This window comes from Syngnathoides biaculeatus, chromosome 3 (assembly GCF_019802595.1).
Source record: "Syngnathoides biaculeatus isolate LvHL_M chromosome 3, ASM1980259v1, whole genome shotgun sequence".
Classification (NCBI taxonomy): Eukaryota; Metazoa; Chordata; class Actinopteri; order Syngnathiformes; family Syngnathidae; genus Syngnathoides; species Syngnathoides biaculeatus.
The window spans coordinates 33,359,839-33,648,196 of record NC_084642.1 but is presented as its reverse complement, the minus strand read 5'-3'; the positions used below and the strand labels follow the sequence as shown (position 1 = coordinate 33,648,196).

Genomic DNA, 288,358 nt, shown 5'->3' with positions numbered 1-288,358 from the left:
GTATTTGTTTTTACACAAAAAGTATTTTGACGTAAATTCTGACTTTAATGGTGAAATCCGACTTACAACGAAATCCAATTACATTACCAGTATAGGAACAGAACTCGTTTGTAGCCAGAGGACTCTCTCTAATAGAAATTGGTTATGTGATGATAAGCAAACATGCTCAGCAGGTAATCTGGGGTAAATATATTGCCCAAGCAAAATTTTCATTTTTTTTTCAGGAATTGTGTATCTCGTATCTTCTTGCCAATGCAATTGCCTACCTGCTGGCTTCCATCTGTCCAGTATAGTGTACTTGGATTTGTCTGTGAAGAGAGCACGCCTCAATAATGACACAGGCAAGTGAGGGTGAAGCTACAGTATGTCCACATGATTCAGGTTAAGACCCCTGTTCAGCCAACAAACACTTACCCGAAGAAGGTTTCTGAGTCTATTAAAACAGCATTAAGTCAAGTCGTTTGGTGTAGCAGACCTGGGATGGTGTGGTTACATGTGGTCTGTATTTGTGATGCCTCTCAGATGTGCTGACAACTTCTCAGAAATCAGAGCTGTACATTTTAGAGCTGGGTTTTATTTTAATGCGTCCAATGGGTCACTACTGCAATGATCACACTCTTGTCAGCATGTTGACGTGACTCAAGCGTCAGCTGAATAGATTTTTATGGCAAAGTTGATGTGTTCACATGAACAACTTTCAACTTATCTGTGAAATATAACACAAAAGCCTTTTGTTTGGATAGACACCACTTTTAAAGGGACTGCTGACTTTTTCCTTTGCATACCAATCCTTTTCATAGAAATCACCATTTCTAATGTCGGTAAAGAGGAGGATACACCGTAACCATGCTTAATGTCATAAGGGACATACAGTAAGGATATCATGTCAAACATCTGTTCATTTTCTAGATTTGATAATTACCCCACAAACTTGGTGACTCACTCCACTGCTATCAAGTTTTTACATCAAAACTGTCCGTATTGTTAATCTCCAAACTAATTAATATGAATAAAACAATAGATTTGTATTTTTTTGGCCACATCAAGACATTCTGGTATGTGAGAAAGTAGCACAATTATTGTTTCTCCACATAATTCTGTTTTTTCTTTGACTAAATGAAAAAAAAAAGTTGAGTTTAAGACACAAACTAAAAAAAAAAAGAATATTAGTGAAATAACTGATGAACACAAATGTCTAAAATTCTTTAAGTACTTTGTATTTTAATTCAGTTGTGGCATCATTCAGTCATCTACTGCTTCTATTGGACTGTTCTTTTTTTCTTTTTGGAAGAGCCTTTTTATCCCTAGTCTTTTGTTTGTAAAAATAAGCAAACATATGTACAAAGAAGATGACATTAAATTAACAAATAGCTTTATTTTTTTACATATATGGGCATCAAATGACACCAAACTTAGTCATGGAAGATTTCTATTGGCGTTCCATGAACTGATGTGAGTCAATATGGCTTCTGACAGAATTTGCAGCGCCAAAGTGTCAACAAGTCTCTCTTGTGACCCAATTCAAAACTCAGCTGAATTGAAAACTTTGTTTGGAGAATTGCCAGCATGGTTTAAAGCATACAGGTTGAATTTTGAGTGTGATATACCTCTCAAGTTTAAGATCAGTTTAGCCATGCATTTTTATTCCACAGTGCTGATAATCACAAAAAAAAGAGAACAATTATCACTGAAAGAAAGAAAATGGTTCAATATCATAGTATAGATTCACAAAAACATGCAGACAGGCACTAAATATTCAAAGCTTAATGCAAAAGAGTGCAATCCATAGCATCATCTAAAAGTAAACGTTTCTCCATTATGTCTTCTATGTGGTGTGTGAGCTGCGCAGATTACAATGCATAGCAACAGAGGCAGAAAAGCAAAATGAGGAACTGTAAACCTTTGTTTCGGATTCGCTTCTATGAATGTCCTTCAATGAATCCATGTACATGTCACAATGTTTAGATAATCCTGACTTTAATAAAGGTTCATTGTATCGTCATTTTGTTTGGTTTTGCTAGATTCAAGGATTAACCGAGTTCTCATTTTAGGAAAATAGAATTTCTAAAAAGAAACATTCAACAGAGCTTCATTCATTGTCAATAACTCGTACAAATAATTTAAGGTAACAATAATCAGATTCACAAGTATAAAGAATCTTATTCATCCATCCGTCGTCTTCTGGTTTTGGCAACTGGTTGAGCGAAGAAGTTTACACTTCACTCTCTCCGATCATTCCAGGGGTATCCCGATGCATTCCTACGCCAGCTGGTCTGTTCAGCATGTCATGGGTCATCTCCAGGGCCTCCACCCAGTCGAGGGGGCATCCAAAGCACATGTCTGAGTGACCTCCTCTGGCTCCTCTTGATGTGGAGGAGCAGCGGCTCATATCTAAGCCCATCCTGGATGAGTGAACTTCTCACCCGATTTCTAATAGATAGCCCAGACACACTCATCGAAGGAAACTCGTTTTGCCCACTTGCAGCGACGATTGTGTTCTTTCAGTCACAGCTCATGACCATACGTGACGATAGGAACGTATAAATATACCCATAAATCGAGGTCTTTGGTTTGTATTTTGAATCAGCTCCTTTGTCACAACAGACAGTTAAAGTGTCTGCAGCACTACACATACTACAGCAATACACCTGTCAATCTTGTGCTTCATTCTCCCCTCACTTGTGCACGAGACCCCGAGATACATGAACTCCTTCACTTGGAGCAGGATTTCCACCTCAACCTGGAGAGGAAACTCTATGCTTTTCAAACTGCAGACTCGGCCTTAAGATTTGGAGTTGTTGATTTTTATCCCAACTCTTTCACACTTGGCTGGAAATCATTTCAGTAAGAATTGAAGATCACAACTTGATGAAGCCAACAGAACTGCATCATCTGCAAAAAGGAGAGATGGAAATGCTGAAGTTACCAAACCAGAACCCCTCAATGACTTGGATGCAACTAGAAATTCTGTCCATAAAGGTAATGGACAGAACTGTTGACATAGGGTAACCTTGGCAGGGTCTAACCATCACTCAAAATAAACTCTCTCAACTCTGACACCAATTATACAAGGACCAATCAGGGTGTCTTAAGGGACCCAGAATCCTATATTCTTGGGAATATTCTTCTCGAAATCCTTCTCCAAATCTACAAAGGACACGCAGACTGGCTAACGACTTAACTCCAATCCGCCCTCGAGGACCTTGTTGGGGGTGAAGAGATGATCCACTGTATCACAAAAACCACACTGCTCTTTCTGAATGGGAGATGTGACTTCCAGATTAACCTTCCTCTTCAGAACCTCACATAGATATTAGGTAATTACTGTGATCCCCGTTAGTTGGAAAACCCCCACTGGTCCTCCTGGTTCTTTAGAATTACTACCCAATCTGCAATTTCAGAAAGCCATGTCCCCAATAACCATGCCATGTTGCATGTCAACCAGGGCAGCCCTACAATATCCACTGCCTTTAGAAACACAGAGCGGATCTCATCCACTTTCAAAGTATTTGATCCATTGACTGACAATGTCCCAGATTGATATCAGCAGGTCAGCATCCCCTCGATACACAGTGTTGTCGATGGACAGCTTTTTACTCTTGAAAAAACAGATGGCAGACCACGGGGATTCCATTGTTCTACTGGGTGACTTCAATGTTCACAAGGAGAATGACAATGAGACAGAAAGGCATGACTGGGAGGATCATAAATAAAATAGTGCCCTGTTATTGGATATCTGTCAACTTATCACCACTTGGTGGTGTGTTGGCTGCGATTGTGAGGGAGGATGCCGGTCCAACATCCCAAAGTTATGTAAGGGTCTGCTGGGAATATCTGACAGAATTTCAACCCCCACCTCATGCAAAACCTCATCCATGTCCTGGGGGAGGGAGGGGACATTGAGCCAGAGTGAACCATGTTCGATGCCTTCATTGCTGAGGTACCCATTAAAGAACACCGGTGGTGAGGAATGCCATCAAGCTGAAGAAAGAGTCCCATCGGGGCTTCTAGGCAGTTGATGGACACTGGCTGGCCAAGCGAAATACAACTTTGGTCGTCACTGAGGCAAAAACTCTGATAAAGGATAAGTTCGTTTAGGACTTCCTAACAGCTTTGTAGAAATTCTGGTCCACCATTGGGTATCTCAGGAGAGGAAAGCAGTGCACCATCAGGACTATATAGAGGGGATGGGGTGTTGCTGACCTCAACTCGAGATGTTGTGAGTGGGTGGGGAAAATACTTTGAAGACCCCCTCAAATCCATCAACATGCCTTCCCATGATAAAGCAGGCTCTTTTATCTCTTGGGTTGAGGTCACTGAGGTGGTTAAAAAGTTCCTCTGTGACAAGGCCTCAGTGGTGGATGATATCCACCTGGTGTTCTTAAAGGCTCTGCATGTTGTGGGTATGTCCCGTTTGGTTGCTTCTGAAACACTGCATGAACATCAGAGACAGTGCCTCTGGATTGGCGGACTGCGGTGGTGGTCTCCCTTTTTAAGAAGGTTCCAACTACAAGGGCAAAACACTCCTCAGCCACCCAGGTAAGGACTATTCAGGGGGCTGGAGAGGGTGATCCATTGGTAAGTCAAATTTGGGATTCAGGAGGAGCACAGTGGATTTTGTCCTGGCAGTGAAATGGTGGACCAACTCTACACCCTCAGTCGGGTCCTTGATGGTCCATGGGAGTTCATTAAACCAGTCTACATGTGTATTTTGCATTTGAAGACGGTGCTCGACCATGTCCCTTGGGGAGCCCTGTAGGTGTTGAGGGTACTTTGGGAGTATGGGATACTGAACCCACTGGTACGAGCTGTTCGGTCCCTGTATGACTGGTGTCAGAGTAGTAAAACAGAAAACAGAAGTAAATCAGATTAATGCCCACTTAGAGTTGGACTCCATCAAGGCTGCCCTTCGTCACTAATTGTGTTCAGAGCTTTTATGGACAGAATTTCTCAGTGCAGAAAAGACATAGAGGAGTGCTGTTTGGTGGTCTCAGCATTGCATCTCTGCTTTTTGCAAACAATGTGGTCCTCTTGGCTTCATGAAGCCTCCAATTCTCACTGGAGGGGTTTGGAGCTGAGTGGGAAGTGGTTAGAATGAAAATCAGCACCTGAAAATTTGAGGCCATGGTTCTCAGTCGGAAAAGGGTGGAGTGCCCACTTCTGCTCCAAGTTTCGAAGTTAAAGTATCTTGGGATGTTATTCACGAGTGATGAGATCGACAGGTGGATTGGTACTTAGTATCGGTCCATTGTGGTGAAGAGGGAGCTAAACCAAAAGATGAAGCACTCAATTTATCAGTTGATCTAAGTTCCTACCCTCACCCATGGTCACGAGTTGTAGGTCATGACTGAAAGAGCAAGATCATGGATACAAGCTGTCACAACAAGTTTCCCCCGTAAGGGGTCCTGGCAAGAGTGTGTGAAGTTAGATCCTCTAGGAGGACCTCAGGGTAAAGCTACTGCTCCTCCACATTGAGAGGAGCCAGAAGACGTGGCTTGGGCATCTGATAAGAATGCCCCCTAGACACCTCTCTGCTTAGCTGTTTCGGGCACGTCCCACCAAGAAAAGACCCTGGGGATGACCCAGGACATATTGGAGAGACCATGTTACCTGGCTGGCCTGGGAACATCCTGAGATCTCCATGGAAGCGCTGGTTGAAGTGGCTGAGGAGATGGAAGTCTGGGGTTTCCCTATTTAAAAAATTTAGTCACATGTAAAATCACCGCAAAAGCTTAATTTGTTTTATTTTTGATATGAATTCCTCCTTCTAAAGCCAACACTTATGACTGACCATCAGTGGTCGTTTTCCATTTCATAGTTGTCTCAAACACGTCATAAATTTCCAAATATCACCTCAATTTGCCACTTTGTGACTGATCTAATTATAATATGGTTTTGTGTCAGTTACACTTTTGAACACAAAAGATCACTGAGTTTTGAACAATTTCATCTTCATAATTTTGGCCTTTTTATGCTTATGTAAGTTTTTGATGTATTATTTTATATGAAAAAGTCAAATTCAGCACATTTTTCATTCGGTTAACATGGTATGGTATGCTATGGTGGTTTTTCACATGCTGTACACATGTAATGCACAAAACAACTTTTGTTATGTATTGACATTTGATGAAGTTTATTACTTGCATGAACACATATGCAGTATTCCATCCATCCATTTTCTGAGCCGCTAATCCTCACAATGGTTGTGGGAGTTCTGGAGCCATTCCCAACCGTCATTGGGCAGGAAGCATGGTACATCCTGAAGTGGTTGCCACCCAATCGCAGGGCACATAGAGACAGATAACAGTCACACTCACAATCACACGTAGGGGCAATTTAAAGTCTCCAATGAATGCATGTTTTTAGGAATCTGGAGGAAACCAGACTGCCTGGAGAAAACCCATGCAGACATGGAGAGAACATGCAAACTCCAAAAAGGCGAGACCGGGATTTGAACCCCGGACCTTAGAACTGTGAGGCCAATGCTCTGGAGCTGTTGCACTATGTTGCCCATATGAAGTGAATTGCAAAAAAGGATCTATTATTTTATTCCACTATTTTAGAAGGACCATCTATCCTTGATTAGTCCATTAGAAAAATAACATCTAAATGTCATCAAATGTAATTATATCTACATTATCTTGAGAAGTGCCGGGTTACACTAATATTATTATTATATTTTCAACAGAATAACATAATTGTTACCAACTAGATATCCACGGTAGTCTTCCACACATTGGTTACAGCTAATGACATTTAATGTGACAATATTTATCTATTTCACCCCACTGCATCAACTAGTCAAGCCCATGCGCCATCAACAAGGTAAATATAGCAAACTATTTCAGTCATTGTTAGCCTCTGCTTTGCATCTCTGTACAACTCTACATTTCATTTCTGTATCTAAAAGTAAAGGTTTGTAAAGATGCTTATTTTTCTATCTATCTTTCTATCTATCTATCTATCTATCTATCTATCTATCTATCTATCTATCTATCTATCTATCTATCTATCTATCTATATCTATCTATCTATCTATCTATCTATCTATCTATCTATCTATCTATCTATCTATCTATCTATCTATCTATCTATCTATCTATCTACTCACATGTAGTGTCTTGTGCATTTATTGTGTCTTTTGATTCCAAGCCATGTGTCTGTCAAGAAATGTGTTACATAGAGTATGCATGGTATGTGTTACTTTTAATAGAAGATTCTAAAAGTGTGGCCCACTTGCAAGTAGTGTCCAGGGAGACCTTTTGCTGCATGAATATGACATGACAGTTTTTCTTCATAGATTGTGTTTGATTAGATTCAGCCAACTGTTGACATACAGTTGCTGTGGTGTGAACGGTAACGTTGGCATTTGCATGTGAGAAGGAATCTGTTTTGTGTCTTCAAGTTGGGCTACAACACTGCATCTCACAAAGATACTTTAGATATGGAAAACAAGACAGTTTTGCAACATCTAACCCACCAGTACAACAGTAAGCCACAGCGTATTGAGAAACAAACACAGCCCAGCCCTGTTAGATAATATATTAGGGAGTCTTTCCTCTGTTGCTAAAAAGCAATCCACTTGCAATGCAATCCACAATGAGTGCCTGCCAATGTTAACCATTTAAACTGAATGTTTGCACAAGACGGGCAGCATTCTTATCCAGTACTGTATGCTCAGAACACAGACTTAAAACTCCCAATTTTCACATTCTAGTATTTCATAGCAACAGCGAATGATGAAAAAGTAATTGCTTTTGAATAGTAGCATGTTGAAATGTTGATTTTGCTTGCAAGGGCTAAAGACACATTTTAACAATGAAAATAAAATACTTTTTTCTTTTTCTTTTGGCTTTTCCCATTAGGGGATGCCAGAGTACTTAACCATTTTCATTGAAAGTCACTCTCCTTTATCCTCCTTTTTAAAATCTAAAAACCTTTTCTTTGGCCTACCAAGCTAGCTCTCTTGCAGCTCCATCCGAATCACCTTTTAAATATATACACTCGGTCTCTCTCTTCTGGACATTGAAGTCCGCTTTCTCTAAATTTGTCTCAAAAACATCTAACCTTGGCCATCCGTGTGATGAGTTCATTTCTCCTCCTAGGGAAAACCTCAACATCTTCAATTCTGCCACCTCCAGCTATGCTTCCTGTTATTGCCACTGTCTGTAAACCATACATCATGACTGGCCTCACCACTCTGACTCTTTTGTCACAAAACATACCTCATATCTTCCACCACCTGCTTTGACCTATTTCTTTACCTTCTGACTACACTCAACATTACACTGTTGACTCCAAGTATTTAATGCCCTCCACCCTCACTCTCCCCCCTCTACTCCTCTCATCCATGCATATATATGCTGTTTTATTGTGGTTGGCCGGCAACAAGTGGAGCTGGGATAGCCTCTAGCATGGCCTTGGAGAAGCGGTATGGAAAATGGGTGGGTGGATATTCTCTCTTACTCCAGCTAATCTTCATTCCTCCACCTTTCTAAAAGTTCCTCTACCTGCTTCCTGCTTTCACTGGTGATTACAATGTCATCTGCGAACATCATAGTCCATTGGGATTTCAATCTAACCTCTTGTGTCAGCCTATCCATCCCCAATGCAAAAAGTTAGGGGCTCAGGGCTGATCCCTGATGCAGTCTCACCTCCACCTTAAATTCCTCTGTCACATCTACTGCATACCTCACTAGTGTTTTGATACCTTCATATAGCTCCACTAATATTCAAACATACTTCTCTGCCACTCTAGGCTTCTGCATGCAGTATCACAATTCCTATCTGGGTGCCTGGTCATAGTCTTTCTCTCGATCTAAAAAGAGACAACGTTTCCACTTTTCTTTCTGCCCAAGAACCTGCTTCCCCACGCTTGTTCATCTTTGACCCACACTACCTGAATATTCACCGGCGCCCTGTAGGTTGACAATGCTGGTGACAGATGTGATTAACCTGAGCTATGGCCAAGTCTTTGGATGAATATTCATATTTGTTTCACAAAGTTTTAATTTCTGCAAAGAAATGAGCATGAAGATATTGAAACACTAAACCAGGAGGTAAATTTGGAGTAATAACCATTAAAGGAGGACTATGTCAAAGATTTCCATATACAATAAACCCTCCAATCTGAAGTAATATTATTAAATGTATTTTGGACATTAATTGAAAAAAAATTGAAACTAAAGAACATTTTTTAAATCTGTGCAATATCTGGATATGTCTCAGCTTTTATAGTCAGACCCGGAAGAAACGTCCTTGACCCTGCCCTGTGACGTCACCGGGGCTTAGCATTCAAGATCATTCTTTCTAACTACACCAAGATGCTGACTTGTTGTGCCCCAAACTGTAACAAGAATGAGAAAACGCACCCAAATTTGGTGATCTTTTAATTTAATAATAATAATAATAATAATAATGATAATAAAATGCTGGATAGTGGACATTCTCTGTTCGGTGAAACGTATCCACAAGCAATGGCATCAGAAAAGGAAGCACTGTAGATGTGGCAAACGCTGATTGGCTGTCAGTTTTCCAGCATCATTAGAATGTCTGAGCAAGAGAAGAATTTTGATAATAGTTTCCAAATTAGAGATATTTCCAGGTGAAATCTGTGGATAATTTTGGCATTAAAAAAAACACTGAACCCTCATCTACTAACTTTTAATGTGTGCTCCCATTCCTGTTTTTTTTTCGACAAAGTCCTCCTTTAAAAAAAAATGATAAGACTTAAGAATAATTGTAATTGCTTCACAGCACAGGATTGAAATTGAAATTGGGGAAAGAAATTATCAACTGAAATTAATGTGAAATATACAGTAGTAAATGTAAATCTTGACGAGTGATAAATGTTTTGGGCTCTATTTTTGTGACTGGCATATATCAGGCGTGGTTAAACTGTGTCCCAGGGGCAGCTTGGACTGGTGGTAATAATTTTGTTCACCAGAGCTCCTCAGTGGACTGAGACTGGGCAGACTGCACCACTCTACAGCCAACTTCATTCATGGCTAAACAAAAAGGCTCCTTTTTAAATGAAGCACATTGAAAGTCTTCTGTGGGGACATGCTAGATCTGTATAATGCATAATCGCAGCGATCTGTGTGTAAGCACAATATTGTCACTGCTGTTGGCCGATGTGGCTCCAGACAAAAAAAAAACATAAATATGTCTGCAGACCTTATGAATACGTAGTCTTAATAAAATAAAATAAAATAAAATAAAATAAAATAAAATAAAATAAAATAATGGCATGTGATTGGCTGTTAACCAGTTCAGAGCTTCTTCCTGCCCAAATTAATTGCGATAGGCTCCAGCATTCCCAGGACTCTTTTGAGTATAAGCGGCTCAGATAATGAATGGATGGATGGATTGTTTCAGTGTTAGAGAAAGCTGAAATTCACCAGTATCAGATGAACACAAGCTCAAACACCATTATGAGACCTTTCTCAAATCATTTGTGTTCAGACATTAATCAATGTCAATTAGACTTATAGGTCCCACTTCCACATACACTGTATTGTATTGTTGATATGACACAAAAAGCTGCCAAGTGTGGAAATTTAATGGTGATGAGTATTTGACGTGGTTTGTCAAATGATATTCGAGCAAGACCAATTAAAACTTCTTGTCAAAAACGTTGAACAAGCGCCAACATTTCTAATACAAACATTTAATCTCCATCACTTAGATACTTCTTTAAGGCCTCATATGCAGTAATGGCTCTCAAAACAATCGCTGTGTAGTTGTCAACTGACAACTTGTGTTGCAAAACCCTTGTTGCTGACATCCACAGTTTTTATCACGGAGAGTCAAAGTCTCAAGTACTGGAGTTTCAGAAGCCTCACAGCACAGGATCACGAGATTGTGCCGACACAGGTTTGCATAGGGGAATGGCACGCATGACCACTGACTGTGGAAAACAGGATACAGGCAACGTCGCAACAGGAAGTGTTGCGCTGCTCCTCTGCCGAACATCAGTTTAACCCGACTGAGTGCTGGTTGATGTCTAAACTTTGTAAATCCTGTGGTAGTGCACATATTTCGTAATCACCTTCACTACACATTTTTTCTTAACAAACACAGTTTAAAAAAAAACAACACAAAAAAAAAACCCCAAACTCATGTCAGTTGTATGCATCTGCAAATGTAAAAATATTAGTTAGCATTAATTTACCATTAGACTTTTCATAGAATCGCTGTGACATGTACAGTGACATTTTGGTATGGATTTATCCCACTACGTTGTGTGAAGATGAAATAAGAGCTCATTTTACTTTGAATGCTAGTTCAGTATTTGGCAAAAACGGTGTATTTTTGTTTAAACTTAAACTTTCTTTGGAACTGAACATTAAATCCTACAGTGACTTTAAACTGACTCTACTTAAAATTGTCACCCATATAATATTGAACAGGGTGTATGTAGACAACAAAAGCATGATTAAAAAAAATATGAAGAATGAACAAAACTGTGCAGGGAAAGTAGTATACATGGTTGTCATGAGAATAAGTTCTATATTCAGGTTATGTATCATGTCACTGTGATCTTTTACAGTGAAATAGAAAAAGTGTTACTAAAAGATCTGTCTGTCCCTCCAAGGTAACGCCCACAGTCTCCCTTAATGAACAAAAGTTATTTGGTCTTACCGGTTTGCTGTGTAAATCATCCAGTGGACAGCTGATACAGTTCCACAAAAGTGACTTTGTTAACTTCTGGAAGCAATTTGCCAAAGGTGGTTGAAAAATGCAGCTTTCTATATATGTGTGTATTTTCAGGGGAACTAAAAACTTCCTGAATTCTGCCAATTTAGGTTGAGCACCATTAGGGTTCTTCTCTTATTTCTCCTTCTTCCTTATTAAAACAAGAAGGTGACAAACTTCCTACAGATGATTTTTTCAGGCTCTCCGTTCACAGTGAACCTCAGACAGTAGTATTGTTTTTAAAATGTTATTACTTGAGATAAATACAGATAAAGTATATTCTATTTTTAAATAGCATCATATACTAAGCCAAAACAAAACTGCATGTAATACACACGTGGTTTAAATGCACTGGATATTACATTTGTTTATGTATTTTTGTAGCTGAAGATTTGAACATTTTTGGGTGAAACACAAATGATCGTTTCATGATATGGCGTATATTTTCCACCTCATAAAGAAATGAAAAATGATTTAATAATACATCAGAAATAAAAATAAATATAATTCTAATCAGTATCATTATTATTAGTTAGAGTAGTTGGAGTAATTTTCCAGTAGGTTGTATACAAATTTTCCAGTCATTGGTACAAAATGGTACCATATCAATTACTTGTTTTAGGGACTAAAATATTTTTATTTCAAATATGATTCTTTTTGATAGAATTTACACAATATTTCATTTCTATGGATGGACAGGCCATTGTTTCCTGACTGACAGTCATCCGAGGTTTCAGTGTCCATTGTGTGTTTCACAATGACAAGGAACAGTTGCCTGACGTGCGTGCCGGGGACCATCCAGCTTTCTCACTTCTTTTTCCTGATTCCTCATTTTCTCCGAAGTCCAATACAACCAACCCTCAGCCAAGACCAGGTATTATTAGACAAGCGTGACTCACAAGGCACATGGACAAACACAATCGGTAACACATGTAACACAAAAAGAAATTAATTAAAACTGTTTGGAGAAAAACCATAGAATGCTGTTTCAGTATTTTTTTAAAAACTCATTTGAACACAGTTTTGTTTTTGGATGGTCACCTTGCAACAACTAAGGGGGGGGGAGCACATTTAGAAATACATACCATATAAGGCTTTCAGATCTTATCCCTCCCCAAGAAAGACAAGTTCCTCTTTGTTCTTGTTGCTTAAGCCAGACAAGGATGACTCAGTGCGGATATTAATCATGATTTTCTTTTTTTTTGGGGGGGGGGGGGAATCTTCATATCTCACTATACCAAGTCAGGTGCAGTTATCTATTTTTAAAAATAAGAGAAGTTTGTTAAAAACACTTACAAGTAAAACAACACACACACACCACACACACACACACACACCACACACACACACACACACACACATATATATATACATATATGCCACCAGTTCGATTAAGAATATAATAAATGTTTTCAATTTTGTTATAGTATAATAACAAGTAGTAAGTACAGTTGTATAAGTGTGGAAAAAAACAACAGTTAGTTGCATCTTATGTTGTACAAAGTTTTTATTATTTGTTTTTCTTGAATGATTTATTTGAGTGAAATTGCATGTAACGAATGTGTTTTCTTGTCTGCCAGCAGTCGAATGAACTCATAGAGCAGAGAATTGCTATTGCATACACCACCTAGTGGCCAGACAAACTGAAACACAAATTAACCATGGAAGTGGCCATCATGGGGTTTCTGCAATATGTGCTTACCTAGTTGAGATGATCTTTTCTTCATTCTAAAATACAATTTTGACCCTTTTGTGGTGTGAATTACCAGGCCAAATTACCCAGTGTATTGACTTACAGGGAAAATGAATTTGGATAATATTTCAACAGAAAATCAGTGCTTCTGAATCAAACATTCTAATATGAACCAGTTGAAGTCTGAAAGTTCATATTTTATAAACAGAATGTCAAGGTGTTGTTTTTCCCCCTTATTTATTTATGTTTGAGGCATGGTTGTGTGATATGAGCACAAAAATAGCTTGTTCCTTATGAAGAGGACATCACATTAATAAATGATTAGACTGCATATCATTTAACATATACTGTATAACAATTTGAAAAATATATCGGCTTCGGCACTCCTACGACCCTTGTGTGGATAAGCGACTAAGAAAATGGATGGATGTACATATATATTCTTCCTTTCCTTTCAGCTTTCGGCTTGTCCCGTTGGGGGTCCCCACACTGTGTCATCTTTTTCCATATAATCCTATCTTGTGCATCCTCCTCTCTAACACCGACTGTCCTCATGTCCTCCCTCACAACATCCATCAACCTTTTCTTTGGTCTTCCTCTCGCTCTTTTGCCTGGCGGCTCCATCCTCAGCACCCTTCTACCAATATACTCACTCTCTCTCCTCTGAACATGTCCAAACCATCTAAGTCTGCTCTCTCTAACCTTGTCTCCAAAACATCCAACTTTGGTTGTTCCTCTAATGGGCTCATTTCTAATCCTATCCAACCTGCTCACTCCAAGCAAGAACCTCAGCATCTTCATTTCATTGACCTCCAGTTCTGCTTCTTGTTGTTTCTTTCGTGCCACTGTCTCTAATACGTACATCATGGCCAGCCTCAACACTGTTTTATAAAATTTGCCCTTCATCCTAGTGGAGACTCTTCTGTCACAATCAACACCAGACACCTTCCATCAACTGTTTGACCCCGCTTGGACCCGTTTCTTCACTTCTGTACCACACTCTCCTATATAAAAATGTAGACACAGTTTAAATAATATTTGTTAGTTCTTTTACATGTTAAAAATGTTTCAAATTATAATAAACATCAAGTTTACAATTATTTAAAGTGTGTATAAGTGTTTTTTTGGGACACCCTGTATAAATACAGTCAACAAAGTTGAAGCCAGAAGTATACATACACTTTGCAAAAATGTGTTATCTTTTGTCTCACTGTCTGAAGCCAAATCAGACTAAATCGCTCCTGTTTCAGGTCAGTCTGGATCACCAAAATGATTTTGTTGTTAAATACCACAATAATGAAAGCGAGAATTTCTTTTGTTTGAGGTCAAACATTTATGTACACAAAAAATACTATGTCTTTAAAGAACGCGGGGATGCACAGATGATGAGGTCATGGCTTTGGAAGCTCCTGATAGGTTAACTGAAACATGTGAGTCAATTGACGACACACAAAGGGATGTATTTTATTTAAGGCCACACCTCAAACACCTAACTTGTTTGGAAACATGGGGGGTGGGGGGGGGGGAATTCAGCCAGGCAATCAGCGAAACAATTGTGGGGCTCCACAAGTCTGGTTAATCCTTTTTTTAAATTAAAAACATACTAAAAATCATGCATTTCATGTCACTGGAGCTTTAAACTGCACCATTTGCACAATACAGTACTTGGCACGACCTGCTCACTTACTGTACATGCTTGTGAACTTCTTGTTTTTCTTTTTTTTTCGGCTTGTCCCATTAGAGGTCGCCACAGCGTATCATCTTTTTACATCTAAGCCTATCTCGTGCATCCTCCTTTCTAACACCCACTGTCCTCATGTCCTCCCTCAAAACTTCCATCCACCTTTTCCTTGGTCTTCCTCTCGCTCTTTTGCCTGGCAGCTCCATCCTCAGCACCCTTCCACCAATATACTCACTCTCTCACTTCTGGACATGTCCATACCATTGACGTCTGCTCTCTCTTACCTTGTCTCCAAAACATCCAACTTTGGCTGTCCCTCTAATGAGCTCATTTCCAATCCTATCCAACCTGCTCACTCGAAGCCAGAACCTCAGCATCTTAATTTTTGCTACCTCCAGTTCTGCATCCTGTTGTTTTTTGAGAGCCACCGTCTCTAATCCGTAGATCATGGCCGGCCTCACCACTGTTTTATAAAGTTTGCCCTTCATCCTAGCAGAGACTCTTGTGTCACGTAGAACACCAGACACACATATTTACAATCAATAAGGTATCTTTGTTCATCTATTAATGTAACTGAGGCATGGTGGCAGACAAAACAAATTAATGATCTTCTACTAGATGGCATTAAGTCCTGACGTGAATTAATATATCTACTTGTTGTGACATTTTTGTTTGTTGGTGTGTCGAGACTGAATGTAATGTTAGATCTGATAGATAGGGTGAAGACTATTGTTAATGTTGAAGCTGAGCTGATAGCACGCGTAGATCTTCCTCCCATCCCCCTCACCTGAAACCACCGTCCTCTCTTCAACCCAAAAAGAATCTTATGTGTAAATATGACTGGTACTTGCTGGGTCTTTTCAAGAATAACTCCGACCCCAATGGAGATCAGGTATTTTTTCATTCCTGTAATTACATGAGACAGAAAGTTTGTCAAAGTGATATGGCATAATAAAAGTAGAACTACTCACTTAGTGAGGATAAAATGTGAATCTATCAAGCCATTGTCTCCAGTATGGCTGTGAGACTAGCTCTTTATAATATCAGGTCACTGAGTAACAAATCAATGTTGATTATTGACATTATTAGAACCTAGCATCTGGATTTTTTTTTTTGCCATTAAACGAAAAGTGGTTAACAGAACGTAGTTGTATTCTCATTTTAAATGAGGTAACACCAGCAAATTTCTGGTTTACGAACAGGTGTCAAGCAGGTATAAAGGGTAGTGGTAATGCTGTTTTTTTAAAGATGGTTTATTTTCTTTTTTAAAATACGCTTAGGACTCATTTGAGAATAATGCATATTTTTAAAAAAAAGTCTGTCGGGGATGCTTCAGCGTATGTTGGAGACGACTCCCTGTCTTTTTTAAAAATTATTTTTAAACGCATTGTTCTCAAATGAACCAACTTGCCATTATAAATACTTCTTGGGAAATGATCGCTACACAGTCGTGTGAATTTGGTTGGGCACCATCCATCACGTTTAATTGCCAAAATCCATCGATCTTTTCGCTTCTTTTCAGATGGTATTCCATAGAATGAGCTCTTTGAATATCTGTCTTGTCTGTTGTAAGAACTAACAGCACAACAAGTCTCGGGCGTTGTGAATATTCTGCTCCGGTTCAATGTCCCCCACACTGTCGAGCAGCTCTTTTTGACTGGCAATATGGCGCGTGAAAATGGTGACGTTGCGTGCACGAGCTCTATCCGGTGAAGTTGCAACAATTCTGAAAACAAGAGTGGGCAAAAATTCCTCCAGAGTGATGTGAAAGACTCATCAACAATTATTTATAACCCTTGATTTCAGTTATTGCTGCCAGGGTTAGCGCAACCTGTTATTAAGTTTGTGGGGGGTGACAATTACTTTTTCACAGAGGGTCAAAAAGGTTTGGATTGTTTTTTATTAATAAATTAAATTGTCATTTAAAAACTGCATTTTGGATTTTCTTGGGTTGTGTCTGAGTGACATTAAAATTGGTTTGATGATTTGAAAACTTTGTGTGATAGATATCCAGCCCGCCCCCTATTTTTCCACAGCACAGTATAACTGTGACTTCTTTGTAAAGGACAGTGCCTGATTAACATTGGAGTGACACGAACAAGTACTGGAATAATCGACACACCTCTTAGAAATGTAATGGTGCTATGCATATACAGTCTTCTTTTTTTTCCTTTCGGCTTGTCCCTTTAGCCGTCACCACAGCGTGTCATCTCAGATGAACGATATTTGTTTGTATGGAAATAAAATATGTTTGAATACTTTTGTTTTATAGTTCTTGTTTGAAATGTCCATTATGAGAACAAATGTTATTTAAAGCCCAACTGACATCCCTATAAATATTCAAAAATAGATATTGTACTATAAAATATATATAACATTCACTTAAATGTCTATATGAAAACAAGAATAGCGGAGCGCGTGTCATCCATGCGCAAGGTTGCGTAAGTCTCACTCGACATCCCAGTAGCAGCCATATTGCCTGCAACGTCATCTGCAGATGTCACACTGGGACAGTTGCCATTGAAAACACGTAGTGTCCCCTCCTATGGGAGAGGAACAACAGAGATTTTCAGATTTTTCCGACCCCCCTTCTGACACGGAAGCTCTTTACAAAGAAGAGAACATCTCACAATCGAGTGAAGTGACCGGGACACTATTACCCTATCGTTTCGAGCCATATTTAGATGATATGCGGATCACTTCTAACTAACAACAGAATCCCGACAATATGTATGACAGTAAGTAGCATACTCAGGAGGACCCATGAACGGCCAAACCACCTCGCCGCCTGATCCACCTCCGCGGCAATGGATGAACAACGCCGACGCCATCATCCACCCCAACTATTATTTTTTTAAATAGCTCTATACACACCTACCTGTCATTTGGAACCCACAAAGCTTTCGTCCGTTGCACTTGTGCAATCCATTTTTCACAACGAACCAGGTCTTTTGGAAACGTGTGAAGAGTGAATCCATCCTCCTGAGTGTTCAAGCAATATTCAGCAATACAATGAGCCAGCATTTTGGATAAAATATGAAGGAACAAAGAGCTACCTTGCCGCAAGTAAAACTGTTACAAACACATGAGCCCGCCTGAGTGGGTGTCTGCAAATAACGTCACTTCCTGGTTCTTCTCCAAAACAAATCCCTCGAGAGGATTTTCATGGGGGGAGTTACAAAAAGGCATCATATACGTCAAAATCATGTTGCGTGGTGAAAAAAAACAAATGGGTCCATTTCGGCTGCCTTTTTTTTCTTTTTAATAAAAACATACTAAAAATCATGCTTTTGGTGTCAGTTGTGCCTTAAGGCACTGAGTTCCATTAACTGGAAGGAAATCTGAAATGTAACACTTTGATTTGTAATTGGGAATTTTGAAGAAGGAACCATGAATTTTGTTCTGTATTTTGGCTCACAATTACAAAATTTCAAAATGGTAGAGGAAAATGTGGAGACATTCCCGAAGCTACGTTAAAAAATAATGTGCGAATGGAAGGTGGAATGGTGACTGACTGTTTAGTCACTAAACTATAGTGTCTCCCTCACAGTTCTGGAGACCGGGATTCAAATTCCACCTGTGTGGAGATTGTATGTTCCGCCCATGCCGTGGGTTTTCTCAGGGTGCTCCGGTTCCCTCCCTCATCCCAAAAACATACATTATTTGGAGACTCTAAATTGCCCTAAACCACGCTCACGAGCTCGACTGATAGTTTATTTCTGTGTGCCCTGCGATTGGCTGGCAACCAGTTCAGGGTGTACCCCACCTCTTGTCTGAAAATAGCTGGGATCGGCTCGAGCGTTCATGTGACCCTTGTGAGGAGAAGCGGCCCAGAAAATGGATGAATGCCCAAATTGATCTACAGATATTCATAAAGAAACATTACACACGCATTTCTAATGTTCAACAGATGTTAAATCAGTACAAGTTGGTAACCAACTATTGCATGGATACTTTTGTCTTCCGGAACATCTGCTTGCTCATTTTGTTGTCGTGACAATATTGTACTTAAACCCAAAGCCATGTGCGTAATAAAATAATGACTTGTATTGTAAAAGTAGCACACGCCTTGTCTAATTGCACACTGTGTTGGGTAAAAATATCCTCAAGTGTTTTGTTTTGTGGGGCGTGATCATCTAAGTCTCTGACTTTCACGGTTGCTATCTTTTTCCACCTCCAAGATCCTCGTACGTGGCTCTTGGAGGAAGGGGTGGGGGGAAGCTGTGCTCCATGAAGTCAGCTCGGGCCGCAACATTCCTGTCGTCGGCTGCCGGCTGGCGAGTCTGTCAGTGTGCGGCGCAAGGCAGTCTCCGTTAAACTGGCCTGGATGGCAGGGACACACTGGTGCAAAGATTGCTTCAAAAGTAAGGTACTGGAACTATAAAATGGGCTTTATGCCACGACACTAACTTAGCGCAAGTGATGCTTGTGGTAGTACTGATTTCGTGTATCGACCAAATGACTTTAGCTTGCAAATGTTATGTTTTTTGAGATGCTAGTGTTAGCTTGCTAACTTTTAAGTGCTTAAGTAGGAGCTAGTTTAAACTGACGCTGACAGAAAAGTGACACTAAGCTGACAAACACTTTTTTGACGCAATGTGAATGTTCATTTGTTGTTCGTACGTATTTGTGAATGATTATTCAGTGGCTTATGTATCTTTGACTGAAAGTCGAAGAGGAACGACCACTTACATTTAGGCAAATGCCACATGAAAGCCAGTGTTTTCCGTTACACATTAAGAACAATATCATTGCACACCACTGAAAAAAAATGTCAAAATGTATGAATAAAGTGCTGAAATAATGAAGGCCCTTGTCTCGATTTACCCACACGTGATCGTACACAACGGTGATATAGTTACATACACTTAGAAAGCTATGATTTGCGGTAACCTGTGGATATTTTGTGTTATTATTGTTATTATATAACAAATTCCGTTTGGTAGTGGAAGAGACTACAAACTTCCTTGCAATTACACTTGACTGTCTCTGCAGCCACTGTTCAGAAACCAGCCTTGTTCCATAAACCTGTGTATTTTGCTGAGGCCCTTCTTGTGATTTGCTCTTGGTCTTGACAGTAACCACTTGGTAACATCAGTCCACAAAAAACATATTTAACATGTGTGATGCCCATCTTCAATGGAAGTAGTTACAACGCTACTGTCGTGATCATCGTCCTTTGTTTTACAATATATCGTTTTCCATAAATTACACCTCATTGTCATCAGATTAATCTGCCTCCACGGCTGGTACTTTTTAAAGAAGAACTTGATAACATTCAAGCCAATATATGTGATTTGTGATGGGTTTTTTTTTAATGGGTTTTGCTGTCAGGATTTTGTTGACCTCAGCTGCAGTACTGTCTAGTATCTATTTTACTATAAGGCTGATGTCCCTTGTAATGTCTAAATGCTGGGACTGCTTTCTTTTGTTCCATGGTGGTTGGATCTATTGAATGGACAACCACACCAAGATATCTTTTGTTGTGCATTGTCCACACTTCAGCAAATGGGCTGTAAGATAACTTGAATAACATAACACAGGTATTTATCAAAGAGGACAAGGAGTCTGAATCAACAGTTGCAATGAGAGCATGTCCTCAACAACACACCTGCCAATTACAGCATTCAATTTAGTCTGTGTCACACGTTTTTGAAGGGCACAAAAATCCAGTTTTTCTGTTTGAATGGCATGACTCCTTCTCCATGTCCTTCCTTGTTGGTACGTAGCCGACATGCTGTTAGCAGTTCTCAATTGATCAGTGCTGATTTGTGTGTTTTTTGCCTCTGGCGCTCAGATTTGATTACTCCAACTTGACCGTGGTCAGAGTGCCTTAGAATTGTCCTTTCTGACCTGTTGCTGAAATTTTTCTTAATTACATTTTTTTAAACTAAATGTAGCATACATAACTTGTTGCAAACAAATTCTTCTTTTTTTCCACTATGGTAATCAAAGGGATGTGAGGCACAGTTGTTGTCCACTAATGAACGAAATATATAAAACTGAACATTTTCCATGCATTCCGTCTAATAATCACATTATGGCAGGATGTTCATTCATGAATTCATTAATATACTGTATATTCTGCTAATATGTTCCTATTTTTACAGGATTTCTGGTTACATGTGGTCTTTGACCCACGGGACGGATGAAAGCTGAAAGCTGTCAGAGACCCATCTGGGCTGTATCTGCTCTGTTTATCACCCTCCTGATGCTGACCTCCAAGGGAGCATCAGGCCAGAAGATGACTCAAACAGCCATGGCACATGCTACAGCCACGGCTGCAAGACCAGGCCCTAACTTGACCGATGACCTCCAAGGCCTTCAGGCGATAGCAGACTTCCTAGCTAGTGAGCACACTCATGTTTGGCTCTTATCCCTTGCGGGCTCAGTGGTTGTAGGCCTCAGTGGGATTTTCCCTCTGCTCGTCATTCCAATTGAAGCTGGAGCAGCCCTTAAAACCGAAGGTAGGACCTTTAACTTGAATTGCTTGATGATGAGATTTTTCAGTAGATAGCAAGATGATTCTATAATCTGGTCTTCTATGGTCTGTCATGCGCTACTACAAACTTTTGTCTATGTTAAGCTCTTTTCTCCATCTGCCCTGTGATAGTGAAATTCACTTTTTTTTTTTAGATAGAGCATGATACAGTTACCGGTACATTTGAATATTCGACAATACCAAGTACCATTGCCTTTTGGATTTGTGATGGAAATGTGCATTATTTGAATAATAATTTTAAATACTAATAAGGCAAAGTGGATGACCGGTTAGTTAATCTGCCTTATCATTCTGAAGACCCAGGTGTAAATCAGGCCTTGCCTGTGTGGAGTTTAGATGTTCTCCCCGTGGCAGTATGGGTTTTCTCGGGTTTGTCTGGTTTCCTCCAACATTCCAAAAACATGCATGATAGGTTGATTGAAAACTAAATTGTCTTTAGGTGTGAGTACTGCGTTTGTCTGCGATTGACTGGTGACCAATCAAGTTGGACTGGGGCATGTCGTGCCTGGAAACTGTGAGAATCCTAATAATGTTGCACTCAAGGATAGTTGAACCCCCAAGAGACCCTGTACTCCTTCCCTATCCATGTTTAGCTGCCTAAAAATTTCCATCATGAACATTTGTATTCTGTCTCCCACGATTTTTTTTTCTTGTGGATGCGGTATTTCCAAACATTTTTGAGATCATTTTTTTGTGTCAGCATGGATGCGTAATATTGGAAACTCACACTGACTGTGAAACATCATCTGATATTCAGCTGGTTACATTTCCTCGTCCACAATGGGAGTATGCCAGCACATGATAGGCCAGGTCAGGGATGGGCAATTTTTTTGGTTCAGAGACCACATGGATGTTTAAAATTCGACAGGTGGGCCAAGTCACAAGCAGATGTAAAAATAAAGAACAAAAAAGTCAATGTAGTGTTAATACTTAGAGGTACTGTAATGGGAACTGTATTGTTTTGTTGATTACTTTTTTTTTTGCCAGTGTATCGAAGTCTGGTGTTGGTTTTGTTTCGGCAATTCTCGGAAATGCAGCTGTCAAGATGCAGGAATATCCACCAAAAAAAGCATTAGCTCAACTGTACCCATTACAGTGGTACCTCGGTTTTCGAACGTCTTGGTTTTCGTACAAATTGGTTTTCGAACGAAAATTTTGAGTATTTTATGCTTTGGTTTTCGAACAAAAATCGGTGTTCGAACACCCCAACCAGCTGACCCGCGATGATTTGTTATTGTGCTTTCAAACACACCCCCGGAAAAAAACGGAAAAGACACAACGCGCGCACCGCACACGGCGCAACCAGATGACTCACACGCTCCTCTGCTCGCAGACGTTTCCCAGTACTGTAGTGACTTTTTTTTTTCTTCAAATTGAGCAACATTAACCCCCAATCATGACTCCAAAGAAGGCAAATGGAACTGCTGGTGCTGAAAAAAAGGAAAGTGGTCTGTAAAACTGTTGACTTCAAGAAGATTTGATAGCCGAGAACCAATCTGGTGTGCGTGTTTTTGAGCTATTGAAGAAGTACGGCATGGCGTAAACAACAATCAGCACCATTCTGAAACACAAGGATGGCCTCAAAGCAAGTGATGTTGGGAACGGAGCAACCGTGTTGACCAAGCAGATGCCACAGTCCTTGGAGGAAGTCGAAACGTTGCTTCTTATTTTCGTGAACGAGCAGCAGTTAGCTCGGATAGTGTTGGTGAGGAAGGGAGGAAATGTCGTCTGATGAGGCTGAAGGCAGGAAGGATGTCTCAAGTGCAGATATTAAAGCTTTCTGCACTAAATGGAATGACATCCATAATTTTGTAGAACTTCATCACCCGAATAAAGCTGAATGTTGCAGAGCACCGCAAAATTTTAATGATGTTGTTATAAGGCACTTCAGAGAAGTGCTTAAAAGACAGCAGAAACAAACATTAGATTTGTTCTTTGTGAAAAAGGGGCGAGTCACCCCCACCGAAGACATCTGAAACTGTTGTTTTGCACTGCTTTTTTCTTTTGTTCCATTAACCCTACCTCTAGTTGCAAGTTATTTATTTTTTTATGTTACGTACTTTCTGTGCAAATCAAAATCAATTTGTTTTTTTCCCCTCTCATTATTGCTTGTTTAAAGTTATTCTGCTCTTTTGTGAATAAAAAGAGGTTTACAAGGCTGGGGGGCAGGTCGCTACAGATACGGCAATGCACTCCCAGTCTAGCATACTCTACTAGGCTAAAGCATACATTTCAAGCAAAAAATATATTATAAAATTAAAATATATATTTCTTAAATGATTTAATTATATAAAGTATTTAAACTATGCATGTATTTCTACTATGCAATTTATTATCAGGAAAAGCTAAAAACAAATTTTTTTTAGGCTTGGAAAGCATTATTTTATTTTCCATTCATTGTAATGGGAAAAAGTGCTTCGGTTTTTGAACGTTTTGGTTTTCAACCAGCCTTCTGGAACGTATTGTGTTCGAGAACCAAGGCACCACTGTACTTGGTAAAGTACTCCATTCAAGTTACAATTACATTAACATGAACCAATAACTTTGATGAATGCATTATTTCTTTCTTTCCTAAAGTGGCAGAATCACTGCCCAGGACTCATTATTGGCATTTAATTTTTTGGCCCACTCCTAGAGATTGAAGTGTTCAGCGTTGAGGCAGAGTAGAAACAGAACTGCCAAAGTCAACCCAAGACTGGACCAGACTAGTGGAACCAGTGGGGATAACAGCACAAGGTCCAATGATCATTTTGGTATGATTTGGGCATGTCTGTACCAATGTTTGCCGGGCCCGATAGAAATGGCCAAAGGGCCAGATGTGGCCCGCGGGCCGTACTAAAACCACCCATGGCCTAAATTGAAATAATCACCTTTTCCACCAGTCATCCTGGGGAACTTTGAGTTCTTGGAAGAAAAAGGTTCCTTTGGCCCATGTGGTGTGTTCTTCCAAGCACACTTGTTAGTTCAGATGTGTCTGATAAAATACTGTTTTGCTCAGTACTGCTGGATCTAAAAAAATAATAATTGCATTGATGATGTGCCGTCGAATGCCTAATCCAGCCCGTGGTGTCACCTCCAGCACAGCAGAGGAGAGCACATATCCCCATGTGGGTTCACCTTGCTCTGCCCAGCCAGTCTGCTTCTTGGGGAGACTGAGACTGGGCTGCCCGACTGCAGACCCTGCCCTTTCATCGGCAGCCACTCCTTGCTCCGCCATGTGTGACTTTATTCCCACAATATATCTTACCATGTGCAAAATGCACATTTTGACCCACAGTTTGCAAATTGTCTTATTTTGAGCCTTGCAGGGTTCGTACGGGTCAGGGAATTTCTGGAATATCATGGGAAGAAACGTTGCCTTTTCCAGGTCTTGGAAAGTCCGGTAAGTAAAAAATATTTGGCTTGGGTCAGGGAATATCACGGGATTTTCAGTCACTGTGCGCGAACACACTCGCAAATCTGCAGTCGAGCACGAAAAATCCCTCCCGTATAATTTGTTGCGAGTAGAAATACATAGACATTCTCAGCGCACATGAAAAAGAATCCAGAGTGGTGAACCACAGCCTGCCTTTTTTTTTTTCCAACACGGAAGCACAAGGTCTGCTGATCGTTCACCTGATTCTGCCCCACTTCGGCTCTTAAAGGGGTACAGTCATAATTACAAACACCGTTAAACATGCTGCTTGTGTTTACTCTCAATAATAATGGTAAAAGTAAAAAAAAAAAAAAAAAAAAAAAGAAGTGCTATTGCTTTAATGAATGTCTGGGTATGTGAATGATAGAAGAAAAAATAGTGAAACTGGATGAGATTGTCTCTTTGAGTAAAAAAAAGTCTGGTCTGAAGCCAAAGTAAAAAGTACAGGATGAGATGGTGTAAAATGCGAGAGGGTACTTGGGTTTTCTTAGTAGATCGTCCCAAAAACCAGAATCAGAATCAGATTAAAACACTTAAATATTTTGATATACTGAAGGATATAATGCGTGAAAATCATGATGTCCCAAAAATGGGACGCTGCCCATGAATGGGTTAAAACCGGTTGGTGGCATCATTCATCTTTCAACATGCATTGCTAAAGAAATTCCGTAAGCAATAATTCAGTTTTACACCAAGAAAAACAGACGGGGATGTCATTGTGGGTTAAAAATAAATAAATGAAACAAAGTTGGATGCGACATTTGAAATTTACAGTTCATAGTTTGCTTGGTTTGGTTAGCAATGTATTTTTTTTGTTTGTTGACATGTACATTGTAAGTTTGCAAAAACACAAAATTGTTCTTAAAAATGTTCTGATGGGAATGTAAATGATGTAATCTGAATCTTTGAATGAGTCATGAAACTTCAATGGATGACTAATATGATCAGAGTGCATACGTCTGATGTTGCTCACGGTGGTCAAAGGGGGCGGTCACGGCCTCAGTGTGTTTGCTCAGAGATGTAAAAAATTAGAGCTGGACTCAGGACAGAAATAAGTATCTGCGAGCAACTAGAAAGAACACCACAGATACATTATTTCCCTTGAGGATGCTACTGGAAAAGTACAGAGAAGGTCAGAAGGTGCTACATTGTGTCCTTGTGGGTCTAGAGAAAGCCTATGACAGTGTACCAAGAGAGGCACTGTGGTATACATGCGTAAGTCTGGTGTGGCAGAGAAATATGTTGGAATAGTACAGGACATGTATGATGGCAACAGAACATTGGGGAGGCGTGCCGTAGAATTTAAGGTGGGGGTGAGACTGCATCAGGGATCAGATCTGAGCCCCTTCCTGTTTGCAGTGGTAATGGATATGATGACAGATGAGGTTAGACTGGAATCCCCTTGAACCATGATGTTCGCAGATGATATAGTAATATGCAGTTAAAGCAGGGAGCAGGTGGAGGAACAATTACAAAGATGGAGACATGCAGTGGAAAGGAGAGGAATGAAGATTAGCCGAATATATATGTGTGAATGAGAGGGGTGGATTGGGAAGAGTGAGGCTCCAGGGAGAAGAGATAGCAAGGGTGGACAACTTCAAATATTTAGGCTCAACAACCCAGAGCAATGGTGAGTGGTAAGGAAGTGAAGAAACGGGTCCAAGTTCGATGTTTTGGAGACAAGGTTTGAGAGAGCAGATTTCAATGGTTTGGACATGACCAGAGGCAAGAGAATGAGTATATTGGGGGAAGGGTGCTGCGGATGGAGCTGCCAGGCAAACAAGCAAGAGGAAGACCAAAGAAAAGGTTGATGGATTTTGTGAGGGAGGACATGAGGACAGTGGGTATTGGAGAGGAAGATGCAGGAGATAGGCTTAGTTGGAAAAAGATGACACGCTGTGGCGACCCCTAACGGGACAAGCCAAAAGGAAAAGAAGAAGAAGATCGGGGGAACTACAGTATGTATTTCAAGCCTCAAGCACAGCTCTATCAATCCTTCATGTTTTAAAGGCTGTCACTTAGTGCATTTATGTTTCACTTCCATCCAAAGGTGTTTTGTTGGATTGTTCTCACTCATCAACTCCTTTGCAGCCCTGGCCAAATGTCATTCTGAAAGATGTTGATGACTTATTTATTATAGTCCTAACCTGTTTTCTCTGCTGCTATTCCCTCATTTTTCCTCTCCTCAGGTGATGCAAGAGAATGGTGATTTTGTATTCCACTTACAAACGTGAACATTTGCTTTTGAGATTTTCTAATCAAGCTTCTGACCAGTGGTCTTGTAACTTGTTGTAGCCTTGCGCAGATAAAAATTTAATACCATTTCCATTCATTCATTTTCATTTTTTAAAGCTTTTCACATTTTATTCGTTAAAATAATGATTCAATTCAAAAGAAAAATAATGAGAATAAACGTAAAGGATTGAAATTATTTTCCTTCCATCTTGCTGTATAACACAGCAGTCTCACACTTTTGTTGTTCTCAGCTGGACGCCAGAAGCTAAAGAGGCTTTTGAGCTTCGCTATCGGTGGTCTTCTTGGAGATGTTTTTCTTCACCTTCTCCCTGAAGCATGGGCGGTGTCTGGTTCTGCAGGTGAGTCAACTTTCCTTCAGTACCTATATGTCCACTATTTAACACATTCTTTCATGCCTAATATTGAGTGGAATTATTATCAACCATAATATGCCGAAATATTAAGTTAATTTCAGTGTCTTCTAACATATGACAATGGCTAATGAAATGGCTAAATAAATAAAAGAATCAGGTTAAAACTTTTTTAATTTCCATCCCGTTACTCAAAAACAACACATTTCTAATTGTCAGTGCACTAAGTGCATAAACATTTTTCTGTGAGAAAATCCCAGAGTCCTTTAAATCAATGAGTTCCAACTGTAATGGAGCCAAAGCACATATTTTACAACAGAAAAATCTCACGGCACATCAACAAACAAAAAGTGGTTACATTATTTACTGTATGTACTTCCATCCATTTAATAAGGTCATTGATTTATTCTGTCTGTGTACAGTGGTGAGGTGTGCCATAGGCATAACAGAAGAATTTAAGGTGAAGGTGGAATTGCATCAGGGATCAGCTCTTGAGCCCCTTCCTTTTCCCTGGGGTAATGGAAAGGCTGACAGATGAGGTTAAGACTGGAATCCCCTTGGACCATGATGTTTGCAGATGATATTGTGATATGCAGGGAGCAGGTGGAGGAACAATTTGAAAGATGGAGGCATGCACTGGAAAGGAGAGGAATTAATATTATCCGAAGTAAAACACAATATATCTGGGTGAATGAGAGGGGTCGAGGGGGAAGAGTGAGGCTACAGGGAGAAGAGCTAGCGAGGGTGGATGACTTCAAATACTTGGGATCAACAATCCAGAGCAAGTGAAGAAACGGGTACAAGCGGTCGGAGCAGGTTGGAACAGCTGGCGGAAGGTGTCGTGTGTGTTATGTGACAGAAGAGGCTTTGCTTGGATGAAGGGCAAAGTTTATAAAACTGTGGTGAGGCCAGCCATGATGTATGGATTAGAGACGGTGGCACTGAAGAGACAGCAGGAAGCAGAACTAGAGTTAGCAGAAATGATGTTGAGGTTCTCGCTCGGAGTGAGCAGGTTGGATAGGATTAAAAATTGGCTCATTAGAGGGACAGCCAATGTTTGGTGTTTTGGAGACAGGGTTCGAGAGTGCAGACTTCGATGGTTTGGACATGTCTAGAGGCGAGAGAGTGAGTATATTGGTAGTAGGGTGCTGAGGATAGAGCTCCCAGGCGAACAACCAAAAGGAAGACCAAAGAAAAGGTTGATGGATGTTGTGAGGGAAGACATGAGAGCAGTGGGTGTTAGAGAGGAAGATGCACGAGAAAAGCTTAGATGGATAAAGATGACACACTGTGGTGAACTCTTAACGGGACAAGTTGAAAGGAAAAGAAGAAGTAGTATTTGTTCTGTTTGTCACTATACCTCACTGGTATAATTATATGAACAAAGATAATGCTTGTAAATGAATAATTCTTTGAACAATTACATAAAATGTAATTATTTCCCACAGCACAATTTAAGAACACTCATGCCCCACTAATGTGCCCTGGCACACTGTCTATGAATCACTGCCTTAAAGTAATAAATTATAAATAATGGAGAGAAAAAACGTGTTAACTTTAGGCCTTACACCGATCTGATTGGCCGATAATTACCAATTTATGGTGATGGACTTTCATGTCATAATTCGCCGATTTGAACAATGATGTCATGGATCAGATTCGCCAAAGACATTTAATCCGTGTCCCTATCGCATATGAATCCAAAAGCTAGTTTATTTTTATTCTTGTCATATCTTGTGGAATAGTACAGTAACTGACGGCCAACAAAGTTTTTTTCAATCTTTTCCGTAAAAAAACATGTCAGTGTGGGACTATTTTGCGGTATCTCAGACATACAATGTATGTTATTTGCAGTCAGTGCACAACTGAAGTACGTCATTGGAAACGTCATACATATGCTTCAAAACAACAAAATTGATCTGGCACCTGAGGAATGTACACAAGGAGGCGCATGCCAAGTTGAAGCAACACAACATGGGGAGAAAAAAAACGGGGGAAATTGATGCTAACTCAGGACAACTCCTGTTCAAATAGTACATACAATTAGAAAGTTAGAATAAGCATGTCTTTAACAGTATTTGTTAAAATAATTTAGCTTCAGGAAGTTAGCACACATTATTTCTGTTATGTTATAATGATTATTTGACCTGAACATACATCAGTGGCCAATACTTGAATCCCCCTAGAGGTTATTGATATTTTAACTTTCATCTAAATTGAGAATACTTTATACTAGAGCATACTTTAAGATTATCTTTATATAGTACACAAGTATGGACGGTAAATTAACATCTTGCGATAGGATCCATGATTGGTTATTGGGTTTTTAAACTTGCTGATCGGGCCCAAAAATCCTGATTGTGTAAAGTGTAGTTGACGTGTCGGCTGATAAGTTTTCAGGATGGTCGTTCCAAAAACCACACTGGGCAAAAACAACAACACCCTATTGTGGACCACCCCTGTGGAATATTCAAACTGAAGCCTAAATAGAATGACTCTAAGATGAAAATTTATGACAGAAGAAGTCTTTTGGATTTAAAGGTAAAATATCTTCATCAACAAATAAGAACAGTCCAGTTGCTTCAGTTCCATCTTTGCGGATGATCGTGACTTGGTTGACTGACTTTCTACATATACTGTACTAATTTAAATATGTTCATATAATATGAGAGTTCTTGTTAAAAAAAAAAAACATTAAGACTTTTAAGTTTTTTAATTATTATTATTTTTAAATCATTTGACCACAGAGTGCATCACATGACACACTAATCCCTCAGCATTCCTTGTTTAATCATCATTATCACTCGCTGTGCATACTAAAACGCGGTCTAGCCACATTTTCTACTACCGGCTGTTTAGCTTGGATGCTAATTAGCGGTAGTACTCATCAATCATCTGCCCTGATGTGTTGAATGAATCTTGCATAACTATGCAATTCATCTGCCACAGTTTTCTTTCTTATCTTTTCTGCCATGAACATTCATGCAGATTCTCATTGGACCCTTTGTTCCAAATAGATTATCCTCCCGTGTTACATTACATATGTGCTACTGCAAAACTGCATGGAATAAATCACAACGCACCAGAGGTTAATAAGGAAGTGGCCTGTTGACTATATATTCTGAGTCTGTTTACTTCTAATTGAATGTAAAAGTTGTAATTTGATATTCTCAAATAGCGAGTTTGTTATTCCTAGCTTTGGTATTGTTGTTGTCGCACTTGTGTATACCTGTAGCTAATCTTTTATGAAAAATAAACTTTCTCATCTCTTTCTGCAGCCAGCAAAGAAAAACACTACATAACGCAGGGCTTGTGGGTAATCACTGGCCTACTTGCATTCCTTCTCCTAGAGAAGATATTCTCAGACCAAAGTGGACACAAAGATTCACCATCACATTCAGACCTAAATTTTAATTGTACGGTAAGTTCTAGAGACTCCCTGAATGCATTGGTCATCAGTACACTCATTTGAAAGCAGTCACCCACTCCATCTGATGAGAGAAAGTCATTGAGTTGATATTTTTTCTATAAACTCCTGCTTGTCAGCAGCTGAGACTCGCTCTTTTAAAATCAGGAAATGCCATTTTGCAGTTCAGCTGATTTGAGTATTAAATCTGTATTACCTGTGAAATTATTTCAGTACAAATCATAAATGAAAAAGTACACAAACATTTGCTATTTGGGAAAGACATTTTCGCCCACTAGTCAGTAATTAATGGTGAATGTTGTGACAAATTGTGGTGTGATCTTTTATCATTCCAACCCCCCCTCCCCCCCACTTGCACACACACACCTACACAGTCAAGTTCTCTTTGCAGTGGAAAGGGTGTTGCGTTAAATGGAAATGGGCACCATACTGAGCCACAGAAATCATCTACCCATCAGAATCTGCATGGAACAGTCGAGGTATGCATTTCTGAGAACCAAACGTTTGCAAACAAATACATTTAAAACAAATGATGATGATGATGAAGCTTATGAAGCCTGTGTTTTATAAACCTGTTTTATAAACAATAGGTGAACAAATGCTGCATCATAATATGTTACAGTTAACTAGGTCTGACATACTGTATGAGGCGGCACGGTGGATCAGCTGGTAAAGCGTTGGCCTCACAGTTTTTCACATTTATTGGATACTCTAAATTGACCCTAGGTGTTATTGTGAGTGCGTCTGTTTGTCTCCATATGCCCTGCGATTGGGTAGCAACCAATTCAGGGTGTACCCTGCCTCCTCCCCGTTGACAGCTGGGGTAGGCTCCAGCACTCCCGCGAAACCTTGTGCAGATAAGCGGCCAAGAAAATGGATGGATTTAATATACTATATATATATGATTGAACTTTTAAATGTCAGACACAATCTGGCCTGGGACATAATCGGTGTCTAATTTGCTAATATTTTTAAGACAAAAATCATGGAAATTATCAAAATGAAATAATTGGTTTCAGGGTCAAACTGTCAGCATCATAAAACCTCTATTCACTGTGCTGGGAATGTTTTATACCACTTTTATTTACTTTGCTCACAAGGAGTCTACTTATTTTACACACATTCCAATGTACTGTTTATCCTTCTCATGTTGTTTTTCTGTGAAAGCTCCCTTAATGTACACTGAGAGCTACACATTATTTTTATGTCTTACATGTTGTTGGAGGTCCATCTTAATAGAATTGTTGAAAAAGCAAAAGAAATGGCCCCAATTATTCCTTTGATTTCAACTGAGGTTTCGTACATTGATACTGATATTTCCGGTGATGTCATGCATCATGACTTGATTTTCTGTGGGTAAAATATGATAACTGAAAAAGTGTGTTCTTCCTGGTGAGGAGATCACCTTCTAAAAAGTTCAGACACAAAATTACCATTTGACAAATACAGTGTAGCAATTTCCAATTCGCCAGATTCTACATTGGCCACAAAAGTCAAGAAAGGACGCCAAGTTCCAAACTGTTCAGTGGGTATCATTTTAAAATGCAAGCAATGAGTGCTCTTCTCTGCCTCGCCCAGTTATTTCTTGCCATCATTTAAATACACACCTGTGGGTGTGCTGATGATTTAATGAGGCATAGTCATCACCCTTCTATGTTATAGCCAAAAATGCTTGCGTCTTGACACGGTAAGCTAGCAAAGACCTGGTCTTAAGTACATTAAAAACCAAGTTCATCTTATTTTACAAGGTGCTGGTTAAGACTACTTCGCTTTTCTCATTCTACAACTAAGTATTAATCAGAGTCCACCCGTTCATTAATTTCCCCTACTACTTATCTTCACTAGAATCCCGAACATGCTGGAACCTATCCCAGCTATCTTGGGGAGGTAGGTTACACCCTGAACTAGTTGCTTGACAATCACAGGCCACATACGTTTAAACAATCAATTTGCACCCACATTCACGCCTTGGCAATTTAGAGTCGTCAGTTAATCTACCATATGCATGTTTATGGAATGTGGGAGGAAACCAGAGGACCTGGAGAAAACCCATGCAGGCATGGAAAGATGATACAAAGCCACACAGGAAGGCCGGATTTGAACCTGGGTCCTAAGAACTGCGAGGCGGATCTGCTATCCAGTCGTACACCGTGCCACCCAGAGTGCACTCATTTACAAATTAAATGTTAAATCATAAATAGTACAGGCGTTTAGTCTAACACACATGCCTAATGAAAAAATAAATTAAAACGAGATTGAAGTTAGATACAGGCCACCGATCACTTCAGTAGTGGAATCCATCTCATTATAACTAAAGCCGCTGCTGTCCAAGCTATAGTCTACCAGTCACCTTTAATACATGGCTTAACCATCACAATAGCTAACAAAGAACTGTCAGCAGTTCATCTTAATTGAAAGAGAAATTCTCATTTAAAAAATTAATAGCCTGATCCTGTGATATGACCGAAATACCTGTACTATGTTTCAGACAAGTGGCTACCTTAACCTACTAGCCAATTGCATTGACAACTTTACACATGGACTGGCTGTCGCAGGGAGCTTCCTTGTCAGCAAAAAGGTAAAGAACTGTGTGCATATTATCCAAAAATAAGAAGGTTAACTGCTTTCATGATTCTTATGAATAGACATGCCATCTTGAATTATATTTGAGAACTGTAATGAACAATAGGAATTGTTAACATCTCCCGCTGCCTTTTGGCTGCAACTGCAAGTGCAGTGTGTTTTGTAAACCTTTTTACCTTTGATGGGGAGAAAACTTGCAAACGTACAGCACTAAAGAGCCACACTGCTAGTCTTGAACTTCTTTTCCTTTCGGCTTGTCCCATTAGGGGTCGCCACAGCGTGTCATCTTTTTCCATCTAAGCCTATCTCGTGTATCTTCCACTCTAACACCCACTGTCCTCATGTCCTCCCTCACCACATCCATCAATCTTTTCTTTGGTCTTCGCCTCTCTCTTTTGCCTGGTAGCTCCATCCTCAGCACCCTTCTACCAATATACTCACTCTCTCGCCTCTGGACATGTCCAGACCATCGAAGTCTGCTCTCTCTTACCTTGTCTCCAAAACATCCAACTTTCGCTGTCCCTCTAATGAGCTTCACGTCCAGCCTGTTCACACCAAGCAAGAGCCTCAGCATCTTCATTTCTGCTACCTCCAGTTCTGCTTCCACTTCGCCAACTACCTTTTCCCGACGTCACATCTCAATGTACTCCTTTCGCCTCTCCTCAGTCCTCTCTGTGTCCCACTTCTTCTTTACTTATATCTTTCCTTGAGTGACTTCCTGTATTTTATGGTTCCACCACCGAGTTTCCTTCTCCCCTTTCCTACCAGAAGACACCCCAAGTACTCTGCTGCCTGCCTCTCTGAAAACCTTGGCAGTCTTCTGGGAGCTCTTTCTGTCCATCTAGAGTCTGTCTCCCTACTTTCCGAAAGGCCATAAAACATTCTTTGTTTCTCAGCTGCCACCACCTGATTCTCTGCTCTACCTAAATTTGACTTCTTAATCTTCCTACCTGCTATAGAGTCATCCTACACACCACCATCCTATGCTGTCCAGCTACAGCTCCCCCACCACTACCTTACAGTCAGTCACAAAATATAATCCACCTGCGTGCTTACACCTCTGCTCTCTCACTCTATGTTCCTGTCTCTTCTGGAAATAAGTCTTCACCACTGCCAATTCCATCCTTTTTGTGAAGTCCACCACCATCTGACCCTCAAAGTTCCTTTGCTGAATGCCATACTTACCCATGACTTCTTCATCGCCCCTGTTTCCTTCGCCAACATGTCCATTAAAATCTGCACCAATCACAACTCTCTCTCTGTCTGGGATGGTCAGGACTACTTCGTATAGTTCCTTCCAGAATTTCTCTTTCAACTCAAGCTCACATCCAACCTGTGGGGCATAGCCTCGAATCACATTATACACAATACCCTCAATTTCATATTTCAGCCTCATCACTTGATTTGATACTCTTTTCACCACCAAGACATTCTTAGCCAGCTCGTCCTTTAAAATAACCCCTACTCCATTTTTCTTCTCCATGGTAAAATAATTTAAAACCTGCTCCTAAACTTCTAACCTTACTCCCTTTCCACTTGCTCTCCTGGATGCACAATATATCAACCTTTCTCCGAAGCATCATGTCAACTAACTCCTGAGCTTTTGCTGTCATAGTCCCAACATTCAAAGTCCCTACACACAGGTGGAGGGTCTGTGAATTTTGCTTCTTTTTCTGCCGACTAAGCCGCTTTCCTCCTCTTTTTTGCTTTCGACCTTCATTATCTGAATTTCTACCTACGCCTTGCAGATTAATCGTGCTGGGGGCGGGCATATTTAGCCCATGCCACGACCTATCCCTTATGGAATTCGTTTGATGAATGCTCATGTATGTTTGGCACAGTTTTACGCCAGATGCCCTTCCTGACGCAACCCTCTGCATTTATCCGGGCTTGGGACCGGCCTACAGGTCGCACAATATTGTGTTGTTGTGTTTAAGTCGGCCTTTCTACTTGTCCAATTTCCTCAATACTAGTACTCACGGACCTCGTTGGATCTGATACGTAGGTTTTGCAGGTCTTGTAGGTATTAGCGATTGATGTTTTCTTCCTCGCCAAATTTTTGGTTATTGATGCGTCTTGTTGTTAGCAAGCTAGGCAAGGCTAAGCTAGGCTGCGCTGCTTCAAATGAGACCGAATACGGCTCCAATTTGGGTACTAGGTTTTCACAGATGATGATTCTTAGTCCACTGATGTCGTCACCAAAGGCGTCCCACGTCGAATATTCATAACATTTGGTCCAAATTCAGCAGGATTTATTTATTGTACAACCGGGTTTGCCGCAGCCTCCTCGTTTTCGCTGCCACCAGGTTGGCGACCGGAAGCAGACCCACTGCTACTCAAGAACTATTATATAAATTAGGCAAGATGAACACATTCTGTACTGTACATGACATTTGGCATGGAGAAGATTGATTAACAATGGTTTACAGTCCCTTAGCAAATTCGGATGCAGAACACACTATAAGCTTTCCCTGAGCGACTCAATATGCAAAACACAATGCATGTTCATATGCTGTTTAAAAAAAATGCTACCTGTACGCTGTAAAAAATTACACACACACAAAAAATCTGTGTAACAGCAAGCCCATGTAAAGTGAACTGCGTTGTATATATAAGATTAATTTAAAAAACAGATTTGCTCATTTTGATAGCTTGACATCGGGAGACGCAGAGGCGGAACACACAAACACACACATGCTGGAGAGAAGATGCACACAGAGACAAAACAAAAGTTTTGGAAAAGAAGTTAAACTCTGTTTTAATGCAGATTCCTTCTTATACCTTATTTGTTTGAAATTACACAATGGAAATAATCCACCTTCCATCCTTGACACGATATACTGTATCATAGCTGGAAGAAGAATAGTCCAGCTGGTGTGACATAAGGCTACCAGCGGGAACTGTGGACGTACTTGCCAGAGAGGAAGTTAGCTAGATGTCACAAACACACGCACGAGCATGCACATGCCAATTTACCATTGTGCTTGTGCAAACTATTTCAGTATGATAAATATATTAATGGTATGGGGCTTACACTAAATGTTTTGTTACTTTTTGTTACATACCAATTGATGAATGGCATTTTACTTATAATGATACTTTGCTTACAGGTTGGGTTTCTTACCACTTTTGCCATCTTGCTTCATGAAATCCCACACGAGGTGAAATTCTCAGACCTAAATATATTTGACAAATGAATGTCTTGTCTGTTATCTCACATGAGCCTTCGGTTTGGAGGGAGCATTTAAAGTCCCCAAACTGCAATGTGAAGTCACTGACCATGATATGCAACGTCATTGTTCACAGGTGGGTGACTTTGCCATTTTGCTGCGAGCCGGCTTCGACCGTTGGAGTGCTGCTCGTCTGCAGCTGTCCACTGCATTGGTTGGTGTGCTGGGGGCTTGCTTTGCTTTGTGTGCGCAGACACCAAAAGGCACAGGTAATTTTTTTTTTCTGGTTCCTGAATACATATTCTCAAACATCCCGTGAACTACAGCAGTGATCTACTGTTTCCAGAAAATGCAACTTCCTGGATACTTCCGTTCACCTCTGGAGGCTTTCTATACATTGCCTTGGTGAATGTAGTTCCTGACCTACTCGAGGAATCCAATTTGAGGCAAGCTCCATACAACTTTGATCATGAGTACAATATTTATGGATTGCCTTTGAGTGTTAAAGCTTTTGTTTTGCAGGCACGCCCTACTTCAAACCCTGCTCATTTTCTGTGGTGTGGCAGTCATGGCTCTCCTGTCAACGATTGCTTTTTGAAAATTGAGGGGCTGTTTTTCTTGCAGTAGTACCAAACAGAGACCTTCATGAATGCTTACAATCCATCTTGATACCCAGATTACACCCTCTGGATATTCTTGTGTGTCACAGTACACTCAATGAATATCTGACAAAAATTGCACTTTAATTGCACAAAGTAATGAACTCAGTTTTGAGACGGGACATTTTTATTTTAAAATTTTGGACAGTGTGTCAGCTTTAATTCTCAAGGGAATGTTGATTTATAAGGATTTCTGTTACCAAGTTGTCATCTAATATTCATCTATCAGATACTGTTTTGCACATAAAATGTTGGTGCTACAGTCTAATCCGGTAGCCTGCCTTGTTTAAATTGTAATTAACCCAAGAAAATATGTTTACATGCAGACATAATTTCATAATATTAAGACTGTTGTTGCATATTTTAATCATCACTTATCAGTCTTCTAAAAAGGCTATTTATGAGGATTTTATTTTTGTGTTTTTTTTCTCAGTTCAGAGACTGAGAGTTAAAATACAAGCTCTGGTCTTCCTGTGTGTCGGTTGCATGTTCCTCCCTAGCTTCCATTGGTTTTCTCCGAGCACTTTGGCCTCTTCCCACGTTCCAAAAATGTGTGTTAGGTCCACTGAAGACACTAAATTGAATGTGAGTGTGAATGCTTGTTTGTTAAAAATGTGTAGAAAATGGATGAATCTGGGATTTCATGGTCCACCCAACTCTCCTGACTCCCCATTTGTTCTTGAAGGTGATAAATTGTCAATTTCTCAGATCTTTATGAAAATATTGATTTGTAACATAATGCTATGTTGAAAAAACACTGGCATTAACTGTTTGGAAACAGTTATGATATGCACCCACCTACAGTATGTGTAAAGCTGTATTAAGTTTGTGGCTCACAAGGTTGAAGAAGCTGATAGCTAAATTCACTCTGGTTTGCTGTGGAAAATCCAGTCCATCTTGTGTCAATGCTCCTAAAATCCTATGTTTAAATTGTCCTACGGAAATGGAGGGAGGAGTCATTGAGATGGTGTGTTCACTCTGGTCCCTTTCCTTCCGCATGTTTGGCAAACGTGTTGCAATAACCCTACCGCAGGTTGTCTACTTCAATCATCAGCCTACGAGGTGCTGGTTGTCTGTGGAAGGGTTTTCAGTCACGGTACGCGAAGACAACAAACAAACACTTAACATGTGAGAGCTCACTATGGTGCCAAAATAGCATGGAAAAATAATAGCAGTGATAAGCAATGACCATCTCTTTTGTTCCCATCATGCACTCATGTATTTTCTCACCAAATGATGTCAGAATATTTTGTTACTACCTTATCTGTATTACAACATGATTGTCCCTAAGCATTGTTTAGCATTGTCTCAATGCTTATTATTTTTAAAATTGTGTAATTTTGCCCTCAGTCGTAAATGGATGACCTTATTCTATTTAAATATTTTCTTTGACTGGTCAGAATAAAGTTAGATCCATGCTGTGTCTAGGAAATGATTTTTTTTTTCTACTCCCAAAAGTCCCATGTCATCAAAAGCCAATGTTTTTCAATATATTTACGACCTAATTAAAGTTTGACTTGGGGGAGGAGCTAAAGAATGTTTAGTGGTGGCCAGGTTGAGACAGGGGGTAATTTGGTGGTGGCACATAATGCTGAGCGTGAATAAAGTTTGCAACTATAAAATAAGGAAATTATGAATGCATGCTACATTGATTAAAATTCAGACAGTGGAATTATCAATACACAGTCACTCGCAATTAGGGAAACAAACTAACTAAGTAAAGTACAAGACTTCCAACCTTATGTATTCCAACTACAGGTAGTCTAATTATATACAGTATTTAGTTCAGCAACTCTTTATTTTCCACTGAAATATCAGTGGGACAGACAAATTGAAAAACAAAACATACTGACAATATAATCAACAGTTGGGAAGATTACATCGGGAATGTAGTTGTTAAAATTATAACCCATTGAGCATGTAATCATGTAATTTAAAAAAAGTGGATTAAAAATTTGATCGATAGGAATTACCTACATTTTTGTTCTTTACACAAATAATACATTGATCACAGAATGATCAAATGTAAATACATAAAACAAACCCCAATTCCAATTAAGTTGGGTTGTGTAAAATGTAAATAAATTATTTAAAAGTACTTTTCAACCGATATTCAAATGAATAGATTATACCCATCCATCCATTTTCTTAGCTACTTATCCTCATGAGGGTCACGGGGTGCTGGAGCCTATCCCAGCTGTCAACAGGCAGGAGCCACGGTACACCCTGAACTGGTTGCCAGCCAATCGTAGGGCACATCGAGACAAACAGCCACACTCACAATCACAACTTGGGGCAGTTGAGAGTATCCAGAGTGTTGGGATGTTGGAGGAAACTGGAGTGCCCGGAGAAAATCCACACAGGCACGGGGAGAACATGCAAACTCCACACAGGCGGATTGAACCCGGGACCTCAGATCTGTGACGCTTTCCAACTTGCCGCCGAAGAGATTAAAAAGACAAAATATTTCATGCTCAAAGTGATGTTTTTTTTTTTTTTTTAACTTTTTGATTTTTTTTCCCCCCTTCCAAATACCATTTGATGCCTGAAACATGTTCTAAAAAAGCTTGGTCATGTTTAGCACTGTGTAACATCACCTTTCCTTTTAACAATAATTGACTGAGGTAAATAGAATTCTTTCCCATTCTTGCTTGACGTACAACTTGCGTTGCTCAATAGTCTGGGGTCTCCAGTATCGTATTTTGTGCTTTATAATGCACCACACGTTGTCAGGAGGGAAACCGGTCTAGACTGCTGCTGGCAGGCCGTTCTAGTGGTTACATCGCACTCTTTGTCCTTTTCGGCTGTTAGGTCAAGCAGAAAGAAGGATCTGTATCGTCACTGGACTTTTTAAGCTGCCGCTATGGTTTTAATAATATTTCAATGGTTATATCTTGCAAATGAAAGTCGATCAGAACATGGTTTCAAGATGGGAGTAAAGAAAAGACAACAAAAGGACTTGCTGTAAACAAGATGAGGAAAGTAATTCATATATCTCGACCACTGACATTTATATATGTATGTTGTATGGGGCTGTAGTTCTACACCCTGTGAGGAGGGGTAACGTGCAGGACAAGGGTTGTGAACCCAGCAGTACACATCAAGTGTGGTGAGAGTGGCTATGCAAATTATAAGTCTTATTGGACCACATTGTGAGTGAAGGGATACCCAAGAAATTTGCATAGTCATACGTGATCCCAATGTGAAATGGCCCTCACCCACCAAATAACTCCAAGAAGTGTATGTCTGCTGACACATGCAAGTGGATTGACGTTACACATGCACAGTGACCGTGAGAAGTCTTCAGTAATTGCTGCACCTGCACCATGGGGGCTGAGAACCCAACGCACCCAATCGAGAGGCGGGGTCAGGCCTACCAAGGGATGCAGGATGATTGACCGACCCCACTAAGGTGCCTGAAAAAATCTCAGCTCTGTGGCAACGACCCCGGGAATCCCACCCACATTCCACCCTGCACCCGCTACCTGCTCCCAAGTGTAGGATGTAGAAGGTGGACACCCCTAAACCTCCTCCTGAAATCAGGCAGGGGAAAAAAAAAAATACCACAGCAGGCCCTACGGACAGCGGGGGACCCCTCCCCACAAAAAAGGAGACGACAGCAGTGGGAGACAAGCAATGGAGAGAAGCAGGGCTGAGGAGAACGCCAGTTTTACACAACTCCACCACCTCCGGAATATGTGCAAGTCATCCACCAATGCCCGCCAGGAGGTCCCAAAGAGATTAGTAAGGAGTAAAAAAGTTCCGCCCCCACAGAGTTCAGGACTGCATGCAAAGTGTCAAGAAGAGAAGATCCCCATTCTGTGCATCTCCTTACATCTTGCAAATCATTCTTAAGATTGTGGCAGGGAAAAAAAATACAAACATAAATAATGCAAAAAATTATGCTGTCGCGCTACACTCTCCCCCACCTCTACCTTACAATCAGTAACCTCCTTCAGATTACATCGTCAACACAAAATATAATCCACCTGCGTGCTTACACCTCTGCTCTTGTAGGTCACTCTATGTTCCTGTCTCTTCTGGAAATAAGTCTTCACCACTGCCATTTCCATCCTTTTTGTGAAGTCCACCACCATCTGACTCTCAAGGTTCCTTTGCTAAATGCCATACTTACCCATGACTTCTTCATCACCCCTGTTTCATTCGCCAACATGTCCATTGAAATCTGCACCAATCACAACTCTCTCTCTGTCTGGGATGGTGAGGACTACTTTGTCTAGTTCCTTCCCGAATTTCTCTTTCACCTCCAGGTCTTATCCTACCTGTGGGGCATAGCCGCTAAACACATTGTACATAATACCCTCTATTTCAAATTTCATCCTCATCCCTCAATCTAATACTCTTTTCACATCAAAGACATTCTTAGCCAGTTCTTCCTTTAAAATAACCCCTAGTCCATTTCTCTTCCTATCTACTCCATGATAAAATAATTTGAACCGTGCACCGAAACTTCTAGCCTTACTCCATTTCCACTTGCTCTCTTGGAGGCACAATATATCAACCTTTCTCCTAATCATCATGTCAACTAACTCCTGAGCTTTTCCTGTCACAGTCCCAACATTCAAAGACCCTACACACTGCTGTATTGTCTGTGCCTTTCTCTTCTTCATCTGCCGACTACTGTATTGTGCCATATCGCGCCAAAAAGAGGGTGTTGCAAAAAAAAAGTTTGGGAGCCACTCTGTTAGACAATGAGCGCACAACTTTTTTTGAGCCGTGTCCAAAAACCATTTCAGTAAAAGTGGACTACAGTGTCATGCCTCAGCAAATCATGATAACAGGATCAATCAAAATGTACTATAGTTCATGTTTGTTCAGTGATATGGCAAGTCATGAGGTTTGTGTTTGCTTTCTTTCATCTACTATAGCTATACATTGAGTAGTGTACCTACGTTCTTCAAAAAAAACAAGGTCAGTACCATAGGGGTCTCATGATGGGAAAGTCCAAACTAGCACTGTGTCCTCCACACAGCTATTATTTTGTGCCCCCGCACTAGCAGTAGAAATGTACAAGTTAATCAGAGATGAACTGGACATGAAATAGACAACGTTATGTTTTTCATTGACATTCATATTGCGTTAGGATACACAATACAGTACTTCAAAAATATTCTACATGTACAGTGAAGAAAATAAGTATTTGAACACCCTGCAATATTGCAAGTTCTCCCTATTTGAAATCATGGAGGTGTCTGAAATTTTCATCGTAGGTGCATGTCCACTGTGAGAGACATCATCTATAAAGAAAAATCCAGAAATCACAATGTATGATTTTTTTAACGATTTGTTTGTGTGATACAGCTGCAAATAAGTATTTAAACACCTATCAGCTAGAAAAAAAAACCCTAATTATCCCTTTCAGCAACCACATCGCTACACTCCTTATAAGACACTTGCACAAACACTCAGATCATTATGGACAACACGGAGCCAATGGGAGAGCTGGCTTCTGAGTAGTTCGAGGTAAGCAGCTCATATAATCGCGATACATAATTGTATCACCTGCTGCAAGTTGTGTGGGAAAATGGAATTTAAAAAAAATGGCAGATTTGCCTGCGGACTGAGTGTCACCTGACCCTTCCCTTCAATACAATGAGATTAGATTAGAGCGACGGACAATGGCTACATGTGTGTTGAACAAACGTGCTGTTATTTTCTTATATACGATAGCAAGTGAACATTGAACTCATTGAAAGCAATGTCCATTGACAGATGAAACAGCTTAGTGGACCTGTTTTGGACAAGGTTGAAAGGAGAACATTTGTCGAACTTGCAGAAACGCACAAAAAGGACTGAAAATCAACCAATTGTCAAACAAGGAAATGTAATCCTGTTAAAGCAGGATCTCAATCTGGCGGTTGAAAATATTTTGTAACCCCTACCTTAATATGAAAGTTTAATGTTCGTGAGTTTTACATGAACAGACTTTTAGAGTGTTGTGTAAAAAGCCAACCAATCATGGTAGGGCATATGGCTGTTGAGCACGTGCAAGTAGAGAAATATTTTTATGAATGAAAATTACAGTAGCGTTGCCATGGAGCGTTTTACTAGTAGTTTTGTACACAACTTGTTGACACAAGCATCTTTGTTCATCTTTTTTCATTCATTCATTTTATGAGCCGTTTATCCTCACAAGGGTCACAGTGGTGCTGGCGCCAGTCCCAGGTATCATCAGGAAAGAGGTGGGGTACACACTGAACTGGTTGCCAGCCAATTGCAGGGCACCCAGAGTCAAACAAAAGTCGCGGCAATTTAGACTCCCGAATTAATGCATGTTTTTGGGGATGTGGGAGGAACCGGAGTGCCTGGAGAAAACCCACGCAGGCAGTGTGAGAACATGCAAACTCCACACAGGCTTTAAGTCCCGCACCTCAGAACTGTGAGCCCAACGATCTAACCAGTTGCACCACCATGCTGCCTCCGACTTTATCTTAATGTGTTTAACTTGAAAAAAAAAAAAAGATGTTTGAGAAGATTGAATTTTCTTTTAAATTTCTAATTGAAATTGGCCGTGAGTGCATGTGCACCTTGGCTGCGGCCCAGCCTCAGCCGGTCTCTACCTCCGGTAGCCCCGAGGTAAATTGAGTTTGACACTTCTGTGTTAAAGGATGTTCAAGAACACAGGGAGGGTTGAAAAAAAAGTCACTTTAAAGTTTAAATTACTTTCAAAGGCTGGATTATCACTTATCCACATTGAGGGGAAAAAGAAACAAACATGAGATTCCCTGTACCCATTACTTGGTAATGTAGTCCACAATTTACAGAATGTTATTTATTAACACGAAACAATTAATTAAATATTAGATGAGTTGAAGCAAATCTTCAACATTTTATATTCAAGACACCATATATTGATCTAACTGACCTAATCCTATTTGATTGCAAACATTTGTCTTCCTCAGGGTTGTGGGTAAGCGTCAGATTATCCTAACCGCCATTGGGAAAGGCACCGTGGAGGGGTCACCAGCCAATTGCAGTGCTCCAATAGCTAAACATTCACACTTGTGGACAATTTAGAGTCTCCAGTGAAGCTAACAAACACGTTTTTGTAATGTGGAGGAAACTGAAGTACCCAGAGAAGACATACACATCCACGAAAATGAAAACTCCAAACAGGAGGGTTCCAAACCTCAGAACTGTGAGGCAGGCTATTAGGTTAACCCTACTGCACTTGATTTATCCCATCTATTGAGCCAAACATTTTTCATACGTTTGCCTGTCCAGGGTTGGGGATGGCTGCACCTTAAATTGGTCATCAGTCAATCTCATTGAACACATCAAGAAAGATGACCATTCATATTATCATTGAGTAGGAAAGTAACCCTCCCTGCCTTTACCAAAGTCAGGAGAAGGTATTAATTTACTATAAAGAATACACATTGACACTGACTTCAGACACCTTTTCCTGTATGTGTCACTCAATACAAATGCTTTTACATTTCCACTCTGGTTGTTTCCCATAGTTGACTTAACCCTTTGTTTGTGCACAGGTGTTGGTCACTTTTTTTTGGGGGGGAGGGGGTGATTCTCTGTCAGGTTGTAGGACAGCAACTGACTTCTTGAATGTAAAAGTAATTCAAGACCTTTCAAGCACGATCCAGTAGATCCAAATCACCAATTGAGCGTCCACGGATTCCTGTCTGCTCGCCAGCCTGGAGGAGAGAGAGCGCTACTACATGCCGTGGCCCAGCCTCCTCCTCCTCGCAGCGCTCGTCGCCATCCATCAGCTCCTCCGGTACCACAACACAACAGATGGTGACAATAACATTACATCAACAACAGACCGCAGCATCCCGTCCGTACACCTCGGACCTTTTGTCCCTCAGCATGCTCGGAGGGCAGGACCGCGGGAGGCTGTGACGGCCACCGGAGGAAGCTTCTCGCCTAGCTGTCTCCGTCGAGCGGGGAAGATGGCCGCTATGAAAATGTTAACCAGCGGAGGGCTCTTCCTGGCGCTGTGCGCGCTGGGGCTTCTCGCTATGGCCATTTGCACCGACTACTGGTACGAGACGGACGCGAGGAGGCACCGCGAGAGGTGTAAAAACTACGCCAACAAGCGCAACGACCCGGGCTACATCTACATCTCCAATCACAACCTCCCCCTCCGTATGCCTCCCAAGAGGAGAGGAGGCGGCCCGGAGGCTGCTCCTCTCTCGAGGGGCAAGCGACACTTTGTGGCCGCAGCCTCCGGGATGGAGAGTCACTGCAGTCGACAGTTCAACTCCACGGTGTCCGGCCTTTGGAGGAAATGCCACCGAGAGGGATTCGACCTTGAAACCGAGGAGCAGATTTACAAAGGTAAAAGGCGGGCGCCCGTCTTGCATGCACTGGACATTCCTATGGTCCCCAAATGTTCTGTATCTCATTTCTCATCTTTCTAGGATGCTAAGATCGCATTTGAAAGTCAGGCTGGAATGAAGGCTATCTATTGTTAGTTGTTAAAAAAAAGAGGAAGAAAAACAATAAACCTCGAGCTCACAGGGTCCAGACAAAGGTCATAGTACTGTAAACTCTCAAAAACAATCACGGTGCATTAACTCGTCTATTTTCTGTGGAGTAGCAAGAATAGAATAGATGGAATTACTTCAAACCTTCTCTAGAGGGTTCTTCTTAAAATATTGAAATAAACCATACAGCAGCCATGTTATTATGACATCACGCTGAACTTGACCAGTGACAATTGTACAAATTCTACCTTTTACTTGCACTTCAGTGACCAGGTTGACTCAAAAAAGGCTTTTTTCCCCTAATGGAATGTCGACCGCATACTGTGCATTCATTAAATTCCATGGAGGCGAGCCTCCGTAGCAGTGGTTCCCCAACTTTTTAAACCCAGTGCCACCTATTAAAAAAAAAAAACACACACATAAAATTAAATTAAAATAACCCTTAGTTTTTAGTTTTACATTAAAATGCAGTAGTATAGATAAGCCCTTGTTTCAATACAATATATATTTTGTTATCATTCATAAAATGTCTGGTTCCTCATGTCAGCTACCCAATTTGTGAAATGTTCTTTTTTTTGTCCAGAATTGTGGTTTTTTTTTTTTTTTTTTGTTGTTTTTGAGAGGGGAAACTTTTCTCTCGAACTGCAATATACCAAGGTAACGTTCACCTGAACGCAAATGCTAGGCGCAAGTTTTACAATCGATGCAAAGCTAGAGCATTAATACCGTTTAAATATATTAAAGCTTTACTAAAACAACAATTTGATTTAAAATGTATTTTATATTAAAATTTTGATAGAAATTCGAAACAGCTAAAAATTTGAAAATGGTTCTAAATAATTAAATGGAATTGTGTTGTACTAAAGAGGTAAATACAACTGAACTGTATAGGCACTGTTTATTTCACGTACTATCAGAGGGGTCCATATAATGTACTACAAGTGGAATTAGTATCACTCATTGAGAATGACTCCTCTGTTGCATACATACAATAAAATTGCAAATATACTGTATTTCAATCGGATACAGGGTGTTATCTCATTAACTAATGCAGTGGTTTCCAAACATTTTTTGCAGTGCCCCCTTTTTTAGATGAAATTATTTGTTTCATTATTTTATTTACCCCCCTCGCCCCCATACACACACACACAATAGGTTTTTAAATAAATAGCTTGCGAACATTATTCCTTGGGAATAAACTAAAACATGAACAACAAACGTAACTCCAATAATCACTGCAATGGTCACTTTTACGGTTGAAAAAAATTACACTGGCGAGGTGACCAAGCAAGCCACCAAAAATAAACAAAAACCTAATCATTTTTTTCCCTCATTAATTTATCAGGCTTGATTTCCTCCAGTCATCTGAGTGGCTGGTGTGGGCTTCTGTGCTTGGTAGTAAAATTAGCTCCATCTGCTGGGTGTAACTTAATAATGAAAAGTGTTTAAGGTAAGACCCCCCCCCCCCCAACTCATAATGCCCGGTGAACCCCCCACTTTGAACACCACTGAACGATTAACGATTGGATTAAAAGTGGTGTCTTGGATCCACATAAACAACCACTGTACACTGTTATATCGTAGAAAAGGATTTTACTTTGTGTTGTTGCATGTATTTGATAGTCATGTCAAGTGCTTAGTCTCACTATTCACACTGCATTTTTGCATTAGCTCATATGGAAATGTTGCTTTCAACAATAGACAGTGTGTTGACTCTCGTGACTGTAAACCTTAATGAAAGACAGCATTAGGTTTCCAATCCATTCCCCGAAACACATCATTGTGTATGTTTGTACAAAAGTCAATGACATGCAAAGAGATACGCAAATATCGAAAGGTGAACAAGATAATGGCAAAGCTGGTTTCAGAACTAACATGGGGCATGCAAACTTTCAGTTCTTACATCACTATTTTCTCATCTGTATTCAAACACTGGGACCAACTAGGAAGTAAGATCACATAGCAAGAAAAAGTCACATTTTGTTGTATTCAGTATTTTTACTTGGTCTCCATGATTATACAGGGATGCGTATTTGGGATTAGGGAAAACTTGTCCAACAAATTAATTGTAAATATTAAATCATCACGGCGTGATTTATGATCATGTTTTCCCTCAAGTGCAATGATAATTAAAATTATATTGTGGACAAGATTGTAATCCTCAATGGCTTTGTGGTCACTGAGCTGCCACAGCAACTCTTGAAATAAAATTTTGGGTATTTTTTTGGGATATCATTACAACGCATTCTTATGAAAATCGAGGTATTCATTGTAATCGGAGAGTGGGGAAAGTGATGTACTGTAGTAGTTTGTATTTGTCAATGTTTTGCATACCATACAGATATTTTATATTTGCTCATGGCAAAAATAATGATGTACAAATAATGTCAACATGTTTATGTATAACCATCAGTGCTAGCACTAGCTAGCAAAGATAGATAATGTTTTGTTTCATATAGTATTAAAAGTAGGTGAACATACCGCAAGCAAGCTTTGAATTAAAGTCCTCTCCCGAACACCGGTGACCACAACACGTTTTACTCCATTTTGTTCCTAAAATACACTCTTGTTGTCATCGCCGCAGTAACGAGTGTATTGGTTGCATTTGAGTTGATAAGATGAAGCCCAGTGATCGTGAAAAATACCTGCCAATATTATTCAGGCCAATAAGATTGGTGCAGTCTAGTCAATGACGTCATTGATCAGCTCTGCAAAAAACATCTACTCAGCGTTTCCTTCATGTACAATATATTTGAATCCCAAAGCTACTCTTTTTCGGCTTGTTTGTATGACCTTTGACATAGTACTGTTTATATCTGACCACCAACAAAGTTATTTTTTAAAAAAACATTGGCAATGTGGGACAGACAACATATCTTGGCAACGACAACAAGTAATGGCTGAATCAGACCACAAGACAAATTTGGTCTTTCACGATTGCACTATTTCTGACCATTGCAATAAAATTTTGTATACCACCGCATCCCGTTATTATTATTATTTTTTACAATCATTGGGCTTCATCTTGTCCACTCAAACCCAACCGTATACATTTGTGATCCTCACAACAACAACAATAATGAATTGCCCCCTGTTTATAAGTCCAAAATGGGGAAAATGGGTGTTGATGGTCACTGGTGCTCGGGAGAGGACGTCCGTTTAAGGCTTGCTTCAGAAATGTTCACAGACTTTTAATATGATAACGCTTTAAGATGATGACAAAATGTTTCGTATCCTAGCAAGCTAATGCTAGCACTAGTAGTTATAAACGAACATGCAGGCGTTCTCAAATAATGCTCTAAAGTTTTGGTGCGTATGAAGTTATTTAATTATCCATCGATCCATTTTCAGAGCCACTTATCCTTACCAGGGTTGCGGGAGTGCTGGAGCCAATCCCAGCTGTCATGGGGCAGGAGGAAGGGTACTTCCTGAACTGGTTCCCAGCCAATCGCAGTTATTTAATTAGAATAAAGTAATTTAATTACAGTAAATCAGCACCCATTATTCCTGTCATGTTGAGTGTTGGTGTGACCTTAGTGATAAGAATACGTAATCTGACCAGAGCAGCGATTTCCAACCTTTATGGAGCCAAGGTACATATTTTACAATTGAAACGGCACGCCAACAAGCAAAAATGTCACAAATAGTGGATCCATTAATTATGTATGTACTTCCTGCCATCTAGTAAAAGACCATTTAGTTGTTCTGTCTGTCACTATACCTTACTGGCATAAATAGATGAACAAAGATAATGTTTATTGTATTTTGTTTTTCGCTATTAAGTACACAAGTCGGTGATGAGTTATCTTTTTTTAAAACTTGCTGATCGGCCTAAAACATCCTGGTTATGTAAAACCCAGTGTTTGTGTGTTGTTATTGTAATCCCTAACATGTTGAAAATATATTTTGTTTTTCTGCAAAATTTTAAACGGTACAAGCACAGGTATTAAAACATTTTTTACCCATTTTCTATTGTACAGTAGACTCCAATGTTTAATGGTGGTATTTTTTTTCTTTCCCATGCTTACAGTATTTGCATTTTTTTTTAAATCTGAACGCCTGCTTATCATTTTTTTTCTAAATGACCTTTTTGGGGGTCAGGGAGGAGTTAATGGGAATTATATTCAGTGTCAATTTTTGGTATTGGCTGTCAGGACTGGTCCTTATCTTCCATAAATAGCGGAGCACCAATGTATCGGTTGTCTGTAATGACACGTGCAAAAGATGTAGAAAAGTTGTAACTATTTGGAACACTTTTTATTCTTATGAATTCTGGGTATATTCATGACCCGTTTATCACTTTTTTCTTGTTTCACCAGGAATAATACAAAGATGTACTCCAGTAAACTACCACTACACTTCGTCGAGCCTTCCACGAAATGTACCCATCAACATTACAAAGACCATACGACAGGATGAATGGCATGCTCTTCGTGAGTAAAAATTAGTTGTATTTCGATGTAAAGTTGTGGGATTGACACTTGTGTTCTTTCATATGCATTTTTATTTGGCTTTGAGCATGTTGTACCATAGAATGTGATGACCAATGCCTCCTTTGAATTGAAACAATATTTTTTTTTTGTTTCTCTGACATTAAGGAGTTTAAAGTTTTTTTTTTCTCTTTGCCCATGTTATCCTTAACCAAATGAAAAAAAATGCTGTATCCATTCATGTTTTTCCTATGCTCTCACCCCGTGGGGTCAAAATGAGCACAAGAACGGTCAGCAAAATTCCCAGAATCACATGGGAACCCTTGTGAATGACCTGCAAAGAGCTGGTACCAAAGTAACAAAGGTTTCCATCAATAACCCATCAACCCACCAGGAAATCAAATTCTGCAGTGCCAGACATGCCCCCCTGATGGGCCTGGACATGTAGTGGCTTGCTAGAGAGCATTTGAATGATTTAGAAGAAAACTGGTAGAATGTCATGGGTCAGATGAAACCAAAATGTAACTTTTTGGCAACAAAAGCGTTTGGAGGAAAAATTGAGTGTTGCATCCAAAGAACACCTGATCTTCTGTGAAGGGTGAAGGGTGGAAACATCATGCTCTGGGGCAGTTTTTCTGCAAAGGGACCATGGCGACGGATCTTTGTCAAGGAAAGTAATAACTGGGCCTTGTATTGTGAGAGTTTGAGTAAAAACCTCTTTCCATCAGCAAGGGCATTGAAACCGAAACATGGCTGGTTCTTTCAACATGACTGTGATCCAAACACAGGGCCTGGGCAACAGAGGAGTGGATTTGTAAAAATCCTCCCAAGGTCCTGCAGTCGCTTAGCCAGTCTCCAGAACTCAACCCCATAGAAATTCTTTGCGTGGAATTGAAAATCTGTGTTGCCAAGCAACAGCCCTAAAACATCACTGCTTTAGAGGAGATCTACATGGAGGAATGGGCCAAAATACCAGCCACCATTTGAAAACCTCATGAACACTAAGAGAAAACGTTTGACCTCAGTCATTGTCTGTCAAGTTATTGAGCAAATTCTTATTTTGCACCAAAATTTGTTAAAAATCACACCGTAATTTTCTGGATTCTTTTTCCTAATTTTATCTCTTATAGGAGATAGAGAGGCCCTGTAGCTCAGTGGTTAGTGGTCAGGAGACGTATACCTATGTTGAAAATTCCAGGCCTCTCTCATCTTTCTAAGTCGGAGAACATGTACAATTGGTGGCCTACTTTTCTACTTTTCTGCCCCACTGTAAGATGGCAGAAATCTGCCAGACAACAGCCAATCATTTCCTGCTCTACTTCTGTTTGCAATTCTAGGGAGTAAACAGAATCCAGTTGGCGCATCCCATAGCAAGCTTGAGACTCCCCATTGGACTCAGACATCCTGACACGGAGCAGGCTGCATAGGCAGCGACCACTCCTTGCCCCCACTCCGGAATGCACGTTCCCAACATTGTTTGTGTGGCGGTGGCTCCAAAGTGTCATATAACGATGCTATTATATAGTTAATTTGTGAGGGATGTCTGAAGACACTGTTTATTCAGTTGAAGAATTACCGTCCCAGAGATTATGTGGAAGGCATAAACATGCGACTGCATGGAGAACTGCCTCATTACTGCCAGCACAGGTAGCATTAGCAGCTAGCCAGTGCTAGCGGTGAGGACACCAGACCAAAGCACAACAATCATTGATTGTGTCATGTAGGGCTGCAACGAACACTCAAATCTTTCCAAGTACTTCAAATGCAAAAATTGTTTGAGGGATTTTCTCTGCCTTGGGGATCCACTTATTTAACCCATTCACTGCCAGCCCACCTTACTTGATTGAGTTTAATACTGCATCTGCAATAATATGTGTACACATTTAAGGGCAGTCGGGTGTAGTGTGACCAAAATGTACTGAAAAGTCAGTCTTGGATAAGACACTGTTGGCATAAGTTTTGGTTTATGGCACCTTGTAAATTTTCTTGTTCTTGAGTTTCCGCGAGTTTAATAAAGTAACTGAAAATGCAGTGGCGACTCCCTTCTTACTCGACCACTTCTGAGGCCATTACAGTAGTCTACTACGGGAATATACAGTTGCCTGTTGATCGCAGAAAAGAGGTAACTGTCAAGCTGAGACATCTCAGTGTTAAACAACCACCAAAGTTGTATCATTCCTGCCCTAAAAAACTATGTATTCCCACAGTTGTGGAGTGTTTTTATTTATAAACATAATGAAAAAAAAAACCAAAGAAATGCCATTTTATGTTTGTTGTTTTTCAGGGGAAAATCGTAATATTTCTGAGGTACACAATTTGCATTGGTGTTCTTATCGGATGTAACTATAATTGGAGTAATCGCGGTTGTTTAAATGTTTGTAACATGTTCATGTCTTCTTGCAGATCTAAGAAGAATGACGGCTGGCTTCGTTGGCATGGCTGTCTCCATAATTCTTTTTGGCTGGATAATTGGAGTGCTGGGATGCTACCAACAGCATGACCTCATGCAATATGTGGCCGGCCTACTTTTTCTCATGGGAGGTAGCGTGGAAATATTTGCCCACATTCACACAAATACCAACCAGCCAGAATATTATGACCACATGCTCAATATAATGACATCCCAAATAAGCAGCCGTTAAAATGTTTATAATGTTCAGTTTTGATTCACATTTTCAGAGAAATGTATTTCACCATATTTTCATTATTGTGATTGTAATATATATTGGTGTCCAACTGTACTGCATGATATTAATAGGTGTTCCTTTTTCTGTGACTCAGTAACGAGGTTTGAGACATTCCCATTTCAGGCTCCCCTCCCACTCCCCCCCAAAAAGAGATTTTTAATTTAACCTCACATTTACTCTGTTGTTTTAAGTTGATCCTATGCTGAAAAAAATGAATACTGGTGAAGTCTCAACACTAAAAAAAAAAAAAAAAAAAAAAAAAGCATCTGAGCACAATGACCTGAAGCCATGTCTGGATAGGTTCCACCTCATTTGCCCATGTTGAAATTGAATTACAATAAATTTTAATTAATTGGGGCGGCACGGTGGTTCTGCTGGTAAAGCGTTGGCCTCACAGTTCTGATGTCCCGGGTTCAATCCTGGACCAGCCTGTGTGGAATTTGCATGTTCTCCCCGTGCCTCCGTGGGTTTTCTCCGGGCACTCCGGTTTCCTCCCACATCCCAAAAACATGCAACATTAATTGTACACTCTAAATTGCCACTAGGTGTGATTGTGAGTGTGACTATTTGTCTCTATGTGCCCTGCGATTGGCTGGCAACCAGTTCAGGGTGTAACCTGCCTCCTGCCTGTTGACAGCTGGTATAGGCTCCAGCACTCCCCGCGACCCTAGTGAGGATAAGTGACAAACAAAATGGATGGATGGATGAAATTAATTGAATCAAAAATTGGACAGCACAACACAACCACAGTAGCACGATGCACTGGACCCCCTGCATGATTTTTTTTGCCTCCTCACCCCTACAACATTGCGGTCGTCCACAGCAACCTCTCTACGTGCGCTGCGCATGGGTGCACACGTCAGAGACATCCATTCATCCTTTACTGCTTATCCTCCCTCGAGTGTGCTGGGGCCTCCCAGATGACTTTGGAGGAGGCGGCGTCATAGACCGTAAACTGGTCGCCAACCATTTGCAGACCAGAAGAAGCACCACCAACAACCAATAACAGTCACATTCCCATTGACTGTGGAAATAGAATATAGTTGATCAAAATCGCTCATTTTATCAGATAACATATTCTTCAAAATCGCTCATTTTATCAGATAACAGATTCTGGGGAATAAATTGGTGTCATTCTTTTACTTAGTATCCTTCAGCCACTTATTACGGATGCTTTTAGTTAACGGAGCAGTCTGTGGGCTATACCAAAATTGTGTTCGCCCAATGCAGAAAAAAAGGAAGGAAACAAATTTGAAGATACTTATTGTATTGCTACGTGTGCAAATGTTTGGCCACTTATAAAACGACCTTGGCGTTTCATTATTATGCTACAGTTTCATGATGACTAAGTGATTCTGATGAGGACACCAAAAACACTCCAAAGTGATCCATCTGTCCATTCTCTGAACTGCTTATCCTCACTAGTGTCGTGGGTGTGCTGGCGCCTAAGTCAGCTGACTTTGCGCGAGAGTCTAGGTCAGGGTTTGGGAACCTTTTCAACTGAGAGAGCCATAAAGGCCAAATATTGTAAAATGTAATTTCAAAAGAGCAATACAGTATTTTAAAAACTAAGTACGTGTCTATTTGCACATTTATATAAGACCAACACTTTTAGAGTACAATAAGTCTCAAGCTAACCAATGATGACAAAGCACTTTTCACCATTTAATGCGACTTCTCGTGCTGCACGGTTTTGCTGATGGCTTTTTAGTTTGTTTTGTACGTTGTTAGATTACGCTTCATGCATACAGACATTAAGACTTCCATCTGTTAATCGTGAACATAATTCAATTCAATTTGCCATCATGCTGGTGAAGAGTTCTTGCAGACAAAGGCATGTCTTTTATTCGTTTGATTATCTTGTCTTTATGCGAAGTTGGCAAAATGTTATTTGGTAACGTCGAGTACGAATGGTTTGTCATACTCCCCAATTTAAACACACAGCAGAATCCTCCCATCTCCACGAAGGTTGTCCATTCTTCTTGAAACTTCAGTGCTCATATTTTTTCCCTGAGCGACCTTTGTCAAAAGCTTTTCCATAATTAGTTGTTCCGACACGATCGGCTTTAGACCCTTCTTCATCTGTGAACTTCAACTACCATGCAAAAACTATGGCAACCCCACTAGGCCAAACTCTCTCTGCGTCATTTGCGCTGAATACCACACCAAACTACGGCAACTCCACTCGGACATACCTTCTCTGCACGACAGAAAACGCATGTGCAGTATGTTTTGATGAGGGCTCCGCGAGCCATATGCTACCACCAAAAGAGCCAGGTATGGCTCATGAGCCATAGGTTCCCGACCCCTTGTCTAGGTACTGTACACCCAGAACTCGTTGCCAGCCAATTGCAGGGAACAAATTACGGTGGCTTGAAAGTGCAAAATGAAAAACAAAAGACAATGCCACTGAAACAAATAAACACACAGCCATACACACTCACATTCGTATCAACGGGTAATTTAACATCTGCAATGAACCGTGCCTGCATGGGTTTCCTCTGGACACTCCTGTTTCCTCCCGCATCCCAAAAACATGCATTAATTGGAGATTCTAAATTGCCCCTAGGAGTGATTGTGAGTGCGACTGTTTGGCTGGCAACCAGTTCAGGGTGTACCCTGCCCTGACCTTATCTAATTTAATATGCACTGTATGGGGTGGCATGAAGAATGTTGCGCACAGTTGTTTTTAATTTATTTTTTCTCTCTAAAGGTGAGTTGAGGACTTTCATTTAGATCAAACTCGTGCTTCACTCCCATATTGTGGCATCTTGATGCTAAGGAACGCTAGCCCGTTTTAATGGCGCCTTGTGACTTGATTCGGGTTAGACGTCTTAACCCAAAAAAATGCTCCATATAAATACCTCAGTCGTTATAATCGGGCTGCATCCAAATTTTCTATGTAGCGGTAACTTCCAGTTCTATTTGCATGGTTATAATTACACGTTACCTCTACCATTAAGGTTCTCCTTCTGTTAGGACGTCACAAAACACTCCTACAGAGAGGCAAACAGACTTGTGGAGATGTTCACTCAGTTGAAGTCGCACTAGATTTGCTTATGTCTCATCATGTTGTGCCTGATGAGGGATTTAATGACAGATTTTTTTTTTACTTTTGAGGCCATTCCAGAATGTCCAACTTTTGGCCATTCTGACCATGGAGCTATCCAGACACAGGATGATTTTGTGTGTTTGCATCACATCAATTTCCAAAAAGACACGTATCACTGTATTCATGAACTTGACAACAATGTACTTGGTCCATGTATACAACCAGTGAATGTTTCTTCTCCTCACACAGGAACATGCTGCATCATCTCCTTGTGCACATGTGTGGCCGGAATCAACTTTGAGTTATCCCGCTACCCTCGCTACATGTACAGCCTTCCCGAGGACATTAGCCACGGCTATGGCTGGTCCATGTTTTGTGCCTGGGGCGGCCTCGGCCTTACTTTGCTGGCTGGGTTCCTCTGCACCTTGGCCCCCTCCCTGAGCACGCCGGTCCGCACGACGCCTCACAAGCCGCGCCATGAGAATGGAACCGTGTGACAGCGCCGGGCCACTAACCCATTGAGCGCACAAACTGAACCCTTCAAAACTTTGATGTTGAAATTGACAACCATTTTTGTCTGCTCACCTTCTCACCACACCCTCAATATTGCCAACCCTCTCAGTGTTCATAGTGCCTGAGTTGTGAGAACACACATTCTGGAACAAAGAACTAACAGACTTGTAACACAATTTCTTGAACCCCTCCAAAATGAACTCCGGGGACACCAAGAGTGCAACCTAACGTCTGAGAGGCGCTTTGGCTCTCGTTACACAATGTTTTTTTTTTTTTTTTTTTTTTTTTTTAGGATCCTCTCTTTTTGACATGCTGATTTTATGGCAATCTGAAGGTGACTGTTTTCCAATGGTGCTCTCCTGAATCCATTTGCTACACACAGTCCGACAGGCACGTTCAAACCCATGCAGCTTTTCCACGTTGTCAGCTGTTGAATCATGAGGAAAACCATCCAAATGCAGAAAATCACATACTGTAAATTGAGGCTAGAACATCCCCGTCAGCCCTGCTCTTTTTTGAATAAAGTGATGTGCGCTGTTATTGTTGGGGGGGGGAGCGAAATCTGGCAATGAGTGCTCATTGCTTCCTGTTAATGTAGCACAATGATATCAAACCTTGGCCCTGACCGTGGCCGATGTCTGCGTTCTTTGCTGGATGAACCAAGTGGTGTAGGCAGCACCAAAAAATGCACATGACTAAATTTGCATCAAAAAGCAGACCATTTGATCATCTCTTAAAAGATTTGTGTGAGTAAGTAGTGTATGTGTGTACAATTGCATCTCTTTGTAGACTAAGGTACATTATTTATATAAAGTAGATGTTGAATAAGGTTGTTTATGTCTGTTTGTATTGAAACAAGGATGCCTGACAGTATGGAAGCGCATGCTCAGCGAGATGGCGGTAAAAATTTTCGCTCGAGGGATGATTCTGCGGTAGGGTTTAGCCACAATGATGGCATTTCGAATTTGTTGTGGTGAGGAGGAACCGAAATGTGTAACTGGTGAGCTATGACTTCATGCTGCTGTGCTCTTACATTTCTTGACCAAGCCAGTTGTTTGCTGACAGCTGAATGGTAACGTGACATGAGACCAATAAGAAGGCAGATTGCAGATTGAGAAACTGGAGTTGCGTTGTTTACACTCACGATTGGTCATCCTTTTTAGAGTACTTTTCTTGAGGAAATAGTGTAGCGGTATTTTAGTGTTGCCACTAGATTTAAAAAAAAAATGAAAACATTGGCCTGTCTCCTACTGCCTTGACCCAAAACATGCTCCCTGACACCTGAAAAAAAGTGGAGCCAGCAACAGTCTTTTTTTTTTTTTTACACAAAAGTACAATTTTAAATGTACTGTTGCACATGTAATCATTTGTCATCAGATGCTGGAATCCTAGGATTTGTTCCATCACTTCTTTCATGCATAATTCCAACTTTGACCCAAGACCCAATGGATACATTTCTTCCTAATGCCCACATTTGCAAAACAAAATGAACAATAACGTTGACATCTACAATGCCTAAATAATGTTTGCATCAGTAAATATTTGTATCACTATGACATTGTTCATAGTCATGATATTTTATGAGAAAATAAGGATGTGTTTTCCAAGCTTCAACAGCAATGAGGAATTTCAAACTGAAATTAGATATTTTTTTAAATGTTTAATTTATGGATATCAATCATAATCCAATTTTATCATTAAAAACTCAAATTTTGGTTGGATAGTCTCTACATGATGCTGCATTAACCATTAAATCAGGGGTATCAAACTCATTTTCATCGTGGGCCACGCTGTAGTTACGGTTTCTGTCAGAGGACTATTGTGACTGAAACCATGAAAATATTTAATTGACCCATCATATTTAGACATTATATTTACCAACTAGTTTTAGAATCAGAAGTCAAATGTAATGGGTTTTTCAACTATTGTTGATGTTTGGTAAGACAAAAATGCTTGCAATATCTCAACGTCATCATTTAAGATATAATAGTTTGAAATTTTAGTTCAAATTGGATCAAAAATCATGGAAGTTGATGTACATGTTTTGCCTTCACCGGCCACATAAAATCATGTAGTGGGCCGCATCTGGACCCCGACCCTTGAGTTTGACACCTGTGCATTAACTAAATAAGCAAAGATTTTGGTAAATGTCAGTGCTGTCAATTTTAGGACGGCAGTGGCATAATTCTGGGTGGCGATACATTCGAATTTGATCAAAACTGTACAGGCCAATTTAAAACAAAAATGTGTGCCTACTTGATATTAAACTAAATACCTTACAGAATGTTGACTTGAACCAAACTTATGCAGGCCCCGACCCAAAGTTTGGCAAACACATCTCTAACGAGAAAAAGATGCATCTGAGTATTTTATATGCATTATTTTCTTGTGCAAAACAAGTTACATTAAAAAAGTGATGGAACAGTTAAGGAACAATTCTTTCATAAGTATATGAGTTGCAAATTTCCTATTGCACAAGACCAACTTGACATTCACAGAATTGAATAGCAGACTTGTGTATAAAGGAGATTCAGTACCATTTTTTTGTGGTGCAAACATTTAAACTTTGCTCCCGGTCACCAAAATACTCAAGTTTAAAAATGTAGTGAGATGAGTCATATGATATATTATCAGATATGTCAGTTAACTTAAAAAAAAAAAAGGTATTATAATGTGTGTTGACACTAAATGTGATGTTCAGTCCTTTTCACATTGCCAAACCACGACAAGAATTCAGATCTCAACTGAAGCATGATCGATAACCATGTCTTGTTCAATCTTTGCACATTGTTGGTTCTATTAAAAGTCGACGTGGACAGACTGACAAAGTACGTTTTTGCAAGGTGACGAATGACATCAAAAAGGTTAAGAGCATGTGATGCACACTGCGTTGTGTCTTTAACATTCTAGGTTTACAGTGAAGGAAATACATATTTGAACACCCTGCTATATTGGAGCTTCTCCCACTTAGAAATCATGGAGGGGTCTGAAATTTTCATCGTAGGTGCATGTCCGCTGTGAGAGAGATAATCTAAAAAGAAAAATCCAGAAGTCAGTGTATGATTTTTTTTAACGATTTATTTGTGTGATACAGGTGCAAATAAGTATTTGAACACCTGAGAAAACCAATGTTAATATTTGGTACAGCAGCCTTTGTTTGCAATTACAGAGGTCAAACGTTTCCTGTAGTTGGTCACCAGGTTTGCACACACTGCAGGAGGGATTTTGGCCCACTCCTCCACACAGATCTTCTGTAGATCAGACAGGTTTCTGGTCTATCGCTGAGAAACACGGAATTTCAGCTCCCTCCAAATATTTTCTATTTGGTTTGCGTCTAGAGACTGGCTAGGCCACGCCAGAGCCTTGACATGCTTCTTACAGAGCCACACCTTGGTTTTCCTGGCTGTGTGCTCCGGGTCACTGTCATGTTGAAAGACCCAGCCACGACCCATCTTCAATGCTCTGACTGAGGGAAAGAGGTTGTTCCCCAAAATCTCCCAATACATGGCCGCGGTTATCCTCTCCTTAATACAATGCAGTCGTCCTGTCCCATGTGCAGAAAACACCCCCAAACTATGAGGCTACCGCCCCCATGCTTCACAATAGGGATGGTGTTCTTGGGATGGAACTCATCATTCATCTTCTTCCAAACACGGTTAGTAGAAATATGACCAAAACGTTCCATTTTGGTCTCATCTGACAGTAAAACTTTCTCCCATTACTCCTCTGTATCATACAAATGGTCATTGGCAAACTTAAGACGGGCCTTGACATGTGCTGGTTTAAGCAAGAGAACCTTCCATGGCATGCATGATTTCAAACCATGACGTCTTCGTGTATTACCAACAGTCACCTTGGAAATGGTGCTCCCAGCTCTTTTCAGGTCATTGACCAAGTCCTGTCGTGTAGTCCTGGGCTGATGCCTCACCTCTCTAAGGATCATTGAGACCCCACGAGGTGATATCTTGCATGGGGCTCCACTCTGATTGAAATTGAGCGTCATGTTTAGCGTCTTCCATTTTCTAATGATTGCTCCAACAGTGGACCTTTTTTCACCAAGCTGATTGGCAATTTCTCCGTAGCCCTTACAAACCGTGTGCAGTTGTACAATTTTGTCTCTGGTGTCTTTGGACAGCTCTTTGGTCTTGGCAATATTACAAGTTTGAGTCTTATTGATTGTATTGGACAGGTGTCTCTATGCAGCTAACAACTTCACACAGGAACATCAGGTGATTCAGGATAATACATGAAGTGGAGGTGGACTTTTCAAGGCGGACTAACAGGTCTTTGAGGGTCAGAGTTCTAGCTGATAGACTGGTGTTCAAATACGTATTTGCAGCTGTATCATACAAATAAATCGTTAAAAAAAATCCTACATTGTGATTTCTGGACTTTCCTTTTTAGATTATCTCTCTCACAGTAGAGATGTACTTACGATGAATATTTCAGACCCCTCCATGATTTCTAAGTGGGAGAACTTGCAACATAGCAGGGTCTTCAAATACTCATTCTTTCCACTGTATACCACCACATTGTGTTGTCATGAAAAGTCAGTTCAAACTAGTATTGTGAAAATATGATGGCAGTAGCAAGCGCGTGAATCATGAACATTTCTCGTCAGTCCCTTGAGTCAATCAAGATCACCACTAAAACGTGCTGGTAATAGATGTCTACAAGGAGGACTTACTCGTAATGTGAACACCTTGAGATGATGGAAGCAATACTGCACACATTTTTTCGCATACTTTGTGGTTCGCAGTCTGCCCCCTTTCTTTCTTTCTTTTATTTGATGTGCTACAACTTTACATCAGATGGGGATTATTAAGCACATCTTTCTATCCCCTATGTCAATTTGTGACATTTGCCACATATCGAATGCCAGATCTGGATTTTTAATGGTGTTATCAAGTGATTTTTAATCTAAAATCATGAGCACTCACCTGCAAGTCAAAACAATGTTGAATCTGCTGATGATTTCGACAGCAGTGTTATGATACAGAATTGAATACATATCTCAACACTCGACCTGCCTGTATTCAGTTAAAACAGCGGCCATGTAAATGACACGTATTTCAGTAGCACAGCAATTTTAATAATTTACTTATTTATTTATACTTTACTTTTTTACCAGTACAATTCACTGCTGGTGTTTTTTGGGGACTGAAAAGACATAACAGACGTGCATGAACTAATTTCAATTCATTTCAGTATTAAACTGTCAATGTTCTCCTTATTTTATGGGAATAAAAGATGTGATTACTAGCTTTCTGGTTTCTATAATTTGTTTTGATTTAAAATGACAGGAATCTTGCTTTGTGTACAATACTGTTTTTTCCACGTACTGGAATGCCAGGAATCCTGCAGATGTCACTGAGGCAGCGTTTTTGTCACTGAGCACATGGTGCCATCTAGAGGGAGAAACCGATGTTGATGTCTGTGAATTCTAATGTCACAGCAGACTAAACGTCACAAAGTGAAGTATAAGTGCAAGAAATTAGACATAAAATATCTAAAGAGTCAACTAAGAAATGCACATTACTTTATTTGGACACTTTTGAGTTAGAAGGAAAACAGAACTTGTGAAGAAAAGTGTGAAATATTCCAGTTAACACAAAAATAAGTTTGTATGTACAACATGTAAATGAAACCCTACTAAACCCATCCGACTAGTCTAAGTCTGTGAACAAATACATATTAACGATAATCATTTGATGATCTATGCAAAATATTTCTATAATAGGTACGGAAATAGCACAAAAAGTGATATACAGTATTTCCTGTTTGGAATATGTAATATTGAACTATACATTTTGTACAATTTGCTTGGGATATAGGGCAGAGCAAAAAAAAAAAAAAAAAAATTCAGCTGTAGAAGAGTCTATTTCTTTGCACGGTAATGGGCGCTGACTACCATGTAGTTCTCAGGCGACGTGCTCAAAGTCAGTGGCTTTGCTTTGTCTTGACTGCCCCGGACTTTAGATCTTCCCCCTGGTCTCGCTCTGCAGGGGTCGTGTTTCTGGAGGTAGCTTGAAAAAGTCTCCCAGCCTCCACCAACACGTACCATCACGTGACGCTCATTCAGCATCTGCCACAGAAAAAAAAGGAATGTTGTTGCCACGTTTATTGATAATCAATTATGTAAAAAAATAAAAATACATTAAAAAAACCTAGGCACAGAGATCAATGTAATATTTACAAGCTTCCCTTGCATATGAAGCTGTCACCACAAAAGTCAAATGATCTCTCCTATAGCTTTGTCAAAATCTCATTAAAGCAAATGAAAGAGCACCTCGTGCCACCAGCTGAGCTCACACAACAGACAAGACTAATCCGTATATGAACATGCAGGCGCACACAGGCAGTGACGCACAAAGAAGGGGGAAAAAAAAGACAACAAAAATACTGCCTTGGTGTGTGCAGACAGCTGTTGCTGAAAGGGCCACGCTGTCTTCGATTCAACACACCCTTCACAGACAAGAAGCCTTCGAGATGAAAACCAACTGCTGCCATGGCAACTGCTGCCTCAATATCTAGCCAGAACAAAAATTAAAGGGGGGATTGAGATGAAGCCGTTGCACGCTCACAACTCCCAGGAGACTTTCATGTTCCCGGGAGGCCTTGCAAAGCAGGCTATTGTCCTGTCAGCACTGGCCCACCCCCCTTCTTGGTTTATTGCCTCTAAACCCTTTATTAAGGAAGTATTAAGATTGTGATCACACAAGCTGATATGTCGAACGGGCCACCACCTCAACCTTCCCTCAATTTGGGAAAAGCGTGGGATGAAAAATCAATGGCACCCGTGCAGGCGCCGTCGAGCTCACCTGACATCCTCAGGATTAAAATGTTAAGGTTGACAGAGGTCAAGTCTGACATCCTCATTGAACCATTTTCTTGTCTTATTGCCTAATGGGTGAGATAACTCTGCTCCTTGCCTTTGTACTTGCACACTCAGTGCATGTGCCAACTTAGTATAGCCAGAACCAACATTGGTTACTCTTAACATTTGTTTATTTTAATAACCCTACAATTGCTTCTTCTGAAACTCATCTGATCTAGATCTAACATGTACAAATTTATTCGTCTGATTTATTAACAGATGTTAAAATGAACCCAGAGTTGATAAAAACACAAATATATTTTTCAGAATTCTCACACAGGCAGCTTTAATCAGCAATAATACCCCTTCCCCCTACAAATCCCCCTACACCTTCTGCCATGTCTGGAAACCAATAAACCATCCACCCAGTCCGGCCCACTGACTCATCTTGTCCGACTGAAAAATTCATGACTGAAAAATTCATGCGCTCACATGACAGAGAAGGGATTTAAACATCAGCCAGTAGGAGTCAGACTTGAGCCAAACCCACATCTTCTGAAACCAGGAGGAACAGTGGCCTCAAATATACAAAACTCAAATTCTAATTATCTAGTGACCATGGGCAAAATGGAATATGATGATTTCCATATCCTTTTCAACCAGTTTGTCCACATCTAAAGACTACAGGATGACTCATCATGTGAACATAAAATCCAATCCAGAAAGTATTTAGTGCCACCTTGAGGTTGACATTCTGAACAAATTTTAGCAAAAAGTGAAAAACAGAAAACAACAGTTGAAGCACCTCTGACTATTCATCCTCATCAAATTAGAATTCATCCCAGTTGCTATAGACGCAGCTTTTAATTAGCTAAGGCTGTGTAAAATCGATAAATAATTTTCTGGTTTTTGTGTTACTACCTTTGCAACAGTTGAGCCCATATATTAGGAATTATTTTGCATCACAGGTAAGTCGAGCAGAAAGAGAGTGAGATGAGGTACTTTCTGATATTAAGGTGAGGCCGAAATGTAAAATACAATAGTGTTTAATTGTTCAAAAGTCTTTCCTCCATTACCTAGGGTTATCTTATTAGCAGATGATGTGATGAGCGCATAATGGATGTGGCATGATCTTGTGAATCTCTCCTCCCAATGACACAGTCCAATGGCTACAAAAGCTTAAGGAGAGCCTAATTGGGAGGGGGGAAGAAAAGAACGCTTTCGTCTTTTTCAACACCAAAGAATGGCTGAAGCACTCCAAGGCCACCGTGATTGAATAGTCCCCAAAGGGAATGGACAGGATGGGGAGGGCGGCGGGCTGAATGTTTACACATGAGGAGGGACCGTCATGGTCAGTCGCTCATTAACAAGCTGTCCGATTAAACCCCTCACTAATGACTTTGTCGTGCAAGTCAATAGTCTGTGCTTGTTTCAAAGGTGTGTCCACACCTGGGGGTCATCATGGTGGAGGGTAATTGAGGTTTGTGGCTTGTTTGTTTCCACACATTATGGCAGCTGTGCATTACAAGGTGATAGATGGAGTCGAGGTCAACGGGCTGCAGCAGGCCAGCGCCGCAGTGTTTGGGTTGTCAAAAGCTGGAGGAAAATGTAGCGCAAGTCATGTCTGCAGCAGAAGTTACAAACGCTGACAGATGGGGACAGAGCTGATGTTCTACAGGATTAGTCAATAGAAAAACTGAAAGATCTAATCCAAAGACCTCAGAAGTTATATTTAATTCAACTACGTTAATATACTTGGTTTCAAATGACTCAGGATTCAGATTTTCTTTTTTAAACCAAATCATTAAAACACAAGAACACATCTGTAACTCAATTCATCAATGGCTGGGTTCATCATGCGGCGGTATCCATTGTAAGCAACCTGTATCGCCACACTGCTATGGTTAGTGTACCACGCAATGCAATTTAAAAATGTACCGCATCAGTACAGTCAGCGTTGTGTTAAATTATGTTGATTCTACCAATGAAAGACGTGTAGACTATTATTTTCATTTTTGTTACCGAGGGCGAGGGATAAAGGTTCGACCGGGACGAGTCCCAAGTGGAGCCCACACCTTTTTCTCCACTTCTATGGCTAAAAAAAAAAAAAAAAAAAAAAAAAAAAAACCTCTTAACAGGACTCTAATAAAATGAAGGAAATGGCTCAGGGGAAAACAAACAGTTCTTTGTTATACTTTAAGAGCCCCCCCCCTCTAGTGGCTTTGACAGTGATCCCTGTCACTTTCTCCCACACATTCATAGCGAGACACCCAGACTCGGTTTAGTTGTATCTCTATTGTTAACAAAATGAGGCTACAGCATTGATTACCAGTTAAAATGTGTTCTGTCAACGGTTCTTTCCACAAGATGAATACAGCACTAAATGGCTTTCAACTAGTGACCAATTAGCCACTACCTTTGCACAGTTACAGTAAGTGCAGTACCTTCATGGGGCCATAAGCAGAAATATTTATATTTTGACCTGGAATGCCAGATTTCTCCCACATTCCAAAAACATGCACATTTGGCTGATTAAAGAGAACATTTTCTTTGGGGTGAATGGTTGCTTGTCAATATGTGCCCTCTGGTTTGCTGGCAACCAGTTCACGGGGTGCCCTGCCTTGTGGCCAAACTCACCTGGGATACTCCCACTCACCCACGAGTCCAAAACGAGGACAAGTATTATAGAAATGGATTTATCGATGAAATGGTTTTAAGTTACACATCACCTGTCTACCAATTCACCTTCAGAGATCAATAATATGACGATCAAGGCTACCATTGTAGGAAACCATCTAGATCATGCACATACATGTACAGAATCTACATCAGCATTATATATTTGTTTCAGCCTACATCTGAGCCCTAGTATGTTATTGTTCCCTCATACTCTTTTCCTCTTGTATAATAAAATTTTTATTTTCTGGATGTCATGACCCATGAGGGTGGAGCAGTCATACAGTTTGATGGAGCTTAGTGCAAGTGAAATAAATCATCCAGTTTACAATGAGACGTCTTCCCGCATGGAAGGACATTGACTCCCAAGGGAGCTGCCATTTGCACTGCACACAACAGCCATATCTTTGCCAAAATCAACCTGAAAGAGGTACATTTGTTTTCCCATCAGATTGGAACTCTTAGCTGAAGGTCTGTGTACTGAATAAAATCATTGTCAGCCCAGTCTTATCCGAACCATTCGTTGCTAGGCAACCCTGACTCCCAAAAGGCCTTTCCTTGAGCCTTTGTACTGAAACATACAGGTAGTGAATGACTCAGAAGGGGCTGAAAGGCACGAACATCTCAATCCCAGATACAGCAATGGCAAATAAAGCAGTGATTCAAGTTGCTGACACAATGATGAACTAATTACCCGTAAAATGAAACAAAAATCACACTACACCCAACACTTATCAGATATACTTTGGGGTGATACGTCTGGCATGAAATGTAGTGCCATTTTTACGTTTTTAGCTGAATAATTCTCTAGTGTTTCGTATGACGTTCAAATGCGCACATTGTAAAACAATTTCATCAGAAACATTACAAAACTCCTTCAAATTAAAGATAAAGCACATATTTTCAAACTCACAAAATGTAGTTACATAAACAGAATGTTTACCGCAAATGTCCAAAGGTTGAGTGTAAAAGGAAAGTGATCATGTGAGCCCTAATGTCAATCCAATATGTTTACATTTGCAAATTGTGCCGCAGCTTGCACAGTACAAGTAACACTCTTTGAAAATTCTATTAGTAATAAATATGTAGCACTTTTCACGAAATAAGCGATGAAAACACGTAATAACGGGTTTATAATGAGCATCGCTATTGACTGTCCTTCAAAACAAAAACCTCTGAGGCCACACCCACCCTTTTAACTTTCTTTTGAGGATGAGCGACGAGACACACCTCACTGATGAATAAAGGTTTTGTCGTTCCTTTTTCCTAAATGTAGCACAATGAAAAAAGGGGAGATAGTGCCCCTTTTTGGAGACAAATGCTAAGCCGAAAGTTGGATGCAAGTGTTCAACTTGGCCTAATTTATTTACTTAATAAATTACATTTTCACCCAACCCATATACGCTACAATACATTCAGAAGACTGGAGTTTTGTATTTTTTCCTTAAGTAAAGGGAGTGGCTTCAGTACTTTGGCTTCTAAATTTACTAAAGTACCGAACACCAGTATTTTTTACATCTTTGCTAGTTCTTCTGCTCATGACTACTTAGCCTAAACGTAACTACTGGCCAATTATGCGTATCTCAGTGGTTGCCAGCTAGGTCTCCTCTGGCTGCCCTAAACAATCAGATACAGTAACTGAGATTTACTGTAAAACCTAAATTCTAATACAACGGTTCCATGAAATTGCATTCATTTATTTCCAAGAGGCAATTTTTTTGGTCAATTTCATATTGTGTCTTTTGATTTCAGTACTTTCAGTATGTGATGGTATATGTCAGATTTTTTTTTTTTTTGTCCACTCATTATTTCAGCTTCGTTGCGGTGCCGTGTAATCAGTCCAGGGCCTTTGGACTCATTAAGGCTGAGTGATGTAAAAATCTTTTCGCAGAGGGACCGTTTGTTTAACCAATCATATTGCAAATTAGACTGAACGGGCCAATTACCTGGCACATAATGACATCAGTATTTTTCTATCCCTAGCCACTGATTGGTTGGTCATCACAAGCTAAATTACCCGCACTGCAGGATGTGCTTCATTTCTGTATTTGTAGTGCATTGTACTGTGCATCCAGATAAAGGACAGGCTAGAAATGTTAGCATAGTCATCCAACACTTACCCGTATGTATAGAACTTTATCCCCCATACGATAACAGCTTTTCGGCTGCTTTTCAACGTGGAATTTGTTTGGACAACTGCATGGCGGATTCTTAATGATGCTTCTCACCTGATAGAGATGAAACAGACAGAATGTTAATGTACTGCAGATGTGCAAATGTACACAATGCAAGCAGAGTCAAATAAAACGTATTTCATGAAAGAGGCATACAGTGTCATCCAAATTGATGCTGATACCAGAGTTCTCTCGGCTAGCAGCTTTACTGCAGCAATGGATCTGGTTTAGTGGTGGCGAGGGTTTGCTTCCTCCAATGGGCACCTGCTTTTGGCCTTTTGAGGCTGGAGACGGGATACAACGGCACAAAGGGGTTTGTGTTGAAGCTGTGCTAGTGTACAGTTTTGGAGCTGAGAGGAAGGACTGCAATAAACATGTGGTCATTGCGTCCCCTGCGGCTGAAGGATAATCAGACATAAGGGGTGTGACGTGGGGTCCAGAGAGGCAGGTTGTGCTTGGAGTGCAGGGCGATGGAGGAGGAGGGCTTGGAGGCAAAATCTCGGGGGAGGGAAAAAAGGGGAAAGGTAGCGAGGACAATGGAGAGGTGCTCCCTGCTTCCTCCCTCTCAATGTCTCTCTCCAACTTCACCAGGCCTGGAGGCTCAACACCATACCTGAAATGGCAAAAATATTAATCATGATGTGATTCAAATAACAATCAGGAATTGAAAAAGAGCATCTTGACATATTTTTAAAGGTCCGATATCAAACATATATCATTATAAAAACAATAGTGAAGAAGTAGGGTATACTGAAAGTTTGAAAACAATCCCTAGTAATTAAATAGCATTCGGATTCTGATTTTATTTTGCCAGCTTTTTTAATCCAATAGTTACGTTACACTTTCCCCCCCATTCAATTCATTCTATGTTGTCACTTGGCTACACGGTGTAGGAACTGTTTTAAGTGTTGGCCTCACCATTTTGAGGGACGGGGTTTCAAATCCCAGCCCTGCCTGTGTGGGGTGTGCATGTTCACCCTGTGCCAGCATCGTTTTTTTTTTTTTTTCCCCCCCCAGGCACTCCGGTTTCCTCCTACATCCCAAAAATTTATTAAATCATTAATTGGTGACCTTAAATTTCCCTTGAGTGTGATTGTTGTCTGTCTCCACGTGCCCTGCAATTGGATGGGAACCAGTAAAGGGTGTACCCTGCCTCCTCCCCGTTGACAGCTGAGATAGGCTCCAGCACTCCCACGACCCTTGTGAGGATAAGGGGCTCAGAAAATGGACTGATGGATGTTGTCACTTCGGAGGAGCTTAACAGTGACTAAAAGTAGTGATTAGTAGAACTAGTAGTAGTTAAAGTAGCTTACCTGGCAGCCATGCGACCCAGCTCCAACAGGCACAAGCACACCTCCCGTGGTTGTTTATGAAGAACTGTCCACAGCACATGCCCAGAACACAAACAAAAAGGGTGGTTAGATAAAGATAGTGATAGGAATAAAGCTAGAATAAACAAGCTTGTTTTGACCTCCCCCCCAAAAAACAAGAGGTAACTATATCTACAGCAAAAGGGGCATATTGTGGCAAGTGCTTTGTCTCTCCCTGTTGTTCATCTCTATTTTTTGAGGCAGAGCTATAATTCCGGTGCCCTTTGAATGTGTATCTGAGGGCATGAGGACACAAATGCTTCATCTCCTTTCACCAGTCCGCTACTTCCACATCAAACAAAGTGCCTATCTGCTCTCAACAAAGCTAAAAGCATTCTGTATAAGGCGGTCCGGCACAACAAGATCTACTGTTGGAAACAATATCAATGTGCACTCATTGACGTAGGTTAGGACCTTTTCGGATAACACTCAATAACATCTGGAGCAGATATAAGACAATTGGAAAAAAAAAAAAAAAGGTGGTGGCTGCCAGTGCATTTCCACTCAAATGCCTATATCTCATTCATCAAGAAAAGGTTTTTAGCCTGCATACTATCACATTGTCATTGAAGCCAACATTTCAAAAAAGAATTGCATTCGATCAATGTCAGAGAGTTGTACCAGTCACAAATATCAATGCACATTATGAAAAGCTCCTCAAAATTATTCATCAAGCCCAAATTTGGAATTGTCTCAGAATAGCAACAGGGAGTACATTGCGGTGAATGATAAATGGGCCACATTTACTATGTCCAACAGCACTTTTTCATTCCAACTAATATGGATGTGAATAATACTGAGTTTATATATTCATGATGCGGGATTAGGAGTCAGTAGATTGCTCAGTAGCCACAAATCAAAGCAGGAACCCTTCATTGTTAACGGCAATTAAAGCAGCATTTTCTCACCCAAATCCTCAGATTCAAAGAGGTGGGCCCGGTCAATGCCAATCTTGTGGCACCAGTAGAGGAAGTTAGCAGTGTTGTCTCTGGCAAAAAATGATCCGGAAGTTGCATCAGCTCGCCAGTGGATCACTCTCCTGGTAAAGGGCTGCACACACAAACACATTTGGGGTGAACACACACGTTCAACAAAGAGGTGGGTTGGTCATTTTTCTGCCAAATGTACACGTGTGTCGACGTGTCTATTAATATGAGTGTGTTTTAGGGAGGAGTTAGCAATCCAGAGTTTCTCATTTAACGTCAAAATTCAGCAATAACTCATGTTCTGAAACAAACTATACATTCCATAATTTTTATATTTTTTTTGTTCGTCTCTCCGCGACAGCATGTTGAGATGTAAAATTTGCATATTTTTTTAGTGAATGTGTGATATAGCTAATACATCTCGTAGAATCTGTGAAACTGAATACGAGTAACAAACTATTGGCTATTCGAGACTGGTTAAGTCAATGTTTTCTATCGATCATAAACTACAGTACAGTATTTTCAGAAAACGCAACTATTTCTGACTATCTGCATCATTTTGTGTTTTTTAGTCATGCGGTCCAAACACCGTGCTCCTTCCAAGTATTCTGGCAAACAATCTCAGTGCCAGATGAATGTTATTTTGCTCCCAATTGAGGTGAACCTACTTGTGTTTTAAGGACAAAAATAACATAACGTAACCAAGAGTACCGTACGTAGAATGAAGTGACGATAAGGAAAATAGGAGAAGCTATCTGATTTTGTATGCCTTAATTTGCATTGGCATAATTCTACTTTACATATCTCTCACTGGAAAAGACTGATATTGAGGTGGGTTGTAAGAGGAAACAATCCCAAGAAATAATGATATTTTTTTAACCTCACCTTGCCAAGACTATTGTGGCTCATCTTATCCTGAAGAAATTGGGCCAGCTGACAAAGAACAACGCCATTGTCCAGTCTGTCCATCAGACTGTCAGCGGTGATGTCCACACCTCGACACAAACACGCACACAGAAAACACATTATAAATATTCCTGTCGGAAATTGTTGAAAGTGTGATTGAGAGATCAACCTGATAGTGATATCCACAAATCACTAAACATGAGGAAAACGATTCCTTCAAAAGTTTAATTCACCGAATCATTCACTTTTTACATAAAATAATTTACGTGCTTGGTATTTTGAAGTAGCAGACGTGAGGAGATCAAAAAAAAAAAAAAAAAAAAAAGCCTTTTGAAACCGAGTGCTGTGAGCTCAGCTTCCCACCATCCTTCCACGTTTGCTTACGTCCAGCTGAGCTCCCTCCAGCTGGTGTGACTTTTCTGCATTCAGGTGCACAACATCCCTGACAGCAACATCTCCCACCTGAGTTTTCTGTACCTTACTGTTTTTGTCGTCTGATTAGTGGAAAGGCTATAATCGCATTAGAGACAATGGTATTAGGAATGATATATATATATATATATATATATATATATATATATATATATATATACACACACACTATGTATATACATTTATTTACAGTTATTTTAAAAGTCAGCTTGTTTTTAACCCTAGAGAATACAAGCTGTCCAAATCCTCTTTTTAAAAATTGTGACCCCATTCTCTAGGGTTAATGTGGTTGACTGCTTCAAAATTAGCAGTTAGCTTGAAGAAACGGCCGCAAGTGAAAGTTAGCCCCGCGAAGGACTCTGTTAAAAATCACTCATGAGTACGCTCACTGCATAGTATGTCATTCCTCTGGCAAACAAAAGCGGATCATTAACCAACGAATCACTCTTCAGTTGCTCAGTACACCAGTTCAGTGAACGAATCACTCCGTTTACTTAAGTCCCTCCTCATTCTGCCTGCTCATTGTTCATTCAACCAAAGTGAGTGACATCGCTGGCATGTCCCAAACCAGCCGTGGCGGCGCCTGCAGGGAGACTGCTCATTGGTCATTTGACAAATATTCAGAATGCTTCTACAGTTCCCTTTCCACTCCCAGGCGACTCTCTAGCCTCACGCCGGCCAACCAAAAAGAGAGAATCATTTCATAAACTGACTCTGTTCTCTTAGTTGACTGTAAAGATCTGTTATTTTGAACAAATCTTTCACAAGTGTAAAAACACTCGAGGATAAAATCCTCTGAATCGATCAAATGTAACATGATCAAATCATACTGTTATTACAAAGCAACCAAATGGAAAAATTATGACTGCAAGGAAAATAAAGTACAACCCCCACAGAACCCTACTGCTTCATATTCATGCAGGCATATGTAAGTATGTAAACAATGTCAAGACTTATGGTAGAAACAAACATCTTCTGTTGACCTGTTTCATGGGAAACCTTGATAGAAAAAGGACGGCAACATTTACAGTGTGTATTTATTGTTTATTTACCTTGTTGCAACTTGTCATTTTTCAACCAGGTTCAGCCATCTGCAACCCTTAATGTTTAGACTCCCAATAAAGTTGCATCAATCCATATTCTGGGCCGCTTATCCTCACCAGGAGCCTATCCCAGTTGCTGAGTCAGGGTACACCCTGAATAGTTGCCAGCCAATTGCAGGGCATATTGACAGACAACAGTCGCACTCACAATACAGTTCAGTTATATTCTACTTTTAAGTATCGGTACAATATACCTTATGCTACATTTGCATTTAATCTATTTGTTTTTCTACATTTACTCGAGTAAATAAAAAGGTATTCACTTGATGTACAATGCATTAAATCTAAATAATTACAGTATTTGAGACTAGGTTTTTTTCTTCCTCTTTTGGTATTCAACCAAGTGTTGATATTCAAATTATTTTTCTTTCAGGAATGAAACCCAACTAATTTGGTTTTGATTATAATTTAGGCCCACCAGTTATTGTATTTTATTAGTGGTCATGATGGTGGTACCTGGAGAACCAAGAAATTTGCATGGTGGTACTTGGTGAAACAAGTTGAATGCCTGAATAGTCTCAGATGTCTTGCACACTACGGTCTCCATCATGATATTGCAGAGAGATATTAAAAGAAATTACTACCCTTGGGTGGAACATCTGGTTAAATCATTGGCCTTACAGTTCTCGGGGATGGGGTTCAAATCCCAACCTCCCCGTGTGGAGTTTGTATGTTCTGCCCGTGTCTGTGTGGGTTTTCTTTAGCTACTCCGGTTTCCTCTCATATCCCCAAAACATGTATTCATTGGCGACTCAATTGCTGTTAGGTGTGATTGAGAGCGTGACTGTTGTCTGTCTTTATGTGCCCTGTGATTGGCTGACAACCAGTTCAGGGTGTTGTACCCCGCCTACTGCCCGATGACAGCTTCGATAGGCTCGAGCAACCCTGCGACCCTTGTGAGGATAAGTGGTTCATAAAATTGATACTTGATGGATTAAACTTGCCTTGATCAGAAAAACACATTTGACAGGTACAACACCAAATCATCAGTGCCTTGATCAGAAAAACACATTTGACAGGTACAACACCATATCATCAGTGCAGTAGTCCTCTAAAATGAAAGCATTCTTTTGTCAATGAAAAAGAAATATATAGGGCATCTTTGCACAACTGTGACTCTTCTAAGAAATAGTTCCCTATTAGTTGAATGTCTAGTGTTCTATGTTCTTGTTTGTTCTGAATGTCGTACAAGGGCGTCACCGACTGCTGGAGACAAATTCTCTGTGTGTAGTTTATTACTTACTTGATTAAAGCTGATTCTGATTTGCATTGCCAACCACTGTCGCAGTGTCGCTTTGTATTTGACGTAATTGAAAAAAATAAATCGAGTCCCTATATGAGCTCAAAGCAGGAAGGTTTCAGGATAAATCAAGTTCAAAATTGTGAATTGTAAGGCAGGACTGCCTTTGTTCAAGCCTTAGCAGGGTCAAGGGTTAAAAGGTAACTCATCTTACCCATGATGGTGTTGAGCCAAAGAGCCAGGTCTTCTTTCATAGGCATCAGGCTGGTGTCATGGCGGCACGGCAACCACTGGTTGTACTCCTCAGGACTGGCAAGGCCCGGACCGCTGTGCTGAAACTTCTGACCCAGCACACAAGTCATCCCCAAACCTGTTCGCTGGCTCAGAGGAATCTCAAATTCCACTTCAACATCCATACTTCTCCTCGGATCAGCATTGACAAGTCCTGCAAAAGAAATTTTCAGTTTGAATCTATTTTTCATTGATCATGCGCGTGTCATCACAGAAAAGTTGAGGTCAGTCGTTTTTAGTTTTGATCCATTGAAATCAATTTAAGTACGCCACAATCCCAATAGTTTTAAATATGCGCTTTATTTTGCTACCCTTCATTGTTTTTCTCCTTACTGTGGGAACTCACTGTTCTTCAATATGTCTTTTGGCAGTGTGGGATTTTATTTATTGTTCAGGCACATCATCACATTTTTTTGTTCACACTGAGTGGTAATTTAGGCAGGTGTAAGAAATTGAAAACAAAAAGCTAAGTAGAGCCTCCTCTTCTTCTCCATCTACCTCTCACCATTAATGATAATTACACCAATGTATGTTTATGTATGCATTTTGACATAAATTCTGACTTTATTTCTGAAATCCAATTTAAAACAAATTTCGAGTTACATTACCAACATAGGAACGGAATTTGTTCGTAACCCAAGGACTCCCTGTATAGACACTCATTAAAGAAAAGAAAATTACATACAAAAACACCGACACGGAAATACAAAAAACACATTACTGCAGATACCAGGCCGTCTCCTACAACATGCCCGAAAAATATAAGTTGTGCCTTTCCAAATTCGCACTTCGCAAGAGATTTTCCTAAGAGTCTCTCCAACTTCACATTGCTAACAACATCATCAACATTGTCATTGACATGTACATCATCATCAACATTACAAACAGTAACTGGGGAGAGTATAGCAATACAACTTATTTGTTTGGTTTCTACTCCATCATAACATTTCTTTATCATGTTCACGTGACATAACCTTTTGTGTCTACGATGGCCAGGAGTCAGGACGATATAGTCTGTGTCGCTAACCTTTTGGTTTATCAGAAATTGCCCCTGATATCTAGCTCTGAGTGGTTGGGCAAGAATGGGAAGTAAGACTAACATTCTTTCACCAGGAAAAAAGACTTTATTCTTTTGAGATGTTGTCTTAATTTAGTTTCACTTTGTCAGACTTATAAGTGATACATGAAGATAAGTCATCAGCCTCTGCGACAAAAGAATGAACCATCAGTGTATCTGACAAATCATAAATGGAATTATTCGGCAAAGAAGTCTTGGAAGAAATGTCTTTCGACATTGAATGAGTCACTGCACAAGACGGAAAAATATCTGGAAAGTCACACTGGAACACTTTAGAGAAACAGTGGCAGCGCCAACTCAAACTCCCATAAGATTGTTGCTGATTGACAAATCAACACCGGCAACTGGAAGAGTCAAGAATACCAACTTTGATGGTGTCAGAAATCAGATCTGAACTCAAGTTCACAAAATGCAAAAGAACAAGAGAATGGCCACTTATACCCTGAAGAATAAGATCTGAGTTAGCTGAAGACTCTACAGAAAAAGGCAAAACATCCGTCAAAATCAGAGATTGCAGAGCTCCAGTGTCCCTCAGAATACTATTGGGCCGTGAGGTAGAATTATCTCCCATAAGTGAAACTGAACCAGTGTGAATAAAAGGCAAATACTCCTTTGGAATTTAAGAATCTGACGGGTTTATGGTCATAAATAAAACTCTAAGAACCACCTGGAAAAAAAAGGTTTAGGTGCCATATACGCAAAAGCTTTTGGGGAACCAGTGGACTGATTTTTGGCAAGCAGAAATGAAGTGATCATTCTTCTTACATTAAGCACAGACAGGACCAGAGTAACAAGAGTCACTAGAAGTCTTGGGTTTAGACTGAGAATGTGACTGCTTGTCAGAAGAATTGGAACCTGCCTCATCACCACTTGACCCTTAAGATAAGTCTTACCTAATGAAAACTGAATACAGAAAACTTGGAATCGCTGGGAGACCTAAAAGAATATGAGTCAAGAACGAATCATCTGCGAGCACTTCTGGATCATAAGGAATTAACCTTCTGTTCATCCAAATAAGTTTAGAGATCGGAATGAACACACTGCTTAAAATCCTCCATCAAAAGTAACTCCCTCGAACCGTCAAAATGTGAAACTTCTTTGAACTACACCACCTATTATTAAACTAAGTTTCTTTTTCCCCGAACAAACTCTACAAATCGCTTAGTCCCAGCCTTCAGGCACTAACTCAATCTTTTTAACAGAATTATAATCAGAATTCTGCTCTACAGAAAGAGCAAATATGCATCCTGACCTTTACACTTTAAAACAGTTTGCAATATCACTCCATGACTCTTTTGACCACTTGAGCTTTTCTGTCACTTTCTTAAAGTACTTATCAATGTCTCTCATTGAAAGGAGGAATGAGTCTGCCATGCCATATAATGTAAAAATTTAAGGAACTGACGGAGGAAGCAGAGGAACTTTCAAGTTTTTTTAAATTCTCTTTGGAGCCTCAATTTCAAATTTCCTAAATTCTATTTCTTTTACTTTAATTCCAGTTTCTTTAATACCATAAAGTCTGAAGGTTCCCGTTTAAAAATGGGCCTACCAGTTTCAAAAATTTCCTCATCATTGAAACGATTCAGAACAATTTTCAAAATGTGGAATTTCCTCAGAGCAAGTTTGGCATCCAGTTTTAAATGACGAGCAATTTGCAGAAGATCAGATTTTCACAGGGCACTGGGCTGCTTCGGGAGTAGTGGATACAAGATAACCCTCAAGTTTAAATACACACCATTTAGCTGGATTGACAGTTAAATTGTAAATATGCAGAAAGTTAACAAATTTAAAAAAAAAAAAAAAAGTCTCAAATGTCGAATGAATTCGATCCCGGACGAGCCCCCAATTTTGTTACATGTGATTTTAGTATAATGAAATTCCCTTGTTTAAACCAGCAAAATGTAACAAATCAGTTGTATTAAGTTTCAGGCAATTTAATCACACATAATACAATGAGATCAAACTAACACAAAACCGAACTACAAAGGCAGTTTAGTTACGTGTAACACGAGCTAACGACGTACAATCACCACAGTCCAAACGAATGTCCTTGTAGGCGAATGTTACTCGTTCCAGCTGGCGCAGGCGGCTTCTTGCGATGGAGTAATGAATCCGGAAAAAGTCCAAAGGACGTGATGCAGTAAGTAGGGTGGTGGAGGGCGAGGGCGACTCTTTTCTTGTCCGTAGCATCGACTGGTTGTTAGCCTCGTGGAAAAAAAAACATCCCGTTTTTATATACTTCTTGAACATTCCACAAAGATCCGCTTCCGGCAACGTAATAAAGTCCACTCTTTCAGAACGTTCAACAAAGTTTCCGCGGCAGGTGATGCATCCAGAGCGTACGTCATAGAGAGTGTACGTCATAGTTTACGTCATAAAGACAAATAATGACAGCTTGCTTATCACACAGGATCAGGAAAAAAAAAGACGGTCGATTTGTTGAAGTACATTCACCAAAGAGCATTTGCGTAGCGTCTCTTTTTCTAAGTAAAATTCAGACATCATTGTCGATAAATAGAATTATCAGGTTGGAGAACAGGTGGAATGGAGATGATTGGAGCCCAGACAAGCGGTGTGGTGTTTTTATCACAGTCATAATTTAGACCTCTGGTGTTTGTCTGGAAGTAGATTAGTGGCACCAAGATTTTAATTTGAAATGCCACAGAAAACAGGATTTGAGTTTGAAATGTAAAGGATCACATTTTCAATGGTTGCTACAATTCGCTGTCTGAAACTCACCGTCTGTGCCACCAGGCAGGGTTACTTTAGGTCAGAGCCGAACACCCAGCCAATCGCAGTTACGGTGTCTTACGTCACGGGACTAAGAAAGCGTAACTGCGATTGGCCTCGTGGAAAAAAACGATTGGCTGGGTGTACGGTTCTGACCTGAAGTAAACCTGCCTGGTGGCACAGACGGTGAATTTGAGACAGCGAATCGTAACCAGTTGAATTGTTAACACTGAAAAGTTACACTGAAATACAACTATTGAAAATGTGATCATGTCATGATCCTGCCTTCCAGTCCTGGCTAGGCGTGGCCCAGCACACCGGCGCTGATTAGGAGGCGCACACCTGCGCCTCATCCTGGCTGATTAACCCCAGTATTTATAGGACCCTGGGGAGGACTGGTCTTCACCAGATCGTTGCCTCGCATGCCTCAGTCCCGCACCTCCGTACTGACGCCTGTCTCCCGACCTACCCCGTAAGCCTGCCGTTACTGATCCTTATCCTGTTGCTTGTTTGGACTCACTCCCTGGTAACTGACGCTAGAACGAATAAACGCTTATTCCTCACTGCTTACCTGTCACCTGAGTCGTCCATTTGAGTCCGCCTTCGAGTCTCGTTCTTGATAGATCACTTTACATTTAAAATTCAAATCCTGTTTTCTGTGGCATTTCAAATTCAAAAACTATTTCACTTTACATTTAAAATTCAAATCCTGGTGGCGCTAATCGACTTCCATATGTTTGGGCATGAAGGACCGTGTAGATTTGTACTGATGAACGACATCACTACAAGAACAGATGCAGGGAAAACAATTCACACAAGAAAAAGTGCAACAGTGGATATGTGTGCATGTGCTGGTCCGAGTGCATGTGTCAATGTATGAGTTATATGCGAGACAGAATAAATTGGCACACACCAAAACACAAATGTGAACCGTGTAGGATGAACTTAGTGAAAGGGGCCTTTTTGTAAACAAATGGTCCAGACTTGAGACAGACACTGGGTAGGAGAAGCGGCACCCTTCCAAGTTGGAGGCTGTGTATGACTTGAATGTCTAACAAAACGTCCAAGTGAGAAAATCACACTTGTACACCAGGAATGCTTTGCTGGGAAGGCATGGCAATGGTCACCCACTGGCCTATCTCTGAGACACTAGCAGCCTTTATGCTCGAGCAAAGCTCAAGGTGAAAAGACAACACAGGCACCAGCACACATACTGTACATACACACAGGCTCTTGCATGTATTTGTGTTTCTTTTACAGATTACTTTGTAGAATTTATGCTTGAGTGACATTTCCTCACCTATAAATGTTCTTTTGGTCAATGCGCCACAAACATTAAATGGAAACAGTGACAATTGCAGTACGTGCTACCCGTACTAAAAATGTGAAAAAAAAGGATCATAAAGTAACAACATTTCATCTTTAACGTCAGCCAGTTGAATGTGTAAAACATCATTATTGCATGTCTAGTGACTAGTGGTGTAATGATTAATTTATTGTCGATTTATATTCAAACAATCCAACTTGATGAACCTGTGCTCTGCAAATTGGCCTTATGAATGCAAAAATAGCAATCCCAATCATTTTAAAAACTAATAAAGGGATTGTATCAATACATGAGACTAACGTAGTATAGTATATGTTCCATTTCCAAGAATTGCCTTTGCTTTGGTTTTAAGTTAACAGTGTAAAGCTTACTTTCTTTTTCATCTTTTTTTGTCTTTGTATCCGATTCTTCGCCCCACATCTAACAGCTCCTTTTTGGAATGTCTTTAGTGGTTCGAGGAAACACTACAGTATACGTTTGGGTGTGTGTGTGCGCGTGTGCGTGCGTGTCTGCGTGCTGCTCTTTAAGCATACATATTGACATCGAAGAAGTCAGTCTGGCTGGTGGATGGCAGATGAGAAGAAAGTAAGTGAGGACTTGTCAACAAGGATAGTGTGTGTAACTTTAAAGCCTTTAAAGTTTTTTAGCTTAACTTAGATCATGAGCTGCTCATAGAAAAGAGAGGTGTTTGTCATTAACTCATCAATGAGCAGAGATCACGTGTGAGTGTAAAATGCTGTCAATGTGATTATTGATTATCTGCATAGTACACATGCTGAGGGTTTTGCTGAATGTGCGAATGTCGTAGAAATATTTGTAGATTTTGAAAGAACTATAACAATAAACAGGAGGAGGAATTTTTAGCACAAAAGAGAAAAATGAGCAACATCGTTATCTACTGGATGCTGTTTGGTCATTTATTTAGCACTTAGTTACTTTAGCCTTTGCTAACACAATTCCATATAGATTTTCCTCATGAAAATGTCACCCTTCTTCTCTGGACATTATTATTTGACTGTTCAGAACATCCATCCATCCATTTTCTCAGGCGCTCATCCTCACAAGGGTCGCAGGAGCACTGGATAGCTGAACTGGTTGCCAGCCAATCGCAGGGCTCATGGAGACAAACAGCTGGACGCACAATCACATCTAAGGGCAATTTAGAGTCTCCAATTAATGCATGTTTTTGGGAAGTGCAAGGGAAGCGTAGTGCCTGGAGAAAACCCATGCAGGCACGGGGATAACATGCAAACTCCACACAGGCGTGTTGGGATTTGAACCACAATTCTAAGAACTGTGAGGCCTTTAACCAGCTGCTCCACCGCACAGAAGAAGGATTCTCAATCTCTGGGTCCAGCGAGCAATTCCTTACAGTCCAAGGACTGTCTCAAAATTTGGACAAACATCTGTTTTTGAAGAAAAAAAAAATAAAACAGCTGAAATAATATGAATAATAAATTGTTGGTGCTGTTGTTTTATTGGAAACCAACACATACCTGTGCATCAGGAACAAAATTATATTTCTTCTTCTTTTCCTTTCGGCTTGTCATCCATCGCATAGCTTCCATAAACCTGTTCTTTGGTCTTCCTCTCGCTCTTTTGCCTGGCATCTCCATCCTCAGCACCCTTCTACCAATATATTCACTCTCTCGCCTCGGAACATGTCCAAACCATCTAAGTCTGGTCTCTCTAACCTTGTCTCCAAAACATCCAACTTTGGTTGTTCCTCTGATGAGTTTATTTCTAATCCTATCCAACCTGTTCACTCCAAGCGAGAACCTCAGCATCTTCATCTGCTCTTCTCTTCTACCTCCAGTTCTGCTTCCTGTTGTCTTTTCAGTGCCACCGTCTGTCATCCGTACATCATGGCTGGCCTCACCACTGTGTTATAAACTTTGCCCCTCATCTGAGTGGATACTCTTCTGTCAACAACAGACACTTTCCACCAACTCTTACACCTCGGTCGGACATGTTTCTTCACTTCCTTACCACACTCTCCATTGCTCTGTATCGTTGACCCCAAGTATTTGAAGTTGTCCACCCTCGCTATCTCTTCTCCTGGAGCGTCACTCTTCCTTCTCCGCCCCTCACATTCTAATCTTCATTCCTCTCCTTTCCAGTGCGTGCCTCCATCTTTCCAATTGTTTCTCCACCGGCTTTCTGGTTTCACTGCAGATAACAATATCATCTGCGAACATCATTGTCCGAGGGGATTCCAGTCTAAGCTCATCTGGCTCCCTATCCATTACTACCGCAAACAGGAAGGGGCTCGGCGCGGATCTCTATTGCAGTCCCACCTCCACCTTAAATTCTTCTGACACACCTACGGCACATCTCACCGCTGTTCTGCTGCCCTCATGCATGTCTTGTACTATTCTAACATATTTCTCCGCCACACCAGACTTGCGTATGGAGTACTACAGTTCCCCTCTTGGTACTCTGTCATAGGCTTTCTCTAGGTCTACAAAGACACAATGAAGCTCCTCCTGACCTTCTCTGTACTCTTCCACGAGCATCGTCAAGGCAAATAATACATCTGTTATACTCTTTCTAGGCTTGAAACCATAATTTTGCTCGCAGATACTTACTTCTCTCCTGAGTCTAGCCTCCACTACTCCTTTCCATAAGATCATTGTGTGGCTCATCATCTTTATTCCTCTATAGTTTCCACAGTTCTGAGCATCGCCTTTGTTCTTATAAATGGGAAGTAGTACACTTTTCCTCCATTTTTCTGGTATCTTCTATCCCGCTAGTATTCTATTGAATAAGTTGGTCAAAAACTCCTTAGCCACCTTTTCAAATTGCTTCTATGCCTCCACTGGTATGTCATCGGGACAAACTGTCTTTCCATTTTTCATTCTGTTCAGTGCCTTTATAACTTACTAATACCCCTAGTCGTACTATTTTTATAATTAATTTTGTTTATATTATTAATTATTATTATTAATTATTTCATAATTTACTTTGTAATTGGTAATACCCCTTACTAATTATTGCCACTTCCTGGTTATTCACACTTGCGCGTTCTCCTCTACCTTCTTTCCCATTGTCTTCATTCATTAACTTCTCAAAGTACTCTTTCCATCTACTTAGCACACTACTGGGACCAGTCAACATATTTCCATCGCTATCCTTAATCAACTATACTTGCTGCACATCCTTCCCATCTCTATCCCTCTGTCTGGCCAACCTGTAGAGATCCTTTTCTCCTTCTTTCATATCCAACCTGGTCTACTTGTTGTCATATGCCTCTTGTTTAGCCTTCACCACCTCTACATTTGCCCTATGTTGCATCTCAATGTATTCCTTCTGCCTCTCCTCAGTCCTCTCCATGTCTCACTTCTTCTTCGCTAAACTCTTTCCTTGGATAACTTCCTGTATTTTGGGGTTCCATCACCAAGTCTCCGTCTCCTCTTTCCTACCTGAAAGCACCGCAAGTACTCTCCTGCCTGCCTCTCTGAGTACCTTGGCAGTCGTATTCCAGTCTTCTGGGAGCTCTTCCTGTCCATCGAGGGCCTGTCTCACCTCTTTCCGAAAGGCCACACAACATTCTTCCTTTCTCAACTTCCACCACCTAATTCTCTGTTCCACCATTGTCTTCTTAATCTTAATCTTCCTACCCGCTACCAGAGTCATCCTACACACCATTCTATAAGCAAGCTGTATTTCCTGTGAAATGAAAGAACATGACTGTCTATAATTCCCCTACAACTGATGTTTCACCGCAGGGCTTCCACTGAGTTATTTAACTAAATAAACCTATCAACACAGGACTGAGAAGGTCTACAGCCTGTTACTGCGCTCTGATGAAAGTTTGTATTCGAGAATTTCAGCCTCAATGGAATAGAAGCAGATAATATAATATGTGTATATAGCTATATATCCATCAATTTTCTTTGCTGCTTATCCTCACAAGGGTCATGGGAGTGCTAGAGCCTATCCCAGCTGTCAACGGGCGAGGAGGAAGAGTACACCCTGAACTGATTGCCAGCCAAGCGGAGGGCACGTAGAGACAAACAGACGCACTAACAATCACACCTTGGGGCAATTTAGAGTGTCCAATTAATGTTGCATGTTTTTGGGATGTGGGAGGAAACTGGAGTGCCTGGAGAAAACCACGCAGGCACTGGGAGAATATGCAAACTCCACACAGGCAGGGCCATTGCTTTACCAGCTGAGCCACTGTGCCCCCTATATATTTGTTGTTTTGACTGAAAACTTAAAAATCTAAAATAATGTGAAAATAAAAGTCTGCTCTCTATTCTAGCGACTCGTCCCCCTGGAGCAGGAGGTCTGACTGGGTAAAAAAAAAAAAAAAAAAAAAACATGTTCATACTTTCCCACCATTAAATAATAAAATAAGGAGTACCAAGCCTAGTTCCTCTTATTGAAACACAATTTTATGGAACATTTAAAATTCCTGACTCACATATTTTAACAAACGGAAGTGGACTATTTTTTTTCAACCTAGTTAGTTTATGAAGCACAATGATTTGATTATGCATTTAATTTTTTTAAACTTTTATTGACACCTTTATTTTGTCTTTTTGTATAAAATCTAAGGAAATTATTCATCCTTTCAAGCCATTTGTTTTTCAATGGAAGCATCACAACTGACAACATAATGAAAACATTACAAAGAAAGGACAGAGGTACTTACAAAAAGTGCAGATAGTAATTGCCGATGAATTTCATTGAAGGTTTATCTCTTCATCAAAGTTTGCTCCCAGTTCTCCTCATAGTGTGCACACATGACTTCCAGGCCAATGGCCACAGCCTTACTCTCTCTCTCACAGGAGGGGAGGAAACCCTCAGCAGAGTACTTTCAACTTGCAACTCGTGGTGTCATCTTACACGGCTTCCATCTGCACAAGTCTCAGTAATAATTTACTGTTCAAACAGGGAAATTCTTATCAGCTATTATCCATCTATCCATCCATTTTCTTTGCCAATTATCCTCACAGGGGTCGCGGGAAAGCTGGAGCCTATCCCAGCTGTAAATCAGGCAGGAGGCAGAGTCCAACCCCCAATTACAGGGCACATGGAGACAGACAGTCGCACTCACTATCACACCTAGGGACAATTTAAAGTGTCCAATTAATGTTGCATACTTTTGGGATGTGGGAGGAAACCTGAGTGCCCAGAGAAAACTCACGCCGGCACGGGGAAAACATCCAAACTTCACACAGGCGGGGTCGGGATTGAACCCGGGGTCCTAAGAATTGTGAGGCCAATGCTTTCCATCAGCTATTATTATCTATAAAACAAAAATTCTTAATTTTTTTCTCCTTACTGTGGGAACTCAAGACTGTTCTTCAATATGTCTTTTGTCAGTTTGGGATTTTATTTATTTTGTTCAGGCACATTATCACATTTTTTTGTTCACAATGACTGATAGTTTATGCAGGTGTAGGAAATTGAAGACAAAAAGATTGTGAACTGCTCCAGTGAGAGTTGGAGATCATGGTTTGATGAAGATCAAGATCAGAGATGCAATATGGAGATCACCAAGCTGGAAAGCATCTATGCCTTGGCTGCACCTAGAAATGTTGTCCATAAAACTCATGAACAGAATTGGTGACAAAGGGGAGCCTTGTAAGAGTCCAAGCCTCACCGGAAACAAATACGACTCGCTGCCAGTGATGGGAACTGCTGGAGGACGCTTTTTTTCCTCCATGTGTTCATTTAATTTCGGGTAGTGAAAATGTTGGTTATCCAAATAAAGGCTGGAGGCGGTGAACAGTTTCTTTGAAGCTTTTTACTTACAGAATATTGCAGGCACTTATGAGTTACAGACAATGGCAGTTGGAGCTCACAAGTGCAAAGGACCGAGAGAGCACACATCTTTCATCTTGTCTTCATATTGAACATTGGACAGTATCTTACCTATTGCACAACATGAGGTCCTTCTACTAAGACAAAGGCTTTCTGTCTAAGCCGGTTCTAGCTGGCAATGTATTATTACAAAGTTTCTGGTATACAATTCAGGAAGGTTAGCCAACGTGCAGAGATGCACGACATCACTCAAGGACACATCTGACCACAGAACAGAGCTCCACTGAGGACATGAGGAAGTTATGCACTCATGACTAAATATGGGCATAAGACACACTTCAATCCCCCTTTTGGACTCGAAAGAGTCCGACACCTGAAATGAACAACATTAAAGAAAGGTGCCAGCGGTGTAATCGACCGAAGTGGGTAGTGCATCGGGCATGGGGCCTTTTCCTCTGGGATGAGTCGAGCTGGGGCGCAGTCGGCTTCCTTGTCGAATGATGTCATCCATGGGTGACAACCAGGACTGGAAAAGATGTGGTTTTCCAGTTGTTGTCAGGTGGAGGGATCGCTGAGCCAGAGGTGGATCTGGCAGGTCGTGTAGACGAGGTGTGGAACCACGTGTCCCCCTTTCCTGCAAGACGTACTGCTGTGGCCGTCCGCTCCGTGACCTGTGTGTGGGGGCTCGTCCTGTGAACAAGACTCTTCGAAGCAAGGATGATACTTTGTCTGGCTGTATTCCTGTGTGCAAAGAATCTTTGAAACAAGGATGATACTTTGGCTTGGGCATAAGACACACTTCAATCCCCCTTTTGGACTCGAAAGAGTCCGACACCTGAAATGAACAACATTAAAGAAAGGTGCCAGCGGTGTAATCGACCGAAGTGGGTAGTGCATCGGGCATGGGGCCTTTTCCTCTGGGATGAGTCGAGCTGGGGCGCAGTCGGCTTCCTTGTCGAATGATGTCATCCATGGGTGACAACCAGGACTGGAAAAGATGTGGTTTTCCAGTTGTTGTCAGGTGGAGGGATCGCTGAGCCAGAGGTGGATCTGGCAGGTCGTGTAGACGAGGTGTGGAACCACGTGTCCCCCTTTCCTGCAAGACGTACTGCTGTGGCCGTCCGCTCCGTGACCTGTGTGTGGGGGCTCGTCCTGTGAACAAGACTCTTCGAAGCAAGGATGATACTTTGTCTGGCTGTATTCCTGTGTGCAAAGAATCTTTGAAACAAGGATGATACTTTGGCTTTGTTGCAAGCCCATAATAAATATATTAATGATAATTCTAACATTTCCCTCCTCTAACATAATATAAGGCCAGTAGGGTCCTGAGTTATGCAGTGTCGAAACAAGTAATAGTGCACAGTCCAAAGCAAACATGGTGCAGCAGTTTTTAGCTGCTACGTTGCATGGATATGCAATAAGTTGAGAACAGTCGTGAAGTCAGGACCAAGTATCAGTGTTTTTAAAGGTCAAGTGTCATGAAATGGATGATTTTTAGTATGTTATGTAATGAATAAACTGGCAGCAGGTATGGACCCATCCGTTTTTTCACCACAAAACATGATTTTGACGTATATGGGTTTTTGTAACTCCCGCCATGAAAATCCTCTTGAGGGATTTTTTTTTTTGAGAAGAACCAGGAAGTGACGTTCGGGGAGGTCCGCCCTCCAGTGGACTCGTTTGTTTCTATTAGTTTTACCTGTGGGAAGCTAGCTCGCTGTTCCTTCGTGTTAGCCAAAATGGCGGCTTGTTGCATTGCTGGATATTGCTCGAACACATATTGCTCAGGATAGATTTACCAAGAGACCCGATTCATCGTGAAAAATGGATTACACGGGTGCAAAGGACGAGAGCTTTGTGGGTTCCAAATGACAGGTAGATGTGTATGCAGCTACTAAAAAAAATAATAGTTTGGGGCGGACCACGTAATCGGTCTCTCATAACGTTACAAAAGATCCACGTACGTATAAGAGGCGTGCTAAATGTGTCGATGTGCGCATCGGACAGCTTCTGCGTCAGGCTCACCGGCAAAGACTGCTGCATTGGGCTCACGGACGGCAGTGGCTATGAATAACGCTTCCTGCAATGGCGCACTCAGCCGTGTGCAACGAAAACGCCGTAAAGCAGCCCGGCTCGGCGCCGTGATAAGCCACCTCGGCGCCGAAAATGAGCCACCCCAGCCGAGGCGCCATGTCCGCTGGTCATGGGTTCGGTGAAGGCTCCCGCGTCGGGCTCGCGGACGGCAGCGGCTATGAACAACGCTGCCCGTAAGGTTCACTCAGCCACGTGCGACGCCAACGCTGTGAAGCGGCCCGGCTCGGCACAGTGACAAGCCAATTCAGCGGCGAAAATGAGCCACCCCGGCCGACAAGGCCGGCAGCCGGTTCGGCCTTCCTGGCCATGTCGCCAAGCCCGAGCAGGTCGCGAGCCTTTTCGGCCTGGGTGGCTTGTCGCGGCGCCGGACCGTGATGGCTCATCTCCACCGGTTTGTCCGTGATCGCATATCATCTGAATATGGCTAGAAACATCCATCTATCCAATTACACTGTAAGGGCAATATCGAGTCTCCAATGAATGCATGTTTTGGGGATGTGGGAGGATACCGGAGTACCCGGAGAAAACCCACGCAAGGGACGGGGGAGAACATGCAACTTCTACACATGCGGGTCTGAACTGTGAGGCCAACGCTTTACAGCTGCGCCACTGTAAAGCATAAAGTTACCTTATGTATGAAATACATAACTACATTGGCTTTGCTTTGCTTATGGTGAAGTGATATAGTATGTTTTGACAAATAGGAACAAGTGTCAAAAATAAAATCATCATAATATTATTCCAGTGGCACAGTGGAGTAGCTGGAAAGCATTGGCCTCACAGTTCTCAGGACCCGGGTTTTGTTCGGGCACTCCGGTATCCTCCGACATCCCCAAAACGTGCATTAATTGGAGACTCGATATATATATATATATGTACTGTGAATGTGTGTGTGTTTGTACAAATATATATATATATATATATATACTTATGTCTGTCTTTGTTCTGTGTAGCTCAGGTGTGACTGCTGATTCATTTGCAGTCAGTCTCCCAAGGGAGAGGTCCCCACCAACCCCCCCTCCTCCTTAAGTGTGGCTCCTTTCCTCCTAATCTGTATGCAGAGCAGCATTGTTGTGAATATGAATACATTTTAGTTGGGGTGTCCTTCAACCTCTAATCCAACCTCCATGGAAAACATTGAGAGATTTCCGGTTCTGTGAGCCTTAGTTATTTTAACAAAATTCTTGTTGTTGTTGCCAAAGGTCACTTGCAGTATGTTGAAAATATTTTAAAGCTGTTTTAACAATGAAGCAGTGATATAATCAAAATTAAAAGCTTTGAGCTCATGCAGCAGAAGATACAGGATATATTGTACAAGCAGAAATGCGATAAATGCTTTTTTTTAAAATACAATAACCGTGTTAGTGAAAGTCACTATACAGCATAAAAAAATCATTTTCAGAACCTCTTATCCTCACTAGGATCACAGGTGTGGTGACACCTTCTTTTCCATTAATTTGTTATTTTTATAAATTGTATTTGAAATTGATAGGGCATGTTGAAAAGACCCTTTTTACCATTTTTACTTCTTAAAATATTCATCCATTACTTTGATCCCCAAATATTGCTGTCTTTCCTTTAAAAAAACGGAAGGGTTCCTCATTTGGCAGGAGGCTCTGCCACAAGGAAATGATTCAATTAAAACAATGTCTCGGCAACATGATGATGCTCAGCACACACATGACAGATGGCATCACAAGTTGCCAAGACAACAGAGCCCGTCTTTGCCCCCACTGCAGTGGTGAAGGGGGATCGATAATGGCGCACAGGGCCCCATGTGCTGTGTCCCACTCAAATTGGTCCCCTGGCTCAAGAGGACCTGAGGTCTATCAGATGGGGTGCACACTTACTAGAGACTCACAAGTGTTTAATCTTTCTGTCAGATTTGAGCAGATTCATTTGCGAGGTGGGCTGCTCTTGTCTAATTGAATTGTTGTGGTTTCTTTGTATATGCGCAATTGCGGAATTTTATTTTTTTTGCGGGATTTTAATATTTTTGTCCTTGGATGCAAAGAATTCAGTGCAAGATGAATATTATTCGATAATTCCTCCCTGATATGTGTGTGTGTGTGTGTGTCAATTCAAAATGATTGGACATCATCCATAACTAAATCAAATTGCAGAGATGACTTGAATTTGGAGTAACCCAACTTATTTTTTTTCAGATTTTTTGCTTTGTCTTCTGATTAAAAACTGTACATACACGTGAGCTTCAGGCACTCCACTTTTGTATATAGATTGTGGAAGCGAACAGTGTGAAAGTGGAAAATCATTTTGTTGGATTAATTGTACATACAGTAAAGTTATCTCATATTTGCTCTCTTGGTTGTTTTTAATGCTTCTTTGCATAATGTGATGCAATCGAGAAGCCCATTGGGTACCATGGAAACTTTTGCTATGATGTGCTTAAACAATGTGATGCAATCAAGTTACATTGGGTGCCGTGGAAACACCAGACAGGGATGCAGCAGACAACACGATCTCAAGAAGATGATGAAGACATCCCAAAGACTCACATTGGCTATTTTTGTCACAGTTACTTTGTTTGTCATGTTTGCTTTGTTGTGATTTGGACCGCGCTAAGGAATAAAAAGGAGGATTCGTGGAGATGTGGGCAAAACGGGTTGGAAGTTGTGAAAGAGACACATCCCACGTTATCCTCACGAGCAAGAAGTTCCTCTTATCTTCCTTGAGAATTTGTACTTTAAATGTTCTGGCTTTTCCTCCTTGAGCCGTCACCTTATCATGGTGGAGGGGTATGTGTGTCCCGATGATCCTAGGAGCTAAGTGGTCAGAGGCTTCATGCCCCTGGTAGGGTCACACATGGCAAAAAGGTCCTAATCGAGGGACTAGACAAAGTCCGACTCCAAAACCCCTATGATGAATACAAAAATTTGATCTTGGTTTCCCTTGTCTGGGCGCAGATCACCGGGGCCCCCCTCGGGGGCCAGGCCTGGAGGTGGAGTTCAAAGGCAAGCACCTGGTGGCCGGGCCAACTTGGCAGGGCAAGGCTCGATAGGGTATCATGGGTCCCCTTTCCCATGGGCTCACCACCAGTGAGAGGGGCCATAGGGGTCGGGTGCAATCTGAGCTGGGCGGTGGCCAAAGGCTTGGCGATCCGATCCCCGGCTACAGAAACTAGCTCAAGGGACATGGAATGTCACCTCTTTGGCAGGGAAGGAACCCGAGTTGGTGTGTGAGGTCAAGAAGTGCCGACTAGATATAGTCGGACTCGCATCTATGCACCACTTGGGCTCTGGTACCACTCCTCTATAGAGGGGTTGGACTCTGTTCCACTCTGGAGTTGCCCACGGTGAGAGATGCCAAGCATGTATGGGTATACTCATTGCACTCTGCTTGGGCCTGTACATTGGGGTTTACCCTGGCGGATGAGAGGGTAGCCTTCCTTCGTCTTCAGCTAGGGGGACAGGTCCTATTTGTGCCTATGCACCAAACAGCAGTTCAGATTAGCCACCTGATTTGGAGTCCTTTGAGGGAGTTCTGGAGAGTGCTCTTTCTGGGGACTCCATCATTCTGTTGGGGGAATTCAATGCCCACGTAGGCAATGACAGTGAGACCAGGAAGGGCATGATTGAGATGAATGGCCCCCTCGATCAGAACCCGAGTTGTGTTCTGTTATTGGGCTTGGGGGGCCTTTGTGAAGTCCATGGCGCAAGTGTTCCAGTTTGTATACCCTGAATGCGACGTGGCGGACTCCTTGATCATGCTGCGGCAAGGCGAATGGCGGGTCTCTGACTACATCATTGACTTCCGCACTCTCGCAGCCGAAAGCCAGTGGAACAACAGGGAGCTTCTAGAGGCATTCTTTCAAGAGCTGTCCTCAGCAGTAAAGGACCAGCTGATCCTTCGTTTGGAATCCGGCCTGCCAGGCGGCCTTCCGTAAGCTGAAGGCCAGCTCCGATTCTCACCTTGCCCGATCCAGATAGGCAGTTTGTCATCGAGGTTGATGCGTCGGATTCAGGGATAGGAACAGTTTTTTTCACAGAGAAGTCCCAAGGACGGAAGATTATGGGCTTGGTGTTATGGGCCTGAAAGAGAGAAGAATAATTAAGTAATTAAATATGTAGTTCGCGTTGGGTGAGGAAGGGCTTAATATTGCCCGAGTCTCCAGAAAATTGCTCCGGCCAAGAGAGTGGCGGGCACACAGTCCGCAGGGGTTTAGAAGTGGACTCGGGCGAACTCGGACTCACTGCGGCAATGGCTGTCTTCGGACTGGCGCTGGTTTCACTGGACAGGGACGCGAACCAGAAATTCAACCGAGCAATCACCTCCTGTAGCTGGTGGTTAGTTGCTTGGAGAGCTGCTTCGTGCTCGGCGAGGTGTCTTCCTTGGATATACAGGGCATGGTGGTATTCATTTGAGTTGGCTGGGTCTATGCTATGGCCAGATCATTCTGTCATGACCAGAACACGGGATGGGACCCAAATGCACGACTCACAAGACTCAGGAGCAGTTCGGGAAGTACATTCAGTCAGATGTCAAATTACCAGCAGTCTACGGGGGCAGCAGTAATAGAATCGCCAGGTGTAAGATGCAGGTCAGGAGGAAGGCAGGGTTCGGTACACAAGAGAGCAGGAACATGAACAAGGAGCTGCGGGAACATCACATAATACAACGATCTGGCAGAGGCCAGACCGTACATGTAGCCCTATATGTATGGGACGCTTACGTGTGACGAGGCACAGGTGTGTGCCTCCGCTGATTGTGCCAGGTGCGTGCCGCATCGGGGACCGGCACTGCCAGGACAGGGACCAGCAGGGCCATGACATGACTCTGCCTTCTTGCATGCTGATTTTGGTACTGCTGCTTCTTTGAACCGCCTGCCCGTGTTTCGACCTCGGACTGAATAAAGACTTCCCGAGCTGTACCTGATCTTGCGCAAGTTGTGCATTTTGGGTTCAGGCTCGTGTTCTGGCCATGACATACATCTAGGATGTCTGTTTGTATTATACTTCCCCCTAGTGGGAAGTATAATAGCAGGAGGATAGGCACAATGTGCATTGACTGAAAGCATGATAAATCTTTTTTTCTTTTAGATTTCATTTACATGTGCTCATACTGTGTGGTTGTATTGCGTATGTAGAGTGCTTTTTCTTTTATAATGTTGTTGTAGACATGAGAGGTTGGTTGTGGGGTTAAAATTAATACAATTTTAATGGATTTTAATGAGGAAAGTTGATTTAAGATACAAAGGATTTGAGTGACAAGGGTGGTAGCGGGACAAATTAAATTCCGACCGCTGTATTTGAAATAGATTTTTGTTATTACCAAGAAAATACATGTGTCATAAATTATAATATGCAGCCCTCACCACAGAACATAGAGTGAGAAAAACTCTTGAACTCAATACTGAACATTATGATACTGAATAGCTAATTGCAACACAAAGCCTCAGTATTACTTCCATGTAATGATGTGTATTCGTCATAGCAAGTAATTGTAATACTGCGTGTTATGAGCAAATACTTCAGTTTGCCCCCACGTTTCCTCTCCGTGGAAGTCCCGTCTTTTGCGTCATATTAATTGCAATTGATTATGCCTGCAAATGATTAATTCTGCTGCCAGTGGGCCTGTGCTGGCTGCGAGGCGTTCAAAGGAAGGACCGCCTAATAATGTGTCAGCGACTTGGACTCGTGACTAATGGATGCTGGTTAGCTCGGCAGGAGTCAGTAGCTGGAGGCTGGACCTTTTTCTTTATTTAAGGTACCTGACACGTGGAGGACCTGAATGTTGCAGCAGAACAAGACGAGAGAGCCACGTGCACGCTATTTTTTGTGCCACTGTCTTGCAAAGATAATGTGTTTCTTTTGGTCTTCTTTCTTTTTCTTCTGCAAAATAACGCTGGGGGAAAAAATCTTGTTGCGTAATTGTTTGCGTTGCAGTGTTGATTTACGTCCACCAGAGTGCAGCACAGATACTTCCGCGTGTGTTCCCCCCCCCCCCACACACACACACTGCCCCAAAAACCGGGGGGGGGGGGTCAAGAGGAGCTGTCTACTTTTAATGGAGTGGGTAGCACCATTGTGTAGTCGTCTCATTCATCTGGCTTCACAAATAAAACACAAAAAGACGACCTCCTACATTAAATGTGTGCAAATGACAGCTAGCCATCCCTTTAATGGCACCTCAAGGACATACCTGCATTTTAAGGTGCATTTCAGTACCTGTATGCCTTCGCGGGCTCCATGGCAACCTGACAAAAGCTTGATGCTCTTCAGTCAGATGAGGAGCCGGCCTGGCTGCGTGGGCCATTTGTCTCTCTGTCACAGTGATTCCAATCACGATGATTTTAACAAGATTACCATGAGCGAGTGAAAGCAATGGAGTCGCAGTGTAATGTGATTATCAAGTGATAGAGTGCCTCGGATGTCTGTGTTATCACCGTCCAGTCGCTTAACCTCTGTCAACACGTGATTGATCACAACCTCCCTCCCCAATGATGAGAAGCCTTCATGGCGGCCGTTATTGTGAAAGCTCGAACTGACAAGGGCGTGCCGCTGAACGGATGTATGACCACTGTCGGTCACATTAGTGATCCTCAAGCACGGGTTAAAGCTTGAATATTGCGATGTTAGCGATATGGGGAAAAGCTGAACCTTGGGCGTCATGTTGTCTCCTGACAACCACAGTTGTCTATTTTACTTCCTCCCAGCGTCAGTCTCCATAGCAACTCGTGGATGTTTCAGAGTGACAGACAAAAGAAACGAGAAAAAATAGTCAAGTATCTGCCTTTTTAATACACGAAATAATTTGTTCCCTGTCCACTTACATATGATCTAAAAACAAAGCAGCCTTTTACGTCAGCTGTCTACTATCACACTTTTAATTATTCAAGCGTGTCCAAGGTGAGAATGACGAGATTACCCACACTTTTATATTGGTCTGACCTTTCCCTTATCACGTGCCAAAGACCGTTATTTCCTATTTTAGGCTACATGTGTGTCTATTTTTTTCTTCTCACCTCAACACCAGAAGTTGAGCTGCAGATGAGGTGCAATGAACGAGGTCTGTGTGTGTCTTCGTGTTACGAAGAGCTTCTTTCCATCACGTAAGTTATGACACGGGCAACAGGCACAGGTTGAAACTGAGCAACATTCTGGAACCAACTGACGGCTGCACTGTGCAACGTCGAGTGATGTGTGAAATCAATCCAAGCACCTTGAAAACTCAGATCCGAAAGAAAATTATGTTTTGCTTAGTTCCGAGTGTCACGGCAGCAACTCTGAAGCTTCGCAAAAGAAAAAAAAAAGTTCTGAAAACGGACAGCGTGTGACTCATGCGATCCGTTGTTGGGATGGAGCGTCTCCGCAGTGCGTGAGTCACCATGCAGCAGTCACCCTGCGAGGGACAGCACGAGTGAGGGAGCCAAGATGACGAGGGGGAGCTGATGACAGAGGACGCTGATGTGATGAAAAGAGAGCCAGTGATCTTATCCTGTCATCGCATTCGCAATTGGGTTTATTTCATCGAGATATCGTATTATCAGCCTATAAGGAAATCACACATGTTAATTTAATTTGTGGTTGATTTTTCTTGAATCTTTGAATGAATACAAAGAGTAAATATTCACGTCCAGCTGTAAAGAGAGTTCGCCAGCATCACATTTGAAACTTTTTTTTTTTAATATTCCGTCAATGTTCCCCACACTCTGTCCCAACGTATCTCTCCTCTCACTGTTTCTGCCCTTAAAGGGGCAGCTGTTCAATATTTTAGCACCCAAATAACGCAAATTAAAAATCCATTTTACCGTTTGTGTATTATTAAGGTCTCATAAAAGAGACGAGCAGTTAGTTTACAATGAAAAACCGCTGTACCTTTTTTGAAGTGCAATTGACTTTAATTGGAGAGCAATTTCAAACCCAAATGGGTAAATTGCAGAGGATAAATGGGGTTGTTGGAGTGGTTTCATTCATACCGGCAGTTCTGGTAAATACGCAGTAAAACACCTTTTAGAGAATAACCAGGGTTGTCATTATCTAACACAACCGGCATTTAAATAAAATTACTTTAATTTGGTCAGGCACACTGCAGGGAAGCATGTGAACACCGGACAGCAAAACACACACGTTTGCTGCTTTGGACCATTGATTTATCTATCTATCTATCTATCTATCTATCTATCTATCTATCTATCTAATCTATCTATCTATCTATCTATCTATCTATCTATCTATCTATCTGCAACACAATAGAAATCAAGATAACCATCGTAAATATGTTACACTTTGGAACGTAAATATCTGTTTTTCTGTTGCTTATTTTGGGATTCATTCCATTTCCCTGTAAAGATTTTCTGTCAGTAACAGATTTAATTGTGAAAGGTTTACTCGAAGCGAGGCGGACTTATGTTGCCTGCTGTTCCATTCGACATGAAAGCTTCTCACCCTCTCACTTTTAATGCGATTTGGAAGGCGCGTGTGCGCGTCGCCCCACTGGGAGGCCATCAGTGGCAGGAGGACAAAAGGAGGCCTGGTGCGTGTCTATTTGGTATTAGACCCCCCTCCCCTTCCCTTCCACGCACACACTCCCATCTGGTAACGTGGCGTTAAGAGGCAATCCTTCATACAGCATCTTGTCGTGAGCCCAAGCAATTCCCTGCTTGCTTTATTACGTTCAATACATTTTCAATGAAACAGGTTCTTTTTGCTGACATCCGCCGGCCTTTTCCGGTGGCATAAGCGTTTTAATGTATTAAATTGGGTTCTTTGCTGTCTAAAGCATATGATGCTGGCAAAATTAACCTGCACATACAGAACATTTTATATTAACTTTTTTTTGCTGTTCTTCTGCCAAGATGTTTTTAATTACTACAAATGTCTTCGACGTTATAAGTTTCTGGATTCAAGTCTATTTAAAAAAAAAATGATCCATAACGATGAGTAAAATGCATACAACAAATGAAAAAAGGATACAATATTAGATGACTTGATCGCTTTCCATTGGAACGCCAGGATTTCTCCAATATAGTTATGCCTCAATCATGCCAGAATTGTTCCCAGCGACCGAGTGCCGATGATTCACCTCCCACCCCTTCAAAGTCAGCTTCAGGACTGCGCGCGAACAAATGCACGCAAAATGCACCAACATCTTGCATCGCATTGTTGTCGACACGCACGTGCTTTTGTGGAACGATGGCCTGATGAAGAGAGACTTTCTGACTTCCTAATTTTAGAGTACCTCACCCCAGAGGCTCCTTGCTGACGAGCCTATGACGCACTTCCTGACAAGGTGGTAGGAGGAGGGTTGGGGGTGAGACGTGGGGCTGGCTAAATTTATCAGCTCTGGTGATACGGCTGAAGCCTGGCATGTGCATCCAATCATGCTTCCTGACTCGTGCAGGAGAAGGCTCACGTCTTCGTTTTCACAGCCAATCACTGACGAATCCACACCCTCTTTTCTGAGCATTAACTAACCGGCGCACAGAAATTGAACCCATAGTTCTGCAACACTTCAGGTTTTAATACTTTGATGTCCTGTTGTATTCGATCTCGTGTGCGTGTGTGTGTGTGTGCGCGTGTGTCCTTGCACATCTACGTGAGCTTTCCCCACCCCACCCCGATAAGCAAGTCCGTGGACAGAACACGTGCAGAAGCATCAGGAGTACCTAACTTTGATTGTTCTCGGGTTGAATTATTTGAAAAGAAATGAAATATGAAACGAGATTGCTTTCAATGTTTTGAACTGGAACGAGAGAACACGTTCTTTTCTTGCTGGTGCGTCTTCTCGGCCTGCGTCTGAATCGATATCGTCAGGAAATCCAGTCTCTCTCATCATCCAGCAAATTGGCACTGGAGGCGCACTGTGCAAATCAGGAGCTTATTTATGAGCCACGTAAGTCTCTCGGGGACATTCACGCGACACGAGCACAGCCCTGTAGTCATTAAAGAGTGATTTTGGCATCTACATTTCCTCTCTCACACATACAGCACAGGTCCCCGGAGGCTATGGCAACACCTGCCCCCGCCCACATTGAGCATCCATTTAAGATGCTGAGCATATGTGCACACCAGCATTCAATTTAGAATCCACGATGCCACGCCCACGCGCTACATTTGTGTATTTTGTCGCAAAAGGAAACACTGAAATGTCAAGTGAACACTTTAAAAGATTTGGTGACGTTTAACTTCTCTGTGACGTGGGCATCAACGCACGGACAACAAAGCTCCACACACTTGTGTTTTTTTTTTTTTTCTTTTCCTCTTTTAACCTTCATCAATCTCAGATGGTTGGGGTGGTCAATGGGGCGGACAGGAGAGTCGCATGTTTTATGTAATGAGGGGATTGATGGTCGCGCAAGGTTATGGGTCACCTCCCTCACTTGCACTGGGACAGGGTGTCAGTTCTGGTTGGTTGACTCTGAGAAAATAACATTTGCTGTGGCTGGTGACACGTCTATGGAGCCTGTCAAATTAACAAAACCAGTGAACTGCGGATATGGTGTGCACAAACATAAACACACGCATACGCAGACACACACACACGTTGTTTTTTTTTTCTCCAAAAGTCGACTTTTCGCTCCCGTCGATCTTGATGTCAATGCAGGTACAATTCTTACACGTTGTTTTCAACCTTGTTTTAAAAGACCCCTTAATTGTAATTTAGTGAAACACAAATTATATGCATGCAAATGTCTTATAAAAGTGGTTAAGAAATCTACCTCACTGGTGTCATTGATTGTAATCAGAATTGTAATTTTAATCTTTAAATTAAATGCAGTCTGCTCTCAAGATCTGGTCCCTCTTCTTTTTGATAATCTTTGATCAGGATGGTGTCTGTTGATTCCCAGAGCTCCAACTTAAATATAGAATATTAAAAAAAAGAAGTTAGAGGGATGACTGTTACAGATTCTGGACCCTTGAACAAACTAACACCTTGTATTCTTGAAATGGACATGAAATGATTGCTCTTATAACTACATCCTAAAACAAGAGGACTTTTTCACCAATTCACGTGATCCTGGTGAAACCAGTTCTTCTCCTTGTTGTTGTTGATGTGTTGCATGCATTGAACTGAACTTGTGTACACTCAAACTGCTTATCATTCGATAATTTTCTGCTCATTTCTATTTCGACCAAAGCAGTAACTAAATTCTGGTGCTAAAGGTCAAACAAAAGGATCACATTTTAATTGATTTTCAAAATGTCTTCTCAATGATAAATTGAACTAATGTATTCCTACGCAGGTACAATCTTTGCTTTTCTCCTTTCTGAAACTGAGAGTTTGCCAGGAGAGGTCTCCGAAATGGAAATAACACTCCCAGATAGCTCAATAAGCACTCTTCCTCCCTCTCATCTCCATTAAGAGGTTAGGGCTGTCAATAGGTCCTGTCGACCGCTGGCGAACGACGCTATTGATTTTGCTGCCAGAAGGCAAGAATGGTGACCATTAGCTGAACGCGTTGTGTGGTCTTCTAGGTGGAGCTGCAGTGCGGCATCTGAAACCTGCTTAAAACCTGAATGTGTGGAGGGCTGTCAACCCCGAAATGAACTGGTTGCCATGCAATCGCAGGGACACAATGAAAAAAATGAATCATTCACACCTGTGGACAGGGGAGAGTCTTCAATTAAACTTATATGCAGGATTTGAAAATGTGTCAGGAAGCTGTAAAATCCCAAAGAAATCCATGCAAGACATGGGAGACAATGCCACACAGGTAAATAAGAGCCAAGATTTCAACCCCCAACCTTAGAAGTGTTCTATCCATCCATCCATCCATCCATCCATCTATTTAATCCAGTTTAAGTTCACAGATGAGCTGCATCCGAGCTGACTTTGGTCGAGAGGTGTGGTACAACATGGACTGATCACAAGGCAACAACAGGACTGATATCTAGACACTCAGTGGGCTATTTTCATAGATGGCGCATTGGCAACGGGTGGTGCATCCTGGTTTCAATGCAAGCTCAAGGATCAATGATCCCGTTTCCCAATTCGGCAGACCGGTCTGCACCAACCTAGGCGTTCCGGTGCAGTGAGGGTGTGTCCTTGGAGATGCGGTTTTGTGGATCAGAATCAGCTTTATTGGCCAAGGGTGTAAAAACACAAGGAATTTGCTGCCCTGGTACGACATTCCGAACAAAGAACAGGAGACATTTCTGTTTATAGAGGCTATTCCTTATAAGAGTCAGATGTCCAAGATGTAAAGTCTTCTTCATTTAGAACATCCATCCATTTTATTCAGCGCTTATCCTCACGAGGGTCACGGGGAGTGCTGGAGCCTATCCCAGCTGTCAATGGGCAGGATGCAGGATACACACTGAACTGGTTGCTAGCCAATCGCAAGGCACATCGAGACAAACAGCTGCACTCTTAATCACACCTTGAGGCAATTTAGAGTGTCCAATTAATGTTGCATGTTTTTAGAATGTGGGAGGAAACCGGAGGGCCCGGAGGAAACACGCAGGCACGGGGAGAACATGCAAACTCCACACAGGCGGGTCTGGGATTGAACCCGGGACCTCAGACCTGTGAGGCCAAGGCTTTACCAGCTGACCCACTGTGCTGCCACTCATTTAGAAAAGGTAAGAAATAATTATGTTGATGTCTCACATGGTATAAATCTTGAACAGAGTCCCTTTACTTGTTCGTGGTTCCCGTCATAGACCAGTGCAATGACAATTGTGCAAAGGGAGCAGTTTAAAGTGATGAATCGTGCAATAGTCTACAGAATAAATCACTAATACTAATACTGATTAGACCAGCAGGATGTGAGGCTGTATCCCAACAACGACACAAGGCAGAAAATAGAAGGTTCAGCGATCAAGAATTTCATGACTTAATTGCCAGAGGGAAAAAAAATGTTTCAATGCCTGCTAGTTTTGAGTTGCAGCGATCTCTAGCGCTTTCCTGACGGAAGGAGCTGGAAGAGCTGGTGGCCAGGGTGTGGAGGGTTCGAAATTTATAAAAACGATAATAATTTCAAAGTGCATAACAAACCAGGAGTTTGCGAATGTACACTGTTCTTTGTTTACAATTACAAAAAGGACATTACTCATCACTTCTTCCCTGCTTCCTTTTAATTGCTTGTAGAGTAGGCGCCTGTAGGCTATGTGTGCATCTCCCACTGTACCTGAGTGGCCTACGACATCACTCAATGAGGAGGAAATATGATCGGACAGCTCACATATTTGCAAGGCTTCAATATTCTTTCCAATCCCAAATCAGATTTATGCATTTTTTACATATTCATTCTGCTCGTGCCAATGTGGTGTAAATTGAGTTGATTGATTTGCATACACACTGTCTCTGCTGTGGTTCAATTATGGCTCATATATTTTCTTTCTCTTCCAACCTTAATTTCATGAACTATAGCAACTAAAATACCTCTTTGTTGTCCTCACATATTATGACTGCAGATCCAGTGTTTGTTCATGCTCATGCGCTTCGATTTTTGTGTACGTGTTTGTTGCTATCCTCCAATCTCACTTAAGAATTCATTAAAATGGTTCAAATGATTATTGACTATTGTTGGGTTCTGTGTTTAGCGAGCTTTACGATGGTAGCAACTTTTTGAAAATGAAGAAAGTTATTAAAGTTTGGGATCCACCATCTCTTGTGAGTTAAAGCTCCTTATATCGAGCTGATGAGCTGATCATTTAAAATCAATTCTGACCCACTCAAATACATGCAGAGGTGTGGGGAAAATTGCCCAGTATGCATGTCATGAATATGATGGAAATTTTACATATCTGAATCTTTCCAATTATGCATCATCCTCTTCTGCCCACAGATTTCTATGTCGCGACTACCATTGTGCCGTATTTCAAGGTAATGAGAGGATCCATTTTGATTGGCTGCAATGGCATCAACCGCAAACACACCCACAGTGGTGTAGACAAGTTTAACCTCAAAATGTCACTGCAAACAATTGATCTAACATGACTCCCTGCCCAGAATATTTAGGCCTGAGGTGTTTTTTTGCCTCATCTGTGCAAGTTCTGATCTATAGTTTCTTCAACTTTCGAGGGAATATTTATTTTATGTCGGTGGAAGAACACTGTTTATTTGGAGTCATATCATGTTTTCCATATAACAATGCTGGTAATGTTGACAAAAGTGCATATTGGGCACAATGTTTGCAAATATGTAATTATAGATCAGTTCATATGGTACTCAAAACAAATATAGGAGACAGAGATAATTTTCGCTGGATTCGTTTTTAAAAATGATGTCAAGTATTTCTTTTGACATTGACAAAACTCATTATACACAGCAACAAAAGGCAAAGAATTACACTTGAACTTCAGAGGCACAAAAACAGGAAACTGGAGCTACTTTTTGTTGCACAATCATCTTTTTGGAAAATACAGTCATTTTCTGTACTGTCTATGAACGGTCATTGATAGTTTGGACATTGAAATCGGACAGTACACAAGGGAAAAGGATGAAGATTGTACATCGAGGTTCAGAAGGGGGGGGGTACGACCACTTCAAGACAAAGACCAGCTGTTGTTGATGGAGCCATTTTCTTCATTCTCTTCTGGTGAACAGCCCCATCACAAACTCAAGATGATATCATATATTATAGATTATTATAGCTTAGCTTTTATATATATATGTTTATTCTTTGTGCATTTCCCATATTTATTGTCACAAAAAAATAACACAAATTTAGAATGAATGCATATAAACTTTTGAGTGATGTTCAGAATTGGACCAGAACTGTCACAATGGATTTATTGCTTTGTACAGTACAGAGGTTTGAGTGCCACTTGCACACCGGTGGTTTGGACTTCAACTTTGTTGCTGATGATCTTTGCTCACTTAGAAAATGTTACTTTTTGTTTCTAAAACCCATTTTTGCTCTTCCCCTTTGGTTCGTTGTGCAAAGAAATGGAAACAGTTTCTGAGACAAAAAAAACAACAACATTCATTTGAAAGGGGGAGAGGGGTGGGGAAGAATGGACAAAAGAAATGTTGCACCACAAAATTGCATGCATAATTACTCATCCACACACATTTATATAGTGAAGTGCTGATGAATGGCCATCATAGGAAGTGAACTTTGGCCCCTTGAGCGATTCGAAGGTGGACTAGGTTGTCTTATTCTTTGTTGTTGTTGATCTTAAAAATATGTGGCCTATTTGCATATGTTACACAACAACCAATAAAATGTATTATCTCCACCTTCACAAATGGCCCAGATGTAAAATCAATATTTTACTGATGTTGAATTTTTTAAAACTTGATTCAAAATGTAATTGCATGTACACATCCATAAACTTGGGGTGAATGCTCATTCCATCCTCTATTAAATAACACCTTCCCGTCAGCTAAAAATGTGCTTTAATTGTGTGCATTTTAGAGTTTCAATATTTTTCAATATTTCTATATTTTTCAACAACATTGTGCTCTAATATTGTGATACTGACAGATTAATACACCTCTGCATTGCACAGACCCTTCAATAAATCTTTTCACATTGAATTTGAGTCACATTGGACTTTGAAAAAAAATATATTGCAAGCACCTCTTCACCACAACGCGTCATATTTCAATCTGCTTATTTGGCGACCAACCTTTATAATAGGAACTTGACACCTGACTCTTGCACTACACTGCTTTGACTACGAACGTCACACTCTTCACCGCAATGGTACCGTGTTACAAAATGGAGCACGCAAAGAAAAGCGGTTTCCTTAATGCAGTGTTGCCATAGACAATCCACTATGGCAAATGTCTATACCAGAATAACAAACCCAAAAATGTGCTCTTAGGAGTGGGACAGTACAATCAGTATTGACGGAGGTCAGATTTTCTTGACAAAGCTCTATGTGTGGTTGTTATCTGTGATACTGTATATTAACCAAAAGCACCTCACATGAATCATGAGGGAGGGCTTTCCTTCTGTGGCCTTCTTTGAGGTCTTTTTTTTTTTTTTTTGGAAGCCTTTGCTGATGGGATGAGATTTTTTTTACATCAAAACACAATTTCACTCCAAATAAGTATATCTATTATCCATATGCATAATAATACAATTACAGGTAGCCAATTAGATATGTTACATATCTTTTGAATCAAATATCATTTAGTAGCGTTTCATTTACTGTATACATTAAGCTGTTACTTCTTGTGCAAACAACAACAATGGAATGGGATTTCTTTTTTTTTTTTTTTGAAGCTTTCTAATTTGATGACATTATTCACGACTATATTGACACACACTCAAGAGGGCTACACATATCATTGTCTGTTTGGTCTAAGAATAACCCTCCTCCTGGCCATACCGATAGCATCCCCCCTGAGATTCTTCTTGCACATACTCCTCTGTCTTCTCCCAACTGGTGGCCCAGCCTCCGTTCACCTCCGTGGTGGCGCCGTACGACTTGGCTGGCCCGCCGTAAGCGCCGTAACTCTGTGTGATGTCGCCCGTCTCTTCTGCCAGCTCGTCCTCGTCGATGAAGCCGCACTTCTCCTCGCTGGTGAGCTCGGGGTCGGCCCACGGTTGCTTTTCCCCCGACGCGAAGATCCCATAGAATACCACGCCCCCGTAGTGCACCATGGAGGCAATGAGGAACACGTACTGCCACTCTTCTCTGGTCTGAAGAGGGCAAAGGAGGAAAGTACATGTTTTATGTTGAATTTGCAACAAGTAGAAACCAGAAAGTGACAAATCATTGGTCCTCCCTTTTAACCATCAGATTTCAAATGCGAACTTCTCCCATGATTGCGTAGCACACTTGCATGCTTTTAAACTGCATTGGTGTAAAGTGTCGAGTGCTTATACAATTACAACAAGACATGAGCGGAGATTATGAGGTGGAGTGAGTGGAGAATCTCCATCACTGCATGATATAGAGAAAACTTTCCAGACACACTTCCTAATTGTTTAATTAATCAACAAGAACCTTAATTCTTCATCCAACCAGGAACCTTTGGACAATCATCAAAGAGCAATGGGAGTTCCATCAAGGCATGCGAGTTCATCAGACTCTTAGGATGAACTACAACAGTGAGGGCGAGTAATCGGACTCTCTCCCAAGTCCAGCATCAGTGAATATCAGTCAAGCATAACCAAAACCATGTGAAACCCACAGTGCACAATGAGTAAAAACTGGCCTATCTTGATTTTTGTGCAAGCGCAAGACTCGCTTTGTTTAATCGGGAGGTTAGTCTGTGACCAGCTGGGAGTACCGGTGCAACGAAAGTGTGCTCAAGTGACAATTTGGTGACTGAAAGTCAGTCTTAACTTATCATATCTGCTTGCTTGCTTGCTGAGACCATGTCAAAGTGCTGGTCTAACATTTATTTTTTTTGTTTTTCCTGAATTTCATTGGCCACAGGCAGACATATGCTCATTCGCCATGGACTGGTGAAGTGGATGTCAGACATATTCCATTCCAAGATGTGAACTGTGAGCATCAAACCCTCTGAATCATTGTAAAAATCAATCAACAGGATGGATTATTTTCTTGCATTCACCTTGTTTTTTGTCATAGCACCAACAATAAGAGGACACACCATCCCAGACAGGGTACCCACTCCGTTAGAGATGCCCATGAGGATACTGGCATAACGGGGTGCGATGTCCAAATGGTTGACATTAAAGCCTAAAAATAAAATAGGAAGGAATCAGTCAGTCGGATTTATATGTAAATAATGAAGGGTCTTTGAGAGAGAACAGGCTATCGTAATCCATCAAGTCATGAAACCAACAGTAATGGGAGCACAAATAGTGTCCATCTTGTAGGAGAAAGAGGGAATAATGCAACTCGCCATGTTTCTACCCACTCCCCCCACTCTGACTGGCTGCTCCATTCTGTCTGCCCAACAAACCTCCTGAGACTTTCGCTTCTGAATTATTTAACATTCCAGGAGAAGGCGCAAGAACTGCAGACAGTCACATTTTGCACACACAGTCAAAAACTTTGCATTGCTTTCAAGCTAAAATAATATGGTGATTTTACAACAACAATAAAATGTGAAACAAATAAAAGCCATCCATCACTTATACATAAATAAAGAGATAAATAAATGCTATTATAAGATGCTGTGGATTGAAATTCAACATTCATCTGCAGTGCTGTCAACAAATTGCTACAAGCACCCATTGGGATATAAATAAATGGATGTCAAACGTGTCACTCATTAGAGATGTCAGTAATTGTATCAAACTTTAACCATCACACAAAGGTGAGATTCCCTTCAACTAACCTGATATAGCAAATCCACTGAAGCCAACTGCCAGCACCAGGAAGGAAATGGCCACCCCTTTGCTGTGAGAGTATCCTACCACTAGCAGTAGCGTAGCCTCCATGCCAAATCCTAACAGAGGGAGACAGCAGATCTCATACATAAGCGCACAAAATCCCACAAAGCCTGTCACGCTGCCAATTGAATTAAACGAGCGTGACCATTTTCACTCAATTACATGAGCGCCAGAAATGAAATCAATGTGCAATGACAGTCACGTACTGCGCGAGTACAAGTATTGAACGTCGCAAAAACACGCTGATGGCCGGACAGTTGAGACTGGAGCAAAAATGAACAGTGCATCCTCAACACTGTGACCATAACACCCTTTAGCTGTGCAGAAGGAGGTGCGAAAATTGATACTTTGTCCTCTGTCGGGACTTCTCACCTCCGCAGTTCATGATTTTTCTGACTGTGGTCGTTGACAGGATGTTCTTGCTGCGCAGGTAGTCAGCCAGCTGGCCGCCAAAGGGCACAATAATGGTCATCACCAAATGGGGCAGCGCGGACAGGATGCCAACCTACAACCACAGGACGTCATGCAAGCCAGTCATCCCCATTAGCTTTTGGCACTCATTTGTTTTGCAGACTGAACATGTGTGGAAAACCATGTTGCGTCTCATCTCAACGTCATACCCAGAACGGTTTCTTTTAAGTCTTGATTGGGTTTGTCCTTTCTTATGCATCACTAACCAAACTTCAACTTCTGACTTCTTAAATCAACTACTGTACACTTTAGTTGTGTGAAGCCTTCCAGGGCCGAGACCAACAAGTGAACTTTCTTTTTTTTACTCCCTTCCTGCCACACATCAACAAAATTTGACTATTTAGAATGTCCTGTAGGTTTTAGCCATTGTTACTGATTTTCCAAGCTTATTTTTTGGATTGTTGTCATCATTTGTGAACTGCTGTGGCTTTGTTATGTAATGTGGTTCACAAGTGAGCGTGTCATTGATTTAGTAATTTATTCTGAGAGCAAAGTGTTCCATACTCCGAAACACTTGGCTGGCATTTGCGTGTGTGTTGCTTATTTCACACACATTCAGTGTTTGAATATATCAACGCATGCCATGTAGATCTTGACTTACCTTGCTGATCTCAAAGCCAAACACTTCCTCAAAATATGCAGGTTGGCTGATAAGTAGCAAGTAAAATGTCCAGCTCCTGCAGAAGTTGGCCACAATGATTGCATAGACAGGCATTGAGGTGAAGAACTTCCTCCAGGGTGTCTTGAATTTCTGCAGGGATTTTTTTTTTGGCTTATTTTTTCACTACATGGACATGTACAACAGAACTGTATGCCTCCATGAATACAAGTGTGTCCTAACTAAAGTATTGACTGATACTGTAATTACTGTTGACTGGTAATGTTGTTGCCTTTGTCGTTCACCTCAGTAGGGCCCATTAGCATGGCGCTTTCTCCAATGCTCTCCTCGATGTAACAGCGTTCCTCATCAGTGATAGTCGGATGTTCAGCAGGGCTCTCGTAAGACACTAATATCCAAAACATGTACCAAAAAATGCCGACGCATCCTACACGCCAAAGACATAAACATAATTGAATCAGGACTCAAGATTGTTGCAAGTGGGTTTTTGGGTGGGTCTTAACTACGCCTGCACACATTACATTCAAGAGACTTTCCAAAATGCCCGAGGTAAGACAGCACAGGCGGGATTCCTACTGTATCTGTTTCTATTATAGAGCAAAAGATTGCTGGCCAGTTATTAGCACAGCAAAACATTGCCAGGGAAAAAAAATCGATACTTGGTCTGCCTGGGTAAAAATCCATTTGACTTTCACTGGATGCACTGATGATCAGTCTTTTCCAAGCTCGCCTGCATAACCAAGCTACGGCCCCCAGAATCGTATTAGACGTATTGAATGGAGTCGTTCACTGTACCGTAGACATAGAACACTGAAGACCATCCTGTGTACTGAACCAGTATCCCAGCCAGAGGCATTGCAATCACTGCGCCAGCATAGGAGCCTGAAAAGAAGCAAGATAAAATATAGATGTTAATGTTGGGCCTTTGTGGAGAAAATGTCCTCCCGTAGACGATCGCCGTAATAGTTACCACAAAAAGAGATAGTGGCCAGACGACTCCTTTCAAGCGGAGGAGCCCATTTACTCCATATTCCATGACAGGCGGGGTAGGTGACTCCCTAAAGGAAATATTTGAGTTAATATGCATCAAGCAACCCAAAAACCAAAAGCAATATTCCAAGTTAATGGGCAGCACTATCGTTAAGTACTGTACTTTATTTAATGCATACCCTTTTCCACGAAGCTGTGGTTAACAATAACTAACAAAGATTAACATTTGCACCCATGTAATTAGCCTGAACAAATGACACTTGATGAACCTCTTTAATGAGCGAAGCAGCCTTGCAACCATTAAATGTTCATCAAATGCTAATGTCAAAAAGCTGTACTGCCATAATAAACAATATACAGTTCAGGGTAAAGCTTCCCCATTTTAATGTTGCTGGTTACAATATACTATGTATATTTTTGTAAAAAGGAGAGTGCAATATATCAAAAATTACACAGTCACAGCATTTGACATAATTTGGCAGGCACATTCTCCAAATCTGGATATTTGTTTTGTGTCTTATTTCCATCAGGTGACTTTATTTTTTGCTCAGAATCCAAAATTTCAACATGTCAAAATGAAGTACAGCAAATAATTACAAGTGGACTGACATTGTCTGTGTGCTTTTCTTTCTATACCGATTATCAACATGGTTCACTTTGCACTCCTTTGCTTTTCCATTGCATGCCATTCAAGCAGGCCCTCCCCACTCCTATTCAGAGCTAGAAGCCCCCGTGATGGACCAGGGGGTGACTTGGAATTGAAGGCCGCTTACCTCCACCAGTCCTTGCAATATCCTAACGAAAATGACACAACCAAAATGGACTCGAGCAGCTGAGGGAATCAGCATGTTGAGGATTGATGTCAGAACAATGGCTGCGCCAAACACCCTAAAAAAGGAGCAAATACATTTTGCTCACAATTATTTTCAATATTTAAACACAAGTGTAGCATGTTCATTCAAACTGTTCTAGAGCAAGAATTGAACATCATTTTGAAAAAAAAAAAAAGCTTTATCTTTCATTAATTTTGAACGAGATTGACAATGGTTTTCCTCCAATGGTTCAACAGTATAGCAGACGCCGCCAAGATAAATATTGAACACAGCCACGCCCCATCGCAATCGTGTCGCTTAGCAACCAAAGTCGGACCTGCTGCTGAGAAATTTCACCCGCCCAATAATAATAATAAAAATAATAATAATATGTAATGTTTTTAAAATGCCCTACAGCACGCAACAAACAAAAAATGTAAAAAAATGAAAAATATCGGAATATTGAATTTGAAAGGAAAAATCAAAGTCACTCATTCGTTATTAATTTTGATTCAATTTTCCGTAAATTGAACAAATTTTAATCTATCCGTTGTCTTCATCATCAAGTCCATTAAAAATGTTTATCCGTGAAATCTTGTCGTGAAATATCTGTGAATAAAGGCCTTTTAACGCCAACACATTCGGGGTCTGCAGATTAGAGCCCGCGGCCCCAAGGGAGCTCATTAACAGGGGACACATGGGTGTGCATGTGGGCTGGTGGGGCGGGAGCGGGTGGCGGGGAATGCCCGCAGCCTGGCGGACCCCTGCCGCCCATAGACTGTCCTTTATGACACATTATTCATGCTTTAAAAAAGCCTGACGAACATTTCATGTCAAGGGGAAAAAAAGATGACATTATTTTTCTCGTTTTTTAATTAATTCATTAATTTTAAATCACTGCTTTGGGACGGGAGGGGTTTACCTGTTTGCAGCCAGTCTGGAGGAGATGTAGCCTCCTGGGATTTGGGTCACGATGTAGCCCCAGAAGAAGGATCCGTGAATCATTCCCACCGTCTCTGGGTCCCAGTTGAATTTGGCTTTCTGGGAAAATGTTCGGGGGAAGGGTGGGGGGCAACAGGGTTATATAGGTTTTTTCAAACCTTCTTTTTAGGCGAAGCATTTGGGATGACGTCCTTGAAAGAAAAAAAAAACCTTTACATTTACGGAATGGTGTTTTTTTTTAATCGCTCGTGTATTTGATGTGTTGTGATTTAAAGGCATTTAACCTTGCAATTGCAGAAAACAAATGTTTGATTTGAATTTCATACCGCTGATCTACCAAATAGCTTCGCTTTATACATTTGTATCATAAATAAAACCCTACTGAGGCATTTTGTGTTTATATTTTAGCGGGCATTAATGCCTCTTATTATGATGGAACTCCTACTTGCATTAAGGTAGGATGAAAACAATGAATGGATTAAACAAAAACGTTGAACCCAGAAAACTGGGCCTTTAAAATTAGGCCTGTTATCTTACCATAAAACGTAAAATATTTTTGTTGGCACGTTTACGTGTTTATCCAGATGAAAGACATTGGATGATTTTTAGATTAACTTTTCTAATTATGTGTATGGTTTTCAAAAAAATGGGAAACGGTTTTTCACGCATTTGGAGACGAGGGCCTTCTTGTGTGTCAGTGCTTTTCTTTCACAATCTCATTTCCCCCGTTCCTATATTCAATTGCTGGGGAGGGAGAAGAAGCGGGGCGGGTTGGGGCTACACTGTCCATCCTGCTGGCGTGTTCGGCGTGAGACACACCTCCTTAATGATGATCTTCCCGTTCTGGTGGATCGTACTGTTGTTGACCATGCCTACGATGGCCACGCCCAGGTTGCACCGGATGCCGAAGGAGATGCAGAATCCCAGGCCGCTCATGATGGCGATGATGTAGCGGCGCGGCAGGCCGAAGCATTTGCAGTCGCACAAGGGGGGCTTCCTCTCCGCGGCCTCACGCGGCCGCCCGTCCTCGGTCAGCTCCATCACCTCACCGCCCCTTTGTCTCTTCTCCATCGCCCTGCGAAGATTCCAGCCAGAACACCAATTGGGACCCGACCGCACCAATATGGACACCATGTGCACATACCGAGCCGCCAGTTTTACACGCATCGTAACGCGGGGTCGTAATTCCTTTTTTTAAAATCTACAACCAATAAATATGGAAAGAGGGAGGTCATCAAGGCCTCATGGGTCTCAACACAGACATGACTCAGAATTTCATTTAATTTTTTTTAACGAGATGCTTAATGTCACCAAGTCCGACATTCTCGAGTAGAGTGAAAAAAAAATGGAAATATGTCCTTGCACCGCATTGCAGCATGACTTTTATGCTCATTGGCATTCAATGGATTGATCAGCTCCCCACGCACATCTGTGGGCTTCCCTCAAATGTCTTCCGTCACACACACGCGCACACACGCACGCGCATTCGTACAGCATTCTCACTACGTTTCAGTGCAATTTTAAGCTATTCTGCTGAAGTGTTTTTGAATGGTTAAAAGACGGCTGGCCAACCCTTTACTCAGGACTAATTTCATATCTGCGTTATTTAAAAAAATAAAAACAAGATGTCAATTAAATATTATTCACGGCGTATTTTAATGAATGGTGCAGAGTGTCGTGGGAAATATTCCGACCCACAGAGCCACGAAAATGAAAAGATGCGTAGAATGCTTGTGGGGATGCCTAAATATGGTCGTATCTTTATAAAAGTCATTCAGCGTGCCTCCATATTGATTATAAAATAGAAAAAAATGTCCAAACTCATGCAAGTAAGGTGAGTTTCAGCGAGACAGCGGCCCTGTATCAATGGACTGACCCCTGCCAATGCGACCAAGTGCGCGCGCGCACACGCACTCCATTGCATAATTCTTCTGACTTCTAGAGGCGTGCCTAGAAATCTCTGTCCGTTGTAAATATATTGTCAGTGTGTAAATCTCTCATTCCCAATAAAAATGTGACATTCAAACATTCTCAGGTGTCATGCCGTCCTTACCTGTGCATGCGGCCCAGGGTCTTCCCCGCCAACTCCTTCATCCCCACCGTGGCCCTGGTCTTCACGGACTCCATGTCCAGTGTCTACGTGCAGGCCTGTGCTGTCGTTATCGTTGCAGTGTGGTCTTCACTGTTTGGCCGTCATCTTCCTGATAGCAGGAGAGCCGACTCGGGCGGCCGCACTGCAAATTACCAGCCAAGCTGTGAGCGCGAACCCGCGTTGAGACAGGCGACGGTCCAGTCCAGATGATGATGAAAACACCTTCTCTTCTTCTCGTCAAAGGACTAACACGACGCGAGCGCATTCATTCATCCTCTCCTGCCTGGCGAGCACGCGAGTAGCAAAAGGCGGAAAAAGAGGAGACGGACGACGCCCGAGAGTCGGAACGACGAGACGCTGAGAACGAGTGGGGAAAAGGGGAGAAAACGCCACGAAATTGATGTTGGCGATGACAGCGGTTTGAGGTTGTGTGTGTAAAATCTAAGAGGGAGTGAGCCTCTGGTGTCTCCTGTGCTGAGCGCAGCTTGCTCTGAAAGCGCGTTCAGGACCGAGGTCAGTGACAGCTTCCACATCTGGACACATGTGCAGCAGCAAACAAGAGCAACACCGAAAACTCGACAGTCAAAAAGGCACATTTGCAATAGTCGTTCATGTGTTTATGTAGCCTTTGCGGCCATTGTAGAGCATACGTTCAGTATAATATTACCCGTTTTCTAAACAGCTGGATGGTGCAATTTTCTTAGGATGATTTTTGACTGTAAAAACACCCAAACACCAAATTGCAACAACGAATAAACAAACGTACAATGGTAGAAATCCCCTATTTGAGAGCTGCAGCCCCCAAGGGCGGTGCTATGGAAACCAAATGAGCAGGAGTGGATTTTCCCTCCAACAACATCCTCTTCTCCGCAAAGGAATCCATCAATAATTTATGCGTCTCTCCAAACGTTCGTCTCCAAGACGACCAGAGCTTCCCACTAATACATGCACACATTTCAGATTTAAATCACAATAAACATCAATAGAAAATAATAATAATACATAAACACAGGAACAGCTTTTTTGCATAGATATTATGACTTGTAAATAAAGCAACTCACTATTAATATTGCTGTTAATGCTATTATTACTGATGTTGCTATTAATGTTATTAATATTATAACTTACTACTACTAATTATACTACTAATGAATAAAACATGGACAAAACAATACTGCTGGAAACAGTACTATTCGAGGAGCCACGTGGGAAAAATAGCAGGCTTTCATTTGTGGGCAAAGACTACCATCTGGTGGTCATAAAAACAATGACATAATGGAGGTTTGCTCCACAGAAAAATAAAGTAACGGTAGTTCATTTTCGGCGGCACACGACGACAATGCGATGAACCAGCAAAACTCTACCCTCTTTGAAAATAATACAATAATGTTAGTTTATCATGTTTTAATCATGTGCAACCGATGTATGTGTTTGAATTAAGAATATTGAAATTACAGTACTTTTTTACCCTTCACCTTACAATATACCAGTTTAGTCCTGAGATCAGCACATTTGCTGCATGAAGTCACTGTACTAGTGTCTTCAAATTCAATGGTGTTTATATGATGTAGTTTATTATTTAGAGGGAAAAAACAATGATGAAGAAATAATCTCAAGACAAAAGAAACAGTACTTTTATTATCTATCCAGATAACACAAGGAATAGACTTGCATCAAAAAGAAACAATTATATTCTAAAAAAAAAAAAATCTGCGTTTGACTGAGATGGTATTACAGGTGCCCCTAAAACAACCTGGAAATACAATTGCAGGATTCCACGGTCTCCGTCAATGTGGAAGTCATCCTTGCAGCTTTCAACTTAACTGGGACAAACTGAAAAAAAAAAAAGAAACCCTAAAGAAAAAAAAAAGATCATTACAGTACCATTAATGATGTGTTTTTGTTTGTTTGTTTGTTTGTTTTGAATCTTACTTCATGAAAACACTCAATGTAGCCCTGTGGGGGCACAAGCCAGTGGAATCTGTAGGCCGGTCCCAAGCTCAGATGAATGCAGAGGGTTGCGTCAGGAAGGGTTTCCGGCGTAAATCTGTGCCAAACAAATAGAAGCTTTCATCTAAAGAATCCCATACCGGATCGGTTGTGGCCGGGTTAACAACAGCTGCCTCCTGCATCATTAACTTGCAGGGCATCGGTGGGTCCAAGACAAAGAAGAGGAGGAAAGCGGATTTGGTGGCAGAAGAAAATGAATGCACAGACCCTACAACAGAGTGTAGGGACTTTGAATGTTGGGACTATGACAGGAAAAGCTCAGGAATTGGTTGACATGATGATTAGGGGAAAAGTTGATATATTGTGCATCAAGGAAAGGAGGTGGTAGAAGGCCCTGAAGGCAAGAGTTCTAGGGGCAGGGTTTAAATTATTTTACCATGGAGTAGATAGCAAGAAAAATGTAGGTGGGGGCTATTTTAAAAGAAGACCTGGATAAGAGTGTCTTAGAAAGAATATCAGATCAAGTGATGAGGTTGAAACTTGGAATTGAGGGTGTTATGTATAAAGTTATCATTAATATGCCCCACAGGTAGGGTGTGACCTAGAGTTGAAAGAGAAATTCTGGAAGGGACTAGAAGAAGTAGTTTTGAGCATCCCAGACAGAGAGAGAGTTGTGATTGGTGCAGATTGTAATGGCCATGTTGGTGAAGGAAACAGGGGCGATGAAGAAGTGATGGGTAAGTACAGCATCCAGGAAAGGAACTTAGAGGGACAGATGGTGGTGGACTTTGCAAAAAGGATGGAAATGGCTGTAGTGAACACTTTTTTTTTCCAGAAGAGGCAGAAACATAGACTGACCTACACGATTGGAGTTAGAAGCACGGTGGATTATATGTTGTGATCAGACGATGTCATCTGAAGGAGGTTACTGACTGTAAGGTAGTAGTAGGGGAGAGTGTAGCTCGACAGCATATGATGGTGCTGTGTAGAATGAGTAGTGGTGGGGAGGAAGATTAAGAGGACAAAGGTAAAGCAGAGAACCATGTGCTGGAAGCTGAGAAAGAAGAATGTTGTGTGGCCTTTCGGAACGAGATGAGACTGGTGGCTCTCGATGGACAGGAGGAGCTCCTGGAAGACTGGACTACTACAGCCCAGGTGATCAGAGAGACAAGCAGTAGAGTACTTGGTGTGTCTTCTGGTAGGAAAGGGGAGAAGGAGACTTGGTGGTTGAACCCCAAAATAATAGGAACATACATGAAGAACTGGGACAATGAGAGGATTGAGGAGAGGCGAAAGGAATACATTGAGATGCAACGTAGAGCAAAGGTAGAGGTGGCGAAGGCTAAACAAGAGGGAAGTGTTTTTACACACTTGGCCAATAAAGCTGATTCTGATTCTGATATGACATGTACACCAGGTTGGACATGAAAGAAGGAGAAAATGATCTCTACAGGTTGGTCAGACAGAGGTATAGAGATGGGAAGTATGTGAAGCAGGTAAGTATAATTAAGGATAGCAATGGAAATATGTTGACTGATGCCAGTAGTTTGCTAAGTTGATGGAAAGAATACTTTGAGAAGTTGATGAATGAAGAAAATGAGATCGAAGGAAGAGTAGAAGAGGCAAGTGTGAAGGACCAGGAAGTGGCAATGATTAGTCAGGGGAAATTTAGAAAAGCATGAGAGGATGAAAGAATGGAGAGAGAGAAAAATGGAAAAGCAGTTGGTCCTAATGTTTTGAAAGCCAGGTGCCGTTTCAGTTAGTTTAGAAAAAACATTTCAGTGGTCTAAACTGCTTATCTGCAGGAAAAGAAAACCTAACATCAAATGGACAACAAGCTTTCATGTGACTCTGTGGCGTGTCTGACTCCAGATCAGAAGGTTACGTGTTCAAATCACGTCAGGATCACTTATATTTTGTGTTTCCACGGTATACCTGTGGAGGTATGAAAGCAATTTGGAGAGGTGACTGTGGAGTTTTTCGCCAACTTGTTCCACAGAATATTAGCAGGCGAGAAGATGGCTGAAGAATGGTAGAAGACTGTGCTATTTCCCATTTTTAAGAACAAAGGCGATGTGCAGAGCTGTGGGAACAATAGGGGAAGAAAGTTGATGGGCCACACAATGAAGGTAATGGGAAAGAGTTGTGGAGGGTAGACTCAGGACAGAAGAAAGTATCTGCGGGCAACAGTATGGTTTCATGCCTAGAAAGAGTACCACAGATGCATTATTTGCCAAGAGGATACTGGTGGAAAAGTACAGGGAATCTCAGTAGGAGGTACATTTGTCTTTGTGGATCGAGAGAAAGCCCATGACAGAGTACCAAGAGAGGAACAGTGGTACTGCATGCGTAAATCTGGTGTGGCAGAGAAGTATGTTAAAATAGTACAGGACATTTATGATGGCAGCAGAACAATGGTGAGGTGTGCCTTAGGTGTGACAGAAGAATTTAAGGTAGAGGTGCGACTGCATCAGGGATCAGCTCTCAGCCCCTTCCTGTTTGCAGTCGTAATGGATAGGCTGACAGATGAGGTTAGACTGGAATCCCCTTGGACCATGATGTTCGCAGATGATATTGTGATATGCAGTGAAAGCAGGGAGCATGCAGAGGAACAATTAGAAAGATGGAGACATGCACTGGAAAGGAGTGGAATGAAGATTAGCCAAAGTAAAACGAAATATATGTGCGTGAATGAGAGGGGTGGAGGGAGAAGAGTGAGGCCACAGGGAGAACAGATAGAGTGGATGGACAACTTCAAGTACCTGAGGTCAAGAATCAAGAGCAATGGTGAGAGTAGTAAGGAAGTGAAGAAATGGGTCCAAGCAGGTTGCAACAGCTGGCGAAAGGTCTCTGGTGTGTTATGTGACAGAATAGTCTCTGCTAGGGTGAAGGACAAAGTTTATAAAACAGTGGTGAGGCCGGTGTATGAGTTAGAGACGGTGGCGCTGAAGAGACAACAGGAAGCAGAACTTGAGGTGGCAGAAATGAAGATTTTGAGGTTCTCTCTAGGAGTGAGCAGGTTGGATAGGATTAGAAATAAGATCATTAGAGGGACAGCCAAAGTTGGATGTTTTGGAGACAAGGCTCGAGTGACTTCGATGGTTTGGACAATTCCAGAGGCGAGACAATGAGTATGTCGGTAGAAGGAGGCTGAGGATGGAGTAGCCTGGCAAAAGAATGAGAAGGATGAGAAGGGTGCTGAGGATAGAGCTCCCAGGCGAACAACCAAAAGGAAGACCAAAGAAAAGGTTGATGGATGTTGTGAGTGAAGACATGAGGGCAGTTGGTGTTAGAGAAGAAGATGCAGGAGATAGGCTGACGTGGAAAAAGATGACACTCTGTGACAAACCATAACGGGACAATTCGAAAGAAAAAAAGAACACTTAATGAAAACGCTCAAGTAATAACATAATCTAGCGTTTTATAGCACAGCTAAAGATAAGTGGAGCTTAATATTTTTTCCTTTAATCAGTGTGATTCCATTCTTTTCTTTTCATGGTTGTAAGACAGACACAAATCTAACACAACATTTTTACAGTGATAAAAATTCTTTTCACCATTACTACTATATAAACAATTCAACGTACAGCTCTTCTGAGAAATTCAGTCATTTATCTTCTGCCCTCTAACCATATCACATGCCGGCATAAATACAGCACAATTAAAATTATTTAAAGGGGTACTACAATGGCAAATGCCTCATCAGTCCCAACATAAATACATATAGATTTTTCTGAGCTATGAGCTATGAAAAGGAAGAAGGCATTGCATGGAGAATTCCACAATCATTTTCGTCATTGCTGTCAATTTGACATTAACCATTTCATCCTGTATTTTCTATGGCACAAATACACTACGTGCACTGAAGAAGTTGATGCAAATATTGATCGCAATGATATTTTCCTCGATGTCTATGTCTGCTTGGATCCTAATGTAGGAATCAATGATAGCAGGGGATTATGCCCAATAAACAAGGCCAGGATTGTTTTTTTTGCCTAAACACAAAAGCCCTTGCAGAATAAGGATGTCAACAGCAGGTAAACAAAAGTCCATTCTTGGTGTGGCCTCTGTGAAAATGGCAGCTACAGGCACTCAGGGAGCACTTCGTGCTTGTCTGGCACATCTGAGAGGGGCTCGGTGATGAAGCTGGCACTAAGCTGCAGTTTGAGTCTCTCCACCTCATAGTTATGCAGGTACTCTTGAATCAGGTAGCGTTCCCGTTTGAATCGCGCCTTCACATCTGAGGGCACATCTGGAATCATCCACGCCACAAAGAACTTCACCACGAAGACCACATGCTGCAGAGGACGGGTAAGAACCAGACAATTGAAGTTCAATCATGATCCTGTGCATTCATTGACAATGACAGTATATGAATGAAGGAAAGTGTCAATATCTTGCCTCCATGGTGATAATGAAGGCCATTTTGGCTGCCAGGATATGCCAAAACTGCATGGTGTGCATGTACTCCCTGTGGTGGCCTGGAGGGTAGCGGTAATCTCTGTATCTGAAAAAAACAAAACAAAACAAAAAAAAACAACGAGGAGTGGGTCCCATGATGTAAAATCCATCGGTCACCACTCGTTTCCTTGTTTGAAAGACAACTTTGACAACGGCCATTTAATATTATAAAACAGTAACTAGAGAGAAAGTTATTAGTGGTGACAATTACAGAAAACAGCTTTCCATTCAATGTATGGTTTGTCTTGTGTGTATTTCTCAGATTAAGTTGCTTTTATATTTCAGAATCATGGGAATAGCATTGGGACCCATCCATCCATGCATTTGGAGAACCTCTCCACTGAGAGTCAGACGTGCTGACCACTATCCTCCCATGTCGCTTGCTTCTGATGATATTTGTCCATCCATGGATTTGCTTCGACATTTGTCCTCATTAGGGTTGCAGATGGGCTGGTGGGACTTTGTGGGAGCGGATCGGATTAGTTGCCAGCCAATCACAGGGCACATACAGTATAGACAAAGAACTTTCACTATTACACCTATTGATAATTTAAAGAGTTTTAAATTAACCTCACAGACATGCTTTTTTTTTAATGTTCCACCCAAGGAAAACCCACAAAAGGACAGCTAGAATATGGAAACACCACCCAGGGAGGACTGTGATGCAGGCAAGCTAAACTTGAATATACTTGCCTTATTAGGCATTTGTACTATCATCCGTTTAGAGTATTTTATTCTCATAAGGGCCTTATAAATTGCAGTTAGTACAGTCATTTGCTGTACAACTTGTAGACAGCTGTAGACAGGGTTTGGTTAGGTTGCCTCAGTATTATACCATATGATGTGGTTCTGTTGGCTTCATCGAGTTATGATCTTCAGGTCCTGCTGGAGTGGGAAGTGGCTGAGACAAGAATCAGCACCTCCAAATGTGAGGCCAGAGACCTCTGGCAGATAAGGGAGGATTGCCCTCTCATGGTGAGATCCTGCCTCAAGTGGAGGAGTTCAAATATCTTGGGGTCTTGTTCACAAGTGAGCGGGAGGTCGACAGTCCGATCGGTGCAGCAGCTGCAGCGATGAAAACACTGCATTGATCTGTCGTGGAAGAAGGAGCTGAGCCAAAATTCCCACCCTCACTTATGGTCACCAAATGTGTAGTGTCCAAGATATCCATCGATCTATCTATTTTCTTAGCCGCTTATCCTCACAAGGGCTGCAGGAGTGCTGGAGCCTATCCCAGCTGTCAACGGGGGAGGAGGAAGAGTACACCCTGAATTAGTTGCCAGCCAGTCGCAGGGCACATAGAGACAAACGGCTGTCCTCACAATTACAACTAGGGGCAATTTAGAGTGTCCAACTTATGTTGCATGTTTTTGGGATGTGGGAGGAAACCGGAGTGCCCAGAAAAAAACCCACACAGGCAAAGGGACAACATGCAAACTCCACACATGGAGGGCCGGGATTGATCCTGGGTCCTCAGAACTGTGAGGCCAATGGTTTCCAGCTGTCCCACTGTGGTCAAGATATAAGCGACCAAAATAGGTTTCTTCAGCAGAGTATCCAGGCTCTCCCTTAGAGATAGGGTAAAGAATTTCAGTCATACGGGATAAGCTCACAGTCCTCCATATTGAGAGGAGCCTGATGAGGTGCCTTGGACATGAGAGATGTCTCTCAGCTAGCTTGAAAAGACCTCTTGGCGTCCCCTCGGGTTAGCTGAGACACGGAAACCAGTGATTGGGGTCGGGAGCGGTGTCCAAGTTGCCAGTTCAGGCACAGATCTGCTTTCAGTTCCCAATAAACAAACTTTGTGTGCGTCAAACCCCCAGGCTGGAACACATCACTCCCTTTTACCAGTATCTCAAAGACGACCAGTGCGTCATTTATGCGTAGCATTTCAGGGGAATGGGAGGAGCTGCTTTGATTTGACAGGTTTGAAGTCGGCTGTGATGACGCCCACATCAATGCTGACGTCCCACTTTTAAATGAGCTGGGCTAGGCCGGTTCATGAAATTACCAACATCGTGTCTAACTCACCCACTGGCAGAGTTACGCCAAGCGCAGGGCTGGGTTTATGCTAATGCTAATATGTTATAATATGCTAATAAAAACCTGAGGCTGCTGTGCTAACAACTAGCTGAGGCCACTTGACTTCATGAAATATGCATAATACCTGCAGGTGGATGTGGAATTATCAAACCAGTAGTCCTGTTCTTCTGGCATGTTTCGGTGGGGGATCTGTGAGATGTTGTACACTGACAAGCTGTTGTTCACGTAACCCCTCATGGAGGCCCCTTTACCATACGCATAAAGGTAGACCATGCGGGGAATCATATCTGAGGTGAAGGCCATGATGAACGCCTGGAATCAATGTGAGCACAAGAGGCTATCAAGAAATGTTTGCAAAAGACAAACACAAATTGCAAAAAATATATGTAGAGGAAATAATCCACTTTCCACATCCACATAATCCACTTGTTGGAAATTGCATTCAATGCATGAAATAAAGCGCAAACTCACTCACATTGGTAACAACAGACAATATGGCAACCGCATTAAGAATCTCTTGCCAAGCGCCAATGTTTCTGGCCTTGGATGCCACAGGTCGTCTGAACTGGGTGGTGAACTTCCAGGCATCCACCCGGACCTCCAGAATGTTGTTGAACAGAGCCAGAAGGGGAGCCAAAGGAAAAGATGCAACAAACAGGGTGATGAAACCAAACTGGATCACTGAAGAGGAAAGAAGAACAACACAGAAAGCAGTAATGGACAGCATGATTATTCTTTGCAAAATCAAATTGAAGGGCATAATAAACATTCACTTTATATTCTCAATTAAAAAGGAATAAAAAGAGCCTGATTAAATTACCCATCTCTAGGTATTCGTAAAATAAGCCCAGTTGGCTGAAGTTCTGCAGGACGTGGTCTTGCTCCCAGCGACTGTAATGGTTCTCAGGGTGGTGCCTCCCTTTTCTGCTACTCCACCAGTTACGCATCAACCTGTCACCAAGACAACAAAAATGGGAGAAATTTTAAAGTGAGGACATACACGCCTTTGTGACACAATCATCAACTCATGCTCCAGCATCCACTGCCATAGAGATACAGTATTACAATACCTTCATCATTGGGTACACCCTGAACTGGTTGCCAGCCAATCGCAGGGCACATGGAGACAGACAATGGTTGCACTCACAATCACACCTAGTGGCAATTTAGATTGTTCAAATAATGGTGCATGTTTTTAGGATGTGGGAGGAAACCAGAGTGCCCAGAGAAGACCCACGCAGGCACAGGGAGAAAATGCAAACTCCACACAGGAAGGGCCGGGATTGAATCCGGGTCCTCAGAACTGTGAGGCCAACGCTTTAAGCTGCGTCACCGTACCGCTTATTTGCAAATTATCTTTTTTATTGATTTATTATTTTTTTAAAAGATGTTTTTGGGGCAGTACCAATCCCCATTTTTCATGAAAAATGATTATTAGCTTTTTCAATACATTTTGGGGTTGAATGCAATTAAGATGGCATGGTGAGCGACTGGTTAGGACATCTGCTTCAGCGTTCAGATAGTATGGTTTTAATCCCACATACCAAAAACATGCATGGTAGGTTGAGTGAAGACTCTAAATTGCCTGTAGGTGATTGTGATTGGTTGTTTGCTTCAACGTGCCCAGTTCAGGGTGTCCCCTGCCTTTTGCCCAAAGATAGCTGGGATAGGCTCCAGCACGTCTGCGACCCTTGTGAAGATAAGCGGCTCAGAAAATGGATGGATGAATCAATACAATTATAATATCCGTCAATCATTTACAGATTTTTGTCTGTTTTTTTCTCCAGTCTGTATCCCCTGCGAACAGCAGGGGTCCACTGTAATGCACCATGAAGATTAAGATTTAATAGACTCACGGCAGCAGGGCTTCCTGGATGTTCCCCCACAGTTGTTTTCCAGCCATGACAATCACCAATTGTGTTGTCAGCTCTATAAGACAGCCTCCAGGGTCACACTAGAATAGGAAGTCGTTTACATAAATTAATTCGATTTCCAACTGGATGCTGTAAAATTGTACACCATGACATTTAAAAAAAAAAAAAAAAACAGAAAAATTCATTTTATTCAAGAAAAATTAAGTGTTTTTTCAAAAGCTAGAGATGCACACCTCTTCGTTCCTCAATTTGCTCCATCCAAACATATATGAGTATTTGCCAGGAAAACCCACAAATTTGCCCTTAAAAAATGCCACATAGAAGCAAGAGGAGTAATAGTTGACAAACTGGAAAAGAAACATCTTCATGGTGAGCCTGTTCTCGTACTCCAGATGGGTCTTTGGGATCTCTGGTAGAAGGACACAGTTATAGAATAATGACAAATCCAATAAATATGAAATGTTTAGGCAGAATCATAAGGTAAACTGTACCCATATCAGTAATCCAGACAGCCACCCTTTCATAGAAGAAGTTGAGGATCATGATGATGACAAAGTTGATGCAAGAGGCGGTCGCAGAGGTGGCCAATTGTGGTGTGATGAACCTGCCCACCACTTGGATCTTCCTCATGGGGTCTTTAATAATACTTGCAAAGGCAGCATACACAGCAAGCCTGTACGCTATGACCCCAATAATACAAGCCAGGATCAGAGAAATCTGCGGAGGACACGCAAACGCAGACTGTGCTATGAAGCATGACCCGTTATAAAATTGTTGACATCAAACATCCATATACCCAGAAAATGACGGTGGCTCCGGAGAGGCAGAAGCGAGCACACTTGCTGGTGACAGGGAGATATGGTTCCATTTCCTGGATGATGAGTTTTACTTAATTTATACGTATAGTGTATGTTGATGTAATTGGTTCTTGTATTACTGTTGTCATTGGTTACAAGAGAGCAGTGGTGCACCTGAGTGATCTTGTTGAGCCTCCTGTTTGTGCATCTAATTTCAAACTCAGGCCGAATTTGAAGCTGTTGCTGTTCCTCTTCAAAGTCCACCAAGTCCCACTCGTACTCCAGCCGAGCTTGACGCCGCTTCCAGAATTCCAAAAAGAGAGTAACTGTAAAGCACAGTTACAGAAAAGAAGTGAAGGTGCTTTTAATTTTAGTCACCTCAAAGCAAAAATTTTCTTCACAAAAACATGAATGTACTTTTTGGTTTAAAAAAACAGTTCCTGTCAAGAACTGATTCTAATGTTAACAAAATCGTTCCCCACATTTCATTTCGGGAACTATGAATGTGTAGACCACCGAACATTCTAAAAACCCAAGGCCTGCAAGACGTATGAATAGGCTAAATCACACTGACTATATTGAGTAAGGGTACCAGATTGCCACCAAACCACCACTTTAAAGCCCAGGTGTCATCCCTATAAACATTCTAAAATAGAGATTGTAATGAAAAATACATATAACATTATTCACTTCAATGACTATACGAAAAAATTAATGTGAGCGGAGAGCGCATCATCCATGCGCAAAGTTGCAGAAATGTCATTCTACGATATCCAAGTGGTCGCCATATTGGCTGCGTCCACCGTCCGTGACGTCACCCGGACATTCGCCAATGAAAACACGTGGTGCACCCTAACTATGGGAGACAAACGCGCCCCTTCTGACACGGAAGCTCTTTTCGAAAAGGAGAACACCACACAACCAAGTGAAGTTACCGGGGCAATATTATACTATTGTTTCGAGCCCTCGGGGCAATATTACACTATTGTTTCGAGCCATATTCAGATGACATGCGATCACGGTTGTCCGATCCAGTTCTGCGGCGGAGATGAGCTATCGCGGATGAGCCGGGCCGGTGTGGCTTATGACAGAGCCAAGCCGTCCTGCTTTAGGGGGGGTGTTCACAGACGCCGCAGTACTAAAGCAACACAGTCGCTTTATGCGCGCACGTGGCTGAGTGACACATTCTCGGCTGGGTTCTTCGGAGCCGCCCCCGTCCCCAAAGCCCGACGTGGAGCCTTCGCAGAAGCAATGACTGTCGAACGCGGTGCCTCAGCCAGTGTGGCTGATTTTCTGCATGGCGGCATATAAGGGAGCCGATCCGTGTTGCTTTTAGGGGGATGTTCAAAGCCGCCTCAGTAGTTGTTGAACACCGTCGAGCCGGGGCGCATTACTGCCTACCTGTTATTTGGAACCCACGAAGCTCTCGTCCTCTGCACCCGTGCAATCCGTTTTTCTCAACGAACCGGGTCTCTTGCAAACTTATGAAGGCTAAATCCATTCTCCCGAGTGTTCAAGCAATGTCCAGCAATGCAATGAGCCAGCATTTTGGCTAACACGAAGGAACAAGGAGCTACCTTCCCGGAGGTAAAACTAATGGAAACAAACGAGTCCACTAGGGGGTGCCTTTGTCCTGTACGCCACTTCCTGCTTCTTCTCGAAAACAAATCCCTCGAGAGGATTTTCATGGCGGGAGTTACACAAAGATGTCAAAATCATGTTTTGTGGTGAAAAAACACATGGGCCCAAATTGGCTGATGTTTTTTCATTAATAACATACTAAAAATCATCAATTTCATGACAGGAGCCCTTTATGTATACACTACTGACATTGACACTAGGTTAAGAATTAAATGCTCTCTGTACAAAATAACACGTTAAACATGCGTTGAATGCAGTCAAAACATGCTGTATTTTTTAAATTAACATTAGAACAATCACAATGAATTCTGTTCAACACCCCATGAAAAATTTCCTGCTTTTACGCTAAGTCGTCACCAGTCTATCAGTCTACACACGGTATTAAAAAAAAAACAAAAAAACGAGTAGAAGCAGAAAGTCAACATTGTTAATTAAACTCATTTTTTTGCAGAATAGGAAAAATATCTCTGTTTTTATGTATTATGTATGTGCTATCTATATTTGTTATTTGAAGGAAAATCCCACCTGTCAACTAATGCTAATCTTAGTTAGCGTGTCAGAAGGGAGGGGAGAAGAACATACAGTATGTCATATGTTTGCTGCACAAGACAGTGTGCGTTGAGTTTTTCTTGGTAGTTTTTCTTCAATTGTAAAGTTCTTCTGATCATGAGGAGCCTGAATATAAAATCCAGTGGGCATTTTTTTTATTTAATTTTATTAATTTAACCAACTATCCATTATAATTTAAATCAATATAAAGCATCCTGAAATCTCACCTATAAATCAAAAATCCATCTATCCATTTTCTTTGCCGCTGATCCTCACAAGGGTCGTGGGTGTGCTGGAGCCTATCCCAGCTGTCAATGGGCAGGAGGCAGGGTGCACCCTGAACTGGTTGCCAACCAATCACAGGCCTGGAATCGAACCCTGGACCTCAAACTGTGAGGTGAACGCTTTCAAGCTGATCCACCATGATGCTATTTATTTATTTTTTTATGTATAGTCTGTTCAGATTTAGTTGGTGAGTCTAATGCTGTGATGTACAGCAGCGTTTTTTTTTCCAAAAATCATCGTGAGAAAAACCCCTTCCAAGGTGTTGGTCAGAGCCCTCTGAGAATGTCCAAAGCCTGCAGTGCGCGTAGTTAGACATGAATCCCGACAGTGGAACATAATCGTGCTGGCAAGTTGATCTGGCTACGAAAAGCACATGGTGTGTTTTATGCTTCTGTAAGTATGAAATACTTCACAGTTAAATAGTTGTCCTCCGGGAAGGAAGGGATGGTTTCAAGGCATTTGCAATAAAAACAGTGTGTTACTCACCCCAAATCCCCATAAATATGGCAAAGAACACAGTTCCCTCATTGTCAAACAAATGGGATTGCTGGAAGGAAGGGAAAACATAAAATGGGATCAATTCATTGGAGCAATACAGTAAGTGACACAATCAGCGGTAGACTCAGCATCTTACGTTTAATGAGTCACAGTCTGTCAATTGTCATGAAAAAGGAAGTGTAGGATTACGTTACCCAAGACGAGAGACACGTAGAATTGAGCTTCCAGAAAGAGCACTTTTTGTCACACAACGGACACATCACAATTCTGCCCCCAATATTAGCATCACAAATTTCTTTGCTGGTGAAAGAGAAAGGACAAAGTCAAAGAAATTTAACAACCAAGTGTCAGTATTTACTATGCGATTTGGATTAAGCTGCGAGTAGTGAACAGTTTGTGTGACGAACAAATGTAAAACACACACTGAGAAAAATGAATATGGACACCATGTCATTAAATTTCTTTTGGTTGTATGAAATCCAGTAGTCACCTCACATAACAATAGATTCAATGAGATTGACAATTTGGGAGGAATGAAAATGCACTTTCTTTTTTCCCCACCAACCTGGATATGTTGTCGTCATAGCTAAGCACTCCATAGGTGAAACATATGAAACCCATGACAGCTGCAAAGAATAACATCTCCGTGTAGAATCCCAGCCACGCAAAGTAAATCCCGATCTTTTCCCCGTAGTATTTCCTGGGAGCACAGTTTCATTTCAACAACTTGCCTGGCTTCAAGGGGAACCTTCAAATTCAAGTGTGAGCCTTAACTAACTGACAATGTGTGCTTTTCCTCTTCTCCTACCTGATGAGGTTAAGCGGCTGCTCTTTGTAAAAGCACAGGAACCTGGCCCAGTGCATATACAAATTGTAGCGCTCGCTCTCACATTCAGCATTTCTTGCCCTCTTCCAGTAACGGCACTGAAAGGAACAGAGGTAGGATTTTTGAAAGGAAAAGGGGGAAAAGGGGGAGAGTGAATATTCTGCTCATGTTAAACAGCTTATTGTTCAATCTTTTTTTTGTTGTTTTGTTCATATCACTCTTTGTATGGAATAGTAACTTACGTCGTGAAGTGGAAATGCCGCCGTGTAAGTCCCGTTGCTGAGCAATCGCTTGATTCCAGTCTTGTCTTTGTCTTGTCTGCCATCTTTGTAATACGGACATCGAGCTAAGATGTAGTACACCTGGTAAATGAGGAGAGTCAAACTATGTCATCCATAAAAAAGTGAACATCAAGGTTTTGACGGCTTGTTGTACAAGTAAAAACATATGAAATAAACCTCAGAGCTAGAAACACTCACAATTCTGTTTCTAGTGGATGGCGGGAAGAAAGTATCCTTATCATTAATGAGGAAGAAGTCAGTCTTGCCTTTGTCAAAGGGGTAAGTAAAATAATCAGGTTGAGGGTGCATAATGTGCTCGGGCAAGCGGAAAGGTTGTGAGAGCCACTCCAGAGGGACGTCCTGGCCGTGGGGGATGTCGCTGGCTTTGAAGGGAACCTTTATCTTCAAGACGTCTGCGTAGGTGGCCAGAACCTCCCATGGAGCGTGGATCTTCAGGAAGTATGTCTTCTGGTCTTTGGAGTCCTGATTCAAGAATACATGAGGGAAGAGATAAAGAGCACATTTGTTGTGCATTTGTTCGTCAAATCATAAACAAACCAGTGGCCAATTCATCATTGTGGTGGTGCCATGAGTTTTATGGCGCCTCCTCCCCTTTAAGACTTTGTTTCCATTCATATCTTGTGTCACTGAAAATTGTCCACTAGATGGCGGAAAAGCTCTGCGTTCCGGTCTCTTACTGATTTATCGTCTGTCTCCAGCTCCAATCCAGCTTTCTCAAGGTTGGCTTCAAACTCCCTTCTTCTCTCCTAAGGACAAACACACACGCACACACGTATATACACACAATCACAAGAATGAAAGCAGAACAAGCTACAGTCTTACCTAACCACATTTTTCTTTTTGCCTTTGTCATTCATCTTTGGCTGCAGTTCTTCACAATCGGGTGTCTACAACTTTTTGGAATCATACTTAATAAAGAAAGGAAGGAACAAATTAAACAGCCTTAGGATGGTGACAATGGTTTAAAATAGAAATCTTTATTTTTATTTTTATTTTATTTTTAAAAACAGTATTGTTGTGCGTGACGGGTGATTTGGTAACTAATTAAACCTTGAAGGGAATTTTTCACCCCATGATCTGTTTCGTTCAAAATTCAAATTTAAAAACAACTTTGGTTGTTGCATCCAGCCAACTGGACTTTGTCAGCAGTGTCATCGTGATCATCACATTTTTCACCCCCTTTCAGTGATCAATTAGCAACAACAAAAGATAATACTGATAATGATTGAAACGAGTCATTCAAAGCAATGATAGATATTGAGTCCAGTGGGGGGCAGTACAAACAAGTTGAGAGGTAACATGGCTGATACTGATGACCATGCAATGTTCCAATTTCTTTAGTTTCAGATTCAGCAGTTGTTGAGCAAGATTATTACTCATTCGGGGTTGTACTTCTGTCTGTACTTCTTCACCATGGTCATCTGTTTGGTAACATTATGAAAACCTTCCCATTAGACAACTAACTCTTTCTCAGCGACCACAAACATCAAGAAGGGAGCAAAGTACAGTTGCAAGAAAGAAAGCAGTGGCCCATCACAGTCCAACAATGAACCCTTTCCATGTAATATTGACAGCTCTGACTTGTATGAAATAATCAGCTGAGGCTCACGGAATGTTGACGTGCCAGAGCCCACCTACTTCTGTTATCTACACGCCACAGCACTCTGAGCACAAGGTGGGGTGGTGAAAATACACATAACACATTTGTTGGGCACGGGGCCTCAAGCAGCAACTGGAAAAGTCGAAAAGTTGTCGCTAATAGTGACACTGAGTATTAAACCGCCCAGTTGTGGAGAGGAAGCGCAGTCTAAATTAGACCATATAGATGAGTTGCGTTCGTGATTCTTTGCAAAACAACATTTCTTGAAAGCATTTCATATCTACAAAAAAAAAAAGTGACAAAAAGTTTTACAATGGTGCTGGCTAAAATTCTCTCTTTTCCAATAATCGGTGCTAATTGTGTAGCCATGTGACTGATTTCTATTTATGGGTTTTAAACAATTAATTATTCAAGAGCTAGACCAAACACATATGTGATTACAAATAATTTTGATGATAGTTTTAAGTTTTATGTCAGTGGAAAAGAAGCTTACAATCATCACTTCCTATTTGTGATGTCCAGTATTCCTCTTCTGGATTGTGTAATAAAAGTGAAAGTACCACACTTTGTCACAGTCAAATGATGAGTCGTCAACTTTCATCGCCTCTTTCACACTGGCATTAAATGCAATTTTTTTTCAAACCCATTCCCTGTTGGCTGCCCAGTATGAAAGGTATGGATGTGGGATGGGGTGAGGTTGAATTTGCTGGTTTCTGGGGCAGAGGCACAAAAGAGAGTGAGACCACAGCCAGTGTAGAGTTCACAAACTCAAACTTCACTGTCTATGGCCTTTTGTGCTGAAAAAATGTTGTCGCTGTCCCACTGACGTGTGAACATACTTGCTCTATTTATGCTAATAGGGAAAGCTGGCTCATATTATGTGGATGAGCACTTCTAACCTGGCAATGTGCCTTGACTGTGAGTTCTGTGTGAAAGACACAGGTGAAAAAATGTAGACCACTTTTACGCCTCTGATGTGCCAATTTAGCAGGAAAGGAGTATGAAAGTGGCCTCTATTACCTGTTTTTTCTCTCCGTCTTTGTCATCCACATAAGATAGCACGAAGTCGATCCTTCGCACACCATCCCTGAAGAAGACTGTGTCTTTGTTTGGTTGCAGTTTTTCTGTCTATGACATACACAACAACAACAAAAAAGGAAATCTTGGTTAGTGTTTTCACTGGCTAATGGAGAAGAATATTTACTCAAACGTACATTCAAATGTGCAGCACAGTAGTGTGGCTGTAAAGTGTGGCCCTCACAGTTCGGAAGTTCGGGGTTCACTCCCGGACTCGTCTCTGTGGAGTTTGCATGTTCTCCCTGTGCCTGTGTGGGTTTTCTCTTGGCACTCCAGTTTCCTCCCACTTCCCAAAAACATGCAACATTCTTTGCAGACACTAAATTCCCCCGAGGTGTGATTGTGAGTGTGACTGTTGTCCGTCTTCATCTTCTTTTCCTTTGGGCTTGTTCCGTTAGGGGTCGCCACAGCGTGTCATCTTTTTCCACCTTAGCCTATCTTCTGCATCTTCCTCTCGAACCCCAACTGCCCTCATGTCTTCCCTCACCACATCCATAAACCTTCTCTTTGGTCTTCCTCTCGCTCTTTTGCCTGGCACCTCCATCCTCAGCACACTTCCACCAATATACTCACTTTCTCGCCTCTGAACATGTCCAAACCATCGAAGTCTGCTCTTGTATCTTGAATCTTGTCTCCAAAACATCCAACTTTGACTGTCCCTCTAATGAGCTCATTTATAGTCCTATCCAACATGCTCACTCCGAGCGAGAACCTTAACATCTTCATTTCTGCTACTTCCAGTTCTGCTTCCTGTTGTTTCTTCAGTGCCACTGTTTCTAATCCGTACATCATGGCCGGCCTCACCACTGTTTTGTAAACTTTGCCCTTCATCCTAGCAGAGACTCTTCTGTCACATAACACACCAGACACCTTCTGCCAGCTATTCTAACCTACTTGGACCCATTACTTCACTTCCTTACCACAATCACCACTGCTCTGGATTGTTGACCCTAAATATCTGAAGTCCTCTACCCTCACTATCTCTTCTCCCTGTAGCCTCACTTTACCCCATCCACCTTTCTCATTCACGCACATATATTCTGTTTGACTTCGACTAATTTTCATTCCTCTCCTTTCCAGTGCATGTCTCCATCTTTCTAATTATTCCTCTGCATGCTCACTGCTTTCACTGCATATCACAATATCATCTGCGAACATCATGGTCCAAGGGGATTCCAGTCTAACCTCATTTGTCAGCCTATCCATTAACACTGCAAACAGGAAGGGGCTCAGAGCTGATCCCTGATGCAGTCCCACCTCCAACTTAAATTCTTCTGTCACACCTAAGGCACACCTCACCATTGTTCTGCTGTCCTCATACATGTCCTGTATTATTATAACATATTTCTCTGCCACACCAGACCTACTCATGCAGTACCACAGTTCCTCTCTTGGTACTGTCATAGGCTTTCTCTAGATCTACAAAGACACAATGTAGCTCCTTCTGAGCTTCTCTGTACTTTTCCACTAGCATCCTCAAGGCAAATAATGCATCTGTGGTACTCTTTCTAGGCATGAAACCATACTGTTGCTCGCAGATACTTACTTCTGTCCTGAGTCTAGCCTCTACTACTCTTTCCCATAACTTCATTGTGTGGCTCTTCAACTTTATTACTCTATAATCATCTATAAACATCGCCTTTGCTCTTAAAAATGGGAACTAGAACACTTTTCCTCCATTCTTCAGGCATCTTTTTGCCTGCTAGTATTCTGTTGAATAAGTTGGTCAAAAACTCCACACCCACCTCTCCAAATTGCTTCCATACTTCCAGAGGTATGTCATCAGGACCACCTGCCTTTCCATTTTTCATCCTTTGTCGTGCCTTTCTGACTTCCCCCTTACTAATCATTGCCACTTCCTGGTCCTTCACACTTGGCTTTCAACTCTTCCTTCTCTCTCATTTTCTTCATTCATCAACTTCTCAAAGTATTCTTTCCATTTATTTAGCACACTACTGGCACAGTCAACACGTTTCCATCTCTATCCTTAATCACCCTTAACTGCTGCACATCCTTCCCATCTCTATCCCTCTGTCTGGCCAACCTGTAGAGATCCTTTTCTCCTTCTTTCGTGTCCAACCTGGTGTACATGTCTTCATATGCCTCTTGTTTAGCCTTTGCCACCTTTACCTTTGCCCTACGTCACATCTCGATGTACTCCTTTCGTCTCTCCTCGCCTCTCTTTGCTCCCTGTTTTTTGGGGTTCCACCACCAAGTCTCCTTCTCCGCTTTCCTCTCAAAAGACACACCAAGTACTCTCCTGCCTGTCTCTCTGATTACCTTGGCTGTCTTAGTCCAGTCTTCCGTCCATCGAGAGCCTGTCTCACCTCTTTCCGAAAGGCTGCACAACATTCTTCCTTTCTCAGCTTCCATCACATGGTTCTCTGCTCTACCTTTGTCTTCTTAATCTTCCTACCCACCACCAGAGTCCTCCTACACACCACCATCCTATGTCATTGAACTTCACTTTCCCCTACCACTACTTTACAGTCAGTAATCTCCTTCAGATTACATCGTCTGCACAAAATATAATCCACCTGCGTGTTTCTACCCCCGCTCTTGTAGGTCACTATATGTTCCTCCCTCTTCTGGAAATAAGTGTTCACTACAGCCATGTCCATCATTTTTGCAAAGTCCACCACCATCTGTCCCTCAAAGTTCCTTTCCTGGATGCCGTACTTACCCATCACTTCTTCATTGCCCCTGTTTCCTTTACCAACAATATCCATTACAATCTGCACCAATCACAACTCTCTCTCTGTCTGGGATGCTCAAAACTACTTCTTCTAGTCCCTTCCAGAATTTCTCTTTCAACTCTAGGTCACTTCCTACCTGTGGGGCATAGCCGCTAACCACATTATACATAACACCCTCAATTTCAAATTTTAGTCTCATCACTCGATCTGATACTCTTTTCACCTCCAAGACATTCTTAGCCAGCTCTTCCTTTAAAATAACCCCTACTCCATATCTCTTCCCATCTACTCCGTGGTAGAATCATTTAAACCCTGCTCCTAAACTTCTTGCCTTACTACCTTTCCACCTGCTCTCTTGGATGCACAGAATATCAACCTTTCTCCTACTCATCATGTCAACCAACTCCTGAGCTTTTCCTGTCATAGTCCCAACATTCAAAGTCCCGACACTCAGTTGTAGGGTCTTTGCATTCCTCTTTTTCTTCTGACGATGGATCCGGTTTCCTCCTCTTTGTCTTCGACCCACAGTAGCTGAATTTCCACCGACGCCCTGCAGGTTAGCATTGCCTGGGGCGGGCATTGTTAACCCGGGCCACGACCGATCCGGTATGGGATTTTTTAGATGAACACTCATATTTGTTTGGCACAGTTTTTACGCCGGATGCCCTTCCTGACGCAACCCTCTGCATTTATCCGGGCTTGGGACCGGCCTCCAGATTGCACTGGTTTGTGCCCCCATAGGGCAGCATTATGTTGTCTGTCTTCATGTGCCCTTCAATTGGCTGGCAACCAGTTCAGGGTGTATCCCGCCTCCTGACCGATGACAGCTGGGATTGGCTCCAGCACTCCCCGCGACCCTTATGAGGACAAGCGGCTAAAAATGGATGGATGGATGGATGTTTTTGTTAGCAGTTATATCAGTGAAGACCTTTATGCACACCCAACCAAATGTTTGTCCTATAACCACCACACAAAAGAGTCCTAAATATATTGCAGTGCAGTGCTGAACATATTATAGCAAACATATTATACACTGTATATCGCAGTTCAACTATTATGGATTTCTTTTTTCAAATTAGTGGTGAGCATAGTTCAACATATTGCAGGATTCTGAGTGTATTGTGTAATTTTGAGGATGTAAAATAGGTGCTTCCAAGCCTAAAACATTCAAACTGTTAAAGAAAACAATCCTTAAAACACATCATTCAAGGAATAAAGTGTACATAGTGGTCATTATTACTATGCATTACTGTCTGTTTACAAGTTTGAAAGGTGTCTAAGAGTATATAAGGTTTTTAGAACGTCATTTTCCTCTTCTCATGTTCTTTTTGGTTTGGTTTGTTAGTCCCCTGGTGCACACTTGTTGCCTATTAAATACACTTTAGTATTCAGGAGGAGCAAAAATGGAAGTCGGATTATTGTCAGTCGCTTTTTGTGTATCCTCATGTGTTTACGCATCCCTTTAGTTGTCTTTAGTTATTAAAAACTTGTACCAATCCTTCATTGTGTTCAATGTGATTTGGGGTCCTGAATTCATTTTGTCAACCAATAACATATAATAGTTAGGTTGAGGTTAATTGGAGTCTAGGAAAGAAAATTGTATTTAAATCAATAAATCATAAAGATTTAAAATATTGATAAATAATTTGAAAAAAAAATTAGGTTGCTCCCCAGCGGATTGCACCTATTGCAACTACTGTGATAAATGAGGCATTACTGTATCATGACTGGAGCAGCAAATGCTATAAAAACAGCTTGCTTATCAGTACACTGCACCAGCTAACACGCCTTCTTATTCTTATTGAAGAGGTATCAGATTACGAGTGGAAATTTATGTTATATAGTGCTTGAGTATTAAATATTCTGCAGCGCAGCAATGATGAACTGTTTCATTAGCGGGATGAAGTCAAACAAGTAGCCTCTTCAGTGAAGATGAGTAATTCTCAGCAAGGGTTAGTGTGTATCAATAGTTTGTGTGTGTCCTCTTGTTAGAGAATGACAAGAACTCTTTTTGAGTAACTGCCGTCTTGTGATTTAGCAATGAAAGCGACAATTTTGCAAGACTCCATCCAAGCATATGCTCCACAAGCACATAAACAGTCTTCTCAAACAAAGAAAATGCCTCACAACAACATTAAAGCTATTGTGTGTTTTCTTCCAATATAAAAGCACAAGGGGATGTGGTCCTCTATCCATTTTCTAAGACGCTAATCCACACAAAGTTTACAGGTTTGCTGGAGCTTATCCCACTTATGTTCGGGCAGGAGGCAGGGTGTCCCCTGAACTGGTTGCCAGCCAATCACGGGGCACAGAGAAACAAACAACCATTCACATTCACACCTACGGGCACTCTAGAGTCTTCAATTAATCTACTATGCATTTTCGGAAAAAACTCACGCAGTCATGGGGAGAACATGCAAGGGGGCCGGGATTTGAATCCCGGTCTTCAGAACTGTGAGGCAGATCCTCTAACCAGTTTCACCCACCGTTCCGCTTACGTGGCCCTCAAATTCATCGTGAATTTTATTTTCATCCATCCATCCATTTTCTTAGCCACTTATCCTCATGAGGGTCACGGAAGTGCTGGAGCCCATCCCAGCTGTCGACGGGCAGGAAGCAGGGTACACGCTAAACTGGTTGCCAGCCAATCACAGGGCACCTAGAGACAAACAACCGCATTCACAATCGCACCTAGGGGCAATTTGGAGGAAACCGGAGTGCCCAAAGAAAAGCCACGGAGGCACAGGGAGAACATGCAAACTCCACACAGGCGAGTAAGGGGTCAAACCCGAGACCTCAGAACTGTGAGGCTAACGCTTTCCAGCTGCGCCACGGTGCCGCCCAATTTTACTTTCATTTATACCCTAACACTCACAGGTACAGCAAAATTATTTTGGTGATTAAAAGTAGAGAATAGACTAAAAAAGATCCAGGGGGTAAATCTGGGTAGTGTGGCAGATAAAAATCTTCATTTGTAATTCAATCTTTAGTGTATTTTAACGGATATGGTGCTGAGAGAAAAAAAAATACTATTAATCCTCGAAAACCTACAGTTTGACAGCACAGTGTGTGTCTTGTTAAAGTGTCTGCCTCACAGTTCTGAGGACCGGGTTTCAAATCCTGGGCCCAGTTTGTAGTTTGCATGTTCTCCCCTTTTCCTCCCACATCATAATATGCATTAGTTGGAGTTTCCCTTTGGTGTGATTGTGAATGCAGGTGGTTGTTTGTTTCTGTGTGCCCTGCAATTGCCTGGCAACCAATTCAGGGTGTACCCCGCCTCCTGCCAGTAGATAGCTGGGATAGGCTCCAGCACTCCCATGGTCTTTGTGAGGATAAATGGCTCAGATAATGGATGGATGGATGGATGAAAACTGTAATGCTTAAGGGATAAAGTGTTTGTCAATGGCCATATTTGGGTCCAGATTCTGACTGTGAGCCACCTGTTTAAGACCCGTTGATGATCCTTGGTGCATTCTCCAGTCTCTCTGAAAATATGCCTGGTAGTGACTGCGAGCAGGATAGAGGAAAAGCAATATGATTTAATTCTTCCGATACATTGTTTTCTTACGGTGCTGTCGTAATAACAGAACAAGATGGTTGTACCAGCACTATGTTTGCATCTTCTAACAAAAATAGTAAAAGTTGAAAACATCAGATGTCCATATTAAAATGAAAGATCAATTGGATCACGAAAAAAAAAAAACCTTTGTTAACGCAACAATAATTTAGTTGGAGACTGTGGAAAGGCTTAATGGTGATATAAATGCACTGTATTTTACCTCAGTGTGTCCCGGCAAGGTCGATCTCTCAGATAATGAATTCACACCATTTCCACCATTTTCATCTGCAAGATAAATTGGTAGTTTGAGTCTTTGTGTAAGACCAGCCAAAACTGTCCATTTCACATCCATCCTCACGCTCTCACAATTAATAGTTTGCCTTTTTCAATGGCAGCAAAATACAACACCATTCCAATGAAGGTGAGACGTTGTGTTAAACAAATAAAAACACAATACATTGATTTGGAAAAAAAATTCAACCTATATTTTATTGAATACTGAACAAAAGACAAGATATGTCATGTTCAAACTGATAAATTTAAATAATCATTTCCCTAGAATTTTATGATTGCCAACACATTCCAAAAAGATGAAACAGGTGCCAAAAAAAGACTGAGAAAGTTGAGGAATGCTCATCAAACACCTGTTTGGGACATCTCACCACAGGTAAACAAGCTAACTGGAAACACGTGGTTGCCATTATTGGGTATAAAAGAAGCTTCCCTTAATTGCTCAAACATTCACAAGCAAAGATGGGGTCAGGTTCCTCTCTTTGTGAACAAATGTGTGAGAAAATAGTGAAAGAGTTAAAGGGCAATGTTCCTCAATGTACATTTGCAAGGAATTTAGGGATTTCATGATAATCATAAATCAGAATCAGTTTTATTGGCCAAGTTTGTAAACAACACGCAAACAATCTGTGTCCAGTAGTTGGAACCACCCTAGTACAACATACATGTTGAGTTTCGACAACAGACAGACAGTCAATTGACAGAGAACTTTTTCTTTCAACTCACACTTGTGCAAAGTTATGCAAAGGATGCAGAGTCTTTGATCATTGACAGCAGTCATAATGCCCATTGGAGCAATCGTCCAGTGCAAACGGCATCAAAACTTAGACTTCAAGGAGTGTTTGCAAATTAAAACGACTAGTTGTGCGATTTTGTGGGTCCTCAGTCAAGTGGTGGAGATGCTACTCAGGTATGAGAGGCTAGTATCTGACAAGAGCAAACAGGATCCTGTCAGACCCTCCACATCCTGGCCACCGGCTTCTTCCCTGGGTTAGGTGCAACTGAACAATGCAAACCAAAACTAGTAGATATTCCAACAGCTTTCTCCCTCTTGCAATTAAATTCGTAAACAGCTAACATACAGTATAACTGCAACATTCTGACAATTTTCTGCCTCCAACTTGCTGTCACATTCTGCTGGTCCAATTAGTATTAGATGTTAAAGATTATCCGTGCACTCACTGAGGTAGTCTTACCACTCTGGAACATCTGCACATTGGTTGTTGATCAATACAAGCTTCTTACACATCCATGAAGTGACCATTAATCCTGATAGGTACAAACAGGTTTTGGAGAAACATATTCTGCCATCCAAGCAAAGACTTTTTCATAGATGCCCATGCTTATTTCAGCAAGATAATGCCAAACCACATTCTGTGTGTTATAACAGTGTTACTTCATAGTAAAAGAGTTGGAGGTACTAGACTGACGTACCTGTAGTGCATTGGCACAATATGAAGGATAAAATACGACAAATACGAGACCTAGGACTCTTGAACAGATGAAGCTTACTGAAAGTTGTTAAACGAAAAGGTGATGTAACACACGTGTCCCAGCGTCATTAGAATTTGGGTTGTACTAAATGGATGCCCATTTTGAATCGATCATAATTTTCACGCACCCACTGAAAATGGAAACAATATGACCTGACAAAGTACTCACAAGTAGAATTATTTAGAAAAATAAGGATGTGATCAAATAATAGTTTTATTTCACTTCACTCTTTCATTGCAAAGTTAGATTGTTGCACTTACTGCATGTTAAATAATACCATTGCCCATCCATCCATTTTGCACCAATTTATTCTGTTCAGGGTCATGAGTGAGCTGGAACTCATCCTTGTTAACTTTAAGTAACTCCTGGAACACACCCTGGACTGGTCGACAGTCAATTGCACGTATAGACACAATCAATTGTTCACACCGATAGTAGAATCATTAAATAAACTACAATTAATGTTTTTGGGATGGGGAAAGAAGTGACTGGACACAAGTACAGGGAAAAAATGCAAACAAAGAAAAGCCTGATGCAAGGTTCTAACTCAAAATGCCCAACAGTACCTCAGACTGAAAAATAAGAATTCCAGAAACAAAAAAACACTAACAAAGATTGAAACAACAAAAATAAGCAACCTACCAAAAACAAAGGCTGAGTATCAAGCTGGGTTAAAAGCCAAGAAATAAAAACGGCTCAAGAGGCATGTTTTAAAAATAAATAGAGAGGGTGCTTCTCAGAAAACGACCAATGTTAGGTCTTTAAAAAATGTGCAGAAGAAAAGCACAATTACTTCAGCCAAATATGTGTGGAATTGTTGAAATCATTAAAAACACCACCCTTAATCCACTGCTTCTCAAATCTAACTGTATTTCTTCCAAGAACAGAGGAAGATTATGTTGCGTGTTTGCCACACTCACAATTAGGGTATTCACTTATTGAGTCATTGTTTCAGGCAGAGAATATTTCAACCAGGTTACATCTCTACACCTGCCAAGTAGTACACCTGTAGTGTAGATAGTGTAATAGGACTTAATCCATGTGGTGTGAAGAGAAGCAAGGCATGACAATGAAAACCCAACGATGTTAAAGAGAAGTAGCTTCGTGGCAATTTTCAGTTTATTTACAATCATTGACAGTCCCGTTTCAGTCCATCCATCCATCCATCATCCATCCATCCATCCATCCATCCATCCATCCATCCATCCATCCATCCATCATCCATCAATCCATCCATCAATTTCCTATACTATTTATCCAGTTTTACTGTCACAGTAGAGACAGAAACCCCGGCCAATTTGTGCTTTTTCTATGTATTGTTTTTCACCTGTACATATACACTTTGACAGGGCATCCTTTTAAAATTTACGATAACCAACACTTGTACAGATGCTTTTCACTTACCCCCCGGAATCAGTTAGATTAGATTAGATAACAACTGACAAATGCAATGAGTTTGCCCGTTATTTTAGTGAAAAAATACAATCCATCGGGTCAAATGTTAGCACAAATCAGCAAAATGATAAAACAATTTTACGTCTGAAGTCACCCAGGGAAAACTCCATTAGCTTATCAGATTTTGACACAATTGACCAAAAAAACTGTAGAGAAAACTGTTCGGCACCTGAAACCATCAACGAGATGTCTCGACTCAACACCATCTGACTTTTTCAAAATTATTGTGAAGTCAGTGTTAGCTGATTTTCAGCAAACAATCAATTGCTCACTTCAGTCTGGCGCAGGGGTCAGGAACCTATGGCTCGCGAGCCATACCTGGCTCTTTCGATGATTGCATATGGCTCGCAGAGCCCTCATTACGACAAACTATACATGTGAGTCGTCCAGGTAACGCAAATGACGCAAAGACAGTTTGTCCTAGTGGGGTTGCCGTCGTTGCTGTGGCAGTCGATGTGCGCAGACACAAAAGGGTCGAACGCTGATTGGGTTGGAAGATCTAATTATGGAAACACTTTTGACAAAGGTCGCAAAGAAAAAAAGATGAGTACCACCCAAGTTTTCAACAAGAATGGACAGCCTTTGTGGAGATGGAGGGTTCTGCTGTGTGTCCAAATTCCCAGATGAGTAAGTATGCCAAAGCATTCGTACTTGATGCTGCCAAACAACTTCGCATAAAGACAAGATAATCAAACGAATTAAAGACATGCCTTTGTCAGCAAGAACTGTTCACCATCATACCATCATGATGGCAAATCAAATTGAATTACATTCATGGTTAACGGATGGAAGTCTCAAAGCCTGCATGAAGCTTCATCTAACGACGTATGAAACTGACTACTGTACAAAGCCATCAACAAAACCAGGCAGCACCAGAAGTCGCATTCATGGTAAGAAGTACTTTTGTCATCATTGGTTAGCAAGACCGTAATAATGTTGTTTAAAAGAATTCTGAGACTTACTGTACTCTAAATGTATTGGTCTTACATAAATGCCCAAATACACTTGTACTTGTTTTTAATATTCTTTATGGCTCTTTTGAAATTACATTTTAGAATAGTTAGCATTAATGCCTCTCTCTGTTGAAAAGGCTCCCGACCCTTGGTCTGGCATATTTCCAAAAGCTTTTTAAAGTAGCTGCTGCTAAACCTCTTCTAAAAAAGAGAGCACTGGATGATTCCATGTTAGCAAGCTATAGGCCCATCTCAAATCTCTCTTTCAGAGCCAAGATTCTTGAGAAAGTTATTTTTAATGAACTCAGCAATTTCTTGAATTTAAATTGACTTTTTTGACAAATTTCAATCAAGTTTCCGAACTCATCACAGTACAGGATCTGCTCTTATCCAAGCGTTAAATTATACAAGGTTGAAAACTGACTCAGGAAATGTGTCAATTTTGTCCTGTTGGGTCTCAATGTGACGTTTGTTACGGTAGAACATAATATACTGCTGAACAGGTTGGAAATGTGGGTTGGACTAAATGGAATAGTCCTTAAATGGTTTAGGTCCTACCTGGTGTAAAGCAGCTACTTTGTAACCATTGAAAATGCTCAATCTCAACAAATGGCAATGACCTATGGGGTCCCTCAAGGGTCAGTTCTTGGACCCATCCTGTTCAGCCAGTATATGCTACCCTTGGGTCAAATTCTTGAAAACTTTAATTTTGAGTATCATAGCTATGCAGATGACACACCGTTATATTTAGCAGTGTCTCCAGACGACTACAGTTAATTAAGGTGTTGTGTCACTGTCTAAAGCAGATAAATAACTGGATGAGCCAACATTTTCTTCAACTAACCCATAACTAAACTGAGAAAATTGTTTTTGGCAATAAAGAAAGGATAATTGCTGTGAGTAAACACCTGGACTCTCTATCTTTAAAAACCAAAGACCAAGCCCGAAACCTTGGTGTTCTTATTGATTCCAACCTGACTTTCAACAGTCATATCAATTCAATCACAAAAACCGCCTATTGCCATCTGTCCAAGTGAAAATCGCATTGCCATTTCTGACATCATATCTGTGTGAAGCGGGGTTTTCTGCAATGAAAGCAACCAAAACAAAACAATGTAATATACTGGACATAAGCAACACACTTCGGGTGTCATTGTCTCCCATCACACCCAGATGAGACCATCTTGCTGCAGATAAACAAGCTCAGGGCTCCCAATGATTTAGTGTTATGGTGAGTTCAAATTTTCATGCGCTTTAAATGAATTTTCATGGCGTATATGTAATCCCATTTGGAAGGCTTGTTTAAACGTTACTCTAGCGACCAGTCAGAGAGCATTAGGGCTGTGGTCGCCAACAGAGGGTGATGGTTCAAACGGACAAATTTATTTCAGCTGTTGAAAAATCTAATTCATGGAGTGTAAAAACATGTTGAACTGTTTGTGTAGGTATACTTAAATAAAAGAAATGGGAATTGCTGGTTCTTGTTCTTTATTTATTTTTTTATGTGTATTGTTTGTTTATTATTTTATTTATTTTATTATTATATTATTATTTTATTATTCATTCTCATGTTTATTTTATTCAAATTTCAATACAAACAATATTCAATACAATAAATCTATGTAACGCCACACTCAGTCCACAGTAAAAATTGTCAAGCATTGATCAGTGATAAAAAAGGTTGGGGACCACTGATGTAAAGCTCATTGAGTTACCTTGTGTATGAAATCCGCTATACAGATAAATTTGCTTTGCTTGCATAGCATACAAAAATACAGAAACTTATGTAGTTATCTAAACAGCGAATTTATTATCATTGCAGTGTACCCACAGTATAAGGCATTGCAGTTCCTTTTTTGCGCTCACTGTTATTTTACAGTATAAGGAGGGGCAAATCAGTAGTTAGTGTTTTAGCACATTGTCAGTGTGATGTCGTGGTGAGCCGCAGCCTACTGGACAGCACTTAAGTCGATTAGGCGTAATTAAAAAAAGAATAAGCAGAATACAGATTAAGTACAGAATATGTCTAAGTAATATTGTACTGTATGGTTTGGTTGAACATTTTACGGGTGGAAGTGTTGTGCCCAAGAGCCAATAAACCAAGTATAACAGTGAGTTGATGGTCCGTGTTATTACTACTCCCGTCTTTGAGCAAACAAAACAAAAATAACATCTTGGCCTCGCTAGAATGAATGGTCTGCAATGCTATGCATCGGTGACGTCAGGCGGGGTCAAGGACCTTTTTTCCGGGTCTGGCTGTGAAAGCTGGCACATATCAAAATTTGGCTTGAACTTTAAAAATGTTCCGTATTTTCAATTAATGTCCAAAATATATCCAGTAATAATATTACTTCACATTGGAGGTTTTATTGTACATGTGAATTTTGGGGAGAGTCTTTCTTTAAGGTAGCAGACTTTTGTGATAGTACATTTTTGTGTTTAAATATACAATGTTGAACTCTCTTTTGCTGTATATTTTCATTTTATTGTAAACTTCAACTAGCAATAGTAAACAACTTGAAGAAAGCATGCTTTACCTCCTTATTTGGAAAACTACGAGTGTGAGAACAATGGGATAAAATACATTAATGTGACTTTTGGCTTGTCTGGCATTGGCACAATTTTTGTGTACTGGGCAGATGCCCCATGTTGACACCTCATTTTCTTTTAGTAGGAATGTAGTGATTGGGCACTGGGGTATTAGCCTGGAATTTTCAGTCGTGCTATTACATTACTAATAATACTACTAAGGAATATTCTAAAGTGTGTTTTTCATATAGTCTCTCTATCATGTGTTTTGTACATATCCCTCACCATGATGAATGGGGGCTTACTGTAACTATTTCTATTTCTTTCTTAAGGGGAAAATTGATTCAAAATTTGAACGTTTTCTAAGGAAAGAGATTTTTTTTTTGTTTCAACTCTAATTTGGATATTCTTGGACTTGGCGTAAGTATATGCTCTTCGACGATCTTTCTACTCTATTCAAAGCAACTGCAGCTCTCTACTAAAGCAGAATCTACTTTAAGTGTTACCAGCTGGTCAATATGGCTGCATGTGCCTCTCTAACGACCTAATAGGGTCATAATAAATCTCTGTCGTTATACTGGTAAGAAGGAGATTCGCAGTTTCGTGAGACTCAGTCTTTTGATTAAAAGAAACGGTGATTGAGAGGAAAGCAGTGTCTCACATATGCTCCATTCTGTCTGGAACACAATGACACACTGCATTCCAGCAGGCCAGCGTGGCAGACACTGCTTGCTGCCTGCCTCTCTTTTATTCCTGAATGGTGGGAACGCAGCACTTCCTGTGGGGGAAGTTGGAACGTGCATGGAGACAGCGTATGCAGCTCCGCAGTGCCAGAAGTCCCACGTGGACTCAGCCCACAAAGGACAATCCTTGGCTTCTTTAGGCGGCAGCCTCTTATTGGGCGCAAAGATGTCAGACAGCTTTGGGGGCCAATAGGAGAGGGTCTATTGAGTCTTCATGTGTATGCTCTATGAGGCCACTTACTATACTCATGAGGAATGGAAATGTGTCATCAATAGAGCGTAAGAAACTCTAAAGTCGAACAGAAAAACAGCACTGGGATCATGGGAAGAAGCATGAGCTTAGCAGCTGAAGTCTATTTCTGACTGCAATGTCTGTTTTTTTTTTCCTTTTCGAGTGCACGTGCTCTGTACACAGACAATTTTCTGGGTTGAGCAAATAGAAGAGAAGGGCCAGCAGTGTGTCACAGATACAAGGGGCTCATGACAGCTTACAATGACATTTCAACATTAAAGGAGGAAAGAGCAAATGAACAATCCCAATCTCCATGTTTATGAATAGTATAAATATATGAAAATAATTCAAGCCAAGCAATCTAATTTGACAACAGACAATACTGCATGGCGGCACGATGGCCCAGGTGGAAAGCGTTGGCCTCACAGTTCTGAGGTCCCAGATGTATTCCCGGACCCGCCTGTGTGGAGTTTGTATGTTCTCCCCGGGCCTGCGTGGGTTTCCTCCGGGCACCTTCCTCCCACATCCCAAAAACATGCAAGATTAATTGGACACGCTAAATTGCCCCTTGGTGTGATTGTGAGTGTGGCTGTTTGTCTCGATGTGCCCTTGATTGACTGGCAACCAGTTCAGGGTGTACCCTGTCTTTAACCCGTTGACAGCTGGGATAGGCTCTAGCACTCCCTGCGACCCTTGTGTGGACAAGCAGCTCAGAAAAGGGATTGATGAATGGACAATACAGCATTTCTCAAATGAACAACATAATTGATTAGCCAAACAAATAAATTTGACTTGCTCACAGTGGGAAATTCCTAAATTGGTGTTAAGGTGAGCCTTTGGCCTAGTTATTCATCTTATAAGGGGCAAAGAGGAAATTAACTTTTCAATATGTTTGATACAAATGGTTGTGTCTCTGGAGTGCCTAACCACCCTCCAAGTAGCAAATTAATCACTCAATAAATATTTTAATTCTTTGCTTATCTATAAAATACAGTTGTATATAGTTGTTTGTGAAATAATGGCCATCCTTCCATTTTTCGTACCACTTATTATGACTAGGGTCCTGGGTGTGTGCTGGGGCCTATCTCAGATGATTTCTGGCGGGAGGTGGGGTACGCCATCAACAGCCAAAGGCCCCCATGTCCAACATACCACCCACGAAGTACTGTAGCATGATGAAGAATTGACATAATACTGCCACGGTTTTCTCCCTTGGACTCCACGGAAATACTATCATTTCAATGTGTGATGCCCCTTGGTAGGTTTTCATTGGGTAAGTGTGAGGACCGGTTTGCATTATTTTACACTGTTATCCGCTTTAGCTTCTGATAGCACACTACTGCAGTTTTCAGCTCAGTTATTGACGTTGGGACAGGAGGGTACTTTTGTTTGATGTCTGCTGCATGCACCATGTTGACTGGTCTGGACAATAATCAACAAGTTTATGGAGTGAAGTGTATGCTGCCTCCATGAATGAAAATGAATTTATTGTCTTTAAATTTGCTCGCTTCTCTTTTTACAGTCTGGACTTTTATGGTGTAAAACTAATCCTTCATAACAGCCCAAGTTCTCCAAGTCTTAAGAGTGTGGTTTAAAATGTGTTATTCAAGATGCTTTGAGAATTTTGACGAAATATATTCCAGACAGTGCAAAACTCGTTAGCACATGGGTCTCACACTTCTGAGGACCAGGGTTCAAATCTCAGCTGCACCTGCGTGGAGTTTGCAAGTTCTCATCATGGGTTTTCCCTGGGAACTCCGGTTTCTTCAAATAACCCCAAAAACATGCATGGTAGGTTAATTAAAGTGTGCAAATTGTCCATTGGTGTTTACGTGACTGTGAATGGTTGTTTATTTACACATTCCCTGTGATTGACGGTGCGTCCAGTTCAGGTGTACCCCGTCTCTTGCCCAAAGATAGCTGGGATGGGCTCCAGCACATCCACCACCCGAGTGAGGATAAGCGTAAAGGAAGATGAATGACTGAATGAATGAATGAATGAATTAAAGTTCCAGAGATATTATGAAAAGATATGGGAACTTTGCTTAGAAATTTTCTACTTTTGTTAAATCACCTCCACACTCTGTTACTGCTTTAGGGTTTCAAGCAGTCACAAACCATAACAGTAACTCTTTTATGTTAACCAAAAGAAGATTACAGATTTAGTTTCTGCTCCGTGATGCCCAACTGATATGAGAAAAGAATGTGTGAATTTTGAAAGGAGGATATCTGTTGTCACAAGCGGTCCGTTAGAATTCAATACACACCAATGTTTGAATAATGTAGGAAAGAAAGTAGCCTCCCAATCGGATTACGATATTGCAGTCTTGAGTTTTGTCCAATACTGAAATCAGTCCAATCAGATTTCAGCACTAATCAAATATAATATTCTTGCTTTGTAGTATGGAATGTTAAAAACACTTGATGAAACAGACAATAATAATCATCAACACTGTACGCATGAGAAAAACTGACCTTTTTAAAATGAACCAATGATTTACATAAAATAAGTACTCTGTGGTGTTTCTGTCATGCTAGCAACTACTAGCCCAAACGGAACATCCCTATCGTCGCCCAACCTTGCTGCTTTCCGCTGTCGAGATACGAAGGTTAATGCTAGTTGCATGCTATTTTGCCATCTATCTATGAGCTACAGCTAAATATGACGCCGAGCTGTGGATGCGAATGTGCGTCTCACATCTGTTGCCAGTGCAGCATAAGTCATAACACGTCTCCTCCATAACAGCAAATAAACTACACTTTTACAAAAGTATAATAAGGAAGGACGATAAGACATGAGAGAGATGGGATCATAATGCTTATCACTAAGCTCTCACATGATGTTGCAAAACAAAATGAGTGATTGGGTGTCCAGTACACTTGATACATTGGTCTGGTAGGAACTGCGTTATAGCGAAGCTTGAAGAGCAAAATAGGCAAATTATGTGTACCTTACATGTTTACAGAGGAAAATACTGTTATATTCAATGCTAGACAGTTGTACAGGGACTGGAAACCGGAAATGAATTAGTATGTCACCTCTGCCACTTTGGAAAATGTATCTATATAATTTAAATAGTATAACTATAGAACAGGCAGTGGATCAGCTGGTAAAGCGTTGGCCTCACAGTTCTGAGGACCTGGGTTCGATCCCAGCCCCCGGCTGTGTGGAGTTTGCATGTTCTCCCCGTGCCTCCGTGGGGTTTCTTCGGGCACTCCGGTTTCCTCCCACAACACAAATACGTGCATTCATTGGAGACTCTAACTTGCCCCTCGGTGTGATTGTGAGTGCAAATGGTTGCCTTTCTATGTGCACTGTGATTGGCTGGCAACCAGTTCACAGTGTACCCCGGCTCTTGCCCGTTGACAGCTGGAATAGTCTCCAGCACTCCCATGACCCTTGTGAGGATAAGCCGGTAAGAAAATGGATGGACGGATGGATTTATAGAACAAATATTTTCATATAACCTACATTAGTCCCACAATGGGAGGCTTGGGTACACACTGAACTTGCCAGCCAATCACAAGAGACATAGAATAAAAAAAACACACACTTTCACACCAACGGCCAACTTTGAGTCTACAATTAACATTGTAGTGCATTTTGGCTCTATATAAGATAAATATGTTGTGTATTTTTGTATCATCTGAGATAAAAGGAGGAGAATTAAAGTCTGAGTGAAGAAAGTAAGATGGACAAACTCCCTGCGCAAGAGCACTTCAAAGGGATGATATTGCCATTTGGTGTCTTCACAGTCAGCCACCTCATCGGTGACCACCTGGGGTTATCACCAGGGGTTCTAGTTCCAAATCTGCATTTATTTGTTTATCGCAACCAAGTATGCAAGGCCCACAGTTATCCTGGAGCCCGGAAGGAGGAAGGATGCAGCATAGGTGACGTGAAAGAAGAAGGCGGGCCGGCCAGACAGGTGTGGGGGAACCTTCTGTCCACGCCCACGGGGTCAGGGGGAATGAATTAAGAAATGGACATGGGAACAGTGAGGGACTCTATTGTTGGTGGGTTAAACGAAGGTAACACATGATCAGACAGAAGGTTTGCAGCTGTGACACCTCCTAAAAAAATATCCAGTGTAACCATTATCCAAGCCGCTTATCCTCACAATGGTCACAGGAGAGCTGGAGCCTAACCCAGCCAGCTTCGGGTGAAAGGCGGACTACACCCTAACTGGTCGCCAGTCAGTCGCAGGGCAGATATCAACACAATCACTGAGCAGGAACCAATCCCACACTGCCTGCACCAAAGTCAGGCATGCGTACCACAACATCATCAGTGACTCTTCCTTAAAAAAATAACTACCACAAAACTTCAGTCTCTGAGAGTGCTTCCTCCATTTTCTACCTGGACTCAAGGGGAAAATACTCATCAACATTGCATGCTTTTGAGATGTGGAAGGAAACTGGAAACCCACATAGAGAAGAACATGCAAACTCCACACTGGTGAGGCTGGGATTTGAACTCCGGTCCAGCATTCATGACCCTTGTGAGCAAAAGTGGCTCAGAAAATGGACGTATGGAAATCTTGAAGCCATCGTTTATTCCTGTTAAAGGAGTAATACAGTATACGGACAATACGGACAAGCAGCCGCCCAACCCGTATCTCGCAGACGAGCACGGCTTCGGCTGGGCTGGCTCATACATACTATCTGGGAGTCTGTTATTCGTTAGAAGTGATCGACATATCATCTAAATATGGCTCAAAACAGTAGTGTAATATTGCCCCGCACACTTCATTCAATTGTGAGATGTTGTCTTCTTCTTGACTGTACCATTGACCTAATGCCCGGCTCCTCACCCCCTCGTGGGAGACTATTCTCTCTTTCAGGTCCAGAACATCAACCCATGAAGGCATACGTAGAAGAGTCGCTGGTTGCAGGACTGATTCGGCCCTCGTCGTCACCGGCTGGGGTTCTTTTTCGTGGAAAAGAAGAACAAGATCCTGCGGGCCTACATCGATTACCAGGGACTGAACGATGTCACGATAAAAAACAAGTATCCTCTCTTCCTCATTGCTACAGCCTTAGAACTGTTGAAGGGGGCGGGGGAAAGATTTTTATCAAGCTGGACTTGAGGAATACGTACCACCTGGTGCGCATAAGGGGGGAGGATGAGTGATAGACTGCTTTCAACACGTCCATGGGACACTATGAATACTTGGTGATGCCCTTCGAACTCACGAATGCACCAGCTGTGTATCAGAATTTTGTGAATGACATCTTACGCAAAATGCTTAACATATAGGTTTTTGTGTACCTAGATGGCATCCTGATTTTTTTTCCCTGGATGAAAAATCCCACGTCGGGCACGTTCATCTGGTGGTACAGCAGCTGTTGTGTAACGACCTGTATGTCAAGGCTGAAAAGTGTGAGTTTCACCAACCCTCTGTGTCATTCTTGGGCTTTGTCTTGGCAGAGGGGGAGATACGTATGGATCCCTGCAAGGTCGAGGCCGCCTTTCATTGGCCCACTCCTACTACTCACAAGGAGGTAGAGAGGTTTATCAGGTTTGCCAACTTGTACCGCAAATTCATCCGAAACCTTAGTACTATGGCAGCCTCATTGCATGTATTAACCTCACCCCACAGTTCCTTTGTTTGGAATATGGCCTGCCAGGCGGCCTTTCGTAAGCTTAAGGCCAGCTTTTCTTCAGCTCCGGCCCGCATCTTGCCTGATCCTGATAGGCAGTTTGTCGTCGAGGTCAATGCATCGGATTCAGGGATCTGGGCAGTTCTCTCACAGAGAAATCCCAAGGACAGAAGACTACACCCCTGCGCAGTCCTTTACAAAAAGCTAACTCCGGCAGAATGAAATTATAACATCGGAGACCGTGAACTGCTTGCAGTCAAGACAGCCATATCAGAATGGAGACATTGGTTAGAGGGGACGCATGGACCACAAAAATTTAGAATATATTAAATCAACCAAGTGGCTTAATGCCAGACAAGCAAGGTGGGCACTATTTTTTACGCGGTTCCGCTTTGTGATGACCTATCGACCGGGGACAAAGAACGGGAAACCCGATGCTGTGTTGCATCTGCATGATGGGGAGAGAATCGAGTCTGACCATGCCCCTATAGTCCCCGACACCTGTTTCGTCTCAGTCTTCACCTGGGAAATCGAGACCCAAGTTAAAGAAGCACTTCAGGACTCTCTCAGCTCTGAAGGCTTTTCCGATGACAGGCTATATGTCGTTCCCCCACTAAGTGGAAGGGTGATTGACTGGGTTTACACAATCGCACTGTGAAAATGCGGTCGGTAAAAGAGCAACTTTTTGGGTGGCCGAATATCAAAAAGGATATCAGGGAGTACGTCAATGTGTGGCCAGTTTGTGCAGAAAACAAACCCTCCCATCAACGGCCTTCAGGGGAGTTACGCTCTCTGCCCATTCCTCGACGTGCGTGGTCACACATCTCCCTGGACTTTGTGACCGGGCTTCCGGCTTTGCAAAGTCACACCGCAGTCTTTTCAGTGGTGGACTGCTTCCAGAAAATGTTTCATTTTATCTCACTACCTAAAATCCCCTCCACTAAGCAGAAGGCCAAGCTCCTGATGGACAAGGTATTCCGGTATCATGGCTTGCCCACTGAAGTGGTGTCTGACAGGGGCCCCCAATTCATCTCCCGTTTCTGAAAGTAATTTTTCTCACTCCTAGGGGCCACCGTGAGTCTTTCCTCGGGCCATCATCCAGAGTCGAAAAGCCAGACCGAACGGGTTAACCAGGACCTAGAGATTGGTCTCCGATTCCTGGCCTCTCGTAACCCAAACTCATGATGTGGGCCCTGTCTACGCTTTGTGCTGGCTCCTGTCGTTGCGCCGTCGGGGAAGGGGGGTCCAGTACTTAGTGGACTGGGATGACTATGGTCCCGAGGAGCGGTCACGGATCCCTTCGCAGTTCGTGGTCAATCCCTCACTCATTAGGGACTTTCATGCTTCCCATGTTGAGGTACCTGGGCCATCCGGGACGGCCGTTAGGGAAGTGGGGTACAGTCATGGCCATGCCGGTCCCTGTCATGGGTGTGTCGGTCCCCGATAGAGTGCGCACCTGCCTCAATTAGAAGATGCGCACACCGGTGCCTCATCCCAGTAATTACGGCTCACAGATATATGGCCACGTGTGCAGTCTGGCCTTTTCCAGATCGCTGTACTTATGTCGTGTTCCTGCAACTCCTTGTCCATCCTCTTGCTACCGCATGTCCCGAACCCTGCCTCGTTCCTGACTTGTCTCTTACACCTGCCAATTCTGCTACTGCTGCCTCCGTGGACTGCCTGCCTGTGTTTTGACCTTGGACTGAATAAAGACGCTTCCCAAACAGCTCCTAAACCTTGTGCTTCCTGCATTTGGGTTCAGCCCCGAGTTCTGGCCATGAGAGTATGTAATGGGATAACGTGCAAATACAATGCAGGTGGGTACGCTTGTTATTTGATTTCATAGTACATTGCATATAAAGGATGTCCAATCTTCAAGACTAGAAAAATCTTATTCTTTTATATTCTAAATGAATTTTTCATTTGTGAGTAATCATAAATTATTAAACCCCTGCTGAAGGGATATAAGTCAGAGGTAGAAACACAGCTCGTCAGAACCAATCGATATTAGACCTTGGGGCGAGACAGCATCTCCAAGGATGTGATGCTTAAACCATTTCCATAGAACATTGAAAGAAACAGAGCGAGGCCAATGCGCCCACAGACATTTACTCATCGTTGAGATTGAAGAAAGCGTTTGTGCATTCTCTCTTTCAAACAATTTACCTGAACCAAAAACAACAACAACAAAGAAAACATAACCTGATTAAAGTTTCATTTGTATGCTGCTTGCCTCTGGCTGGGAAATCCAATACCTGTAGTAGATTCAGCACCATTAAGAAGTCAATACCCCAGTGCTTTTTCATTCTTGCGAAGACCTGAATCTAATATTAATATGGCTGTTAGCAAAAGACTCCTGATTTTCTGAATGGAAAATTAACACTAGGTTGAGCAATATATATGAACTATTTCATCATCGTTACTATCATTATGGTATGTGTATGTTGTGGCATTCATATATACGATGTGATGATGTCCATTTACAAGTAAGTGTTTTAGGTGTAGATTTAAAAAAACGGTCGGGATTGTAATAGCAACAGTAAGTAATCATATTACCTTAAATAATAACCTCAGTTTACAATAATCACATACTGTATTTATAAACCACCCCTCATGCCATGGCGACCAAGGATTACATACTTTGGTGTTCTAAATTAATAGGGCCACCCAATACAACGTAGCAGAACAAGTTTTGACACTACCACTTTCACACAGTGTTTGTACTTTTGCTCCACAATTGAAATGATAGCCTTTGGTTACTACTAGACACAGGGCCCTATTTACACTTACGATGTAAATCCAGACAACCATGTTCCAGGGAAGGGTTAGACTGACGTTGGTAATTTTGTAGACCAGGGCACCCCTGCAGATCCAAAAGATTGTGGGCTGCGCCACTGTGTGTCTGTTTAGACCCAACTCAATTAAATCAGGTCTTTTAAATCCCTTTAAATATGGCGCAATGACAGTGTTGAAGGAGACATTTCTGGCAGAAGAGGACTAGGCCTAATCGCAATGATTTGTGCATTTGTGAAGCGTCACTCCAATTGCCTGTTATGGCAACAGACAATGTTAAAAACAGAATCAGAAACAGAATCATATATGTTTCTCATATCAAGTATGTAACAACACACAAGGAATTTCCCGGTATGATATTCATGTCGAGTACTGAGAAGAAGAACAAACAAGCTAACAAGAACGAAGAACAATAGACCTTCAAGTAATAGGAACAATTCCTTATAAGAGTGACATTTGTGAAATATGTAGTCTTTTAGCATTTAGAGAAGTTAGTGTGTCAACGCCCCACATTATGTTAACCTTATACAGAATACCCTTACGCGGTACCTGTTATAGACCAGTGCAATAACAATTGTGTAAAGGGAGCAGTTTTAAATGATTAATTTTGGGATAGTCTACAGTATACAGTATATTGGGATGTGGAGGGTCCGAAAGGATCCTGCGTAACCTGGTCCTAGTAGCGTACAAGTCTTCAAGAGTCGATAGGGTCCGTGATACAGAATGAGAGAATAATGAATGCTGTCAACTAAAATACTATATATTCACGGACCTCTGTGTCTGTCTGTCTGTCTCCTGATAAATTTCACCCAAATAGCGTTAGACCTGCGGTTTTCATGTTTAGATCGATTTTCTGATACCAAATTATCACTCCATGGGGCACATCTCCAAGGGCACAAGGAATACCCAACTTGGTCCAAATTGGTAGAAGCAGGAATCTTTGGTCTTCCATGAAAATCATAAGCCTCGTTGAAGTTGCGCTATCTACAAAAATAGAGCCAATGGTTTTATAATATAGAATAGTTTTAAAATGGTGTTATAATGGGTATTATAATAAGGGATTAACACCTGCAAGCACTGGATTGTATTCAGGTGAGGTGGCTTTCATCTTTCAGTGTGGTATAAATAATGTTATCATGGTTATCTTATTAACAAATGCTGGAAATGGAAGAAAGAACAATAAAGGGAGCGTAGCCACATTTAATAGCATAATCAACAACCAATGTGCTGATGGTTGAAACATTTATATTGCCTCATTATTCATGTTAGCATGCCTGACTACAGCAGGTGTACATCCATCAGTGCAGATGAAACACTTGAGCCATGAGCACAGCACATTGTACAACCTGGAGTTAAGGGCCAACATGGAAGCTGAAACAGCAAACAGGCAAAGACACTCCTGGGTGTGATCAGAACACATACCAGTGGAGAATTAACAGCCAGACAGAAGCAGACTTATGCTAAACTACTTAGCAGAACTTGGCCTCATGAGAACGAGTATACAAAATGAGAGAAGATGAGGAACGTAATGAAAGGATGGACAGACAGGCATCACATTAAGCCTCAGATCTGCCCGTACCTGTGTGCAGATTGATTCTGAATGCAGTCAGCACGGGAGGACCATCTTAAGGGAGCAAATATAATCGTTAGAAAGCGGTATTATGGTGTCAGTACAAATTAAACAAGCCTGTTTTAAAATGTTAGTGGAGAGCAATACCAGGTCTCACTTGTAAAAGTGCCTCAGGTTAAGCTTGGACAAATTAAAAGAAGAAAAATGGTCTGAATATACAGCAACGTGTTTTATCCTTTATGGGAATCACATCAGGGTTTTAGTCGATAACGGTTACATTTCATCTTGAAAATGAAACAGCCCAAGAATAAACCTCATTCAGTAGATTTAACTCTCCTTGGTGTTACAAAATGTTGGTCAACCTTCATTTTGTACAGGCAATGTTTTGTTACCTTGAAATACTCCTGACTGTCATAACTCACCTAATAACCTAACAACTTAAGTCATGTCACACAATGACAGTTCCCTGTTTTTCAGTCACTGACAGGAATATCTTTCTCCCCCCTCCCCCATTTTAGTTGAATTATACATTGTATAACATTGACAGCATTCAATTTTGGGGGTTCCGTGGGAGTCTGTAATTTTACAGCATAAGTACCAATAACAGGTCATGTGCCTCCTTCACAACTGCTGCATTTTTTTCCTCTACTCAGGAATCATTTCATTTTTTAAATTTAGACAGGGGTAGTTATTTCTCACATTTGAATAACCACAGCTTGGTATTTTGTCATAACGAAATAGGGGAAGTAATACTGATTTTGAACAAATTTAACTTCCTCCTACGTCAGAGACAAAGACGACAGATGCTCAACAAATTCAAATGTTACATATAGGACGTGATAATGTTAGTACAGCGGTTGAATTGAATCTTACGAATGAGCAATGAAAAAATAGCTTTGATCCAAATTTGTTTTAAATAAATAGCTATTTTAATTATAATATCTTCCTTTTAATCTGTAAAGAAACTTAAATTAAACATGAACAATCAATGTACACAAAAAAAGAGGATTATGTAGTACATACACTCACAGGCCTTTTTTTTTTTAATAAGGAATACAGTAACATTTTCTTGAATCCTTCAGCCGTTTCCTTGACAAGTTCATAAATCCCTAATCCAAAACGTCATGTTCAAGAACGAGAAGAAACAGTCTTATCTTTGCAAGACACAACCTATAACAGTCAATCGTAGTTGAGGACATGACATGTGTGAGTTCTACAGCTGTTTCCAAGGAACACTGCCGCATTACAGATTAGGTTCCATCATAATCACATCAGGAAGTCTTTTTCCAATGATGTGGCTTTGATGGATAGCTTGCTCACCAAGTTATCCATTAAATAATTTTGGGTGGCTGAGTAGTCGTTCATTTTATACATTTCATGCTGGTGAAGGGCTGTAGGACGAGGCCCATAACGATAAATAGCAGGTGGGTAAAACACATTTTTGTCGCAAGCCACATCGTAGTTATGGTTTCCCATAGAGGGCCATAATGGTTGAATTGGTCCTGAGAGAGTCTGATACCAAGTACAGTGGAACCTCAGTATAACAGAATAATAGGGGCAGGGGTTGTCCAATACAGCCCTGTCTGTTACATCAAAACACTTTTTCTTAGGCTGTATGCATTATTATTGTAGTGTTGAAGATTATTGTTTTGTAGCTTTCTCCGTGGCCTAAAATCTGCTGTTATATAACTAATTTACAATAAAATATTTTTTAAAAATTTCATAATGAAATGTTCACATTTTAGACAAACTTATCATGTTAGTGTGCTTGGTTGGTCATGGTGGCAGTGTTGATGTACACTAGTTATCATAGGGAAATCGCTTTATGAGCTGTAAGCAATTAATGTGCTTCATAGTTTCAAATCAGTTGCCCAAAGTGAACGGCTTGACAAAAACAAAATGTGACTGTGCTAATATATTCCATATCCCAGAGACTTGTATTTTGTACTGATCAGATTTAATGCTGCAGCCATGGTGCTCATTCTCTGCGTTGCGCTTTATGCACAATAGACAATATATATGACCATCTTCAGACAACTGCTAAACCAATGCCCCACATGAAAAATGACCGGCAAGTGTATATGGAAGGAATTGGATGTAGTCATATTGTATATCTGTGACCCACAAATACATTTTCTCCCTGCATTGCGCCAGAGTGGCTGGAAGCAGCAGCCAATTCTGGAAATCACAGACTTTCTCAATGGCATTTTAAGTGACAAATGGAAATTTTTTGACATATTGTGTTCCAGTGGTACGATTTCTCAGACATCTTTATTGGTGTGTATTTTATCAAGGTTCCACTGTATCATTCTTTATACAAAAATCAACCATAAAAAAATAATAGCACAATCTGACAATGACACATGACACGAGTGACTCACCACGTGAGTCATAAAGAAAAAGCTTTGTTCATAATTATCTCTCTTTGTTTATAATTGAGATTTTATTCATCAAATGTACGAGTTGTATCGGTATTGGTGAAAAGTCAAGAGTGGATACTTATACCGGTATTGATCTGGTGAAAAGCAATATAAAACATCCCTTCTGCGAACCCAAATGAATGTAAGATTTCCTCATATTATTCTATTCTGCATGCACAGCAAATTTATAGATTATGAACATAGAAACTAATAAAAAAGAAATTAAATTTGAAACAAAGACATACTTGCAATCGCAATCTGCAATTTGATGTTGGCACGCATGCTTTGCTTTTGGTTAGACACCTGTGGTATACAGCAAAGAATATGGTTAAACTTAAGAACAGGTTATTTTTAAAATGTATTATATTTTGATCATCACATAAAACAAAACCTTTATGCAGAATGTGGGACTGAGAAGAGAGAGATGTCTTTTTATGTGTTATTTAGTATCGTTCCTCCATCAGAGGGGTGATACAATTATAGGGGCTGTTTCCATGGCAACTCTGGCTCTGTTTCCGAGAGATGATATCTGAATGGAGATAGGAGAGAGATGTCTAATGGATAGCGTCAGCTTTGAAGGAAGCGCGCGCACACACACTCCAAATAATCAATAATAGCTATGAATAACCAATGAAAAGTGAAGACATTTCATACGTATCATGATTAAACAACAGCTTTTCCCAAGAGATACTGGATTTTTTTTTTTTATTGAAAAGGACATTTAGGCCTACACATAGAGATATCTCAGCCATTAAACAACATGTTTAAGCAAATGCCACCGCTGCCTCCAAAGGCCATCATGAAATTACAGGGGGGTTGGGGGTTGGATCAACTTAAATAATTATAGAAAAAAAATGTATTCTACTATAATTATAACAGATTCATACGTAAAAAAAAATCCAATTGCAGTAACTACACGGTGAAGTGTTGGCCTCACAGTTCTGAGGTCCCAGGTTCATTCCTGGCCCCGCCTGTGTGGAGTTTGTTTGTTCTCCCCGTGACTGCGTGAGTTTTTTCCAGGCACTCTGGTTTTCTTCCAGATCCCAAAAACAAGAAACATGAATTGGACACTGTAAACTGCCCCTCGGTGTGATTGTGTGATTGTCGTCTGGCAGCTGGTTCAGGGTGCACGCTAACTCTTGGCCGTTGACAGCTGGGATAGGCTACAGCACTCCCGCAACCCTTGTGAGGATAAGTGACGAAGAAAATGTATGGATGTGTGGATAGATGAATGGAGTTCCAGGAATGTTCTATCTATCTATCTATCTATCTATCTATCTATCTATCTATCTATCTATCTATCTATCTATCTATCTATCTATCTATCTATCTATCTATCTATCTATCTATCTATCTAGTTTTCCTTTCGGCTTGTCCCGCTTGGGGTCACCACAGTGTGTCATCTTTTTCCATCTAAGCCTATCTCGTGCATCTTCCTCTCTAACACCCACAGTGTTCATGTCCTCCCTCACAACATCCATCAACCTTTACTTTGATCTTCCTCTTGCTCTTTTGCCTGGCAGCTCTATCCTCAGCATCCTTCCACCAATATACTCACTCTCTCGCTTCTGAAAATATCCAAAGTCTACCTTGTCTCCAAAACATCCAACTTTGGCTGTCCCTCTAATGAGCTAATTTCTAATCCTATTTAACCTGCTCACTCCAAGCGAGAACCTCAACATCTTCATTTCTGCTACCTCCAGTTCTGCTTCCTGTTGTTTCTTCAGTGCCACCGTCTCTAATGCGTACATCATAGCCGGCTTCACCACTGTTTTATAATCTTTGTCCTTCATCCTAGCAGAGACTTTTCTGTCACATAGAACACCAGACACCTTCCGCCAGCTGTTCCACCCTGCTAGAACCCGTTTCTTTACTTCCTTACCACACTCACCATTGCTCTGGATTGTTGACCCTAAATATTTGAAGTCCTCCACCCTCGCTATCTCTTCTCCCTGTAGCCTAACTCTTCCCCCTCCACCTTTCTCATTCACGCACATATATTCTGTTTTATTTCGGTTAATTTTCATTCCTCTCCTTTCCAGTGCATGTCTCCATCATTCTAATTGTCCCTCTGCATCCTCCCTGCTTTAACTGCATATTACTATATCATCTGCGAACATCATGGTCCAAGGGGATTCCAGTCTAACCTCATCTGTCAGCCTATCCATTACTACAGCAAACAGGAAGGGGTTCAGAGCAGATCCCTGATGCAGTCCCACCTCTACCTTAAATTCTTCTGTCACACCTACAGCACATCTCGTCGCTGTTCTGCTGTCCTCATACATGTCCTGTATTATTCTAAGATATTTGTCCGCCACACCAGACTTGGGCATGGGCTACCACAGTTCCTCTCTTGGTACTCTGTCATAAGCTTTCTCGAGATCTACAAAGACACAATGTAGCTCCTTCTAACCTTCTGTGTACTTTTCCACAAGCATCCTCAAGCCAAATAATGCATCTGTGGTACTTATTCTTGGCATGAAACCATACTGTTGCTCCCATATACTTACTTCTCTCGAGTCTAGCGTCCACTACTCTTTCCCATAACTTCATTGTGTGGCTCATCATCTTTATTCCTTTGTAGTTTCCACAGTTCTGAACATCGACTTTGTTGTTAAAAATAGGAAATAGCACACTTTTCCACCATTCTTCTCACCCGCTACTATTCTATTGAATAAGTTGGTCAAAAACTCCACAGACACCTCTCCAAATTCAGGGATGAGAATTTTCCGCGGATTCCCGGAATTCTGAGTTTTTTCAGCTGAAAATATCATTTTTTTGGGGTGGAGGTAAGGCTTGACACGGGGCGAGGCTGTGACCAAGACCGGCCGCTAGCATCTATCGGGAATGCTCGTTGTGAAATTAGTCAGAGCTGTGATCGTGGAATTATATATACTGGGTGGATAGATTATTATCATTAGTAGTAATAGTTGTAGTAGTCGTATTAGTTGTCGTGTTAATAATTCTGATTAATGTTAATAATATAACTACTACTACTAATAATAATAGTGTAGTGTGACTCTGTTATTCAATCAAGTGATGAGAATTTGTTGTAAGGTCACAAAAGGGGTGCCAGCAGTACCTCCAACAGTCACTGGTCAGATAAAGTGCAACTCAGGGTTTATATTACCCAGTATATGAACTTCATCGTTAAACGTTGCAACACTGAACAAAACCTAGCAATGACAAAACGATTGATACACTAATGTACATAATTTGGCCAGTTCTTCAAATTTTGAGATTCAAATGTTGATTCAAAAGGCACAAAGAGCACACTCCATGTATTTTGTCAGGTTTCACAATCATTCACGCTCCACATTTACAACTATAGGCAATTCAGAGTCTTCAATCAACATACTGCGCATGTTTTTTGAATGAGGGAGGAAACCAGAGTACCTGTGAAAAATCCACACAGGCACAGTGAGAACATGCAAGATCCACATAGGCGTGGCCAGATTTTAGCCCGGTTGCTCAGAACTGTGAGGGTGATGTGCTCACCAGTCTTACTTAACCAGAAAAAGTTAATCTCCAAAATGGGATGCACAGCTCAGAAAGTTTGAAAAGCATTGAACATTAGTCTAAACCAAGCACCCAGAGAGGTCAGAAACCACAGTAGGACTAGAGATTCCTCAGAGGCGGGATGAGAGTTTCACTTTTTCGCCACAGGGGTCCTCATGTTATTGTTGATAATAGAACCTTCAAAAGAGACAAATTCTCTTTGATCCCCCATCATATTTGCAAGCTACCAAATATGCTTTATCAAGCTATTGCATATTACGTTAGCCCAGACCATCTGTCTTGTACCCAGTGGATTCATTTCTTTAACTTGAGTAGGGAGTAGGATGAGGTGTGATAATATTACTGACAGGTGGTTAGGGTGTCCATTTGTCTTTTCAAGGGAGATTTGGAGTTCTGTCCATTTTCGGGAGTCAGTGATCCATCCATCCATCCATCCATCCATCCATCCATCCATCCATTTTCTGAGCTGCTTATCCTCACGAGGGTCACAAAGCACTGGCGCCAATCCCAGCTGTCATCGGGCAGGAGGCAGAGTACACCAGTCAATCGCAGGGCACATATAGGCAATATTTTGCATTTGCATTCACACTTGTGCCCAATTACAGTAATTTACCATGCATGTGGAAGGAAACTTAAATACCTAGAGACTACCCACACAGCTACAGGGCGAACTTCCAAACTCCACACAGGTGAGGCCGATTTTGAACCGAGGTCCTCAGATCTGTGAGGCAGATGTACGAACCAGTTGTCCATTATGCTGCCCTACTAAAAACAATGTGATTCAATTCCGTTTGTATGTACAGTGAAGAAAAAAAGTATTTGAACACCCTGCTATATTGCAAGTTCTCCCACTTAGAAATCATGGAGGGGTCTGAAATTTTCATCATAGGTGCATGTCCACTGTGAGAGAGATAATCAAAAAAGAAAAATCCAGAAATCACAATGTATGATTTTTTTTACTGATTTATTTGTGTGATACAGCTGCAAATAAGTATTTGAACACCTGAGAAAACCAATGTTCATATATGGTACAGTAGCCTTTGTTTGCAATTACAGAGGTCAAACGTTTTCCTGTTGTTGTTCACCAAGTTTGCACACTGCAGAGGGATTTTGGCCCACTCCTCCACACAGATATTCTCTAGATCAGACAGTTTTCTGGGCTGTTGCTAAGAAACACTGAGTTTCAGCTCCCTCCAAATATTTTCTATTGGGTTTAGGTCTGAGACTGGCTAGGCCACGCCAGAACCGTGATATGCTTCTTACGGAGCCACTCCCTGGTTTTCCTGGCTGTGTGCTTCAGGTCATTGTCATGTTGAAAGACCCACCCACAACGCATCTTCAATGCTGTGACTGAGGGAAAGAGCCCCCCCCGAACCCCAGTCTGGTGGCCATCCAGGCCACCAAACGCAAGGCGTCCGGGTGGACAGGTCAAGAGGACAACCCGGACGCCAAGCACCAGGGTCCCCACGGGGCGATTCGGGAGGACGACCTCTGTGAGGAACCAAACGACGAAGCAGGAACCAGGCCGAGGCAGGCAACTGCTCCGAACGAGAACCTCCCACGCCGTGGTTGCGAGACGACCAGGGACTGGTCACCACCAAGGCTTGGTCAGGAGGCAGCCGTGGATTGGTCACCAATGAGGCCAGGTCCTGAAGCGGCTTGGAGCCCTCAGGAGCAAAGAGGATGATCGAGAGAAGGACCAGAGCCATGACTGCCACCATCACAGCCATCCCAAAGTCTCTCCAGCTCCGGGGTGGCTCCACAGAACTCCCTAGCTCCTCCTGGACAGGATCGTGAGAAGGCAGCGACACCATCGCCACCACCACCTCCTCCTGGACAGCAATGTGAGAAGGCGGCAACACCATCGCCATCACCACCTCCTCCTGGACAGCAACGTGGGAAGGCAGCGACACCATCGCCATCGCCACCTCCTCCTGGACAGGAACGTGAAGAGGTGGCGACACCATCGCCACCTCCTCCTGGACAGGAACGTGAGAAGGTGGTGACACCATCGCCACCTCCTCCTGGACAGGAACGTGAGAAGGCGGCGCCAGGGCCACCTCCTCTTGGACAGGAATGTGAGAAGGCGGCGCCAGTGCCACCTCCTCTTGGACAGGAACGTGAGAAGGCGGCGCCAGTGCCACCTCCTCCTGGACAGGAACGTGAGAAGGCGGCGCCAGTGCCACCTCCTCTTGGACAGGAACGTGAGAAGGTGGTGGCACCATCGCCACCTCCTGGACGGGAAGATATGGACGTGCCCGTCGCCGTGGGAGCAGGAACAGGGGACGACCGCGGACTGGTCGCCGACGAAGCAGGAACGGGGAGCGACCGCCAACCGGTCGCCACTGGTACTCCAGGGCATGGACGAGAAGCGGCTGTGGAGACGTCGCCACCTCCTGGACAGCAACATGAGGCGGCATCGGGTCGGTCCCCACTGCCACGTGAGGTTGCAGTGCATTCGTTGAAACAGCAACGTGGGCTTGGCGCGTTGGCGAATCCGTTTCCAGGGCGACGTAAACAAGAGTCGGCAGAGAGTCAGTCGAAACTGACACGTGGGCATGTCTCGGGAGCTGGTCAGTTCCAACTGCCGCATGAGGTCTGCTCGGAACAGCCAAAACCGCGACGTGGGAATGGCGAGGTGGCAAGTCCGTTCCCACTGCAGCGTGCGCTTGGCGAGGGGGCGGGTCTGTTTCCACGGCGACGTGAACGAGACTAGGCAGAGAGTCAGTCGAAACTGACACGTGGGTGTGTCTCGGGAGCAGGTCAGTTCCAACTGCCACGCGAACCTGTGTCAGCAGCGAGTCCGTCGCAGTTGTGACGTCAGCGTAGCTCGGCTGGTTCGACAATCCTTGCCGGACCTGGGCCGTGAGAGCCGCCAATTCGGCGCTCTGCTGCTCTATCTCCGCCCGCATTTCGCGGTATAACGCATCGCGATTTGGCAGCTCCTCCTCCCTCTGGGCTGGAAGCTTCGCCACCAGCTTCGGGTCTGCCGTTGCCGGCGAGGAGTGGGAGGGCGAGGACGGAGTCTTTGTTGCCGCGCCGCGGGAGATACGAGGAGTCTACCCGGATCGGACAGGCTTGGTCCTCCAACAGACGGTCTACCTTGCGTCGGTCCCGGCGACGCCGGGTCTTTCCTGCTGGGTCCTGTGTAGGCCAGTTCGTTCTGTCACGTCCCATCGGAACGGGAATGGGACCCAAATGCAGGACTCGGATGATGCAAGGTAGTTCAGGGAGAAACGTTTATTATTCCGAGGTCGGGGATCGAGCAGGCAGTCAGGTGCAGCAGCGGTAGTTGGGACGTCGGGCGAAGAGAGCAGGTGAGCGGGCAGGCAGGAGTCGGTACACGGAGAACAATCAAAGCAGGCAGAAGTATCAAAGGAGTCAGGCTTACAAGGTTGGTCGGAGAACAGGCGAAGGTCGGTACACACGGGTTGTTGATCAGGGATAGCGGAGCACTTGAACGGGACATGAAGCTCAACGAACTGGCGCGGACCAGTCGTCATCGGGGTCATATAAATATGCTGCATAATCAGCCCGCATGAGGCGCAGGTGTGCGCCTCCCAATCAGCACAACCGCACTGGCACCCACACAGCACGGGCTGGAGCAGCAGGATCATGACAGAGGTTGTTCCCCAAAATCTAACAATACATGGCCGCAGTCATCCTCTCCTTAATACAGTGCAGTCGTCCTGTGCCATGTGCAGAAAAACACCCCCAAAGCATAATGCTACCACCCCCATGCTTGACAGTAGGGATGGTGTTCTTGGGATGGAACTCATCATTCGTCTTCCTCCAAACACGGTTCGTGAAATTATGACCAAAAAGTTCCATTTTGGTCTCATCTGACCACAAAATTTTCTCCCATGACTCCTCTGTATCATCCACATGGTCATTGGCAAAATTAAGACGGTGACCTGTGCTGGTTTAAGCAGGGGAACCTTCCAAGCCATGCATGATTTCAAACCATGACGTCTTGGTGTTTTCCCAACAGTTACGTTAGAAACGGTGGTCCCAGCTCTTTTCAGGTCATTAACCAAGTCCTGTCGTGTGGTCCTTTCCTCATCTTTCTCAGGATAATTGAGACCCCACGCGGTGATCTTTGCATGGGGCTCCACACCGATTGAGACTGACCACCATGTTTAGCTTCTTCCATTTTCTAATGATTGCTCCAACAGTGGATCTTTTTTCACCAAGCTGCTTGGCAATTTCTCCGTAGCCCTTTCCAGCTGTGTGGAGTTGTACAATTTTGTCTCTGGTGTCTTTGGACAACTGTTTGTTCTTGACCATGTTACAAGTTTGTTTGGGGTGGACAGGTGTCTTTATGCAGCTAACAACCTCACACAGGTGCATCTGATACAGGATAATACATGGAGTGGAGGTGGACTTTTAAAGGTGGACTAACAGGTCTTTGAGGGCCAGAATTCTAGATGATAGACAGGTGTTCAAATACTTATTTGCAGCTGTATCACACAAATAAATCATTAAAAAAAATCATACATTGTGATTTCTGAATTTTTCTTTTTAGATTCTCTCTCCCACAGTGGACATGCATCCACGATGAAAATCTACAGAAAGAAAGATTTGAAAAGTGGGAGAACTTGCAATATAGCAGGGTGTTCAAATATTATTTTCCTCACTGTATATGTAAAGTAAATTGCCACTGAGAGGGTTAGCATATAAAATCCCACCCAGGGTGTTACACCACACACTGCTTTGTCAAATGGAACATGTTCGTTGTACAATCTGGATTTCCGCCAAATATGTTTCATCCAAATACTCGTGGCTCAAATCGCATATACAGTCTAGAGAATTGAGATGTCAGGATCTCATCAGCCTGGGGTTACTAACATAGTGTCCACTGGCACCCAGTAGCTTCAAGGACCTTGTCCTTGTGGAAAACTGGTGTGGTGGGGAATTAAAAATCTATGAAAAGAACTGGACCGACTGCCAGAGAAAACTCCTTGTGTGTTTTTACACACTTGGCCATAAAGCTGATTCTGATTCTGAACCTTCAAGATTTGAAGACTGCTTGTGTGTAGGAATGGGCCAAAATCACACCAGAGCAATGGATGCGACAAGTTTCTCCATAGAGGAACCATTTGAAGCTGTCACTGCAAACAAAGGCTTTTGAACAGAGTATTAAATAAATAAAAATTCTACATTCTTTGCAAATGTGAATTACTTGGGTTGTTCCCAACATCCAGTGAAAATGTAATGTCAGCAGCACCTTTGGAAATATATTTAATGAGAAAAACGCAGACATGTTAAATACTTATTTCAGCTGCTGTATTTAACAAAACCATCCGTAACCTAATTAAATAATTGTAGGCACATTTCCTAATTAAAAGATGTATGAGTGTAGTGGTTCTAAACTTTTTTTGCACCACCCCCCTTTTTTGAGAAGATGTTTCATTGGTGAATTAGACTTAAACATGACTTGTGCTTAAAATGGGTTGTGAAAATAGTGTCCGATGGGGAAGTTGAAGTCTTCGTCTCGCACACAAAATAGTTGATAACTAAGCAATAATTGATTATATGGTATAAGTTGTATAAAAGTATCGAGCGGGATTTCAATCATTGCAAACGGAGTAAACGTACAGTTACTTTTTAACAGCAGAAGCAGCGGAGGGTTTTTTCTAGTCTCAACTCCTGTGACTCATCCAAAGTAGGTCCCGAGCACACAGGCGGAACATCAAGCTAATGCGCCCCTTAGTAATTTTCAGAAATTACTCGTGTGAGGATGGTGGATGCATGGAATAGTTAAACAAGACAAAGACCAGGTACCTTCCCATGGTGTCCCGTGAGGGGCTCTCCTCCTGGGGAACCTTATGAAGCCTGGTCACTTCACTCTGATTCGCTCCGTGGGAGGCGCCCTTTTTCCTGTGACTTCACTTCGATCCCCTTTACCGCCTGCCAACAGGGGTTCTACAGGACCTGCTCTGGCCAGACCCGATATTCAAAGGGACTTAAAGGCATCATTTGCAGTTTCTGTTCGGGTTCTCCCCCGCTAGCCCCGGTGGCGCAGGCTGGTCACAGCGCTCCCTCTACCTCCATATCTGTCACCATGTCATCCTGCCATCCCATCCCATTCTCTTGTCATCTTCTTCTACTTCTTCTTCTAAGTGCTTCCCACATGCGAGTCTAGTGCTTCTGAGGATCATCAGGTGGCTTGAGTGACTCAACATCAACAACAATAACAACAACCAACAGCTAAACATTGACAAACTGTATTTTATTATATTCATTGATGAAAAATATCAGTGCCAGTGGACTTTTTTTGGCTAGCGAAGACGTTTTCCCCTTTAAACATACAGCTAGCAAGATGGATTTTTTTTTAAAGTGCAACTATAATCATTGTAATGGTGCAATGGAGATTTATTGATTTGAATGTTTTGGGGTTTTTTTCTACAAGAAGACAGCAATGGTTTTTGGTACCCTGAGCGTATGATGGTGCACAACACTTACAACAGCAAAATATATATTTTTACTCAAATTAATTTAAAAATCTTTCACAAAAGTGGCCACAGGTGAAGCTCATCCAGTGGATTTTAAAATTGTAGACTAGCGTGAAAGAATCTTCTATCACTAAGTAATTAAAAGGCTGGACTGCTATGTGAGGAGCAGAACAACACAATTTCAGCGGCAACTTGAGATGAAAACGACATTGAAAGCAGCTGTGAGCCGAAAATAATATGTGAGACTTTCTGGGGCGGTTCAACCACAATATTTTGGTGGTTTCAGTGAATAGGAGGAAGATGAATAAATATGACTTTTCTGTTATGTTTGAGCTGTTTTACTGCTGTATTACAGTCACTGGTTGGAAACAAGTTATGTAAATAAACTAAGTCTTGATGTGTGAATATGTCATTTAGGTTTGTACAGTATAGAGTTTATCCGCAGCATGAACATTAAAATATTGCATGCAGTTAATATAGGTTTTTTGTAGACCTAAGACCTAGGAACAAATCGCTTGAATTTGCGTTATTTCCATAAAGACAAATTGGTTCTACTCAGCTTGTTTTTCAAAACAGATTCCAAGTTAGCATCACAGAGTTGATTGTGTTCGACAATAAAAGTGTTACGTTACCACATTTGTCTGACAACAGGTCTATAACTCGGCAGCTGTGAACATGGTAATATAGCTCAAACACAGACATGGGAAAGTGAGGACAGGCTTCTTCCTCCTCTTTCACATGCTCCTGAAGGTCTGCTCTGATAAGAGTGTCAACAAAGCCAAAGCACAACAAGCTCGGTCTATCAATGTACGACAAAACACAGCTAAACAGACTGATCTTTAGTAAACTAAGTCTTTAAATATGATTCAGTGTTGAATGACAACAAACTCAGGTCTCCATTTATTGTAGATCAATCAGTACATTTTGCAAGAACCAGATTTCTATTTGCTCCCTACCATTGCGAGTTTGGCTCCAGTTCTTAACAATATAAAAGAAATTCAATCACGAGGTCACACACACCATGACAGCCAAAAGTAACTTGTCAGTGTTGAACAAGATCACAAGATCCCAAATGCAGTTGCCTTGGTAGGCCAAAAAAAAAAAAAAAAAAGACAAAACCCCTTCAAGTGCACTCATCTCTCTGATTTGTGACAGATTAAATACATACCTGAATATATCATGCTTCATTTAATAACATGAAAGCTTAATTTTAAAGTATTGTGTATGTTATTTCTTTTATTTATTTTTTTTTTAAATCAATCTACCATGCATCATTCTACTGTTTCTAGAGAGGAGTACACTACTAATAATCAGACTCAACTGATCCAACAAGATAATACAAAATGAAATCATTTTGGACATTTTGTTTACTGATATAATTGAGGGATGCATAATTTCAAACGCTGAGCTGATTGGCATAATTTTTAACCCCAATGATACAACTTTATTAATGTTTATTGGGTATTTCTTTAGCCACAATCTTTTTATTTTATTTGTCCACATTTATTCGACTACTGGGCATGATGACTGAAAGTAATGGACAGCAGAATAACCACTCACGTCCTTGCATCTTTTTAAAGTACAGCTAACATCACACACATCCTTTCACAATTAATCTGGTTATTGGCTCTGTCCCGTACCATTCCAGATATTTCAAGATAAAAATTGCTTGCGCCACCACTCAGTTTTAAGGCATCTCATTACAACTTCAACGACCAAAACGATAGTAAAAATGTAAGAGTGGACCTGCATGATTTCCATCTTTCATATCATGATACATGACCTTGTGTTTGGAAATATAACATCATGTTTTTAGCAATGAATCATTACTCTCTCGTGCACTTTATTGATCTTCACATGTGATATCAGTTGAATATGAACAGTGTTCAATGTTTTACTATTTTGGGATTTTTAGAAGGTAATCCCAATATAAGAGTAAGAGACTTAACGAAGCTAAACAGAACCCAGAAGCTTCATGATGTGAGAAATGCTCATTGACACTAATTTTACAATGTGTCAATGGAAAAAAATAATGGTAAAACAATTACTTTTCATCAAGCTAAAATCTGAAACCACAATTGCTGGGTAAAATGTCCCTAATGGACTCTGATGGTTCTGGTTCCAAACCACATTGAAAGTGCCTTGGGGTTGAGCAAGGACTTGTTCATTGCTGACCATCAATGAGGAAGAAATCCCACTTATCAAAGGTGTCAAACTCAGGGCCTGTGGTCCACAAGTGGCCCACAACATTAATTTCTGTGGCCCGCGAAAGAAAATCTCATGTGTCAACTACCATCAGTCTTGCTGAAAAAGGCATGTCTTTTGTAATACATAATGTTGAATATTTCATATTGCAAGGGCGGCATGGTGGTGCAGCTGAAGAGCATTGGCCTCACAGTTCTGAGGACTGGGGTTCAAATCTCGGTCCTGTCTGTCTGGGTTTTGCATGTTCTCCTGGTGCCTGCGTGGGTTTTCTCCGGACCCTCCGGTTTCCTCCCACATCACAAAAACATGTTAATTGGGCACTCAAAATTGCCCCTAGGTGTGATTGCGAGTGCGAATGTTGTCTGTCTCCAAGTGCCCTGTGATTGGCTGGCAACCAGTTCAGGGTGTACCCTGCCTCCTGCCCGACGACAGGTGGGATCGGCTCCGGCACCCCCACGACCCTTGTCAGGATAACAAGCTCAGAAAATGGATGGATGGATCGATTTTGTAAGTATTTTATGTCACCAAATCATTTGTTACAGTAACCTGAACAAACCGTTTTCCTTAATTAATCCATATATATACATTATTATCATTTGTTGTGTATTTGAAACACTATAAAGCGCTGAATAAACATTTACATGTTTGGCAGTTCTTTAAGGACAGAAATTTGCTTGACACCCTTTCCGGTAAAAAGTTGAGGAAAACCTAAATAACGTTTTTGAATGACATTGCATCTTAGACCAAACATCTCATTATTTGAGGAATGTAAATCTCAGTTTGGGTTTTCGAAACAGCTCGCAGGATGACCCCACGGCTTGTTTGGAAATGACACACAGTGAGCCAACAATAAAAATAGAAACAGAGAGGCAGTATATATTACAGTCCTACTTTGCATAATGTTGTCAAGAGCTGCCTCTGTTCAGCGAAAGCACAAAGTACACTCGGACGACTGACTCCGTTTCATATGTTTGCACTGGAACGACTACTACGTTTAAAACAACCTTAATCCTGAGAAGAAAAGAAAAGAAAACAAACGACATGGATGCACAGACAAAAAGGCCTACCTGGGGTGTGCGAGTCTCCGGTGCTGTGCAGCTCGATCAAAGTTTCATCCCTCGCCTTGCCCGTTATTCTTCTCATTGCGGCCAATCGTGTGATCAGTCCGAGGGGCTGGTTGGCTGGTTGGTGGCGGCGGCAACCATGCACGGACCGGTGATGCCACTGGGGCACTGGGGGCTCCAGCAACCGTTAATAGGGGGACATTTTTTGTACGTTTGATGAGAAGCCCCGAACGCAAGTGATCCCCGCTCGCTCCCAGACGCTGGCGGAGTCATTAAGGTACTCCTAAAAGGGGAGTGGCAAAAGGTTTGCATCGGCTCACTGGAGGGAGAGGGGACTGGGGAAAAAGAGAAATATTAGAGAGCCAGTGTTAAAGACAAAGAAAGTACAGGCAGGAACTCGGCAATCTCAATCTAAAGTGACAGAAGCACAAGTTTAAAATAATCATGTAAAAATATATATCTATGAAGATAGGGTAGTACTTTTGGAAGCACGAGGTGCTGACTGAAGAACGGGTGTGTGTAAGCAACAACGACATCGTGTGGTTGAGATAAACAGTGCATCTACTTTTCTGGTAGGAACGAAACCCCCACTGGCCACAATTTTAGGTTCACTTAATTGGCTCAATAAAAACAAAAGCTCTTACAAATGGTAATAATTACTATTGAGTGATATTTCAAATTGGTACTAATTAATCAGGAAACTGTATATTTCTTGTCGCTGGTGGACAGCATCTCTATCTCACTGCCGATCTGCCCCCCCCCCCCCCAAAAAAAAAAAAAACAAGAAAACGAACGAAAATTCAACAACACAAAAAGCATGCATACTGGTTAATAGTAGACACTAAACCGTCCATGAGTTTAAATGCGTCTTTGTTTGCACATTGTGACCAATCCAGGCTGTACCATGACACTCATTCAATGCCAGCTGTAACCTTCATTTAGAGCTACAGAAAATGGATGGATCGATCAACTTGTGTGGAATATGGATGTTCTCCTGACGTTTGCATGGGTATTCTCCCCGGATTCTGGCTTCTTCCCACATTTTAAAAACATGCATGGAATGTAACCTGGTCGCAGCGAAAACATGGAGGCTCTGGCAAACTCGATCATACAATAAATACAGTGAAGAAAATAAGTATTTGAACACCCTGCTATATTGCAAGTTCTCCTACTTGGAAATCATGGAGGGGTCTGAAATTTTCATCATAGGTGCATGCCCACTGTGAGAGAGATATTCTAAAAAGAAAAATCCAGAAATCACAATGTATGATTTTTTTAATGATTTATTTGTGTGATACAGCTGCAAATAAGTATTTGAACACCTGAGAAAAACAATGTTAATATTTGCTACAGTAGCCTTTGTTTGCAATTACAGAGGTCAAACTTTTCCTGTAGTTGTTCACCAGGTTTGCACATATCGCAGGAGGGATTTTGGCCCACTCCTACACACAGATCTTCTCTAGATCAAACAGGTTTCTGGGCTGATGCTGAGAAACACAGAGTTTTAGCTCCCTCCAAAGATTTTCTATTGGGTTTATGTCTGGAGACTGGCTACGCCACGCCAGAACCTTGATATGTTTCTTACGGAGCCACTCCTTGGTTTTCCTGGCTGAGTGCTTCGGGTTATTGTCATGTTCATAGACCCAGCCACGACCCATCTTCAATGCTCTGACTGAGGGAAACAGGTTGTTCCGCAAAATCTCACAATACATGGCCGCGGTCATCCTCTCCTTAATACAGTGCAGTCGTCCTGTCCCATGTGCAGAAAAACACCCCCAAAGCATGATGCTACCACGCCCATGCTTCTCAGTAGGGATGGAGCTCTTGGGATGGAACTCATCGTTTGTCGTCCTCCAAACAATGTTCGTGAAATTATGACCAAAAAGTTCAATTTTGGTCTCATCTGACCGCAAAACTTTCTCCCATGACTCTTCTGTATCATCCAAATGGTCATTGGCAAAATTAAGACGGCCCTTGACATGTGCTGGTTTAAGCAGGGGAACCTTCCAAGCCATGCATGATTTCAAACCATGACGTCTTAGTGTTTTCCCAACAGTCACCTTGGAAAGGGTGGTACCAGCTCTTTTCAGGTCATTGACCAAGTCCTGTCGGGTAGTCCTGGGCTGATTCGTCACCTTTCTAAGGATCATTGAGACCCTACGAGGTGATATCTTGCATGGGGCTCCACTCCGTTTGAGATTGACCGTCATGTTTAGCTTCTTCCATTTTGTAATGATTGCTCCAACAGTGGACCTTTTTTTTTTTTACCAAGCTGCTTGGGAATTTCTTCGTAGACCTTTCTAGCCGTGAGGTGTGTCTGGTGTCTTTGGGCAGCTCTTTGGTCTTAGTTTGAGTCTTATTGATTGTATGGGGTGGACAGGTGTCTTTATGCAGCTAACGACCTCACACAGGTGCATCTGATTCAGGATAATACAAGAAGTGGAGGTGGACTTTTAAAGCGGACTAACACGTCTTTGAGTGTCAGAATTCTAGCTGATTGCCAGGTGTTCAAATACTTATTTGCAGCTGTATCACACAAATAAATCATTTGAAAAATCATAAATGGAGACCAGATAGCAGCCACATACTTTATTTTGAAAAAATAAGGTGCAAGAGAATCATATATAAATTCACTGCTTGAAAAACTGAAGAAAAAGATGGGTGTTGGGAATGAGGAAAATGAAAGTGATCATGAGGAGATGACAACTGCTAAGTAAAGAACATCCACAAAAAAACAACAAATGGACTGAAAAGCCAACCAGGATAGGTGCGTTGGGGTCGGTTCATGAAGGAAAATAAATAAGGTTACACAAAGGAGGGTGAACAAGGATGCTTGGTGTGTCCAAAAAGTCCAAACAAGCTAATATATTAAATCTCACCCATTGTCTGGTTTTACACTGTTTTGTAGAGATACAATTTGTGACTGCTGTTCTGCATGTTGTGACCAAAATACAAATGGAATTGGAAATAAATACACAGTTGCAAATGGGGAACTGATTATTCATCCTTGCTTTATTTTATCTGTAATCATGATATGTGAGGAATGAAGAGCTACCGGTATCTCATTTCTTTAAAAATGAAAAATATTGAAAAACAAGTACATCTAAAAACAGTTGTAATTTTCCAATCTCTAGTCATTTGTTAAATAATTTAGCTTTTTCATTTCAGCAGTTCAATTAAAGATTTCAGTAAGAGGCTATAACATTCCTGATAAAAGAAAACAACTTTCCAATCTATCCATATTGGAGACACCAGAGTTAAAAAAAAAAATGCATGTCGTATCATCCATCAATTCTCTTTACAACTTATCCTCACTAGGGTGTGCTGTAGCTGTGTTGATGCCCAAGATAACTTCAGGTGAGAGGTGTTGGATTTCTGTTCATCCTTCATTTTCATGTCATCAAGTTTAATACACCTGTTGCACCATTCAGATAAATTTCTCTGATAACAGATAAACCTATCTGTGATAAAAGCTTTTCAATCCAGAGCTATTATAATTTCAGAAAAAATGATTTATCCATTTGTGTGTTGGTATTGGCTGGCGACCAATTCAGTGTAACCCACCTCTTACTCAGTCAACTAGGATAGGCAGGAGCAGGCCTGGAACCCTTGTGAGGGTAACCCGTATAGAAAATGGATGGATGGATGATTTGTCAGACATCCAAATTTTTAAAACGTGTGAGCCAGAAGGATGCATGATTTGTCAGACAATTGTAGTGATTAACCTAAAAATGTTAATTTATTATTCATTCAAGTATGTCTGCTGTCAGGAAAAGATACAGCTCAATAACCTCATCTGCTTTGGTGAGTGAGTGGAAAAAAAAATGTGTCATCATAAGGCAGGAGCGGCACGGCGTTAAGCTGGAAAGCCTTGGCCTCACAATTTTGAGGTCCCGGGTTTGATCGCGGACCCGCCTGTGTGGAGTTTGCATGTTGTCCTTGTGTCTGTGTGGGTTTTCTCCGGGCACTCCGGTTTCCTCCCACATCCCCAAAACATGCAACATTAATTGGACAGTCTAAATTGCCCTTCGGTGTGTTTGTGAGTGCGACTGTTTGTCTCTATGTGCCCTGCGATTGGCTGGCAACCAGTTCAGGGTGTACCCTGCCTCCTGCCCATTGACAGCTGGGATAGGCTCCAGCATTCCTGCGACCCCCGTGAGGATACGCGACTATGAAAATGGATGGATATAAGGTAGCACAAGTTGAATACAGTCTCATCACAAGGATATGGTCCTCTCTGTTGGCATTCTTGTTTACAAGCCTGGAGTGACTCATGAATGACCTGTTGTAATTTATTTTGCCCTCCAAAGAGATGAGGGATGACATACAACAACATGGGACGTCCACTTGGAGCTACTGCATTTCTGCTGTTGCGGATAATGTGGGTCGTCCACAAACGACCAACATGCAGCAGTTCTTCCTACAGAAGAAAAAAATACATTGCATGCATTACCTCTGAATACAACAAATAAATGATTTGTATTTTGAGTCAATATTATACAGTGAAGAAAATAAACATTTGAACATCCTGCTATATTACAAGTTTTCCCACATAGAAATGAAATTTCCATCATAGGTGCATGTCCAGTGTGAGCAAGATCATCTAATCTAATCTAATAAAAGATTTGGCCCACTCCTTCACACAGATCTTCTCTCGATCAAACAGGTTCCTGGGCTGTCGCTGAGAAACACAGTTTCAGCTCCCTCCAAATATTTTTATTGGGCTTAGGTGTGGAGACTCGCTAGGCCATGCCGGAACCGTGATATGGTTCTTACGGAGCCACACCAACCACACCACACAATTACCTGTGTAATTCGGGTCATTGTCATGTTGAATGACCCAGCCACGACCCATCTTCAATGCTCTGACTGAGGGAAAGAGGTTGTTCCCAAAAATCTCACAATACATGGCCGCGGTCATCCTCTCCTTAATACAGTGCAGTCGTCCTAACCCATGTGCAAAAAAACACCCCCAAAGCATGATACAACCACGCCCATGCTTCACAGTAGTAATGGTGTTCTTGGGATGGAAATCATCATTCGTCTTCCTCCAAACACTGTTAGTGGAATTATGACTAAAAAGTTCCATTTTGGTCTCATCTGACCACAAAACGTTCTCCCATGACTCCTCTTTATCAGTCAAATGGTCATTGGCAAACCTAAGACAGCCCTTGACATGTGCTGGTTTAAGCAGGGGAACCTTCCAAGCCATGCATGATTTCAAACCATGACGTCTTGGTGTATTTCCAATAATCACCTGGGAAACGGTGGTCCCAGCTCTTTTCAGACATTGACCAAGTCCTGTCATGCACCTATGATGAAAATTTCAGACCCCTCTATGATTTCTAAGTGTGAGAACTTGCAATATAGCAATTCGATCTGATTCCTCCTCCTGAACAGTCCCGTGCATTTTAAATGACGTCTAAGAGAAAGCACACGTTTTACAAGCCCGTCCATTGAGCTCAACACCTGCAGAACCTCTCCATGTCTCAACCCAAGAATGAAATAGAACTTAATCAAACTGCTTAAATGAGCCGAGCTATCCACACAGCAGACACACCATTTCAAAGTAATAAGTTAAATTTATTTATTAGTTTCTACGTTATAACATGAAACAAATTTACATTATAACATGAAGCGAATCATGTTATAATGCAGAGCAGGAGATCCCAGACTTTTTTTTTTTACCCCAAGATCTACTTCTCAAGCATCCAGCCTCTCACAATCGATGGGTGGGGGCTGAAGGTTTTTTTTTCATTTTTTTTAATTTTTAGAATGACCAATGATGAAATAGAATAACCATGTTACAAAAATATACACACTACAAAAATGCAAAACATATTTATTTTAAAGTGTATTGAGGATTCTTTATGTGTAAATGTATGTTTATGTGCCTTGCATAACTGCATGAGCCAATATTAAACAACATAATTGGCTTTAAACATTTTTTTACACTGATGATCACTAAACACCATATGAATGACAATGCACACTTGGGCTGAGTCACTCACGTCAGTGGATTCATCCAACTGCAGTGAGAAACACTCACAATCTGAGATATCCTTCCGCACATCAGCCATGGCTTCACAGCACTGTGTAACTGTACTCATTTACAGCTGTAGAGATTTTATTGAAGATAATATTTCTGCCTTATTTTTAAAAGATCGGAACAACGAGTCAGCTATGCCTTTTTTACCATGTCTCCGACTTAGAAGGACTTCTTGTTATTAATGATAATGTGACAAACCCGGAACCATGCTTCAGTGGTGGCTTTCGCTGCTGAACTATATTGTGTGAAAAGTGACTGTTGTGCGGCCAGTTGGGATTTTAGTTCATTCACTTTTCTCATTCTCAGCTTGCTTTTCGACTGAATGTCGGTGTCATATTTTCCATAATCAGTTCGAGAATGCCACTCCACATTTCACTACGCTGGCCGAGGAGGCAAACGCACTTTGAAAATGACATAAAAAAAAAAGTCCGCCTCGCATTTCGTATGAAAGTTAAAAGTTTTTGTCTTCTTAACTGCAGCAACCATACTTTGTTAATTACTTAATTAATTAAGTACATTGTTAAGATTTCTTAAGCAAGAGCTTAAAATAGGGGGGAACTCACTGACAGCGTATTTTCTTGTACTTTCATTGTTTGCAAATGCGCGGTGCGCTAAAGCTAAAAAAAAAAGAATGCGGCTGATGTCTTTTTTTTTTCTCGGCACGCTGTTGCAATCGACCAAAACTGCCTCACAATTGACTGGTCAATCCCGATTGATGGATTGAGCACCCCTGATGTAGAGCATATTATGTTATAACTTAGATCATATTATGTTATAATGTAGAGTATATCATGTTATAACGTAATAACGACCTTTTTTTTGTTTTTGGTGTGGCAGCAATATGGTTCCATAGCTTTCTCTTTAAAACCGAAGGAAATTCTGCCAGGAAGAGGTCTAACAGATAATAACGCCACAACACCGTCAAGTGATAAACGAGGATACATGAAAACTGCGTCTCATGCCCCTGGCATAGGGTCAGGGAGTGGCCAGCCAATTAGTCGGCACACACCTGCACACTGTTTCGGCTGATTACACCCGGTCCTTATAGGACACGGGGGACAACTAGTCCTCTGCCAGATCATTGATTCCCATGCCTCGTTCCCGCACTCCCATATACCTGACCTACCATGTACCGACCCTTGCCTGTTCCCTGACCATCGTAGTAAGCCTGCCTCTTCTGATACTGCTGCTTTTCCTGACTGACTCGCTGATCATTGACCATGGACGGAATAAAGGCTTTTTGTACACTACCTGCTTGCCTCTGGAGTCGTGCATTTGGGTCCGCCCTCGAGCCTCGTTCGTGACAGAACGATGTGGCCAAAACATGGACGCAGCCGACTCTGAGGCCGTCTGCCGGTCGCTGCCAATCCAGGCCAGACGCTTGGTCGAGCAGGAGGCTGCTCTCCAGGTAACGAATCAACATGTCCATGAGATCTGTGCCCAGCTGGAGCCGTGGCTAGTATCCCAAGCTAGCGTGGCTGCTACGCCGACGATGGTCACTCTGCCTGTCGCTCCGAGTCCACCCATTCCACCTGTTACGGAGCCCTCCCGTGTCAGCATAACTCCGCTCTCCCGACTGGAACGTTTCTCAGGCGACTCAGGCGACGTCAAGCCCTTCCTTGCGCAGTGCGACCTCTATTTCGAACTGCAGGCGTCCGCTTTCCCCACAGTCTACTCCCGGATCGCCTTCATCATTTCCCACATGACGGGGAGGGCGGAGGCGTGGGCTACTGCAGAGTGGAGTCGCAACTCGGAGATCTGCCGTTCATGGACGACGTTCATCTGCGCGCTCACCCAAGTATTCCACAACGCAGCTCCGGAACGCAAAGCAGCAGCCTCACTCATGACAATTCGCCAAGGCCGTCACCGCGTGTCAGACTATGCTATCAAATTCAGAATCCGAGCCGCCGAGAGCCGGTGGAACGAGGAGGCTCTTCATGACGCCTTCTACCAGGGACTTTCCCCACAGATCCGTGGCCACCTCATTGTCGTGGATCTTCCGCCTACGCTGGATGCCCTCATCGCACTGGCCCTCAAGGTGGATCAGCGCTTGGCCGTGCAGGGGCAGATGGACGGCATGACCGAGGAGGAGACAGAGATGCCTCCTGCCCGGTTCGACTGACCCGCTCCGACCTTAGGATCTCTATGCCGGTGAGTGTGCGGTATACCATCGCTGAGTCAGGGCAGTCGCTTTTGCACCTCATCGTAAGAACGGACTCCCACTCATGGTTAGTGATCGCGTTCATTGACTCCGGTTCAGACGCTAATCTAATAAATCCCCTTGTGCGTTGCGTGTGACAACCTTCCCCACACAGCCTCTTCGTATTGCTTACGCTGCCAACAGCAAGTTCCTTTGCTGGGTTACACACTGCACACAAACATTACGTATGGACTTTCCGGACACGTACACGCAGAGAATTAGTTTCCACGTTTTTAACTCTAGCAGCAGTGATATAATCCTGGGGACCCCGTGGCTCAAGAGACACAACCCCCACATTGACTGGATCACGGGTTGGATAATGGCATGGGGTGAGGACTGTCATAAGCAGTGTCTTGCCGCTCGGAAGGAGGGAGGGATTCAAGTTGCTGAACTGAGTACCGCTTCCGAATTAGCCACGGTGCCCTCTTGCTACCATGATTTAAAGGAAGTTTTTCTGAGTCCAAGGCAAAATATTTGCCGCTGCATCGGCCTTATGACTGTGCTATCGAGCTCCTCCCAGGCTCCTCACCTCACGGAGGGAGACGGTTGTCTTTGACAGGACCGGAGCACCAGGCAATGAGAGATTACGTCGAGGAATCGCTGGCAACCGCACTCATTCGCCCGTCGTCCTCACCAGCCGATGCAGGGTTTTTTTTTTCGTTAAGAAGAAGGATTCCACTCTACGATCCTGCATCGACTACCGAGGATTGAATGACATCACGGTCAAGAACAGGTACCCCTTGTCCTTAATCACTACGCCATTTGAACTCCTCCAAGGAGCCCAGATCTTCACCAAGATGGACTTGCGCAGCGCGTATCATCTGGTGCGGATCTGGGAGGGCGACAAATAGAAGACGGCTTTCAACACTCCCACGGGGCATTACGAGTATCTCATGATGCCCTTCGGACTGACCAATGGCCCGGCTGTCTTCCAAAACTTTATTAATGACATGCTTCGGGAGTTCCTGAACAAATTAACATATTGAACATATTTATATACCTTGACGACATTCTTATCTTTTCAGCAGACCTGACCTCCCATATCCGACAGGTCAGAGAGGTACTCCATCGTCTCTTGCAGCACCAGCTGTTCGTGAAATGGGAAAAGTGTGAGTTCCACTGAGCATCCGTGTCCTTTCTCGGCTTCATCCTGGCAGAAGGGGAGATACGGATGGATCCCGGGAAGATTGACGCGGTGCTTCGTGGCCCACCCTCGCCAGCAGGAGGGACGTGCAGAGGTTCATTGGCTTTGCAAATTTCTACAGGAAGTTTATTCGGCACTCCGTGGCCGCCCCTCTACATGCCCTCACTTCTCCTCACTCCTTTTTGAATGGTCCAGGACCTGCCAGGAGGCCTTCAATAAACTTAAGGCAAGTTTCACCACTGCACTCATCCTCATTATCCCAGATCCAGATCGCCAGTTCGTGGTGGAGGTGGACGCGTCGGACTCGGCAATCGGAGCCATTTTGTCGCAAAGGAGTCCCAAAGATGGAAGGATGCACCCGTGTGTGTTCCTGTCTTGGAAGCTAATCCCGGCAGAGAGAAACTACGACGTGGGGGATCGCGAATTGCTGGCGGTCAAGACGGCTATGGAGGAGTGGCGGCACTGGCTGGAGGGCTCACAAGTACTGTTCGTGGTCCTCATTGACCACAAAAACCTAGAGTACCTGAGGACCGTAAAGAGGTTGAACGCCCACCAGGCCACGTGAGCTCTCTTCTTCACCCGCTTCCGCTTCACTCTGTCCTTCCGCCCAGGTTCCAAGAACGGCAAGCCCGACGCACTCTCATGGAACCACGAGTGGGAGCACACAGAGTCACTAGCAGCTCCTATCCTGCCAGAGGCGTGCTTTGTGTCCGGCTTTACCTGGGTGGTCGAGTCGCGGGTGAACAGAGGCCCTGGGAGAGATGCTGCCGCCCGCAGATTGTCCGTCTGATCACCTGTTCGTCGTTCCTTCACTTCGGGGAGACGTTGTCAATTGGGCCCATTCGAACAAGACAATCTGCCACCCGAGTATGGCAAAAACTCGTTCTGTGGTCGAACAGAGATTCTGGTGGCTCAACCTCAGAAAAGACGTGAAGGAATTCGTCAATGCCTGCCCGGTGTGTGCAGCCATAAGAAGTCCCGTTTACGACCGGTGGGTGAGTTGCGGCCTCTGTCCATCCCTTTCCGCCCGTGGTCACACATCGCGTTGGACTTCGTCACTGGTCTACTGCCCTCTCAGGGAAACACAGTGGTGTTGTCTGTAGTGGACCGATTCTCCAAGATAGTTCACTTCGTGCCACTTCCAAAGATCCAGTCGGCCAAGCAAACAGCCCAGCTGGTGTTGGACGAGGTCATCCGCTACCACGGGTTCCCCCGGGACATCGTCTCGGACAGAGGCCCGCAATTCAGCGCCTGCTTCTGGAAGGAATTCTGCACCCTCATCGCCACTTCTGCTAGTGTAACTTCGGGCAATCCAAACAGAGAGGTTAAATCAGGAATTAGAGACCGGACTTCAATGCTTGGCATCTAGGGACCAGAGCACGTGGAGTCAGCACCTCAAATGGATTGAGTATGCCCACAACTCCCTACCCTCCGCCTCAACAGGTATGGCTCCACTCCACGTTGTGCACGGGTATCCTCCCTCTGTTTCCCTCATCGGCCACAGACTCCGCGGTGCCGTCGGCCCTGGCAGTGGTACGGCACCGCAAACGGACCCGGGATGCAGCCTGGAGGACGCTGCTGCGCATGGGCAACATCTACAAGTCCGCAGCGGACCGCAAGAGGAGAGCAGCACCAGAACTCAGGGTGGGGCAGCGAGTGTGGCTCTCCACCAAGGATCTCCCACTGCGGATGGAATCCCGCAAACTTGCTCCCAGGTTTGTTGGTTCGTTCCCGATCACCAAAATCATTAACCCGGTCGCCGTATCACTTAGACTATTCAGGTCGATGAGGGTGCACCCTACGTTCCACATCGGCAGACTACGCCCGGATCGTCCTTCGTCGTTGGCTCCTCAGGCCAATTTGAATTTTGAATTTGAACTTATATTACAAAACCAAGGAAAACATAATAATAATAATAAGCAATAATAATTTAATTCAGTTCATAACTCCAACCTTGATATACAGGTACAGTGAAGAAAATAAGTATTTCAACACCCTGCTATATTGCAAGTGCTCCCACTTAGAAATCATGGCGGATTCTGAAATTTTAATCATAGAACATGTCCACTGTGAGAGAGACAATCTAAAAAGAAAAATCCAGAAATCACAATGTATGATTTTTTTAAATAATTTATTTGTGTGATGTCCACCCAGACAATCAGTAAGACTCAAACATGTAACATGGCCAAGACCAAAGAGGTGTCCAAAGACACTAGAGACAAAATTGTACTACCCCACACGGCTGGAAAGGGCTATGGAGAAATTGCCAATCAGCTTGGTGAAAAAAGTCCAATTATTAGAATATGGAAGAAGCTAAACATGACGCTCAATCTTAATCGGAGCGAACCCCCATGCAAGATATCACCTCGTGGGGTCTCAATGATCCTTAGAAAGGTGACGAATCAGTCCAGGGCGACACCACAGGACTTGGTAAATGTCCTGAAATAAGCTGGGACCACCATTTCCAAGGTGACTGTTGGTAATACACGAAGACGTCAGGGTTTGAAATCATACACACACATGTATGACACCTATAGGCTCATAGAAAGTTTCATGGCTTATTAAAAGAATCAACTTACAACAGCAATTTCCAGCAGTTTAGTTTTACTGTAACTAATTTGGGACACTTAAAATAAAAAAGACAAAACACATTGATGGGAGATTTTTCGTGAGACTTGTAGTATGTTATGTGTGAGGGTCCTTCTTTGGCTTAGGTTGGCGAGGTCCAGTTTTGGCCTGGGTGAGTGTTTTGCCTTGGAAGAAAAGAGACATACAAACCTTTCAGGAATAACATTTTGCTGACATTAAAACATTCAGATTTTCCACAATGACATGTGCTGTAGCTAGTGATAGTGTCTTTTAATGTTTTTCTACTACCCATAAATTATGTAGTCATAACAGAATTTAATGATTAACATCCATAAATAAAACATCTTAATAAATGTCACAAGAATATGCGCAAATCTGACTTAAAATTTACCCTATTTTTCACGTATGTCCTTTTCACTTTTCCAATGGTTGTACACTTTGTCAATGTTGACGGCTCCATCTGTTTCTTGCATTGACTTTATGCGCATTAGTTGGTCCAAATGTATCACTTCAACATGATTTCTGGATGCTATTTTGATATGATTCATCAAACTAAATCCTCTTTCACAATCTGCACTGGGAGCTTGAAATGTAGTACAAATATCCAGAAGCTGTGAGATCTCCTTTAGCTCCTCACAATATCTGAGAATGTGCTAATTGTCTACTGTTGAAGTTTTTGTTTCATTATGTACTTGAAGTCAGCATATTGACCGTTAAGGGCCTCCATAGGGGCCACAGAATGTTGTTCAATTAAGTGTGTGTTTTGTCACTTCAAAAAAGCTGCAACTCCATCGTGTTTTCCTAGCATTACTGAGGCACCATCAGAGGTCAGCATTACCATTCTCTGCACGTCCAGTCCATGTTTGGAGTAAAACTGAGCAGTGCATGCTGTTAGCTGTATGATGCCACCAAACACAGTTTTATAGCTGACATCTTTTTCCTCCCTAAATTTGATATGTATGAATGACTAGCCTTTTATGTAGTGTTATGTCTGTGCTCACATCTACTATCAGGGTATGCCAGGGTACATTTTTAACCTTATATATAGTCTTATTCTGCAATATCTCATTGATGGAATTCACAAATTCAAAAGAATAGTTTTTGCCTCGGCAGCTTTCCGGTATAGTCACATACTTTGTCATGTGATCGTGGATTTGTTGAACTGACAGCATTGAGGCATTTATTTTAATGGCAAGTAAAATATTGTCAATGAGAATTTTAACTTGCTCAGGGTCAGATTTTTTTTTTGTGTGTGACAGCTTGTTTTTTTTACCCTGGTTGTTTGCGCTCTCTCGCTGCTCTCTCTGCTGGATGTGTCGCTTGAGGTAGTCCAGTTTCCATTTAACCCTGAACCCTAACCTAACCCCAATCCCAACCCTAAACCTAACCCATTGTTTTTCCATCAGAAAATTCATTCAGAACTTAAGCCTCACTGCATGTTTTGCAGAGCACACCGTTCTCAATTGAAAAAGAAAATATCTCATCCAGTTTCACCGCTTGTTCATCTATTTCCACATACTCCGACAGCAGTTCCATCTTAAAAGAACCGCAGTTCTTTTTTTACTTTGGTTTGGGGAGTCGACGTATCACATTCACTGCCCGCTCGTTTCGCCATGATATCCGGTTGTTAGCATTAGCATTACCGCCGCTTATGTTATGGATTGTTTACAAGCCGAGCACATGCGCACGTACCGTCTGTGACATCACTGCCTTTGTAGCGTAATTCCGTCATAGCGTGTGGCTGGCTGGACACCTGTCACTCACTGAATTACACAGCAAAATTAGACGGAAAAAAATCTAATTCATTTGCAGTGCGTTCACTGCGCTAGATAGATTTTCTTGTGTGCAATGAGCGCACACTTGACCCCTCCGTACAGGGCACTTAACCACGCCTCCTGAAGTTACGTCACCCCACGCTTGCTAACCTCAGACAAACAATTAGCAAAAATGGCGGCGCAGGAAGAAAAGATGAGAGCGAAATTCTCCGATTTACCACCTGATTATTCACTCGCATTCTTACCGAATAGTGAAATATCGTTGAAGAGCAGACAGCAGGGCTTCAAGTATTTCAGCAAGGGGTATTTCAATGGTATTTCCATGCATATCGACGGAGATACCATCGATAGTAGCGCGAGGTCTTTCCGGAGACAGAGGAAGACAGAGAAGCCACATAATATAATATATTATAACCCAAAGATGAATTCGTCATTGACAGTTTCCTATTTTCGTGTTACCTATCACACTTGTGTGCAGAATCTGTATGTGTATCTTTATAGCCGTTTGTGAACCGCCGTATGAAGTAAAAGAAGAAGGCGAGGCTTGATTTATGAGTTGTTTCTCTCATTTTCTTTGTGTAACGTCACGCGCTCCCCTCAATAATTATTCTTGAATTAGTGCCGAACCTACGCAAGTCCCGACCGAGTACGACAATCACTACTTCAGTGTCCTCAAACATCCTTCCTTCAGTCTTGGTGTCTCGGTGCACGTCGAAGGCTTTAAGGACTCGCTAGTCCGGTTTAGCTAAGCTCGCTAGCCGCCAACAAAGAAACACGTTTGTGCAGTCAGGTCCTCGCAAAGTATCGCTCAACACAGATCAAGTGTGTCAATCATTCACACGTAGCTATGTTATGCAAGCGAAGAACTGCTAATTCATTTATATGAGATGTATTGAAAATCAAATATAGGGCATACCGTCGTGCAAACATAGTCCGGTTTAGCTTAGCTCGCTAGCCGGCAACAAAGAGACACAATTGTGCAGTCAGATCATCGCAAAATATCGCTCAACACAGATCAAGTGTGTCAATCATTCACATGTAGCTATGCTATGCAAGCGAAGAACTGCTAATTCATTTATATGAGACATGTATTGAAAATCAAATATAGGGCTTACCTTCGTGCAAACATATCTGTTCCGGTTGATTTTAGATGGATTCAGTTGATCATGCGATCTTCCACAAAGTTTGATCCATCGAAGACATTTTTCGTACTCGGTCTTCTGTTCCGGTTGATTTTTAGATGAATTCAGTTGATCATGCCATCTTCCACAAAGTTTGATCCATCGAAGACATTTTTCGTACTCGGTCTTCGGTTTTGGAAAGTGTACGAATTGAACTCCACCAACTAGCGTTTCAGGATACCTGTCGTCACTATTACAAAGTCCGTGACTACACCTCTTAACAATATCTGTTGTTCAGGAACCCAAATACGTGATAAAATGCGAACAAAAGCTATACTGGACCATGCAACTTTGTCAGAGGTAATGGCGGACGCCAACATTTATGCAGATCTCTGGCCTCTGATTGGTCAGCGACGCGGATGACGCAATTTCTACGGAGGGGTCAATTGCGCAGGCGCGCACCTTGGAGGGAACAGTGGTCATGGGAGAAACACCCTGCTATATATATATTTATATATATGGGTGTACCTCACTGTACCTCACATCTCACCCACAATCTAGACCATCCGCGACCCTAGTGAAGAAAGGAGTATGGAAAGTGAATGGATGGATGCATACATAGCGAGTATGGAAAGTGAATGGATGGATGGATGGGGAAATTCCGACTGAATGCATGTAACATGCTTGTGGTAACAAAAATAAAATAAAATAAACACCTGTCACTGTGATGCCCTGCATTTTTACAATACTACAAAACAACAACAACAATAACAAACAACATTTATAGCTCTCTGAAACTTTAATCCAATAGTCCTACAGTGGCATTACAATATCTTTTCTCGAGGCAGTAGTGCATGCACTGTAAGTGCCCCGTAGAGGGCAATACAGTGCTGTTTAAAGATAGCTGCTTTGTTCCCACGAGTGGGAGACTTCTTTGTTTATCTGAACCGTTTAGCGTTGAACAAAACCCACCCATAGCTATAGTTAATATTTTACCTTTTATTGCATTTTAAAAATGTTACCGGGCTACCATTTGGTTTTGTACCGAGAGTCATCTTAAACATGAAGCACTTTAAATTGTTATGCTGAATTGTTTACACAGCCCATGATTTTGTTGGTTTTTGCATAAACGAGATTTTAATTGAACAGATCATGAAGATGTGGTCCATGTCAACCGAATTTCATAATTATTATGAGGATATTAGTACTAAAATGGCTGATTACTATAAGGCTTTTTTAAATTACTGATTACCATTGTGAATTGCATTGGAATTATTTCATTTTTTGTTGGCATTGTTGGTCTTCAATTGATTATTTGCTGGCATTCACAAAGCGTTTGTAAAATGAAGTCGCCTCTTTTGTTCCGAGAGCACGCGTGCACTTGCGTGCGCGTTGAGGGAGGGGAAGGGGGTGGGGGAGTGGGTTCCAGCGGCGTGAATGGGATGAAGAGAAGGAGGAGGAGGAGGAGGAGGAGGAAGAGGAGGAGGAGGAGAAGAAGGAGGAGGAGGAGGAGGAGGAGAGGAGAAGGAGGAGAAGGAGGAGGAGGAGGAGAGGGATGCTGACAGATGACTGCGATTTAGTTGGAATGGCGACAGATTGTCGGACCTCAGCAATCCACCAACCAGTAGCCCCATAGGTGGGAATATGTAGTCGGCTATTTGCAAAGCTCATCTGTTAACTTAGCTTTGTGAATGTGCTGGATTCAGTGAACGTTTTAAATGGCATCCAAGAGGCACTGCCGCCTCGCGCCGTGCTTTTTGGGTATCCTGCTCAATGCTTGCATGGGTAAGTGGGGTCCTTTTCTACGCGGTTGCGGAGTGGGGGTGGTTTTAGGAGGTCTCCTCTCCTCCGGGGATGGGATGCATGCTTGCAAACCCATGCGATGGCCGGTAACCGTGAACTTGGGCCCTGGCCGCAGACCGTCTGTGTTATTTTGGAGGTGGCAGTTTGCATACAAGTGGAGGAGCTTTGTGGTCCTCATTCCAGCGATAAATGCAAATCACTGCGTTGCAATGTAGCAGCAATTGAACTTGTCATTTGTGGGGAGTCCCTTTATCTGGTTGCTGGTGCGTACTTGCACTTTGACCACGTGCACCGTCGTCAGGCAAAGTTTCCCGATTGTTTTGATGCGAACGCGATATTGATATTGCAAAGCAGGAAGGTATTTTTACACATTGCAAAAGCTGCTCAACTACTGTTGCCAACTAATTATTCGCCATTTGCTGGCAATATTGCACAGTGAGCTCTCAAAGGAAAAGAAGTGGCAAACTCATTACATCATGTGGTCCTAAAGTTAATGAGTCATTATTAGGCCGATCCATATGGCCACGAAGGCTGCTGGGGTCCCAATCATTGGTACTTTCAATTTCAGATTAAGATATTACTTTCTATTACGGTTATATGTTAAGATTTATGGTCTGAAATTCTTTCAATACCATAAGGCGTGAATGAAAAGATATGTTCTCCGAAGAGATACAAACACATTCATTGTATCCTACTGAGGAGATTATTCGTCCAAATTTAATGTGAAGTCTGTTTCATTCCTTCTTATCCCTTTTCCTTTTTTTTGTGTATGCCTTTTGTTTACTGACAGTTTCTGTCTCTGTGAGGGCCCCTAAATTCAAAGACAATGAAGGATAGTGAATATGTCCCACACAGGGACTTACAAAGGAATTACAGGTTCATAACATTCATTTTCAGGGGATTGGGAAATATCGGTCACGGCTCAGTTCTTGTACTATAATTCAAATATAGGCAATAAGTGAAACAGGTACAGCTCTTTCAAGTGCTTGAGATGAATTGAGATGAAGGCACCTTTGAGGATATTTCAATAGAGTCAAGAAGTAGCAATAAAATGACAATCCAACTTCCATCCATACATCCATTTACTTTGCCGCTTATCCTCACGTGGGTCGCGGGGAGTACTAGAGCCCATCCCAGCAGTCAACGGGCAGGAGGCGGGGTACACCCTGAACTGGTTGCCAGTCAGTCACATTGCACATAGAGACAACAACCACACTCACAATCACACCTAGGGGCAATTTACAGTGTCCAATAAATGTTGCATCTTTTTGGGATGTGGGAGAAAACCAGAGTGGGATTGAACCTGGGACCTCAGAAGTGTGAGGCCAACGCTTTACCAGCTGACCCACCACGTCACCACAAAATGCAACTTACGTCCGTGAATGGCAGTGCAAGAGCTCATCATTCATAATATCTTGTTATAAGATTAACAAAGTACCTTATTTTGGAAGCCCTTATGCTACTCTTGTAGTTTAAATTTCAGCAACAAAATACTCAACACATGGGTGATTTCAGACTGAAAATGTATAATTAAAATAAAAGAGGATAACAACACGGAATTACAGTTTTAGCATTTTCACATCAACTTTTCCTTCCAGTTGCACATAACTGTGAATGTCACAGTACTCTAAACACAACTACGGGTACTAACTACGGTGTAATTACTTTTTCCACACAGGGCCAGGTCACTATTTGTTTTTCCAAAATGAAATCAATATTTATTTAAAAACAACATTTTAAGTTAATTTGGGTTATTTATCTGAAATTCACATTTGTTTGATTTTAAACTTTAACCTAGGGAATCTATTTGAGAAGGGGGCCCAGTACTTTTTTCACAGCACTGTACCATGTGTAGCCATAAAGAAATAGAATTGATTTTAAAATGACAACACATAATTTAACAAGAGGAGCTATTTGCACGACATACACTTTTTTTCCAAGATGGAGAAAACAATGCTGTTTATGCAGCATCATGTATTGTATGAGAAACTGTTCATCACAAGCCTTCCTCATTATCTATTTACCTCATTTATTAGCATAAAACTGGAGTAGCTTTTGTAAAGAAGCAAAGTCATTTTTGATCCGTGAGCAAACATATTCACATATTGACAAAACACCTGCCCATTACACTAACAAGAAGAGAAAATGGGGGGTACGAGTAAGTGTTTTAAATTAAATTGCAAGTACAAACGAACATTGACTAATGAGAATAGAATAAACCAGGGACTATCACTAAAAAAAAAAAGTTAAAACAAAAATACAGATCATAGAGAATATCCACATGGAAGCCAATCAGAATGAATACCTGGAGGCTGATCACAACCAGTGGAATACAATACAGTACACCCAGATAGCCATTGGGGCTAGTCTGGTGGGTGAGCTTACACCCTTCGCACGGCAGTTGCAAAGCCAAGCACATGAGGTTTGTTGAGGCCACTCGGGCCTGCGACAACAATGCCTTACACAATGGAGCTGCAAAAGACTTCCATGAAGTCCTAGTCGACACTATGAGGTGAATGTGAGGGAAAGCAAATTGTGTGGCACTGGAGTGGTGTTCGGTGATTGCTGCACTTTCTGTGTTACCGAAGTAGGATCAGATGGGGCCGACTGCAGCCCGTGCTGTGCTGTAGCAGGATCTGAGTGTGACCATAGGACATGCAGTGCCTGGAAGGGAGCGTGAGGCTGATGCAGGACCTGTACCACCAGAGCAGGTTCAGAAGATTACTGCAGAATATGCGCCACCAGGGAGAGGTTGTTAAGATGCTGCTATTGGAACAGGATCAGAAGGCAGATGCGGGGTGTGCACCACCAGCGCAGTATCACAAAGCGATGGCATGATGTGCTCCATCGGGATACGTTTGGAACGGTGGCCACAGGACTTGCACTGCCGGAGCAGGCTCGGAAGGTACTGCATCTGCTGGTCATGTGTTGCTGGAGAGGGGTTGGAGAGCAGACAGAGAACGTGTACCACTGGGTCCAGGTACGAGTCAGATATTCAGGAAAACTAAAAAACAAAAACAATCCACCCATATAGCTGAGAGGTTTTGGACTGCACTGCCTAGGGGAAACCAACAGAAGCACGGGGACAAGCAACAGATTGGGAAAAAAAGAAATAGAAAAAAAGCAGTACCCAGACAAAACATGACAAAATGTTGTCCATTAATACACTTAACGTAGGACAGCACCGGTAGACATAAAGTAACAGAAACTCTTCCTACAAAGTCTGCAAAGTTGCATTGCCCAAAACGGTAAGCTGTAAAACAATTGACCCCTCCGTACAGGGCACTTAACCACGCCTCATGAAGTGACGTCACCCCACCAGCGCTGACGTCAGACAAACAATTAGGAAAAATATCAGCGCAGCAAGAAAGGAATAGAGCGAAACTGTCCGATTTACCGGCTGATTTCTCACTCGCATTCTTAGCTAACAGTGAAATATCGTTGAAAAGCAGACAGCAGGGCTTCAAGTATCAATGGTATTTACATGCATATCGACGGAGAAACCATTGATATTAGCGTGAGATCTTTCCAGAGTCAAGAGGAAGACCGAGAAGCCACATAAGATAATATATTATAACCCAAAGATGAATTCGTCATTGACAGTTTCCTATTTTCGTGTTACATATCACACTTGTGTGCAGAATCTGTATATGTATCTGTATAGCCGTTTGTGAACTGCCGTATGAAGGAAAAAACAATAATTCACACGTAGCTATATTATGCAAGCGAAGAACTGCTAATTCATTTATATGAGACATGTATTGAAACTCAAATATAGGGCATACCTTCGTGCTAACACAGTCCGGTTTACCCTAGCCGCGTAGCCGCGAACAAAGCGACACGTTTGTGCAGTCAGATCATCGCAAAATATCGCTCAACACAGATCAAGTGTGTCAATCATTCACACGTAGCTATATTATGCAAGCGAAGAACTACTAATTCATTTATATGAGACATGTATTGAAAATGAAATATAGGACTTACCTTCGTGCAAACATATCTGTTCCGGTTGAGGGATTCAGTTGATCATGCGGTCTTCCTCAAAGTTTTATCCATCTAAGACATTTTTCGTACTCGGTCTTCTGTTCCAGTTGATTTTAGATGGATTCAGTTGATGATGCGGTCTTCCACAAAGTTTGATCCATCGAAGGCATTTTTCGTACTGGGTCTTCGGTTTTGGAAAGGGTACGAATTGAACTCCACCAACTACCCTTTCAGGATACCTGTCGTCACTATTATAAAGTCTGTGACTACACTTCTTAACCATATCTATTGTTAAAGAACCCAAATACGCGATAAAACGCCAACAGAAGCTATACTGGACCATCCAGCCAGCGTTGTCTGAGATTTGAGTCCGAGATTATGCAGATCTCTGGCTTCTGATTGGTCAGTGACGCGGATTGCGCAACATACACGGAGGGGTCAATTCAATTGTGTTCTTGAGTACCAAACACTTCACTTTAGGTTTTTTGAAACATATATTCATTCTACATATATGTTGTACTCATTAAGGTTATAAAGCATGACTAAGTTGTCTTTAAGTGAGATTTGCATCCATAACCTTTGGACTGTCGTGTAGACATGCATACGGGTACATGCTGACCAGTCATCAAACAAATTTTGCTGTTTCTTATCAACAATACACAAAAAAGTACTGAATGGCGAGCAGCATGGATGCTGAAATAAGGAAGGCACAAAAGAAACGTTTTATTACATGTCGAATCATAGAATTCATGATGGGCTTGTCAGGAAAAAGTGGTCCGTTTTTTGTCCTGATATGATTTGCTGCTGTCAGTGGTGCTCGTGTCAAATTGTACAGGTTATGTCAAGTTATGTCTGTCTGTGGTTGTGAAAATGTTTTTGCCAGCCAGTCACATAAGGAAGCCAGTGCCTTACCGACACTTTTCCACGACTTCTCCATGGTCTTACAAAATACAAGCATCCCCTCTATTTGCATGGAAAAATTAACAAGGATGTCCCTCTTGTCTAAAGTTGGAAACATTCAAGTCTGAAAAAAAAAAAAAAAAAAAAAAAATCAGCAGCATCATGTAGGCATGTGTTTGACTAATTTTTCTGTAGCTCAGTCTCCTGCCTGCATCAATGGCCTTAACTTATTGATAACAACTTCATAGCAACCCGGATAGGTTGGATGACTCAGTGTTTTCTTCAAAATCATTTCCTCTGACCTTTTCACACTGCCTCTTGCGTTATTACTGTTCAGAGATCAGGATCGCATTAGGCAGTCTTTCTGGCAACATGCCAGAGTTGTTAACAAGTTAATGTTGCATTCTGCCAGCCAACAGATTAAAATGTGAGTTTGGAATTTCAAGAAGCAGTTACAGTCAGTTTGAGAGCAACATGAACTTGAATGCCTGAGTTTATTCATTGTAGGACAACATTATGGTTTCCAAAGAATCCAACATACCGTTTTGGTGTCTTCAGTTTGTCCACCACCACTTTAGTATGACATAGTAGATCACTTACATATAATTTGTGTATACTATATCCTGGTTGAGGTGCATGTTGCTCAAATTTAGGAGGGTTCCACGGGCTGCTGTTGGAAAAGATGGAAGTCAAGATAGTGCGTGTGTGTGTGGGAGAAAGAGACCAAAATGGGAAGGTGTCTGTTGCATTATTTGGAAAAGCAAATCAGAAACGGCATCTGCCAGCTAAGGGTTAAATATTTTTACTACCATCCCCTTGTTTTTTCACAAGTGTCCCATGCCTCTCTGGTTCCATGGCTCTTTTACTTACATTGCTTGTTAAAAGGCAAAAAACAACAAAAAAAAAAACAATAACAGGAGGCCACACAGAGAAAGGGGAGAAAGAAATTATTCTTTGCATTTTAAGTCTTGATGTGATCACCTTGCTCAGCCAATTCCTTCTCTGAACCACACTCTGAAGCATTTCTCGGCTAAAATTTCAAAGATGAAGGCTCTCTGTTTTGACCTTTGTGGCCTCACCCACACCACCTCTGCTACCCTTCACTAGCACCCGCCCCTCCCACCAGATTCCTGGACTTTAGGGCTGAGACTCGTGTTGCTTAGTCCATCAGGATCTGAAACATGATACCAAGCGAGCCTGCTGAGGCCCTCTTTTACAGAGCCAAGTCAGGTTAGGCTGTTTACATCCTCTATTTATTGTTGTCTTTTCCCTACTTTTTCTACCAAGGTCAAAGAGATACCACAATTACAGAACATTGGAACTTGTCATACAGTATAGGAAAGAATCGGCAATGTGCAAACACATCTCACAGATTTGGTTTATTTTAATGGAAAAGAAAATGTAAGATCCCTGAATGAATAGGTCGAACCACCAGTCATCTGTTTTAGCACATGTTGAAGGGAGACTATAGGTTTGAGAATGTGTGTATTGCATGTGTATTCAAGTAATTGGTCTATTCATTCTATAAACTATGCATTCCCTTCTGCCTGCAGGTAATGTTGCACATTCAAAGCATTTCATTCATGAGATTCATGGTGAGCTGTCATAAGCAGAAGCGGGTTGAGTACCCAAATATTGCACTCAAGTCAGAGTACCTGTACTGTTGCTTTTGAATAATATGACGCAAGTTGTTGTTTTCCTTTCGGCTTTTCCCTTTTTAAGTTAAGGGTTAAGTATGAAAGTACTCAATTAAAAAAACTAGTTAAGAGTAACTTGTACCTTCTATTGTCTTTTTAATGAGAGCATGAACCTCAAATCTTCTTCTTCTTTTCCTCTCGGCTTGTCCTGATAAGGGGTCGCCACAGCGTGTCATCTTTTTCCATCTAAGCCTATCTCGTGCATCTTCCTCTCTAACACCCACAGTGTTCATGTCCTCCCTCACATCATCCATCAATCTTTTCTTGTTTCTTGTATTGTTGACCCCAGGTATTTTAAGTCATCCATCCTTGCTTTCTCTTCTCCCTGGAGCTTCACTCTCCCCCCACCGCCCCTGTTATTCATGCATATATACACTGTTTTACTTTGGCTAATCTTCATTCCTCTCCTTTCCAGTGCATGCCTCCATCTTTCTAATTGTTCCTCCACCTGGTCCCTGCTTTCACTGCAGATCACAATATCATCAAGAACATCATGGTCCAAGGGGACTCCAGTCTAACCTCATCTGTCAGCCTGTCCATTACGACTGCAAACAGGAAGGGGCTCAGCGCGGATCCCTGATGCAGTCCCATCTACACCATAAATTCTTTTGAAACAACTACGGCACATCTCACCGGTGTTCTGCTGTCCTCATACATGTCCTGCATTATAGTAACATATTTCTCTGCCACACAAGACTTACGCATGCAGTGCCACAGTTCCTCTCTTGGTACTCTGTCAAAGGCTTTCTCTAAATCTACAAAAACACAATGTAGCTCCTTCTGACCTTCTCTGTACTTTTACACGAGCATCCTCAAGACAAATAATGCATATGTGGTACTCTTTCTAGGCATGAAACCATACTGTTTCTCGCATATACTTACTTCTGACCTGAGTCTAGCCTCCACTACTCTTTCCCACAACTTCATTGTGTGGCTCATCATCTTTATTCCTCTATAGTTTCCACAGTTCTGAGCATCGCCTTTGTTCTTATAAATGGGAAGTAGTACACTTTTCCTCCATTTTTCTGGCATCTTCTCTCCCGCTAGTATTCTATTGAATAAGTTGGTCAAAAACTCCACAGCCACCTCACCAAATTGCTTCCATACCTCCACTGGTATGTCATTGGGACCAACTGTCTTTCCATTTTTCATCCTGTTCAGTGCCTTTCTATCTTCCCCTTACTAATCATTGCCACTTTCTGGTCATTCACGCTTGCCACTTCTACTCTTCCTTCTCTCTCATTTTCTTCATTCATCAACTTCTCAAAGTATTCTTTCCATCTATTTAGCACACTACTGGCACCAGTTAACACATTTCCATCTCTATCCTTAATCACCCTTACCTGCTGCACATCCTTCCCATCTCTATCCCTCTGTCTGGCCAAGCTGTAGAGATCCTTTTCTCCTTCTTTCGTGTCCAACCTGGTGTACATGTCTTCATATGCCTCTTGTTTAGCCTTTGCCACCTCTACCTTTGCCCTACGTCACATCTTGATGTACTCCTTTCGCCTCTCCTCAGTCCTCTCTGTGTCCCACTTATTCTTCGCGAATCTCTTTCTTTGAATGACTTCCTGTATTTTTGGGTTCCACCACCACGTTTCCTTCTCCCCTTTCAATTTTCACCTCTCCACAAAAAAAAAAAAAAAAAACACGCATTGGCGCCTACATTCACATTATTTGCTTGATCAACTTAAATGGCTTCATGAAGAAGCTGTTTGATAACTAGACTGAGTGTTTGCGTGTGCATGTGGGACACCGTAGGACACAGCCAATGTTGCCATATCACCGCCAAAGCAACAATATGGAACATCTACAACTCACCAGAAGGAGTTTTCTCAAGTTCCAAGTGGGTCGAAATAGTTTGGGTAGTAACAGCTTAAGAGCTCCATAACAACGCTTTTTTCAATCTGGAAAAATAAACACACTTGTGTGGCTGGTTTAATGTTCTCTCCAAAGTGAGTCATTTTGATTGGCTTGTGGAAACTACATATACAGTCATTTGACTACCTTGTTGTCATCTGATTGGCGCAACGGGCACCCTATGTGGAATTCGAAGATGGAGTATAAAAATAGATGCACACACTCAGAATGGAGAAATAAAAGTAGTGAACATGTTGTTGATCACCATAGCGGAGTAGAGGTATCGAATCGTCTTCACATAAATACTCAAGTAAAAGTAAAAGTATGTTGCATTTAAAATACTCCGACAAGTACAGTTTATGGAAAATGTTACTTGAGAAAATGTAATAGAGGAAATGTAACGGAGTAAATGTAACACGTCACTACCCACTTCTGGTCAGAAGTGATATGCAACTCAGGCATACTTCCCATTTGTTTGCATCCAAAGGTTGATATGAAAATAATTACAAGGGAAACAACTGTAGCAGGAGTAGTACTTGTTGGGTTCGCCAGGATAACTCACGTTGTGGATATGGTTGATTGGCCTATAAAATAAAGCACATATCCTGAACACAAAATCATCTCATTGCTTTCACAGACATCGTGCACAGCTTTATGATCTAATTTGATCTACGTCACGATCTATGTCTTTGTCACATGTTTCTGTTTGAAGTGGGTTGTGAAGAAAGTCAGGAATTCATAAAATGAATTATATCAGTATCACCTTACCATGACCTACTGCACTGTGATTCCTCTCTCTTTCTTCTCAGCAAACTGATCTTTGGGTGTGTTCTTCCAGGTGTGTCATGTGATGCTGAGCTCTCCTTCACCCTGGAGCCAAGTGACATCATTGCAGTGCAGGAGCAGCCCCTCATGCTCCATTGCCAGGTGGATGGTATCCCCCCGATCACAACACAATGGAGGCACAACAGCATGCTTTTAACTCAGGACCAGTATCACACCACCTTCATCAATGGCTCCCTCCTCATTGGCCACTTCCTTAAGACCAAAGCTGACAACTCATCAGATGAAGGCGACTATGAGTGTGTGGCCCAGAATTCTTTTGGACTGGTGGTCAGCCGTAAGGCACGCATCCAAGCAGCTAGTAAGTTTTTTTGTCTTTTCAGTATGTTTCCTTGTACTGCAGCCATCATATATATAGGACTGTTCTACTGAGCTCTACAGCATTTGATCAATTAAATAAATCAATAAAACAAAATGAAATATGGAAATAGAATAACTCTTTTCAGTTTCGGCCACTGAAATGTTTCGGTCCAAAATAGACCTAACCTCAATATTTGTGCTGAAAGACTTATCACGGAAATAAAACTAATAACATATGCATAACATAACATGGCACATGTAAGTGTGATAACCTCACAGCAAATAATCATTTAATATAAACGCACAAAGCTCAATTGAGCTTTGCGGAAAATTCAGTTTTACTCATTTAAATGTTACTATTATACACGGCCTACAGTCACGATTTGAGAATGGTATAGTGCCATAAATCAACCATGAATGTAAAATAACTCTAAAGTTTGAATAAGAGATGCAGTGAACAAACTATGGGGAATAGAAACACACATTAACAACAAAGTTGAATGACTTGTTTTTACTGTAATAATTCAAATTTGCATGTCACATAGGATAAGGGACCCATGTGGCCTTTTCGTCATCATGCAAGCCCTTACCGCCCCAAACCCGACCATCCCTATTGTCCCCCAACCTTGCCATGCAATGTATAACAAAATATTGTACAAACTATATAAAAGATTAAAGAGTACCAACCATAATAAAAACCTGCAATATAGCAGAACCGTGAAGCAAAATTTGCAATGTAGCAGAGGATTACTGAATCTGTATCTTGTGATGATAAGTTGCGGAACTCAATGTTCCAAGGCTGGGCATCATTGTTACCATGAAATTTGCATCCGAGGTCTCACATAGTCTCAAGTGTAAAATGATCTATGATAAATAATATTAACAATGTGACAATAGAGTCATATTTATGCATGACATGCTAGTATTAAGAATGTCGTAATAAAAAAAAAAGTTTCAACATTCAAATTACATTACAATCATTAGGTTTGGTTTGATTGAGTGCTTTATATCCCTGACGAGTCTATTCAATACCATTGAAATATTGCCTCACTGAATTCCAGGCTTTGGGGTAGACTATAGAGTGATTTTCATATTTTAATATAGGTAGAATGAGCTACAGTATCTGATGCTTCTACTTAAGTTCGTGCAAAATGTCTTCATGATGCTCTGTTAGTGCAATGAGCTTAAACAAATGCTGCAACCCACTCACTGGTATTTGGGGGAATTAAACGTACACACACACGCACGGGTACACCCACACACACCCACACACACACACACACCCACGCACGTGCGCACACGCACCTTTACATCTCTTTATTTAATGTTTGGACAACATACATTTTTTCTTTGACAACCTGGGTTTCCTCCCGCTGGTACAGTATCTGCTTTCATGTTGACGATTTACAGAAGATTTCATGACAATTCTTTCAACATTGCTGAGCTCAGACTCTGTGAACACACTTGTTTTCTGTCTCCTAGACTAGAGAGATGGATAAAGGCTTAGAGAGGCCTACTGAGGTGGAAGCTCTAAACAAACCAGCTTTTTAAGTCAATAAGACTGGGACATTAGATTGGACATATCAGTGGTCAAGGGCCTCCGGCCTAGTGAAAAACGCATGCGAACTCTGAAGACCTCTAAGACTAGCTTGTTCAGATTTTCAGCTTGTCCCATCAGTTGTTGCCACAGTGAGTCACTCTCATGATTTGTCTGGCATATTATTGCTCTGGATGCTCTTTCTCATGTAACCCATTCAGCCTTGGATGGGTAATGGGGCACATGTTGCTGTCTGCATGAAAGCGAGCAGTATGTACTGTAATTACTCGAGCATAATGCACGGTTCCACTCGCCAGCCCAAAACTGTTAATAGCGCACATTTTACATAGGTATAGGGGCAAATGAGGAAAAAAAATAAATAAAAAATGCATACCGCCATCTCGTGGTTATAAAAAAGCTGTGGGCTTTAATTCCAAAATGCCACTGTCACCCAGAGGTTATGAAACAGGTATACATTTTGATGATGTTCAAATAGTATATTAGAATGTTTTGTTTGTAGGTATCTAGTGGTTATGAAAAAGCTGTGAACTTTATATTCCAAAATGTCACCGTCAAATAGAAATTATGAGATAGGCTCCACTTTGATGATGTTCAAGTAGTATATGAGAATGTCTTCTTTGTAAGTAGTGTGTTCAGTGAATAAACACATCTCCATGAGTAACAGCATTACACTTGTATAAAATGCAAAAAAAAAAAAAACTGATGACTTGAAGTCTCACATTTTCACTGTTCTTTCGGTCACAACCCACACTTCTCCAGTGAGAGTTGGAAATCACTGTTTGATGAAACCAACAGAACAACAGCATCTGCAAAAACCTGGGATGCAATACTGAGGCCACCAAACCAGACCCTCTCTATGCCTCGGCTGCCCTAAAGATTCTGTCCAGAAAAGTTATGAACAGAATCGATGACAAAGGGCAGCCTTGGTGGAGTCTAACTCTCACTGGAAACGAGTCCGATTTCCTGCTGGCAATGCTGAGCAAACTCTGACACCGGTTGTACGGGGACCGAACAGCCTGTATCAGGGAGTTTGCTACCCCATACTCCCAAAACAACGCCCACAAGATTCTGTGAGGGACACAGTTGAATGCCTTCTCCAAGTCCACAAAACACATGTAAACTGGTTGGGCGAACTCCCATGGTCCCTCGAGGATCTTGGCGAGAGTGTAAGCTGGTCCACTGTTTCACGGCCAGGATGAAAAACACGTTGCTCCTCCAAAATCTGAGATTCAACTTCCTAACAGACACGCCTCTCCACCATCCCTGAATAGACCTTACCAGGGATACTGAGGAGTGTGGTTCCCATGTAGTTGGAACACACTCAGAAAGGGGGGCGACCACCCCAGTCTGCCAATCCGGAGGCATTAGCCCCAATGTCCATGCGATGCTACAGAGGCTTTTCAACCAGGACAGCCCTGCCACCAAGGATCTTTTCAACTACCTCAGTGACATCAACCCCAGAGATAGAAGAGCCTGCCTCAAAGCACCCAGACTTAGGTTCCTCATGGGAAGGCATGTTGGTGGAATTGAGGAGGTCTTCGAAGTATTCTCCTCACCGACTCACAACATCCCGAGTTGAGGTCAGCAGCGCCCCATCGCCACTATACACAGTTTTGCCGTTGCACTGCTTCCCCCTCCTGAGACACCAGATGGTGGACCAGAATTTTCTCAAAACCGTCCTAAAGTTGTTCTCCATGGCTTCACCGAACTCCTCTCATCCCCGGGTTTTTGCCCCAGTGACCACCGAAGCTGCATTCGCTTGGCCAGCCAGCAACTATCAGCTGCCTCGGGAGTCCTACAGGCCAAAACTGCCCGATAGGACTCAGTCTTCAGCTTGTCAGCATTCCTCACTGTTGGTGTCCACCAGTGGGTTCTGGGATTGCCGAAATGACAGGCAACGACCACCCTTCGGCCACAACTCTGGTCTACCACCTCAGCAATGGCAGCGCGGAACATGGGCCACTAGAACACAATGTCCACCGCATCTTCCAGAGCATGGGCAAAGTTCTTTCGGAGATGGGAGTTGGAATTCTTTCTGACATGGGATTCTGACACACATTCCCAGCAGACCCACACAATACATTTGGTTATGCCACTTCGGACCAGCATTTTCCCCCATCATTGGAGTGACTCCCCAGCAGGTGGTGATCATTTAACTGCTTCAGCGCGCTCTTTACCCGTGTATCCAAGACATGTGGTCACAAGTCTCATGACGCAACCACAAAGTCGATCATGAAACTGTGACCTAGGGTGTCCTGGTGCCAAGTGCATGTGTGGACACAGTTATGATTGAACATGGTTTTCGTTATGGACAATCTATCATGAACACAGAAGTCCAATACCAGAACACATCTGGAGTTCTGATCAGGGTGGCCATTCTTCCTAGTCATACCCTTCCAGGTTTCACTGTCATTACCCACATGATCATTGAAGTCCCCCCAGGAGAACGATGGAGTCCCAACTTGGGAGCGCTCTCCTGCACTCCCTCAAAGGCTCCAAAAAGGTTATGTACTATGAACTGCTGTTTTGTTGCATAGGCAGAAACAACAATCAAAATCAATTCCACGGCCGATAGGTGGAGGGAGGATACTCTCTCGTCCACTCCGATGAAACCCAATGTACAGGCGCTCAAGTATACACACCTCTGCTCTGCAGGCTCACCACACAGTGGACAACTCTAGAGTGGAAGAGAGTTCAACACCTCTCTAGATGACTGCCTAAGTCGTGTGTGGATCGAGGCTAGCCCAACTATATTTAGTCGGAACATCTTGACCTCACACACCAGCTTGGACTACTTCCCTGCCAGAGAGGTGATATTCCACATCCCAAGAGGCAGCTCATGTAGCCGGGGATCAAATCACCAAGGTCCCTGCCGTTGGTCACCTAGATCTATTATTTTTATTTGTCAGAGGGTTTTATGGAGTCATACTTATTCTGGTCCCTAACCACGGAGCTTTTTCTGGTGGGTGACCCTACCAGTGACATGAAGCCCAAGACAATTTAGCTTTTAGGCTCATTAGGATACACAAACCCCTCCACCACGATAAGGTGACAGCTTCCAGGATGGGTGTATGGTAAAATAATTTATTTTATTTTGTGTCTGTCATCAGCTCTTACGTTGGTTTGAAGACGAAAATAAAGACTAAAAACCCTCTGTGCAAGAGTGCAACCCAACGTTAAACTTAGCTTCCTCAATGTTGGTGAGGGTGGGTTTTTTTCCACTCACCCTATTGACAAAAAACAACAAAGAAAGTAACGTGTCAGACTTCAACACATCGTGAAAGCCTCCTTTGCACAATATAATCTTCATCTAAGTGTTGCACTGGGGTGACATATCATTTATTTTAACACAATTAACACTTTTGTTCACTACTTCCATTGAGCAGAAGCACAGCTTTATGCGTATTCTTGATTTTTGCCACTATCTTATTCGGGGTCAGCAGACTAATTCAATCGAAACTGGAAACCTTTTTTTTTTCATGATCCCGGTAAAACCACAATGTTAGTGCCGCTTCTCTCTGCAGCTCTCGATTCTTGATGCCCAACTCGAGTAATGGCTATGTTGTGCAGTTGAATAGTATGTGGAAATGTTTTTATCCTAATATTTACCATGATAACATAATGTAGAGATAAATTTACTATGTGAGTCCTGGAAGTCACATGTCATGGAAACAATAAATCCCAATCCGGGATCAGTGAGTCCCTTAACACCACAGAATACAGATACAGTAATTCTCTGCTATATCATGATTCTTACTTTTGTGACCTGCTGGTTCATCAAAATTGTGGTGGAACTAGCGGCATGTGATTGGTAACTTCAGTTCATCATGACCATAAAGCTTATAATATGTCCCAGTTATTTAAATCTATGAAACCAAATTCGTTCTGCCAGCGACTTGCTGTGTTGTGAGGGCCTCACCAGTCATAAATTCTCATTCAGTATATTTATCAAAGGTGAGGAAAATTCAATCAAACAATCAAATATATCGATAAACTATATTTTTGCTTGGTTATGTGATGGTGGTAGATTAAATATAGTAGCTCTTTTACGATATTAATAGTATATGTGTGGTATACAGTGAAGAAAATAAGTATTAGAACACCCAGCTATATTGCAAGTTCTCCCATTTCGAAATCATGGAGGGGTCTGAAATTTTTATTGTAGGTGCATGTCCAACGTGAGAGAGATAATCTAAAAAGAAAAATCCAGAAATCACAATGTATGATTTTTTTAATGATTTATTTGAGCGATACAGCTGCAAATAAGTATTTGAACACCTGCCTATCATCTAAAATTCTGACCTTCAAAGACCTGTTAGTCCGTCGTTAAAAGTCCACCTCCACTCCATGTATTATCCTGAATCAGATGCACCTCTGTGAGGTTGTTAGCTGCATAAAGACACCTGTCCACCCCTAACAAACAGTAAGTCAAACTTGTATCATGGCCAAGACCAAAGATCTGTCCAAAGACACCAGAGACAAAATTGTACAACTCCACATGACTGGAAATGGCTACGAAGAAATTGTCAACCAGCTTAGTGAAAAAAGATCCACTGTTGGAGCAATCATTAGAAAATGGAAGAAGCTAAACATGAAGGTCAATCTCAGTCGGAGTGGAGGCCCATGCAAGATATCACCTCGTGGGGTCTCAATGATCCTTAGAAAGCTGAGGAATCAACCCATGACTACACGACAGGACTTGGTCAATGGCCTGAAAAGAGCTGGGACCACCCTTTCCAAGGTGACTGTTGGGAAAACACTAAGACGTCATGGTTTGAAATCATGCATGGCTTGGAAGGTTCCCCTGCTTAAATCAGCACATGCCAAGCCCCGTCTTAAGATTGCTAATGACCATTTGGATGATTCAGAGGAGTCATGGGAGAAGGTTTTGTGGTCAGATGAGACTAAAATTGAACTTTTTGGTGATAATGCCACTAACTGTGTTTGGAGGAAGACGAATGATGAGTTCCATCCCAAGAACACCATCTCTACTGTGAAGCATGGGAGTTGTAGGATCATGCTTTGGGGGTGTTTTTCTGCACATGGGACAGGATGACTGCACTGTATTAAGGAAAGGATGACTGGACCCATGTATTATGAGATTTTGGGGAAAAACCTCTTTCCCTCAGTCAGAACATTGAAGATGGGTCGTGGCTGGGTCTTTCAACATGACAATAACCCAAAGCATACAGTCAGAAAAACCAAGGAGTGGCTATGTAAGAAGCATATCAAGGTTCTGGCGAGGCCGAGCCAGTCTCCAGACCTAAAACCAATAGAAAATCTTTGGAGGGAGCTTTCTCAGCAACAGCCCAGAAACCTGTCTGATCTAGAGAATATCTGTGTGGAGAAGTGGGCCAAAATCCCTCTTGCAGTGTGCAAACCTGGTGAACAACTACAGGAAACGTTTGACCTCTGTCATTGGAAACAAAGGCTACTGTACCAAATATGAACATTGGTTTTCTCAGGTGTTCAAATACTTATTTACAGCTGTATAACACATATAAATCGTTCAAAAATTACACATTGTGGTTTCTGGATTTTTCATTTTAGATTATATCTCTCACAGTGGACATGCACCTAAGATGAAAATTTCAGACCCTTCCATCATTTCTAAGTGTAAGAACTTGCAAGACAGCAGGGTATTCAAGTACTTATTTTCTTCACTGTATATTATAATGGCATCGAAATTTCAAGTATAATATCATGTTTCACCTTCCTGGGTCAATTAACTTTCTACAGCCTATAAAAATGAAGAGTGCTTAAATTGATGAAAAAATACTCAGAATGCCACATTTGACAGGGAACAACCACATTTTAGGCTCTTTCTCCTGGCATAAAACTGATATTTTAGTCAGTATGGCCCAATGTGAATGGTGCATTATGAAATGACCGACAAACACCACATACTTAGAGATTTCAAAAAAAAAAAGTCTCATCCCCCACATTATAAGCCTCATAAAATGAAGGGTTAACTTTGGTCGAGAAGCAGGCAAAGCTAAAAATGTAACACATTTCTTATTTCTGGAGCTATTTTAAGGAGCAATGGAGGAAGTTCTATGCCTTGCCCGATGGCACCTCTGTCCTCCTTGCTTTTTTTTAAGGTCTTTAATATTGGCTCAATCTTTGAGACCCTAGACTTTGAACAAGTGATTCCCTAACAAAGATCACTAACTAGTGTTTGTTTCTTTTTCTCCTCCAAGTGTTTGTTAAGCCTGATGTTCCCTTTGTGGTTCTGAGGTAATTTGCTGTGTTACATTCCCTCATACAACAGAGCAACTTGTACCACTGCGATGCAATGGTGGTGTGAAGCTTCTTTATAGCCCTCCCGGTGGATGAAATGTCCATCTTACTCTCGACACTACCTCCCTCCATAAATTGCACTTTTTATTAGCTTGACAGCCATTTGTGTGAGCTCACAGTCAGGGGCTAGTGTAGGACGGACTCCCCGTTGCTCCTCTAAATCCCCATATTGCTCCGGAAACATTTTTTTTTTTCTTAAATGTTATCTCTTTGATGGTCAGCTTTGACTGCCAGCCTCTCTAACTTTAACTTCAAATTCCCAGTCCTTTAACATTAGCTTCCACTGGAAGCTTTTCATCATTTCAGTGAATGACAGGCCTGGTACAGAGGACTTAGCCAGGGCCTCTGCCCCCTCCCCCACAGCACACCAGTGTCACCAGGCAACACACCACAAAAGGCCCCCTGTTATGAAATAGCCTTTAGGATCAATTGAAATGACTTTCTTTTGTATGTTTTCCTGAAATTAATTGGAAAGAGTCAAAACTTTTACAGGGCAGTCATTTTTTTTCTCTCACAGGTTTTCTTTGGAGGAAACAGCTGTGCTCAGTTAAAAACTAAATACATTCAACGGAACTGCAAAATGTCATGAACAATGGGTAAATCTTGACCAAAAAAACTTTCATATCTTTAGATTACACACGCTATTCCTTAAAAGCACACAGTCAGTAGTGTTACAACTTCATTTGTGATGGTAACTGCTATCCTTAAATTCCAAAATGTGTGCTTTACAACAGCCATAACGGCAGCCTTCTGAGTGAGACCTAGATGAAAAGGAGAAGGCAATAAAGGACGAAATGGGAGAAGTGAGTGGCTGGTCCTAATGTCTCTATTTGTACTCCTGCCCCTGCTTGTTGAAAATGAAACTTCTCACTTGGTCTGAATAAATGTTTGGCAGACTTGATAGGCACAATGTGAGGAGCTTTACTGGAAGATGAAATGTTTCACCACGCTACACGATGGAAGTAGCCGCTTGCACCACACTGCAGGTAGTGGTGGTGATTTATGGAGTGCTCATGCACACATGTGCATGTGTACATGTTTCTAAAGTGTCAGTTGGTTGCTGGCCATTACCCTTCGACCTTCCTGTTCCACCCCTTTCATGGCTTCCTGCTGGGATGAATGGCAAAGCACCATCTCTACCACTGCCTACAGCTCCCTTTGTTCTTTGAGCCAAGCGCTGCCCTCACCGCACCCCCTTTCTACCAGCGCTTCTTTCTGCTAACTCGCCATGAAGCAACTCGCAGCTCCCAATGCCACATAAGCTTCTTTTGACATTCAAACAAGAAGTGTCTTCACTGTGTTTTGCTAATCCTTACAAATCATCCCAAATGATGGGTTTGAAATTCTACCTGCATCCGCTGGTCATTGTATACTGTATATAACATGTTGTTGTTTCTTTCGGCTTGTCCCTTTCTGGGTCGCCACAGCGTATCATCTCAGATGAACGTACATATATGTTTGGCACAATTTTTACGCCGGATGCCCTTCCTGACGCAACCCTTCTCAGGGAGTGGAGGCCCCAGTGGGATACGAACCCACAACCCCTGGTTTACCAAACCAGTGCTCTAACCACTGAGCTATGGGGCCTCCATACTGTATACAACATGGGTGAGAAGATTTCATACTGTGTATAACATGGGTGAGAAGATTTCATGGTCATTGAATTTGAACATTTACTGTATATGACTATTGATATGTGATTCTGTCAGCTTTTTTTTGTTTTTTGCAATTCTTATATTCACATGGGGGGGGAGAGGGGAGCTGACGTGAGCTGAGGTTAAAGCAGGATTCCCACCTACTTCGAGGGCAGCACCTCCCCCATTGTGTGTCATTGGGTCAGATGGAGTTACAAAACATGGGAGTTCTGTCCCCAAGAGTGTTGACCTTGTGTGTTTAATTACACACGTTTCCAGGTAATTAATGAATGGCTGGGAAGGAGATGTGATTTTGAAGAACATGGTAGATGAGTGTATTAACATGATATTTATATGGTGACAGCATTTATGAAAGCAGCTGAAAACTACCAGGTTTCATTTTTTATATTAAAAAACAATCATGGCATGTTGTCTCAAATCCCAATTGCTTTCCAAAAGTAATATTATAAATCGAACATTTGGCAAGAAGTACTGTTTTACATGTTTAACCACAAATGCCATTTTATTCCATTGTGGAGACACCAGTCGATGTTCATATTGAGCCAATGAATTGTTTTTATCGGGTTAAAATATTTTTTGTTAAAAGAGCAGTAAATAGGTACATTTTTTTGTTATAATGTAAGCAAACTCATTCATATGATTGTGGAAAAGAGCTCTTCATACAATATGATTTATGATGCGAACATGCCATATGATATAAAATGATTGCTATCTAGTATACATGCCAACATCAATAAATGGGAACGAGGATGCAGTTATTTGAAATGATGATATGCAACATTTGTGTCAAGCAGAGGTCAAAGGTCTCAATTATTTCTGCCCTCGATGCGTCAGAGAAGCTGTCATACCCTCATAACTGTCAAACTGGGGATTGACACAATGGGAGCTGTAACCTGTAAAGGGATAGTCATACATTTCCCATCCGCACACTGTTCCATTCATAGAAAATTTCAGGGGTCATGACACTACCACACATTCACATTGGACGACACATCTGCGCGAGGATGTCAATATCCATCCATCCATTTTCTGAGCCGCTTATCCTCACGAGGGTCGCAGCAGCGCTGGAGCCAATCCCAGCAGTCATTGGGCAGGAGGCAGGGTACACCCTGAACTGGTTGCCAGCCATTTGCAGGTAATGTGGAGACAGACAACAGGATGTAGTAAAAAAGTCATGTTATAACATCTGGGTGATTTTTGTCTCCAAGTCAGTAAAAACACTGCACTTACACATTTATTCCACATTGTTATATTATGGTAGTTTGTTATAGTTACAGTTGAGAGCAGACACATTTCTTAAGAGATAATAGCACAATACTCACGTTAGTGCAGTGTTATTGCCACTTTAAAGTGAGGTGACTGCACTAATGGTCTGCAATTTATCGTAAAAATTAGAGGAAAGTAAATGTTTCTCTAAGAGAGTGAAAGTGCGTTTATTTGCTTCTTCTAAGCCTGTTGAGTACTTTATACCAACAGCTCTAATAATAGTGCAACTGCAAGATAAACTGTCATCTGAAATGACTATGGATTTGTTTTGAAAGTGATTAAAAAAATATTGCACAGATTTCACCTCTTGTACTGAGTAGGCCTAATTTTATACAAACAAGAGTGAGAGCAAATATATCTCTAGTTTATCCCCTCTTGCTAGCCTCTTTTTCCACAAAAGACAGGCAAAAGTGAACCCACATTATGTTCCGTCACTTGTTTACACAGAACTTACTTATGTTAGCAAAATACGGCGCGTTGAGAGCGCGATCGTTCTGGAGCTGAGGTATGTTCAACATTGTCAGCAATATAAATGACCCGCTTCGCCAAACTGCATGTCCCATTTACATAGACAAACAACAGCACTTATGGCTTACTACCATTAAATGTGACAACATTCTTTTGTTTATTCTCTGTGTTCAGTTAACCCAGAGTAGTAAGGTGCAACAATGGATAACATTCCAAGGCTGAATGTCTTCCTCCGATGCCTATTCAGATAGTGCCAATGTTTTTTCTTCTAACCTGCAACATACAATGAAACTCAATGGCCGACAGCTCTTATGAACAATTGTATTAATCTCCTAGAAATTGTGTAGCACTCACCAATGTATTCTTAATAAGACTCTTAAACTCTTTTGACCCCAACATCATTCAATACCTGATTGGATTACTGTAGTATAATTTAAGACTTTATAGAGAAAAGCAAAATGAAATTGTAAAGTACCTCTCACCACTGAAGTTAAATCGATCCAGGTAAGACAGTTTTAGCAACTTAGAATATGATTAATAAATATTTTTTTCAAATATAATTCTATTGGGGATGTTGTGAAGACACTGTGATATAAAAAAATGCTAGTATGTGCTTTACAGAGGAATGGGAATTGTTCCCAATGTCAATAACTGCAAATGCAGCAATATTTGGCACAAAGTTGTTGGGGTGCATTCATCTTGGGAACTGGTCACAGGTCTTAAGCCATGTATGGGACACATGAGCACACGGAAAGCTACAACAATTTTTACTTAGCACGTTGCTAACGTCAAGGCTGGAATAAAATGGGAACCCTGGGACTCTAAAAATATCCGTTGGTGCCGACACAAATCACTTGGCAACGAAAGACCCCAGTGTTGTCTTTGGGAGCCTTTTTAGATTTCATTTTAGTATGAAATCTTTAAATGAAAATGTGTATTAGTTTTAATCACATTTAAGTCCTTTGTAATGTTGTATGTACTAGTTATAGTGTACTTGAGTTGACAAAAATAAAGAATGTTTTTTTTTAAATTGTCTTTACAAATTAATTGGGTCAAAACACTTGGAAATTGGGATTGAGGCTGTCTTATTGTATGAAGTGTTGCAGTTCAGAAAAAGTTATCATAAGCCTTTTGCATAATAAAGAGATTCCTTGCCAGTTTGATAACTCCAGCCTAGACTTTGATGGTGATGCAATACTGCCACGCTGCACTTCATTGCTTCTGGGCAGAAATCTCGTGTCTACACTGTTGAAGTTATGCTTTTTTCATGAATGGACACCCTATTTTGTCATACAAGTGGACCACACAAATATTGTGAAGGTAGGCCATCTACTCTCTACTCTGTTTCGCAGGCCATGACTGAGGTCACCTGTTACACTCAAGGCTATCTCTGCAAAAGCTTGAGATGCTGGCACAGCCATAAGATCTAAGGCAGTGGGTTTTAGGCTTTAGTAAAGAGAATCTCCCTGGTCAGCGCAAAATTCAAGTGCAGCCTCACGGTTTGTAGGCTGTGAGAGCTCCCGCTTCAATCTCTTTCTTTCCTACCTGACACGGCTTTATGAGGTGGGACTTGGATATTTGGCTCGCATTTGACAGTAATTTGAATCTCGGTCAGTGTCTCTGTGGTTCCTCATTGGATTCTTCTCCTCTCCCGCATCACCTCATCTTCAGCCTCCATCTCCTGTACTGCTTGTAGCATAGATTGAACATTGTAATCAACTGCTTTTACACCTTCATTTGCTCTTCATCGTTTTCAAGGAGTGCTTGAGGAAGCTTGCAGCTGCAGTGAGGGGCGAAAACTTGGAGTCACTGTAATCAAGTAAGCAGCTCAACCGTTTGAAGAACTTTGCCTCCATTTTCTATGCCAGGGAACGTACGTCCTTGACGCCAGAACACTGGGCATGGGGAAACTCATAAAGGCAATGTGCTGGACCATCTAATGGAGGAGTCTTTTACCAGAGTTAATTGACACAGCTCCAACAGTTGCTCAGTCACTATTGATGACTTGCAGGAGAGCTTCACAAGCATCTGAACTTTGCTCAGCAGTCTCATGAGACTTGCATCTGTCTGGATCATGTTCACCACGAGTTGCTCGCAACCAGCCCATTTGCTGCAGCAGTAACAAAAACTTGAAGTTTTTTTGACATTCTTCACGAGTCACATAACATCCAACCATTCATTTTCTTAGCCGCTTATCCTCACAAGGGTCGCGGAAGTGCTGGAGCCTTTCCCAGCTGTCAACAGGCAGGAGACGGGGTACACCCTGAACTGGTTGCCAGCCAATCAGAGGCCACATAGACACAAACAACAGTCACATTCATAATCACACCTAGGGGCAATTTAGAGTGTCCAATTAATGTTGCATGTTTTGAGGATGTGGGAGGAAACCGGAGTGCCCGGAGAAAACCCACACATTCACGGGGAGAACATGCAAACTCCACACAGGATCGAACCATGGACCTCAGAACTGTGAGACCAACACTTTACAGCTTAGCCACCATGCAGTCACGTAACATTATATATAATTAAGAGGACTTCAAATAAATAGAGGTGTGGTGAGCCTTAAGATACCGCTTCAAATTTGCAGCATTCTTTCAAACCAAGTCTGTGCCCACATTTACCCCCATCTCCCTCCACAATTAATTCTGTTTTTTTGTTTCTGATGGATTATATTCAAAGCATATCCATGTGTCGATTTGTTGTCTCCGACCACTGAGCCCTTTATTGGACACTGCCGCCATGGTCAAGAATATGCAGTGCTTCCAGGAGGCGGATGTGACCAAACAAGGAAAGGAGGTAGGAGCATGGTTGCAGCATTAGTTTTTTTGCTTTTGACAGATAATACACGCATGACATTCAGCTGAAATGCCATGTATTTTGAAAGACTGACAGACCACCCACTTAAAATTTTCATCCAGTTATGTCTTGTAAACTAAAACTCCTATACATAGCATAATGTTTTTGTCATCAACACGCCATATTTAGCCCTTCACCCTTCACCTACAAGTTGATGTCAAAAATGGGTGTCAATGAATCATTTCATCATGGTCTACGTGACAGTTGGGAGGTGGAATAAACGTTTGTCTTTCTAGATATATTTCTTTGTACAGCTCACACAGCCATGTAGATATACACAAATACATGATTTAAACTAAATGTGAATGGAAAAGGCAGCACGGTGGGACAACTAGTTACAGCATTGGCCTCATAGTTCTGAGGTCCAGGGTTCAATCCTGTACCCGCTTGTGTGAAGTTTGCATGTTCTCAACGAGTCTGCGTGGGTTTTCTCCGGGCACTCTGGTTTCCTCCCACATTCCCAAAACATGCAACATTGATTGGACTCTCTAAATTGCTCATAGGTGCGATTGTGAGTGTGACTGTTGTCTGTCTCCATGTGCCCTGCGACTGGCTGGCAACCATTTCAGAGTGTACCCCGCCTCCTGCCAGAAAGATAGCTACAATAGGCCCTTTTGAGGATACGCGGCTCAGAAAAACGGATGGATAAATCGATGGAGAAATCAATCTTAAAATTAAAGAAATACAAATATATATTAAGTACAAAAAGTACTCGATAAACAATAAGTAACAGAACCCATTACAATTTCGTACAAGGAGACACTTCCAGTTAAATATAAAATGCCACAGTTAAATACAAAATGCCAAAATAAACTTGTAATCACCCTTGATTGTAATAGTATTTATTTTGTAGTATTATTTATCAGCTACAACTCAAATCACAAGATGCATACTATCACAACAAAAGATGGAGTTTGTTTTTCTTTATCAAACCAAAGAACACTGATAGATAACTAAATCCCAAATCATCAAATATGCTGAAGCTCTGCAATAATGGTGTGCCTCTAAGAAAAACTTCAACTTTCAACTTCATTAGACTGTTGTATCAAGTTGGGATATATTTGAGGAAAACTTGCATCAAGTCAATGAAATCAAATAAGTCATTGACACAATGTCCTGATTCAGAACCTTCTGTTTTGAAATTCAAGTTCGATGTTGGGATTTGACCAATGTCTGAAAGAGGGACTTTGCAATTAATATGTGGTTTGGTCTGCTGCCGCTCTGGACCACCCTCGCTATTCTTAAACAAACAAATCAAAAGAAGGCCTAAAATTCCTTTGGTCTGCTTTTAAGGCTCACAGGAGGAGCATGTCGTTATGAGAGTCCAAAAGTGAAAGAAGGAAGAGCAGAGGCCAAGTCATTGGGTGCACAGGGCTGACCAAATGCTGGAGTCTCAGTTTACATCTGCAAAAGCACTCTGTGGTAAACTGCTTGGTTTAAGTCTGTGTGTCCGTTTCCTATATTTTTTCTACACCAGCGAAATAGGTGATTTGTCTATGTCAGTATGTGACACCATTGCAAATATCCTTTTTTTTTTTTTTTTACACGGTATGGTCTAAATGTTTTTGTAGTTTCAGAATGAAAAAGAAACAGGAGGGTTGTAGTCAGTCAAGTGAGGAGAATGTCTGTGGTTATTCTCATTCATCCAGGTTATTACCTTCGCAGGCCATTGACTCAATCGCAACTTTCTGTTTGTCTTAGAAAACATTTTGCCTCTCTTCTGACCAGAATCCATCAGTTTCTGCAACAACATTTAGATAGGACGTACTAGCTAATTTTTGTGTGGAAACTCTATTCTAACTAAGCGCTGTTTCATGAACTGATGAAGCCTGCTTGGATGGGAAGAGAGCAGACCAGCTGCAGTTGAGTCGATGTGCTGACAAAATCATGAGAATGTGCGTCTCTTTTGCTTTAGTCCAGTGCACTAAACATAACATTTTTGAACGATTAATGCAGTTGAAAACCTTTACACAGCTAGCACCATACAGCAATTTAAAAAAAAAAAAACCCTCACCTTTTTCTTTGGTAGGAATTTGGATTTCATTGTTAAAATTTATAAAAGCATAAACCAGTTGGGAAGTGTGGTCTGATGTCATATTAAATCAACAAGTATAAAGCCCCACATCTAAATTCCTCCTCAGGAACAATGATAATCTCAATCATAAACACGTGTACTCAGAGCAACAAATGCACCGTCAATACATCATCAGTTGTACTATATTTTATTGTTTATAGATTGAGACATATACTGTAATTACCACTTGCCTTTTTCCAGTTTTGCTGCAACTTTTTGGGTTAATGCAAAAGAGAAGAGTCAGAAAAAATAGCTCATGTGGCAGACAACCTACAACTATAATCCCTTTTTTTTTTGAATGGCAAGAAATATTTAGCATGTTCCACAGTGGAAAATGATTAAGAATTTCTAATGGGTGTGAGGATGCTTGGATTCTAAATAAACAGGTACTCTGGAGGCAAATCATAGAAAACTCATGAATAGAGAAATATGCCATTGCAAACTATCTATGACCTGGCATTGAAAAAGAGGAAAACATCGAAAGACATTAGATTTGTGCCGCTGCTTATTAATGTTGCCACTGAGGTAGGGATTACAGTGTGGTCTCAAATTCAAACTTGCTGTTTTGTGGAAATGTGTGGGCTTGTGAGTCCGGTTGTGCGTTTTGTTAAAGGAGCGATGATTGAAGCAGCTGTGCCTCAGCTGCCAGTCTCTCCAGTGTGTGTTTGTGTGTGTTGTACCGCTGGGAGCAGAGAAGCACCTATTGTTGTTTGCGAACTACGGGGCAGCTGAGTGGCTGGGAACAGGCAGAGGCTGTGGAGATGTGTAGTCTGTGGTGGCTCCGCTTTGTGAACATGGCCCAAGTGTTTGTTCTCTAGACAACATCAGCTCTCTGAGACTGAGGCCCCCTTTTGTTGTCGTTGACTCTTTGTGGGTGTGTCCCCTTGCACCCTTGCTCCCTCGCCCCCTCTCCTTGGCCCTGTTTCTGCATTGTCTTAGAAATGGAAGGGTCAAAGGTATTTTTGGGGAGGGAATGGTTGATGGAGAGGGGTTGTGTAGCTGGGAAATGGTGACCTTTGTGTGTGCATTACCCCTTTTTTTACCCATTAGTTCACCCCTCCTCCATCACTCAGCCTCCTCTTCATTCACCAATGGAAGCCCACTCTGTCCCCTGATGGCCCTTGGCCAGTGACAATGACCTTGGCATTGCTAATGAATAAAGGTGGGCCAAGCTGTCACAATAATACTACTTCAATCCTTATTCAAATTGGCTGAGAAGAAGCAAATAGGATTACATCCACTCTCCGAAGAGAAACATTTACTTTCCACTGTAACATCCAGTATTTGCTGTTTCTTTCTCAGTCCAGCCAGTGAGTTGTTGTAATTTCTTTTTTTGTTGTTGTTGTATGGTGTATGTATGGTGTTTGGAGGAAGTTTGTGTCCATTTCCTATAACAGTATGAAGGTAATGATAATTAGATAATTGCTTCATAGTTGATATGTACTAGATATATAGGTATGTGTATTAGGCTTTACACCATCAGGATTTTTAGGGCCAATCACCAATAAGGGAGTTTTAAGAATTGATCCACCAATCAACAATACAATCACAAGATGGAGCAATGAGTTGATTTAAATGACCTGGTCATTTACTGTATGTAGTTGAGTTAATTGTTCAAAAATATAGATTTACATTAAATAATTTTGTCTTTTTTCATCTATTGATGCCAAGGAAGCATAGTAACAAATTAATGGTGCCATTTGACTTGTACTTAGTTGGCACTAAGAACATACAGCATATTAGCCTTGGCTCCAAAAAGGTTGCAATTCGCTGCTCCTGTCAGGTCGGCATGTTGACACACAACCACGAGTGGTAGCAATAGCTTGCTAGGCTACATAGCGTTTTGTTGCGTGCTTGTGAGCCGTATCGTATTAAACGTACGTGAGCATACCTGAAGCAAGCCTTACACAAATGTCCTCTCCTGTCCTGAGCACCGGTGACCACTACCTGGTGTGAACCACTTGTGTATTCATCGCCACGGTAACTAGTGTATACAGTCGTATTTGAGGTGACCAGACAAAGACTACTGATCGTAAAAACGAAATGTGGTGGTCTCGGAATACAACATTTTATTGCAGTTGTCCGACAGTGCAACCGTGAAAGAGTACATTTATCTTGTAGTCTGATCTGCACATTACATGTTGCCGTTCAGCAGTCTTCTCTCTCCCTTGGAGGCGAATTAATTGTGAATGATTTATTTCTTTAAATAACTTTATTTGTCATCAGATATTTACAGTACTTCATCAAAAAACACAAAAAAACATGTACTGCCAGATAAAAATGTACTAGTTTTGGATACAGTTAAACTGTGCCCGACGGCAACAGGGAGTAAATGTCTTTCTCTGAGCCTATCAGTGATGTCGTTGATCAGTTATAACATTAAAACTAATCAGCCGATCAACAAAAAATCAATCAAATCGATTAAAAGTCTAGTGTGGGCTTTTGTTGTAACCCATATGACATTGAACCTATGATGTATGACAATGGCTGAAGGAAGAGGGCATGGAAAACAAGCACAAACAGATGAGACAACAAGGCACCGCTAAATACGACATGAGCGGCTAGAGAGAGCTGATTGGTTGACAAATGAGGTACAGCACAGATGACAACTTGTAAAGAAAAAGACAGCAGCAGATTTGGATAACAGAAACACAACCAAAACTAAATCACTACCAATTAAATTAAAATTACCTGAACCAATGGTTTAAACAACAAGGTAAAAAAACAGATGATAAAACCAAGTTTACTTTGTAATCACTACAGTTGCCAGTTTCTCTTCTGAGTGAAGATGAATGCACACACCGTTACGATTTATATCCGTGCTGATCTTTGAGGCTTCAGGAGGAAAATGTGACCTTCCTTCACACAGTCTTCCCATCAAAATGAAAATAACTCTTTTGAAAAACTTGATCTGTACAGAAAACAATGATTTGACATGTTGTTGGATCGCTAATCACTTTGGTTACCAGATGCTGTGTGCCAAGACCTTGTTTTGACAGGACGGCTAATTGTAGTTTGTACACTAATCAAGATGTGGTGGTGCATCAGCACCAGCCATTTGATGATGAGACTCACAAGCGAGCGGGCCAGTGCCAAATGAGCCGCCAACAATAAAGCTGCCGGCGCAAAATGAAAGTGAAGCATGGTGGGGAGCAAAATAGATGGGGCATGTGTGAATGGTCTCGAATGAACTCTGGGCCCCTCTGGCTCTGGAGGTTGGACCTTGAACCAGGATGGAACATTCCATTCCGAAGCTTTGCGGTGACCTCCTGACCTCCGCAGCTTTGTTACAAGGGCAGCTTTCGACAGGCTGGCGGATGTAAAGCAACCGTGGTGGGCTTGCTTGAGGAAGGGTGCTTCGGCTATTAGCACATGTTGAAAAACTGCTCCCCTGACCAAATGCTTGGAAATTGTGTTCATAACACTACCGATGCTTCTCTTCCTTTAAAAACATTGATGTGTAGTGTACATGGTGTTCATATGTAATAGTGACAATGGATTATGGTCAGTGGGAGTTCATAAACTGATGAAATTTGGAGTCTATCGGTGAATACTCAGCTTAAACATTGAAATCCATGTGCAAGTGATGTAGTCGCAGATTTGTGGGTGAAGGGCAACTTGAAAAATATGATTTTTATAATCAAATATAGGATTTGTGTCATTCATCAACCAGGAGACTTTAGTCATTTTTATGAAGAGGTCCTCTTGTCATGTGTTAATAAGCCATACATTGTCAAACCATTTCTTTAGCTCGCCTTGAAATGAAGAAAAAAATATGCTCATGCAGTAGCAGTCGGTTTGACAAAAGAAGATGGTTTAGATGGCAGATAAAAAGAGGGGATAATATGTGTGAAGGTACAACAGTGCATCAGAGTGCTCCATCAAATTGCATGCAATACAAGAGCTGGATCAAAAATTCTGTCTCTCCACGATTAACTATGTTCACTTGATACGACAGTAACAATATGTTTAATATTGTGGTTGTGATTTACAGGGGTATTGAAAAGCAATGCATCATACTGAGATTCCTTTTTTTTTGTACAGAAAAGGGGAAACATATTAGAAACAGCTTTCAGTTTGGTGCAGTTCAGTTCCATAACACTGCCTTCTACAAGCACAACAACAAACTGAAAGACAGAAAACTGAACACAATACTTTGATTGCTTTCAGTTGTCTACATACCTGCAGTCCATCACCTTGAAAACAGGAGAATAGTCTGTTTTGATTTTGAGGATCGCTCATGAATTATGATCCATCCATTGATCAATTTTCTTAGCCGCTTATCCTCACAAGGGTCGTGCAGTCCTGGAGCCTATCCCAGCTGTCAACGGGCAGGAGGCGGCAGGCACCCTGAACTGATTGCCACCCAACCGCAAGGCACATAGAGACAAACTGCCGCACTCACAATCACACCTAGGGGCAATTTAGAGTCCAATTAATGTTACGTGCTTTTGGGATGTGGGAGAAAACTGGAATACGAATAATGACATATGAAATAAAAATCACATTTTTCTTTGGTCAAAATATCAGCCTAAATGAACCTGCATATTTAAAACGGATAATGTGATCATCTATTAGTCATTCTCCTTGGAATGCTTCCAGCAACAACCTGAGTATCATCTTCCTTTAGGATTCTTCAGGATAACCAAACATTTTTCAACTGATTGACAGCCAACCTTACATGACCTAATAACACATTTAGCATCACAATAAACTGGTATTGCTATGAAATATTAGCATTAGGATTTGAACATATACGGTCAGATTTTTTTTCAATAATGTGCCAAGCAACATCCAAAAAATTCTCAGTTAATGTAAATGCACAGGATCTTTGTAAAATATTGTCTGATTGAACTCCTTCATAACAAATGCTTGCACACACACTGTAGGAAGGCAAAGACAAAAGACTTTCATTTATCACCCGCCGTCATGTAATCCTAAATGGTTGTGACAGGAACTCCATTTGCTTCTCTTCTCCTTTGCTCTTCTTCCTGCCTGCTTATTTTCCTTTGTGCACCGGTGTGACCTCGTGTATGTGAGGTGGGTGTGGCCGAGAGTCACACCAGCACACAAAGAGTCAGGGGGGTTACTGACTGCATATTAACACGAATTCATCGGGATCAGGCAATTTTGCGAGGAGTGGGGTGCATGGGCCGTGGGAGCACTGAGGGGCAGTAATAACTGCAGTCTGCCGGAGAGGTGGGATGGATAAACGGAAAGCACTGATAAGAAAATACATTAAATGCAGACTAATATACAAGCAATATACTGATGGCACAAAACAAGGTGATACCAAATCCCATTCGGTTCAAATTCCTTCCAAATCCAGTTATTCATAACTCTGTGACAGTGTGATTCTGCATTTGCTTATTTTATCCTTTTATCCTTTCACTTAATAAGTAGAGTTTTTTATAAATGTTGCTGTTCTTGTTGTTGCTGTTTGCTTAGCCAAAGTACAAAAGAAAAAAAAATGATGATGACTAGAAAAGCATACATTCAGTACATACATACATAACACCCTACCATATTAATCACAGATCCACTGAGTACGATAGAACAGAAGTTCCAATAGAAGGCTAGCCTTTATTGTCAATGATGACATCAGAAGAACATAATCTAAAATGTAAAATGTGCTAAGAATGTAAAATTTACATCTATTGAGAAATTGTCAGCTCTGAAGTACCACAGGCAAGTAAAAGCTGAGGCATAATAAAATGAATGAATGAATTTTTGCATGGAATAATATTATTAGCAGTTACATTCTTCATCATTGGACAATCTCAGTCCTTCACACGAGATCCCTCACTGGGTCCCTCATTTTACTATTGGGTAGTCCCCCACCTTCGTCCCTACCAATGAACGCATCTCTGTTTGCCCCACACGTGATGTCCCAGCGTTGCCTGGGATTGTGATTAATGGGCTCTATTCAGTCCGAAAAATTCCCTTGAGTGGCTGCCAGTTGGCTTACTCAGAGACGAAACTCATTACTGCTGTCAGTTGAGCTGATGGAGCAGGGTGAGGTATGAGTGATTGAATGTGTGTGCATATATCCAAGGCGGAGAGAAACTAATTTTTGTCCCCATCCGTGCACCTTTGCCATCAGGCATGAATAAGAGTATCCACGTGTTTTGGGTTGATTAAAAAAGTGACAGTCCGTTGTAGGACTCGAATCCTACTAGTGAAGAAAATCTGTGTGAAACAAAAACACTTGCCTGATTTTCTGATACACTTGCACAGACAGCTGTTTTTAATTGATAATCTGAGTAAACCAAGATTCTTTATGACCACGTCATATCTTTCCATGTTTGTTTGCAATTTAAGGATTATTGCTTGTGTTTCTTGCTGCACAGGTAAGTATTTTAATTCAACTCTTGGGGCTCTAGACTCGCACAAATGCAGTGCTGCACTTGGCGTAACTCAATGATGAACTGGGCTAGATCCGAGTTTGATCATTTCATGGACCGGTATTTAAAAGTGAGATGCCTGTGCTGGTGTGGGTGTCGTCATAACCACTTTGTTCCTATCCTATCAAAGCGGCTCTTCTTCTTCCCTTTAGAAGTGGTGCAATAGTATCACATGGACACATCTCTATATGCGGAAAGGTTGCAGCAGTTACGTGTATGACAGGAGTATTAAACATTAGCAGGTACCCTTATGAAATATTGAATGACCAGGTGAAAAACTCAAGTGACTTACGTATTACATCCGGAGACCTCATGTAGTTACAGTAAATCCCAATAATTATGATGCCCAACATTTACACATACATAAATAAAATCTCCGACATGGACCACACATCTGCAGAGCTCAGAATGTGTCCTCCTGTGCCTTGATGATTCATCTTTCATCCCACCCATCCTCACTAGGGTCGTGGGTCTGTTGGAGCCTATCCCAGCTGACTTTGTGCGGGAGGTAGAGTATACCCTGAACTGGTTGCCACCCAATCGCAGGGCACATATACGTAAATAACCATTCCCACTCACATTCACACCTACGAGCAATTTAAAGTCTTCAATGAACCTACAATGCATGTTTTTGAGATGTGGGGGGATGCCGGCGTACCCAGAGAAACCCCACGCAGGAATGGGAACAACATGCTAACTTCAGACAGGTGTGGCCGGATTTAAACCCAGCTCCTCAGAAGTTTGAGGTGGGGCCACTATTCAGTTGTCAACTGTGCCACGACTTGCTCTGATCATATTCACCAAAATCACATTAGACCAGCTGCGCCAGCAGTTAGACATGGTCTGATCTGGCAGAAGTTCAGACCAATTTTCTGGAACCAGACTGCAGGCAGATCACCAAGGACACCTTGCTGCGCCGGACATGTACAAATCAGGATATACATGCATTTGCACCCCGTGGCAGATCATCAGTCTATGAAAATAGAGCCCACAGTTTTATTTGTCTGAAGTTGTATTTTTGGGAATGTACAATCAATTTAAATAAAAAAGAGGTGATAAACTAAACTGTCAAACAGAAACTGTGCTTACATTATGTTAGAATTCAGAATTCTTTCAGCTGCCAGAGTTCGCTCCATCTCCGAAAGGCAATTCCTTTGTTTAAATGTTGTTATTTTACATAGATAGATATTCCACTATAGTTTCAACAAAGTTAAGAGGTCAGTGTGAGGCAGTATGCTCCAGCGAGTGCATAAGAAATGCTTGACACCTTGACAGCCTTGTCTCACTGGTGAATTTCAGGCATGATGTTTTTTTTGTGTTTGTTTTTTGGAAATCAAATTAAAGCCAAAATAAAAAACCACAAAGTACTGATTTTTTTTTTCATAGATCCTTTTGTTGTACTACTGTCAGGTCATATTGACATGACAATATTTCAACAAATGTTACAAAAGTGTGTGTTTTTTAAAAAAAATGTAAATCCCAATAATTGAGGACAAAAGCCGGCACGGTGGCTCAGCTGGAAAGCGTTGGCCTCACAGTTCTAAGGTCAATCCCGGACCCGCCTGTGTGGAGTTTGCATGTTCTCCGCATGCCTGCGTGGGTTGTCTCCGGGCACTCTGGTTTCTTCCCACATCCCAAAAACATGCAACATTAATTGGACATTCTAAATTGCCCCTAGGTGTGATTGTGAGTGCGGCTGTTTGTCTCGATGTGCCCTGCGATTGGCTGGCAACCAGTTCAGGGTGTACTCCGGCTCCTGCCCATTGACAGCTCGGATAGGCTCCAGCACTCCCCGGACCCTTGTGAGGATAAGTGGCTCAGAAAATTGATGGATGGTTGGATGGATGGATGGATGGATGGATAAGGACAAAGAGTGAATAAAATGGATGGGTGGATGAATGGATGGGCGTGTAGTGCCCCATGTTTATTATGATTTGTGCTTGAGTAATCAGATTTTTCTGCATATTTTGAAAAGGTCTTTCTTTGATCTGAGTAGATTCAATTTCTTGCCTTTTTGTTTCTTCCTGACACTCTCATAACATGAAAAATGTGTCGCTTGACCCATTTAAAATGGTGTCGCACTCAAAATTGAATATTGTTATTTTTCCAAGGACAGATTTTTTTTTGCAACACCTCTTGTATTGGAGCCCATTAAACTGGCAGACTACGTAATGCTGTGGCCAGTGAGTGTATGGGAAATATATGCATGACATGATTTGCATTTCAGCAGCTTCAGCTGTTGTGATTGGCATTGTTGTTTCAGCTGGTCGGAGTCAACTCTCATGTATCTGGATACCATGCAGACTGTCACTATGTTGTATTTGTGTCTGAGCCCTTTTGGAATCTCTCCATCTCCAGTTGTGACAGTCACTTCACGCTGTTGATTGTCAAGGCACCAGCTGCTTTTCTGTCCATGTCCTCAGTTGGCACACATGCTGGGTATAATATACATAGAGGAGGTGTTAGCTCTTTCTTGGAGCCTGCATTGTAAAGATGGAATAAATTAACCCACCCCATCCCAGTCTGGTGAACATCCAGGCCACCAAACGCAAGGCGTCCGGGTGGACAGGTCAGGAGGACAACCCGGACACCAAGCACCAGGATCCCCACGGGGTGATTCGTTTGGACGACCTCGGTGAGGAACCAAATGGCGAAGCAGGAACCAGACCAAGGCAGGCAACTGTTCCAGACGAGGACCTCCCACGCTGTGGTTGTGAGACGACCAGGAATTGGTCGCCGCCGAGGCTTGGCCAGTAGGCAGCTGTGGACTAGCCACCAACGAGGCCAGGTCCTGAAGCAGCTGGGAGCCATCAGGACCGAAGAGGATGACAAAGAGAAGGACCAAAGCCATGACCGCCACCATCACCATCACAGCCATCACGAAGTCTCTCCAGCTCCGGGGTGGCTCAACAGAACTCCCCAGCTCCTGTCGCCGTTGAGACAGGGGCGTGGGACGGCCGCAGACCGGTCGCCGCTGGTCCTCCTGGACAGCAACGTGAGAAGGCAGCGGCAGCGGCATCACCACCTCCTCCTAGACAGCAACGTGAGAAGGCGGCGGCGCAACCATCGCCACCTCCCCCTGGACAGCAACGTGAGAAGGCGGCGTCAGCGGCATCACCACCTCCTCCTGGACAGTAACATGAGAAGGCGGTGGTGTCGTCATCACCTCCTCCTGGACGGGAATGTGAGAAGGCGGCAGCCCCATCGCCCCCTCCTCCTGGACAGCAACGTGAGAAGGCGTCGTCGTCGTCATCACTTCCTCCTAGACGGGAAGGTGAGAAGGCGGCAGCGCCATCACCACCTCCTCCTGGACGGGAACGTGAGAAGGCGGTGGCGCCATCACCACCTCTTCTGGACGGGAACGTATGGGCGTGCCAGTCGCCGTCGGAGCAGGAACGGGGAGGGACCGCGGACCAGTCACCGACAAAGCAGGAGCGTGGAGCGGCCGCGGACCAGTCGCCACCGGTACTATTGAACACGGACGAGAAGCGGCTGTGGAAACTTCGCCACCTCCTGGACGGGACCGTGAGAAGGCGGCGCCGCAACCATCGACACCTCCTCCTGGACGGGAACGTATGGGCGTGCCAGTCGCCGTCATAGCTGGAACGGGGAGCGACCGCGGACTGGTCGCCACTGGTACTCCTGGACACGGACGAGACGCGGCTGTGGAGACGTCGCCACCTCCTGGACGGGAACGTGAGAAGGCGGCAGTGCCATCACCACCTCCTCCTGGACGGGAACGTGAGAAGGCAGCGGCGCAACCATTGCCACCTCCTCCTGGATGGGAACGAATGGGCGTGCCAGTCGCCATCGGAGCAGGAGCGTAGAGCGGCCGCGGACCAGTCGCCACCAGTACTCCTGGACATGGACGAGAAGCGGCTATGGAGACGTCGCCACATCCTGGACGGGACCGTGAGAAGGCGGCGCCGCAACCATTGCCACCTCCTCCTGGACAGAACGTATGGGCGTGCCAGTCGCCGTCGGAGCAGGAATGGGGACGACCGCGGACCGGTCGCCGACGAAGCAGGAGCGTGGAGGGGCCGCGGACCAGTCGCCGCCGGGACTCCTGGACACGGTCGAGAAGCGGCTATGGAGACGTCGCCACCTCCTGGACAGCAACATGAGGCGGCAGCAGGTCGGTCTCCACTGCCACGTGAGCTCTGGTCGGCAGCGGATCAGTGAACACCGCCGCTTGAGCATAAGTCGGTAAAGAGCCCGTCGAAACCGTAACGTGGGAGTGTCTCGGCAGCGGATCCGTTGCAACAGCAACATGAGCAGTGCTTGGTAGCGGATCCGTTGCCACTGCCGCGTGAGCACAAGACAGTAACGAGTCCGTCGCAGTTGCGACGTCAGCGTAGCCCGGTTGGTTCTCTAATCCTTGCCGGACCTGGGCCGTGAGAACCGCCAATTTGGCACTCTGACGCTCTATCTCATGGCAGAACACCTCGTGATTTGGTGGCCCCTCCTCCCTCTGGGCTGGAAGCTTCGCCACCAGCTCCGGGTCTGCCGGTTTCACCATTGCCGGCAGGGAGTGGGATGATGGTGTCTTAGTTGCCGCGCAGCGGGAGGCACAAGGGAGCGCCCAGCCTGGGCGTCTCCTCTGGCCGCCATGCGGAGGTCCCGGGTAGATGGCCAAGCGGGTTCCCACAAATGGATTGAGGAACTCGCACCTACCGGGCGAAGACACTCGAGGGCTGGAGACGCGGGGAGGTGAAACAAACGGACAGGGATTGAAGATCGGGTGAAGAGACTCATAGTCGAAGTAATCTGAGTCATAGTCAGGCAGCCGGTCATACAAATCAAGGTCCTCATCATAGTCCGAAAAATCAGAATCCAAAAGAATGTGCGGTGCTGGACGGGTTGTGGTCGGGACGTATTCGTAGCTCACTGGTGGAGTGTATGACACGGAAGCGGAGGACGTCATGGAGCCTACCCGGATCGGACAGGCTTGGTCCTCCGGCAGTCGGTCTACCCTGCGTCTGTCCCGGCGACACCGGATCTTTCCTGCTGGATCCAGTTTTGGCCAGATCATTCTGTCATGACCTATCAGAACGGAAGTAGGACCCAAATGCAGGAGGACACGGAAGACGCAGAGGTAATTCGGGAAAAACGTTTATTACTCCAAGGTCGGGGATCGGGCAGGCAGTCAGGTGCAGCCGCGGTAGTCAGGACGTCGGGCGTAGAGGGCAGGTCAGCGAGCAGGCTGGAGTCGGTACACGGGAGAACGATCAAAGCAGGGAGAAGTATCAAGGGAGTCAGGCTTACGGGGTCGGTCGGAGAACAGGTGAAGGACGGTACACATGGGTTGACGATCAGGGATACGGGAGTGCTGGAACGGGATATGAACCTCAACGATCTGGCGGAGGACCAGTCGTCACCGGGTCCTATAAGTACCGGGCGTAATCAGCCGAAACAAGGTGCAGCTGTGTGCCGACTAATTGGCTGGCCATGCCCAGCCTGGGCAGGATGCCAGGAGCATGACAGACCAATGATGCTCACATTCAGATCAATTCTCAAAGTAAACCACACAGTTGAGGAACAGTGGATCTCCTTCCTTTGACAATTACCAGGGCCAGATGAGGTTGGGGGGTTTGAGATGCATAAAGGCTGAGATCTCCACAGCCATTTCAGGCATTTATGTTGTCTAAGACGCAGTGGAGCGCACAGGAACGTCCCGCCCTGTGTCGTTTACATATCCCATGGGAGTGCCAGATGTTTGATTATTCTTTCAAATTCATTGAAAGTCCTTCCCAAATCTCGAACAACTCTGGATGATGCACACCATTAAAAAAATGACCCCCCCCACACACACACATTTTATCAGGTGCATTTTAAAAAATTTTTATTGCATAAAATGTAGCTTTTGTTTGCCCAAAATGATGAAGAAACAGTGCCACAAAAGGAACGAGTCATCAAGTGAGATCCATTCTGCCCCCCATCAAAACTGCCTTGCAACCCAACAGTTGTCCTCTAATGAGGGGGAAGTAATCAGTGTAACACCAAGGAGAATTGTGATGCTGAATGTGTTTCCAGGATGTTATTCACAACCATCTGCGGACCTCACTTATTCCCGACTTCACAAAAAAGAGCAATTGTCAATGAAAAGAAGAATGTTATGGCATTTTTACTTTAATCTCGGGAATATTTAACCTAAGTCTTCACGAGTTGTTTTCAAATATTGCAAGTCCCGCCAGTCACAACAGAACTAGGATAAAGGATTTATAGTTATTTTTTTTTGGGGGGGGGGGGTGAGCGAATGTGCAGTCAGGAGCTAAATAAAATGCTTGCATATAATTTATGCATAAGAGTATGCAGGTAAATTGGTGATGTAAGATGTAGGAAATAGGATGATGTAGTGCCATCTCAATTTAATTCTTGAGCAGGGAGTTGCAATGCTGAGGTATTAATTTATATGTGGCCGATGGGTGGTATTGTGAAGATTTTACATCTTTCCAGCTACAATCACAAGAGAAATGCAGTTATTTCTTTTTTTAGCATCATATTTTAAAAATGCAAAATGGATTATGGAGACAATAGAAGCTAATTAGCTCCAGCAGTCCAGTGACCCTTGTGAAGATAAGCAACTCAGATCATGGATGAATGGATGGATGGATGGATGTGACAATGACTTGCTAGTCTTAGTGACACTAGTGAATGAAAATTGTAGCTTGTGACTCAATAAACTCCTTTTCCCAACAAGATGTTTTTACATTCCCTCATATAATCTATGACAGTCTATGGCACACATGTAACATCTTAAGACAGCAATTTGGGAGAGGGGCAAACTATGTAGGAGTGAGTTAAGACGAGATCAACTTCTTTTAAGTAGAGGATTCCAAGCTTCACTTATAGAAGCGTATTCAATGAGCTGTCTTGATAGCCAAATCCTCTAGTTGCATATTTTCACATCCAGATTGGAGGGAACACTGAGTCCCAAGAGTACCAGAAATTGAAACTGATCTGAAGATACCGTTTGCGTTCTGTATGTGTTCTAGTTTCAAAGTGACACTCACATTTGTACTTGCCACCAAGTAGTTTTTCTTCATGGCGATTTTCCAGTGTTAAGCATGGAGACTCTTGATAAGAATTGACTCAATGTTTTTTTGTTATTGTTGCATCGCCTGAGGGTGTGTCCACAGAGGCTATGCCATAGAAACCCCATAAGACGTTCACTGATGCTGAGCGCAGACTGAAAAAGGCTTTCGCTCCCTGCATGTTGAAGCAGAGAGTGTCTTTGTTCCACAGCACACAAAACATTTGACAGGGATTGTGGCTCACTTGAGTGGTAGGAGATAGAAAGATAGAAAAATGTGTTGCTTTGTGTCCATTTGAGCCATTTCTCTGGCTATCAGTGAAAGATCTTTGAAGTTGCATAATAATAATACTGTTTTAGTCCTTTGATGATTCAAAAGTTCCTCTCTTTATTGTTCTTGTCTATCAAATCCCTTTGTTCCCTGCATGTGAGAACACATTTTTTTGGAAAAGAAAAATGTTCAAAATTGATACCAGAAATGACTAAAACTAATAATTCAAACTACAAGCTTTTTTTTTTTTTTTTCAAACCAGTGAACACACACATACACAGCCACGCACCCACATCCCATTTTGCTCGTCTCTAATCTTGCCCATGTTGAGACTGGGAATCATTTAAATAATCCCTTAATTTTCAGCATCTGTTATGCTTTAATGCTTCTCTCTTTAATTAGGCCCTGCAAGATGCAATAAGTGGAGGAGACATAGTGAAGGGATTTGGGGCGACCAGGGCAGGGCAGGGTGCAGGGCTGGGGGTACTGCAGTGGGAGGAGCAGCGGCCGGTTTGACAATGGGGTGTGGTGTGTATTGGGGGGAGGGGGGGAGGCGTGAGACACAGGCACAGGAGCAGCCCAGTCTTTGTCCCTGCGATGGAGACGTGGAAGAGTGGTGAACAGGGAGACTAACTGTACCTTTTCCCATCCTTGTGTAAACTTAACAGCTTTTATTTCCTTCCATCAATTACTTTGCTACTAATTCATGCTGGCTTGCTTCATCTGTAAATGGATGTAATCCACACTGTGTAATTATGCTGTTTGAGTGTTTCTTCCACTTCGGCCTTCCTGGCAAGTAATAACTTTTTGTCTTGCTGTGGCAGACCACCGTCCTTAAAAAAAAAATGATGACACAATGGCAGATGTCCAAGCTGTGTTGACGAACTTTTTTTTTTCATTTTCCAAGCCACTTATCTTCGCAAGTCTGGTAGGAGCGATGGAGTACCTTTGGGAAAAAGGTGGACAACACCCTCAATTGGTTGCAGTCAGTAGCAAGACATATATAAACACCATCACTGAGCGATAATTTATAGGTGCTCGCAGAAAAGTCAGGTGTGTGTACCATTATGCCTTCAGTGACACCTATGTTGAAGTTGTGAGTAAAAAAAAAAAAAAAACATGCTTCCATTTTAAAAGGTTGAAGCCCCTCTGCAAGAGGATCTTGGCGGAGATGTGAAGGCCATTTGTCATCTGCAATGACTGTAAACTTGACAGTTATATGATGAAAACCAATCAATACATGTAGAGCGTGTTAGCCATGTGCAGTGAAGACTATGCTGAGCTCAACAAGACTCAGAGGCTGACATCTCATGACAACTTTTCACAAGATTCATTGCTGTGGTGAGAAGGGAAATTAATGAAGAATTTGAGAAAAAAATATATAGTCCATATAAACTAAGATGCACCGTGGATGCATAAATGCAATCTGTTCAGATACTGTTTCAGGGCAATTAGCATTTCCAATTATAGACAGGGGTCCACATAGCAATTTTGGTCTGTTTCGCAAATGAGCACCAGAGCCTGTTGCTTGGTGCTTATTTGCTTCCTGACCTACCAAATGTAATGGATGAATTCATAAAGACTTACACTGTAAGGCATGGTACCACAAAATCAGCGGATTTGGTGCAGTTGTCTTGGGCAATGGTCCTCTGTGATTTTTTTCGCTACAAACTGGTTTCACGTAAAGACATTTTAACGGGCCATCGTAGCCGCTGCACAGCATGATGGAGACGCCCACGACGCTCACTTGACTCATCAGTGGCCCTTCTACGCTCAACCACGTTTGTGTGGGATTTTCTTCTCCTGCCATTGCTTGCAGGTGAGCTCAACAACGGAGAAACGAAGAAATAAATTCAAGAAGTGATTTCAGTCAGTGGCGGCATGGTGGATGATTTCTCCCTCACAGTTTTGAAATCTTGCCTGTCAGGGGTTTGCATGTTCTCTCCGTGCCTGAGTGGATTTTGCCCAGGTACACCAGTTTCCTCCCACATCCCAAAAATATGCATGATAGATTAATTGAAGACTCTAGGCATAAATGTATGTGTGAATGGCTGTTTTTATGTGTCCTGCGATGATATGCCAATCACTTCAGGGTTTACCCCGCTTCCTGCCCTATGATGGCTGGGATGGACTCTAGGATACCTGCGGCATTAGTGAGGATAAGTGGTGTAGAAAATTCATGAATTGATTTCAGTAAGTATCAAGCAAACAAGTTCAAGCAAAAGATGATTTCCTTTGAACAAGTTAATATACAATATACTCACGGCACTCAAGCGGCGTCTACCACTTCATGACCCCCCCCCAATAAAGATTATTGTTTTATATTTGGTACATAAATGCACATTTGAATTTATGGCACTTTTAATATTTTCAGGAAAAACAGCAGATGTTAACATTTGAGAGCTAGGGCCTATTGAATTTTCTGCAAGAAATAGAATTTATCTTGTCCTCGACAGAATTTCCTTATCTTGTTTCATGTTCTTAAATTTGTTGCATAATATATTCATGTTTTTATTTGTTAATGCAGCTTTTTATCAATAGTGTGACGTCACGTTCAACATGTGACAGCTGCCATCATGGCCAGCAATAGTTTGATGTTTTCCATGTAAATTGAATTTTTACACTGTTGAAAGGAGGAATGTGAAGGCTGATAAAAGCATTCACAGAATGTCACATCGCTCACAGCTGTGCCACACATCGAGCCAGCATGATAGTAGATTGTCAAATAGAAAAAGTAACCCACTGCAAAAAATGATATTGCTGTCTGAAGGTGACAGATATGGATAACTGAATGCAACCCTGTTCATCTGCTGTAACTAGAAGATAGTTTTGGCTTTTCTGGCAGGTGTAATTAATGTGATACAAGAGGGTACCTGCACGGCAATACATTTCAAGTGTTGCAGCTGTACAAAACACAGACTTTATCCATCCAATCGTTTTCCATACCGCACAGCTAATCTGGAGCTGATACCAAATGACTTTGGGTGAGAGGGCACAAAACCCTTCACCCCAAGGTTAATTTGGTCTTCATTTAACCTAACATGAATGTTTTTGTAATGTGGGAGCAAGGTAGACTTCCCAAAGATAACCAATATAAGCACGGTGAGAGCCTGCAAACTCACTACAGGAAGGCCAGAATCTGTATTCAAACCCCAACGTCAGAAATATCATCTTCAACAAATACATTACCACACAAAGGGATTCGTGGTAATTTTTTTACTAACCATGAATCCTGAAAGTAATGAAAGATCGGTGCCTCTCATTGACATGTTTGGTGAAATAAAGGGTAAAAAAAAATGTTGAGCTTTTTTTGATTGATAACTCTGGTACCACCCCTTCCACCTCCTGAAGAGAGCATTAATAGCATCCATCAATCTAATTATATTTAACCGGGTACACATATTGATCGAAACATCACAATCAGGACAGTCATGCCGCTGGGAGGTCAAATGCAGACTAGTTAACCACACGAGAAAAAAAGGCAGTTTCATTGGTGGCAAATTTTTTTATTTGAGATGGAAATCAAGAAACGCGCGTGGAGTCATAATTGTTCATTCAAAACAAAAGACTGTGTTGGTGACCTTCAGCTGATTAGTGTTCTTATATGCTGTTTACAGTAGCAAATGTTTTGTGTGATTGCATTGACTCATTCTCACGGGACTTCTTAAGTCTTCTCAGCATTGTCTAATCTCGCTCTCTTTTTTAAAATTACCTGTCATGTTCAGCTTCATGGCCCTATATAATGCTGGATCTGTATCCCTTTTGAGCTGGAATAGTTTGGCTGTGCATCAGCAGAGTTTGAAATAATCCCATGCTTATTTTTCCAGCTATCCATCCATTTTCTAAGATGCTTATCCTCACAGAGGTTGCAGGAGTGCTGGAGTTTATCCCAGCTAACTATGGGCAAGAGGAAGATCTCACCCTGAACTGCTTGCCAGCCAATTGCAGGGCACATATAAACAACAAATTGCACTCACATTCACAACCTACTGGCAATTAGGAGTCTTCAATTAACCCCCTGGACGTTTTTGGGTATGTGGGAGGAAAATTGAGTACTCAGAGGAAACCCACGCAGGCATGGAGAGAACATGCAAACGCCACGCAGGCAATGTTTGATTTTAACCTGAATCCTCCGAGTTGTTAAGCAGCGGGTTTAACCAGTTTGTTAGTACAGTCCACCACTATTATTTTCTCTCGGCCATCAGTTGGTGAGGGGGGGGGGGTTTCAATCATAAAAAACTCGAGTCTGCTAAACAATTCCCGCAGGGGCAGGGGATGTTGGGTTGCTTGACATATGTAAAAATATTAATAGGTAATGTAGGCTCCACACATAACGATAGAATAAAAAAAAAAAAAACATAGATATAGGTGAACTTACAACAAACAATTTAACTTGAAATGACTTAAAGTCCATCAAAGGGTCTATTTGCAAACAAAAAAGATAATCTGTATTTAAATGATACACATTTTTTTTTAAAACAGTCACTAATGGTGTCGTGGTACACGCATCTGACTTAGGTCCATGGCGCACGGAATTGATTCCTGCTCAGTGTTGATGTTTCTCCTGTGATTGACTGGCAACCAGTTTAGGTGTAGTCAGCCTTTTTTTTTAAATGTTCCTTCTCAAATAGTGGGGTATATGGATCTTATTTCATAGTGGAAAAATACCGGAGAATTAAATTAATATTACATTGAAATTCGGGAACAAAATATGTAAAACCCCTGATATGACTGGAACAGTGCTTGCTAGTTTATTGAAGTCGCGTTCATACAGTAGAATAATTGCTTGCCACATTTGGTACATTTTTGCACATTTCGGTTTATCGCGTCTTGAAGTGACGCCCTAATTTCTGTGGTTGCAAGCTTTTTCTGCCAATATTTTTAGACATAGTAAACACACCAATCTTTCCTTGTTTCCCATCGTAGTCACTCCCTCTTTCCTGCCTTCATGTTTTGTGCAACAAAAAGTATATAATTAAACCCTTCACCCAAGCATGACTGTTCCCTGAGCACCTTTTGGCAATGACAGTGTGACTGCCACCAACTGTAATAGATGTTGAATTACACTTTATTTACACATTTCCTTACTGTTCTGCTTGGTGCGATGCACCCCCATCACCCCAAACTCCTCCCCCTGGCATCACTCTAGACACCAAGAAGCACTGGGTGAGTATAACCTGTATTGTTATCAGTGGTCCCAGAGCTCACAGATGTCCTCATAGATACCTTCAACACCTCCCTGAGCCAAGCTGCTGTTCCTACTTGCCTTAAAGCCAACGCCGTCATCCCAGTCCCAAAGAAGCCATCTCCCTCCGCACTCACTCCCATCATTATGAAGTGCTTTGAGCGCCTAGTCATGGAGCACATTAAATCCTGGCTCCACCGCTGGACCTCTACCAGTTTGAATACCAGTTCAACTGCTTCATTCGCTTCAACTGATGATGCTTTCTCCATTGCCCTCCACTCAGCTTACTGATAGCTGATGTACACACTTAAACACATACTAGCATGAATGCTAACAATGTAACCAGTGCGTTCAGAGGTACTTCATTAGATTATTCACAGTAATATTAACAGATTTTGGAACTTGGTGTGCACACAAGGAGCGCTGCGTTTTAAGGCGGCCTGTCGATTTAGGAGAAAATGTAAGACTTTTACGTGCCCCTTATGGTTGTAATAATATGGTACATTATGAAAAAAAAAAGAACTCTGAGAGCCAAGTCCACAAATATGTGGGACAGCGAAAAGTGAACTCACTCACTCATTCACAAATGGGCAAGAACATGTATTTATTCACCTTACATTGAAAGCACCGTGTACATTTTTCAACCAATTGTTCTGCTACACTGTTGATGAATGTCTATAATTTAATGCACATTCCATAATACTCAACCATGTACATTGCTGCTCTTAATGTCAATATGACACAGCTATGTACATTGTATATAGGAATTGCAGTTCTTGTTAATTTAGCTAGATTGACTATATTGGTCATATTGTCCATTTTATAAGGCAAAATGTAGATATTTTAGTCAGACCGGTTAATTTATATTTTATACATTTATTTTTAGCTGTTTAGTCTATTTTAGCAACACAGATCTGAGAGGAATATTATTTCAAGTACGTTCTACGTCATGTATGTATCAGACATCTGACAATAAAGTCACTTGAACTTAAATATGCCCTGTATGTGAAGTATGTACAGTGTGAGTACTAAAAATGTGTGAAGAGGTTAGACTCCTGCAGGCCTGCCCCAGGCTGGCTGGCTGGATGATAGCAGAGAAAATGGGGGGCCCTCCACACCTCCAGCTAAGGTTCACCAGTTTAATGGAAGATGACCAATATTTCTCAATGTGCTGATTACTTTTGGCAGAGATCGTTTCTAATGTTGTATACTTTATGAAAGTATTTCGCCATTGCTTAATGTTGATATCGTGTTCATCTTTCCAGTTTAACAAAGCAGATTTTTTCTTGTGCAATTGCAAGAATTACCGTACAAGTTTTGGTTAAGCGTTTCCAGTTGGTAGATTTATACCTTTTTGAATCGTCTATTCTCAGTGATTTTTTTGTCTTAATCTGAATGTGATTCAGCTTTTGGGTACATTTCAGTGAAATGTGACACAAATCTATAGCACATAAAGTACTGTCACACAGCTGACAGAGCCTCTCAAGAGTGGCGGCAGAATGTTTCACCTTTACATTATATCTAAAATGGATGTGACTTTTTTGTAAGCAGATTGGCAACCTTTCTGAAAATGCTTGAAGAGTGTTATTAAATTTTCAACAGGTATTTTTTTCTCGCCCTGTTGTTCTGATTTACTACATCTAGGTATCTGCCTTCAAAGTCAAAGTTGCAGCTGTGCACATCACCTGATACTCTATTGCAATTCAAGTACCGTCTCTGTAGAATATTAATATGATATATTGTTAAAGGGGGGAATTAGTGTGTGTTACACAAAGAAACAGCCCACACGTGCAGCTCTTCCCATTATACAGTTAAGAAAACAAGTATTTGAACACCCTGCTATATTGCAAGTTCTCCCACCTAGAAATCATGGAGGGGTCGGAAATTTTCATTGTAGGTGTATGTCCACTGTGAGAGAGATCATCGAAAAAGAAAAATCCAGGAATCACAATGTATGATTTTTTTAACAATTTATTTGTGTGATACACCTGAAAATAAGTATTTGAACACCTGAGAAAAACAGTGTTAATATTCGGTACAGTAGCCCTTGTTTGTAATTACAGAGGTCAAACTTTTCCTGTAGTTGTTCACCAGGTTTGCGCACACTGCCGGAGGGATTTTGGTCCACTCCTCTACACAGATCTTCTCTAGATCAGACTGCTTTCTGGGTCGTCGCTGAGAAACAGGGAGTTTCAGATCCTTCCAAAGATTTTCTATTGGGTTTGGGTCTGCAGACTGGCTAGGCCACACCAGAATCTTGATATGCTTCTTATGGAGCCACTCCTTGGTTTTCCTGGCTGTGTGCTTCGGGTCATTGTCATGTCGAAAGACCCAGCCACAACCCATCTTCAATGCTCTGACTGAGGGAAAGAGGTTGTTCCCCAAAATCTCACAATACATGGCCGCGGTCATCCTCCCCTTAATACAGTGGAGTCGTCCTGTCCTACGTGCAGAAAAACACCCCCAAAGCATAATGCTACCACCCCCATGCTTCACAATAGGGATGGTCTTCTTGGGATGGAACTCATCATTCGTCTTCCTCCAAACACGTTTAGTGGAATTATGACCAAAATGTTCCATTTTAGTCTCATCTGACCCCAAAACCTTCTCCCATGACTCCTCTGTAATATACAAATGGTCATTGGCAAACTTAAGGCAGGCCTTGACATGTTCTGGTTTCAGCAGGGGAACCTTCCGTGCCATGCATGATTTCAAACCATGACGTCTTCGTGTATTACCAACAGTCACCCTGGAAACGGTGGTCCCAGCTCTTCTCAGGTCACTGTCCAAGTCCTGTTGTGTAGTCCTGGGCTGATTCCTCACTTTTTAAGGATCATTGAGACCCCACGAGGTGATATCTTACATGGGGCTCCATCCACTCCAATTGAGATTGACCGTCATGTTTAGCTTCTTCCATTTTCTAATGATTGATCCAAAAGTGGACCTTTTTTCCACCAAGATGATTGGCAATTTTTCCATAGCCCTTACCAGCCTTGTGGAGTTGTACAATTTTGTCTCTGGTGTCTTTGGACAGATCTTTGGTCTTGGCCATGTTAAAAATTTGAGTCTTACTGATTGTATGGGGGTACACAGGGGTCTTTATGCAGCTAACGACCTCACACAGGTGCATCTGATTCAGGATAATACATGGAGTGGAGGTGGTCTTTTAAAGGCGGACTAACAGGTCTTTGAGGGTCAGAATTCGAGCTGATAGATATGTGTTAAAATACTTATTGGCTGCTTTATCATACAAATAAATTGTTTAAAAAATTATACATTGTTATTTCTGGATCTTTCTTTTTACATTATCTCTCTCACAGTGGACATGCACCTGCGATGAAAATTCCAGACCCCTCCATAATTTATAAGTGGGAGAACTTTCAATATAGCAGGGTGTTCAAACACTTATTTTCTTCACTGTAGGTAATAAGCATGACGCACGAGGAAGCTACAGAGTGATCAGTCAGCCTCAAATGCTGCATGAGGCCCAGGGTAGGGGGTGGATTGGGGAGTATGGGGTAGAAACAAAATATCACATCTGTATTAAAATTCCGTCTCTACCACAGATCCTGCTATTTCCGGGATCACCATTCAAAAGCTTATGACGTGCGAGTGTCCTGCACCGGAAGAGCATGGTGAAAGATTTCCGTTATTTACTAGCTTCATCACAGTTTTACTGTCTTACCAAGCAAGGGGACTGGGGGGGTGGAGCAGTCATCTGTGCTGCTGTCTGAAACAACATGCCCTTCGTGATATCACAGGCTTCAGCGGACTCGGGGGGGTGTCAATGCCAACGATTAAAATAATGGTGATGGTCTCAGCGTGGGGGGGGGGGGGGGGGATATGCGTGAATGACGACATTAGGTATGTTGACGACATTCCACCATTTAATAATTGTCTGACGATTTATGATGCAACTTCAGGTTAGGATCATTGCTGCGTCGTATCAGATGTCAACATCAACTCTGTAGTATCCACGTGTGATTCTCCACAAATGATCTTCATAGATACGCACAAAAATATTACTTACTTCTGGGACAAGTGTGAATATCAGTAAACACGATAAAGCATGAGTAGGATTAAATAACTATACATGCTTGTATATGTATGTATATATATGTATCTTTACTCTGGATTTTATTAATTTAGTTATGTTAGACTGTACATCAAAATGGTATGTATGGTGAAGCTCACTGTTTTGAATGCGTTTTCTTACTTGTGGTGTATTTTTTGTTTGTTTGTTTCCATAATCTTCATATTTTATCAAGCTTTGTTTCGGTTAATAGGATAAAAAAAAGACCAGATAAGCAAAAAACACAGACAGAGGTTCCAATATTTTCAGGTTGATGTGGTGTTTTTGACGAATGGAAAAAAAATGTACTAGTGACCAGTGCAGGATGTAGTCTACCTTTCGCCCAAAGATTGCTCAGATAGGCTTCAGTCTTCCCACGACCCTTGTGAGGATAAGTGGCTTGGAAAGTGGATGAATGGATGGATGGAAAAAGTATTTGTGGTCGTCTTGGGCTTTTTTGCTACTGAAGGACTTGGACAACTTGTTGTGATTGATGGGACCATGAATTCTACTCTTTACCAAAAATTCCTGAAGAATCATTTAATGACCACAACCTGAAGAAACACTTAAATTGTAAACCAGGACAAATACCAGACCAAAACACACCCGCTTTAAATAAATAAATAAATAAATAAACAGCTAGCTAGCTAGATAGATAGATAGATAGATAGATAGATAGATAGATAGATAGATAGATAGATAGATAGATAGATAGATAGATAGATAGATAGATAGATAGATAGATAGATAGATAGATAGATAGATAGATAGATAGATAGATAGATAGATAGATAGATAAAAAGGGCTTTTGAGTGTTCAAACTACACTTCGATTGAAGTTATCATTGGCACCATATGAAAAACAATAATTTGGAGGTTCGTTCAGCATCATTTGATTTCCTCATTAAGTAAATTTTAATTGTTCATATAGGGAGGCAGAGTACACCAGTCAATCGCAGGGCACATATAGGCAATATTTTGCATTTGCATTCACACTTGTGCCCAATTACAGTAATTTACCATGCATGTGGAAGGAAACTTAAATACCTAGAGACTACCCACACAGCTACAGGGCGAACTTCCAAACTCCACACAGGTGAGGCCGATTTTGAACCGAGGTCCTCAGATCTGTGAGGCAGATGTACGAACCAGTTGTCCATTATGCTGCCCTACTAAAAACAATGTGATTCAATTCCGTTTGTATGTACAGTGAAGAAAAAAAGTATTTGAACACCCTGCTATATTGCCAGTACTCCCACTTAGAAATCATGGAGGGGGGTGAAATTTTCATAGGTGCATGTTCACTGTGAGAGAGATAATATAAAAAGAAAAATCCAGAAATCCCAATGTATGATTTTTTTGAATGATTTTTTTGTGTGATACAGCTGCAAATAAGTATTTGAACACCTGTCTATCAGCTAGAATTCTGACCCTCAAAGACCTGTTAGTCCGCCTTTAAAAGTCCACCTCCACTCCATGTATTATACTAAATCAGATGCACCTGTGTGAGGTCGGTCCTGAGCTGCATAAAGACACGTGTCCACCCCATACAATCAGTAAGAGTCAAACTTGTATCATGGCCAAGACCAAAGATCAGTCCAAAGACACCAGAGACAAAATTGTACAACTCCACACGGCTGGAAAGGGCTATGGAGAAATTGCTTGGTGAAAAAGGTCCACTTTTGGACCAATCATTGGAAAATGGAACAAGCTAAACTAGACGGTCAATCTCAATTGGAGTGGAGCCCTATGCAAGATATCACCTTGTGGAGTCTCAATGATCTTTAGAAAGGTGAGGAATCAGCCCAGGACTACACGACAGGACTTGGTCAATGAGCTGAAACAACCTGGGACCACCGTTTCTAAGGTTGGTAAAACACTACGATGTCAGGGTTTGACATCATGCATGCCACGGAAGGTTCCCCTGCTTAAACCAGCACATGTCAAGGCCCATCTTAAGTTTGCCAATGACCAATGACAAATGATGAGTTTGATCCCAAGAACGCCATCCCTACTGTGAACCATGGGTGTGGCACATCATGCTTTGCGGGTGTTTTTCTGCACATGAGACAAGACAACTGCACTGTATTAAGGAGAGGATGACCGCAGCCATGTATTGTGAGATTTTGGGGAACAACCTCTTTCCCTCAGTCAGAGCGTTGAAGACGGGTCGTGGCTCGGTCTTTCAACATGACAATGACCCGAAGCACACAGCCAGGAAAACGAAGGAGTGGCTCCGTGAGAAGCATATCAATGTTCTGGCGTGGGCTAACCAGTCTCCAGACCTAAACCCAAAAGAAAATCTTTGGAGGGAGCTGAAACTCCGTGTTTCTCAGCAACAGCCCAGAAACCTACATCATCTACAGAAGATCTGTGTGGAGGAGTGGGCTAAAATCCCTCCTGCAGTGAGTGAAAACCTGGAGAACAACTACAGGAAACATTTGACCTCTGTAATTGCAAACAAAGGTTACCGTACGAAACATTAACATTGTTTTTCTCAGGTGTTAAAATACTTATTTGCAATGGTATCAGACAAATAACTCGAAAATTAAAAAAAAATCAAACATTGTGATTTCTGGATTTTTCTTTTTAGATTACCTCTCTCAGAGTGAACATGCACCTATGATGAAAATTTCAGAGCCCTCCAGGAATTCTCAGTGGGAGAACTTGCAATATAGCAGGGTGTTCAAATTTTCTTCACTGTAAATAAAGAGCGTGACTTTCTCACATTAGGAAGCAATGGTGTTAAGTTGATGGAGGGAGAAAATCAGCATTAGTGACAATACTTGGCTCTCAAATTCAATAATCACTCAGAATTCTACTTGGTAGAAAGGTGTTCAAATATTTATTTACAGCTGTATCACACAAATAAATTGTTAAGAAATCAAACATTGTGATTTCTGGATTTTTCTTATTAGATTATCTCTCTCACAGTGGACATCCACCTATGATGAAATTTTCAGAGCCCTCCAGGAATTCTCAGTGGGAGAACTTGCAATATAGCAGGGTGTTCAAATTTTCTTCACTGTAAATAAAGAGCGTGACTTTCTCTCATTAGAAAGCAATGGTGTGAAGTTGATGGAGAGAGAAAATCAGCATTAGTGACAATACTTGGCTCTCAAATTCAATAATCACTCAAACTTAACGCATGCTTGCAATCATATATTCAGCCTTTATGAGATTCCCTCATACAATTTATCTTCCCTATCTTTCATAATAATTAAATGTGTTTTGGAAATGTCACTTTCTGTACTTCTTTGACCATCAGCATCTTATTTCATACTTTCCAGCTCTTTCTAAACTTGCCCCATTCTCATTGTTCTTTGGGATTTGCATTCAACACTTCTCACAAGTTCAAATTCTGTGTATGTATTGTTTTTTAAATGTGTAACCCAGCTATTATCTTCTCCCGCAATAGTTACATTTGTTCCATTTAATTTTGTTGTGTCACGCTGGTCTTGCATGGGCTTTAGTCATGTGTTAAGAGTCTGTCGACTCTAAATTCAACAAGAGAACTGAGACCTGAGTGAGGTTATCTGCTGATGGGGTTGCAATGACAGCTTTGCTGCCTTTTTGCAGTACTGTATTTTAAAAATTGTTTTTGTACCAACATAATTTCCACTTCCAAATTCTAGAAATCTGTCTTTACAAACATCAGAATACAGCACAGTAATTGTTTCTAATTTACTTTATTAAAAATTTGTCAAATGTAGCCATCGGTGTAGACTAACAGTGCAATATAATGAGAGGTGTGCATGTTACTAAATAAGAACAATCAAATATTGTAAACTCCACTCATTATTATGGAGTGTATAGTAACAGTGTACTGTATGGCCGTTTCCCACAACCAAAGCAGTTGCAGACGCTTCTCACCGGCTCCGTTTGCATTTAAACCTTATTGTGAGTACTGTATTCTATTCTATTACGGTTGTGACTTTTTTTGTCAGTCGTGGCAGAGGAGGGGCTCATGTTTTATGTATGACGGGCTGAGGTCCAGTAAAGTCATCAAGAGCAACAAGCAAGCTCAGTAAACATATGCATTGTCGTCTTATTATTTTGCTGTTTTGTTTTATTTGAGCAGAGATTGTACAGCATATTTTGAAGACAATAGTATATTTCACAAGTTCACGTTTTTTGAATGTTTTAAATTGAGGAACTGCAGTATTTCTAAATACTGTGAATGTGTTCAGAAAGATTTTCCCGACACCTAACCCCTACTTCATCATCAGCAGTGATGCCTTTCGGGCTTTAATTCAATGCTGCTATGCACTTGCACTTTACAACATTACAGTACATTACACACTGTAGCATGGGCTTTTGTTCCCTTTCACACATTATAGATGATAAACGGGAAAATATTCTAAGCAGTCAGAAGTTTGCATTGATTTCACAACTGTAATAAAATTACTGTAAATTGCAGGAAGTAGAATACCACTACTACTACTACTACTAGTACTACAACTACTACTACTACTACTACTACTACTACTACAACACGTTCTGAACCAAAACAAGCCGGTCAGAGCATATAACTCCAATCCTAAAGTCCTTGCACTGGCTTCCAGTCAGCTTTAGAATAGATTTTAAAGTTCTGCTACTGGTCTATAAATCACAAAATGATTTAGGTCCTGAATACATGAAACAAATGCTTACGCAATACAAAACCCAATAGAGCTCTGAGATCGACTGACTCAGGTTAAATAGTGGAGCGCAGAGTCCAAAGCAAACATGGTGAAGCAGCATTTAGCTATTATGCTGCACACAAATTGAATAGATTGCCAACAGAGGTGAGGTCAGCCCCAAGTGTGAATGTTTTAAAATCCAGGTTGAAAACTCTTCTTTTTTCTCCTGCTTTTTAGAATATAGCCACTTTTAATCATATTAGTTGCACTGTATGCGGTTTTAATTGTCTTTTTAAAATATTTTGTTTGTCATTTTTATTGTTTTTATGCCATTTTAAATGTTTATCTCTTTCTTTTCAGATGCCTTTAATCATGTGAAGCACATGGAGTAACCTCGTGTATGAAATGCGCTATACTATTAAATCTGCTTTCCTCTGCTTTGCTTTGCTTTACTTACAACTACTACTCGTAAAAATAATACTACGTGATTCTGGCCAAACTAAACATCATTATTTCATCAAAATTGTAATCTCAACTATTCCTGAAGTTTGGGAAAAACATTTTTATAGCACTACTTAGCAACAAACGAACTAGATTATAGGATAGATAATACAAAAATCCATTCATCCATCCAATAATTTTCTTAGCTGCTTATCCTCACAAGGGTCGCAGGAGTGCTGGAGCCTATCCCAGCTGCCAGTGGGTCAGAGGCAGGGTACACCGTGTACTGGTTGCCAACCAATCGCAGGGCGCATGGAGACAGATAACATTCACCCCTAGGGGCAATTTAGAGTGTCCAATTAACGTTGCATATTTTTGGGATGTGGGAGGATGCCGGAGTGCCCAGAGAAAACCCACACAGGCACAGGGAGAATATGGGAACTCCAGGATTGAACCCAGATCAACACTTTACAGCTGATCCACCGTGCCGCCTGATACAAAAATGTACCCAAGAAATTCAAATTTACCAATACCTAAAAGAAGTAATGTGAATACAGAGGGCTATCAGAATGTGTAACTCATTGTAAACAAATACAGTTTATGCATGGAAGGCAGTGTCATTAGGCTGCAAGCACTGACTTTTCATCATAAGATTCCCATCAGGATAGTTTAAAGACGGGCTCTTCTCTGTTTCTTTCGGCTTGTCCTGTAAGGGTTCGCGACAGTGGGACATCTCAGATGAACGCTCATATTTGTTTGGCACAGTTTTTACGCCGGATGCCCTTCCTGACTCAACCCCTTTGTTGTGCTAGGCCATTGGTCAGTTGTGCACAGTCAAAAACTGCAAACAATTTGAGAATTCCCACTCTATTAACTCGTGGCTTGCAATTGTTCATACTATGCATTACGCTGTGGTGCCAACTTAAAAAAAAAAGTCTCATTTATCAAAACATTGGCCGGTAATGTCTATTCAGGCTTTTATTTTGAAGTTATCCCCGGAGCACATCGCTGCTGAGATTCCGGGGTTGTGGGGTCATGTAACACTCTGAAGAACATGATTGATGTACGAAATAAAGTCTAATTGCACATCCACTGCTGCTTTTCCTGACTGACTCCCTGATAGTTGACCACAGACTGAATAAAGGCTTTCTGTACTCTACCTGCTTGCCTCTGGAGTTGTGCATTTGGGTCCGCCCTCAACCCCTGGTCATGACACACGTGCAGAGAACGGACGTGGTTTCCTTTCTGAGACCTCCCTCCAAATTTTAGCTGTACTTGCACCTCTCGGCATGCTCTTGTCATCCCATCGAGATGAGGCTTGGATGCGCTGGGCGTTGCTGGCTTGTTCTTTGCGTAGCCTAATGGAGTCTTCTCCATCCATTCACCCCCAAGTGGCTGGCTGACTACGTTAGAAAGCGCTTCATATGCAGAAGTGCCTGCATTTTAATTGTAAAAAAAAAAAAAAAAAAGATCAGGCTCATTTAATCATGGTAGCCAACATCACAATTAAAATTCTATTAATTGTGTCTGGGCGAGGGGGGGGGTACACGAAAGGAAACCAGTTATTAAAAGAAGTGCATGGAAAAAGTGGTATAGAAAGAGGGATAAAGTAATTATCCATTAAAATACTGCTGACATTAATTGTAATCGAATTGTCTTTGCTGAGCAGTGGTGTAGACATAAAAAAATTCTGAAAGGTTGCTCAAATTTAGAGCCCTGAAATAGGCACTTGAGCTACAAGATGAAAGTATATAGACCTGTTATAAAGTTGTAGAAATGTCAAGAATTTTTATTTTTTTCCCCATTTGGTTCTTTTTTCTTCAGATCATCATTGATGGAAAAGTTCAATCATTGGAAAGCTACATGTATGTTTAAAATTTTAGAGCAGCACCCAGTATCTATTCAGAAATGTCGGGGTCAAGTCATGCTAGATGTTGCCACACTCATTACGCTATGAAAAGGATGAATCACAGCACCAGCTCAACGATGGAGATACACTTTGCATCTTGTTGCAATTTTATATAAAGTATCTTTCACTGCCTCTCTCAATCTTTTTTTCAATCAGCAAAACTGTTGAGGCAAAGTTCTGTGGTTTCATTTATAGCTAACTGTTTCAATAGCACCATAATGATTCTCACAAGTGTACGAAATCACAAAAAAAATGGCTGAGAGGATTAAAAACTAGCCCATTTGCTGAGAAGATAAACTATCAATCAGGACTGCACGACATTGGAACAGAAATTAAATTGCGATTTTTTTTCACCTATATTGCGTATAAAAAAACAGGATCAGGGTTGGGAAAGTTCATTTTCTATGCAAACTTCTTTTCAAATGTGAGTTCATCATTCCAAAAAGGAACTAGTTTAGTACATAGTTTGTAATGAAAAAAAATAAACTCAATTCACTGGTCCAAAAATGAACTACTTCATAGTTGTTTTCCATCCATCCATTCATTTTCTTAGCCGCTTATCCTCACAAGGGTCATAGGAGTGCTGGAGCCTATTCCAGCTTGTTTGCTAGCCAATTGCAGGCCACATCAAGACAAACGGCCGCCCTCACAATCATACTTGGGGGCAATTTAGAGTGTCCAATTAATATCGCATGTTTTTGGGATGTGGGAGGAAACTAGAGGGCCTGGAGGAAACCCATGCAGGCACAGGGAGAACATGCAAAGTCCACACAGGCAGGTCCGGGATCGAACCCTGGACCTCAGAACTGTGAGGTCAACGCTTTCCAGCTGACCACCGTGCCGCCTCCATCCATTATCCAAGCCACTTATCCTCTCAAGGGTCACAGGAGAGCTGGAGCCTAACCAACCAGCTTTGGGCGAATGCCAGACTACACCTGAACCGGTCGCCAGTCAGTCGCAGGCCAGTTAACAACACCATCACTGAGCAGGAATCGATCTCATGCTGCCCACATCAAAGTCAGGCATGTGTACCACTACACCATCAGTGACTCCCATAGTTGTTTTTTTTTTCCTGAATACTCTATGTTGCCAAAGTGCTATTAGCCTAAAAATACTGTTAATATAATTTTCACATTGCTGACACCCATTCAGTTCACACTAGTAACCAGTTGCAGCTTTCACCTACAAACTAAAAAATAATTTTACTTCAATGATGTTTATTATATTTTTTTAATGAGGAATTAAAACAAAAACAAGACTGCAGTCCTTAACTTACAAAAAAAAAAAAAAACACAATACAATAGGGCAGGAATAATGATGAAATTACATTGAGCAGCATTCTAGCACTTTAGTCTTCCCCGTGGTCTACTCCAAATGGTATAAACTACTAACATGGGGGGGGGGGGGGTTGACATACAATAAAAAGTAAATCTTGACAACATAATGTATTTTGAATTCAATTAAAACAACCCACAATAGAAACGCTTTGTCTAATGTAAGTGCAATAATAGGCACACATTGAATTATAAATTACTCTCAAAAGAAATAATGACAACATTCATGAATGTAAAGACACGCAACGAGCCATGTTGTCATTCTCAAGACACTTTCTGTTGAGTACTGCCTTCCAGTTGTCCATTCTCTGATTATTTATTTGCAAGCTACAAGTTGGAAGACGAGTAGGTCCAGAAATAATGGGGGCTCTGTCTTCGTTGAATGTTGTTCAGCTACTAAGGCCAAACTAGACCAATTTAATTAAGGCTGACATGAAATGAATACACATGTACCGGAGAAAGAGAGAACATTATGGATGACGAGGGCCTCTCGATAATTGAGTTTATGTCTGAATCCGCCATCGACGGCGCCTTTGTTCTGTCGGGAAAAGATGCGGCACGTAGAGCTGAGGGAAGCGCTGTGTACAATGATATTGATGCATGTGTCTGTGCATGAATTTTTAAAATCTAAATGGTGACATATGTCACCGAATCCAAACGTTTCTCACAAATGTACACAGAGATCACCTTCGGCAAATCTTTAGTGTTGCTCCTCTACAATTAGAGTGAAAGTGTAATTATTGTGATGTGTGCGTGTGGTTCATTTAAAAACTGGGCTCTTTCGCCAAGCCTTTAGGATCCAATGTGAAGCTGCACCTGGTGGTTATATGTGTCATGTTCTCACTCCAATAAAGCACATACTGCTTTCAAGCAGAGGTAAAGAATAATTGGGCTTTTGCTTTGGTCCCAGGCTCCCACTAGAAGTGTGAAGTATAATGTGTTTTCAGTCAAATTAGTAAATACACTGTATAACTTACAAAACACTCCTTCGGGGTTGAATATCCCCAGAAAAAGACGTTTATTTTCTGGAAGGTTCATAGGCACACTAAACAAAGTGCCAAATATTAGTTTCTCGTTCATTATCAATTCCTTTAGAAATGAATCTCTGATGAAAAAAAAATATCTTCCAAAAAAAAAAAATTAACCAGATCTGGTCAAAAAGGTTAAGAATGTGGATGCTTAATACAAAATGTGTTGGGGAACAATTAGGAGACAACATCTAGCACCACCCAGCCTCCAATTGTAGTATTGCAGGATGGGTCATGACACGTTGTAAACTTTTGACCTCACAGTTCTGAAGACCAGGGTTCAATCCTGGCTCCTCCTGTGCGGAGTTTGCCTGTTCTCCCTGTGCCTGCGTGGGTTTTCTCCAGGCACTCCGGTTTCCTCCCACATCCCCAAAACATGCAACATTATTTGGAGACTCTAAATTGCCCGTAGGTGTGATTATGAATGTGACTGTTGTTTGTGTCTATGTGGCCTCTAATTGGCTGGCAACCATTTCAGGGTGTACCCCGCCTCCCGCCCAAAGTTAGCTGGGATAGGGTCCACCATTCTTGCGTTCCTTGTGAGGGTAAGCGGCTCAGATAATGGATTGATGGATGAAAACACACAGTTGTGATCATATGTTTGATTGCTACATTTTTTGATTATAAAATTTGTAAGATGGGTACACTTGTTTTAAGAAAACATGCAGCACCAAGAAAAAAACATTTGTTTTAATAGGATTCAAATTACAAGCATTTCAGAAAAGCATTATTATCATACAAACAAATACCCCTCAAGAAATTAAAGATGGTTGTTGTTCAGTCATATTTAAAAAATGAACAAACAAACAATATTTCACAAAAGCTACCATCGTATGTGAATTTATAAGTACACCTATACATATAATGCAGTCATACGCTGCCCTGTCATATTGGAAAGAATTTTCATAGCCTCTAGGTGGTACTGGTGTAATTTTGGATGACCACTCAATGGCAGGATCCATTTATAAAATGAGAAAGTTTTTTTCATTTTCCCCAATACCAATTTATAATGTGCACCAGTGTAAATAAATTAGTTTTGGACAAGGACCTGATTGTCAAAATGTAAACAGTACTCAGATGTTTGTGGTGGATGACATATTTCAAAAGTGGGCATCCCAACTTGCCTGTCATTTAAAAAAAATCAATTAATTGAACAGATTATTATTTGTATTATCATTATTTTATTTTTTAAATCCATTTACTGGCCGTCATGATGCTGTGAGGCTTGGGCGTCTGGGTGGGGATTGGGTGATGGAAAGAAACAAGCGTTAGAGGGGATATAATGAAAATAAATGAGGTCAACGGATGCATTTCAACTGCTGAAACCTCTTCTGCATATATTTCTATGATGTCACCATATGTGTGACTACAGTATTTTTATTTTTAAAGGGTGCGCTTTAACCCGCTTTGATTGAAGCGGATAGAAGTTGATTCTGTTGACAGCCACACATGTGCAGTTGTCCAGGTTTATATCCCCTGGTCATACACTAATCCACCTAAGCAGTGGTTCCGAAATTGTTTTCTTGTGTGCACCCCTAAACATTTTTGCCATACCCTGAGTACTTCCTCACTCTTGGGTGATGTGGATTCTCCAAAAGTACCCTCAGAACTTAACACAACTGAGTTTTGAGTGTAAATTTATTTCATCTCATTAATTGGAACATTTATTTATTTTTTACTCAATTTAATCAGAATAAATAAATAATACTGTATGTTGTCTTGAAAAGAAGTAATATAAATGCCCCCCCAAAATAAACTCAAGATAACTAATAAATCTGTCTTTATAATAGAGATTTGTTCCAACATTTATTGAGTGTTACATGAACTCTCTCCTGAATCAAGAGCAGCTGTTTCAGCCATTTATCCATCATGTATTCGCCTGTACTGTCCATATCTGTTTTCATGTTGATAAGGCTGGAGCACAGGCCATTTCCTTCTGGGTAAACTAGTTGTTCAACACACAAACAGGTATTTATAATTAGAATAATGGTTATAATATTATTAATTATAATAGCGACTACATGCTCACCTGCCCTGACTCTGATATGAATTTAAATGATATTGCATTCTTCAGCCACAGTGTTTAATGACATCTGTCCACCCTCTGCAGTTATTACACCTTAAACTCCTCTGGGAAGGTTTCCCACAACGATTAGGAGGTTGTTTATGGAAATGTATGACCCTAACCCTTATCCAGAAACACATACGTGAGTGTGTGAGTGTGTGTGTTGGATGAGAAAGTCTGGCTCTTGGTCTCTGCTCTAATTTACCCAAAAGTGTTCTATAAAATTGTGGTCAGGACTTTATCCAGGCTAGTCAAGTTCATCCGTCCATCAATTTTCGAACTGCTTATCCTTACAAGGGTCACAGGGGTGCTAAAGCCTATCCCATCTAACTTCAGGCAGAAGGTGGACTACACCTTAAACTGTTCACCAGTCAGTCACATGGCAAGTATAGACACCGTCACCGACTGGGAACTAAAACCAGGCTGTCTGCACCGAAGTCATGCGAGTATATCACTACACATCAGTGATTTCAGATAAGTTCATCCACATCAGATTTTCTCATCGGCCAATGTCTTTATTAGAATTTTAATCAGCTTTATAGACCACATATATAACCAACGAGGAATTTGTCACCGGTACTTGGTGCCGCCCAAGTATGACATACATATTGAGTATGAAGAACAATAGACAGTCAACAGTCATTAACAGGGAACTTTTTTTTCTTCTCAAAATTGTGCAACGATGCAGTCTTCTCACATGTCGAGCAGTTAGAGTGGCCAACAGAGTGATAATTCAGTGCAATGACAATTTTGCAAAGGGTGTCAACACTTCCAGGATTGTATGCAGTTTAAATTCAGGAGTCGTGCAATAGTCTTTCACTTATAATACTAATACTGATTGGCACATCGGGTGGCACGGTGATGCAGCTATAAAGCAGTGGCATCATAGTTCTGAAGACCAGGGTTCAATCCCGCCCTGCCTGTGTGGAGTTTGGATGTTCACCCTGTGCCTGTGTGTGTTTTCTCAGGGCACTCCAGTTTCCTCCCACATCCTAGTTATTCACCAGGTTTGCACACACTGCAGGAGGGATTTTGGCCCACTCCTCCACACAGATCTTCTCAGACAGGTTTCTGGGCTGTCGCTGAGAAACACGGAGTTTCAGTTCCCTCAAAAGATTTTCTATTGGGTTTAGGTCTGGGGACTGGCTAGGCCATGCCAGAACCTTGATATACTTCTTACAGAGCCACTCCTTGGTTTTCCTGGCTGTGTGCTTCGGGTCATTGTCATGTTGAAAGACCCAGCCACAACCCATCTTCAATGCTCTCTCTGAGGGAAAGAGGCTGTCCCCCAAAATCTCACAATACATGGCCGCAGTCATTCTTTCCTTAATATAGTGCAGTCGTCCTGTCCCATGTGGAGAAAAACACCCCCAAAGCATGATGTTACCACCCCCATGCTTCACAGTCGGGATGGTGTTTTTGGGATGGAACTCATCATTCATCTTCCTTCCTTCCAGAGTTGCATGTTGGTCTCATCTGACCACAAAACTTTCTCCAATGACTCCTTTGTATCATCCAAATGGTCATTGGCAAACTTAAGACGGGCCTTGGCATGTGCTGCTTTAAGCAGGGGAACCTTTCGTGCCATTCATGATTTCAAACCATGACGTCTTCGTGTATTACCAACAGTCACCTTGGAAATGGTGCTCCCAGCTCTTTTCAGGTCATTGACCAAGTCCTGTCGTGTAGTCCTGGGCTGATTCCTCACCTTTTAAGGATCATTGAGACCCCACGAGGTGATATCTTACATGGGCTCCACTCCGATTGAGATTGATCATCATGTTGACCTTCTTACATTTTTTAATGATCGCTCCAACAGTGGACCTTTTTTCACCAAGTTGCTTGGCAATTTCTCCGTAGCCCTTTCCAGTCGTGTGGAGTTGTACAATTTTATCTCTCGTGTACATTGAGTGGATACATGGAGTGGAGGTGGACTTTTAAAGGCGGACTAACAGGTCTTTGAGGGTCAGAATTCTAGCTGATAAACAGGTGTTCAAATATTTATTTACAGCTGTATCACACAAATAAATTGTTAAGAAATCACACCTTGTGATTTCTGGAATTGTCTTTTTAGATTATCTCTCTCACAGTGGACATCCACCGATGATGAAAAGTTCAGACCCCTCCATGATTTCTTAGTGGGAGAACTTGCAATATAGCAGGGTGTTCAAGTATCAAGTTATTTTCTTCACTGTATATATATATATATATATATATATATATATATATATAGAGAGAGAGAGAGAGAGAGAGAGAGAGAGAGATTGACATTGTTAACACACTTACCTAGATAGATTTTACATTTTGCATGTCTTATAAGGAATGGCTCCTATAAACAGAAATGTCTCTTGTTCTTGTTGCTATGTTGTTCCTTGTTCTTTGTTACTTAGGGTTAGGCTAGGTTGTACCAGGGCACCGCCTACTGCCGGAGAAAAATTCCTTGTGTGTTTTTACACACTTGTCCATTAAAGCTGATTCTGATTCTTATTCTGATTAAACAAGTCGCTTTTGGCACGACAACATGGCAATTTCTCGTGGCCATGGCAGTGTGGTACATCTAGCTACTATATGTAATCCCCACTTGTTGCTATGTTAAATACCTAACAAATTTGCTCGGCCTGCTTGTGTGAAAGCAGCGAGTGCTCCAATCAACAGCCAGCCTCACTTTCCCCACATTAAAAATGTAATCCTGCAAAATTTGCCAAATGTTGAATAATTATAACTACAATCTGATTACGTCTTTTTTCAGTAACTGACAGGATTACATTAACATATTTTTGCAAAATCCTCAATACACTGTTACACGTATTCTGTGACACCCATTCAAGCGTGTTTTCATGTCCCCCCTGCAATGTGCTCAAATTCATTCCTAAATATATGAATACTGGATGTTGAACCCTCTGCATCATTGCCGAGAGCAGTTCATTGAACGCCCCCCCCCCTTTTTTTTTTTAATTACTCCATTGGACAACAAGTAGCTCTGAGGGGTGGGAGGAAGGGGACACATCCACAAACGATCATGCATAGATGGTAGATGATTCATGAGGTCGGTAGACATATTTAAGTTGCCCGTTATTACCACCATCTTGTATTTCATGTTGTTGTCTTATCCCACACTGGCCAAGTGGGATTGATCACGCACGGCTCAATTTCCCCATGCATGTGAGATTGTCAGTTCACCTCACTTAAAGGAAATGAAAAAATTAACCTCTTTGATTGGTGGTGAATAAACTCGCCTTTGTTTCCGCCTGCAGACACAGACAAGTCCTTTGGTTAAATATACTACTGGACCCTTCTTCGAGAATACAACTAAATCTAACCCAGCCCCTCACAGAGATATGCAATGTGGTATGACGGATTTGTCCTAGTCATAAAATTTGAGCCCAAAGTCTCACAATAATTTTCCAGTTATTCAGTCACCTGTGTCGTTTCCAAATAAAGGATACCCATTAAGCAATAATCGCCATCACAAAGACTAGGAATTGTTTAGAGTGTAACATGATGGGAATCAGCTTGATTGTAACTGTATATACATTTGCATTCTGAAGGTGTAACCAATATGTAAATAACAATTGTAATTATTTGGCTCTTAATAGTTACCTGTGAATGATCTTTCTTCTCAATGTATGTTATTAAATGAATAACAATATATATTGTAAATACCCCCTTACCTTCTTTCCTTCCCATAGCCATGGCCGACTTCCATGTCCAACCAGAGCCAGTCCATGCTGAAGAGTCTGGTGTGGCCAGATTTCAATGCCAAATCCATGGTTTGCCAGAGCCTGTTATCAGCTGGGAAAAAGATGGGGATCCTGTGGACACCAAGGACAACAGGTCTTATTTCTCGTACATCAAGACACGTTAGATAAGGTATCATCTTATTGTTACTTTCAAGCATACTAAAGCAATTTAAAAAATGATGGATTCACGTATCATTATCTGCCTCCTGCTTCGGTTTCCATGAAATGTTTTGAGGCCAACTCTGATTTATCATAGTCCCTGTAGTGTGTATAAGGTCTGCTTTGAGGATCCCTCTGGGTTGGACATGCCGGGTACAACTCAGCAGGGAGGTGTCCAGGAGTCATCCGTAACATATAATGCAGCCACCTGAAGTGGCTCTTCTTGACGTGGAGGAATAGTGACTTTCCTCTGAGTCCCTCCTGGATGTTAAAGAACCTCACCTTACAGTATCTCTGGGGGTGAGGTCCACTCCTTATATCTATAACCACATATTTTGAGTCACTACCCAGGGACGCTCTCTTTATGACCAGTCCAATCCTTCTGTCAATTTTCATTTTGCCATCTGAATGAACAATACCCTAATATACCAAAACCTTTCCACATGAAGTACCTAACTCCCATTCAAGATCACACCATCTCCAGTTGAGAGCAGAAATGAGACCCCAGGCCACTAAGTTGGTGACTTTAAAGAATTTGGCTGACCTAGAAATGTGGTTGTCTATTGTGAGTAGTCATTTGCATCTTATTTTCTTTTGTAGGTACACGCTCCTGCCTACAGGTGTTTTGCAGATTACAGGAGTGCGTGAGAAGGACAGTGGAAAGTTCTGCTGTGTGGCTCATAATAGTGCAGGAGTGAAACACAGTGCTGAGGCCCTCCTTTCTGTTTCAGGTTGTTACATTTCATAGCTTTAACATCCACATACCATGACCAGTCTCGTTTCCTCCTCACTATTAGCTTTACTGTATATTACACCTTATGGGTCCTGATCAATTGTTGTACCTGTCACCATTCCAGGATATTCCTAAAATTTTCCAAATCCTGTGAATATGTGTCAGATCTTAGAGATAGAGAATATTGGTCTGAGACACTTTAGAGAACTCCTATTAAATGTTTCCATCCATCATTGTCCTCATCATAAATACCCTTGTTTTTCCAGGCTCTCAGTCATCTGTTTACAAAGAACCTATGATCCTAGTTGGTCCCGAAAATCTTACCCTCATTGTTCACCAAACCGCCATTTTGGAGTGTGTTGCTACAGGATACCCCCGCCCAATTGTGTCTTGGAGCAGACTAGGTAATGTAAAAACTTATTGACATAAAAAATGAAATGAGTCCACGGAAGTTCGTATGAATTTGTTGTTGTTTTTGGCTGTGTTGTATGTCACACAAGTGCATGGGCAATCAAATTGTCCAGGCAAGCTTAGGATATCAGCATAAGAGTGATGTATCCACATAACCATGTATCCACCAAGCTTCATTGTACACTCATTCCCAACATATGCAGTTTAATAAGAATCAGAATGATCTTTAATGACCAAGTGTAAAAACACACCAGGAATTTTTCTCCTGATGATGATTGAAGTCCAGCTCTAAAGTATGCATGTAAGCAGTAAATTTTTTTTTAAAAAAAAAAGTACTCGAATACTCAACGAAATTTCTACAGAATAATCAGTTCCAAAAACACTTGATTCCATCAGCCCTACTCTTAGATTAGTACGATTAGCGTGCCGTCGTTATATTCAATTTGTTTGAAATATGTATGTATGCATATGCGCTACCTTCTTGGCTTTCTTTAGTGCTGTTTGCGCAACTGTTCATTCCTTTGCGTTTTAGTAAATGAGTAAAAAAAAAGGGTGTGTCAATGAACTGAATGGGACACATGGCAACCAAATTGGAACATTTGAACAGAACCGCTTTGACAGTTTTCAAAAACTGTTCTGTTCCCAGTATCCATGTCTGTATGCTCACAGCCACAAACCTTTCATCCGTCTTGTGATGTATGATGGGCTGTATAAATGCAATGGGTATGTTTGTTTTGAGTACAGCGTGTATTGTGTAGATGTCATGCGATGTGGGATGACGTAAGACTTAAGGGATGCACCATTTTGTTGATAACAGCATACTTCATCTTCTCAAACAGCGCAGAGGAAATGGAAAAATAATTGCTTTGTTCGGCAGGGAGTCATGCAATTAGCTTTTCCCGCTCCCTTGGTGCACATTTAAAAACTTGACTATAACTCAAATCTGTCTTGATCAATTTTTCAATATGTTATGTTATCCTTACCTGTTATCAAAACGGACCTGCTGCTCCAATTATACACTGGTGCCCCTCCCTTCAAATGTTGAAGGATGATCACATTGCCAGTTCACTCTGACACAATGTCTCTAGAATGAAAATGCTAACGTGATGGGATTTGTACATATTAGATTACATCAAGGAGGCTACGATAAACTGGATAATGAATCTAATAGTTTCCCTCATCACTCATTGCTTCATTCGGCAGTTTGTTTGCTGCTTTTCATTCGGCGGAACAGCACCCTGCAGGTTCTAGCTCTTTCATTTCTGACACTAAGTTAATTAGTTCCTGTCTGATAGAATGTGAGAGAAAGAAATACTGTAGGCCTTTACAAGTAAAAGGGGCAAAAAGAACAAAAGTGTTGTTCAGATGAAGCTGTGTTTGTACTTGTCAGTCCTCCAGCTAGTTGTGGGTAGTTAATGAAGATGGAAATGTACAATAAACACACTGTAACGCCCAACACTGAGAAAGAGTAAAGCAGTGAAGTATTTCCTTCAAAGCTAATGTCACACTTCAAGTAAGATGATGTTTTCTTCTTCTAATTATTTGATTTTGCTCAGTCAAACCTCACAAAACACTGGGATGCAACCCTTTTTTTTTCTTATACAACTGAGATGATCAACAGCAGCATTTCACTTTTCTGCAATTTTGAGTTTTCAATTAATCTAGTGGGAAGGAATGTGTGAGGAAGCCGGAGAACCAAGAGAAATCCCTGATTCAAATCCAGTACCTCTTGGCTGTGAGGCAGATGTACTATCCATTTGCCCGACTGTGCTTGCCCGCTTATTCTACAACATGACCATAAATTATAAGATGACCTTTTAAGGATAACTTACCTCTCTTTCTGAAATGTACTGCAAGTTTGTGATTCACTCAGACAATGAATCCACCACTGCCTGGCCTTTGATCACATCAAAAATGAAACTTACAGGCTTCAGGTGGAAGTCTTAAAAGGAATTAAAATTCTCCCCTTGGCCATGTAGCTCGACAGGCTCATGTCATGGTTGGGCTTGGGACTATAGATGGGAAGTACAGTAAAGTGAATGCGTATGAGGGAACTATCGCAAGAACAAATGGGGAAGGGGGTGAAGTAGGACCAAAGATATGGGATTAGAGATTGAAGTTAGTGTGCATAATTTAGTAAATGTATAATGTTTAAATCTATACATTGGGACATTGTGATTTGTTGTTGTTGTTTTTCCTTATTGAATCAGATACAAACATTAAACGTTTCAATGAACATGATACAAAGAAAAATCAGCAAAACATAAATGATAATTAAAAGTACACACGACCAAATGAAACATTAAGATGAGAAAATGCTTTTTCTTACAGAACTGTATCGTTTTTCACGTCCAATATGAAATATAGGATGGAATATAGGAAGCCAATGTAATTCTTTGAGTATGAACTCAGTGACCTATCCATATACTGTACACACTGTATAATCTCAACTACTGTAAAGTGCACTCACAGAAAGGAGCACTTCCACCACTGGCAGTTGCATCCTTGAAATTTATAGCGCATCTACCGACACACAAGTTGCTCAAGTTATATCATCGTGTTATAAGTCAAAGAGTGCAGACATCAGTTAAGGCTTCAGTTTTTAGAACATAAAAAAGGAAGAATCTTGTCTGGACATTTCACAGAACATCAGACTTTCCATGTTATATTGATGTTTTTATTTGTTGGGACCTGATTCATTAGGTTAAGCAGCAAGGAGCATCTGCATCCTTTTTATGCCAGAACAGTTTTACTCTGTCACATTGTACTGTTTAAGCTGCCGGTGTGGTTTCTTAGTATTTCGACGAATATTTATTGACAATTAAAGATGATCAGTTGAACAGAACAAGGCTTTTAGAGGGGAACGACACAAAAAAGGAGAGGGAGTGAAAAGATAACTTTTTAAAAATAGAAAAAGAACTTAAATGACAAGAACTAGCCGTAAAGGAGATGAGGAAAGTAAATCATTTTATCCCTAGGACACTGACAATTAGATGAGTGTTGTATGGCGGAGTAGTGCTACACCCTTTGAGGGAAGGACAGGACAAGATAGGACAGGACTGGACAGGACAAGGACTGGAGGGGAAACGAGGAGCTCAAAGGTCTTGAACCCGGCTTTATAACTGGTGTATAGGGACTTGCTATGTACTCGTAAATTACAGCTATTTTTAGGACCAGAGTATGAGTGAGGGAAAACTTGAGAAATTTTGATAGTGGCAAGTTATTTGTCACAATTTTTGGGGGGGAAGTGGCCCCACACCCAGCGTATGTGTGTCTGCAGACACATGCCAGTTAATTGAAACTCTTTCACATGTTAAATTGAAATAAACTCCAAAGATTAATGGCCTTTCGACTAATAATTTTTCCAAATCATGTATTTTTCAAATCATTTTTGTCCACATGATGTAGTCTCCATTGTATCTACTCTTCAATACTAATGGTAGCATATTTGGAACAACAGATTACCGTTCATAAATTCTTTGATATATTGGAAATGAATGGCTGAGAATGCCCCCAATAATAATTTCAGTAAAAATGATTAGTAATGGATGATACTTACAGCTCTTTTTGAAGGAGCTCAAATTGCTTTACAGTTGTGCACACTATTCATTCAATCTAGTGATGAAAAGCTACTTTTGTATCCACAGCTACCCTGAGGCAGTCTGACGGTAACCTGGTTCCCATTCTGCCCCTACGACAGTACTATTATTGCCCATCTGTTCTCCTATTCCTTCTTTAGATGGACGGCCCATTGGTGTGGAGGGAATCCAAGTACTTGGCACTGGAAACTTGATGATTTCCAATGTTGGTGTGCAGCACTCGGGAATTTACGTGTGTGCTGCTAACAAACCAGGCACCCGTGTTCGTAGAACTGCTCAGGGACGTCTAGTTGTTCAAGGTGAGTTCTCAAAATTAATACAGGCTGTCCATGTATCACTTTTGTCTGGTTCAAGGATACCAAAACAAATATTTTTAGTGTAGTTAATTTTAGTCTTGTTTGGAGTCTATGTACACATCTATCATATCACATCCTTTTCCTTACCCTTTTTATATTATCCAGCCACAGAAAAAAAGTCTAATACAGATGTGAAAAATGGGTGTTTTTGCTCCAATTGTGAAGAATAAACCACCTCAGTAAATACAAAGGAACTGTGAAAAACATGCATTTCTTAATCAACAAATACAGAGCGAGAAGCTACAGAAGCCAATAACATGTGATTCATTTGAAAATATTCAGTACTTTATTAAACTGAACTAAAAAATTAGAACTGACACAGCGTGAGAGGTCTTTGAACAGATAATAAATCTTGAATGCCAATGTTAACATCCTTATTACAAGCTAATGTAGCATATTTATAATTCTGAATGTATATTAAAGGATGTGTACAACATATTGTTGAGTCCAGGGGAATCAAAGGGTGTAACTATTGTTGGTGTCTGTGCTTTTGGAAAAAACTGAGACAGCAAGACACATCCATGGAATAATCTCATTAGACTTTTCCACTGATATTAATAATTAATTAATGGACACAAAAGACACTGCAATTCTTCATTTTCCCAGCTCGTCATTCACATTTGATGCAGCAAGTTGAGATGCTTGACAAAGTTAAACATAAATTGAAAAAAAATCAGATAAATAACTGGATGAGCCAACATTTTCTTCAACTAAATCACAACAAAACTGAGACAATTGTTTTTGGCAAAAAAGAAAAGAGAATTGCTGTTAGTAAAGACCTGGACTCGCTATCTTTAAAAACCAAAGACCAAGTCCAAAACTTTGGTGTTTTGTTTTATTCCGACCTGGCATTCAACAATCATATCAAATCAATCACAAAAACTGCCTTCTACCATCTGAAGAACATAATCTAGAGTGAAATCTTGTATGCGTCAAGCAGACCAGGAAAAGCTCATACATGCTTTTATCTCATGTAGACTTGATTACTGTAATGGTCTTCTGACTGGACTCCCAAAAAAAGACTATTAAACAGCTGCCGCTCATTCTGAATGCTGCAGGTTGCGTTCTGACCAAAACAAAGTGGTCAGAGCATATAACTCCAATCCTAAAGTCCCTGCACTGGCTTCCAGTCAGTTTTGGAATAGATTTTAAATTTGTGCTACTGGTCTATAAATCACCAAATGATTTAGGTCCTGAATACATGAAAGAAATGTTTACGGAATACAAACCCAGTAGACCTATGAGCTCGACTGACTCAGGTCAAATAGTGGCGCACAGAGTCCAAAGCAAACATGGTGAAGCAGCATTTAGCTATTATGCTGCACACAAATGGAATAGGTTGCCAACAGAGGTGAGGTCAGCCCGAAGTGTGAATGTTTTTAAATCCAGGTTGAAAACTCTTCTTTTTTCTCCTGCTTTTTAGAATATAGCCACTTTTAATCATATTAGTTGCACTGTATGCGGTTTTAATTGTCTTTTTAAAATATTTTGTTTGTCATTTTTATTGTTTCTATGCCATTTTAAATGTTTATCTCTTTCTTTTCAAATGCCTTTAATCATGTGAAGCACATGGAGTTACCTCGCGTATGAAATGCGCTATACTATTAAATTTGCTTTCCTCTGCTTTGCTTTACTTACAAGTACTACTCCTAATAATAATACTACGTGATTCTGGCCAAACTAAACATCATTATTTCATCAAAATTGTAATCTCAACTATTCCTCAAGTTTGGGAAAAACATTTTTATAGCACTACTTAGCAACAAACGAACTAGATTATAGGATAGATAATACAAAAATCCATTCATCCATCCAATAATTTTCTTAGCTGCTTATCCTCGCAAGGGTCGCAGGAGTACTGGAGCCTATCCCAGCTGCCAATGGGTAGGAGGCAGGGTACAGCGTGTACTGGTTGCCACCCAATCGCAGGGCACATGGAGACAGATAACATTCACCCCTAGGGGCAATTTAGAGTGTCCAATTAATGTTGCATATTTTTGGGATGTGGGAGGATGCCGGAGTGCCCAGAGAAAACCCACACAGGCACAGGGAGAATATGGGAACTCCAGGATTGAACCCAGATCAACACTTTACAGCTGATCCACCGTGCCGCCTGATACAAAAATGTACCCAAGAAATTAAAATGTTCAAGTTGTCAACAGAGGTGAGGTCAGCCCCAAGTGTATTTACACTTGTTTTTAAATCCAGGTTGAAAAACGTTCTTTTTTCTCATGCTTTTTAGAATATATCCACTTTTTGATCATATTACTTGCACTGTATGCGGTTTTAACTGTCTTGTTTTTGTTTTTTTTTGTCATTGTTTTTGTTTTTATCCCATCTTAAATCTTTTATCTCTTTGTTTTCAAATGCCTTCAATCATGTAAAGCACAGTGAGTTATCCCGTGTATGAAATGAGCTATACAAATAAATATGCTTTGCTTTGCTTTAAATATGCATTTTATCAGTAAGATGAGGACAGATGTGTGCATCCTTGTGCATAACATGTCCCCATGAAGGGCACATCTGTCATTCAGTTTGTTCTTGCATTGATTAAACTGGACCACACTTTGGCTTTGCAGTATTGAACCTGGTCAATACTTCATTTTATCTTCCTGTCAAGTCAAAGACGACCATCTTATCCTTACAGGGGGGAAGCAGATGTTTATTATGTGCCACACTGTGTTTTTGTCATTGATTTTAGTCCAGAAAAGATGGACTGTGTGTCACGTGCCAACATAAAACATAGTTGGAAAGTGACGAGAAATATTACTTCCTTGTTCCTTAGCCACAAGTTAAATAAATACAGCGCAGCTCAGCTTTTGGTTTGCAGACATCATGGCAAGCAAAATGCATTTGGCAGTACGGCATAGTCATTTGAAACTGCATGTGCCTCCCATGTGCAAAAGCTGGAAAATGCGTGCAGTTGCACGCTTTGCTGTCTCCGCAAATACGCACTCTCAGTGGAGCGACCCTAAAAATGTTTCCTGTGAGATCTAGCACTTTCTAGTCACTTTAAGCACTTTCCCGCTCACATATCATATCGCACCTGAAGCTTGGATTCAGTTACATGTGTCGCCACATGTTGTGGCTTCCGGAAATCTATCAAATGTATGTAAGAGAGTCAACCTAAAAAGATGTTTTCAAATTGACCTGAGAGCTGCTGTGAGTCAGCTACTACAGTGCTTAATCCGTGACTATTTCTGAAGAATAGCAGCCTTTTTTCCACCTACAACTGCAAAAAGCGATTCCACTTTAAAAATGTTCCGTCAGCCAGCATTAAAAGACAAGGCTTCTGAGGGTTGAGAACAGCGCTCTCCCGAGTGCAACAACTACTGTCATTGTAATGGCTCAATTACGAGTAAGCGATTTTACCATTTGTTTTTATTTGCTTCTGTGCTGCTCGTCAAAATGTCTTTTATAAAGTGACTCCCCCGTTCTGTAACACAAAGATGGTTAGGCATGGCTGATCAATTAAATGGCAAGCACAACACCCCCGATAATGCATTCAGTCATACAGTTAGCACAATATTCTGACTATATTGCTTTTATTGGTTTTGTTTGGTTGCCACCACTGGTGGCACAACTGGTTAGGACATTGGCCTCTAAGGACTGGGGTTGAAATCCCGGCCCCGCCTGTGTGGAGTTTGCATCTTCTCCCTGTGCCGGCGTGAGTTTTCTCCGGGCACTCCGGTTTCCTCCCACATCACAAATACGTGCATTCATTGGAGACTCTAAATTGTGATAAGTGGGATTGTGAGCGGGAATGCTTTTTTCTATGTGTCCTGCGATTCAGTTCAGGGTATACCTTGCCTCCTGCCCGGAGTTAACTGGCATAGGCTCCGACACTCCCTCGCCCCTTGCGATAATCCAATGTATGTTCATCCATCCATTTTCTACTTTATTGTTATTTTACTCTGTAGCATCACAGGTGAGTCTGTCCAAGCTGTATTTTGGGTGAGAGATGGGGTACACCCTGGATTGGTCGCCAACTAAACAAACATTCATGTCACTTTTATGGACAATTGGAGTTGCTAAATTAATGGTCATTAGGGAAACTGATCCAAGATCCAAATTGAAGCCTCCAAATTCTCGAAATTTTGATTTATTTTTCAAACAAAGTGACCAGAGTACTGTATTCCCCTCTTATCTGCTCGTGTTCTGCTGATTAAATCACAAAATAGCAGATATATGAAGTATGCAGGGTATTGATGTTTAGTTTATATTTTAGACATTTTACTTTAACTCAACTTCTTCATCTTTAAATTAGAAATGACATTTATCACAATTTTCAGGTTCTTGGAAAACGTTAAGGACAAATATTATCTGACATCTTTACTGATCTACACCTGCAAAAGTAAAGTTTTCTGGGTTATCAAATTAGCAAAAACAAAAAAATCACTCAAACGTCTGCCCTGCCCAAACATTGTTTTCTCCATCACTTCGTGAATGATCAGGTTGCTAATTTTTTGATGAATAAGTGGGCAAAACCATATTTGGTTTTCCACATTTCAGTACACACCGAGGCCACTGGATCTGTACATGATATTTTTCTAAAAAGATTTCATAAAGAAATATTTGCCCTGGCCCCATGTATATTAGCCACTGCTCTCATTAGATAAACATGACCATGATACATTATTCCAACCAAGTGCTCTGTAACTTTCTACCTTCTGGTGTGACTGAGATACAGTACCAATAAAACACACTTTCTCAATAAACATATTCATAAATAATTCAGCGCAATATTTATAATCACCATTGCACACAGTGAAGGAGTCAGCTTGAATTAAGCGACCACCAAAATGAAACTTAAGCAAATGTAATGGTAACTACTTACTGTGATTTAAAGTATCCATAAAGTCCCTGCTTAGCTCCACATGAATAAGTTATTACCTCAAATTGACCACTGGTGCTCAGCTGTAGTACGGGATGTGCCAGATGATGAAAAACTGTTATTTCCGTGTTTGAACATTAATATGACATCTTAAAATCATGTAAACTCAGAAAGAAAGTATTCAAAGAAAATATTTACTTTGCCACTCGAGTAGGCCAGAGTATTCTGCCCTTAACAAGCTTTTTGGTTTCTCAAGTTTCCTTCAAATTGTTCTGTTTGACATTGCCATCATGTTTTCAGCTCCTGCGGAGTTTATTCAACCGCCGCAGTCTATTGCTCGGCCCGTGGGGACCACGGCTATGTTCACCTGCCAAGCCCAGGGTGAGCCTGAGCCCCAGCTCACTTGGCTGAAGAACGGCCAAATCCTGGAGCCAGATGGCCATGTCAAACTCAGGAGCAACAACAGGTGAAATCAAAACAAATAGACAAACTGTTTTGCTATTTCATGGAACAAAATGCTAATGCATGTGTTGAATAAAGAAAAGTAAGGGAGCCTTGCAGTTTGATGGAGCTTTTCCGATGTGTTACCTCTCTTCAGGAGATTGTATTTCATCTGTTTGTGGGCCATCTCCTAGGCAGGTATTCTTCCATGAAAAACGACTTTGCCAATAGTCCACAAATTAACAATGTCATGAAATAGATAATAAATTCAAATCATAAAGTAAAAAGTGTAAAAAAAATATATACTTTAAGTCTTGTGGTTCAGTTGTCTGTCTTCTGAGCTGGCAATGTGGGTTTAGTTCCCAGTCCTTAACAGAATGGTCATGGACTTGGACATGGACAACAGACTAGTGATGGAAACGGTTTTCTATTTCTTTATGTGTCATGCAATTGACAGAATCAGAATTATCATCTTTATCTGCATGCACACAAAAGTTTTCTTCTGCATTTGACCCATCACATCGGTGGGCATAGCACACACACACACACAAATAGCGGCTGAAATAAATATTTAACACCACTGTTTCTCTCACTTTATATGAAGAGTTTGTTTTCAAAACGAGACATAGGCATTTTTTTTAGATTTACGAAACTCGCGCCAAAATTATCCAGCTCCGAATGGATAATTTTGGCGCGAGTTTCGTAAATCTGAAAAAAATGCTTATGTCTCGTTTTGAAAACAAACTCTTCATATATTTCCAAAGGTCCAGAGGTTGGGAACTACCCAAGTAATCCAGATACACAAAGAAGGTAGAACAAAGAGGATCAGAAATTAAGTTGTGTGTAATAATCTGAAATGGCACAGAGAAAAAGTATTGAACATCCCAACTGTTATTTATTGAATACATTGTACAAAAGCCTTCATTTGCAATGACAGGCGGCTCCTGCATGGAGAAACTGGTCTCACGTATTGTATTCTGTTCCATTCCTCCACATGAGTACCCTTCAAATCTTGTAAGATTTATGGATTTCTTTTCCAGAATTTGAGTTTCAGTTGCCATGTGCCACATAGCCAAAGATTCAAATTGAAATTGGAATTCAATTGGATTCCAATCAGGTGATTGGCTGGGCATTCTTTGTTCTTTGAAACCAGTTCAAAACTTCCATGGCAATATGTTTTGATTGTGATCCTGTTGAAATGTCCCCTCGTTTCATTTTCATCCACCTCGTAGATGGCAGCAGATTTTTGTCAAGAATTTCTCTGTACATTTTCCCATTAATTCATCCTTCAATAATGTAAAGTTCACCAGTACCGTTTACTGAAAAGCAGCCCCACACTATCATGTTCTCACCTCTGGACTTCAAAGATTGTATTAGGGGAATATGCGGCACTATTTCTCCTCCAAACGTGGTTTGCATTCTGGCATGTTACACCTCTCTAGTACAAAATACTTCGACAAGGTAGCCACCTCAGTTCTTTCCTCACTCCAAAGTAGGAAACTAATAAATTAACTCAATGGTAATTACTCTAAATGTCTATTACAACTTTACTCTTTACTTGTCCATTTAATTCTCTATCAAAAGTCTTTGAAATAATGTTTCAGTTATGAGTAAATGTTAACTAATGTAGATAACCCAGCTATCATATAAACTCCCCACTTCTAACTGTCTTGCAGATAGTCAAATAAAACACCTGATTATGTAACAAAAAGTGTGAACATTTAATAACAAAATAAAGGTTAGAAAAGCAAAACTCAACAAACATTCATTCAGTCAATAAATTGAACAAAACAGGTCCCCAGCGCATACATGAGCGAAGCTCAGGGGCCAAACCAAAATGAATCTAGCCGACAAAGCAAACAAATATTCAAACCCCAATATCACTGCGGTGCTTCCCCAGGCAGGAGTGAAGAAAGGTGAAGATGTTTTTTCCTCTGTCCAGCGTCCTCACGGTCCTCGTCCTTGTTTTCTTCCTTGAAATCACTAGCCGCGTTAGCTCGATGCTAGCGCCCTTGTCTCCTCCCTTGTGGTCTAACACACAGGCCTTGCTACCTAGCGTTAGCTCGTTGCTAGCGACCAAGCCAAGTCCCATGCATGCACTTAGCCCCTGTGGTAGCAGCTAACTCCACCACGTTATGGCGTGATATGAGTAGTCCACTCAAAGGACACACTATCCCAGTTGAACTTTCAACAGTCGTTATTGAACACGTTGATCAACCTTGGATGAATGTCCACCGTTCACTTTCTGCCCTTTCTTTCAACCTCTTTTCCCGGTCACCCTCCAGCCCTTTTTTTCTCTCTCTCTCTCCCTCGTCTCCTCAACACATCACTTCCTGTCCTTCTTAAACAATGGTTACAACAATAAAATGACAAACAAAAGTATTTCTTTTTCAGAAATGAATCAAACACAAAGAAAATAAAGTCAGCGGTCACAGTTTTACAGATATTACACCACATTGCATAAAGAAAACCTATCACCTAATTGGTACTCTATCATACTGAACTTTTACCTGTACCAACTTTTAATGGGTTACACATGCAAAGAGTTAAATTTTGCTTTCATTCAACAAGACTCTGCAGTATTTTCCTGGTATTTAACTGGCTTGTCCAAATGTTGTTGTACTCCTTTAACCACCTTTGAGTGGACGTAATGAATCAAATTATTTTAAGGTCTAATCCACAGGAAATGTATTTTATTTGTCTATCACACAAATGTATCTAAAATTTACTTTTTTTTTTAATTCTCAACACAAGAAAAATTAAATAAATTAGCATCAAAGTCAGCCTCAAGATCTTGTTCAAAATGTCACTTAGATTCAGAAAGTTCAGCAAGTTCTGTAACTACCCGGAATGTGACGTCACGTCAAGACAACATTAAGCCTGAGAGTGAAAAAGCTAGCAAAGATGGAGTGGAAGTGTGCTGTATACAGCTGTTCTGCGTCAAACGCTGACGGAGTCAGGTTACATGAATGGCTGAAAGATGAACAGATAGGCAGGTCATCGACCAGGTTTGTGAAGACAAACCGGCCACATTGGATTTACAAATCAAAGTGGACAGTAAAATGTTCCAAGCATTTCATGAAAGACTGATTTCAAAACCCGGTTCACTTGGCTTCGGTAGCAAGTAAGTTCATATGTGTTCAATTGTTTAGTATTGATAAGTATCTACCTCGTTTTAAATGTAAGTACAACACAGATACAGATATACAGTGAAGAAAATAAGTATTTGAACACTCTGCTATATTGCAAGTTCTCCCACTTAGAGATTATGGAGGGATCTGAAATTTTCATCGTAGGTGCATGTCCACTGTGAGAGAGATAATCTAAAAAGAAAAATCCAGAAATCACAAGGTGTGATTTTTTTAATGATTTATTTGTGTAATACAGGTGCAAATAAGTATTTGAACACCTGTCTATAAGATACAATTCTGACCCTCAAAGACCTGTTAGTTTGCCTTTAAAATCCACCTCCACTCCATGTATTATCCTGAATCAGATGCACCTGTGTGAGGTCATTAGCTGCAGAAAGACACCTGTCCACGCCATACAATCAGTAAGAGTCAAAATTGTATCATGGCCAAGACCAAAGAGCTGTCCAAAGACACCAGAGACAAAATTGTACATGTGTACTTTGGCAGTAAGTTATTTAATTTCTGTTGTGTTGAGAATTGTTTAAATGTTTTTCATGAATAATTAGTTACGTTTGTGTGATATATAAATAACATATAGGTCCTCTGGATTAGACCTTTCATGACCTGATTTCTTAGTTGAGCTGTACTGTGAGCCTCTGGTACTCAAGAGCGTTCCATGCAAACGGAGTCACTCCGAGACAGCGACAGTGACTGACTGTATGCATGGCTGGCGGGCTTTGTTGGGCGTTGGCTTCTTGGTTTTGCTGCTGTCTGAGGACCCGTGTGTGTGGAGTTTGCATGTTCTCCCCGTGCCTGTGTGGGTTTTCCCCAGGCACTCCGGTTTCCTCCCACATCCCCAAAAACATGCAACATTAATTTAACACTCTAAATTGCCCCGAGGTGTGATTGTGAGTGCGACAGTTGTCTGTCTCTATGTGCCATGCGATTGGCTGGCAACCAGTTCAGGGTGTACCCTGGCTCCTGCCTGTTGACAGCTGGGATAGGCTCCAGCACTCTTCGTGACCCTTGTGAGGATAAGTGGCTAAGAATGGATCTGTCGTATATGCACATTATATTGGATATATTTTATCATCTTTTTCAGGATAGATGCTAAAATAAGACTTAATAAAGCTATTCATTAATGTTTGGGGCAATAAGGTATCCTTTTTTGTCATTCCCTGGTTGTGATAAAAGTCTGCGGGCAGCATTTCTCTATCAGTTTGGTGGTTTTAATGCTGCCTGATTTCGTGCTTGTCTTTTTGTGCGTGAACCGTATTGGCTAAATGTTGGATGCTTTTCTATGGTAGCCCCCCTGAGCGCAATGAGTGTTGTAGAACCGTGTTTTCACACAATAAACTCCACATGCTATGTTACTGTTTTATTGACTTGCGGGATGTGGCACTGCGAATGCATAGCAAAGATAAATTGGATGATTAATTGTTCATTGTAACAATTTATACCTGCCTACCTTTAACGATAACTTATTTGCCTGAACTGCATGGTAGAGCATGTGGTTAGCAGTTAGTGGCAGAGATGTTCTGGTTCTCTTCTTGGAGTGTTTGTGTGTTGTGTGCTTGCCTGTTATATCATAGCCGGACGGCTTCCTAACAAAATCCCACTCTTAACTGAAAACCTTCAATTGCTTTTTGATGCGAATCTGGGTGTGAGTTCGATTCCTTCAACCCTCGTTGGAGCATGCATAACCACTTTTCATTGTATTTTTATTCAGAACTAAGAAGTGGGAAGTAAGCGTAATGCATATACATAAAAAAGATCAATAGCTGCAGTTTTAGTGTGGCAAGTACATTGAGCAGACACTCACATGCACTGATCCACTCCCACTTGCCTCCTCCAGCCTATACTTTATTAGTCAGGGAGAAGAAAAAGAGGAGAGGGAGAAAGCACATGTGAGACTACGTTTTTCTTCTATGTTTGAAGGGGGGGGACAAGTAAGTGGGAAAAGTGAGCAAATGAAGAAAAAAATCAAGTGGGAGTAGTCACAACACAGCAACGTTTCCACTTGCCACTACAGTATTCGTGTACGACCAGCCATAATGTTGTTGTCACGCTTCACAAACTATTGTTTGATTGCTGAGGGGAGAAAGCTCCATTTTGTAATCTGCCATTAGCTAATTAGCTCATAAACTCTGCCAGTTGACCGTGAAAAGCTTTCTGCCATTTTGAGTAAATTTGCATCTTTAATATTTCCAGTGTAATGAAAACACGTTAAGATAAGGATAAAATGTTTTACCATTCTAGAAACGTCGAGTTCTTATGGGTCATTGGAGAGAACTTTAAAAGAAATGTTTTATATCGAGGATACAAAGTAAATATTTTATTTTTGAGTGTACTACGGTGAGAAAAAAAAACTTTCTAATTGTGGCAGTACACACCATTTAATGCCAATGGTCACCATCTGCAGGACTGGAGTGCAATGGTATCACTAAGTATTTAATGACCATAACATTTAGTATTGATTGAGGTTGAAGTTCGCACATGACTGAGTTCCATGTCCTTCTGCTTAACCACTTATCCTCACAAGGGTGGCAAGAGTGGCGGGACATTGGGCTACTCTCTGAACTGGTCACCAGTCAGTTGTTGCATACTGTTTTCTTCTTATTTTCTTTTTGGCTTGTCCTGTTAGGGGTCACCACAGCGTGTCATCTTTTTCCATCTTAGCCTATCTCCTGCATCTTCCTCTATAACCCCAACTGCCCTCATGTGTTCGCTCACAACATCCATCAACCTTCTCTTTGGTCTTCCTCTCGCTCTTTTGCCTAGCAGCTCCACCCTCCACCAATCTATTCACTCTCTCGCCTTTGGACATTTCCAAACCATCAAAGTCTGCTCTCTGAAACCTTGTCTCCAATACATCTAACTTTGGGTGTCCCTCTAATGAGCTAATTTCCAATCCTGCCTAACCTGCTCACTCCGAGAGAGAACCTCTACATCTTCATTTCCGCCACCTGCAGTTCTGCTTCCTGTTGTCTCTTCAGTGCCACCATCGCTAATCCGTACATCATGGCCAGCCTCACCACTGCTTTATAAACTTTGTCCTTCATCGTAGCAGAGACTCTTCTATCACATAACACACCAGACATCTTCCGGCAGCTGTTCCAACCTGCTTGGACCCATTTCTTAACTTCCTTACCATACTCACCATTGCTCTGGATTGTTGATTGTATTTGAAGTCGTCCACCCTCGCTATCTCTTCTCCCCAGAGCCTTACTCTTCCCCCTCCAACTCTCTAATTCACGCACATATTCTGATTTACTTCGGCTTATCTTCATTCCTCCTTTTCAGTACATGCCTCCATATTTCTAATTATTCCTCCACCTGCTCTCTGCTTTCACTGCATATCACAACGCAATCTGCAAACATCATGGTCCAAGGGGATTCCAGTCTAACCTCATCTGTCAGCCTATCCATTACCACTGCAAACAGGAAGGGGCTCAGAGCTGATCCCTGATGCAGTCCCACCTCCACCTTAAATTCTTCTGTCACACCTAAGGCACACCTCACCATTGTTGTGCTGCCATCATACATGTCCTGTACTATTTTAACATACTTCTCTGCCACACCAGACTTACGGATGCGGTACCACAGTTCCTCCCTTGGTACTCTGTCATAGGCTTTCTCTAGATCCACAAATACACAATGTGGCTCCTTCTGACCTCTGTACTTTTTCACTAGCATCCTCAAGGCAAATAATGCATCTGTGGTACGCTTTCTAGGTATGAAACCATACTGTTGCTCACAGGTACTGCTTCTGTCCGGAGTCTCGTCTCCTCAACTCTTTCCCATACCTTTATTGTGTGGCTCATAACTTTATTCCTCTATCATTTCCACAGCTCTGAACATCGCCTATGTTCTTAAAAAATGGGAACTAGTAAACATTTCTTCCATTCTTCAGGCATCTTCTCACCCACTAGTATTCAATTGAATAAGTTGGTCAAAAATTCTCCACCCATTTCTCCAAATTGCTTCCATACCTCCACAGGTATGTCATCAGGACCAACTGTCTTTCCATTTTTCATTCTGTTCAGTGCCGTTCTAACTTCCCCCTTACTAATCATTGCCACTTCCTAGTCATTCACGCTTGCCTCTTCTACTCTACCTTCTCTCCCATTTTCTTTATTCATTAACTTCTCAAAGTACTCTTTTCATCTACTTAGCACACTACTTACTTTACTTGCTGCACATCCTTCCCATCTCTATCCCTCTGTTTGGCCAACCTGTCGAGATCCTTTTCTCCTTCTTTCATATCCAACCTGGTGTACATGTCTTCATATGCCTCTTGTTTAGCCTTTGCCACCTCTACCTTTGCCCTACGTCACATCTTGATGTACTCCTTTCGCCTCCCCTCAGTCCTCTCAGTGTCCCACTTCTTCTTCGCTAATCTCTTTCCTCGAATGACTTCCTGTATTTTGGGGTTCCACCACCAAGTCTCCTTATCCCCTTTACTACCAGAAGTCACCCCAAGTACTCTCCTGCCTGTCTCTCTGATCACCTTGGCTACAGTAGTCCAGTCTTCCGGGAGCTCCTCTGTCCATTGAGAGTCTGTCTCACCTCTTTTCGAAAGGCCACACAACATTCTTCCTTTCTCATCTTCCACCATCCAGTTACACTCTCCCCAACCACTACTTTACAGCCAGTAACCTCCTTCAGATTACATCGTCTGCACAAAATATAATCCACCTGCGTACTTCTACCTCTGTTCTTGTAGAAAGTTCACCACCATCTGTCCCTCAAAGTTCCTTTCCTGAATGCCATACTTACCCATCACGTCTTCATCGCCCCTGTTTCCATCACCAATATGTCTATTGCAATCTGCACCAATCACAACTCTCTCTCAGTCTGTGATGCTCAGAACTACTTCATCTAGTTTCTTCCAGAATTTCTTTTTCTACTCTAGATCACATCCTACCAATGGGGCATAGCTACTAATCACATTGTACATAACACCCTCAATTTCAAATGTCAGCCTCATCACTCTATCTGATACTCCTTTCACCTCCAAGACATTCTTAGCAAGCTTTTCCTTTAAAATAACCCCTACTACATTTCTCTTCCCATCTACTCCATGGTAAAATAATTTAAACCCTTCTCCTGACTTCTAGCTTTACTACCTTTCCACCTGCTTTCTTGGATGCACAATATATCAACCTTTCTTCATAATCTTCATGTCAACCAACTCCTGAGGTTTTCCTGTCATAGTCCCCACATTCAAAGTCCCTACACTCAGTCGTAGACTCTGTGCATTCCTCTTCTTCTTGTGCCGACGAATCCGGTTTCCTCCTCTTCTTTGTCTTCGACCCACAGTAACTGAATTTCCACCGACGCCCTGTAGGTTAGCATTCCCGGGGTTCGGGGGTTATTAACCCGGGCCACGACCGATCCGGTATGGGATTCTTTAAATGAACGCTCATATTTGTTTGGCACAGTTTTACGCTGGATGCCATTCCTTATGCAACCCTTTGCATTTATCCAAGTTTGGGACCCACCTACAGATTCCTCTGGATTGTACCCCATGGGGCTGCATTGTTGCATACTGTTTTCTACTTTATTCAAATGGATGACACTGTAGAAACTTTGTACTTGTACTTGCTTATTCTACATCTTCAGTGTATCCTGCCCACTGTATTTTGAAAGTTTGTTGGTGTTGCATGGGACTACATAAGCAACGAGATATTCCTCTCCACAAAAAAAAGCAAAACAAAACTTAATCACATATTTGTAGTTTATGAAAATAAACTTTTCAAAAAACGTGATGAAATGTAAATAAAAATATGTGTGCAGTAATATGTATGTACAACATATGGGAAACGTAAGACCATGGTGACGTAATGATAAATGAGGGCAAGTTTCATGCTTCATGTGACAACCCAGATAAGTGAATGTTCCATTAAAAAAAAGTCCAAAATGATAAAGATGAAACTGGTCAAATTAGTGTTATTTTATATGTTCAAAAGTCCAACAATGACTGTAATCTTTTCTCAGATAAACTAATAGATTGCACAACAAGGTGGTGCTTTGAGGTTATATTTGGAATATATCATGTTTAAGACTACGGCAGAATGTCACATGACCAAAGAGAGTCAATCACAAGCATTGGAAGTCATGCGAAAAAAAAATTCTGATCTTTTGCAGCTATTTTTGAAATGTAACTAGCATTGGAATGATAGAAATTGCCAAAAGCAACGGATATTTAATCACACAAGTTCTTTCAGTAATGGATGAAAATTACATCCACTTTGTAATAACATTACATAACCTCATTACAAGTGATTAGTTATTCCCCAACTCTGTAAGTGAACAGTATTAATTTTTTAGCAATTTGGATAGCCAGTGATTACAAATGACACCAGCATGTTCCTTTCAACTCACTGGAACAAAAAGAGGAGTTTTACCTGAAGCTCAAACAGCGTCCATTGTTATGTGGATTGCTTTTATTGCGGTGTAGCAGATGCAGAGTAAATGGGAAATCATAGTGCAAGGCATTTTACCTCCTGAGCCAAGCCAAAACAAAAGTAATCATATGTAAATTGTATTCTACAGCTCTAAGCAGGACGTTGACTCTGCTCTCATATATACTGTAGAGTATGTTGGTGTTTTGACTGGGAAGCCTGAATATACTTAGTGCAACAGACCCGTTTCAATTACTGTATGGTCCGAAAAGGTGTGTGTGTGTGTTTGTGCAACAATACACATTCTGAAATGTTACTCCCTTCAGGCCTCCATCTCTCATGACCTTCAAAAGGAAATCAGACAAGGATAGGAAGGGGAATCGATTGTATATTTCATTCATGCACACAAACACACACACACAGATTCATGCACGCACATAGACTAATCAAAAAGTGAGCGAGCATGTATGTACCCAAATAGCTCAGCAGCGCCATTTTTCATTGTGCACATATCTAAAGATAGAAAGTCACAAATGTATTGCCCTTCGTACTTTTTCAATGGAGGTGAACGCTGGTGTGATGTCGGCTCAGACCCGGTCGGCCACTCGGGGTAGCTGTTGTTCTTACATCTTGACAGACCTACCTGTACACACACATACACGGCTTAGTGAGACAACACAAACTAGTGTTGGAATTTTGACTTCACGATTTTTCTATATTGTATTGAAGTTTGTAAATGTAGAGAAACAGACCACAAAAAAACATTTATATTATACAAAAGAAGCATTATCTTACAATTATAAACATCATAAAGAAAAAAAATGTTTTTCCTGCAGATATTTCAAAATATCCATCCATCCATTTTCTGAGCCGCTTCACCTCACAAGGGTCGCGGGAGTGCTGGAGCCCATCTTAGCTGTCCTCAGGGAGGAGGTGGGCACACCCTGAAATGGTTACCAGCCAATCGCCGTATTTCAAAATATAATCATCTCAATATTCGTGATGCACTGAATTTCCATATTTTTTAAATATGTCAAGAACATTACCAATTCTCAGTTATTGCAGCAAAATATTTAACAGGATCAAAAATAATATTCCCAACATTATCATGACTCAATAATTGGAAATAAATTCTCACTTTAATATGTATTTTAATGTACCTATTGCATCAACCTTGTGATGTCAGAGGCATTTGTTGACAGATGTCGTCTGATGCATGCTATTTGAAAAATAGCAGTAGTAGGGGGGTTTCATATAAGACAATATTGGGACATGGCGCTCTGTATCCAAAACACAACATACTGCACTACTCTATAGTTTGGTTCAGTTATAGGTGTTCAGCACTTAACCCTTAGGTGGCATTAATGCACTGAAACATTGTCTAGTCCACCAGAAATCAATAAGAAGAAATGAACAAGTGTGACGTTACTTCAAATGAATACTGTGCTGTCATCTGTAAAGAATGTCATTAAAAAATGAAATACCACGCTGCTTGTTGAGATTTCTACATGAAGCAAATCCGACTGTCCGGATATGTAGTTCAGACAGCACTTTCACCACTGCGAAACTATTACGGGATCACACATCTAGTGAAGGTAATTGGGATTGATAAACAACCGGTGAAGCACTTTTTACCTTGTACCTGATCAACAAGCTACTATCCTGTTATCATCCCATCTTGTTCACTGAGTGAAAACACAAGCGCTTTAACTGCCACCACAATCACGACTCAGCCCACACTCTTGTTCTGTCGAGTTTACGTGAGCGGCACAGAGAGTTGCAGCTGCTTTCTTTAGTATGACAGATACATCGCACTTGATAAGTCACTTCGTCTTCAAGTGATTTTATACGAATATGCCTGACTTTGTTGCAACATCTTTCATACACAAACTATATTTTTTTCCAAAAGACATATGTTACGTGGCCTTTTTCAGGCAATTATGGCTCACGTGTCGCTAGCATCTTCTCTTCCCTGTTGTCTCCAAAAGGTATAGAAAACAAAATCCCCTTTTCCATCTCCAGTATTAATTAAATATCAATCAATTGTGCTCTCCCCAACGCTAATGAAGACAGACTTGTTTCAAGTATGGTTTTTGACTATAAATTGACTATTACTGTATAACTATTATTGATTGCATTGATTTTTGACAGACTACTGTAATGTGTGGCAGTATGACCAACTTCACCAATGAAATTGTAATCCTTGTGGCTCTGTTTAAAGCGTTGATAATGGGAAAGAAGGGAAAATTTTTAAATAGTGTCTTAGAATAGAAGGCTATAATTTGCTGTAGTAGGCTTCTTTTGAAACTGCACATTGATCCAGAAAATACTCTTAAAGGGTCTTTCTTTTCTTCGTTTTAGCTCAGTTTCATTCACCAAGAGCAGTCTTTTCTTGTTCCTTGCAGCCACTCTGCACCCTCCAGTCGGCCCCGCATGAATGATAGAGTGCTAAGGCCAGGGCTTTGGCCTTGAACTCTGACCTTGCCTGCAATCAGTCATACCACCAGGCCCTTCCCTCCTCTCAGGCCACAGACAGCTCATTGACCGTCTCCCCTCCATTTCCCCCTTACCTTTTCATCCTTTTCGTCTCTTTTTGTCCCTTTCCCTCATGCTGCATTCAGAATGGCCATGCTGTTTTTTTTTTTTTTTTTAATGGGGTGCTGCTCCGAGACAATGGCGGGCAAACACGCCCTCAGAGATGGAACAACAGACCCAAGGCCCCACTGTCAGACACACCGGCCTTACACATCAATCTGTGAAACGACCTTGAACTGATGGGTAAATGATGGTGTCATCCTGTCAGGAGAGGACACCCTGGCTTTGGAGCTCATGCAGGCCAACCAAACATCTCCCTTCCCCCATTCCCCAAATTCCCAGCCTTTCACTCTTTCCATCTATTTCTTTGCGTCATGGGATACTTTAGTGCTAAGAATCTGAAATTCTATCAACATTCATAAAAAGTCACTTGCTGTTTTGTGTGATATTTGTGACACAATAGGGATTTAGCCATGAGATTGCTCGATCCCATTCCTCCCTTTGGTATTTTTCCCTTGTAGGAAGGAATGTGGTTTGCATTTCCAGTTTGCAGCATGACTAACACCTACTTCAAACAGGAAGGAAATAATCACCACGCCCATCCGCTACCGCTGATCATTACAAAGTGTAAAATAAATAAATAAATAATACCAACATCCAGCAGAAGTAAAGCCATTTTAAACTGCCATCAAATATTTAACATCAAATTTAAGCATCAAAAAATGGAAACAGGATCTTTCTGTGATGGGTTCATACGAATTATGGTGATATTGTGTTGCATTTTTTTGTATGGCTGTATGATACAACAACCACTAGAAGGACTACTGAATCAACAGCTCTCTGACAGTATGAGTTTAAGTGATCTTATTATCATCAAAAGAGCAGTGTTAAATACAACTCTTGTATTGGCTCTAATTCACCTTGTGAATGTTTTGTAATCAGTAAGGGTTTTAAATAAATACAAAAAACACCAAAGACTGCAACAAGAAGGACATTTCTATCATCTTTTTTCCTTTGCTTTTCAAATGTAGAGAAGACAGAAAACTCCATTCTGAATGTGAGAGAGACATTTTGCCAACTCAGGTGTAATTTCATGGGCTTCTCAGCAGTATCATCGTGTGTGTGTGTGTGTGTGTGTGTGTGTGTGTGTGTGTGTGTGTGTGTGTGTGTGTGTGTGTGCTTGTTTGTGCAAAAACACGGTTGAACGCTACTGTACCTGGCAAAAACAAACAGCATATAGATAGATTTCCTCTGAATTCCCCTCACACTCTCCAGGTGTTTTCCTAATGGCATCAGGGCAGGCTTCCCCAGCGGCCCGTCTATCATCTATGGTGCCTGGTGAAGTTGCCTGTCTGCAAACACTCCATCTGTTGCTGATATGAAAGGCTGTAAGAAAGGTGATGGCTGAGTAGTGAGTGGATGGCTGGCGACTGCGGCCACCTCTGGGGTCAGAGGTGAGATTGGCTCAGACAGGGCGTTAATACAAAGGGCCTCTTTGACCTGAAAATTTTCCTGATTGAATCCAGTTGGAGGACAGAAGAAAATAATTACCATAACCCTCCATCGCAGAGTTTATCCTTACTCTCAGAACAGTATGACAGGATGTAATGGTACATATGTATTTTGAAAGGTAAATGGAATGATTGACCTCTCCATCTTGGCCAAAGAGCATTCCCTTCTTCCCACAAATGTATCCTGACAAACCAGGGTCGCGGGTGTGCTGGAGTCTGCCCCATCTGACTTTGGGCGAGAGGCAGTGTACACCCTGAACTGGTCGCCAGTCAATCACACTTAATCGCACTTAAAAACAAATAAACATTCACACTCACATTCTATTGGCAATTTAGACTCTTCAATGACCTTGCCATGCATGTATTTGGTATGTGGGAGGAAACCAGACTGCCCGGAGAAAAGAACATACAGTCTCCACAGAGGTGAGGCTGTATTTGAACTATGGTCCTCAGAACTGTTAGGCAGATGGGCTAAATCCAAATCGTTGTCAACTTGGATATTAGTTGACAAAATGATGTCACCGTGAGAACAATTTCAAATTCATCATTTTGCAAACCATATGCCCTTTATTCACTTTTGCATTCAATCTTGAAACCTGTCACGGTCTTGAACCCAAGTCCTCCAAACTGTGAGGTGGATGTGCTGACCAGTCATTCACGTGCCGCTGAATGAATTATTGTTTCCTTCAAAATGTTTTATGATCAAGACCAACATAATATTGGAGGTTTTGAAGATGAGACCTTTGCACAGTTCCACATTGTCTGTCAGGTATTTTCTTCAATTTCAGTAAGTAGCTCACTCTCAAGGTCTTCCAAATCAAAACCATGATTTATCACAGTAGCTCAGCAAAGACTCGTCGATATAATGAACATAATTATATACGATGACTCATTTAATTTTAAGTAAAATATGTAATATATCCGTATTACATGAATAGATTTTTTTGTCATATTGTAGTTGCTCTTTGGATTTTTTACTTTTGTATTATATTCTTTTCCAGAACCAGTATTATACAGTACATTCACACATACATACACACGCACATGCAAGCACGTGCACACACACGTGCACACACACACAATACACATACAGATAACAAAGACATGAGAAATATTGTATGTGGTCATTGACAAAAAGCAGCAAAGTGCTGCAATAAGATGGTAAGGGTGGAGAGCAGGGGTCTCAAACTCAACCGTACCTTGTGGGCTGGGCGCTCATGGACACGCCCATACTTCAAATTAGAAAAAAAAAAAATTCTGATCTTCTCAAATGTCTTTTATTTTGTAACACAATTGAGGATGACGAAGGACACAGGTGTGAACAACGTCTGCAAAACTACTAAAAAAAACAAACTCCATGCAAATGTTCATGTAACTTCCCCTCATTGAAAAATGTTTTTCTCCTTGCATTAAGCCAGGTCGATGTCCCCCCCCCCCCCCCTGACAACAATCGTGATTGGTAGGTTCGTCAGCTCCACACACAACACTGTAAAAGTCCCATTCATACAAAAACTCGAGGGCCGCACTAACATTAAACTTTCATATTAGGGTGGGGGCCACCCCGTAGCTCAGTGGTTAGAGCACTGTTTTGGTAAACCAGGGGTTGTGGGTTCATATCCCACTGGGGCCTCCACTCCCTGAGAAGGCTTGCGTCAGGAAGGGAATCCGGCGTAAAAATTGTCCCAAACATATATATGCGTTCATCTGAGATGATACGCTGTGGGCACCCCAAAAGGGACAAGCCTTACACTGTGTGGCAAACAGTGTATGTAACAGTGGTGTGCTTATCACATGTGAGTTTGTGTACGGACACATGAAATGTTTCACTGATGTTGGCAAATTACTTTTTTTTTAACTCTGAAATCAATTCATGCCCTCCGAAGGGAGTTCCAGCAGAAGACAAAGCAGGTTGAAGTATGGGCTCTGGATGAGGTGCTTTCGTTTACTGTGAATCCGTTGCCAACACACAATCAAAGCAATACTTTGAATTTGATTTGTTATACCATTTGAATGAGGACTGCAGAGGAGTGTTTTGCGGTCTTTTTTTTTTTTTTTTTGGGGGGGGTGCTTTTCAAACCACAAGTAAAAGCCAAAATCAGGATTTGTTTTAAATTGGCTGTAATGGAAAACCATCTGCAAAGCATGCTGCACTGTACAAACACTACACAGCCATATTCGTTACAATAGCAACATTTCATAAGATTTATTACATGTGTTGTACTCACACATTCTTCCTTCTCAATTTGAACTCTTTTTACAATAATAAACATCAACCATTCCATTAATTTTCTGTGCCGCTTATCCTCACTAGGGTCTTGGGCATGCTGGAACCAATCCCAACCCTCTCGGGGCAAGCTGGTTGGGATAGAAAAACAACCATTCACAGTCACGTTCACACCTACAGGCAGGCCTCTCCAATAAGCTTAACTTGCATGTTTTTGGAATGCGTGAGGAAACCAAAGTACCTGAAAAACACCCGCGCAGGGACGGGGAGAACATGTAAACTGCACAAAGTTGGGACTGGCATTTGAACGCCGGTCATCAGAAGTGTGAGGAAGGTGTCCTAACCCGTGCCGCCTAATAATAAACACTGTCACCAATTTTGCAATTAGTTCAGTGACATGAGTCATTAATTATGGTCTCAAAAGAGTTAGACACCCACCTCACTTGAAAGTGACTGAAGTAGTAATTTGCACTTTCTGCTCTGGCTCATCAAACATAATGGCTGGCAGCGGTGTTTTCATATTATGTCCCAATTGGCTTTAAAGGCCCACTTCCAACAACTTCCTTTTTTTTTTTTTACTTCTGTTTGTTTCAAAATACACCGCAGGTCAAAATGAGTCTGTGACAGGTTTTAAAATTGAATACAAAAGGCAATAAAGGACATAGGGCTTGCAAAAGGTCCAATTTGAAATTGCTCATCGGGCATGAGGAAGGGTAGACCCTGCCAGCCAATTATAGGGCAATATAAACAAACATCCATTTACACACCTACAGGAAATTTAGAGTCTCCAATTAATGTTGCATCTTTTTGGGATGTGGGAAGAAACCGGAGTACCCCGACAAAACCCACGGAGGCACAGGGAGAACATGCAAACTCCACACAGGCGGGGCCGGGATTTGAACTCCGGTCCTCACAACTGTGAGGGCAAAAACAAACAGTTGCACCACCGTACTGCCTGGTGTAAACTTTATTTACATGTAAACAATTCATGAGAAATCCAGCCATTTCAGATGCAAGGCAGAAAAGACCAACTAGAAAAGCTTGAAAAAATGGCATCTTGGGCATTTCCAACACAGAACTTCTTGCAAACTCGATAAAAGGAAATGAAAAACCTTCAAATGTAAAATAAAAACTTTTAAATTATTTGTGTATTGTTGACGTGCCAAACGCAAACATAATCCACAGATAGACCTTCAAATGCAATCACCATCATCATCATCATGCTCTCATCAATACCTTTTTGATGGCACAAGACTTTTACGGATAAAAGGATGCAATTGTTGCGTGTCAATCTGCACCCTCTCCCTTCATTCATCTGGGGAGTTTTCCCAATTGCTCTGATTTTAAGGACAATTTATATGCGTGGATATGTTTGCCAGGTTTTGGGTTTTTGTTGACATGGGCTTGTCTGGCGAAACTTTCTCTGAACAAAGGTTGTGAGAATTTATTGGTGAATCAGACCCATTCACATGTTTCATTATCAAAATTCCTGGAAAATAGAGACTTTTGGTATATATTGTTGGAGAGACAGTTGAAAGACAAGTATACTTACGTGCCAAGACGTCTGAGCACGTATGGGTTCTTGTCATATTCCGGCTTCCGCTATCAACTGTTTTTTATTCTATGAATAAGATTAAAACTCAATTCTTTCTGGCTCTCACAGCACTCTAACGATATACAGCATCAGCCAGGAAGATGAGGCCATCTACCAGTGCATTGCTGAGAACAGCGCCGGCTCCACCCAGGCCAGCGCTCGCCTCACGGTGCTCTGGGCTGACGGACTCCCTGGTGCGCCCTCCAAAGTGCAGGCTAAGGCCCTATCACCCACCACCATACAGGTCTCCTGGAGGCAGCCCGACCAGAACACTCAAGACATCATTGGTTATGTGCTTCACATACGCAAGACCCCAGGTGAGGATGGAATCAAAAGCCACGTTGCAAAACGTTAATGACTTGCACGGGTACTAAATTAGTGGATAACTAATGTCTGAATCAACACCAGAACTCCTGCCTTGTCAAAATCAGTGACAATTCAAAATATGCACTGAAAATTTGAACTATTGTAGAAGATGGAGAGTAGATACAAATACAATGCAATAATTTTGTGTCCGAATACAGAGTTTGCCTGCACATACACTATTAGAAGAATCATGTGGTTTATATTGCTCAGTCCCAGCTGCTCTTCTCCTCAGTCTATCTCTCGTGTGTAATTAAAGGCCAGAGGCATGAGCCAATCAGGTTGCTGCAATTACGCTTCCAGGATGGGATGGGCTGATGGGTTTCAGGTTGGAGATAGATTGGCGTTATGGTCTGGTGTCTCTGGATTAAGAGCAATCGAATGCAATAATGCACACCCTTTAACGCCCCCTTCTCTAACTTTGTCTAGAATTTCTCAGACCAGCAGGGCCACACTAGATTAGCTATTAATTAAGAGCCAGCAAAAACAGTAATAACCGTTAATGAATGACAGTGACCAATGTATATGTTGTTTCCTCTCTTGATCTTTTTTCAATAGAACATGAATGCAAAAATCAAATGTCTAATTTCACCCTTATTTCTTTGTGACTTCGTCTTTTACCGCCTTTCTCTCCATCCATCGCAATCAGACCCAGTGGAAATGGAGTATGAGGAGGCAGTCAGTAAGGTGACACTGCAGCACATTATCCGAGATCTCGAGCCTTCCACCAGTTACACCTTCTACGTCAAAGCCTACACATCCCATGGGGCCAGTAAACCATCAGATAGTGCCACAGAGATGACTCATGGGGAAGGTGAAAGCACAGAAATAAACATGCACTTGCACAGTATTCACAGAATCTATTGCATCTGAAGCAGAAACACTGAAATACACAGCAGACTTTTTTATCTTTTATTATGTATGTTTTATTTCATCCAACGGTTTTCTAATCCACTTATCCACACAAGGGTTGCGGGAGTGGAGCCTATCCCAGCTGTCATTGGGTAGGAGGCAGGGTACACCCTGAACTGGTTGCCAGCCAATCACAGGGCACATGGAGACGGACAACAGTCGCACTCACAATCACACCTAGGGGCAACTTAGAGCCTCTTATGTTGCATGTTTTTGGGATGTGGGAGGAAACCGGAGTGTCCCGGACTTGTCGGGATTTGAACCCCAGTACTTAGAACTGTGAGGACAAGACTTTACAGCTTCACCACTGTGCCTCCACTGTTTTGTTTCAGAAAAGGAAAAAAAAATGTTGTCTCTGGAACCAAACCCGTGCCACAGAGATGCACACAAGCAGGCAAATGAAAATGTTGATGATGATGATGAGGAGGATGTTGATTGAAACCTGAGTGGGACAATATTGCACCACTGAGCTTAGTTTCTGGCGCTTCATTGCCTTGCTACCTCGGTTGCAGACTAGTATCTCCCAACTGCCAAGTACCAGTTTCTTTTAGTAGAATTTGGATTTTTGACACAGTCCTTTCAAACGGAGCTCTGACATATGTGCTATATGATGCATAGAAATGTTTCTATACTGTAGACATAAGATGTTGGGCATTATTTTGAATCCTATAGCGTTTTGTAGTCTCTGGAAAAACTCTGCTGCCTTGTTTCAGGGGATATTTTGCTATCTGCTATTTAAATAAGTTTGTTGACTTACATTCTATATTGTATTGCAGTTCCAGCACCCCCCTCCCTCTTCGCCAAAGTTGTGAACAGCAGCATGGTGCAAGCAATGTGGGAAGCTTCCACTAAGATGGGTCAACACCAAGGCTTCCGACTATATTACAGAAGAGCCCACACTGCAGTGTTCACTGGTCCCATTTTCTTACCTCGCAACGCTACCCAGTACAACATCACTCAGCTGGGTGAGATCTTTCATGACTTTCAGGACCTAACACATTACTCCTTCAACACATTAATGCGAGTAAGTTAAGATTTTCATCAAAAAATTGTGCTACAGTGGACCCTCAGAAGTCTTTTGTTTCTTTCTTTCATTTACTCAGTTCATTGTTGGAGGTTAAAAAGGAAGGGACAGTCTCTTGCCAAGTCATCATATTTTTTGTAATCAAGTAATAATTTTAGTCTGGTTTTGTTCAATTTTCAGAAGTTTGACTTTGTGCTAAAAAAAAAAAAAAAAAAGTTGTGCGACCCTCAAAAACACAATTTCTAAGGGTATAAGTATTTGTCTCTTCTATCCAGACCCTTCACTGGTTTATGAGATAAATCTACTGGCCTACAACCAACACGGAGACGGCAATGCCACCATGCGCTTTGTCTCACTTCGAGAGGCATTGGAGAAATCTGGTAATTGCTTCGCACACGCAGCCTCAGCCTCTCTTTGCTTGCCTTTTCTGGGTTTCAAGCTTTATAACTCTGCATTCTTTGAACTTGACATGTCGTGCCTCACCAGTTCTGGATGCTTCCTGTGACTGTGTGCAAGAGGAACAGAGCAAAGCATCCACCACAGGGATCATAATTGGCATTCACATTGGAGTCACCTGCATCATCTTCTGCATTTTCTTCCTCATCTTCAGCTACCGTGGCAGGTGTGTTCATGATGGCAATCCGATGATAACCAATGTTAGGCATTAATGTCAGTCTGTCATAATCATAATATGTGCAGCTGACTAATGTTTTAAAGTGTTGTTCTGATGATCCTCAGATTGATGATGTGTAAGGCAGTTCAGGCCACTCCCCAGGCATCACACAGCACACCACTGGAATCCTCTTCTTCCCAGGAGGGCTATGGGATAAACGCAGCCACCAGAAGAGAGATGAAGATCAATTGCAGCGCAGGAGGAACCAAAGTGGTTGACAGCAATGAGCTGGAGAGACTCTTCCTTCAATCCAACAGACAAGACCCACTCATGGTGAGTCCTTACAGCAATTCTGCTGCAGAGGTGATGACATGATTTGCATATGTAAACTCACATCAAAGAACATAGCAGGTGTGGACTGGGATTTTTCTCTTTCTGCCATAGAAATATCTATCTATCTATCTATCTATCTATCTATCTATCTATCTATCTATCTATCTATCTATCTATCTATCTATCTATCTATCTATCTATCTATCTGTGTGTGTGCATGTGTGCATATTTATCCATCCATCCATTTTCTGAGCCACTTATCCTCACGAGGGTTCACAGGAGTGCTGGAGCTTATCCGAGCTGTCAACAGAGGCAGGGTACACCTTGAAATGGTTGCCAGCCAATCGTCGGGCACATGGAGACAGACAACAGCCGCACTCACAATCACACCTAGGGGCAATTTAGATTCTCCAATGAGTGCATGTTTTCGGATGTGGGAGGAAACCGGAGTGCCCGGAGAAAACCAATGCAGGCACAGGGAGAACATGCAAACTCCACACAGGCGGGGCTGGTATTTGAACCCTGGTCCTCAGAACTGTGAGGCTAACGCGCTAACTAGTTGCTCCATTGTGTAGATAGGGAGACAGAGCGACAGAAAATGGATGAATGTATATATATTGTGCAGACTTTATCTCTCTTCTCTCTTCTCAACTGCTGCCTCAACATTCTGATTTTACTAGACACAGAGAGGGAGAGGTGTCACGACCCATTGGAACAGAGGTAGGACCCAAATGCAGGAGTACACGGGAGACACAGCTGTAAATCGGGAAAAACGTTTATTATTCAATGGTCGGGGATCGGGCAGGCAGTCAGGCGGAGCAGTGGTAATTGGGACGTCGGGCGTAGAGAGCAGGTCAGCGGGCAGGCAGGAGTCGGTACACGGGAGAACGATCAAAGCAGGCAGGAGTATTAAGGGAGTTAGGCTTACGGGGTTGGTCGGAGAACAGGCGAAGGTCGGTACACACGGGTTGACGATCAGGGATACAAGAGTGCTGGAACGGGGCATGAACCTCAGCGATCTGGCAGAGGACCAGTCATCACCAGGTCCTATAGGTACCGGGCATAATCAGCCGAAACAAGGTGCGGGGGTGTGCCGACTAATTGGCTGGCCACGCCCAGCCTGGGGAGGATGCCAGGAGCATGACAATACCCCCCTCCTCTAAGGCACGGCTCCCAGACGCCCCTTAACGAAAGAAACGGACAAAAATTAACAAATCCAGGGGCGGGTGGAAGGGGGTCCGGAGGCGCCCCCCCCCAACCCCAGGCGAGGCGTCTGGGTGGACGGGAGAGGAAGGTGCCAGCCACCGAGACTGGGGTGTCAGGAGGCCGTATACCCGTCGCTGTCGAGACAGGAGCGTGGAGCGGGCTCGGGCCAGTCGCCGCCAGTACTCCTGGACCAGAACGTGAGGCGGCTGGGGAACCGTCGCCACCTCCCGGACAGCAACTTGAGGTGGCTGCGGTGCCATTGCCACCTCCTGGACAGTAACATGAGGGGACGGAGATGACATCACCACCCCCTCCTGGACGGCAATGTGAGGTGGCGGCGACATCACCACCTCCTCCTGGACGGGAACGTGAGAAGGCAGTGGCATCATCGCCACCTCCTCCTGGAGTGGAATGTGAGAAGGCACTTGTGGGCGTCTCCTCTGGCCGTCGCGCGGAGGACCCGGATTGGTGTACTTGTACCCACTAGGCGAAGGTGAAGCAAACTGACCGGGATTGAAGATCGGGTGAAGAGACTCATAGTCGAAATAATCTGAGTCGTACTCAGGCAGCCGGTCATACAAATCAAGGTCCTCCTCTTAGTCCGAAAAATCAAAGTCCAGAAGAATACGAGGTGCTGGATGGGTCGTGGTAAGGACGTATTCATAGCTCGCCGGCGGAGCGTATGACACGGAAGCGGAGGACGTCATGGAGCCTACCCGGATCGGACAAGCTTGGTCCTCCGGCAGTCTACCTTGCGTCGAGCAGAGACGTCCAGTGACAACACCAGTCAGGTTCTGGTCTTTCCTGTTGGGTCCTTTTTTGCCAGATCGTTCTGTCACGACCCATCGGAACAGAGGTAGAACCCATGAGACACCACTGAGCAGCAATTGAGCCCACACTGCCAGCGCCAAAGTCAGGCATGTGGACCACTACACCATCAGTGACCTTCTTGTGAAAATCTGCAACAAAATTTCAAATTGTCAAATATCATAGATAGTTAACGTGATCTTTTAAACATTTTAATCTGAAATTTGCTGGAAACAAACGTATTGTCACAAGCCTTCCTCAAGTAGGAGCATGGAGCGTGGGTGTCATTTGAAAGATGCAGTGTAGTTTAAATGTATACTTTAGTTACTCCAACACACATCTTAGGCTCAGGTACTGGTCCTCTTGAGAGGGGTTAGACTAGTCCTCACTAGTCTGGAATTGCCCCCGCTGAGTGCCACCGATTTTATTTAAGTCTTGGTGCTTCTTTGTTGGGGTTTACAAAGGCTCAGTCTTAGGGTTCGCCTCTCTCCACCCTTGAATGGCCACATGTGTACTGAATTTTGTTCGTTTCTATGCACCAAACAACAGTTCAGAGTACCCACCCTTTTTTGAGTCTTTGAAGGGGATTCTGGAGAATGACCCTGGTGGGGACTTGTTCGTTCTGCTGGGAGACTTCAACACTCATGGGGGAAATAAAAGTAGAAGGAAGTTGCATGACTGTGAGGCCAAAAATGCGCACTTGAGTCCAATAGTTTCCGGACGACAAGCGGCTGCTTTTTTCCAGCAATGTGAACCCTGGGTCATATTTAACGATGTGGCTAGAATATTGTTTTGGTATTTTTTTTGTCTCCAGCGGGTTATCAGTTTAAACATACGACAAAATCTTGTTTGAACGTAATGGTTAAAACATGGCCAGTCCCAATAATGCACTGTGGTTTGCGCACGCACAGGTGCCTCCAATGTGTAGTAGAAGAACAACACTTTAACTTTAACATGCAAAGAAGAAGAAGAATCTACATAGGGAGCATGTAGAAGAAGAATCTACGTCAAGCATGTGTAGAAAAAGAACACTCTACCTCGGGGGTCTGGCTGAGGCTCAGCCGCAGCCTTGGCGCACATGTATGTAGAATTTAAATCAATGTCAAACATCTTTTAAAAAACAAAAGAAGGATTCTGGTGTTTAAAACTTGTGTGCAAAACCTAAAAAAAAAAAAAAAAAAAACCTCTCCTTGGCAACGCTGTAACTTTCGCTCACACAACACTGTAAAAGTGCTATCCATATAGAACTCCAGGGCCGCACTACCATTATACTTTCATATGGAGGGGCACAAAATATCGTCTCGTGGGCCGCAAATGGCCTGCAGGCCGCCAAGTTTGAGACCCTTGCTCTACCTCAATTTTGCATGGAAGTAGAAAAAGATACGTTGAGCGTGGGTAGAAGAAGACTGTGATAGTTTTTGTTAAACTCTTAGCAAGCATGAGATACACAAATGAAAAATATATTTTTTCAATTTAACAAAACTTGAGATTAAAATCACATTGAGAGGGACTAAGAGACTGGAATGATGTGTGACGGAGATTTTCTGAGGCTCTTCAACTCCGATATTGAAATGGACTTTAGTGGTTTGAGTGAACAAGAGAGGGGGACTAAAAACAATGACATTTCTGGTGTATTTGAGACATTTAACTGCCATGTTCCAGTTAATGTTTGGAAAAAAGATATGTAAAGTATAATTTTTCACAACAAACCTGTACATGCGGTACATATCCGTAGCGTATGGTTCGGCACCGGTGTAAACTGACATCTGGAAAATACAGTAACTCCATTTACTCAATTGTAGCGTTTGAGTCAATACAATAGACAAAATAACAGAATTCATTGTCTGAGTTAAAGCAAGTTGATGATGGAAATTAATATTCTTCATTCTATTAACTAATTCTTTCTGTTCATGGGTTTTCAGGCTGACAGAACTCTCTTGACCTACTCCCCAAATAGCACGCAGCTGTCCACAATACCATTGGACGAATTCACTGTCGAGCGGAACACAGAAACACGCTTCCAAGAGTCCTCAGCAACATGAACGGCTCAACGGGGCCAATGCTAATCAATGTATGAAAAGTCTGCTCAGATTCTCCCTGACTCAGGTTTTCCTTTTAGTAAGTGGGATTTTGTGTAAAGATTGTTATTGGTATGTTAAGAGGTTCTAGAGGGTCTAGAACTGGTTTTGGGGAAAGTCGTTTTTAGACAGGCTTACCAGATAAGTGTTCTTTACTCTCACTGTCTGGTTGTTAGTTTATTTTCTGGTGTTCCGCAGCACACAGAAGAGAAGCCCCAAATTTCCTTGTTATACAAAGATGATTTCATTTTTAAGTTTTTCAATATATATTTACATCCATATACTGTATCTTTATCAACTCTGTGTGAAAGTGGATATAAGTTACTGGTCTTATGGCTACTGCTCTGTGGATATCAAAGATGCCTGCTGCCTGCTCAAACATACCAATGATTCCATCATGTTGCTCACAGAACATCTAACATTCTTCCAGGGACTCGTTCAGTACTGTCTCAGGACTCCACCCCCCCACCAACCCCCCACCCCCCCAAAGTTGTGATTCTGGGCCCTCATACAAGCTCTGGGCATGTGTGAACCTTGTTTTGTTTTGTTTTGTTTTGTTTTGTTTTGTTTTGTTTTGTTTTGTTTTGTTTTGTTTTAACAAAAACCTACCTCAGCCAGAATGAATGTGTTGTGGGAAGCCTTTTGGGACATTTATCTTCCCCTGTGTTCACACTAACTGTACATGCAGATGAACAGATGGGTCAGAATTACAAGATCAGGTGCCGCACTACCTCAGATGTCAAGAATCTTCTCTCCTCTTTGTGCTTGTCAAAGCAAATGAAAAACGAGTATCCAACATAAAGCACTTCCGAATGCTGAAGTTAATTGTTCTACCTCAAACTAACATTGTCAATGTTGTCACTGTTGTAGTTGATCTTTGTCTTTTTATTGCAAAATGAAAATTGCTTACCTCCTCTGTTTGAAGAATTCGGTGTCTATAGAAAGAAAGACATTCAGCACTACATGCGATAGTACTGTCACGTGCTATGGATTCAATTGTAATCTATGCTGTTCCATTTTTAAAGTTGTCATTTTTATTTGACATTTTTTTAAATCATTGCATTAGTAGAACAAAACACTCATCAATGAACATCACATTTTCCAGACAATTTACTGCTAAATGGGATCTTTAACGGTCCATTAGACAACTGGAAAATGACGCAAATTAGTGGTGTGACTGTGTGCGCGAGTATCGATGTGGATGATGCTTATGTGCAAGTATGAATTTGTGTTAATTAAAACACAAGCACAAAATTGATTAAACTGCCAAGATATTTTACACTTTTGCTAGCATAGTTCAATATTTTTTTTTCTGTCATTTATCACTTGCTGAGAGTCGAATTAGAAGGCCAATGCCATTTTTTAAATTACAAGGTGAAGAGGAGTAGGGGCATAGTTTCAATGCAGTAGGACATACTGTACTAGGACTTGCATTGTTCTTAAAGTTAGCAAATTTTCTGTCACTGCTTAGCCAAATAAATTGTGTTCTTTTCATGATACTACGTTGTCTGTCAAACCTAGTACATGTCGACATTCGTCCTTTTCCTATAGTACTCCTCCTCACGAGGGTCTTGGGTGAACTGGAGCATATCCCAGCTCACCACGTTCAAGAGGCGGGGTACACCCAGGACCTGTACCCGGTCAATCGCAGGATAGCCCGTTGCAGATAGACGAACAACCATTCTCACTCACATTCACAACTATAGTCAAAGATCCTAATGTGGTACAGGACAAACTAGTCCAGATCTGTACATTTTAAGTTGCAGTGAAACATCTTTCTATTGGCTCAAAGGAGGGTAGTTCCGCTAGCAATACAGTACATTTTTTTCATCCATTTAACTCAGCATTTATCAGAAGCACTGTATCCTTACAGTTTTTCTTTTTGATGGCCGAAGTGATTCGTTCATTAGAGAAATGTGTAAAATGTAGGCTTTTATTGACAAAAAAGTCACTTTTTTGTGTAGAGTTCACAAGAAAGAGAAAACATTTCCCCAAAATTCTGAATTACTCAGTATCATGAGATCTTTGGTCTCAGTAAGCTACTCCAACTCCTTGAAAAAAATCACATTGAAATGAATGCGTCGATGACACAAGAGTTGCTGCTCATGTTAGCCTACATTTAAATTCTTCTCAAAACTATCAACGGTCCCCTTCTGTCTTCACTAAAAACTCGTATCAGAGCCTCAGGAACACAGTCCTGGTGGATGTCAAAGACCACAGACAGAAAAAATTAAATGAAGGAAGTCGGTCTTTGTGAGACAACATGAATCTCTCTACAGTTCTTGCTTGTGTGGCATCACAGGGTCTCGCTCTGATGTGCATTGTGGTTACCTACCTCAGAAGTTTCTGTCCTTTTGTTCAGGTCTTAAGGAGTCATGCAGAGTAAAAAACATAACCACACAAATGTACGGTGGATACATATGTAAATATATTCAAATAGTCAGCATTCACTGGATGGTGAATTAGTCAGGATTGCACACAAGCAGTATACAAACAGAAAATGTTTAATCCCTCTTTTGTGCACTAATTACTGGGGGGGTGGGAACCTTCTTGTTCTTGCTTAGTTCCTAGTTGATGTGAATGTGTAACTTTATCGGATGATATTTTTTTTCACGTCACAATTGTTAAAATTATTTTTGTCACTGGTGTATGAATTCACTGTTTACCTTTGAATAAAGTAAACTGTCTGACGTAAAGTGGGTGGCACTTACAGTTCACAATACACAGAAATAAAATAAACGAAACGTTTTTTTTTTTTTTTTGCTTGGAATGATTTATCAATAGTTTGACACCACCATACTCCATATCCATAGCCCATACATTTGAGAACGTTATTTTAGCTACTTAAATATATTTGCAAAGCATCGAGAATATTATACAGTAGTGTGCACATTTTTATGATATATTTTGAGTGATGTAATATCACTTAATCCTCATCAATTATTCTATGCTTTGGGAAATTTACAAACATTGTCCATATATCTGGGAACCCAACTCCAGTTTTGTAAATATTCTCATTGTATTCTCATTGTATTTTTCCCCTTTGAGAAGGAATTAATCAAATTAAATTCAAACAATATTATACAACATGATTCATTCTTTATATGGAGTGGCTTTTTGTTCTATCTCTTAAATAAGCATATAAGTAACTGCCTCACTTAAGTTAATTAGTGTACCTGGACTGTGTGTCTTTGGTTCAAAACTGTGGCATTTGACCACATGCTTGAAGTAAAACTTCAAAAACCCAAGGGGAGGTCCAAAGATGGATGTGGCCAATTTTATATCCTCTGCTTTGGATGGAAACACAGTCACAGATAAGAGCAGTGATACCAGTTCACATGTTCCTGCTGCATTTATCAGTGTGTCATACAACTTTTGAG

At 41.7% G+C, this 288,358-nt stretch overlaps 7 protein-coding genes, 1 long non-coding RNA gene and 1 other non-coding gene across 14 annotated transcripts in view; 4 read left to right on the top strand and 5 right to left on the bottom strand.

Annotated features, from left to right (window-relative positions):
• Window positions 1-1,104, bottom strand: part of spi1b (Spi-1 proto-oncogene b) — a 7,577-nt gene extending 6,473 nt beyond the window's left edge. The window contains exon 1 of the mRNA XM_061815506.1: window positions 1-1,104. This exon is cut by the window's left edge and continues 2,680 nt beyond it. The gene's annotated coding sequence lies outside the window, so the exon portion shown is untranslated.
• Window positions 1,105-19,200: 18,096 nt separating this feature from the next.
• slc39a13 (solute carrier family 39 member 13) lies at window positions 19,201-40,127 on the top strand. Of its 2 annotated transcripts, none has more exons than XM_061815505.1 (10): window positions 19,201-19,435; window positions 21,182-21,538; window positions 27,475-27,582; window positions 30,873-31,015; window positions 31,396-31,500; window positions 33,510-33,599; window positions 36,715-36,765; window positions 36,911-37,043; window positions 37,121-37,220; window positions 37,297-40,127. In XM_061815505.1, exons 2-10 carry the CDS (start codon window positions 21,220-21,222, stop codon window positions 37,370-37,372), a joined length of 1,125 nt encoding a protein of 374 aa, XP_061671489.1. In that variant the 5' UTR covers window positions 19,201-19,435; window positions 21,182-21,219; the 3' UTR covers window positions 37,373-40,127. The 2 variants fall into 2 exon arrangements, with proteins under 2 accessions (XP_061671489.1, XP_061671488.1); XM_061815504.1 differs by having other exon boundaries at window positions 19,203-19,440.
• A 5,176-nt stretch (window positions 40,128-45,303) lies between these two features.
• Window positions 45,304-57,238, top strand: tmem276b (transmembrane protein 276b). The gene is made up of 4 exons (XM_061814178.1): window positions 45,304-45,752; window positions 50,221-50,334; window positions 52,735-52,872; window positions 56,320-57,238. The coding sequence occupies exons 1-4, from the start codon at window positions 45,365-45,367 to the stop codon at window positions 56,565-56,567; spliced, it is 888 nt and encodes a 295-aa protein (XP_061670162.1). The 5' UTR covers window positions 45,304-45,364; the 3' UTR covers window positions 56,568-57,238.
• A 4,862-nt stretch (window positions 57,239-62,100) lies between these two features.
• On the bottom strand, window positions 62,101-78,450 carry gas2b (growth arrest-specific 2b). 2 transcript variants are annotated; one of them, XM_061815502.1, is made up of 9 exons: window positions 78,336-78,450; window positions 77,621-77,801; window positions 74,442-74,672; window positions 71,432-71,541; window positions 70,529-70,670; window positions 69,564-69,627; window positions 68,407-68,863; window positions 68,197-68,304; window positions 62,101-62,668 (listed from the first exon to the last, which is right to left on the bottom strand). In XM_061815502.1, the coding sequence occupies exons 3-9, from the start codon at window positions 74,641-74,643 to the stop codon at window positions 62,462-62,464; spliced, it is 1,290 nt and encodes a 429-aa protein (XP_061671486.1). In that variant the 5' UTR covers window positions 74,644-74,672; window positions 77,621-77,801; window positions 78,336-78,450; the 3' UTR covers window positions 62,101-62,461. The 2 variants fall into 2 exon arrangements, with proteins under 2 accessions (XP_061671486.1, XP_061671485.1); XM_061815501.1 differs by lacking the exon at window positions 78,336-78,450 and having other exon boundaries at window positions 77,621-78,297.
• Window positions 78,451-97,036: 18,586 nt separating this feature from the next.
• On the top strand, window positions 97,037-100,827 carry LOC133498286 (uncharacterized). 2 transcript variants are annotated; one of them, XR_009794255.1, is made up of 3 exons: window positions 97,037-97,374; window positions 99,907-100,064; window positions 100,573-100,827. It is a non-coding gene; the product is annotated as an uncharacterized LOC133498286 (long non-coding RNA). The 2 variants fall into 2 exon arrangements; XR_009794256.1 differs by lacking the exon at window positions 97,037-97,374 and adding an exon at window positions 98,980-99,196.
• A 710-nt stretch (window positions 100,828-101,537) lies between these two features.
• Window positions 101,538-111,712, bottom strand: slc17a6b (solute carrier family 17 member 6b). The gene is made up of 12 exons (XM_061813911.1): window positions 111,639-111,712; window positions 110,405-110,660; window positions 109,566-109,684; window positions 108,605-108,719; window positions 107,812-107,899; window positions 107,637-107,723; window positions 107,126-107,268; window positions 106,824-106,973; window positions 106,124-106,256; window positions 105,697-105,807; window positions 104,965-105,092; window positions 101,538-104,083 (listed from the first exon to the last, which is right to left on the bottom strand). Exons 1-12 carry the CDS (start codon window positions 111,710-111,712, stop codon window positions 103,742-103,744), a joined length of 1,746 nt encoding a protein of 581 aa, XP_061669895.1. The 3' UTR covers window positions 101,538-103,741.
• A 5,358-nt stretch (window positions 111,713-117,070) lies between these two features.
• ano5b (anoctamin 5b) lies at window positions 117,071-169,425 on the bottom strand. The gene is made up of 20 exons (XM_061815500.1): window positions 169,166-169,425; window positions 136,056-136,120; window positions 129,524-129,631; window positions 127,581-127,649; window positions 127,081-127,365; window positions 126,844-126,963; window positions 126,584-126,699; window positions 126,341-126,475; window positions 125,970-126,075; window positions 125,764-125,824; window positions 122,977-123,128; window positions 122,802-122,876; window positions 122,497-122,722; window positions 122,239-122,414; window positions 121,988-122,085; window positions 120,952-121,082; window positions 120,607-120,812; window positions 120,256-120,443; window positions 118,029-118,134; window positions 117,071-117,925 (listed from the first exon to the last, which is right to left on the bottom strand). The coding sequence occupies exons 1-20, from the start codon at window positions 169,239-169,241 to the stop codon at window positions 117,710-117,712; spliced, it is 2,715 nt and encodes a 904-aa protein (XP_061671484.1). The 5' UTR covers window positions 169,242-169,425; the 3' UTR covers window positions 117,071-117,709.
• A 16,171-nt stretch (window positions 169,426-185,596) lies between these two features.
• Window positions 185,597-288,097, top strand: igdcc3 (immunoglobulin superfamily, DCC subclass, member 3). 3 transcript variants are annotated; one of them, XM_061815497.1, is made up of 14 exons: window positions 185,597-185,825; window positions 195,123-195,428; window positions 249,657-249,801; window positions 250,467-250,597; window positions 250,866-251,003; window positions 254,750-254,908; window positions 260,100-260,265; window positions 277,712-277,959; window positions 278,655-278,819; window positions 279,694-279,882; window positions 280,217-280,321; window positions 280,428-280,563; window positions 280,680-280,887; window positions 284,823-288,097. In XM_061815497.1, exons 1-14 carry the CDS (start codon window positions 185,759-185,761, stop codon window positions 284,940-284,942), a joined length of 2,283 nt encoding a protein of 760 aa, XP_061671481.1. In that variant the 5' UTR covers window positions 185,597-185,758; the 3' UTR covers window positions 284,943-288,097. The 3 variants fall into 3 exon arrangements, with proteins under 3 accessions (XP_061671481.1, XP_061671483.1, XP_061671482.1); XM_061815499.1 differs by lacking the exons at window positions 185,597-185,825; window positions 195,123-195,428 and adding exons at window positions 207,865-207,994; window positions 208,433-208,493; XM_061815498.1 differs by lacking the exons at window positions 185,597-185,825; window positions 195,123-195,428 and adding an exon at window positions 207,885-207,994.
• Window positions 204,800-204,872, bottom strand: trnat-ggu (transfer RNA threonine (anticodon GGU)). Its single transcript has one exon. It is a non-coding gene; the product is annotated as a tRNA-Thr (tRNA).
• Window positions 288,098-288,358: the final 261 nt, after the last annotated feature.

Coding starts and splice junctions, on each gene's coding strand:
- slc39a13 (XM_061815505.1), top strand. CDS start 21,220: ATGAAAGCTGAAAGCTGTCAGAGACCCATCTGGGCTGTATCTGCTCTG. Junction 27,583..30,872: donor GGCGGTGTCTGGTTCTGCAG/GTGAGTCAACTT, acceptor CTCTTTCTGCAG/CCAGCAAAGAAAAACACTAC. Junction 37,044..37,120: donor GCAGACACCAAAAGGCACAG/GTAATTTTTTTT, acceptor TACTGTTTCCAG/AAAATGCAACTTCCTGGATA.
- tmem276b (XM_061814178.1), top strand. CDS start 45,365: ATGGCCGCTATGAAAATGTTAACCAGCGGAGGGCTCTTCCTGGCGCTG. Junction 45,753..50,220: donor CGAGGAGCAGATTTACAAAG/GTAAAAGGCGGG, acceptor TTGTTTCACCAG/GAATAATACAAAGATGTACT. Junction 52,873..56,319: donor CCTACTTTTTCTCATGGGAG/GTAGCGTGGAAA, acceptor CTCCTCACACAG/GAACATGCTGCATCATCTCC.
- gas2b (XM_061815502.1), bottom strand. CDS start 74,643: ATGGATGTTGAAGTGGAATTTGAGATTCCTCTGAGCCAGCGAACAGGT. Junction 71,542..74,441: donor TTGGCTCAACACCATCATGG/GTAAGATGAGTT, acceptor GTTTGTGTCGAG/GTGTGGACATCACCGCTGAC. Junction 62,669..68,196: donor ATAAAGTTCTATACATACGG/GTAAGTGTTGGA, acceptor TTTCTGTGGCAG/ATGCTGAATGAGCGTCACGT.
- slc17a6b (XM_061813911.1), bottom strand. CDS start 111,712: ATGGAGTCCGTGAAGACCAGGGCCACGGTGGGGATGAAGGAGTTGGCG. Junction 108,720..109,565: donor TCCAGACTGGCTGCAAACAG/GTAAACCCCTCC, acceptor CTCCTTTTTTAG/GGTGTTTGGCGCAGCCATTG. Junction 106,257..106,823: donor TTGGCTTTGAGATCAGCAAG/GTAAGTCAAGAT, acceptor CTGTGGTTGTAG/GTTGGCATCCTGTCCGCGCT.
- ano5b (XM_061815500.1), bottom strand. CDS start 169,241: ATGAGAAGAATAACGGGCAAGGCGAGGGATGAAACTTTGATCGAGCTG. Junction 129,632..136,055: donor CCTTGCCGGGACACACTGAG/GTAAAATACAGT, acceptor TGTATGTCATAG/ACAGAAAAACTGCAACCAAA. Junction 125,825..125,969: donor CTACGTGTCTCTCGTCTTGG/GTAACGTAATCC, acceptor CCTTCCTTCCAG/CAATCCCATTTGTTTGACAA.
- igdcc3 (XM_061815497.1), top strand. CDS start 185,759: ATGGCATCCAAGAGGCACTGCCGCCTCGCGCCGTGCTTTTTGGGTATC. Junction 254,909..260,099: donor GGGACGTCTAGTTGTTCAAG/GTGAGTTCTCAA, acceptor TCATGTTTTCAG/CTCCTGCGGAGTTTATTCAA. Junction 280,888..284,822: donor ACAGACAAGACCCACTCATG/GTGAGTCCTTAC, acceptor ATGGGTTTTCAG/GCTGACAGAACTCTCTTGAC.